General features: G+C 34.0%; 1 protein-coding gene across 1 annotated transcript; it reads left to right on the top strand.

Moving 5' to 3' along the window:
• Positions 1-91,183: 91,183 nt before the first annotated feature.
• On the top strand, positions 91,184-250,641 carry LOC149411814 (opioid-binding protein/cell adhesion molecule-like). Its single transcript, XM_089646247.1, has 6 exons — positions 91,184-91,438; positions 142,757-143,031; positions 161,018-161,231; positions 211,919-212,096; positions 239,106-239,242; positions 250,356-250,641. Exons 1-6 carry the CDS (start codon positions 91,366-91,368, stop codon positions 250,430-250,432), a joined length of 954 nt encoding a protein of 317 aa, XP_089502373.1. The 5' UTR covers positions 91,184-91,365; the 3' UTR covers positions 250,433-250,641.
• Positions 250,642-288,358: the final 37,717 nt, after the last annotated feature.

The following is a 288,358-nucleotide window of genomic DNA, read 5'->3' as shown; positions in this document are numbered from 1 at the left end:
TACAATCGAACACACGTGCTATTTAAACGCATGCTTTTGGCCAAACTGCAAGCTTTGCAAGGAAATACGAGTTATCAAAGCTGTGTCAGAACTGAGATCAAATCGATACTAGCATGCTCATATACTGTCAGCATGGTAGCACGCTCGCATGCTTAACAGACTGTTGATTTGTGAGCATGCTCTAATGAAATGCAATACTAGAATGTTTTACGCGCACATGCCAAACTAACAATTGCTCAATAATAGCATGCTTTTGTGCTACTAATGAACATGTCTATCCGCATTACAGCGTTACGTATCATTTTCTTCTCAGAGTTGAAGTATCATAAAAGCCTATTTCGTAGTATCTATTGGCAGTTATAATAACACAACTTCCCTACAAAGCCTCCAACCGTTAACATAATATCACCTGCTTCCCAGAACGTGACAAAAATATTTAAAAAATATATATTTTTTGCATTGAGAACCACTTGTTCAAGATTTTCTCATCTTAAAGTGTGCAATTAAGAAATTGTCTGGAAGATTTATAGCAACGCCATGGAGATGGAGATGTTGCCTGAAATAATTATAGCCTAATAGACAGACTATTCAATGTCTGACGTATTCACACGCCCTTGGTGACTTGGCTTCATTTTGCTATTATGAAGAGATTAGTTTGCTCATTTCTATCTCATCATTCCCAATATTTCTATTTTGCATATCCTTCTCTCCCAAATAAATTTAAAAAAATATTAGAGTACTGTAATGAACGTGATGATAGTTTTTTCATTCACATTCATACATCGTCTCATACATACTGTTTTATTATTCTGACTCTTGACATGGCCGACTCAAGTAGGTATCTGATTCACTTGGTCATGCCATGTCTTCCTCGGGCGTCCCCAACGTCTGCTACCATTCACATTCGCATCGTATATTCTCCTTACACTCTTTTCATCGGTCATTTGCTCTACATGCGCAAACCATCAAAGCGTCCCTTTCTTGATCTTACTTACGCTTACATCAGTCTTGCACTCTCTGTGGATCTCCACATTTCTCACACGATAATACATGATTTTGCCACGCATGCGCCTCAGGGATCTAATTTCTACAGCGTTCAGTCTACTTTCATCTTGTCTCTACCAGTTCTGTGCCTCACTTCCGTACATTAGGGTAGGTACCAGTACTCCATTGTGGACTGCTAGCTTCGCTTCTCTGGACATCTTTTTTAGCGCCAAATGCGTTCAGTCCTCCATTAATGGAGTTACCTGCATTTACCCTTCGTTCAATATCTCTGTCAGCCTTCCCATCTCTCGTAAACTGTTCCATGTTAACTCAACACAGTGACAATTCAACACACCTTTAAAAAGTGATATAAAGTCATTAGAAACGATGAAAAAAATATTAAACCTAACCTAACCTAAACTAAATCACCCAGTTAATAAAGTTTTTTTTTCATCACTTTCCTCATTCACAACTATATTGCACACTGTTTTCGTATTTATATATAGTTATCTCTTTCAAACACCATGATTTTAGACTTACTTATATTCATCACTAACTTGTTATTCATACATTCTTCCTTCATTCTAGACACGAGAGACTGTACATCTGCCATTCTTTTAGCAATCAGCACTGCATCATCAGCATATAACAGGCAACAATTACTCAAATTCGCGCCCAATCCTACCTCTTTCAATTATTGCATACATACATACATATGTATTGATTGAATAACCATGGTGATATTTGCTAGCCAAATAATAATAATAGTAATAACATTGCATTTATATAGCGCAGTTTAGTGTCATTTCACTTCAAGTGCTCTTAACTTAGTAATAGCGGTCATGTTCTTAAAATTATTCCTGCAGTGTGCCTGTATACCCAATACAGATCTAATATTATAACACTAAATATACTGTTTATACAAATTGATTACAAAACTTTGAATAACGATAACAGCAGGACAGGACAAAGCAAGAATATTAAAACTAAAAACATAATATAAAACAGGAGGCAGTTTGAGCTCAGAAATGAGAATTTTCTGAGCAGACATTTTAAAAGGTACAAGGAGGCAACCGAAACCAAACAATTACCGGAAGTTTTAGAATATGGCTTTTTATAAAATATCGAAAAGAAGTTAAGATTTATGAATGGTAAGATTTTTTAAATAATATTTTTAAGCCCGTTTAAATTCAGCCAAATTCTGGAGATTAGTAAGAGCTGAGGGAAGTCTATTCCACCATCTATGGTTGAGCTCTTACGCTCTTCGATTTTGACTCGTTGTTTTTCGCCTAGCGATACTAAGGACGGGTTGTTTCACAGAATTTGATAAATTCATCAAATTTTAATTTCAAAGTTGATTTTCAAGTTTTGTTATTATTTCAGTTTTGAGAAATAATTATACAACAACAGAACTTGAAAAGAACCTTAAGAGAACTTGAAAATTGATTTTGATATTTGATAAACTGTTCGAATTCTGTGAAACAACCCGTCCTAAGAGTATCTTTCTAAGAGCGGAAGATACTCTTAGGACGGGTATTTGTATCTCATGTAAAACTACAACTTTTGGTATGCAAAATTTAATGTAAAATTGTGCCTATTAACTTCCACCTACGAATTTTAAGTTCCTCTTGTCCTATAAGGATTTAACCCATCGGGATTTGCTCTAGCAAGAAATAAAAAATAAAAAAAACAATGTGTAAATATCTTTATACAAGAAACAGGTTAAAAGTGTCGACATCATTGGTATGTTAATTTGCTAAGCTATGCAGGCTATCTTCACAGATAATGTGTCTATATATTTAAAAAACCAACCATACGTAGTTTCCTCAGAATATCTGGTTAAATTCATATAAATCCATGGATACGTCGGCGTTCAAAGGGTTAAAACATCAAACATTGAGCTCATTTAAACTAACTCCGAAATTACCATGATAAATTAATATAAATTTTAAAATGAAATATTACACTGGTTTTAATCTTGACTTTCATAACCTTGAAGTGTGTAGGTACTCCGTACAATTCGGACACAAGGGTAGAAAATTTTAGAGTCCCGAGCCAAAACGTTGGGTCCTTTACAAGCCCTGAAGAGATAAACCGGTAGAAATGTATTGTGGGTGTGTTTGTATGCCGATATAAGCTCTATTTTTCCTTACTTATCTTGATAGTCACCAAATATTTTCAAACATCGATATTTTTTTCTCAAGCAGATAATCGAATTATTGATCCTTTTTCGTAATGAAAATATGCTAATGCTAAAATTTTCGAAAAAATAATTTGTCCAAGTCTGAATTATCATCTCAAAAATCTTATTACTCCAAAACAGCATGGATTTCTCTCCCAGAAATCAACATCCTCCAATTTACTTTGCTATGTCACTACCTTAACCGAAGCTGTCGATAAAGGTCAACAGATAGACAGCATCTACACTGACTTTAGCAAGGCCTTTGATAAGGTAAATCACAGATTATTAATACATAAACTAAAACGCATGGGTGTTCATGGTACCTTGCTAAACTGGTTTCACTCCTATCTAACTGACCGTGAACAAAGAGTAGTATTTGATGGTTATGAGTCAAGAGGATTAGATGTGCCGTCTGGAGTACCTCAAGGGTCCCATTTGGGCCCGATCTTGTTCCTTGTTTTTATAAATGACTTGTGCGATGTTATTTTGGATTCTAAAATTTTATTGTTCGCCGATGATTGTAAGATTTTTAAAATTATCCACACATTACTTGATTCAATACTCCTTCAAAATGATATCAACAGAGTTTCTAAGTGGTGCACTGACAATAGAATGTTTCTGAATTCTTTAAAATGTGTCCACATAACTTTTACACGTAAACGCAACTCAATCTCGACTCAATATTTTATCGACGGTACTAAACTCCAGGAAGTCACAACCATTCGGGACCTAGGCGTAATATTTGATAAAAAACTAACTTTCACACCTCATATCGACAGCTTTATTTCTAGATCCCTAAAAATGCTAGGATTTATCAAACGAAATAGTAAAAATTTTCAGAATCCCAAATCAAAAATAACGCTATACAATTCCTTCACCCGCAACGTGTTGGAGTACGCAAGTTCTATATGGAGTCCAACCTACAAAGTTCATATTCAGCGAATAGAGCGGGTTCAAAAACATTTTATGTACCACCTAGCGTATTGTGATAAGCGAGCTCGATCACTTCCTCACTACACCGATAGACTAAATTTCTACAATGTACGCACTCTTGAACAGAGAAGACTAAATATTGATTTAAATTTTCTTTTCAAAATTGTTAATGCTCTAATAAACTGCCCTTTTTTAGTCTAACAAATTATGTTCAACGTTCCTAGAATTGGTTCCCGACTCATACATTATATTCCGTTACATATTAAAAAATATAAAACTAAGCTGGGGTATGACACCTTTACCAAGAATGTGCCGTTATTTTAACGAGACATATAAAAGTCATCCCATTGATTTGTCAATGTCATCACTGGCCACCTTCAAATCAAACGTAAACAAGACTTAAAGCTACCTATCGTGTTGATCTATAAAATAATTACTATTGTTGTTATGAAATGTATATGTAAGTGTATGTATTTGTGTATACATGTATGCATATAGGTGCATACATGTACATTATTCTTTACTTATAGTTTTGTGTTCATCAATGTTGTGTTTGTCTGTAATTAGTGATAGTATCAACCAAGTTTAATTGGTGTAATCGAATTTCGAGAGCTTCGATATGAATCACTGTTGACAAACCAAAGAAAAAAAAAAAAAAAAAAAAAAAGATAAATTTCGAATGGCGGGTAAAGCCGAACGATTACGTGAACCCCACGTGGCATGTCTTCACGCCCCCTTCCCCGCCCATGAGAAAAACAGTCGACCTTGTGGATGTGGAATTTTTTGTTTAAATGAAATTCTCATAATATTTTAAGAAAAAACGTTTTGTAAAAAACTTGTGAACGTTTAAAATTAAATAAGCCATTTAAGATTTGATTCTCGATTTGAGTTTTTTTACTATAGTTACTATTTAAATATATGTTTAGTAAATTGTACTTCTTAGTCCTCCTCACTAAGATGACCTGTGCTGAGGTGAACTAAAGTTATTTCATTAATCTCTTTTAGACAGATTTTTATTCTTGATTTGTAATCATTCAAATTTTCTAATCGCTTTATATCAGGGGAAGGATTTTGTGGAGTTTCGTCAAAAAAAAATACAATTTCTTTGTTCGAATGTGGTTTTATGACCTGAAATATTTTTTATGTCATTGTAATTTGACTAGTGCCAATATTATACTTCAAGAAAGGTTAAACATTTAAAAAAAATGAATAATGTTTACTGAAAACTGTTTTTAGTCCGTATAGGGTAATTCAGAATTCTAAAAAGGGGTAACCGTAATTTTTTTAACTTACCCCCTTGTATACATTATTTATTATTTTGTTGTTCTTTCAGATGCCAAGAAATTACATCAGAAAAAAATACAATACCTGCAGTAGAAGATTTTCAAATTATTTAAATCCTGTATTCCTTAATTATATCATTGTTCGGACTTGCGAATGACAACATCTTTATATTTTTTAATATTTCCAGTTAAAGTGTGCGGTTTATTCCAAATCCTTAAGTATTATTTAGTGACTTATTATTTCATACTCATTTTATCATAGCTTTTTAATGAAAATGTTTCTTTCAATACCAAACAGATCTTGGATTGGTGTTCTAAATTGCCCAACTATCCCCTACGACACAAAAATTGAAACTGCCCCCGACTGTTTGGAGCCAGTAGGAATTCGATATTTTATTTTAGTGATGTTTTGGGACTGAACTTGGAATGAGATTAAAAAGTGGAAAGCTTGTCACTAAGCACGTCTAAAGCCATTTAAAAGAAGATTTCGATTAATAATCTATCTTTGTTTATTACCAGGACGATACATTGGCCTTTTTTAGGCAAAGCAGTCAAGAAGATCGAGATATTTATTTTGTAAATTGATGACATCAGATCTCTTTCAAATTAGTAAATATCACTTCTGTTTTTTTTTCTGTTCAGTGTTACGGTCTTTTACGAGCCTTTAAGGCTTCAATCAGTGGCTGGGACCGGACGGGGATTCCCGAAGGACCAAAACTTGAGAGTTTTCCAAATTGAAAAAATATTAACTTTTAGATTATTCTGCGTATTGTATACTAAATATGTGTTGAGTTATTGTGTGCACACGTATTCTCGTAAGTAAGTGTGTCTTTATAAGAAGAGCGATGATTTATGGATCAGTGAAATATTTGGTAAAAAGTTTATTTTATTATTATTCTCGGTATATATATTTTTAGTAAACATATGGAACCATACTTAATCCACCAATTTTGTATGTGCCTAACAACTACACTCGTGGGAGATCCCGTACACCGAGAACTTCTACCTATCTTAACTGCTTAAGGCGAAGCTTAATTCTAAAACACTATTTTGATTAATCTTTATAACGAATTGGTGTACATTATGAATACCAAAAAAATGATTTAGATAAATTGAAGGTTTTTTTATCGTTTTCCTTGAGTAGAATACAAATAAAAGATAAATTACTCAATAGAAAATATAAATGTAAACAACTAAATTTTTTTTTTCAATAGAAATGCATGAACTCGTAAAGAAAACAACTTTTAAAAATACAATATTATAGCTAAGATTATCTGTGACAGTTTCCCTTGATAAACTTTTTTGCTTTTTATAAAATTAATAAAAAACACTTCTGTGCTTGAAATCGAACGTTTCTAGACTCCGTTTGTCAAGCGATTTTAATGCCTATTACCTACATTCGTGACAATATAAGGCATACCAAGAATATACAAATTTCTGGCTTGTATATTCCTCTTAACGATTCTACATTGACCATTGGCTCAGCTCGCGCAAATTTTCTCCTGTTTGTACGCTCCCTAACACATCAAAATAATATTATTTTTTAAATATCTTGAGGATCCAAGGGTCTGATGAAATTTACGAAAATATGATTAATATTCGATGTTTTCAGTCTCCTTATAAAATCTTTTAGAACATTTTAATAATGTTAATTAACGAGATATTGTTTAATAAAATCTATAGCTTTGGTAGATATAACTACCATTTATTATTTTTATTAAAATACGTCCGCTGCAATCCCCAACCTTGTCTTTTAGTGTACCTCGTGCCATCCTGTATTTGCGTTAGTCGGCCAAGGTGACTAAATGTCTGCCTCTCCGACGATCAGCAAATCTCAGTCTTACAGTTATCTCCTAGATCTATGTGAGGTTAAGGGTATCGTGTCGAGCTGATGTGCTTCTGTCGTCTAATATATCAACTAAATCACGAAGAATACCACGAATAAAGTAATTGAAAAAAATAGACTGATTTGGGATAAAGTAATTAGGTATTTTTTGATGGTCGAAAGGACAAAATTTTGGTTTATATAAAAACAGGACACAGATATTATTGAAGCACGGTGGTTGAAGAACACGCATCTATCATTAATTGTGTAACCAGGCTCTCATTTCTCGACGCATGTCACCCATCGGTAGAGACACCCATTTAGCATTAATTATTGAAAAATAGCTGTTATTACTTTAATTTTGCTTTTTCATAGCCTTTATAGCTAAATAGGATAACGTCAAGGAATGGAAGTCGGCAAGAGGAGAAAAACAATTAAATTAAAATTAAACTTAACATCCTTCCATTATATCTAAAAAATATTGAAGATATTCAGGAATTTAAAACAAAATTAAAAAATTACCTAAAACTACTATAAAAGTCCATATCTTACTCTTATTATTATTTCCTTCAAATCTTGAAACTGTATTATTGATAAATCTTGACTATTTCTTACATATCCCTTTGGTTTTGCAAATATATTATTTACTTACTTACATGATTCTATATAATTGAGCTAGGATTCACTCACCAAACACAAGAGCCTCGTCTCTTTATGGTGAGGAAAAGCTATTATTATTTACCTTGATAACGCTGTATAATATGTATAATTGTATATTTATTGTAAAAAACATACAAATATTAAATAAAAAAATAAAAAATAAAAAATTAACAAAATCACTTGAAACATGTTTATTGTATTATTGATGAAAACTCAACATGGCACATGTTTCTTCAGTATAGAGTGTCACGTCCGCTCTACGACCTGTCTATACAAGATTATAGCGACTAAAAAATCTTTTTTATTATTGCTAAAAACACCGTATATCGCTTTAATTCGTGATAGCCATACGTAAGGCATTGTCATTATTATAACCAAGGCAACAATATAATAGTTTCCTTGTTGAAACATTTCACTTACCCATTTAAAAGCAATTAGTTGTTACGGTTAACACAGAAACAACTGGTGGTGTGATTCAAACGATGGAAAAATATTTGAATTTTACAGTAGAGTGGTCGTTTTTATATTTTTAATTGCAACAAGCTCTAAGCCATTTGATTATGAAGTTGAATTGTACAATGTACAACCTCTGCACATCGTGCTTTTTCCAGTTCTTATATTTTGCCAGTACTCGACCGACGTCCTGTATTCTGATTTAACCATCGATCCAAAATACTTGCTTGATATTTTTAAAACAGTTTCCAGCGGACGTTTTTATCCTGATGTTTCCATAAGAAACCCAGTAGTCCAGGTGTGGTATCATTTGCACGGTGGCTTACTCCATTGAGTCGTATCATATGATTTGGAAGCGCAATGCAATCAAAAAATTAGGTCAAAGTAACCACGTTTATCATGACGGCATACATTCCTAGGTGGTTTGTTATAAAACTACACGAATCGTGCAAAGATGGGGCAAGGCATATTTTGAAAATGACATTCTAGCTGTTTTCTAGACGAATTAAAAATTAAACTTTATTCTATAATAAAGCAAAATGTTTGCATCCTGAAAATGTACTATTCACAATGATTATTATCAATGAATCACCTACCACCAAAGAACTTCGCATAAAGGGTTAACTGGAAGCCAGAGAGATAGTTATCCCGGAGAGAGCATTAAAATGCCATCATTGAACTTTGATGCACAAACCTACATTGATATGAACTCTTGGCAAAAATCACCAGTCACATATCCTCCCTTTTTGAAAGATATAACAAAAAAATAACTAGAAGAATGATGACAATAACCCTTGCTGTTCAAAAATTAATTTTTCGCAAAGTAACAACGAACTTCAATATCTAATTCCTTTCAAATGATATTGTATTGCCAAATCCATAAAGTTTTTATGTCTTTTCAGTAAGAAGTTAAGAAATATTTAGGTACATCAGATTTTAAGGATTTTGAAATCTTATTAAATATTACATTTTATCCAACAGTTTGATAATGCCTTCAGAGGGCGAAATAGCTGTCACTCGTAGCAATAATTACACAGCAGAAGTTGTTTATAAAAAAACCGTTGTTTTGATAATTGAATAATAATATTATTGCATTATTGTGTGTTATTTGTATGTAATGTACTTACTACAACACGCAGTACCTATCATATTATTAATTACTTACTTACTTATTATGTTATCATTCCCGGTGAATACAGAAGCGATGTCCAAAAAATTTCCGAACAAGAGCTATGTTAATGTTAACAATAAAGAAATTGTGGTGAAATATGTTTTTTTTCCATCTGTGAACCGCACGCTAATGTTTCGAATGTGGATAATTTTATTTATGTATTTACTCCCGTCGGGCTTTTACAAAAAAAAACAAGAATGAATTAATTAAATTAATTAAAAACAAACAACTATAAATTGATTACATTACATAGTGTATCCGAATGAACATAATAATACAAAAATAACAACATTTTTATTCCCAGCTTCGTGGATGGGAATTTCAATTCAATTTATCTATTACACGGTGCTGTGATTCATATATGCCAATAGATCAAATGTAAAATTTATATATTATTAGCTATGAGTCATCTTTGGGGATGATTGATGGGTCTTTTTATGGAAAGAAAGGAAGGAAATAGGTATGAAGGATGGGTAGAAATCTGGGGTTAATATGTCCAGGGGTGACGGACGTATTGATCCATCCCAAGAAGGCGCAAGACGATGGGTCTAGAGAGTTTGGCTGGAGAGGTAAAAAGGTCTCCATTAACCCGTCTCTTCCGATCCGACCAGCCACGCAGTTAGTTGGTAGGTGGGCAATAGCATCTGCCGCCAAGACAAACCTTACCCCAAGAAGCCGGGCAGCCCTGCTAAGTCACTAAACGTTGCGAATCACTTGTAAATCATCCAATAAATGGTTTTCGGGGCGGCGGTACCCATACCCGCCACCCAAATAGAATTTTAAAAATTAGGTAGGAAAAAAAAATTACATAATAAACATAAGTAGAGAGAAGTGAGAAAAGGTACTGACACCTGCCTGAAGTAAATAACAAAAATCAACATTTAAAGAATAAGGTAAATATTTACATAAGAATTAAGTTTATACAATATAATTATGTTAGCCAAATTGTAAAAATTTTGTGTGAAATAAATTAAATATATCAAGGAAACTGAATTTTCATAAGCCTATGTAGCTTTAGGACTGGGGAATTAATAAAATAGTTGTTGGTTTTAGATTAATAAACAAAGAACCACTCGGGAAATCTCGTGTTACGATTTGGTACCCGGAACGCTATTAGCTTAGCTAAGTCAGGTGATTCCATTAGTTGAAATAGTGTTTTTATAATCATACACTGAACCATATATTCATTTCCTGAGTATGCACAGAAAGCCGCCCCCAAAGGGTAGTTTATTTCTATGTTAGAATCTCGCTGAAAGTTCAACAATAAATTATTGTGATATGCACGTAGCATAGTTCCGTGATTCCTAATGAGTGTTCACACTCACTATTCTGGCGAACTTTCTAAAAGATGAAATGGCGTTTATACTAGAATAAAGTTAGTTTTTGACGTGTTATCGTGTAACTAGTTTTCATTAAAGTTATTTTGTTTGTTATGGCTATTAATAATTGTTGTGAAGTTTGGCCTAGTTGTGTTTTACGGTGTTTTCGAGCAACGTAGTTGTCATAATTTGTTATGCTTTATGAAATAATGGATTAAGAGTTATTCGCGCAAGATTCATACAGACTATTAAATTACTAACATATATTTTTTTTTTCTAATGGAAAAAAACTTTTAGAAGAGTTTGTTGGACCAAGATAAAGAGGGAAATGTGTATTTTATAAATAAATATTCTCTTCTTTGAATAATCCTAGGTAATTCTTTTTAATAAGCTTAATTGACGGCCTCCGTGATCGAGGCTTAAGGCTTTCGACTGGTAAGCTGGAGGTCGCGGGCTTAAGTATATTTGCTGCAAGCTCCAGAGTGGAAGATACTCTTAGTAACATCCTTGTGCAAGACCACTATTCAGACCTGAAATTTTGCTTGAAACGGCTTTGGCCATGTTGACCATGACCAGATCTGAATAGCCAGGTATTTCCTTCATTGTCCCGATATCCTTCTCCTCCCCACTATCTTCATTATCCCCAAATGGGGATACCATAGTCTCACTGGCTCCTACAGTTGGGATCAGTTTCACTTGTGCGGTTTCACATTAAAAAAATTGTAATTAAAAAAGCTTGCATTTATCTTGCCGGATTTGACTACGTAAGGACTTCTACCGCAGAGTTTGTCAAATAATGGTACGAGATGCCAAAAAGAAGATTTCATTTCTAGTTTGGGGGATGTGGGGCTGACGTGAAATTTAATTTAACTGGATTTTCCAAATAAATATAATTAATTATCATATTTTGAAATTGAAAAAAAAATCTTAGATCCTGTAGACAAGCTGCCACGTGGCAGCTTTGCAAGACTTTTTTTTCTTATACTCGTAGTTTCTTTCGTATGGTCGGGGAGTCAAAAGGGCACATCTAAGTTTGCGAGCCATTCTAGGACCTCAGGCGTCGCCATGTGAACCTCATCAATCCCGCCGGGGAATGAATGGAGCGGGCATTCGTTGATCACATGTTCGGTGGTCTGCACCGCTCCACATTCACACATAGTAATTAACAAATCATCGAATTTCATAGTTCATTTGCAAATTCAGTCCTATTATTGTATCGTTATTGGCTCAGCTGTTTCACATATCTGAAATAGTAACTACACGTGAATAGAACTTTCACAGAATTGAAAAGGAATTTTGAAATTTGGTGAATTGTTCGAATTTGGTAATCACTCGTCCATAGTGTATATCAATTCACTTCATTGAAAAATCAAGATGGTACAAATATGTTGATGTTGGACAACTCCTAAGAGAATGGTGCACTTTAGGGTAGCAAAACAACATGAATATTCCGTCCGCCTTAAATGAAATGCATTATATAGTAGTATTCAGTACCAACCTAGGGACTTTCTCGAGAAATTTTCAATGTTTTGTAGGGAAAAACTTTTTTTCAAGATCATTTCACGGTTTTCTAGTCAGTGAGAGTCACGTGTTTTTGGCATTGGTCTTACAAGAATTCGGGAAGGAGAAAACAAAAATTTTATTTTGTAAATTAGTTCAAATGCTCTCAGTAAAAATTTATCCTCTTTAAATAATATTTCAGAAGAGTAAGGTTGGTAATGATGTAACGGCTAAAACCGCGTTGGGCGCCATTGTAACAATCAGAAATAATAACTCTAATAAGCCACGTTTGGGCCGCCATTGTCACAGCTAAAAAGGAACCAACATCGGGTTTGCTACGATTGTAAAATAAAAGAGAAAAGAATTTCAATAATACATTTATTCTAACATCGTAAAGAGCAAAAGATCTCTACTCAAAAACAATATTAGTTACATCTCATAGTTGACATAAAATTTCTAACCTGTTTAGCGAGTGAAGGGCGCCAAACAACACTTAAAGTGTTGTTAAATTTAGAACGGTGCAATCTGATGACCAGTGAATTAATTCTACAAGCTGATTGCGTCATCGCTTGCCCGGAAGTCTGTCGTCTGGAGTGCTTGCTCGTATCTCCCTCAAGACGTGTCGTCCCCAGCCGGCTGCCCGATTGGTACTGAACTCGCCGCTCTCGAAATTCTGTCTCCAGCTCCCTATAGAAGGCGCCATAGAGCATACGTCACATAGACAACTGAGAGGTCTTGTCAGTCGTTAAATTAGTGGCAGCGCTAAATTGAACTGCTACAATGATACAAAGAAATGGATAGTAAATAGAAAGGTTAAGAGGTACTTGGTTACTCAGATCTAGTAACAGAATATAAATTAAGCAACTTTTAGCAACGTTTAGATTTTGAATGGTAGACTTTTCACGTGAAAAATGTCCATCTCTTGCACGACTCCACTGAGTCTGAATTATCACTGCCTCTAGTCCGACATCAATAGGATAAGGTCCTCCCACAGCTGTTGTGTCCACATGATGCACAAGTGCCTTAAAAATCGGCAATCTGTAAAAGAGGTACGGTGAATACCACCAAACATGTGGTCAAAGAATGCCCGCTGCCCTCATTTCCCGGCGGGATGGATGAGGTGTACAAGGCAATGAGTGAAGCCCTAGACTGGCTCACTAACCTAAGAAAAAGGGGTGGGAAAGATAAAGGTTGGGAAGCACTTATTTAGAATAGGTCACCAAATTGGGATACACGCCAAACGCGCGCCCAAAATATGTGCACGGTTGATATTTTTCACATGAGAATAGGTAACTGCTACGACTCGTTATTGAGTTCAAGCTCGGCTGTTGAACTCCGTCCCTCCCTCCTACAACATGGGTCTCTTCAACACCCATGTTCACTCCTTCCTCTCCTCAAAAAGACCATCCACACAGCATCCCCAGAGATGACATAGGTCCTAAGGGAAATTATTTTCCTCAAGGTCTACTGTCTAGAGTTAATAAAAAATAAAGCCATTTCAAGCAAATTTTCGACTTTAATTTTTTCGTATCTGATGATTGGATTTGTTTTTTTAAAGAAGAGTCCCACCAAACAGGCAAATGCCCGTATTATGGTGGTAATCTCATGACACTTAGTAAAACTAGCAATCATAATAGCATCAACAAAAAATAATTTAAGCTTTTCAATTCTTGGGGGCTGACAGATTTGGGTGATAACTGCAGAATCCAAGTAATCTTCTTCCACAAGTCCACTGTCCAGTCCTCTTCATTTACTCTAATAAATTCTAAGTTATAGTAAACTACTATCTTAAATTATAATTTATTTGCTCAACATAAAAATAATTTAAAAAATAACACAAGAACAAATTACACTTGAAAACATGAACTCCCGGTGGAAAGCGTAAAGCATCTTTCTTGCTTAAAAAATAATATTCAAGAGTGTTTCTCTCTAAAGTGCACTGTCATTATGTAGATGATTTAGTTTTTTAAACCCTCCGTTTTCAACCCCGCTTCATTTTATCTTGCTACAACCTATTACTATGTTAGAATTATTGATAATAAATTAAAAAGGGATGATAATTCCGCAAACGAATTTTCTCGACAACTTTCTTGGCTGAGTGATAAGTTCATCTACTCCAGACCCATAAATTACTGGCTTCTAACTCATTGTGGAATTTATTAATTTTTTATTATATTAGTCACCATGACCAAGTAAATATCACAAAATAGAGTAGTAGATCCTCTCGGCACTTTCCTACTGAAAGTCAATCATTCAGAATCCAGGTCTGAATAGCCTGGTACTTTCATACCTTCCTCTTCCTAATCTCTTTCTCCTCGCCACTTGTATAATAACCTCACAAAATTCCCTGTATTGGGGATGCCCATAGACATATGAATATTAGTAGACCTGCCCTAAGTGATTAAAAGCGTATTATCCCCACTCCCCATACCGGTTCCATTGGAGCCGGCTGTGCTCGCGTATGGCCTCAAGTGAAATTTGAAAACGTGACGTCATCATTCTTGTGCGAACTATGGTCGAGGCATCATCGGTTCATTTTACGAAATAACACGGAAAAATGTTGACTTGTACTATGAAAACTTGTAAAAATAGATGTGAAAAAGAGAATAAACCCAATTGTCGTATTACATTCCATATATAAGCATTATTTTACTTTATTTTAAGCATATTCACATCGTATAATATGAATCAGTTGTTACTATCACATCGAGAAACGTCTGGACGCGAAACACAAAGCTGGTTGGTTGCTGGGAAGTAAATTATGAACATTTATAAAAGTGTCTTAACTAAATACTAAAACGAAATATTCGACTCTGAAAATGGAACCGATTTTTTTTGCCGAATTTGGACTTCGCAAATTTGTTCATAACGTGGCGAGTAATTTGCGCTCCCATGTAAAAATGTCTATTCATTCAAAAGCAGATTTTACTTTTAAGAAGTAAATGGTGATATTATAATGCGAGATGCCTATTTACTGTCAGATTGATTTATTGACGAATCACAGTCAGCTTCACTCCCTTCGTTCTTCAACAGTTGATTTTACCCCTCGCCATTATCTTCTCGTCTATTAATTCCTATGTCTGTGGGGATGCCTTAGTATCATTGGCACTGGCTCGAGGCGGTTGTGATATTAAATTTATGTATGGTATTCACTTTTTTTTAAATTCTTTATAATCACAAACACCTTCTTTGTTTATAAAAGCGGTTTTCGTTAAGTGCTTTTCACACAGTTCTATAAAAACAGGAAACAGGCAGTCGACGCCAAACAAACAAACAACAAAAATCTGGGAAAACACTGTCAATCGCCGAACATTTTCCTTTGTTTTGTTTGTGTCATATTTTTTATGGTTTCTTATATCTATATTCATAAAATGACTCCTTTTGGTACGTTTTACGTAGCCGAGTTTTTTACTCCTCAGAACAAAAGACGCTATGATAAAAGCTCAATAAGTTCAATAAAAAATACATTATTATTGTAGCAGAAATCTGATCGTAAATTCTGAAGCCAAAAAAACCACAAAATGTTAGATAACTTTCCAGGAATATTTTTTTAACCCAATAATTTTGAGCTCGCAACATCATTTTAAAAATCAGATATGATTCAAATAAAATTTTGATGAAACTCTAACGACGTAAGAAAATAAAGCAAGACTTTTTTAAAAAACCTATTATAACTTGTGATCGAAGTTTAAGCTCACATTATGAAATCTTCGAGGACTCTTTGGGAACCTTATTTGTTGTTAATTTAATGCAATATACATACATTTGCCGCGCCTTTAGCAGTAGCATCCCTTAGAGGCCTTGATTTATCCGTCAAGTTGGTCTATTGTCGAAAGTTCTGCCCTTTGTTTCCCTAATTGTTATCCTGGGCAGAGTTGTGGGGCATAAACACACCTTTACCTGTATCCCAGGACATTCCGGCGTATCCTGGCACATCCCGACATCGTTTACCGTGACTTTAGTTCATGTTTACACACTCGAGGTGGCGTGCTGCACCCCAAAGAATATAATTTACATTTCCCTCATTTTGCCTCATTTCCTCGCAGCCGCATAATTAATTTTAAATTGCTTTTTAATGAGAAAAGTCTCGCGGTGGTGCTCGATTAGCCTATATTGCTCATCAAGGAACTATGCACACATTTTACAACGCTTTAAAAACTACTTTCATATGTCTCTTTAAACCGCAAACAAAATAATTTGGCTATATTTTTGGATGGCATAAACTTATTTGAAATATAAAATGTATTCGTTTGAAATCTTTCCGAATCACTTTTATGTGAACGAGTTAAATGCTGTGTTGAAAATAATGACCCTATTTAACCATTGTAAAATTTTAATACAAACATAATTGCATCTGTCTTCATATATTTTTATTAAATTAGATAGTTTAAATCTCGCTACTCTTTGACAGTACTTCGGAAAATAGATAAAATTACTTAGAATTACAGGTAGGTGATATTATACGCATTACCTCACCATCAACGTATTAGAGACTGAAACAGACCACTCTAGGAAAAAAATATAACTTTTTCTATTTTAATAACCTTGATCTGAAGTTTCACAATGTCGATTGTTAGCTGATAACATTCGCAAACTGGGAAGATATAAAAACAGGAAAACATGTAAAGTATCTAGGTGTAAACATAGTTTGCCAACTGAAATGGATCAACCATATAGAACAAAATGTGAACAAATTGAGATATTTAATATATACTAGTATATATATTTAAACGAATGAATTACATTGTAGATATAAAAACTATTGACTTTGTCTATAGTGCACTATTTCATTCAAATGTATAGAAGAGAAGATTAGTTCATTGGAATAATTAGTTGGGGTTGAACTTACAATAATCACATAAAATCCTGTAAAATGACCAAAAATTAACTATCAAGATTATGTATGAACAAATCAAAACTAATAGCTGCAAACAATTGTTCCATGAAAGTAATGTTTTGGACCTAAGACAAACCTATTGAATACAATGTCTAGAATTTATTCACAAGCGTCCTTACAATTTTTCACAAAAAATGATAAACGTTCTAGCCATACCGTACACCACTGCAAAACCACATTAGCCAAAAGGCTTATTAATTTTATTGCCCCTTAAATGTACAACACACAAATTTCAACTTTTTATGAGACAATGTTACGACAAAACATTATAAAAAAAAACACGTACATCTTGGGTAAAATTAGTAACTCTTTGTATTCTTTGATTGTACAAATAGCAAAATATAAAAATATTTTATTTTAAAAACATTAGTAGTTAACTTATTTTTATGGCTGGTTTGAAACTTAAACTAACACTGTCAAATATTATGTTATTTTTTTTCATTTAATCTACTGTTTCTAATTTTATAACTTCATTTTATATTATTTATCACAAAAAAAACGTACACCTAAATCTTGTGTTTTATTTTTATCGTAGAATTGTGACAATATGTATTATAAAACCCACACAAAGTGTTTGCATTTTGTGGGATTTTTGATACATTGTAATTCTATTTGTATAGCTGTTCATTATGTAAACATGTATCAAAACATTTAAAAAAAATTATTTATATAATTTAACTATTATTTATTTTTATTTTATGCATATCTGAATACTCCACTGCCCAACATAAATGCTTAACCAGGGCAATAAGCATGTTGTTTTTTTTAGTTTCAATAAATCTTTTGGATAGAGAAATATTATATTTCATGGTGCAAAATTATAAAATGATCTACCAAATTTAAAAAAAAATAACACAAACCCACATTTTTTTACTTGAAAAGTAAGACAAACATAGACTAAATTTTCTAAATGACAGTGAAAACCCTATCAATATCCGTTGTGTCGTTTAGAAGAACTAAGCGCACAAACAGACAGACGCGGATGGTGACTTTATTTTATACTATTTAGAGGTGTAACTTTATGTTATTCATACCTTTGTCATAATCATGTACAAACTTTACTTAATAGAAATTAATTAAATATATTATCTATTATTTTTTTGGTAAAATAATGTATAAGACAAGATTTTTTATGCGTAGCACGAAGGGTAACAATTATTTTATAAGCAATAATTATTAGCCCGAAACACTCATTCACATTAAAGAGAAATATCTTGGACTGTGCATTGATAAACACCTAACTTTTAAACAGCATATTCAAGATATTAAAGATAAAATCACCCCCTTAATTAGCGTATTCAGCCGGATATCATATCTGTTACCAAATAAAATTAAAAAAGGTTTATATTATAGCCTCGTACACTCACATTTAAACTACTTGGTTGAAATCTGGGGAAATACATGTGAAACATATATAAACGAACTACAGGTAACACAAAACAAAGTAATCAAAAAACTATTTCACTTCAAATCTAGAACATCAACAAAAAAATTATATATGGAAACAAAACTATTAAAATTAAGAAAATTATATGAATATAGTATATGTCTTCTTATTTACAAAATAAATAATAAACTCATACATACAAATACAGAACTCATTAAAACGTCCCAAGTACACACACACTTTACACGGCAACACGATAAAATACATTTAAACACCATACATACTCATTATGGCAAGCAATCCATTGGTTACGAGGGAAGCAACATATACAATTGCCTCCCAGACGAAATTAAAAATGAAAAAAGTATAGGTACATTTAAAAAAAAATTGCTCAGTTTTATGCTCAATCAACAAAACAATGAAAGTGAATAATATCAGTGTGTAATATATTTATGTGTAATATATATGTTATTTCTAGTTAAATAAGTGAAAAATGTAATTTTCTTTTATCTAGAATAAAAAAAATAAAAAAATAAAAAAATACATTGAAAAATCTACTGATAAAAGATACATGACGCCAACGGGACATGAACCCGTGTCCTTTCAATTTCCGGTCGACAGCTCTGACCACTGAGCTATGGCGGCTTATCTCTTATCCGCGAAATAATTCAATATATACTAGTGTTTCATTCAACAATTACTGCTTGTAACATTTTTAGGAGATTTTTCAATGTGGATGAGTGTTTCAGGCTAATAATTATTGCTTATTAAATAATTGTTACCCTTTGTGGTATGCAAAAAAATATTGTCTTAAACATTAGTTTACCAAAAAATAATAATTAATATTTGACAAGTTCTAGTATTTTCACCAAAGATATTGTTCTTCTAATATCTTTGATTTTCACCAAAAAAATGTAGAAAATTTGTCTCGACGCCATCTAGTGAGATAATTAGCACTTACAATGCCTTTCTCATATAAAATAAAGTTGGTTGTTTCAGGTGAAAAAAATGTAACAAGCAGTAATTGTTGAATGAAACACTAGTATATATTGAATTATTTCGCGGATAAGAGATAAGCCGCCATAGCTCAGTGGTCAGAGCTGTCGACCGGAAATCAAAAGGACACGGGTTCATGTCCCGTTGGCGTCATGTATCTTTTATCAGGAGATTTTTCAATGTGGATGAGTGTTTCAGGGCCCGTTCCCACTTCCGTTTTCAAATCGGGGGCGGGTCCCGTTTTAAAATCGGATACCCTAGTGGCTGTAGTGGATGTATGGAGCTGTTCACACTTGTCCGACACGATTTGAAAACGGATCCGACATTTTTTGTCGGATGGCTCGCCTACGCAGCGCGTCCGTTTTCAAATCGTGTCGGCACACGCTCGCTCATAGTGTTGTATGGAGCTGTTCACACTTGTCGTCCAGTCGTTCCGGCAGAGTCCCCGCCAAACCCCGACCCCTCCCCGCCCGCTCCCTGTCGCAAGGAAGCAGGCACGCTGCGTGCTTGTATTTGGTTATTTTGTTAAGTAAATAAATCAAAACTACAATAATGGATAAGGAAATAAATCCCGAAAATTTAATACCACTGGTCGAAGAAAGAGTATGGTAATATTTTATCTTTAACTAAATAAAAACAAAACACTTGGTGTACACAACTTTTGTACATCAAAATTTTTATTTTATTTTATTTAAGTTTACTTTTTTTTTAATTTTAAAGCTTTAATGAGATGCACGGAAGAGCGTATTAGTTAAATAAACACATAATAAAAAATATTTGAGTGTTTATTGTTTTCTTACTTTAAAATATCGATAGCCTTTCTTCAGGACAAATGCACTTTCTCAATTTTGTATTTTGATATGTTAAGCTCTCTGAAACTCATTCCAGTAGATGGTTAAAGGAAGTGATAGACATTCTCTTAAGCCATTAAGCGCCCTTGAGGTGATTTTTCATGGTGAAAACGGCGCTATATAAATAATCCATTCATTATTATTCTAAAATAATTAAAGAACTTTAGTTCATCACTTCTTAACTCACCAATTAACACTTGGAAAATTCCTACAGAAAATCATTCGGCTATGATTGGGTGTACTCAAAATTTTCTTTTCACTTTTTTCCTTCTATTTAATAAGTACCACATGACAACAAGAGCTTCATCGTCGTCCATTGCGCACCATTACTGAATAATGAGCAAATAACATGTTTTTGTTGAATCGACAATTATTTTTTTTCGTAGAGTATGGTCCGTTTTTAAAACGGATCCGTTTTTAAAACGGTAGTGTGAACAGGGCCATTGGCCGTCCGTTTTTAAAACGGGACCCGCCTCCGATTTGAAAACGGAAGTGGGAACGGGCCCTCAGGCTAATAATTATTGTTTATAAAATAAAAATATTTTCATTCATCGTCGAGAAACGTTCTTTGAACATTTCATAACAGTATAATACCACCATAATGGTGAGTACTTCCGCAGTATCATCTTGAATATCTTCGACCTACTTCGCGAAATTACGAAGTGTTACTTTCATAATGACTGTTGTTACAATTTGTCACCTATAATAAGCTGTGCAAACATTAAGTCGACAGATAAATCAGAATTATTTAATAATAAAAATGATTCCGGTAAGAACGCGGGAAAACTTCCATAAAAACTGTTAAATTCTCAAGTAGAATCGTTATATTAGCATATAATATGCATTAGACGCGGTGGTCTTATACCCCTAACGGTTCCTAACAACCTGCTGGTGGTATTACATCGGTAATGTTAAAAAATAACGTATTATTCGTACCGTTAACGCAAGATGGATAAAGTTATTATTGCCCTCCCTGGCTATCATATCTAAATGTTTAATTTGCGGATTGAGCGGACCGCCTTTATTGGAAATTTGAATAAAGATGTTACGATGTTTGAGAAAAAAAAGTTGAAATTAATGAAAAGCAAGGTTTTATAAATATTATTTGTGGCTCGCTTTATACAATCTTCGTTTTGGATACAGTGAGGTTTTTTCATCGTTGTTTTAATGTTTGGTAGGATCAGTAGCAATTTTTCTTCGGCATTAATGTCTGAAATCTTGAAAATTCCAAAGATTTTTTAAGGATTATTTTACCCGTTACTAGCAATCCGGAGGTAACGGGTTCAAATCTCGGCGTGCGCAAGTAAATTTTATTGGATTGATTTGTGTTATTTGACAATTTAATCACTCAAAATGATGCAAATGCGAATGGTAGCAGAAGTCGGGACGCCCGAGGATGACATGGCACAATCAAGTTAATCAATTATTTGAGTCGGGCCATATCGAATCAGAATAATAGAAGAGTATGTATGAGACGATGTATGAATGTGAATTAAACAAGGAGTGTGAAGATACTTTCAGTATCGCCCTTGTGTAAGATCACCATTCAGAATCGACCAGATCTGAATAACTAAATACATCACCACCTTTCGCTTTCCCATCTCCTTCTCCTCCCCAATAATTTCAACCTCACAACATACCCCAATCGGAGATGCCATCACTGTCTCACTGCTCCAGGCGGTTGGGAACAGTTGGGACTCTTGTGCGGTAATCACAAGAAAAAAAATGTCAATAATAACTAAGTAGGTACTTTTCCTTACATTTTTTTTCTGCTAACTTCACACAAACAACACGGGTTATTTCACAGAATTTGAACAATTAATCGAATTTCAAAGTTGATTTTCACGTTTTGTGAAGGTTTTATCCAAGTTATTTTATTATTTCAGTTTTGTGAAGCAACTGGCCATTAACGATATTATATTTTCTTCCGAACAGGCCTTCCATTGATATGCTTGGTATAACTATAAGTGACCAGCTCAGGTACGGGGGCTCCATCGAAGCCAGAGTAAAGTTGGCCTCTCAGAAGCTGGGCGTACTGTACAGGGCCCGCAGATACTTTAATAATACACAACTGCTGACCCTGTACAAATCGCAAGTGCGCCCTACTGTCGAATTTGGCAGCCATCTCTGGTCCGGAGCCCCTAAATACCTGAAAAAAACCCTAGACTCTGTGCAAAAACGGGCGGTCCGTTTGATAGATTCCCCAATCTTAACAAACGGACTGCAATTTTTAGAGCACAGGCGTCAGGTAGGTATGCTGTCCTTGTTCTATCGGTATTACAATGGAAGATGCTCTGAGGAACTAGCGTCATTTATCCCTTCGGCACCGGTGCGTAGTCGGGATACACGCCAAACGCGCGCCCAACATTTATACACAGTTGACACTTGTCACATGAGAACGGGTCGCTTCTACAATTCGTTCTTAAGTTGAACAGCTCGGCTGTGGAACGAGCTGCCGGCCTCTGTGTTTCCTCCCTCCTACAACATGGGACTCTTCAAGACCCATGTTCACTCCTTCCTCTCCACAAAAAGACCCTCCACACAGCATCCCCAAAGATGACATAGGCCCTGAGGGAAATTATTTTCTTCAGGGTCTCCTGTGTGGAGTTAATATAAAAAAAATAAAAAAATAATAGAACTTGAATAGAACTTCACCTTCACATTACTTGAAAATCAACTTTGAAACTTGATGAATTTTTCAAATTCTGTGAAAGAACCCGTCCTAAATGTTTGTTAGTGTCGCGCGAAGAGCTCTGGAAACATGAAAATTGCAAAGCTCTATTAGTGTGAAAATTCTTGGTCAATATAACTATCTTCAGGTTACAGCGCATTTTCCGTTTGTAATGGTTGTTGTAATGGAGCCTTGAATTATCTACATTTTTTAAAGAAGACAAGAAAACGCTTTAAATTCGCTAAATTGAATGTCTTTCTTTTCTCAACATTATTAAATACGTTAAGTGAAAAATACAAACGCAGGGAATAACATTTCGACCTGTGATAATTAAGACCCATTGATGATTTAAAAATATATGTTAAATCTAAAATTTTTTTTCTTTTCTATATAAATACTATTCAAGTAAGCCAATCGAGTAAACAGAAAATAAACAACTTTTCTGAATTCATATCTAAGAATTTTCTTCAGAGAGATTCATAAATCCGCTGCATTCATAGCATCATTAGGAAAATCGAATTCACATCAAATTATTGAAAAGGCAGTGCGAATGTAGGTAGGTCTCCGAAGTCTCATTATTTTTTGAAGCTCAATAATTTTCAAGTCGTTGAAATGAAAAGGCATTCTGCAAATGCCGTCGAGTTCGTGATTGAAATAGAATTTTTGAAATGAATTTCTCATCACAAATAATGAGAATGTTACTAGTTATATGTAATCAAATTCTAATTTTTTCCACCTCGTAAAATCATTTAAATCTTGAATAGGCATTAAGTGCAAAAAAAAAATAAAACAATACACTCTAATATATTATGTATTACTTCTTTGTTTGATTGACTTTCTTGTAACAGGTAGAATGATTCGTTAAAAGGTACCTCACAATTGTCACAATAAGGAAACCAACGCAAAATTAAATTACGTCGTGAATCCACTACCTAATTCATGAAATAAGTATATATTGATACCACGGTATTGACAGCGTAACAACGAATAATGTTTTCAAAATTGTATATCGTTCTTGACAGTCATTGATACTTGTTACTGCACTTGATTTTTATTACTATTATGTGCACTCCATATTATATTCTTATTGTTTAAATCACATTTTATGATTAATTTAACAAACAATAATTGCATATTACAGTTAAATCCAAACACAAGCAAATACCAGAAATATAAATTTTTGAAATAACAATTAAGCGTGGCATTTGATCGTAAAACAACGACAGAAAGTATAAAATGAATTTAAGCTCTACAAATATATAAAAGTAGGAGAAAGAAGTATACATATGCAAAAATATAATACTCAAGTATAAATAGATTTAGGTTAGAAGCGAGTGTTTCAAATGCTCAGTCCTGTCCAGTTATGTACTCATTATGCTGGTTTTACACAGAGTTTTTCAAAATCTATAGAGAGTGACCTTCCTCTTGTTTTGAAGATCAAGTGTGCAAAATTTCATCAACCTAGGAACAAAACTGTAGGTTTGTATGAAAATCAGATCATCGTTGGCAGCCACAAACATTATTATTTATGTTAATAGAAGATGTTTTTATGTACCTATCATACATCTAATGCAATAAAATTTAAAATCGTAATTGGGCCAAAATATATATATATATTTTTTTAAAATCAAATTATTAATTAATGAGTATAATCTCATAATAAATAAATCGTGCATTATTAAAACCAAAAAAAAACCGAAAATTTTGTGTCAAGCAAAACCGTTGATTTCTAGAATTCATAGATCTCTTCCCTGTCGATCGATCTCGACACTTTTGATATACTCATCCCGAAAACAATATAATATATAATATAATATATAAATGTCACCATCCCATTAATTCCAATGTCTATATATCTCTTAAATATCCATTATCATGAAATTTGTTTAAAGTTTAGTTGCTGTAATTAATTATTCTCTGTGTACAGTAAATTATATCAGATATACAATTATAATATGTTCGCGTTTAAATATTAAATATCAATTTCCAGGCTTTATTACTTACAACAAAAACAGTGTCAAGTCGTCATACAAAATAGCAAAATAATTATAATTACAGTTTACCTACATCATAACATCTTAACACTTACGCTTTGTATATGGGGTTAAAAAAAACTCTGCGAATTTTAAAATTATTTATAACAATAACTTATTTATTCTTTTTTAGTACATACCAACTGACGTGATTGTATGTATGACGTTCATACCAACTCGGGATTGTTTGTCTATTTTAATAAACAGAAAAGGTATTATAAATATATATATATATTAAACATTTCGGAAGAAATTGTTTAAATGATTGTTTTAATGAAAACTCTATCAAGATCTGTTGAGTAGTTTAGAAGAACTATAGAAGAACGCATAGACAGACGCGGATAGTGACTTTATTTTAGTATTAGCTCACTTGTACCCGGCATTGCTAGAGATTATCCTTAAGAGCCAGACATATACCATTGGAACTGCATCTGTAGGTCTTTTTATGACACACAATTCCGTAGTACATTATGTTGATGTATCTTATAAGATTTAGCCAGCGTTAGCAATTTAAGTGCCCGAAAATATTGTTTTTACGACTTAATTATAAAACATCGACTTTTCTCTACTTTCTACAAATATATTATTTTTGTATTATATATTCTAACCTTCCGAAAAATATACCCAAATTTTAGTAAAAATCCTATTAAAATCCGTTGGATGGTTAAGAAGCACTAAGCGCACAAACAGACAGACGTGGATAGCGACTTTGTTTTATACTATTTAGTATAAAAATCGTGTGTTGAGAAAAATTTTAAAAAAAATTGTCGTAATTTGGGGAAACTCATACAGACAAACTTAATTTTGTGGTGTAATTTCAAGCGCTGTTATTTTATGCACTTTATAAAAAATACGCCAATCGGTCATGGAAGACATGCATATACGCGAAGTAGATGATAAATACATTATTTATAAATATGGTATAATTATTGTATATATGTCGAAGATAAATAAAGACAAAACAAAGCTGCTGACTGTGGGCCGAATGCAACATCAGATGAGAGTAGAGATGGCAGGAGTTCCACTAAAGAACACCAAGGAGTTTGTCTCCCTCGGGAGCAAAATAACATGGGACGGTCGGTCTAAGAGCGAGGTCGACAGCCGTATACATCAGGCTAGGCTTGCATTCAATAAAAGGTCGAAAATAATAGAATCCAATAATATAGACCTAAAACTGAGAATACTCTTCATCAAGACCTATGTATGGAGTATCTTGATGTACGGCTGCGAAACATGGTGCCTATCCGAAAGAGATAAACGGAGACAAGAGGCTTTTGAGATGTGGTCCTATAGAAGACTGTTAGAAATTTCCTGGAGAGACCATGTTACAAATGAGGAGGTTCTCCAAAGAATCGAAGGAGGAAGGCACCTGCTCAGGACCTTGTCCGAAAGGCGTGCAAGATGGATCGGCCATGTTATACGACAAGAAGGCCTCTTGCATGTCATAATAGAGGGTATGACCGAGGGGACCAACTCTAGGGGACGCCCACGCCGAGAGTACCTGGAGGACCTGCTGGTGGACGTGCGCTGCTCATCATATAAAGAAGTCAAAAAAGCCGCACAAGACAGGGAAGAATGGAAGAGGAGATTAGATAAAATTGCTGCAAACCAATCCCAGGATTGAAACCAGAGAGAGAGATAGTATATAGTATAAATTATTGACTAAAAACTACGTTTTAAACCAAAAAATATATTTAAACAAAGACAATCTATCATAATAGACCAGTTAGACAAGCACATAAATACTAGCTTTGGACAAAGATCCCACAGATATCTTGCAATCAAATAATTCAACATATGCTTCAACATTCAACATGAGGGAAATAAAAACTATTTCAGATACAAAATTAAAAGATGGATAATAGAACAAAACAGGAAAAAAATTTAAAACATAATACACAGTACCATTACAACCATACTTCACAATATTTATAGATTTTTTTCTTTATTGTTGTAATTATTTTTTTTAATCTAGGTTTTAATTTATTACTCCAATTAAAAAAAAAAACAATTACTTTGTTTATATCCACGAAATTTTATTTATGTAATTTGTTATAACCGACGGGTTTCACTTTCATCAGTTAACTGTTTATTTCAGTTTAATTTTGTACCCTGAAGATGCTTGTGATAAGCGAAACCCGTTTCATAACAAATAAAAATAATATTAAAAACTAAAAATATTCGTGGTTATAAAAAAAAAAAGTTTTATTATTGTTAACATATCAAACCACAAAGTGACTGCTTTCTACCATTGATGGCCTCCGTGGTCGAGGGGTAAGGCTCTCGAAAAGTAAGCTGGAGGTCGCGGGTACTAATTCCGGCGTACACGTTCACGTTCACGTGCACGTTCCAGAGAGGAATAACTAACATTCAGAATTGAAACGTTGCTTGAAATGACTTTGGCCGTGTTTGATCACCACATGTGAATATCCTGGCACTTCCTCTCCTTCTTCTTCCACATTTTTTTCTTATTCCCACAACCTTCAGCCACACAACATATCCCAATGGATGCCATAGTCTCACTGGCTACATACGATTGGGGACAGATGGGACTCTTGCGCAATTTCACATTTAAAAAATATATATAATTTTCGGTTACCTTTTACGGAATTTTATTATATTGTAAAATTGTGACCTCAGCACGGTAAAGTACCCAGTGAAACCCATGTATGAAAATTCATAATATTACGGTATCTTATTGATAATCATAACATATACGAGTATTTGTATTAGAATTAAATTAAATTCTTGTACAATAAAAGCCCCAGTATAATTTGAGGGTTTATCAATAACTTTGCGACTTTTCTCACATGTGCGCCTTTGCATGGCTGCGAAAGGAAATTATCACGTGTCGAGTTATCTCCCGCGCGCAAAATGAATTATGTGTTCGAAGGCAGTTCTCCGGCGGGCTGAGACCGGAGAACGGAGAGCTGCGGGCGGAGAGCAGAAAGCAGAGAGCGGAGAAGCGACCATGCAAATAATAACATTGCCCGCCCCGCACCGCCCTTTGCGCTGTGCCGAGGCTGTGATAGTGAACGAGGCGTTATTTAAAATCATCGACATAAATACATAAAATTAATGAAGTCGATTTAATTAATTTACGAATTGTTTATGTGCTTTTATGATTTTATCGATGATTTATTGCAGGCTAGCTAAAACGCGCAGACCCTTCAAGGTCGGTCTTTTATTATCGAGATTATCTACCCTCTAAGAGTTTTAAACAAAAAAATCGTTTATTCTTACATATTTCAAATACAGAATAAAAATATGTTTTTAGTTTTAAAATATTCTATAGTTAGGTACTTTACTGCTTTTTTGAATTATTGACACATCATTTCCAATTGAGACTAGGTAGTATGGTAGTCGATAAAAAACAAGAAAACTGTAATACCTACCTGTAAAAATTTACATCAAATAGTGAAAAATATATTTTTTAGGTAAATTCTAAAATTACAGTAAAAATAATTTTCTGTTAAATTATCACATTGTAGGTAGGTATTCCATCGCTTAAACTAGTTGAAAAAATTAATCAAAACATCTGGAAAAACTTTTGTATAAATTAATTTTTAAAAATACCAAGTATCGTATTTAAAATATAAATGAAGCCTGACAATTATTTTCAATCATTATTCCTGAAGCTGTGCGATCATTTTATTCCCTAATTCGAAAACAATTTTGTATTTTTTCCGAGGGTGTTTTTGATTAAATAAAATGACATTGATAATTTAATCCCTACAACTTGTCAGATTCAATATCAATTCCGTGAAACCTTCCAATAATACCTTTCAGTATCTTTTAGCTTTGGCCGTCAGATGGGGTTTCATTAAATCCGATAAATGTATCTGTCTCTTTGTCCAACAAAGGCAATTTTATAAAAGTCTGGACATCGACGAAGGTTTTTTGTAGAACAAAAAGGCCAAAATTAATATTAAAGTAAATGGGAATTGACGGAATTGATGATTCGAGAAAAACAACTTGCTATGAACCTGTTTATTTTATTTATTTACTCTTTTTACACGCCCATGGGGCTTTTACATTGGGTACTTTAAAATTTTTAAAATTTTGTACATAAAGGATATAAGTTATAAATAATGTTTCTAACAAATAATTTCTTTCATTACAATGTTTAAGAGTTAGATAAAATAAAAAATAAAAACTAATTATCATAAATATAAATATTATCTTGTTATAAAAAAATATTTAAGTACCTTTTAAACATCGAATTTGTTACGTAAAAATGTACACATCATTGGTGAATTCATTTGCTTAACTATATAGGCGAGAATTCGTTGAGTTTGCTACATAATTTATTTGTAAATGGTGACATTGAAATAGGTCCCTACGCTTAGTGGGTCAAGAAGTTACTCTTAATTTGACCAGACTTCACAACAGTCGAGCTCCGAATTCACAGTTTTGAAAGAGAAGCATAGGTCGCTTATTTTACGCCGACCCTCAAGTGTATGTATTGTTAAGATATTTAATAAAAAGTGTGGTCAATTTGTTCTAAGGGGATCTTTTTCTTTAAATTAATAAATCGCAAAAAAATCGCTGAATTCTTTCAACGTTTGAAGGTGAATTTTATGATGAGGTGACCAAATAACGGAATTACACCCAATTGGCTACGAACTAACGAGACAAATAAAATTCTCGTGATAGGAAATGATTTAATGTTTTTAATGGATGTAAGCAAAAATCCTAATAAATTTAACTCTCTCAGGTCTCTAATTTTGGTTAGTCTTCTATCTATCTATAAATTTAACTCTCTCAGGTCTCTAATTTTGGTTAATCTTCTATTTATCTATAAATTTAACTCTCTCAGGTCTCTAATTTTGGTTAATCTTCTATGTATCTATAAATTTAACTCTCTCAGGTCTCTTATTTGGTTAATCTTTTATCTATCTATAAATTTAACTCTCTCAGGTCTCTAATTTTGGTTAATCTTCTATTTATCTATAAATTTAACTCTCTCAGGTCTCTAATTTTGGTTAATCTTCTATGTATCTATAAATTTAACTCTCTCAGGTCTCTTATTTGGTTAATCTTTTATCTATCTATAGATTTAACTCTCTCAGGTCTCTAATTTTGGTTAATCTTTTATCTATCTATAAATTTAACTCTCTTAGGTCCCTAATTTAAGTTAATCTTTTATATATTTTATATTTTGTTTAAAATCTTAAATCACCAAAATTTCTTCACCGATTGCTTCGAAATTTTGAAATGTTATTTTAATATACCTATATTATATAGATGTCTTTTAAAAAACACTTAAATAAATAAATAAACATAATAAACTGAGTATGAACGATATTAGCAGATACAATGCGTAGTAAGTTACCACACAGAATACAAAATAGTGTAATAATTGAATCTTTCAAATATATAATCAAAAAGAATTTTGAACGTTTTTTTGGTCTCTATGATTCTCTCAGTTCCCTCCAAAAACCTTAATCCAATCTTATTATTTATCCTGATCGCTTTACATGCCTTATTCTCGCGGCCTCCATTATTCTCCAAGTTCTAGTAAAACTGCCAAATATATATTTAGTAAAAATATTTACTTATTAAAAAGTGTGTTCATTTTATAAAATATAAAAATGCATATAAATTGCCGTAATTTATAATATGGCGATCGTGAATAATGACAGTTCACGATTATTAAAAAAAAACTTTTTTCTTAAGTGCCCACTAAGCGTCTTCCTATTTTCTGTATACCTTAAAGTCTAAGTGGTTCGTTGTAGCAGGAGTTATATTTAATCAAAGAGTTTGTGAGAAACCCTGGAGACACAACAGTAATAATGAAAAATAGGTTAGAATAAAAATTATATTCCTTTAACCGACTTTCATTTGTCAATAACTTCAATAAATTTAATTTTATAAATTATCTATTTATTAAATCAAATAAAACACTTTGTTTATTAACCACGACTTTTTTATTATTACATCTACCGGTTTCGCTACAGTCGAGCTTCATCAGGATGTGAAATATAACTAAAAACTAAGACAGAGGTCATGCATATTTATAAGAAAGCAGAGGGAGACAGAATATAACACATTATAAAAGTGGGAGGAGTCAAATATTACATAAGCATAGTGAATTAAAGATGTATAATAACAAAGTACAAAAAAGCAATTTTACATGAATTATACATATAATAATACATTTTAAAGACATAAGAAAAAACATAAACATATTATTAAGGAGTGGAATGGATTGTGGGAAACAAGTTAAATATAGGACTATAGAATGTGTTTTTTTGATTAGATAAGTTAATTTGTGTATTTAATAAATGGTCTGACAAGTTACTGTTTATAGATTTCCTGATTTCTAGTGATTCTAAATTGTCTAACCTAATGCCTATACTATTTTTATGTAAGAGGCTAGTACCTGTTATTTTATTAAATCTATGGTCTGCTGATATTAAATGGTTGGCGAGTTCCGAAAAACCTTTACCATTTAAACACCGTACATGTTCCTTCACTCTGGTGTTTACATTGCGCGATGTTTTACCTATGTAAAAGGCGGGACAATCACTACAGTTGAGTTTATAAATACCCGAATGGCTTAGTATGTCATCATTGTCCTTGTGATGAACTTGCCCTGGGACATTTTTTTTAAGTATTGATTTATTATGGTGGGAAAGGAATTTTTCAGTTGATCTCACGAGATGGAGACTTCCAGATGTTGGCCTTAAAGCTGTTTTAGAAACAAGTGTTTAGATTTATTAGGGTAGAGAAAAAAAAATGGGAACGTGCACTGTATCGTCAGAGACCTCCGGGATGTGGTTTGAATTCTTAGATTTTATTGAGTGGAGAGCGAATTTGGGCTGGAAACTGGATCTAGGGGGGTCAAGTTTCATCCTTTGAACAAAGAGTTAGACATTTCACTGGAGGAGTAACAATTTATTGGTTTTGAGACGATTTAAAATTAATGTGACAGGTTCTAGGGCCATAATTGATGTGTTCCTTTAGTGCATTTCTGTCTTTTGAAAACAAAAAGCATTCAGAATTCAAAAGAACATAAATTAGAAATCGCATATGGTGATTTGGGGGGTTGGTTTGAGAAGGGGGAGTCTGGATTTGAAAGCGCGGGGAGACGGTCAAGACAGTCAGCGTTGAAGGGCGGAAGAAGCAAGTCGATAGTCGTGGTTAAGGAGCGCGGGCGGGTAGTCAGTTTTGATAGTCAGGTTTTGAAAACGGTGGGAGACGGTCAGGAATAATCAGGATCGGTCAGCGTTTTAAGATAGGCGAGTTAGTAAAAACTAAGAAGCGCGTCAACAAGAATTAATCGTCGGGACGCAAACACGGCTAAAATCTTTTAGTGTAGAAGGTGCGGTTTTCTAACAGCATGAGTTTTCTGCATGTGACTGTGTTTGTTTTTTTATAATTATTTGGATTGTTGACACTAAGATGTATCGGTAAGTCTATTATAATCTAATTATTAACACTTATTTCCTTAATGTAAACCGAATAGTCCAATTGTATTTTGAAGTAAGGGTATTTAACTTGAGCACTATAGGTCCGGACCTGTTAGCAAGGGAGGCCATAAATCACCTAATGCATTGAAGTGACCGGGTCTTGGCGATTACAAAAGGACTAAGAGCGGTTACCCTGAAGCCGCTTAAGATCATTCAACAATAGACATTGTTTATGAGTTTAAAATGATTTAATAATTCTCTAGTAGTTATATTTAGCGCCAAAATTTAAAGAACACAAACCATTGTATTTATGCAGTGTTTTCATAGTAACGGATAGAACGGTAAATTAAATGCTTCAATGCCTGTTATTTGAAAATGAGTTGTCGTATCCTCCTTGGGAATTCAACTTATTCTATACGGAATTCATAAAATATATTTAATTAAATATAATTTATTCAAACATCGCTCTTTTAATTCATTTTTGAATCGGAATAACGCAGCGGATCGAGGCTAGTCGCCGAGAGAGTGCATCTGTCTGGCATTCCTATTCTATCAAGCGAGATTTTAATTTTTCATGGGTTTGACGGGGACGAAGTATACGAATTTTCCGTAGGCTGTCCTATCTTACCAAAGCGACAAAAGCGAAGGGAACGAAATTTGTAATTTGGCTTGCCTAATAGGGACTCTTGTAAAAGCAAAGTCGATAACCCTGGATACCGATATAACGTCTATTTTAGTATAGCAGCGCCGGCTTTTTCCCCTGCTATTGGTGTGGTTGAGTTATTCCCGTACAAGCACCGGTTTCTGTCGAAGGTGTTGGCGGACCAGCCTTAGATAGTCACCTGGAATAGACCCCTGTTTCGAGTATTTTCAGCTGGTGAGAGGACGCTTTCACTGAGTTCAGATCGAAGGGAACGAAAATTGCTAATGGGCTTTCCTACTTGAGTTAGCTGGTAGACGAAGGAACAAAGCGGATAAGGGCTATGCTATTCTTGGCTGGCGTGTGAGGAGGATTTTCTCGCAGACAGAACGAAGGGATCGTGACGAATATGAAGTTGTTTCGGCGCTTTCTGACGTCCTTCCTGTCAAATTCAATAAGTACTTACCCCACTATAGGAGGAGAAGTCATCCAGAATTAGGTTGGAAATTGACTCCGACTGAAACCGTTTGAGCTGACGGAGATCGGATGATTTCAGATTCACGACCTGATGATTCCAGTATCCCTGATCCTTAGCGCCGGAAGTCGAGGATATCAATTTCTACCATTCTTTGATATTTGAAGCGAACGGAGGGTAACAAACGATAGGGCGAATGACCATGACTTTGAAGTGGGGTAAAATCTCCCGTCTAGGAAACATTCGTTATGTCGGATGGACGCCCTCATCCAAATTAAATATTGACATGACTATTTTGAGTGTGGACGAAAGACTTGAAGTATGTTCTGTATTGTACATATGATAAATATGTGTCATTACCTCTACTGGAACGAGAAGCTGTATAGACTGGAGCCAGGAGCTATTTGGAGTAGCGTGACTGCAGAGGCGAAGTCGAACAAACTGAAGCTGAATTCATCATTATCCTTACGAGCGTAAACCAGAGGGGTGTTCACGGGACTCCCGAACTCCTGACGTTGCTGATGCAAACCACTTCAGTATATGTTTATGTTTGAGGTTAGTAGAGTGGACTCCTAATTTTCGGCATGCTGGCGAAGCTCAACTCATCATCGATTTGGGGGAGGTTGACGCGACCTAAACCTCGCGCTACCCACGTGGCCCAAATGGTTCCTGACACCAGGCTATCATGCCACCGGACCAGAGCAGCTCCTTGTACCTAACGGTATAAGATGAATCTTCATCATTCATCATCAACATCAACATCAACAGCTACCACCAAGGACCCACATTCCACCTTCATCACCCTCCGGCAGGAGGCAAAACATGTCATTATTTCATCTGTCGCTGAGCGATATTCAATTCATTTCTGGAGGTGTTGGGATTGGACCATCAACTTGGCTGCTCTCGAGCTGGTCACGTTGATGGATGGGATTTGGACGGAGACCAATCGAAAGCAACACATGTTTTGTCTCTAGCTATTCCCGAAAATACCTACTCATAGAAATAACTCACAAAACTAACAATCCATAGTCAAATCATTAACTTAGAATCTTGTGCATCTTGAATCGAATTGTCTATAGTGAATTTTATGTACTTAATTTGTAATTAATTGTCTCATTATATTAGCACATTATCAACTGCAGCAACCGGAAACGTTTGGGCGAGCAAACAAGGTAGGAAAAGGTAGTTAAAATCAGGGTAGTCGGTCATTGTCTTATTTTCAAACCATACAGAATGTAACACGCCTCATCTAAAAAGAACCAAAGTTACCACAACCAATTAACAGGATCCTTCAATGAATTAATCCCTGTCGAAACAAAAAAATTGACACAACGTGACATATTAATTCGTTAAGATTGAAGGGTTGATAAACCGCGGGAAGTTGTAAATCAAACGAGCAAAAGATTAATTCGTTAACAAGAAGTGTGAGGGAGGGGGAAAACATTACAGTGATGCCGTCGGACCAGGAGGTGAGGTATTAAAATGTTTTACATTCTGTTTGGTTCAAGACAATGAAAAAAAAATTATAAAAAGCCAGGGCTAATCGTTCAGTGTTTTAAATACAAAACTGCGGAAGGTAGTGAATTTCTACAATAATAGTTGAGCTATACGTGAATTTATCACTAGGGTAAAAATTAATTTATTTAAATTCCAAATAAAAATATACGACCGAAATTTTATGATGTCATCCAACCTCCGATAAGACATAGTTATTAAAGGTATTACATTGTGGAGGGAGAAAATAGTTTCTTCAAGTAGTAGACACAAACCCAGTTCATTCTAGAGGCTGATGTCCAACCTCCGATAAGGACTGATTTAACAGATAAAACTTTTTTTTATGTTTCTTTATTCATTGAAATTATTTAGTACATGCATTTAGGATTTTTTTCGACCACCATGCTAGGCACATGCCCGTTTTACTTTGGGGAGAGAAAAAACAACAAAAAAATCACTTATGATAACAGTTTTTTTTGAAGTTCAACTTTGAAGGGAGAGTGCAATTTAAACAAAACATTTTAAAGTCAATAATACGTACGGTGAGAAAGTTAAGGCGGTTGTAAAATCTAAACAAAGATGTATTGTACTACTAGACCGGAGCCTCTTCCCGGGGGGGACAAAACCAAATAATAGCTTATTACGTCACTTATTATGAACTTGACCATTTATAAGTGGGTCGACGGAACAGATTTATATTATCTTGAAATGTTAGAAAAAATTCAGTGAACAATAAAAGTTGCGTATTATGAATAAAGGGTTCGTGAAAAAAAAAAATATGTATACATATAAACATATTTATACCTAGGGTTTCCCTGATACTTTTTCAGACTCCCCACCAATTCAACATTAATTACCTCGGTAGTGTCATCAACATTACTAAACCTTTCCCTGTCCCGATTTTCGACCAACGATTAAACTTCATAATTGGAGAATTAGATAGTTTCGCTGTAATAATATCACACAAATATTAGCAAGCCGAAATGGGTTTTTTTTCCCTGCGCTATCATGAGGACGGGGGCTCCAACATAAACTGGACAGTTCAGCGCGGCGTACTGAAAGCTACACCCTTTCGCGGTTTTATGCAATGAAAAAGGGAATGACAGACAGGGTGAGAAGACATGAGTGACTCTGGGATGAAAAGAGCGTAATTCGCTGTTGAAGGCGTCTAGCTGAAGGTAACTTGCGAGGTTCCTGCAAGGTTATGTGGAAGAGATGTTCGCGCGATATTCCGTAGGAATAAACCCGTTAAAGTTCTATCAAATACTCCAATGGCGTCGACCTGGAACCTGATGTAAGCCAACGCAATCTTGGCTTAATTACAACAGATTCTAAGAGGTGAAGTGTAGGTCTGACAGCACGTGGAAGGAGGGCTTCATCAGACGAAACTTACATGACACATTTTCGCGTCAGCATCGTGATATGGGATGAAATTACTTTCCCCATTTAGAGACAGTAAAGTAGGTTCACAGAAGTGAATACGCTGGAACAGTATCTGGAAGTGTTAGGAAGTCTCAATTCGTTTTCCTTCAGGCGTGGTGGGTTCTGGTAGGTCACGGTACCTTTGAGAAGTGGGTCGCCAGCTATTAGAGTATAGCCTAAGACACGCTGAGGTCAATGTTTGAGTTCTGATCACCATTCACCGTTATTGTTTGGCTGATGTAAGACAGCGTAGTTTGAAAGAGATTTCATTTGTATAGTTTACCCCTTTTTCCTTCCCCTCCCCCTCCACACTTCTTTTTCCTATAATACGACATAGTTGTTCAACAAAACTCTTATCAAAATATTAGTAGCTACTACAATATTAGGTTCCTTGAGTTAGCTTTTCACGAAAACGGCGCTATATAAATTATTCAATAATAATAATTATTATTATCAGGCGTCCTGTAAGGAGGAATAGGAAATAAGGCACACGGTTTTACGAGAAATAATTTATCAATTAAATTGGTAAAGAGATTATCCACTCTAATTAGACGGAACTGAATTACCGCAAAACATATAGGTACACTAATAGATTGATCATATAGAAGGAGTCCTATTCACATGAATTAAAACATCAAAACAAATTACCCAACGCTTAAAAATGCAAATAATTAGTGCGAAATAACTCTCAAGATCTCGGTTACTGTATGCTCAGTCATAAAACAATTAACAACGGCAGAAACACACAAAAGTTAACAAAAAAGGGCCCCATAACGGACCTACCAGAGGTTTAACTGATAGCGTGCGGCCAAGAAAAAAAAAAAAATAAGAACGTCGAGCGAGACAGGGGCGGATTGGGAAATCTTTCGTAGAAAAAAATATATATAAAAAAATAAAATAAAAAGTAAAAGGGACTAGGAATTTTAACAATTTTAGCAACAAGAACAGGGCAGTGGGGAGCAAGTGAAACCTAGGAAGGTTTGGAAAAAAAATGTATTATTGGCGAGTTCAAACGTGTTCTGCTGCTAAGTTGATGGAACAATAATAGCTGACAATAGCTTATCTCCGTATCTACTCCCACTATTATTTTTCCAGAAGGGAGTCTGTGATGAACTTGCCCTGGGACATTTTTTTTAAGTATTGATTTATTATGGTGGGAAAGGAATTTTTCAGTTGATCTCACGAGATGGAGACTTCCAGATGTTGGCCTTAAAGCTGTTTTAGAAACAAGTGTTTAGATTTATTAGGGTAGAGAAAAAAAAATGGGAACGTGCACTGTATCGTCAGAGACCTCCGGGATGTGGTTTGAATTCTTAGATTTTATTGAGTGGAGAGCGAATTTGGGCTGGAAACTGGATCTAGGGGGGTCAAGTTTCATCCTTTGAACAAAGAGTTAGACATTTCACTGGAGGAGTAACAATTTATTGGTTTTGAGACGATTTAAAATTAATGTGACAGGTTCTAGGGCCATAATTGATGTGTTCCTTTAGTGCATTTCTGTCTTTTGAAAACAAAAAGCATTCAGAATTCAAAAGAACATAAATTAGAAATCGCATATGGTGATTTGGGGGGTTGGTTTGAGAAGGGGGAGTCTGGATTTGAAAGCGCGGGGAGACGGTCAAGACAGTCAGCGTTGAAGGGCGGAAGAAGCAAGTCGATAGTCGTGGTTAAGGAGCGCGGGCGGGTAGTCAGTTTTGATAGTCAGGTTTTGAAAACGGTGGGAGACGGTCAGGAATAATCAGGATCGGTCAGCGTTTTAAGATAGGCGAGTTAGTAAAAACTAAGAAGCGCGTCAACAAGAATTAATCGTCGGGACGCAAACACGGCTAAAATCTTTTAGTGTAGAAGGTGCGGTTTTCTAACAGCATGAGTTTTCTGCATGTGACTGTGTTTGTTTTTTTATAATTATTTGGATTGTTGACACTAAGATGTATCGGTAAGTCTATTATAATCTAATTATTAACACTTATTTCCTTAATGTAAACCGAATAGTCCAATTGTATTTTGAAGTAAGGGTATTTAACTTGAGCACTATAGGTCCGGACCTGTTAGCAAGGGAGGCCATAAATCACCTAATGCATTGAAGTGACCGGGTCTTGGCGATTACAAAAGGACTAAGAGCGGTTACCCTGAAGCCGCTTAAGATCATTCAACAATAGACATTGTTTATGAGTTTAAAATGATTTAATAATTCTCTAGTAGTTATATTTAGCGCCAAAATTTAAAGAACACAAACCATTGTATTTATGCAGTGTTTTCATAGTAACGGATAGAACGGTAAATTAAATGCTTCAATGCCTGTTATTTGAAAATGAGTTGTCGTATCCTCCTTGGGAATTCAACTTATTCTATACGGAATTCATAAAATATATTTAATTAAATATAATTTATTCAAACATCGCTCTTTTAATTCATTTTTGAATCGGAATAACGCAGCGGATCGAGGCTAGTCGCCGAGAGAGTGCATCTGTCTGGCATTCCTATTCTATCAAGCGAGATTTTCATTTTTCATGGGTTTGACGGGGACGAAGTATACGAATTTTCCGTAGGCTGTCCTATCTTACCAAAGCGACAAAAGCGAAGGGAACGAAATTTGTAATTTGGCTTGCCTAATAGGGACTCTTGTGTTAGCAAAGTCGATAACCCTGGATACCAAGGACGTTAAGAACATTACATCCTTAGTATTAATCAAAAATTTTCCTAGGGTATTGTTTGTATAAAAGGCAGGTTTAATATCTAAAGGAAGGTTCCTAACGCTTTGATTTGAAAAATTATTTATAAATAAAATCCTACGCCAATGGTAAATAGGGGTGTTGATATTAATTGACGGAATACTGCTATATAGAAATTTGTTTGTGGAAATATGTTTTTGTTTTTTATTAAGAATTTTATCAATTAAGGCCGAATCATTATGATGTGTTATATTCTGTATCCCTCTGCTTTCTTATAAATATGCATGACCTCTGTCTTAGTATTTAGTTATATTTCACATCCTGATGAAGCTCGACTGTAGCGAAACCGGTAGATATAATAATAAAAAAGTCGTGGTTAATAAACAAAGTGTTTTATTTGATTTAATAGATAATGTCTAACCACAAAGTGATTGCTTCCTACGAAAAAATTATCTATTTAATCGATGGCATTATTTTAACGTCGGGTGTTTATTTTGTTAAAAATAATTATTATACGTATTACGCTTTTGTCCACGTTTATTAAAAAATTTCACAAGATTTGGGAATTTTAGATGATTTCAACATTAATCACAAATGGGTGATTCCATCAAAATTATACGCAATGGAATTTAAGAAGGCATTTTAGACACCAGCCAATCACGAATAAGGAAATCACTTGAGCAAATATAATCGACATCGATTGAAGATTGATTTATAACTTAACATAATTTTGGAGGCAGGTTTAGGTACACCTCGTGAACCATTTATTGGATAACCCATACCTCTTTAATAGGTCACCTTAAGTGGTTCGCTAAGTTTCCTGATTTAGCAGGGGTGCCCGGGTTCATCGGGTGTGTTCAGGATGCGCATGCCTCTCAACTGCGTGGCGTGCCAGATAATGCCAGAGGTTGGCTGGTTTTTGAGACCCTTTGACCTCTCCGACTGGTTTCTCGACCCATCGCCTTGCGCCACCGTAGAAGGGGTATATTGATATATCCGTCACTCTTGAACACACTGATTTCTAGATTCCTACCTAAACATCATACTTCTTGCCTTTCCAGAACTTTCTCTCCTTCATTTCTTTTAATAAGACCCTCCACACTGCATCCCAAAACATGACATAAGCCCTGAGGGAAATTAGGGCCCTCCTAAGTGGAGTTAATACAAAAAATAAATTAAATTAAAAAATTTCACAAAGAAATTAATATACATGTCTTTTTCACTTCAACCTAAACCTTTTTGTAACCTTTCATATTCAAATTTAACTTTGTAATTTGAATTTAAAAACTTTAAACTTCACTTTGAAAATCATCTTTTTATAAAATTCTCATTTATAACTTTTCATAATAATATACTTACACAAGTAATTAGCAATTTGTAAGTTTTCCTCTCCCGAGCACAAGCATCAGTTTTATCAAGAGAGTGCATGTAATATAATACGTTGTTATAATTTATTTTTGTATTCAATACTAAACGCGTGATGAAAATATTTTGTAAATGGATTGATGTTATTTTGTATATGTTGCTTCTTGCAATATTTTGAATTATTTTCTCCATTAAATGTTCCTAAAAAAACAAACAAAAAATTTGCTAAATATTTCGTGAAATTGCGTTGGGTTTAATCATGTCTAAGATAGAAATATTTGGACTCAATCTTATTTCTCTAGTTTATTTAATTCCAGTGGTAAACTACCTTTAGCAGAGTGAAAAACCGAATTTTCTCCCTCACAATAGAATTAAGCAGTAGTCGTCAATCACAATAGAATATAACTCAATATGTTACGTCTAGTCTACTTTTCCCACATTGGAAATATTGTCTACTGCGTTATATTTTCGTACGTGTATATTTTGGTTAATATTTCAGAAAGAAATGGTATTCCAATTTCTGCTGGGGAATGTTTCAACGAATAGTTACCAGAAATCTTAAATGTGGACCGAAAATACAATGTGAACAATCAGTTCAGATCGATGGTACTAAAATATTTTAAATGAGGAAATTGAGTTTAATTAATGAAGATAAACCGATTTGAAGTAAATAAAATCCAAATCTCAATAATTTCCCATAAGTGACAATTTTTTATTCAAATATATGCACAATATACGAGTAATGTATCCAAATATGTACATAATATAATGTAACCAAATATATGCATAATATAATGTATCCAAATATATACATAATATAATGTAACCAAATATATGCATAATATAATGTATCCAAATATATGCGTAATATAATGTATCCAACTATACGCATAATATAATGTATTCAAATATATGCTGTTCGAGGAACGAACAAGGGTTGGGATAGCCGTATTTTAAAGGGCTATTCCACACAGATAAAACATGGATAAAGCCTATGGCTTATGACAGGCGAATGCGATAACACAATTTGTAAGGTTAATTCACAGTCAGCTTACCGGGTGGCGAACGAAATCTGCATCTCGAGAATCATCTGTCAGCACTGGAACGGTGATCGTTGTACGGTAGCACTCGTTATGTTGAATTGGATTGTGATAGTTGCGATAAAATACGTTTTAGGGATTATTCCGATAAATAACCGGCGATATTACACACATTGGTTTGACAAGAGGAACATTTTGATGCGATTGTATGGCTCACGGCACTCCGTGATTATAGTTGACGTGTGTGAATTCAGTTCTGTACAGTTCAAATTCTGACCATACTCTTGGTTAGCACACGGCTTGTCAAAAGCAAATCGACGAGACGGAACCTATGCGTAATAAAATATATACAAATATATGCATACTATAATGTATCCAAATATATGCATAATATAATGTATCCAACTATATGCATAATATAATGTATCCAAATATATGCATAATATAATGTATCCAAATATACGCCTAATATAATGTCTTTATTACAATTTACATTATTTGAGATACGTTTTAGCTACCTACATTCATATCACATTTAACAAAGATGTAATGTAATTAATTTATTTTAAATTTCACACTGAAATGTATTTATTACGTTTCAAAATATATTTACCCACCGTATTATTTTTTTTTTCATTTACCCCACATAAGCGGCCCTGAGGAAAATAATTTCACTAAAGTGTCACCATTCATAAAAAAACTATTTAGCAAACTCGCCAATTTTTCGCCTACATAATTAAGCAATTGAATTCTTTTACCAATGATGTCGCTTTGTTTAGTGTAACGAATTCGATTTATAAAACACACTCGTATAAAATAATTTTTTTCAAGTCAAGATATTATTTCTGATGATTTCAGTTCAAAAATATCATTTCTTTTTTTATCGAACTGTAATGAAATAAATTATTTTTGCCAACCATTGTTTATAACACTTATGTACAAATTTTCGATATGCCCAATGTAAAATCCCAATGGGTGTAAAAGAGTAAACAAAAACATCAATAAACATAAATATTCTTTTTACACTAGCTTCACACAGGAGGTCCTGGAGAAAATAATCTCCCTCGGGGCCGATGTCATCTTGTGTGAAGGATTTTTTTAAGGAAAGGAAGGAGAGGATGGAGAAGAAGAACGGGAAGGAGAAGAAGGGAAAAGATATGATGGGTGGGTAGGAATCGGGGGGTCAGTGTTTCCAGGGGTTACATTAAAATTTAAAAATTTATTTAAATTTATTTGTTTGAATTCACCGTGCAAGGTTATAGATTAAGAGCGTCCTGCTAGGGATGTAAAAAATATCACTTCAAACAGTCTCTCTAAATTCATCTCGCCTCATTTGGTAGGCAAAATCATCTGCCGCCAAGACCCTGACAATCCTCACTCCATAAACCCGGGGCCCCCTGCTAGGTCACCAAACAATCACTTGGGGTGACCTATGGCAGGGGTGTTGGTGAATAATTTCCGAGGCGGCGGTACTCATACTCGCCTCCCAAATTGATAAAATATTTGTTTGATAGATTCGCCATGTTCAAATAATACAATCTAAAAACCAAAAATACCATGTTTAAAAAATCGCGTGACAAAGTTTGGCAACTCCGAAACGCATATTCGAATAATTCATGTATTAAACATGTGTAGATTTTTTTTTTTAAATTGTTAAATTGATTTGATACTGAAACTTTAAATTAATTGCAAACACTTCGACAGCTATCTACATTAATACGAGTATATACAAACATAGTTTTGTAATCTATTCCAAAAATTTTGCAATCAAATTTTGTCATGTTTTATAAGACTACACGACATTTGACTGACATTAGATTATAATCCAAATTCCAATAACATTTCTTGCTTTATGCCTGTCAAATTCATCTGAACGTGGGAACGATGAAGTAATCACATGAGTTTTTCATGTGATTACATATTTATGTAAAGCTGTTTGTGAATTGAACGCGCCACACTGAAATTTTTTTTTGTTATTTTAACTTAAATATCATTAAAAATAAATTAAACTACTTTCAATATTAACAATAACTGGCAATTCGTAATAAACTTCAAAAAAATGTTTTTTTTATGGATTTCGAAAACAGACTCTTCAAAAATATTGTGTATAAATTTCATAAAGATCAAAGCGTGATAAGTATAATCTTTTCTAGTTTACTTAGGCGAGCAGTTAAAAGCACGCCCAGCTGCTCTGCCCCTTCTTAAGACTATCGGTTTTAAGTACACAAACAACCAAAATGAGGCGAAGAGATGCCAGACTTGAAAAAACTGTTTGAATAATCGTAAGGTATCCTGTATAGAGCTGGCATCGCTGATTAGCTGATAGATTTTCAGTAAAAAAAAAATATCGCTTTTTTCTTGAAACTACTTTGTTTCTTACTTCGATGATTTTTTCTCATTTTTTTTCTCATTTGCCACATGTATGGCTACCGCTGGAATTAGAATTATTTGAAAAATTTGATTTTAATTATTTTTTAACGTCAAAATTTCACTCAAAGTGGACTTATTTTTTTTCTGATTGTTTTTTTATTTAGTTCAGATAGTATCCACAACCATGTTCAAATCATTTAATTAATTGTATTTCAGATAAATTTATTCAGAAATATCATCGACGAAGCTGACATCGCTTTTTTTGAGGGGCAATGCGGATGCTGCTACCGGGATAGATAAATTATGTATAGAGATATTTTATTAAGCCAAAAAAAATTCATATAAATATCTTTTATAGGAACCATGAAATTTAAAAAAAAAAAACACCTCATATTTCAGCCGTCTAAAATGGGATGATCCCTTGAGTCAGTGAAAATGATAACATGATCTCAAAAAGACTTACAAAACATTTTGATTATAAAGTATAATATTTTGTCGTTTTGTTAATATTCCATTTCGCGAATGGACATTGTCTCGTTGGAAGCGACTACTCGAAAATGTGGAGTAGGTAGGACTTTTCAATAGAAAAAGAAGCAAAAAGAATAAAATGTCCTCCATCCGAAGTATCCTGATGGAAATCGCTGTGGGATACGATTGTTACCGAGAGAGTTGCTTTTCTGAAAAGTTATTCCGACGAAAGTTTGCGATCGCACGGTAGATGCAGAACTGTAGAAGATATGGGCGGAACCGTATTTCCCTGACGAAAAGCAGAATTTTGCAGTAAGCTAAAAGGGACAACATTTATACAGTTTGAAGAAAAAAAACAAAAAAATATTCAAAAGCAACATCGTGCGACATTGATGTATTATATTTATATTAGAAAAAATAGGTTCCGCTTTTTTACCACCAACTAACCACCAACTCTCCCAACGCTCTGCCGATTTCGGTCTACGCGCACCGCTTATTGTGTTCTAATAGTGAAACAAGTTTCGACAAGAATTAGTACGCAGTAGCGCATCTAATTGTAGCTATATGTGTTTCAATTATTTAAACTGTTCAATGCGCAAACATATCTCTTCACAGATCACCACTTCTCATACCTACAAACACACTCACGCATACACAACTATACCTTTTTACTCCGAAAGCGAGGACTTCCGCCTGTCAAAACTCACCAATCAACAGACCGATTCTACTGCTCAAAGATTCTGCATTGACCATTGACATTTTAACGTCACTTAAAGACAGTTTAGCAAATATCTTTTGACATATAGATATGTGTCACTAAATAATAAAATTGCCTCCATGACCTTTTATTTTTTATGCAATTTATTGGTGCATAACCGTTTTATAGAGAACATGAATAAATAAATATAATTATGTGTATAACCGTTTCATAGAGAACATGAATAAATAAATGTAGTGGTGCATAACCGTTTTATAGAGAACATGAATAATTAAATATATTGGTGCATAACCGTTTTATAGAGAACATTAATAAATAAATATTATCGTGCATAACAGTTTTATAGAGAACATGAATAAATAAATATATTGGTGGATAACCGTTTTATAGAGAACATTAATAAATAAATATAATCGTCCATAACCGTTTTATAGAGAACATTAATAAATAAATATAATCGTGCATAACCGTTTTATAGAGAACATGAATAAATAAATATATTGGTGCATAACCACTTTATAGAGAACATGAAAAAAACATTAGTTATTTTAGCCATTATCCCTGGAGAACCCTAACCCCTAACATCGAAAAATATCAATTTTTGGCGAGGTTTTATACGGAAAATAATTATTTCTGTTTTTTTATTTATCGGAATAAGTTTATTGAGTAAGACCTCAAATTGTAATATTTAATTATTGAAGACAATATTAGCGATTTCTAAACGAAAATCTGAAACAGAAAAATCAGAAAAGGATACGGTCACAGAGCGGTGTCCCGGAAAGACAAGTGTCCTGGGTTCGAGTCCTAGATGTGACCGTATTCTTTTCTGATTTTTCTGTTTCAAATTTTCGTTTAGACATCGCTAATATTGTCTTCAATAATTAATAATTTCTGTGTTTTATCGAGATCGTTACGTCGGCAAAAAATTATTTGCAAAAGTAAGGGCTTACGGTAGGCAATAGTGAGATGGTGAGATGATTCCTTCTGCGGCTGTTATGTTCTTAATGGATTCCAATGCGAAATAATTACTAATACAATTAATGCGATTTTATTGATAAGAAATGCATAAACGGCATTCCACAGCGACGGATTGTGAACCGCCGTTCGCCCGGGGGAGGAAGTGGAGAGACGGCAAAGGGACCAAAGAATAACTTATTGGCATAGAAAAATCATGATTCCTTATTAACAAGAGCAGTGTTATATCTTGGCTACCTGCAGTCGTGTAAGTAACCGACGTTGTCGATAAAACCTTTATCAATCTGCTTGTTCCATTGGTCCCGATTGCCTTAAGAATACTCTCTCGAGCCCTCTGATATTCTCTATTTGTTTTTTTTTTTGGAAATTTTTATGTGAAACGTCGTAGGTTAAATATGTAATATCCGTGAATTGTTTCATCACTGATACCAATGTATGTACTGTTTTCTTTCTATAATATATATTTTATTGGTCAAATTTGGTAGCCAACACTGGAGGAGGCCCCAAAATATGTAGAAATATCCTCATCTCTCTGGAGAAACGAGCGGTCCGTCTGAAAGATTCTACTAACAAATTAATTGCAATCTTTAGATCAGAGGCGTCGGGTGTGAATACTGTCTGTTCTACCGTTAATTCAATGGATGTTTTTACAACCCGTCATTGAGTTCAACAGTGGAAATTTCGGGACGCGAGGTCTACTACTTACAGAAATTCTACTGATATTTCTGGCTTCATAAAAACAAAGGAGATTTAATTAGGGATATTGCATAATACATATTTAAAACAGTGACTCTTCCTTAAAAGTTTGCATTGAACTAATGTAACACGTTCTCTTTAGATCTTTCGAGAAATATCGACAGGAAATAAGAGGTTTGTATTCCGCAACGAGTCTATTGAAATGTAATGGAATACGAATTAATTAAAGTTTCATGTTCTTTCTATGCTTCTTTATCGGCTTTTATAATGAGTTTAGTTTGACGGCAAGTGAAGCGACACAAATAATCACATTGCACTTTTTTAATTGAAATATACGATTTCAGATATCCGTTACGTTAAGCAAAAGGTAATTTCATCGAAATACCAACATATAAAAACGGTTTTTTATATTTTAGATCAAATACGCTTTTAATGTGTATACCATACAAGAGTACCAACTGCCCGAAACAAGTGGGAAATTTTTTGATGTAACGTTTTGTGACTTAGCAGAGGTGATTGTGTTCATGCGGTGAGATTTTTCCCAGTTCCAACAGTGGATGCGTCTGACCACCAATTACTTGACCGGCCGGGTCGAGAGACGCCAGTTGACGGAGACCCTTTGACCTCTCCAGCCGAATTCTTTTGACCCATCGCCTTGCACCGTAGTAGGAGGGATGCATTAATTTGTCTGTTACTCCTGAACACACTGATCAAAAGATTTCTAACCAACCGAATCAAAATATTTTCCTAATGGCCACTTACTTGTGTGGAGTAAATGTTAAAAAAATAAATAGGTTTCGCCAAAAATCATACTCCTATGCTATAGATATCTACTAATTCATCCATTAAAAACTAGAAGAGACTCCGCAGATATAATATATCTCTATAAAATTATCAATGGCCTTATTGATTGTTCGCCCCTTTTGTCTGAGAATAATTTTAGAGTCCCAAGCTTTAGAACTAGAGATAAATCACTTTTTCATCTTCAAAAATGTTATACTAATCTCAGACAAAACGCTTTTATATTCAGAGCTTGTACCCTATACAATAAGAATTTTAATTATATTGACATATTTTCGTGTAGTTTATGAACATTTAAAAAATATACCTTAGCTATTATTAAATAATAATTAATAACATACTGCAAGTTATCATGTTGTTGATATGAACCCTGTCCAGTTACAAGTGATTCATTTTATAAGCATCTGCTCAGTTTAGTTGTAGGTATATACATATATTGGTGATTATTGGTGTTGTGTGAGGATAAAATTGATATTTTGTAATTTACTTGTGTTCTTATATCCGATGTTATGTTTACTTTATTTAGTATTTTGTATTTTCTGTAAATATTTTTTGCCCACGGGTACTGGACCCTTAGTTTGTTATTATAATTAAATTTTTAAGTGAAAACCTATCATTAGATATTATTTGTATTTTTTATAAATTGATTATTTAAGAATGTAAAAAATATGTTGGTTTTCCCAAATAAACAAAATAAAATAAAAATAAAACTAAATGATTGTCTACTACGATTGGTCATTTTTAATAACATAAATAGTTCTAAATACTTTTTTTTCACAGAATTTTGATTTTTCTGTTGAATTCTCTTACGCTTAATATAATTGAAACTAATTATCTAGCCTTTTCAATAAACTCCAGAGGTCAACCGGGTAAAGAATACACTCTAAAATTGCACGAGTTTCAAAACAATAAGTCACATTGCTCTTGCCCTATTATAACAAAGGCAAAAAGTATTAAGTATCTAGGAGTGGAAATAGACGAAAACCTTAGATGGGACATACACATAAATGAACTCACTAAAAAGCTTACGAGACTTGTATATTTCTTCAAAAACCTAAGAAACATACTACCTAGGAAAGACATCAAAAAAGTATTTTATGCTTTAGTTCATTCCCGTCTTGAGTACGGAATTCTAGTATGGGGATCTGCTACAGCTAATAATATGAACCACTTAGATATTGCTCAAAAGAGCATTATAAAAACCATACTAAAATTACCCATCAGAACCTCCTCAAAAGATATTTTCAAGTGTTTTGATATTCTAAATTTAAAACAAATATATGCCAAGAATATTTTAATACATCATTTTAAAAACAGAAAATCTCCTAATGAAACTCGGATATATCATATACAAGAGCCTCAAAAAGGGATATACGAGATGTTTCAAAATTCAAGACAAGTTTTGGCCAAAGAAACCACATATATCTGGCAACCAAACTTTACAATATCCTTCCTCCAAGTTTGAAAAAGATAGAAAAGATAAATAAGCTTAAGGAAAAAATCAAAACATGGGTGAAAGAAATTGATGCAGACATACTAGAAAATGTACTAAAAACATCATTGAAACTAAATAACAGAAAATCAAAAAAATCTACCAGTCCGCCTCAGCACAGGACTACCTAGTGAGGAGGACTAAGAAGAAACTATATGAATGAAATATTATAGATTTTTATATAATGTAAATCTCATCACACCTTATTAAATAGACACTAATAAAAAATAAAATAAAAATAAAAAATAAAATTGTTTTTAATCTTCAGATAATTCTGCATGCAATCTAGTCAAATCAATGTTAGTTATATTGTATATTTGAATTTTGAATATCTCCCATCTCAAAGTAACAATAACAGCAAAAATTATTCAAATCCAGGCTTACGCAAGTCGCTAAGCTCTAAGCGGATTAGCGGCTTATTTTATACGCTTTACGCATGACGAAAATCTGACTACTAATGCCTTAAAGTCGACACGAGTCTCAACTTACCAAATAAAGTGTTATCCACCAACTTCTACACTTTAAAATAACTCAGGTTAAAACTTACTCCTCTTACATTTCAACACCCCTAAAAAATTATAAGCATCGTAGATAAAATGAAAAGTTTTGAATTCATGGAACTTATTTCTTAAATATAACGTTTAACGTACATCAAAACTTGTATTTTACGATTTGAAGGTATCTACGAGGAAAACGTATTTTATTTCTCTTTGCTCGGTTAAAATACGCTTTCTTAATCGCAAACTTAGAGAATAATTCTGATTAACTAAATAAATAGACATTTGGTGTTAGGAAGTAAGAGCTTCATAGATGCACGCGGAAAAGGTAGTGCATAGAGCTTGCGTGGAAGTCCGCAAGATGGAGCCAGTGGCCAGTAGTCGCCAGGGCCATTGGGAAGGCTCTCAGAGAAACTTACTGTTTCAGATTCCAATTAGCCAGCTACTAGTTAGGTCGACCATCGAGTCACTTTTATAATACGTTGAGTATTAATAAATCCCTGAATAATCTAAAAGAACCACTTATTCATTAACTCCTTCCAAGACGAGTTGGAGACCTGTTTGTACGAACACAACATTTGGCATACATTTTCAAATTTGACCAAGAAAAAATCACAGAAAAGTAATATGTGCACAGAGGTATCTGTTGCATTTAACTGCAGGTGATGTATATAAAACAAGTCTAAGATGTCATATATCGTCAATTAGTAAGGCGGGTATAGGTACATTTATTGGATAACCAACACCACTGCTATAGGTCACAAGTGGTTGGCTATGTTTGGTGACTTAACGGGGGTGCCAAGGATCGTGGTGTGAGGTTTGTCTAGGTCTTAGCGGTGGATTCGTCTGCCCACAGAGAGACTCAACTGATTAAGACAGTACTCTCTCGACCCCTCGCCTTGCATCGCATTGGAAGGGAGGGATTTATACGTCTATCACTCCTGGACCCACTGATCCCTCAGATTCCAACCCACTCCTCATACATTTTTCTTTCACAGATCTTCCTTTCCTTCAATTCCTTAAAAAGATTCTCCACCCAGTCTCCTCGAAAATATTTTACTCATAGCTTCCTGTGGGGAGCTAATCTAAAAAATAAAATAATGCAAACAAAAAAAATCGCTACTCCATTGCTGGTTATTTAAGTTTTAGTGATCGAATAAGTTCTTCTGTATTGTTCCAATATGTATCCAATTTATTAAATAAGAAAATAATTTACATAACGCTAAAATTTACGAGACAAATTTAGTCTATTAATTTGTACCTTGTTGAAAAATATTTTACTTTTGCCATTAAGTGCGATATTAATTAATTTAATTTGTTTATTTATTTATTGCATCTTCCAGAATGAGATGCAATAAATAAATGCAGACGGAGCTTGTGCGTATCAGATTTAACAATATTTATATAAACTAACTAACTAACCATAGGCAGAGACTACGGACAACATTTTAGTCTTTGCGCACACTCCTTGCCTCATTCACATTCAAACATCGTTTCAAACATATAATGCTGACTCTTGACATGGCTCGACTGAAGTATCTGGTTCACTTGATCATGCCGTGTCTTTCTCGGGCGTCTTCGACTTCTTCTACAGTTCACATTTGCGTCATAATCATATCTCCTTACACTCCTTTCTTCCTTCATTCGCTCCACTTGCCCAAACCATCTAAGCCTTGCATTCTTTGGGGATCTCCACATTTCTCACACGATCATACATGGTTTTACTACACTTACGCCTCAGGGTTCTCATTTTTACAGCATTCAGTCAAATATGAGCGAAGCAACATTCACACTGCATGAATAAACACAAAATATTACGAGAAGAATGAAAAAGACACGAAAATTCTTAATAATCATTAAGTTTTGTGAAATGAGCATTGAATAAATGAAGAAATGGGAAAAATTTGTGGGCGTGCTTCTTGATCCAAATATAATCTGAATTCGGACCTATATTTCCATACAAAACTGTGTTTCACCATGATTATGAAATTCAATTGGGATTGCGAGATACAGATAAGTATAAGAGAGACCGCCTGCTAATGGTCTAGAACCAAAAGGTACTAAGTCAGTCGCACATTTGTTTGATTCAACATTTGAATGGAAAAGGCACTTCTTGTTTTTCTTTGTTCAATAGAAATAGGTACGTTTACGTTTAGTTGAGTTGACATCGCGATTGGGTCCCACCCAGGCGTAGTAGTGTGTTCAATTCCTCGACTAGGTAAGTCCCCTACGACAACACAAGCAACATTTTCCGCTTACTATTCGTAACCCGACAATTTTTATCTTTCTTTTTAAGAAAAAAAATAAGAAAATAAACTTCATGCTCGTTTTCTTCCCTTCCCCACACCCTTTCTCTTAACATTAAAAAATATTAAATACTGACCAAATCAAGTCGAATATTAAGATTTTTACCTTGTGTTACAAATTACGCACTATTGTAGAGCCAATCTATGAAGAAATTCAATAAAACCATAAAATAGAATACAACCTACACATATATATCTAAGAGAGTTTTATAACTTCCTAAAGGTAAGTCTTCTGTAAGCATTATGGGTTGCAGAAATTCCAACGGGAAAAAATCTAAAGCCTACTTTTACAAATCTTTTTATCACTCAAATAAAATAGCCCCTTCAAAATACTATTGTATATTCCTTGCAGTAAAAAACTTGATATTTTCAAAAATCGCTTCCTGACCTCTTAGAAATGGGCACTTATGTAACGTTCGCATTTTTATCAATATTTATGTATTACGTTATTTTTACTTCGTTTAAGGGAAGGTAAAAAGGCTTTTAAGGGAATAAAGAAGGTTATATTCCAACAATTACTTTTTGGCAAGGATTTCGCTATAAAACGCCAGAAAATATATTAGTTTACCTTTTGAATAATTGTTATGATAGAACGTTACTTTGGATTTTGAACATATTTATAATACGCCCGAATAAAATTGTGTAAGTTTTGTGAAAAATAATCAGAAAATATTTACTTTTTCTAAGCTTTCATTTTGAAATATAAAATATTACATCCTGTTGTTAAGAGCTTTTAGAGAGCGGTTCGTTAAATACTAAATGAAAACCGGTAATCAAATATTAAGTTAAATTTTAATTTAGGTACGTTGAAATTAATGGTTAAATCGTAACTTTAAGTATAAGATTTTTTAGTCTCATTTTTAATGGCTGTCAGCAATAGGGTTTTGTTCATATAAAAAAATGTGTTTTTGTTTTATTTTTTGCGCGTTTCATTTGATTGCAGAAGAAACCCAACTCATTTGGAGAATATTAGAGAAGTGAGGGCAGGAAGGTATAATATATGAGGAAGTGAAAGGTTTATAGAATTCTCGATATTCACATATGGTCACTTTTTTTATTTATTTTTATTTTTTATTCTAGATAAAAGAAAATTACATTTTCACTAATTTAACTAGAAATAACATATATATTACACATAAATATATGACACACCGATATTATTCACTTGCATTGTTTTGTTGATTGAGCATAAAACTGAACATTTTTTTTTTTAAATGTACCTATACTTTTTTCATATTTAATTTCGTCTGGGAGGCAATTATATATGTTGTTTCCCTCGTAACCAATGGATTGCTTGCCATAATGAGTATATATGGTGTTTAAATGTATTTTATCGTGTTGCCGTGTAAAGTGTCTGTGTACTTGGGACGTTTTAATGAGTTCTGTATTTGTATGTATGAGTTTATTATTTATTTTGTAAATAAGGAGACATGTATTATATTCATATATTTTTTTTTATTTTAATAGTTTTGTTTCAATATATAATTTTTTTGTTGATGTTCTAGGTTTGAAGTGAAATAGCTTTTTGATTACTTTGTTTTGTGTTACCTGTAGTTCGTTTATATATGTTTCACATGTATTTCCCCAGATTTCAACCAAGTAGTTTAAATGTGAGTGTACGAGGCTATAATATAGACCTTTTTTAATTTTATTTGGTAACAGATATGATATCCGGCTGAATACGCTAATTAAGGGGTTGATTTTATCTTTAATATCTTGAATATGCTGTTTAAAAGTTAGGTGTTTATCAATGCACAGCCCAAGATATTTCTCCTGTATCAGGATTTGCAGGTTGTTATTTTCAATTTTTAAAGGTACATGAGGAGGAATTATTTTACGAGTTGCGCTTAAAATCATGTATCCTGTTTTTTTAACATTCATTGTTAATATATTTGATTGGAGCCAACTGTTAATTTTGTCTAAGTCACTCTGACCAAAGCCATTTTAAGCAACTTTTAGATTCTAAACAGTGATCTTTCACCAATGCAATAAAAGTAGTATGTACCACGTGACGTCATCAAGCTTAAATAATGTCAATGAATGGTTGTCAATTACTATGGCAACAATTTTATTATAAAAATACTAATTTCGGTTGTGAATATCTGTCAATAACTCCGGTTCAATAAACTCTAAAACTTAAATTTTATTTATAATAAATTTATATATAATTAATTATTAAAATATAATTTAAAATAATATTATTTAAATGTCCATTTTCTAAATTGAAACTGATTTGTCGAGAATTCAGACTGTTCGTCCATACAAATGTGAACTTTGAGTCACCTTATGTTTGATGAATCTCTCACATCTACTCATACAACTGGTTTTAACTTATTTTCTGTAAATTATATATAAATTCCAATAAATTAATAATGATGCATACACGATCTCTACATGCCACTTTCACGCCTTTAATAAAGTCGCATACATTTGAGTGCATACACAATTTTACACAGCCCTTTAAATGTGGAAAAATTGATACGCACATGACATGGGATACTCTCATAAAAAAAATACAGTGTGAGGCAAGCCTACGCACGACGAAAGTGAAACTTTAAGTATTCTTCTCTCTCTCTTTTCATTTCATTCTCTCTTTTTTTCTGTCTATTGACATATTTATAAGTAGCATGTGATAAAAAAAAAATAAAAGTAATAAAAATATGGGATTCAAACCCGGGTCCTGCATAACGAGTGTCGAACGCTCTGCCTCTAGACCGCGAAGAGAGGTATCCCGCGCGACGAGAACCGCGTATACAAAGTGTACTCCTCAATTGACTTGACAAATTTTCGTTTTCAAACACGGCAAATTAATAATATCACATAACGTCTCGTTAACGATTTATATAGGGTCGAATCGAAGATATATCGGCAATGTGAAGTCATATCTGTCGTTTTTCAAAATATTTCCGTAAATTTGTCTGTTTTGGAAAAGATCTATCGTCTTTTAACAGTCTCATACCCGTATGGAGTCTGAATTTGAAAAACATTTCTAAATTTTGAAAAACTCACTTACGGCTGTGTTTTTTACTAAAAAAACTTGTCACGCACGTCTGCGAGGGTAATTAGTCGCGTTATCGGCCTTGATTGGTAATTTTAATGATTCAAAATAAAAATAATTAATCAATCAAATTTTCAAGTGGTTTGTTAGTTACCTAGAAAACAGGAGCCAAAGAGTGGATATTAACGGTACTCTAAGTGATCCAGCCAATATTAAATATGGCGTACCGCAAGGAAGTACACTAGGTCCCATATTGTTTAATGTTTATATAAATGACTTATGTAATACTTCATTTGCAGACCACATTATTACATTTGCTGACGATACAGTACTTTTATTCGAAGGCAAAACCTGGAATGAGTCTTGCATTAAAGCTGAATTTGGCATAAACAAAGTTAAACAGTGGCTAGATAGTAATCTCCTCACTCTAAACTCGGATAAAACGAAATTCATCTGCTTCAGTTCAACTCAAGCGGGTCAACCACAAGAAATTATTAACATTAGAATACACCATTGTTACGACACTATTACATGTAAATGCAATACCTTAGAATGTGTGGACAATATAAGATACCTAGGAATTATCATTGATAAATTTCTGAGATGGGACAAACACATAGCCTTTACTTCCACAAAGGTCAGGAAACTTACACATCTGTTTATAGCAATAAGAAATATTCTATGTCTAAATGATTTGAAACGAATTTACTTTGCAATGTGCAATTCCATACTAGACTATGCTTCCTTAGGTTGGGGAGGTTGTGCCAAAACCATACTCGATCCCTTAGCTAAATCCCAGAAATCGCTTATAAGAGTCATACTGAAAAAACCTTTCAGGTACCCCAGCGATTCATTGTTCGCAGAGTTTCGTGTTCTTGATGTAAGACAATTATACATGAGGAAAATCATTTTACATACTCAAAAACAGAGGCACTACTTAGCTTCCGTAAACCACTGTCATAATACAAGACATGCAAAAAAAAACCCAACAGTTCCGCCCACCACTTCCTCATCTTTAGCACAGAGACAATTCTCATACTTAGGCCCTAAACTGCTCAATCTCATACCTGATACATGGAAGGCAAAGAGTACTAATATTCTGCGTATGCAGGTAAACAATTGGCTTCTGGTCTTGGGGAGAGTTGAATGCGAGAATATGCTAAAAAACAGTAATTAAATTGTAAATTTTGTTTTTCTTTACAATTGTAAATTTTGTTTTTCTTTACATTCTTCTTTACATTTTAACTTATATTGGTATTATATTAGCATTACAGGAACTGTATTTTTACATAAAGAAAGTTCGAAAATTGTTCAATTCTTCGTGATATTTTTCCTTAAAGGAAAAGTTCCTTCTTTACTTTCATTTTTTATTTTTTGTTATTTTTCATTTCCTTGTTTTATATATTAATATTTCTTTAGTTTAATATATCAGCTAAACAATAGTAAAAAAAAAAAAATGAATATACATTTGTATTACCTTACCAACAGAATTTCTTCAATTCAGTTTCATTTTCAAATTCATTTTCTTGTTTTTATCTATTAATTCAGCTTATGTTATGTTAATTCAGTTATTATGTCAGCTAAATAATAGTAAAATATGTCGTGATATAACTGGAAGTATTCTAGAATATGAATATACATATGTATTTTTTTTTTTAACAACAGAATAGTCAACACTATAATGTACCATATATTACATGTAAAAACTTTATCATACTGGAATGTCCTAAAACGGGCAATCGCCTAGTTGGACATTTTAAGTTCATTAATTGTATTATGTTATATTTACAAACAAACAATAAATAAATAAATAAATAAAATAAATAAATAAATAAATAAAATAAATAAAATAAATAAAATAAATAAAATAAATAAAATACCGAGCGACTCTACCGGCTCGATTTGTAAGCTATATTTCGACCAAAATATCTAAAAGTCGCAGCACGAGAGCATTTTATCACTTTTCCTCGTATTAAAAAAATCACCAAAAGAAAAAAAAAAATTGTTAAAGCGGGGATCGAACCTCGGTTCTTCACGACGATAGTCGCGCGCTCTGTCTCTAGACCGCGAAGCTGAATTTGGAGATTGACCTAAACTAGGTATGTAATATTAGCTAGGCTCCTACAGCGAAATGATCACGGTTTTTCGTGACGGTCATGAGTCGGTTTTACTCCGGTCTTCGAAAATGCATATCGCGCGTAAAGAAGTTTCACTTCAATATTTTCAAAATTCTACGAGCTATTACTGGGTGAATTTACAAAATTGAATATTTCATTCTTATAAGTGCGTTAAAAATATTATATTTTTTACTAGCGGTATCTACGATCAGATGCAGAATAAAAGTCCTTGTGAAACTGTTTGCCTAATCCTTTTGTAAGCAAAACTATTTATGCACAAAGAAGAAATGTAAAATTATTATGGGAGTCAGTTAATATATTTCGTGTGAGAGGAATATTATGGTTTAAAATTGTATGCCAAAACCTATTGTTGTATTCCATATATAAATAACAAGTAGATCACACAGACAACACAATATTTAGTCAAAATGAACTTACTAATAAATACGGCCAACGAACATTCGATTATCGTGTACCCATAGTTAATGAGATGAAAATGGTGTATAAAGCGAATCAACTTGCAACACAAAGACAAATTATCCATCAAGATTTTTATTTTTATTGTATGCATTTAATTGTATAAATTTGTCAATGTGTCTGTTTTAGTATGTTATTTGCCTTTGAGTGTGTGTACCTATGCCTATGATTATGTTGTTACGTAATACAGTCACCTTACATAAAAAGGATGGTCACCCAACTGCTTTGGTCACCCCACTCTACTCATGCCAGATGGCCACAGCATGTTAAATGCACGTGACAGACCACCCACAGTCACCGTTAGCACGAGCTTATTGTAGCTCGCCGCGCTCGTCACCTCGTCAGTGCCAATCCTTCACTTGCCTCGGACACTCGCACAGTTAAAATCACGCTCTCGTGCCAATTTAACCTCGGTCACGGAAACGATGTTCCGCCCGGAACAAACTGCAACGTTCACAAAACATGTCGCGCAATTACACATTATTAGGCGCGGACACGATCTGGAATAACTAAATAGATTGCGCTACCAATTCGCAAACATGTTTCAACACCTCAACTCAAACTGTACTCTATGGAGTCTCGCTTCCGGTAAATTCCTAGTGCGTCACAATACCAACTTAACCGCTGCTTCCCTCGGAAGCGCGGGCCATCTACAGCTCGCCATGTCATGCCCGCTCATCGAGGAGAACCTGGAAACCAGTAAGTTTCTTCGGTATACCCTTTTCTTGTGTTCAAATCGTTAACTTCTTGTAAAATCCCCGTTTCACCCGGTCGTCCTAGAGAGAGAGAGTAGAGATTCCAATTCAACCCTGTGTTTCTTTAGAAGATGTAAATATACCTGTGCCTTTTACTCATGAGTGATTATTGTGTTAACCTGGCCCTTCCAATCCCTGACCGATGGACGAAGGAATGAATTAAGAAGTTCCCCACCCCTGATTGAATTCGAGTTTCATCTGCCTACCCTTTTACTGAGCTAACCAATTTATAACCCTGGTTCAATTCCAGATGGGCTTGCATAAACATAGCAATGTTGACAGTTTTATACCTATATATATTTTGCTTTTGTATTGTGGTCACTTAGAATGTTATTCTTCTTTATCTATTGTAGCTTCTATTTTTATGTGTGATGTATTTATATAATTAATATTATGAAATTTACCAGCTGACAAAATTCTTTTGCAAGTTTTCTCTTCGCATTTAAAAGTTCGCCATAATAATATGATTTAAGATTTTCACGGCCAAAAGTATTTTTGTTATTTGTTTTTGGGGGTGCTATGCCGTGTTGCGCTAACTCCTTCTTTAGCCAACGTTTCGGACAGCATTGCAGTGTCCATCATCAGGGCAGATGTGTTATTTTAACGCTGGCTAAAGAAGGAGTTAGCGCAACACGGCATAACACCCCAAAAACAAATAGCAAAAATGCCATAATAATATTCAAGTGGAAATATTTCTAAATAAATCTCCAGAAAGATTTTTGAACTAATACAATATTATACAGTTTAAATTGTGCATAAATTGATAACATATTTCAGCAGGCAATCAATCTACATATAAAATCAAATAAAAATTTTAAAATTAGTTCTTATACTGCCGGGAGTGAGTAGAGATTAGTTTAAATGGTAAATGAAGTTGATGACGCCCGAGGACGATTTTAGCATTATCTCTACACGGGGATGTGATACGGAATGAAATTAAAGTAGATATAATGTAATTTTTTAAAGTAATATTATGTAATACAGTAGTTAATTATATAAATAATGGAAGACACGAATCCAATCATTATTTGTCCTAAAATTATGTGTACGTCATTTACGAAGAAAGAAGTGTAAGAAGAATGTATTATGTGGAAGAGAATGATAGAAAAAGACGGGACGACCAAGAAAGGCATGGCACGATCAAATTGAAAAAATACTTAGTTACTGAAAAATAATCTTGTTTGGTCTTAACTTTACTGCAAACCATTCATGCCTACGAGAACGCCGGGTACATATCAGCTAACTTATTTATTTATTTGAAATGTGCAGATCTTTATCTACAGATGACTAACTATTTCAGGGCATTTTTTGACGTGGAACTTGTATGCAAGTCAAGTTACATCTCGTCATATTATTTTACATCGGATAAATTTCAAAATAATCCTACGTACATCACATTAGCATATCTCAAGAATCTGAAGTCTGGAAAAATCAACTGCACATTGGCTCGTGATACAAATACCGATTTTTCCGCATGAATGCGTGTATTGCAAGATGCAAGCTGGTTCACGGTTGTTCCGGACGAATGACAGGAACTTGTTCATCTGGAAAAATTCCCAGTAACGCACATGGAAATCCGCTTCAAAAGCAGTTGTTGACTCCTGAACTGTGAATAAAGACGGGTTTTTTAACAAAATTTTAACAATTCATTGAATTTCAAAGTAAATAATCAAGTTAGGTGATAGTTACAATTTTAGTAATAAACGAACAGATTTTTTGCTTTATAAATAAAACTGTTTAGTATTTTTCTAAAATGTGATTATTCAAAGTGATGGAACCAAATGAAGGTAAATGCATTGTCTCCAAAAAATCATCTTCTAATGGCAAACATTTAGCGGATGCCATAAAATTGAATAATGCTTGAACACAATCTTATTCTTGGCACGATTTAGACTTTAAAGGAGATAGAGAGATCTTTAAAGAGATTTTTATGATGCATGTTGTAATGATCTGCCCTTTTCAAACTTTCCCTTCAAATGTTTACTTCAAGCCCGCCTGTCAATAAATCTTCTATTGTTATTCCAACCAAAAAAATTCTTTGGAGCACGTTCGTTTCGTTTATTTATTTATGTGAGTATCCAAAACATCAAAATGTCCGATGGGCTAACTGACTAACCACCACGCCGTTTCCCCGCAGGGGTAGACAAAGAGGAATGACTACCGAAAAACGCAGTCTTGCACACACTCCTTGCTTCATCATACATACTCTTCTGTTATTCCTCATTACCCTCCACACAGCATCCCCAAAGATGACATAGGCCCTGAAGGAAATTATTTTCTTCAGGGCCTCCTGTGTGGAGTTAATATAAAAATATTAAAAAAACAGTTCTTGACGTGACCCGACTCAAGTGTCTGGTTCACTTGATTGTGCCATGTCTGCCACGGGCGTTCCCAACTTCTTCTACAATTCGCATTCGCGTCATATTTTTATTGCATTCTTTTCTCCGTTCATTTTGTCTACATGCCTGAACAATTTAACCGTCCCTCTCTTAATCTTACTCAATACGCTTACATCGTGCATGGTTTTATCACACATACGCCTCAAGGATTTTAGTATATTTATACAGCGTTCAGTCTGCTTTAGTCGTTCCTCTTCCATGGCTTACTGCCATGCATCAAGGTAGTTACCAGAACTTTAATTACTGCTAGTTTCTCTTCTTTTGACATTTTTTTTGTTAGTCCTTCATTAATAAAGTCTTTCTGTCTCTCGTGAACTCACTTTCCAATAGAATTGATAGAACTTACCAATGTCCTATAGAAATTTCAAAATTAATTAATAATATTGTATGGCTTGACACAGCGCCTGTAGGCTGAAACAGCGTTAGCAAAAACATTGTAGCAAATTCCAATTAAACTAAATATGATTTGCACCCTCTAATCTCTTTGAAGTGCAGCGAAATTGCTTAAGCATGGCGCTCAAAGCACAAATTTTCACATTTGTGGCAAGTAATGCGTTCGAAAATGTAATAAACTTGGTTTACTTTCGTGCTTCGCTTTGCTAGAGTTTTAACTCGGTTTTTTAATGAACAAATTAAAAATACGCAATGAACTAGTTGATTTTTGCTTTCATAAATATGTACATGGAAATTTCAAAGCTTATTCCACTATGCCGCATTGTGGAAATAAGGTAACAAGATAAAAACGTTTTGAAAAAGTTCATGACTCCAGAACCCACCGTTTGTCAGTTTTTACTACTCCATGAACAAAATTATAAATTTATTTTGCCCGACTTAATTTATTTATTTTTACGCTCATATTGAATTTTATACATTCAACATTTTTATCGGTAGGTTACAGTAAGCCATTATGCAATGCAGCATGATAAATAAAAATTCAAACGAAAATATAAACAATTCCTTAAAAAATAAACAGAAAATAATCAAATAGGTAAGTTAGTGGTAATATTTGAGTGATGCATTTAATGATCATAATGAAATATCTTTAAAGATACCTTTGTGCCCAGTTAGTTTAAAATAATAATCCAAAACAATAAAATAAATAAAAATTTCAATTAGAGCTAGGTAATTAATTCAATACAATAGTTTTTTCACTTATATGGGCATATAATATTATATAACCAATTAAACATACATTTTATTAGTCTTTCTAATAAAGTGTTTTCAATTTTACACAACAGATAAATAACCGTTTATCTAAAAATATTACTATGAGACTTGTTGATTAGAAAGGCTGTACTGCTGTAGTGTTTTTGTTACAAATTGTACAAAGACTGTACAATTTCTGTTTCGAATTATTACTTGTAAAAAATGTCCCCCAACATCGCATTTTGGCAGACTGAAGCATTTTACCGCAATATGAGTAAATAAACAGTTTTGTTTTGTGGTTTGAGATGTGTGATTCAAGGCATATTTTTGTTCATAATTTCGATTTAAATGACTAATTCACAATTATATTGGTATAATTCAATGTATGCAGTATTATTTGTGTTATTTTTTGTTAGCTTTTATAGAATAATAATGTCATTTTGTGGATTTCGTTTCATGATATCGGAAAACGTATTTTATTTAATTCACTCTGCCCGCGTTTGTTTTTTGTTCATATGTAAATACAAATTCTTAAAAAATCTACGTTTATATCTTGCCAAAATGAATACAAAATGTCATTTTTGTACTATGCTCTATTTTTTATCATTTTTTGTTAAAAGAAAGACAAACATTCCCGGGTTACGAATAACCTGACAATATTTGAAAATCTCCAACTACCACCACAGTAAGCGGAAAATGATGCTTGTGTTGTGATGGAGGACTTAGCCAGTCGAGGAATTGAACACACTACGCCTGGGTGGGACCCAAGCGTGATGTCAACTCGGCCACCGACCGGTCTAATATTATTAATTTTTCTTTTTTGTAATTTTAATTGTATGAGTAGATGAAAAGTGAACTATCAATTTTCTTTCAAATTCCTGAAATGAAAGGACTTTGTTTTGAAATTTTTATAGCTGTGGATTTTTTCTAAGTTTTGACAAAAAAAGTATTTTGATGATTTTTTAAAAATTTATTTATGTTATACTTTGGAATATTGCACTTTTTAAATATTAAAATATATTTGAATACAAAAATTTAAAACTTAATTTTGTCTAGTTTCTAAAATGCTATTTGTTTTTAACATCTAAAAATTAATAAATATATGTAACATCAAAATATCTTAGAAAAATTCTGAAATAAGATCGGAAATTATTATTATTTCAACTTAAGGCGATGCCATACGTAGTAATGCAAAATCATGTGTTTTTGGTTTGAAAATTTGGTCGCCTAGAAATGTTTCAGATGCTTTAATTAAATACTGCGGGTAGAATACATCTTGGCCTTTGAAATATTCGAGTATTTTTTATATAATTATTTCTATAAGCCCAGGAAAAAATAATGTAAAGGCCTATGAAAATTGCTTTAATGTTCAAAATCTCTTTCTTCCGAACCCATTTTCGGTTATGATTTTATTGTATAATATGGCAAATTAAGTTATTTATAAAATGATCGGAAAAAAAATTAAATATTTATGCCTGAACATCCACAAAATAACAATAAAAGGCACTTTTTGGCTATGTTTTTTTCTTGCATAAATCAAAACAGGCGGATGGTGTTAAGTGGGAATTTAAACCTTATCGCCATCTATAAAGGGTTGTAATTGTTAGCGGCTCAATTTAAAATATTACACTGCGTAGTGCATTGCCTTAAGACAACAGATAAACAATTCTCTTTGACTGGATTATTGACAAGATGTACTGGACCCCTACGAAAGTGACATCGACTGTAAATGCCGGTTTCCTCTCGGGGGTACCTTGGGGAAGGATTTGCAAAGAAACACAACTTGCGAATGTCGTCGGACAACTAACTGATTGTGCCAGTTGTTTGCATATTTATTGAGTTCAAATTCAACACGTGTCAATGTACAGCAATTATTCTTATCTCTAAACAGGATGCATTAAAAGCATTAAGGAACCAAGAAAAATAACCAAATTTTAATTACTACGGTTAAATCGCATTTGACACATGATACGTGTCCGGTGATAAGCTTCAAAAGTGATTCGGCGTCATTAAATGCGTGATAACAGTAAATATTTATTTCCTTAATTATTTTAATAATTATGTAGGTACATCCACCTGCTGTCCGGTAAAATATCTTTTCGTGAACTATTTTATGTTAGAAAGTAGATTCAGGTAATGGTAGAAAAAATCTAGGACTGACGAGGAAGACATGGTACAATCAAGTAAATCAGATACTCGAGTCGAGCCATGCCAGGAGTCAGAATGAAAGAAGAGTATACATGAAAACGGTATATGAATGTGAATGAGATAATTCTTGCGGTGAAAAGGCCTGATGGTTAATAAGTTACTTTTATTATGTCAGTTTCTATTCTACGTTTCAATTAGCAAGGTTTTTTTTAAATATACGGTCGTCAATTGAATAAAATTTTCATCACGTTTTTTGTTCAACACAGTGACGACATGTAAATATAGCTGTTGACACCATAAAGAAAAAAGGTTCTTGCGTTTTATGAGAGAATTTTACTCAAATAATAAAATAATTTTTACTCTAGTGCATAATACAATCTTACAATTTTAGGAGACACTGAAAAGTGGACAACTGTGTTAGACAATATAAAACATGCGATACCAGCGAAAATGTCCAAAAGAAGCTCAAAGTAATTGCACAATAATTTAAGAACATATCGTCTATCTGCTCGCAGTAAACTTTAACTCTATCAAGTTAAGGTTTCTTCTAGACAACGACAATATATTCAACTTCAACATGGACTCAGAGATAGGAGAAAATGAAACACACTCGCCATAAAATGATGTCAAAGATTGCTTCATAAAAAAGTTAGCTGCCTTTTGAAATGAAATTGTGGCAAATGGCATTATGAAAAATATGAATGCTGCATTTGTTTCTATTTTAAAAAGGATTCACTAAAACTAAAAACGTTAAAAATACGCAGCTTGACAAAGTTCCAAAGACAAAATAAAGACGCCTTCTTTGTTGTAATCCGGCTTTTGAAAATATTTCTAAACAGGTTTCTTCAATGGTTCAATGGATGTCAAAAGAGTAAAATTAATTGTATTGTAATAAAATATTCAGGTATTCATATCAAGTATTAGTCCTTTTGACGGCATAATTCTCTGTTATTATTATTACAAATTATTATTATTCATTCGTCAAGAAATTATTTTCGCATTTATAAAAAAGTTAAATTAACGAATATTATCGATCACAATTAATATTTTAATTCATTCTTTCGACTTTTTGATACAAACATATTGCAGCTATATATAAATAAAAAGCAATGTACCTACATATGCGTGTGCCCTATTACCCCGTTCACAGAGGGCGATTTTAGTTGATCAAGTCTTTGTTGAATTAACAGCCTTTCAACAGAGTTGATCCAGTTATTAGTTGATCGACGAAAGTTGAACGCCCGTCTACTTTTGTTGTTCAAGTATGAGTCATCGTTCGATTTCCTTCGAATCGAAACATTTGAACATATGTTTCAAGTCGCTTGCAATTTTTAGTTCTCTGCGGTCAAAAGTCGATGTAAGTCGTTCCTTGTGGGTGGTTTATTTATGCTTACCTATTACCTACCATCATGGGATCTACTTCAATGAAAGAATAATATCGGATCGAGTTAAATTGAAACTTCTGAACGATATCTTGTTCAATTTTTGTCGTTCAATAAAAGTCGTTCAACAAAAATCGCTCTGTCTGAACTACTCAAAACTACTGGACCAATTTGTCTTGGAAAACTTCAAAGTTTGTTCTTATAGTACCAAGAGTGCTTAGAGAGTGGTTTGAATAGGAGAAGTGGTCGGAAACAGTTGAATTACATTCGTTATAATGTAGTTTTTTAATATTAATAATATGGTATACAGGTTTGAATAGTAAAAAAAGTTCGGGACGCCCGGGCAAGGCATGAAGCAGTAAATGTATCTGAAAAAAATTAGAAGTACGTGATGAAAGAAGACAGAGGTGTAAGTAGAATGCGAGACGCGGAACTGAATGATTGAAGAAGTTGAGGACGCCCGAAGAAGACATCGCACGACCGAAATCGCATATATTTATGGGCGATAAAATGAGGCGTACGACATGAACGAAAAAAGGGGTGTAAGAAAAATGTTCGGCGCCCGAGAAAGACATAGCAGGATCAAGTGAAAAAAATACTTTAAAAAGAGTAAAAATTTTCAAATCTTTGTAATTATATTATTTCCACCTTTAAATGTACACAGTTTTCAGGTACACTAAGTTTCACAACCTCAAAACTTTACTTAAGCCATTTGTAATCCAGAGAAACAGACGTCAGCTAGTTTTAAATTAACTAACACTTCACTTTTTTCGTGATTACTGCTTAATTTAATATTTTTTTGAAAATAAAACAATATTTTTTGTTTAAAACCACGATTTTTTATTAATTTTAAGACCGACCGGTTTCGCTTCACTCAAGCATCGTCAGGGTACAAAATTAAACTGATTGAGACTGAAAAAAAATATAAATATATATATATATATATATATTATTTTAATATTTTGTATTTAATACTTGGGAACGGCTCGGTGCGCTGCGTGGGTATCGTCTGTACGTAACCAATGATTTGGTTTTTTTTATTTATTATACATATAAAGCGATTCAAATGATAACTATGAAAGGTGATGCACGACACACAATACTTGAGCTTTTGAAACAAAAACAATGAAAGTGACAGCTATGATCCTTGTGGTATTCCTTCAATCAATATTTTATTAAAAAGAAATATATCAATATTAGGATGAGCTATCGCCAAAGATGAGTTGTAAGCTTAAAAAAAATAATTCCCGGTAAAAAAAAAAGATTGAAGAAGAAGAACATTATAATAATAAATCTTAAACGAAACATGAAACAGAACAAGACACAGGAAAAATGTAACAGTCACAACTAGGAATCGAACTCAGGATTTCTTGTCTTAACCAATTGACCATTGGGACCAAGTTATTAAACGTCATTTTAGTCGATCTTATATTTCAAATTAAGAATTATAAACAACATTATGCCTTTTAAAGATAACACAATGTACTAATGAATTGGTTCGTAACCTAGCTAGTGTCTCGGATAATTATATTCACATGAGTATTTAATTTAGTTCATGGAAACAGAAAAATATATCGGTCGGACAGTAGTAACGTGACTAATCAGTATTCGACAAAAAAATAGTGAGGAGTAAGTCAAATGTGTTCACTAAAATCTTTTCGTTGACAAAAAAACTCTTCCTCTGTACTCCGAATAGTTCTTTGAGACGAATTGTCTGTTGTTGACATCACTCAACTATTTAAAAGCGTTTGTTTGCTACGAGACTTTCAGAGAGACATTCACGAACATCGGACAGGAAAACATATATAGCTAACTGAACCTTTTGTGCTACAAAGAAACGCAGTAGATGCCTACCCAAACACACATATATATATATATATATATTGCAAATCAAGTGTAGAATATTGGATTATTAGATGAGCATCTTCTACACAAAAATAATTATAATAATAAAAATATATTATTGTAGAAAGCAATCACTTTGTGGTTTGACATATTTAAAATGAAATAAAATAATGTTTGTTTTAAAACCACAAGTTTTTTTTTTTTTTTTAACCGACCGGTTTCGCTTTACTCAAGCATCTTCAGGGTACAAATTATTACTAGTAGTAGTAATTAGTGATGATTTGTACCCTGAAGATGCTTGAGTAAAGCGAAACCGGTCGGTTCAAAAAAAAATATTAAAAACTCGTGATTTTAAAACAAAAATTATTTTATTTCATTATAATAAAAATAATATTATTATAAATGAGTTATGTTGAGGGATCAGTAGGATTTATAGGCCCTGTTAGGAGTTCTACCGAGCCGAACCCTCTGATATGAAAATATCTGGAGTCGGTGAATTATTTTCCCATTTGATCTCTGGTGAGTTGACGTGTTGTTCTTATATGTTTTGTATTTGTTTTGCTTATATAATGCACTTGCATTATGTTGATTGACTAGATGATCATTTGTGGAAAAGTGTGTGGAAGGGTTTAGTTTTTCCTATGGGGAAGATTTAACCCGGACATAAAATCGGAAAGTATTAAGTATTATTAAAGTTAAGCTAACAAAGTTTAATGGCCATCATCCAAATTCAGATTTAGAACGAATTGATTTACCTAGAAATTTAGGAGGTAGAGGTATAGTCAAAATAACTTCTTTGAAACATAATCAGGTAGAAATGCTAAAAAAAAATACATAGCTCATAAATGCATAAAATAATTTGCAAGGCAGATAGAAACATTACACCTTTAAATTTATACGACGAGAATGCCAACATTTTTATAAATTCCAACGAGGAATTATTAGATTCCTGGTCAAATAAAATTTTACACGCAAAACACTTCAATTATCTCAACCAAACGTATTTTGACAAATTTTCGTGAAACAAATGGTTGAGTATTGGAGAGTTGAGCGCAGAAATAGAAGGATTTATGCTTGCCATTCAGGATAGAGTCATTAATACTAAAAATTATAGGAATCATATAATCAAAGATACAAATCAAATTGATGATTTATGTAGAAAATTTTTGGCTTTTCCGGAAACTATAGAACATATTATATGGGGATGTTCTATATAAGCACCGTCCGAGTATACATTTTGGCACAATCAAGTTTTAAAAATAAATCAAAATTGAAAAAAAATTCTTCTTGTAAATGGTCTACTCAAATTTAACGGAAAAATGATTACCTCACTGACCGACAACATACCTACACTGCAGTGACGAAAACCTCAAATGTATTAAAAACTAAAATTTAAATACATCTTTTGGCCAGTAAAACTATGAATTCCATGCTACAAAAACATAAAATACCCTTCCAAATTAAATTAAGAATAACTGTCGAGATAAAAGTTTAAAAACAAACAACATAAAAATATGGCTTAATAAACATGAAGATGAGGAAATCATAAAAAAAACTATGAGGTAACACCAACAAAACCTACAGTCAACAAACACGAAGGTTTGGATATCAAAAACACAGTCAACGAACTTGAAGATGAGGAAATCATAAAAAAAACTATGAAGTGACACAAACAAAACCTACAATCAACAAACACGAAGATGTGGATTACAAAAAACATAGTCAACAAACTTGAATATGAGGAAATCATGATGGAACACCAAATAAAGTCCGCCTCTGAACAAGAATATTGAGGAGGTCTGTGAATATATTTTAACCATACTTAATAATAAAATACTCTTACGTACTGCATTGAAATCATCACTATAAATCATAAAAATTCTCTAATTTATTTAACAAGTAAACCATTTAGTCTTAATTATCTTGCGATTAGAGTTTCTAAAGTTCCTGTTATGATATATTGTTGCCTTTCTAACTAAATCTTTCTTATCTTTCCATACTCCGTATTTGCCATAAATTCAAATACTTTATTACTGTCTAGTCCGTATTATGGAAGATTGATGATAATTTTATTTTATTTTACTTTTCTTTGCATCATTTATCTTCATTTAATTTTTAATTTGGTTTAATGTTCTTATAACTCGTATGAAATTTTGTAACATTATTTTGTTTTCTTTTTAAAATTACCTTTAATTTTACTCCTTTTTCATCATGGTAACCATTGGAGCGCCAAAATATTTACGATAAAATGCATTGAGCGCTGGAGGTTTTTTTACGTTCGGTTTTGAATTCATCAGCGCTCGTTACGAAAATCATTTTTTTTTAAATATTGATACGAAAACATTTAAAATGTTAACTGTCGTTTTAAGCCAATACATTTACCTATATTTCATAATTTATCTTAAGTTTGTAGGCTTTATAAGAAAATAAAAATAAAAAATGATTAAATTCACTAACGCGTGAAATTCGTCTGACTATTAACAAAAAATGGTTAAGAATGGTACTTATTACAGGAAATTTTCCAAATATGAATTTAAAGTTCAAAAGAACTAAAAACAATTAATAAAAGATAAATTTATAATATTATTACGCATTACTCTTTTACTTAAAAAAATACATTTTAATATAATTAAGAAAATTGAAAAAATTGCTTGTTCGTTTTTCACTTGAAAAATAATTTTTCAAACGTAATTTATCGGACTGAAAATTATCCTAGAATTCTATATCTGTCTTTGTTATGAATCTCTCTTTTAAGCTGATTGAATATTTTTAGTCATGTCACTATATTACACCTCTCATTTAATAATAATTTAGGTACTGGACCGCACCGAAAATGAAAATAAATTGACACGTGTAAATTAAACTTCACTTTAAGATATTATTTTTCATTTTAGGACTTCGAAATAACTTTAAATAAGCATATATATACTACACTTTCATTCCGTGCCTCCTCACCAGATCTCCAAAGTGGTGACCCCGACGTGATTGTGTTACCCCAACTCACCGGTAACCCCGTCTCAAAATGGGTGATCGGTTGAGGCACCATGGAGCTGCGTGTACCAGACCATCTCCGCACAAGCGCGGATAATAGTGCTCACAATAGTTATTTTAGTGTATTCTCAGCCTGTGTCGTGAACAGTGTTTGTAATTTATAATAATTTTTGTTTTTCTAACCATTTTATTTTTTTTACGTGAGAGAATATACAACAACTGGACAGTGGCCCTGAACCCAAGATAAATTCAACAACACCAGCACCAACCACATATTTTCCTACTAGATGTATGAAAAAATTTGCATACATCTAAATAAAGATTCAAAAACAAAAACCCTTCCTACTCCCATCAACAAGCAAGATCTGGCTCAACTTTTCTTTCTATCGCGGCCCTCAACCATGCCGCTGGAAGGGGAGTACTGTAGTGGTACGCAACTACTTCATTCGAACGAAATTCTAGAAGTCTCGATTGTTCCAAACAAACTTCTTGGATGTTCTTTTATTTATTTGTTTGGAAAATTCTACATAGCAACCAAATTGTTCCAGAAGCTTCTTCACCTTTTAAAATCGACAGCATGAAGAAGTCAGTCAGTCATCAATCTGCCATCAGTTAACAAGGTGCTCAACGAGTGATAATCCGCGCACCTCACTTGCGCGAAGGACTTTCTTCCCGGCTCTCATCATGGACTCCATCGGGACATCATCATAGCGCTTTGGCCCAGATCGCCGTTCCTGGCCAACGCTACGTGGATTACAGCGCCTTGGTTCCAGCGTCTCTGACCAGCGCTTCATCCACTCACCATGACCACCACGAGGACACGCAGCATCCTCACTGGTCTACCAGCTCCCGCTCAACCGCATACAAGGTCCACCGCACCTTTGGCATTCTCGTCAGCATTGGAGTACTGATTGCCAAGATCGCCAGTGCCTGACAGTCAACGAGTCCGGTCACCAGCGCCCGGCGTCGACTCACAGACCCGCGCTTGACCAGCCATCACAGCCAGCATCCGGAGAATACAACATCAGTCCTACGCCCACTCTCATCACGGCCCTGACTCACAAAATAAACACTCTGACCTTCACAACATCTTTCATTCCGTGCCTCCTCACCAGATCACCAAATACGAAAGAATCATCAAACCTGGTTAGTGCAGAAATCTTGCAATTACTTGGTGTGTTGGTTGGGGCAGCGCGATTCCTACTGAATTTCTGGCCTCCCTAGAACAGAGAACCTACCTACAGCTTCATCGCACTCACGGAAATTTATATTGCAATGACAAGACAGAATCTGAAAAATATATGTTGAAACTGAAAAATCTTAGTTTTATTGGAGCACTGTATAGAGATGAGAGATTTATGTTGAGAAATGTCGAAACCGGTTATCGACTATCTCGGTGAATATTGCAGTTACTACAATCCGGAAACTTTTTAAATATTTCATAATATTTTTAACATTTATATTATATTCAAAATGGGGAAATTTCGGTTTATGGGAGTCACTCGAATAACCGAAATTGAACTTGATTTAGACTAATTTAGGGCTGGGGAATCCGAATCTGTTGAATTAGGTGGGGGTCGGCACTATTAACTGAGTTGAAGTTATAGGCCGACCCCCACCTAATTCTTACAGATTCGGATTCCCCAGCCCTAAGTTAGTCTAAATCAAGTTCAATTTCGGTTATTCGAGTGACTCCCCTAAACCGAATTTATTCCTTCAAAATTGTTACATATTGGCCAGCGTTAGCTCAGGGGTTTTGCAAATTGACAAAAATGTGGCTTAATAAGCTCGAATGAAACTTCGTCACTAAAAATTAACATTAAAAATAAGATATAAGATTTAAATTTTGAAAACTTAATTCTCATTAGGTTATGACTTTTTATGTAAGTTACAGTTGAGTTGATATTGAATTTTTATGTATGGTGGACAGATTGTTTTTGAAATAAAAACAAAACCTATATTTGCTCTTAAACTGTAAAACTATGTTAATCTTATGTCTTGCGGAGTTATAAGTAACTTTTTTATGAGAATACCGAACAGTCCCAACAGATCCCACCTGTCCAAAGCCAACGGGATCAATTTATGTCAAATTGGGGTACATTTTGTGATGCTGGAAGGATTGGAGGAAGGTGATAAGAAAGGTAAAGTACCTTGTCATTCAGGTTTGGTCACCAAACATGAATAAATCCATTTCAAGCAACGTTTCAATTCTGAATGGTGTTTTTCACCGAGGTGAAACATCTCTAATACCTACCACTCTAATAGCATCGGGGGAGGTAATGGAGAGGAAAGTATGCTAATTAGGTACCTGTTTAATAATGGTTATTTAGTCACAAGCCATTTCAAGTAAAGAAAATGGACGTTGGTCTCTCACATTGGTAAAAGAAAATTCATTTATATATATTTTACAATATATTAATACATTAATTTCTTTAAACCAACCTTTAAGCTAATTTGTTTGCTTTTGGGAAAAGCTCATATTGTCTCATAGAAATCTCCCTTAATGTCATGGTCAGAAAAATGATCTAAACGGTGTTAGAAACAGAAAACCTCACGCTTTGTATTCAAATCTAGAAATAAACCACGGAAAAATTGAAATGTACACCTCTATAAATGCAAATGTTCCTCTAAAAAAATATGAAAGTTTGCCAAAAAATTATTAATTATTTTTTATATCAAACGATAAAAAGTCAGAAGACAAAAACATTTTTCATACCATTGTCTAATAAAGTTTATTTTTTTTCCGATATGAGTAATTTTAATTACAAAAAACGCACGGTGAGCTATTATAAAATTATTCTAATGTTTTTAAAATATATATTTTTTAATTTTGAAAGCATATTTTATCACCTTTCAAAAACAGTTTTAAAACTTCAAATACGTTCGGAAATATTCTATTTATTTGGATTTTATTTTAAAACGGAAATACCTTCTGACAGAATATGCCAGAGGCCTGAGGGTTAACACGTTAATTTGTTTGAAACCACTTTGTTTTAATACATAACTCTACCGATTCCGGAAAATTCCTTCCTTGTTAAGGAAAATGTTAAAACTAACATAAGATACAACAGCTTTAAAGGTGTACATCAATTTTTTGGTTTTGACGTGAGGGGTCAATAACGTGGAATTAGTCATTAGAAATATTACGGGAAGAACAGAGCGATTTACTGGAAATATGTCTTAAGTAGGACTATAATATAACGCAACCTATAGGTACATAGACAAGATGTGGTACATAAAGTGTTCCTTTGAGAGCAAAACAAACAACCCTATCTTACACCATAAAATCCTCTCCGCCTTAATCAGTCCTCATATCTGATATAACTTGTTTATACGAAAATCTATGAAGCAGAACATCAATCGATACATCGGCAAAATAAGCGCTAGTAGCAAAGTAATCCCAAGTAGCAACATAAGCTTTAAATATCAGCATAAGCCAACATATTTAACATCCTTGTTGGCTAAGTAGCTCCTACTTAATATTGACAGTTTGCCATCAATCTTGTGAATGGTGCTCGCCACACCCCTTTGCGTGTTCGTGTTAACACATATCGTTGTGGGTATACATTATACGTAATAAATTATGTTGTATAATCACGCGATACAACATATCGAATACTAAACTTAGTTTGTAGTAAATTATAAATTTGTCATCGGTGTTTTTCTGAAAAATTTTACCACAAACATATAAAATTTTGTATTTTAAATATTATATTAGCTCTGCACAAAATTTTTGGAGGCGGGTACGGGTACCGCCGCCCCGGGAACTATTTATTCGATTACCAATACCTCTGCCATATGGCAGTAAATAGAATAATATTAATAAGTAATCTCAAAGTGGGTTTATGGGGTGAGGTCTGTGCGGGTCTTGGCATATAAACACGTTTTATTGGGAGAGTCCGGTTGAGGGAATCCCTCCAACCTATCCAGCCGGACTCTCTCGACCCATCGCCTTGAACCGGATCGATTCATACGTCTTTCACTCATCCCTGATACAATGACCTCCAGATTCCTATCCATCTCTTCCTATCCACACCTTTCCTTCCCAGAACCTCCTCTCCTTAATTTCTTTCAGACACCATCCACAGAGCAACCCAAAGATGACATAGTACCTGGGCGAAATTATTTTCCTCGCAGTCTCCTGTGAAATCAAGTGAATAAAATAAGTGATATTTATTTAACTGTACTTATTTTTAAGGAATCTTAGTTGAACAATCGCCATTAAGAAATTTGTATTTTTATTTGTAGGGGGTAAAAAAAAAGTAATACGTTACAAAATTGGTAAATGTGGTATTTTTTTGTTCATACGAACAAATTATTTGCGCTTCATTTCATTCAAAGTGTATACATTTAGCACTGCTGCGTTTATATTCACATTTCCGACGGATTTGAACACACAATCTCTCCATTGACAAAGATCTGCTTTGAAGTAATATTTTCAAGCAGACTCCCAGCTGGAGCATAATCACTCCCGTTCTCTTAATCCTCTAAGTTATTCTTGCGAAGGACCCTCATAGTCTCATTGTTACCATGGCGTAAATGCCAACAGACTCGTGTAGAAACTAGTTCGAATTATATTTCCTAAAGCTGCTATAGTTATTATTTGGATTTCCAGTGCCAAGCTCATGAATTTTTACGAAGATGTTATTTGAGATTGTTTAGCCCATGCATTTTCTTTGTACAATTTTCAAATATTTCGTTCAAAATCACGCAATATAGTAACAAGAAGGCTATAATAACATATTTCAGTATTAATCACAAAAGAAGGTTGGCATAATTTTTTTCTTCTGCATGTGTTCCATATAATTTTTGTATTTGTATATTGTAGTTGTATAGCGCCCTTCGTGGCAGCAGGGCGCGTCCTAACATGTCTTCCATCCGCTTTTTTTGTATTTTCAAGGGAAATGAGGAAAAATCCCATTGATTATCCTTTCCCTTATTTTTAAAATCAATCAATCAACATTTTAACTTAAATAAAAATAAACTTAACAAGCAGTTTATAAGAACTTTATAATATGTGATTTGAGTGTAGTGTTTTTAAAGTGAATATTCGGAAATTTTGCTAAAAAATATTCGATATTCGAAACGAACGTCGATCGGTAAGTATTCGGTTAGTATTTTGCTATGCCCAGGATAATTTATTATCCCGACCGTCGCTTTTTATTGCGGGCAGAATGCACCACTTCAACAATCACCAGGAACAGGATAACATGGAGATGAATGATGGACTTGCTGAACGTCACAGCAGTGCTGCCAGGGTCTCTTATCTATGTGAGGTGTCAGCGCTTTATTAGCAGCAGACACATACCTGAACGGATGACGAACCTCGTGCTGGCACTGTTGGTGGATGTGGTGGACTCTCTCGCTGCAGAAGCTGGTCCAGTTTATTCACCACCAAAGATTCTTACTTCAGAGTCTCCATTTTCTATCTTCGTCGAACGTCACAGCGGTGCTGCCAAGGTCTGGTATCTCTGAGAGTATATTGTGTCAGCTTTTTGCTAGCAGCAGACACACACCTGGACGGATGACGAACCTCGTGCTGGCACTGTTCGTGGACGCGGTGGGCTCGCGGTGCTAAACATATTGTCCAATAAATAAATAATAAATAAATAATAATTTTATTACTGATCCACTGAATAATCATAAAAATGTTTTTAAAAACCCATATGGGTAAACATATTAAAATAAATAAATAAAGGCTCTGCTGTTATTAATTTATCGAATGACTATGGCTTTTACAAAAATAATGCATATCTGATAAAATAATATAGTAAATTAGGAGTATATACATTAGATACTGTTAAAAATGTACGAACCATTAGCAAAGTTCACCACCAGTTACTTTACAGGCTCCTGCATAGCACCTAGCGGTCAGGTGTGAAACTAGGGCTAACAGATAAAACAGATGTTTTGCCTTATCAATTGGCTTTCTTTGACAGTGTTTGTTTACAATTAGCTTGTCAATGTGTTTTACTTGTTTAGATTATAAAAAGCCTCGCCGACTGGATTCCTTCTTCTTCTCTCCTATAAAATAGTAACAAGCAGTCATTATGGTCTACAGATCATTAGTAAAAGTGTTTTGTCCGGGTCGGGAATAATTTAACTCTTTGTAACATTAAATAAAGTGGAATGCAGTTTTGTGCAGTAAAAACAAAAAAAAAACATGCGTCTGTTATTGAAGACTTCATCAAGCCCAAACAAATCTTAACAGATACAAAAATAATAGTAGATATTTAAAAAAACTGAAATACATTCAGAACTCATTATTTTTTTTCTGATGCAGGACGGGGAGGTTTTGGGTATATCGAAAAGATCTATGTGCAGGTATTGGCAGTTTGCTGATCGTGCTGTTGGTTAGTTAAATATATGACTAGCACTGTGGTTGTCACAGTGAGGAAAATGTTGTAGTCAAGTATATTTAGCATGGACACTGGTATTTATAGCACTTAAATGTAACAAGTCTAAAGTCAAAGTGTTTGAAAGAGAGAGTGCAAAAACAGAGTGCAATATAGGTGTTAATGATGAATTCTGTGAGCTGGTGGATAAGTTTGCGTGTTTGTTAACTATGTCTACGAGAGATGGGAAAACTGATAGAGATATTGAAAAAAAGTTTTTTTTTTTTTTGATTGATTGATTTGATTTTTTGATTTGATTTGATTTGATTTGATTTGATTTCAACATTTTCGGCTTTCTGTGGTGGTAGTAGAAGATTTTAAAACATTGTTGGGTTATTCGTAACCTGGGAATGTTTGTCGTTCTTTAAAAAAAAAAAAAAAAAATAAAAAAAAAAATATTAATGGAGGAACACAGTTGGCACTAGCAAAACAATTTCCAAAGAAGCGAAGCTGGCAGTACACAAGGGAGTGCTGATACCAACCCTAATACATAGCAAAGATCAAGGATATACAATATATACTTATAATAATTAGGTCCCAATGGTCGAGTGGATAAAGACGGTAAGTTAGAGATCCTGGGTTCGATTCCCAGTTGAGACCATTATATTTTGATTTTCTGTGTCTTGTTCTGTTTCATTTTTCGTTTAGATTTGTCAGTATTATTTTCTTCTTCAACGATATATTACATTAGTTGGTTTTATCTTCAAAAGCTAAAGAAAAGTTATTCCAAGAAAAATTGAATCAGTTTACAATTTATAATAAGTTTTCTCGACAGTCCGCTTTATTAAAAAACCGGACAAAGTCTTCTTCTGTGGTAAAAGAGTCAATACAAAATATGCATACGTCTCTGGAAACCGAAATATATCATGCTAAGTATTAAGAGTATAATTGATTAAATAAAATTCTTGGGAATATATATTCACGTGGTATCAAAATATAAATCTCAAAAATATATTAAAAAATAGGCCTTTGTTACTCCATCACCCAACAGAAAACTCACAGTTCATAAATTTTGAATTGCTATCCTGAAAAGTTATTGTATCGAGGCAAATATATGTAAATGAATAGATCATACCCATAAGTCACTAAAAAATTTATTGGGAAGCGGTATGCAATCCCGTTTTTAACTGAGATTTTAACCGTTTTTATGAGATTCTTAAAAAATTAGGAATACTCGTTTTTTTCCGTGTGGCTATTAGTTTTTGTAATGTAAGTTTTTGTAATAATGAAATGAAAAGAAAATTATTATTTTTTGGTAAACTAATGTTTAAGACAAGTTTCATGTATCTTTTATCAGGAGATTTTTCAATGTGGATGAGTGTTTCAAGATAATAAGTATTGCTTATAAAATAATTTTTACCCTTTGTGCCATGCATAAAAAATCTTGTCTTAAACATTAGTTTACCAAAAAATAATAATTAATATTTTACAAGTTCTCGTATTTTCACCAAAAACTGTAGACAATTTGTCTCGACGCTATCTAGTAAGAGAATTAGCACTTACAATGCCTTTCTCATATAAAATAAAGTTGGTTGTTTCAGGTGAAAAAATGTAACAAGCAGTAATTGTTGAATGAAACACTATTATAGTATATATTGAATTATTTCGCGGATAAGAGATAAGCCGCCATAGCTCAGTGGTCAGAGCTGTCGACCGGAAATCGAAAGGACACGGGTTCATGTCCCGTTGGCGTCATGTATCTTTTGTCAGGAGATTTTCAATGTGGATGAGTGTTTCAGGCTAATAATTATTGCTTATAAAATAATTGAAAAGAAAATGTTTGCGTTTTTGAGGCTTGTGATAAAACGTAATGAGATACGGGAATCCTTAGGTGTTGAAATTTACACAACGTGGCAGCCTCAAAAGTTGCTCAGTCGTACGAGTCCTCAGTTTAATCTATTTATAACCAGCAGGGTCGGGCTAAGCAGGCTTGGTCCATTAATTTGCATGCTGGAATTTATCACCGGCCGCAGCCGTTATCTTCCGCACGGGCTTAGCTCCTAATTGCATGATGGGCGAGGCGAGGGTCCGGCTCCATTGGGAGTGGACTGAACGTAAGTGCAGTGTGTACACGGTATTTGTACGGTGCACGTGTAATGAAGTAAGCTTGGAGTAAGTCGGGCGTAACCCGCTTTACGACCAGTTTGTTTTTCGCAATATAGAGAGATCACTAGATCGAGATCCCTAGAAATAAGTAGGTAAGAGGCATTCCAAAACAAATGGGAGGAGTATAGAATACAATTCTTTTTAGATACATATATTTTTGTAAATTATTATAATACTTATCTTTATATTTATATAAATAAAATTTTGTTTGTTTCTGTCCCTTATATACTCAAAAACTACTGGACCGATTTTGCTGAAAATTTTTTTTCTTATTTTTGCCAGGAGTGTGTTTTTACCGGTCACAGATGATGTTTATATAATATAGATAAATAAAAACACACGCGTATTCAAATTCAACGTTCAATTTAAAAGCAATCGTCGTTTAACTTTCGGAGATTTAAGATTTTTAACATTCAAATTTTTATTTAAAAAGATAGATTATCATAACACATAATAATATTTTTTATTATTTTCTTTATCGATTTTGCAATGTATTGATACAAACCAACTGTTTTGGCAACATAAATAAAAGCATTTTAATAATGCATGAAGCCATCTTGGTTATGACTGCATATTTGAGTCCACTGCGTCATTAGTGCACACTGAAAAGATAACACAGACTTTATTATAAGTTTGCACGTACATTTCATTCTGAAAAAAATATCAAAATTTTGTTTGTGTTTGATTCGATATGTAGATATTTTGAGAGAAATTTGAAATAATTGAAAAATCAACACGTAATTTTTTTTTCTTACCACAATATATCTACTTTCAAATGTCTTATAAAATGTAATAAAATATATAAAATTGATTTGGCTGCGGAATTAATCATCCTTCCCGGAGACCGGAGGTGATCACGTTACCGACCTTGCCAGAGAAATGCGTATATATATATGATTTAAGATTTTCATGGCCAAAAGTATTTTTGTTATTTGTTTTTGGGGTGTTATGCCGTGTTGCGCTAACTCCTTCTTTAGCAAACGTTTAGGACAAAGTTACAGTGTCCATCATCAGAGCAGATGTGAGATGTTAAACTTTGGCTAAAGAAGGAGTTAGCGCAACACGGCATAACACCCAAAAAACAAATAACAAAAATGCGTATATGTGATTGACACTAAAGATTGATAGAATGGATTGTCTTCAACAACAAGTCTATCTGTCGAGTTTCGAGATGTTGGAAATCGGGTTAATTTTCGCTTCCAAGATTTGCATTCATTTATTAACTAAAATAAAAGTGATATTAAAATAGTTGTATATGAAAATTAACTTACTGGACTATATTTTATGCTTTTCAGCTTATATTTTATATATCGAGAATTTGACACGACTATTACTGGTATAACAATAGTTCGGAAACATTCATAACTCTCTTTATCCGTTGAATTTAGTATCAAGCGTACCCAACAGGTGGCGTTTAATGGGAATTATGCACTGTTAACGGCTTCGTTAACATCGGCGTCCGCGTTAACGGGCCGTTAACGGATTAACGGATTGTCTAACGGATTCAATATCATTTAATTTACTGGGCATAACACTGCATAATCAAAGGGATTAATGGGTTTTTCTATTGAATTATAATAAAATGTCATTGGTGTTAGTCATTATGAAAATGTTAACAAACACGCGATTCAATGATCGATCAAAATGTGTTATTGTACGATAAATAACCATTTTGAATCATTCTTCTACTTTTTATTACAATTTTTTCAAAATTTTAGCTTCATCTATAGTTACTAATTTCATATGTTTACACTAGATTTCATATTTCATACAAAGTAATTACACTCAATTGGTCACCATGAAACAGGCAGCCGCCTAGTATGGTGATTCATTATATCTACTTTATGTTAATTTCAAAATAATGTAACATGTATTAAATAAATAAAAATAAAATATTTATATCTAAGAAGAAAGTTTTAAATTTTACGCTAATTTTTGACACGCTTCCAAATATAAATTTAACATTTTTAATGGTGAAAACCATAGCTGCCAGGATATAGCCCCCCTGTTGGCCCTCTAAAGACAAAATAACTTATTGTATTCTCATTAAAATCATTTTTTTTAAATTTAATAATAATAATCTTTATTCCAGGATGTGTGGACATTTGTGCAATCCCACACGTCCCATACAGTTATACATATTGAAAATATTTCTAAGAAATACACGGAAAAAAATGAGTTTTGTCAATTTACTAAGAATCTCTTAAAATTGGTTAACTGGTTGAATATGGGATTCAGGCCCATAACGAATGAATTGATAGGTTTCCAGATAATCTTTTAGTAATATACGAATGTATTATCACGATGTTGGAACACGTGTTCATAAAACTCCTAATATTTTCGCATTTCGTTATTACATATTATCAAGGCAAATGCAGATGCATGAAAATTTATCAGGAAACGGCCTGCAATTCCGCTTTTTACCGGATTACCAATCATTTGAAAAGATTCTTAATAAATTAGCAATACTCATTCTTCTTCGTATACAATAAATCCAAAAATAAACAGTAACTATTTGAATGCAATGAATTTGTGATATTTGATGAGATATTTTTTCACATTATTCCCACACGGGAGACCCTTAGGAAAATAATTTCCCTAAGGGCCTTTATCATATTTTGGGATGATGTGTGGATGGTCTTTTTAAAAGAAAGTTCTGGGAAGGTAAAATGTATGACGGTAGGAATTTATGGATCAGTGTGTCCAGGAGTGACTGACATCTGAATATAGTCTCCCCAAACCAACCTCTCCCAATCTGGCACCTCACGCAGCAGGTGGGCAGGTGCATCCTGGACACACCTCACCCCAAGAACCCGGGCACCCCTGCTAAATCACCAAACACAGCTTACCACTTGGGGTGACCGAACGCAGAGGTGTTATTTATCCAATAAATATTTCCCGGGCGGCGGTTAACAGGTAGTCCAAATAAACCACTGCTGCATTTCGCGTTAACCCACAGGATAAATAAGACAACCGGTAAATGGTTTAAGCAAATCCCTGGGTATAAATACCAAACAGTGAACAGAAATCCTTGGTAATGGGCAGTCGTTCCTCCTGTTTATTCATAGTGAACCGAACAGAATAGGACATAACGAGGTGCCGCGGATTGGAGAGAATATACCAATAATTTTGAACTTAGTTTGAATTTACTTGAATTTGTTTGCGATTTACTGGCTGAATTAATTTAAATGGAACTGAAATTAGAGCAGGTTTCTATAATTTGAAAAGGAAAGAAAAATCTTTCATTGGCAGGTTTTAATATTTTGCTCATATTCTAACTTCAGAACAAAATCAGGAAATAACGAAAATGACTTAAACCATACAGCCGCAAAGCCGTAATTTGGCACATTTTTAGTAATAGTCTATATTATAAAAATCCACGTATTTAAATGAATGCTTGTTTTTGAGGTTTTTTTGTGATATTTATTTATTTATTATTCATTAACGCCCTATCGGGTTTTTAGAGAGTAAATTGACAGTTTATGTATGTAAATGTAACATAATACATGGATTATTATCATAACACAAATAAAAAAAAATAATCAAAATCAAATGGTAATACTAAGATTAACATAAAATTCAAACAAAGTAATATTGTAAATAAAGAAAAGTTTCAAGTAAGTATGTACATTGTACATTCATTTATGCATATAATTATTCATATTTGTTGCAAAACCAGTAAGACTGAAAACAGTAAAATAATTTACTCGTCAGGTAAACAGAAAATAAATATATATAATATACTGATATATATTATAAAAAAAATGTTAAAAAATAATGTCTGTTGTATCTATAGAGAAAAAAAAACAAACTAATAAGTAATAGCAAAATACCAACGCCGTAATTAAAATCGAATTTGAATAATAGTACTTGAAATGGTAAAGTAAATCAAAGTATAATATACATATCAAGTATGACCGTACATGCATACAGTCATAAATTTGCGTACAAAAAAATAAATAACAAATAAACTAAAGAGTATATGAGTTAAACGTTGGAAGGTACAGAAACAAGACCTTTTTTAAGCTAATAAATAAAACAAGTTATTAACTAGCAAATAGGTCGGAAATTAGTTGCCTTTTGAAACTCACAAAATTATTAACACCAAATATATCAATAAGTTCACAGTGTTTGTTTTCAAGGTGATGAATTCTTGGAATTCTTGAATTGGTTAATAACTAGCAAATAGGTCTTAAATTAGTTGCCTTTTGAAATACCAAACATATCAATAAGTTCACAGTAAACACCAAATATATCAATAAGTTTACAGTATTTGTTTGCAAGGTGATGAATTCTTGGAATTGGTGAATACATAGAGTGGTTAGTATTGAGGTTATTGTTACATTTAAAAGTGTATTTGCTTCGACTTTGTCTGGCAGGTATTAGTCTTTTGAACTTGGGATAAAATGGGGGTAGTCGTAGATTCAAATTATGTCGCATAAAAATGATTCTATTTACTATAATTAAATCAGTATACTATGTTTTCTCGTAATCCATATTAGCATACGGCATCGTAATTTAGGGTAGCTGTGCTCAAACTATTATTAATCATCTGAAAAAAGCACAAAAAATTGTAATGCATGTTATTAATAAGCTACCGACAAGATATTCCTCAATTCCACTTTTTATCGAGTATACAGTTTTAAATTCGTCAACTCAATTTAAAATTTATTCTTATACATTTATTGTACAAATACAATAAAAAATATTCTAACAACACAATCACACCACCAGAAATATAACCAAACGACAGTAGAAGGTACCTAAACGTCATACTACATCAACACAAAGACAATTCACCTACCTAGCTCCCGAAACCTTCAATCTTCTCCATGATATCCTAGCAACTAAAACTCAACTCCATACTTTCAAAACACAAATAACTCTATGGATCCTTACATCTGCAATACATTTCAATTACAACTCCCACACATTCTACCCTTTTACCCCCTAATCTCCCTCCACACATCTCACATTCCTCAATGAACTTAATTTATATAAAATATAATAGTTATCAATGTTTAATTAATTATTAACTTATTATTTGACACATAAAATGTTAACTAAATCGGAATTGAACAATTTACTAACTGTAACGTTTTTATGAAAATCTTCAATCTGTAAACATCACCCGCCATAACACAGAGGCATGTCGAGCGCGGCGGTTGAAATAACATTCACAATGCATCGTTCAATATAAATTTTCTTTGGAATAAAAAACAGAAAAAAAACTAATATTTAATTATGTACATACATTTTTCAGTAAAGAGTACATTATTTATCAATACTAATAGATAAGTATTTTGAATATTAAGCCAAAACGTTTTAGTCATGCCCCTTTAGAAAGTGTGAAAAATCTTTAAAACTTTTCCCCTCTAAAAAAATGTGTCACTGTGCAAATGTGCAGGAAAACTTTAAGGCGATGTACTATGTCGTGTAATATTTTTTATTGAGCCGCTATCAATAACAACCCTTACGTAGATGGCGATAAGGTTTAAATTCCCGCTTAACACAAACCGCCTGTTTTGATTTATGCAAGAAAAAAACATGGCCAAAAAGTGCCTTTTATTTTATTTTGTGGATGTTCAGGCATAAATTTTTTTTCGATCATTTTATAAATAACTTAATTTGCCACATTATACAATAAAATCATAAACGAAAATGGGTTCGTAAGTAGGAGATTTTTAACTTTAAAGCAGTTTTCATAGGCCTTATACATTACTTTTTTTCTGGGCTTATAAAAATACTTATCTAAAGAATACTCGATTATTTCAAAGGCCAAGATGTATTCTACACGCAGTATTTAATTAAAGCATCTGAAACATTTCTAGGCGACCAAATTTTCAAACCAAAAATACATGATTTTGCATTAAAACGTATGGCATCGCCTTAATCTAGAATATTTACACTTAGCACACGAGTGCCGCCATAGGGGCGGCAAGCGTGGTATGTCATATTACTTGAGTGCCGCTGCTATGGCGGCTAGAAAATAAAGTCTTTTTTCTTAATATTTTGAATTTATTATTTTTTCAATATAATTTAACTAGAATCATGTTACTACGATTAAATAATTATAAGTTACGGAATTCTATTTTACCAAAACCAATTAAACAAAGAAAAATTAAAGTTTTTTTTATATTTATAAATTTAATTACAATTAAGAGTGCAAAGGGTGCCAAAAATGTATGGGATAAGCGACTACTTTTTATTGACAATTCGTGCGCTTCAAATATAGACATATACAATACTATGTGTGCATGTGGTCAAAATATCAACTTATGAATAACCGAGTTAATTTATAATTCATGTATATTTTTGTATTCAAAACATTGTAGTAAAATTTTTAAACCTATTTTGACAAACCTAATTGCTGTTTTTCTTTTTTGCAGGTTGTTGGAGAAAACGTCCCAGAAGCTATGCAGAGAAAACGAGTGTCTACTTTGCTGACTAAACTTTAATAATTGATATAATTATAACGGATACGTGACGAAATAAATAACAAATGCGAATTAAAACTTGGACTTATTCACCAGCGACTAAAAAATTATATTAGGTTTTGTTTTTAAATGGGTCAACAGAATGTGTATATTTTGCGTACCAATATTACGCTGCTGTAATTACATGCGGACGGAATTACACGTGGAGGAAATTACACAAATAGAGAATTACAAGTAATTATTATATCTACAGGAAACTTAACCTAACCTCACTTTTTTGTGAATGTGGTATATATTTATTACACTGTTAAATTTAAACTATTTACCCTTCACACCTCGGAAGCGCATTATTAGTCAAAAACATCATACTTCATTAGACTCATTAGAGCCTTTGGAGGACAGACCTGACTCAGGCATACATTATGAAAAAAATTCTCAATACGGAGATAAGTGATTTTGTTCGTCGTTGGAAAGATAAATGATTGCCCTTCTCAGATTGTTTCAAATATTTTTCAAAATTGCCTGAGTGTAAGATCACAAATTAACTGGATTTTCGTTTTTAATCATTTTTTTTCAGTAAGTTTAAAAAATAACCTTAAATTAAAAAAAAATAATTTATAAATACCAATATTCATTTCAAATATAAGATAATTTTATCATGTTTCTAAAGTGTTACTTTGTTTAAACATCTTAAAAATTAAGAAATATATATAACATCAAAATATCTTGGTAAAATTCTGAAATTATTACTATTTCAAGTTTAGACAACAGATAAACAACCCTCTTTGACTGGATTATCGACTATATCGATAACTTTCATTGAACTAGTTTATGTTAGGAAGTATATTCAGGTAATAATAGAAATAAATATATTTTTTATTTGTTTTTGGGGTGTTATGCCGTGTTGCGCTAACTCCTTATTTAGCCAACGTTTCCCACAGCATTGCAGTGTCCATCATCAGGGCAGATGTGTTATTTGTCGTCAAAATAACACATCTGCCCTGATGATGGACACTGCAATGCTGTCCGAAACGTTGGCTAAAGAAGGAGTTAGCGCAACACGGCATAATACCCCAAAAACAAATAACAAAAATACTTTTGGCCGTGAAAATCTTATATCATATTAGAAATAAATAGTTTCTTAAACAGTATTTTTTACGACAACTTCGAAAATTATATAGCACATTTAAAATACGCCGGTGTCGAAATTTCATGAGAAATTTCACCAACGTTGAGAAATAAAAGTAAAAGTATTGAAAAGCTTAAAGGGTTAGAAACAGATTTATTTGAAACATGTTAATCTATTAAGTTAAATTATTTCTGTGTAATTTTATCCGCGTATAATTCAATCATCGTGTCATTAAGTCAGTGTTATATCGGTTTGTGAAATACACGCATTCAATACACCTTTTTTAATATAAATATCTACATAAATTTTCACATGGTGATACATATGTTAAACTTTTTTTTCTTTTTATATTTTCAAAGTTCTATTATCAAGAAATAATCGTTTAAGATATTTATTTAATTACGTTACTCTGCTGAAATCAATAATCACGATACAACTTAAACAAAACCTTTTAAATTCTTAAACTCAATACTAACTTCTAAAATAGTAAATTTATTTAAAAAAAATTATACTCCAGAATCAAAAGCAAGATTTTCATACTATAAGGTGGTCTATCAAAGAAAAACAATCACTTTGAAATTATAATATGTCGTTTATTTACGAACGAACTCAATTATAAAAGTGAAAACAGGAAAAAACATATAAAGCAGATTAAAAGCATTATATTTTTTTTTTTTTATTTTTTTTTTTATTCATAGATGTACATATATATTACAATACATTTCAAAATGATCCTTTGTCTGTCCAACTGGGAATGATACCCGTTTCAGGACAGCCAAATTGTATATTCAGTTCATAATATTTTTAACAAGGAAATAGTAAAAAGGTACAGTGAGATATGTTCTATCAAATATTTAAGATGAGAAAGAATACATACATAATTTAAAAATATATACAACAAAGAAAAAATAAGTAAGGTGATCATATGTTTCCAAAATTGCAATAATAACCTCAATAACACGAGTACGTTTAATCACAGTGCCCATAAATATACCAAACCACTCATACAGTGCCAAACTGCCGAAGCGCTGTGGTACGAGTCGAGTACCTATGTACATTAGGTACCTCTCGCTACCTTCCTGTAGTTGCAGGGGTTCGGAACTGTGGATTTTAATATTTTAGATAAGGAGTTAAGTCCTTTTTTTTTTCAAAGAATTACTACATTTAATTACATCGATAATTGCATTCAGAAGACGATCACAATTTTGAAATTCTTTTCAGGTCTTTTTGTAGAACATAACAATTGCATTTTAGAAATTACACAATTATTATTAACAATTGCATAATAGAGTTTCCACATTTTTATATCAATATATGACATATTAGTTCACATTGTATTTATGACTATTTAATTTTTAGTAAGTACCATAAGTAAGTTATAGAAAAAAACCCATTTATAAACCAGAATAAATTTATGACATATGAATATCCAATGTATTTGTATAGAGCATTTCAAGGGAATTTCAAAATTTATATTTGAAATGGCTAGTCGTTATTTTACAAGAATCAAAGAACACTCGTTATATCACAAGGATAATAAAAACAGAGCAAAATATATATATATATATATATATATACATATATATACATATACATATATATACATATACACACACACACATGTGTGTGTGTACATACACACACACATATATGTGTGTGCACATGTAACACACACACACATACATATACACAATAAAATATATAAAACATATATAATATAACATATATAACATATATAAAACAACCATTAAAATTGAACAACCGTAAAGTTTTATTTAATGTTAAATAAAATCAAATCTTAAATTATGACCGAGGGGTATACATTATGAAGCAGCATTATGAGCGAAAAGAAACAAAAACACGGTACACGATCGATTTAAACATTGTTATCACGATTGAAAGGGAGGTTTAGATTAATTAAAATGATTTTGATGCATATTTGGAGTAAACAAATTAGATTATTTTTTTAAATCCGACGATATATTTATGATACGCTTCTCTTTTTATGATACGCTACTCAACGCATGGAAAATGCACAATTCCCTTAACAAAAACCACTTTCTCACAAAGACAATACACATACATCGCACCAAAAATATACAATGCACTAAATAACGACATCAAAAGATCCAGTACACTTACTCACTTTGCAACCGGTGTCCAAAAATGGATATCCGGAAAGGGTCGAAATTTCTTTAAAGAATTTCTTTAAAGACTGTAGGTTATACCACCATTAAATTTTTTTGTTTGTAAAGAACTGTTTATAATTACTATAATATTAATAGCCGAAAATTAAAAAACTTTTTACATAAATTACTTAAAACTGTTTGGCACCACTGTACGGCATACAAGTTCCATGTACCTACTGTGCCACCTTAGCTACCAGCTGAGTAAACCACCGTAACAATAAAAATTGACTCCAGTGTTCAGTGTAATTCGCCGGATTTAAAACATGAATTCTAACTTTGATTTATTTGTACATAATTGCTGCAAAATAATGTACCTACCAATTTAACCAAGCACATATAGATTTCCATAATAAAAATGATCCTTTCTTATTTGCTTACTCTATAGTATTATGTTCAATTTTATATATTTTATAACTACATACTTTTTATATTCTTTTTTATGTATCTATTTTACTTTAGGGAAATCAACAGTTTACAACGTGGTTCATTAATACATATGTAATTTACCTAACTGAGAAACCAAAAACCGACCTCCATAACACGGGCATGTGCCTAGCATGGTGGTCGAAAAATTCCTCAATGCGTGTAACTAATAATTTCATTGAATAAAGAAACAAAAAAAAAATTCCATCGCACGTCGCCACTGGGTACAGCCTAGCGAGTCACGTGATACGCTTTGTCTCCTTCTAGAAACATCTAAAGATGAGACAGGGCGTGTGGCAGTGTGATCAGTGGCGTCGTGTGATAAACAAGTGTTTTTGTTATTTTGGACAGAAAAAAATACATCTACATTTTTAATTTAAAATACGCTTAGGAATCGCAGGTTAAAATACTTCGTATACATGCTGATACACAATAATGAGTAGCGGCGGAGAAAGGAATGTCTGACGAATAAGCGATGTTCAAGTGAATAAATGAAGAAATCGGGGTATATTTATAAAACGTTAAAATAATTATAATACTGGAATCGGTTATGTCTTATGTAGGTGCTTATGAAGCCGATTAAAGCATGCATTTTAAATCTATTAAAAAAAGAGGTGATACACGAATTTTAGATAAAACCAAGTTCAAAATAATTAAGTGGTACGTATCTTTAAAAGGAACGGCTATGAAGACTTTTCCATAAAAAATAATTCTCTGGATTTGAGGAAAAAATACCCAAATAAACCGACTATTTTTTTTAATCAAATATATTGCAAATATCTAGTACGGAAATGTGATATTTTATTTATTTGGTAATTATTTACCTACGACTACCGTTTGAGAAAATATTCCGTACATGTTAGGTTAGGTTGGATTAGGTAGAATTAAATCACAAACCAGTCTATACAAACCTAGCGTAGCCCACAAACTACTTGAAAACTGGGATATAACTCTAAAGGGGACGCGAGCAGGCGTTATTAAAGGGGCAATTTTTTGTAGTAGTAAAAACGGTAGTCGTAGGTAAATATTTACCATTTATTTTTCTTTTAAATTATGATATAAAGGGCATTAAGGTTTTCAAATTTGTATGATTATATAAGCAACTTATAGTTAATTACAAATAATTAAAAAATAATATTGCCTAACCTACTGTGTCAATATAAAAAAATTAAAACATTTTAGAAATAGAAATATAAGTGGAAATTATAATTTATATTCGAAAAATGTCCGTTCCAACAAAATTCAATCGTTAGTAATTTAAATTTACGCTCCTCAAATTTTTTTTATATAATTAATATTTATTTAATATTTCATCATATTTACATAGTAGATAAAGAAAAAAATATTTTTTTAAATAATTATCATTAACTCACAAATAATTGAAAAAATCTTCCGGGAAAAATATCGCACCATTAAATGAAGATATAATATATCTCGACGCCATCTAGTGAGAAATTAAGTATTTAACAATACCTTTCCTACAAACATAAAGTTGGTTGTTTTTAGGAGAAAAATCAAAAAAGCAATAATTGTGGAATGAACAACTAAAATTAATTGATTTATTTGGCGGTTAAAAATAAGCCGACGTAGCACAGTAGTTCCGTGCACCTGACCGACAATCAGAGGGTGCGGGTTCAACTCCTGTCGGCGGCATTTATTTTTTCCCGGAATATATTTTTCAATTTACATTTGTATTTCAGGCTTATAATTATTGTTTAGTATAACTGTTTATTAGTATTTTGGCATCAAATTAAAATTAAAATTTCGGATGAAAAAGGCCGAGCAGCCGTTCCTTTTAATCCAATTTTCATTGCGAATTATTTTTAATCAACTTTAAACAACTTTTTATTACTTTGTACTAAAGATTCAAAAAAAAAACTTTTAAACAGAGAGAGACTTCAATAATAGTCTATAGAGATTAGATATGTTTAGAATGAGCTTTTTGTAAGGACTTTCTTAAATGAAAAGAGGGTCATCTATCGATTAATTAGTTAAGTGATTTAATTAACTTTCATTATAAGCGATAAAATTAATTAAAACAAGTGACTATCTAAAAGTTTAGAGCGGCTGAAAATAGTGTTAACTAAATTAAACACATAAAAAAGTTCTAATGATGTTGAGGTGTCTTTAAAACTTAATTTCAGTGAAACGATAATACAAAATTCCTTAATTAATTATTAAACTTTACACCAAATTTAACTCAAATAATAGCGTTCTTTCAGTTTATTGTTATTATTCTTTTTTTTTTCAGTTTTAATGAAGAGGTCATCCCAAAAGTTTTAAAATAAAAGAAATTTAACAGTCTTCTGATAGTGAATTTTGAAGTGAGGAGCGTATAACTGATTTATAAATTAGTGAAAATATAATATTATGGTGCAGTATTGAAATGAGGGTCGGACTATAAGTTAACAGAGTAGTGAAATATAATGGTGACGTAATGTGCTCCGTGCTCAAGTGCCTAGTGTATGCAGTCTGCATCACCCTACTGAGGAGCGTTCCGACAAATCCAAGTAAGTACCTAAATGTCAAAAACATGTTTTACATATTTTCGTCCAACAGATTTTTTTTTACACTAACCCCTTATGTCCTGTCATCTTTGAGGATGATGTGTGGAGAGTATTTTTAAAGAAATGAAGGACCGGAAGTTCTGGTTAGGAAAAAGGTATAAGGGGTCTATGAATCTAGGGATCAGTAGGTCCAGGAGTGACGGTCTCTATCTGGTGGGCAGGCACTTGATGAACCCGGGCACCCCTGCTAAGTAACTAAAAGTGATTCCTGACATTATTTGTAGTAAAAAACTAAATGAAATTTTTGGACCTGGTGATTTTTTTGACGTTTTTGTCAATTTTTTTCGAATTCAATAATAAATATTCTTTTTTATGTCATCACTGTTAACCCAGCCTAGTAACCGACCAACCCTCACCACTGGATTCCAAAACTTGGTTCTTATTTTTTACTCCAAATAATGTCAAGAATGAATGATTAAAATAAGACAAATACGTCTCTTAACATCCTGTATTTATTGTATAAGTTAGCCAAGTTTTTGATGCATCGCGAATATTTAATAATTTTATTGAAATAACTTTAATTATTATAAATCTAAACGAGACATGAAACAAAACAAGACACAGAAAAATAAAAAGGTAACGGCCTCAACTGGGAATCTAACCCAGGATCTTTGTCTTAACGGGACAACGCCTCTAGGCACTAGGCCATTCGTGCTTAATTATTTTATGTTATTTTGATAGTATTATTATCTTAGTGACTGTACAATGGAGGGTTGTTGTACACGGAAGTGGCGCCCTCTTTTATTTTAGAAAGTAAGCGTTGAAGTTTTTTAAACAGCATATATTATTTAGGTATTAATGGTTATTATTTGGATACAAAAATGATTAGGTACCTATGTGACAAGTAAGACTTTGCACTTATTCTAATAATACCTGTTGCACGTTCAAAGGGGCAAAACTCTACTATCAGGGTTGATCAGGTCATCAAATTGGCGGAAATGGGTTTTTATCTGCTAGTTAACAATATTAACCCAAATATTTGGCTGATGATTACGAAGTTCTCAAGAATATCTTTGTAGCCCAGATAGTGTCTCAGATAAACATATCCGATTTTTGTTTATATCGGACGCCTATTGCCTAACTAACTAACTAATTCTAAAAATTTAAATTAATTTCCAGTATTATTGGAATAATTTTTATTTATTTACTAAACAGGTAAATTGTGTATTATTAACGTAGATCATTATTTTTAAGCCATCTGAAATTTAAAAACTCTTTCAGTCTCTGTATCGTGCAGTAAATCATAAAACCATGTAAAAGCCTGTCAGGGCGTTCATAATTAATAAAATAAAATTATAAACGATAGTTGTGTAAGGAGAACATACTATGCAAATGTGAATGGTATCAGAAGTCGGGGACGTCCGAGGAGGACATGCACGACCAAGTGAATCAGATACTTGAGTCTGGCTAATTTAAGAGTCCGTTAAATTAAGATATTATTATTTTAATGATTATAAATCATGGACGAATCCGGTAGGTAAAAAATATTTTAAACAATAAAAACAAATGAAAATATGAAACAAAAAGTTCAAAAAAATAAAAAGAATTAAATCGCGGCTGATACTCGAACTTACACATTTACTCTATCCACGAGTAACGTCTCTATCAATTGAGCTACAGCGGCTTTTTTAATTTTGCTACTTTAAATAATCTCATACTTTTTTTATATCACAATGAAGCGTTAACTTACAAAATTAATTAAGATTTAATATAAATAAAGAAAACCACGCAAAGAATATTATGTTCCGAAAATAGTAACTTGTTACTTACTGCGCCGTGCTTTTTTCATCTCAATTCGGGGTTGACGACTTGGACATTATTTCTCCCGTCGTTATCGGTTAAATTATCCTATAAAAAGAGAGACTCGTGCTGCTTCAGGAATTAGTACCTTCATCTGAAATTCATGTGTTTTTCTGTGAAAGGATCACGAATAAGTTCGATTATGAAAGTTTTCAGGCCATTTATACCTTACGTGATCAAAATTTATGGTCTCGGCAAGCACAACAGGATGATCTGAAAAATGCTGATAGTTACGTAACGGAAAATATTTATTGAAAATGCATAATATATATGAAAAGGATTTTCCTGAAAGAAACTTGTAAGACGAAGAGATAATGGAAAGCCTAAAATGAAGTATCTGAATGATACTAAAAATAATAATTCTTGTGAAAAATCACCTCGAGGAAGACTGCAGGTATAACGCATAATAAACTGGAGGAAAAAAAAACAGGAAATCGGTTGAGAGGAATATTTCTTTGAGGTGCTCAGAATTTTCTAAGGTCTGTAGGGCTAATGCTTGTGATATTTATTTAGCTAGAAGTAGAGAAAATAATTATATATAAAAAATCGTTGAAACAGATATCATTTCAATCACGAGGAAACACTTCATCAGATCCAGGTAAATTAACAGAAGTGTTTATTTTGATTTACACTTTCAAAACAAATTAATACTAATGAGTTAGATTACATAGTTGCGTCGTGATATAAAAGTTTATGGATATATTTTCTAAACCAAGAAATGAATTAGTAACGGCCAATTTTGACAGCAAAATCAGTAGGTGCTTTACCTTAAAATCTGTAAGAAGATCAAAAACAACTTTGGGAAAAATCAAAAAGGCTGATTTAAAGAAAAATCTACTTGTTTATAAATTGTTTTAATTTACTACAATATTCATTCTGTGATTTATCGATTTTGGAGAAGAATACATTGGAGTACAAAACACCAGAAAATCTTCCCCAATAAAAAAAGATAGTATATAAAATAACAACAATATGATACCTTTTTTCATTCGTCTTATCTTTTCTAGCTTCAGAAAAGATAAATGGCCAGAAGTCGGATATGGGTGTGGCTCACTTCACCCCTGAATGAGTAATATGTTCACAGGTTCTCACTTACCGGAATTCCTTTCTCTAGTTTCTCTCCACCCACAATAATTGTTGAGTGTAGTTAGGAAATACCTATGTTGGAAATGTGGAATTCTGCATAGCAATTAAAGGCAATAACACGAGTAAATAAACACTCTAAAGAGAAACGGTTTCACATGCAAACTGTTAGTTAGTACAAAAAATGCTCAGTGCTGTGTATTCTTGGTTTTGTTGTCTTTACATAAACATTCTTTGGCAGAGATTGCCATAATGTTTATGGATAGTAGTGATGAAGCGATGCCTGGAATAAACAGTGTGGTGTTTGTTGCAGTCTAATTTTGGCTAAATTTTTGATGATTTTCGTGCTTAAATGTTGTTTTAAACTAGTGGAATTTTTTTTTAAGTGAGACTATTAAAACGTCTCCACTATTCCATCCAGTGTAACTGTAGTTTCTCCATTGGGGGTACATATATTTAATATCAACGGTATAAATATGTCATAATCAATAAATATGACAGTTAAATACAAACATAATAACACACTTAACATGGTTGAAAAAATAAAACTTTAATATGGAATTAGAGGATTCAAAGGTACTAAGAGATACAATAACGTACAACACATTTTATAAATCGAGGTAGGTTAAATTAATATTGATTGAAAATATGATAGTATAGCCTAGTGTACCTAGGATCCGCCGTCTCTGCGTATACATTACTAACTTCAAGTTATTTAGGTACAAACGAGTGTTTGAAATTATCAGTCATTTTATTAGTAGATTTAAACAAGTGTTACCGCGAGAATAAGTGAAAATAGAAAAAAAGAGTTATGCATTTAAGAATTTTATTCAATAAAAATAGTTCCCTAAATTAACCTGTCTGGCAAAAAGGGACTTACTTAAGTGTGGAATATGATGCCGATTACAGCGTGGTTCAAGACAGCTGGTGGCAGCAACTCATTTCGGCTTGAAAGGCATCAAATAATCTCATTGTGTGTTCTAGCATCGCTTTTTCAATGTCGTTCCCAATATAGTGCAGGATAGGAAGATGTTTTGATTGATTTAATTTAATCCAGTTTTAAATTAATGACGACGTAATCGAACGGATCCATCGGTCACCAGTCAAGTGGATGCCCACTGCTCTGGGCTGCTGAACAAGGAATGATTACCTTTCAATTTGAACTCTTCCAGTTTTGTGACCCGATCGCAGGTGTGGCAACCGATGCGACACAAAAAATTAACCTAACCAGACCATTTCAAAATGCATAAGTTGTTGCATAGTTAATGCATACTGGAGGTGCCACACACCGAAACCATAGATATAAATGAAGCAGAAGAATCCGCAAACCTTGTTACACATCATTTATGTAAAACACGTTGTAAAGCAAGGGAACGCCGATAAGAGGGAGGTGGGTAAGAGGCATGTTGGAAGGTACTTTGGTGTTCAGATTTGGTTAACAAATACGAATTTCTAAAGCCATTTCAAGTTAAATTTCGATTATCAATTGTGGTCTCTCACGAGAGCGATACTTAAAGAATTCACCACTCTGAAAATTTTTGCAAAAAACACAACAATTTAAATTATATTTCAAATTTAATTTTTGAGTTATTGGAGTTGGAACAGCAATTGATCTAATGTCACCCCGTATTATACAAACCCCCTCCTCTTTGTTTCTCCTCTTACTCGCCTTTATTATAATTTAGGCCGCACAACACCTTGTCGTTTTTAATGGCGTTTCAGCGCGTGATGTTTTTGACAAAAATATATTCCCCGCGCGGCGCAGGCTAAATAATTGACTACTTCTTTCTTGTTCCTCGTCGCTATCTTTCAGAAAGGGGTGCCATAATGTTGGAACGTGAGCGCCAAGATTAAACGCATTTGCATGTGTGCATGACCCTTACGATAGTTCTAAATTTATTGTATTTTTGATTAACTTAACTTAAATCAGCAGTCAAAAATACGTCATGTGAACATTTACTTGTAAACTCTTTCTAGCATTTTTTAAATTATTATCAGAAATTCTTGAAATACCTGAATTTTTTGAAATACCAAATATTTCTTAATTTTTTTTTAAATTCCAAATATATCTTATGATAAACAAATTGTGAAATTCTTGCTATATGTATATGAATATATTTATGTTAAATATATTGATTTTCTGTCATCATCTTATAGTTATACTCTGGGCGTTAAATGAGAGAAAAAAAACTTATTATTACTATTCAATTAACAGATTATTTTTAAACAAGTTCTACCGTATAATTATTATCCGCGTCTGTCTGTGCGCGTAGATCTTCTAAACATGATTTTTTCAGTTGAAATGATTAATGGTTATTAATTACCCTTTAAAGAGCACCCAGTTATTACATTATTTTTATTTGGCTAGGGTCTATTTTATGGTCGTTAAAATAAGTAACAATTTATTTATTTATTAATTTTTAAAAAACATTACATATTACAGTGATCTTTGACTGTCCAACTAGGAGATTAACCTGTTTTAGGACAGTCAGAAATAGGCAGATTTATTAAATGCGATTCTTGTTTTGTCTAGTGTATTGACTTTTACTTAATTACTGCACTTTATAAATAATTTGAAAAGTTTTCTCGGTTGATACAAGAAGTTACTAACTATATATTTTAAATAATATAAACGTAGAGAATAGACTAAAAAAATATTTAATATGATAATTCAAAAATAGCAATATAGTAAAAAATTATAGACATGTGAGTTTATCAAATTGAAATTTTATTTTTTATTTAGATGAAATAAATAAGCTAGAGAATCAAAAATAGATAAAAGAAAGAAAGGTGATTAAAAGAAAATAGAGAATAAAAATAAGCAAAAAAATAAAAATAGGGAATTAAAAAATATGCAAAAAAAAGAAAGAATAAACAAAAAAATTACACAGCACTACTTGTTTTTTTTTTTAAATTGTATTGAATCTATAAATATAAAAATGAATGTTTCTTTGTTTGCTCTGTTCGCTTTTCCATACCATTTATCCGATTTCGATGTTTAAAAGTTTATTTTTATCAGTGCCAGGAACGTTTACAGAGTGTTTGAATGGTATAAAAATTCGAGGACGCTCGAGAAGGACTTATTATGCAAGCATTATCTTTGCACTGGATTGAGGTATGGAGTCGAATTAAAATCTTCTTAACGCAGTTTTTTTACAGTAACCATATAGATTTCATGACACTATATGAAGTGAATGGTAGTAAAAGTCGGGGATGTCCGAAGAAGACATGAATCAAATAATTATTTGTGGTAAAATGAGACGTAAGTAATGAACGAAGAAAGAGGTGAAACGAGAATATATGACTCGAAGAGATGAAAGATGCCCGAGAAAAACATGGCACGATCAAGTGAAACAAATACTTATAACAATACAATAATATTATTTCCATCCTAAAAAAGGACCTAATTGTCATTTATTATAGAAATCAAAACTGCAAAATTTTTTCCCAAAATGAGTCCCCAAAAAACGTCAAGTACACGTCAGCTAGTATAAATAATCACAGTTAAAACAATTTACAAAGATAATTTCTTGATATTCTTGAGGTTCTTAAAATACTTAAAAATTTTGTAAATTTTGAAATTGGAATTGAAAATTATTGTAAATCTTAAAACACTGGACGATCTTAATATGTTTTATTTACTTTTCTCTTTATATTATAACCACTCACAAAACACATAATTACCTGTGACGCACAATGTAGACTGGTACATATATTATAGGAACATACGTATTGCAATAATATACATTGCAAACATTTCGAGTAAATCCATGAATGTTAATTTTCTAACTGACGGGAGATCCGTGCTAATACCTCGCAATTCAAATCTAGCCAATTAACACTAAACTGGCTAAAACCAGGTCACGCTATGCTTTCACCTTAAATAATATTGATGCAAGAATAGCAATACAAAGGAATATTTTAGCTGATATTATTAACGTAACAGAAACGCTATCACAAGTTGAACCTTCAATTTATACTTTAGTATTAAGCAATATGTAGTAGGTATAAATATACCTTTGATGACATTCGTTGATTTCAAGTGCCAATTTCGAGAAGTACTAAAACGTGATACGAAAGGTACTTTCAGAGTGTCGTATGAAAAACCATAAAAATTGATACCTTTAAAGGAAGATCGAAGCTTTTGGTAATGGTTTTATGGGAATTGCGATATTAAAGATTCTCTCAAATTATATAATACATTAGAGTAAAGAAATTACCAAATCAGCTGTTGTCAGTAAGGAATAATTACGAAATTCGCACAAATTTGAACAGTTAACTTTGCGTTAGTGTTCATAACGTATAAAAGAATTGATAATCTGCTCTTTCATAGGTGGCACAAATTTAATAATTTCACTTCATTCAAGAAAAGCATTCATATACAATATTGTATTGGCGATTCAAACTCAAATTGTATTTGCATGCCTTATTTGGAAGATTTGAGTTTTTATATGGACAAAACTACTTATTTATATTCATATTGCATGTGTACGGACCCAAACAAATAATTCGTCTAGTGATTTTAAAGCATTACTTGCAAAAAGTGTATATTATTAATAATTAAATTAACGCTGCCTACGAACGCGTAATAACGATCATAATACATTTAATACATTTTTGGTAATAACCCAAAGAAATATCGATATGAAGTAATGCGTACGATCGATTATTAATATAAGAGTATGGAATGTATCGGGAGCATCTCCTATCCTCCTCCTATTTTCCTCTTCCTCTCCCCTTCCTTTAACACCAAATTAATGTTAAGATATTAAAACTTCATTTCCAATGAACTTTAACATAATAAACTTCTGTGGCTTGACTTCAGTTAACTTGTATATTTATATCTATCATTGTATATTATATAAAAGCTGTTTGTTTCTAACAAAATAAATAATAATAACATTGCATTTATATAGCATAGTTTAGTGTCATTTCACTTCAAGTGCGCTTTACTATAACAAACTTAAAAACGGTAATTTAGTATTAGTGGTCATCTTCTTAAAATTATTCCTTCAGTGTGCCTTAGATTATAATCTACGTCGCGTTTAACCCTAAATGATAAGTAATCGAGACGGCCTTTGTTTCGAGCGGTAAGATTCTCGACTAGCAAACCGGAGGTCGCGGGTTCGAATTCCGACATGCACAAGTAAATTTTATTTTATTAATTTGTGTTATTTCACAATTTACTCAATTTAAAATAATATATAGTATATTTGCGGCACGTTCCATAGCCCTGGTGTAAGACCACCATTCGGAATTGAAACGTTGCTTGAAATGGTTTTAGCCGTGTTTAGTAACCAGATCTGAATAGCCAGGTACTTCTCTCACCTCTCTCTTTCCCCCCACCTTCTTCCCCTTCACAAATTGGGTATTCCATAGTCTCACTGCCTCCATACGGTCGGGAGCAGATGGGACTCTTGTGCGGTTTCAGTTAAAAATAATTATAAGTTAATTTTACGTAATTTTTAGTTGTTTTGTTGAATACATCTTTTTTATCTACATCAGAAGAGAGAATTTTCTTGTTGTTTTAAATTAAGCCATGGCTGGGCTGCCCAAAATCTAAGGAATTCTAGTACCACACTAATTTTGGGAGAACGTGCCTTTTCAGATTTGGACACTTATCATAAAAAGTATTTTCAAATACGTCATCTGGTATCGAGTTTGAATCGCGGTAATTTTCAATCTACTGCTAAAATGGATGCAAATTTATGAAGAGCTAATACATAACAAAATATATTTCATGTGAATTTTTAGGTTGTTGTATTCCAATACCATTTTCGCTCCCCAAAATGACAACAAACTTTATTTAGACATCGGAATTTTTTATGCGAATCTTGAATCTGATACGATACTTGTATATATTATCTTCCTGTTAAGAGAAACCAAACAAAAATACATGTTGAGAGCGCTGTCGATGAAGGTGACAAACGGAAAATAAATTATGAAGAAATCTTTTCACAGAACTTTTTCATAGAACTTATATACATAATAATACGTATGAATGTGTTGCGAAAGTTGAGGATGTGTTTGGTGTTGAAAGTCAATCATGTAATATTTTATAATAGATTTATTACAGCAAGGACTATTTAAATTATATACAAAAAGATTAAATTATTTTGATTAGCGCGTTAAAACGTAGCGCTTAAAATACAGACTGAAAACCTTCCCGCTGTCGCTTATTTAAAGTGCCAATACGATTCGAATTCCACCTAAGAATGTTCCTGAACATTCTAGTTGCTATGGCTACAAACATTGCCACCCGCAACGCTGAGCAACGGCCGAAATTTCCAGAATGTTCTATGACGGCCTAGGTACCTTAGCGCTTGGCACTGTGTACTAAGTAGTACTTGACGCCGTCTGACTTGAGTATTGTCTTACCACAACAAATGTTTCCAATAAAAAAATATACTTTGTATACTACTTTTATTTTCATATCTTTCTAGGGTATTTTAAAGCCAGAATAAGTATAGCAGCTAAAACTACAGTAATGGTCAGCATGACGTGGATAACTTTGCAGGTGGATAGGAAAAGATCTATGAAAAAGATTCCATGCTTTTGTTCGACTTTCATAAGATTTTCAGTTGAATTTCTTCAAACCTAACTAAATGGAAAATCATAATAATAGAAAAACTGTGAAAAATGTTGATTGTAAAATAACACTATACAAAATTCAAATTTTAAATAATAATATATTCAAATAAAGTCCAGATTTTACTTTTTACCACAATAGACACAACGATGACGTCACCGACTGCAAAGTTAAGTATGTCGGTCATTATAAGTAAGTCGATACAAACCAAAATACTAAAATATCAATGTACACGTTTTTTTCTAAATAAATGAGTATTGCTGAAATAAGTTAACGAATGGCTGTTTTTTAGCAATTTAAATATTTTGTTTTTTTCAAGAAACCAATTTGTCTCTCTATTTTTCTGTCTTTCTTTCTGACTCATCAAAACACTTAGTATATATATATCTGCACCTTTCTGGTATGATACACTACGCCAATCATTTGTCTATAAGTTTGTAATATTAGTGCTATTCGTGTTAGGTGATGTCGAAAATTGCTTTTAAAACAAAAGCAGAACATTTACAACAAATAAACATCAATTCTATTAAAATTCGTCCTTTCAAGTTCATAAATCAATCAAATTCGATGCCAAGAAAACAATACTAAAATTTATCCCACAATTTTAAAATAGAACAAAAAAAGATCATATATTTTGCTGTTCAAACATTCCTCTGATTCAATTCACAAATCGAGACGTTTTTCCACTGCTCTTTCTTTTTACAATGCTTCCTTCTGAGGATGAGAAATATATTCAGAAAGCAAGCCTAATTAACCAAATAAATACAATATTTATAAACTGTTATAAAAAGAATTACTCATTGTTTTTGATTTATTACACTATTTTTATTCTTCTTCTTCTTTCGTATGGTGGGGGGTCAGAGGGGGACATCTAGATCTGCGAGCCATTTTAGGGCCTCAGGCGTCGCCATGTGGACCTCATCAATCCCGCCGGGGAATGAATGGAGCGGGCATTCGTTGACCACATGTTCGGTAGTCTGCACCGCACCACATTCACACATCGCCGACTCTTTAAGGCCCCATCTGTGCATCATGTGGGCACAGCGGCTATGGGAGCACCTTAACCTATTGATGGCGGACCAGGTTTTGCGAGGCAGTGAGAACCCAGGCTGTCTCTCGGTGGGGTCCTGTATGAGATGGGCATTTCCCACGTTGGCCGTTTGCCACTCAAGTTTCCACCTATCTTCTGGGGTGAGAGGTAGTCGGAGGAGCCTCTCTCCTTCCGCCCAGAAGGGCTTTCGGGACTTCAAGCGGCATGCCGGGTGGGAGACGACATCTTCGTGTAGAGGTATTGCGCTTTTTTGCAGCGCCTTCTTGTATTCCCTCAGTGTTGCAATTTCTCGCCTGATGTTTGGCGGGGTTATGTTTGCAAGTACGGGGAGCCAAGGGAGAGGAGTAGATTTTAAAGTCCCGCTGATGGTTCGCATTGTGGCATTAAGCTGAACGTCTACCATGGAAGTGTGGGCGCTTCTAGCCCATACTGGAGCACAGTATTCAGCCGTTGAGAAAACCAGGGCAATGGATGCTGTTCTGAGCGTGTTGGCGTCGCATCCCCAGCTAGTTCCAGCTAGCTTATTAACTAAGTTAAGCCTTGTCCTGGTTTTTTTACCCACTGTTTCCATGTGTTGCCGGTAGTTCAAGCTCCTGTCCAAAGTAACTCCGAGATAGCGGGGGTGGGGGTCATGGTAAATATTTTTTCCATCAAACTGAACACAGAGTTTGGCATCCGCTTGTGAATTGCTAAGATGAAAAGCTGTCGCAACTGTTTTCGACCCATTTGGCTTTAGTCGCCAATTGAGGAAATATTCTTCCAAAGCCTTTAGGTCAGAATTGAGGATATCTTCTGCTGCTTTAAGGGTTTTGGCTTGAGCTGTGACGGCGATGTCATCTGCGTAAGCAAATTTTCTGCCTTCAGTGTGAGGGAGGTCTCGAGTGTAGATGTTAAATAGCGATGGGGCCAGCACTGAGCCCTGGGCAAGGCCATTATTGAGGGGTATTTTTTTGCTTTTTCGCCCTCCTAGAAAAACCCTGAAGGTACGGCCAGTTAGCAGTTGCTCAATGAGTCGTACTGTGTTGCCATCCTCTATGGTGTCGTACAGTTTAACAAGGAGGCCTTTGTGCCACACCGTGTCGTAGGCCGCAGAGAGATCAATGAACGCTGCCGCAGTCTTCAGCCGTTTCTGGAAACCAGATTCAATGTGTGTTGTCAGTGCCAACACCTGATCGCAGCAGTTACGGCCTGGTCTGAAGCCAGCTTGCTCTTGTGGGACCACTTTCTCCAAAATTGGAGTAAGTCTGCGGAGCACAACTCGCTCAAGAAGTTTGTACATGGTACTTAAAAGTGAAATTGGCCGGTAGCTGTTCGGATCCTCTGCTGGCTTGTTGGGTTTGAGGATCGCAATAACTTTAGACTTTCTCCAGGTATTTGGTATTTCTCCAGTTTTGAAAATTTCAGTAAATAGTTTTGCGATCCATATTTTTGTCCGTGGTCCAGCATGTTTCAGAAAGTCTGGAAGAACTCCATCACATCCAGCTGCTTTCCCAGCTTTTGTTGAAGTGAGGGCGATATCTACATCGTCAGCTGTAACGGCGACCACAGTGTTGGGGTTCACCGGCCATTTTAGCCGCGCCGCCTTCAGAGATTTTTGGACCTGGTGGTTTATGTTAGACCTTGTTGTCGTTTTTGAACTACGGAGTAGTTGCTGAGCAACAGCATTTGGTGACACTTTGGGCATTGTTTTAGTTGGCTGATCTGCAGCTCCAAGTCGCCTTAGTGTTTGCCATGCTTTTCTGCTCGAGTGCTCGAAATTCATTTCCTCCATTAATTCATTCCACCGTTTCATACGCCCGTCATCCAGAGACTGGAGAAGGTCAGAGGCAGTGTCTGGGTCATTCGTCCTCTCGAATTCGGCTAGAAGCTGTTCACTTTCTGAGCTCCATGTTGGAATATACACTTTTCTGTAGCCTCTAGGTATAAATTTCTTTGCGGCTAGAAATAAAAGGTTTGAAAAACGGTCGTAGGAATTCGGCTTTGGTGGTATGTTATCCACAACCCTGTCAACATATTCCGAGAAGTCTCGCCATTCTGCCTTTCTTAGATTCCATCGCGGCAACGGATTGCTGGAAATACACGGAATCTGTATGCCTATGCTTAGAATGACTGGCCTGTGTTGGCTATGTGGGAAACTGTTCAATATAGTTCTCGAAGCCCTCATAGGTTTTCCGTCCGGCGCTGTAGAGACAAAACACAAGTCTGGCGTATATTCACGTCGCCATCGCGCAGAGAAAAATGTTCCCTTTTGCTTAGCATCGTAAATAAGTTGGCAATCCTGTGCTGACGCCCAATCCGTGATCTGCTCTCCAGCTTTATCGGTCGTCGAGTAGCCCCATAGGAAGTGGTGGCTGTTGAAATCTCCCACATACACCGCCGGGTGATTGTATGCAGGAAGAGCTGGTGACTGCCATAGTTCATTGGGAGGTTTGTAGATATTAAATACAGCGAGTTTTCCAACCTGAATTCCGATCGTGTGATATCCATCAGTGATTTTTCGGGTGATATTCTGCAACTCCGGCTTGATGTAGGTTGCAAGCCCATGTTTTGGGTGTCCCCGCACTGCCGCTAGAAGGTAGCCGGGAATATCCAAGCGTGGTGAGTCGGTTTCTACGATATGAGTTTCCTGGAGTAGCAAAATATCGATATTTCTGTCAGTGAGTATTTTTAATAAAAAATCCACCTTTGATCGAGAGGTTCCCTCAATATTCAGGGACAATATTTTTAATTGTTCCCCGATATTTTTTGACTCCCCTTGGCCGGGAGACCTATCGGTCTTCGGCCCCTTAAATAGCGGCATAGTTTGTAGTTGGAGGCCCACTTAATTTGGTATCCGCTTCACTCACTGCACTACCTGCACGCGCGGTAACAATAACTTGCCGGTGGCATCGCGAACATCGCGGCGGACACAACCGTTGCGTGCGGTAGTTGGCACACTATTTTTATTGAAGGTGTATTAAACTAGTTAAGTTAATTCAATAAAGAAGTTTATCCGAATATTTTACCGAATGAGGACAATTTTTTCAAATTCGAAGCATATCATCTCCAGATTATTTATAAGAATACTGGATAAAAATCTCAACTGCTTGGAACCAGTGGGACTAAGACACAAACTTCTTTAAAAAAGAATGGTCTCCGTGATAGTTTTAGTGATGGTTTCCGATGTTGAATCGTCCTCGTGCGCAATCAAATTTTATTGATTAATTTGTGTTATTTCACAATTTATTAATTAAAAACAACGTATGTAATATGTTTGCGGCATATTACTGAGTGGTAGATGGTTGATACTTTTAGTATCACCCTGGTGAAAGACAACCATTCATAATCGAAACGTTTATTGAATTTTCATTTAACCGTGTTTGGTTACCAGATCTTTTTCTCTTTCCCACCTCATCTTCTCCCCACTAATACAGCCTCACAACATACCTCAATGGAATTCCATAGCAGGGAGCAGTTGGGACTCTTGTGCTGTACTCACGTAAAAAAACCCCATTGGTTTTTGGTAATTAGAAATTTCATGTGATTGCCAAACTCGTGGGTATTTTCCATTTCTTATTTCACGTCAGAATTATTTCAATTAAATGCTCGTACAAAATATACAGAATACATTCATTCACCTGTATACAATATACATTCACATAACATTGAAAGAATACAGCATAATTTAGTTTAATAATTAATTATAAATAATATTATTATTAATTATATTTTTAGTTGACACATTAATTATTAACTAATTATTTATCATATTAGTAACAAAATAAAATTTTAAAATGTGTATATTATAGCCTCGTACATTTACATTTAAACTACTTGATTTTTCACTTCAAACCTAGAACATCCACAAAAAAAATTATATGTGAAAACATTAAGAACATTATGTGAATATAATTCATGTCTCCTTATATACAAAATAAATAATAAACTCATAAATACAAATAAAGAATTCATTAAAACGTTCCAAGTACACACACTTTACACAGCAACACGATAAAATAAATTTAATTACCGCACATACTCACTATGGCAGCGTACCTATATAATCGCCTTTCAGACAAAATTATAAATGAAAAAAGTGTAGATACATTTAAAAAAAAATTTTCACTAACAATACAATGAAAATTAATAATATTATTGTAGAAATATTTTTTAAATAAGATTATTTAAAAAAAGCTGTAAAAACCAAAAGTCCTATTCTTAATAATCAATTAGATATATCAAGTAGTCCAATATTAAGTTTGTTTCCAATAAACCACTAAAAAATGTCCAAGTTTTCCTTATCACCATGTCAGTTGATGCTTTGTTTCTCCATATATATTATTATAATCCATTAGTCTACATAATTATCTTTCGGTTTTTCCCATGTCTTTTGTACTTGTGTAAATGTATTGTATGATTTCTCTGTGTTTGTTATATTTATATCATGTTGTCTCCCTCAAAATTTTTTTTAAATATAAGCTCACACTCTGTACTTCTTGTCTAGTAATAATTTGTACCCTGAAGATGCTTGAGTAAAGCGAAACCGGTCGGTTATAAAAATTATTAAAAACTCGTGGTTTTTAAAACAAAAAGTATATTATTTTATTTTATTAAAATTAATAATATTTTTATGTAATGTATTTAGGTGTAATGTATTAGTTATTTCTAGTTAAATAAGTGAAAATGTAATTTTCTTTTATATAAAATAAAAACTTTAAAAAAAAAATAAGTCAATTTTCATAATCCTGACGAAGAAGCCATTGGCTTTGAAACATGTAGATTATTATTAATTAAATTTTGTTTATGGAAAGTATTTCATTTTCATATAATTAAAATGACGCCACAAAGTAATGTTGCGACTATTGAAGAAGTTATATTTATATATATTCTTAATAATAATTATATTAATAATACGACACTTTTATATGTAGTTTACACTGTACCTGGTAAGAAGTACCATTTCCTTCCAGTGAAATTTTCATCATAGTAAGTCCCTTGGTAGTTAGCAGTTTCCCTGGTAGTGTGGGGAAAGCAACGTTAGCGGAAAGAATGCTGTCTTCCCTTTTCAAAGTGACATTTTGTATAAGTTTATCACATCACGTAGCCAAAACAATAAATAAAATGTCTTCATAAATCTTGTACAGCGCTAGTGATACTCACAACCAAATAGTGAAGGGCCAAGATAGAAACTAGATAAGTCTGAAAATAAGAACATTTTAGCGGTGATGTCTTATTGCTTGTAGTGTTTACATTTACTACGTATTGGGTACCGTCGCCCCAGGAACAATTTACTGAATATCCAACCCCACCTTTGTCATGGGTTACATCAAGAGGTTTGCTATGATTGGTGAGTTAGCAGGGTGGCCGAGCTTTTGGACGAGGTTTGTGTTCAAGTATTTAGGTTAAGATCAGGAGAAGCCAGTTGATGGAGACCCTTTGACCTCTCCAGCAGGACTCTCTCCACTTATCGTCTTACACCTCAGTAGGGGGGGTGGATTCACACGTCCGCGACCCCCAGATTCCTACATAACCCTGATGCCTTTATCCTTCGCAAAACTTATTTTCCTTAATGTCTTTAAAAATACCCTCCACACAGCATCACACGAAAGAGACATTGGGAAATTCATTTCTTTAGGATTGTGTGGAGATAATGATAAAAAATAAATCAATAAAAAAATTAAGCAGTATAGGCGAGCCATGCGCACGGTATGGCACGATTAAGCGAATCAAATGCTACATTAATTTTAACAAATGTCAAAAACTACTTTAAAATACGAAGAAACTTTTTATAAGACGATTTGTGAATGTGAACGTAAATAAAGGATTGTCTGTTAGGATATATTTTAGTGGCATTTCATAATACCTGCCTATCTCTGCGGTGAAATGGAGTGAAGGCTAACCAATTCAGTCACTAACGATTTTATCACACAAACGCCTCAGGGATTTTTACTCACTGCGCTCTGTCTCACAAACGTATATCGGAATATTTTGATTTGTCGATTTACTAAAAAACACTCATTCAAAAAATGTATTAATTAATCTATGCCTTATTCGGAATCCCTTATAAAATTCCTCATAGGCTGCCATGAATATTCGATCCAGAATTTTGAACAGTCGCTAGTCGTTGCCACGAACGATAATTGTTTGTCGTAACAACCAATGGCAAACATTAATTTACTATGCACGCTCTCGAATTCGTTTCACAATATCTCGACTTCCTTTGAAACGCAAGCTTAACAGCCATTTGGTTAGTACAAACATATTAAAAGGTTATAATAAATTAATATATCGCCAGTTCTCAGTGACCGACTGAAACTAGTTTCAGTATTTAGAAATGTAGTTTCAGCTGTGCCAATTTAATGATCTACTGCACTAACTTGTATTATCTTTGTATATACTTAATATTTTTCTGGTAGAGATTAGAAGATAATCTCGTGTTATAAAGTTATGTGTTGATATAATATTGTACTCGATTGTGTGTATACGTTTTACACTTTATAATAGCACAACTAGTAAATTTTACTGAGAAGGAAGCTACTTGTAAAAAGTTATGAAACAAAAGAAGACCCATTTGTACTAGTCGGTATAATCATGTTGTCTCTTTTATACATTTAGACATACGTTTATTACCTACGAGAAATTCGGAACCGAAACCTATTTTCGGTTTCTGTTCTATTATTACCCGAAACCGAATTTCGGTTCATGTTCTATTTCTGCCAAAACCGAAACCAAAACTTGTTTAAATAAGTTTACCTCTTTAATCCAAAGTTATTGGTTTTTATCGTGAAACTTGTTGGAGTTAAATAAAATGCACTATGAAATACGGAAATGAACTTAACCATCCCTTTTTTGTTCTTTGTTATGTAACAGCTCTTCAATGTAAGTTATAGGTAGGTACTTTGACTGTAAATGATTTACAAAATAAGAACAACTAACTAAGGTTAACAAATCAGTGAAGTATTTATGTCAGAAGATAGCAATTCAATGACTAATTATTTTTTTAAATGACAAAAATTAAAAAGGGTTTAAATTATCAAATTTTATTTAAAGAATTTTTTGTAATTTAAAGTTGTTTTTGAGGCATACACACGCATCCGAGCAAAGCCGAACGTGTTCCGACACATCACACGCTTCTAAGCAAGGCCGAACATGTTCCTACACATCACACGCATCCGAGCAAGGCCGAACGTGTTCCGTCACATCACACAGGTTTCGGCAATTTTTAGCCTAAATCGAAACGGCGGCCGAAACGCGTTTATTGGCCGAAGTCCGTCAATTGATACCGAAAATTTATCTTTTTGCAGTTTTTATTTACTGATATCATGATTTTTTAAATTTTTCCACATTTTATAAAATTATTAATTAGGTTAAAAACAGTGTTGCTTAATGCGGGGTTTCAATAGAGATTAAAATCTTTCTTTGTTAATGAACACCAATTTAAGCGGCTATGTCATTATTTATTTACCGTTTTACTTTCATTGAGTTGTTTTTTAATAAAATTATAAATGAAATGTATATATTTTTTAATAAATAGAAAAGCTTTCAATGTTGTTGCCCGTTAAGTAACACTTCAAGTAAAATTAATCACCTTATTTTCAGTAATCATCGTTGAATTTCGTATTTAAAAAAAAACTTCAAGAAGATTCTGTCCGGTAATGAGGCTAATAATATCACTGAAGAAGGGAGATAATTTTGTCCCAAAAGCTCAATTTATCACAAAAATATTTAATTCCTTAAAAATATGAGCGATTCCTTTATTTTCCTACAAAATGTTTCAAAATAACAAATTTCTTTAAAAAATTATACGTTGTGGAGGTTTTATAAATATCGTAGCATTTCTAAATATACATATCTCGAAATCTACTTCCTTTTGTAAACGTACTTTTGAAATTGTGTAAATTTGAATTATTTCTACCGCACTTTATAATCATGAAGGATTTCGCTATCTCCAGTATTGAGCACGTGAAGTCTTGCATTTTTAATAGGATTCTCTATAAATGCTTTGAGTATTCTATACTCATCACAGATATTATTCAAAATTAGGTGGTGAGAAATAAAATATCATTTTATAAGGTTTCCGGGGGAAAAGTGCGATAACTTCGCGAGGTGATTCGCGATACATTACTTTATTAAAATTTCTTTGTTTATTCCAATGACTATAATAAAATACAAATAGTTAAAATTATAATTATTTTTATTTGTAATATCGTGTAGAATCACCTCCAGAAGTTACAGCTCATTACCAATGGACACCGTATGTAGCAGAAAATGTGTGTCAAAAAATAACATAACCTCTCAAACGCTTGGTTCTAGCGTCAAGAAATCACAGTAGAATTGGGCTATAGAGCACTTATAGAGACAAAAAAAATGTGTAGAAATCGGGAAAAACCGGGTGATAAAGGTCAATACCTTTGAATAGTCTTGAATTGTGTTAGAAAATACATATTCCCGTATTATATCACAGCAACCCCAAAGATGAAAGAGGTTAATAATTTGTATGTATAGTTGAATATAATATAGTTAAAAACATCCTGTTGCCTTCTTGTTAACTGATGAAACATTAAAAATAACATATTTCCATAAAAAAAACTACTTTGAATATAGTGAAAACGGACTTATATTGCTTTACCAAAACGTCGTTAACAATTCTTATGGAAATATGCCGAAACTTCATAAATATTATATTAAAGTTTTCCTTCTTTTCTCTTCGCATTTTTTGTACCATTCCAAAAGTGTTTTTGCCAATATTTTTGTCACAAAACATCCATTATTCACATATTTAATTAAACTTTATTTCACTGAATGCTCTAATTACAAACGTGTTTAAAACACGTATAGTGTTTTATTTTTGGGGAATTATGTCGTGTTGCGTTACCTCCTTCTTTATCGAACGTTTCAGAAACATTACACAATCAATCATCAGGGCAGATGTGTAAAGATTGTGGTGAAGTGTGTGCTTATGTATGTAGATTTTATAACTTGTCGCCAACTCCAACCCTTAAGAGCTGGTAAGCTTAATATATAAAAATTCAACCAAGTTTTCAAACTGATGTCTGCTAAATAATAAACTCCCATTAACCAGGAAATTTAATGCCAATCAAAACTCAAGAAATTAAAGAACGCCTCTGAAATTGTGTAGTTTGACAAAACAAATCTAATTTCTCCCCCTAACCTCCCCTATAGCAATTATTGACCAAATCGGTTTGAGAGCTCTAAAATTTCAAGATTATTATTAACGTACATCATTTTTTATACACTTGGTTCATAAGGACAGCTCAAATTTTAGAATTTTATGAAAGACAAAAATAATTAATTTTAATAAAAGTGTGTTTAAATAATGTTTACAAATATGCCCTGATGATAAATACTGCAATGCTGTCCGAAACTTTGGCTTAAAAAGGAAATAGCGCAACACTGCATTATTCCCAAAAATCTCTTGGTGGTTTGGAATTTTTTTAATGATGGAAAATTTTTGCCTAGAAAAAAAAATCCGATAAAATCCTTTCGGGAAATTGTAAAACGAAAAATTGGACGGAAGTGTAAAAGTTTTCGACTGAGTTTTGTAATTTTTCTTTTCGACATTTACTCATCCGATATTCTCATTGAAAACTTCAACGGTTCTTTTTGAAAATAACGGAGGGCGCCACTTCCGTGTACCACAATCTTAAACTGTACAGTCACTCAGATAATAATAGTATCATATTTTAAAATTAATGATTTCTGGAAAAACGCAAATTAACTCATTTAAATTTATGCCAGGGTTCCAATCTGAGGCCTCCGGATTCGTAGTTGTTACCTTATTCCACGACCGCCGAGGCCGTCTCATTACAACGGAGTTGTTTGTTTAATTATTATTCTCAATGATTGTTATTTATTGGAGATATATTTTTTTTAAATTCAAGTAATAAGTTACAAGAGTTCCAAACCCCTGAAACCTTTACTAAAAAGTAATCACGTCTGTTATCTGCTACGTTCTACATTTTGGCGGGATGGCTCCCGCCAGCGGCCATTTTGCTTGCCGAAGGCACGGCGCGCGTCTCGGCTAAAATAAATAATTATTATTCAGCGCGCGTCCCGACACTAGCGACATCTGTCGAGGGAAGCGCTAACGACGTGTTTTCCTTCATTATTTCTGGCGCATAGCAAACAGGAGGGTTTCGTTGTGTTTGTAAGTTTGTACCTGTATTGTCGATGAAGTTGCATTGGTAGAATCAATAATGTGTATTAGCAATGAGTCGTTCATGAACGAGCCGCACAATTGAGCTGGCTTTTTTTTTACATATTCGCACGACTCCCGGTAAACTATACCAAGGCCCTATTGAACGGTTGATTTTTTTTGTTTCAGGAGATATTTAAATAAAATTAAAATATATTTCAATGCAACATGTCTGTCGTAATACAGGTTTGCTAAATACAAACAAGCTTTACAACAAACTGTTCATGTTTTTTTTTTTTAATAAATATCAAAAAAGTTACCACACCATAGATCCTTAAATACTTGTAAGTATATACAATTATTGAAGCCCTTTGTACAACAGAACTTTGTATGATAACTTGTATTGTACCTGCTTATACAGGTTCATACACAGTTTATTATGTATGTTATATTCTATACACTTATTATTTTATTCCTGAACAACTAACCTGTAGCAATGTATACAATGCATGAAATTGCCTTCAAGGGGTGAATAAATAAATAATCTGCATATTTTTAATTAAATTAATAATTTTACTCCGGAATAGTAACCAAGAACCGTAGCTATGATTAAAAAATAAACCATTCTTATATAATAATATGCTTAAATAGTCGTAATTAAAGTAGTAATTAGTCGTTTTCAGTAAATAAAAGTGCTTGGAGAATTAACACATTTTGACGAGTGTGTGGAAGAAATAGTCAAAGGTGTCCCAAACATTGGAAAACACGGAGTGATCAAGTGCACATATATGGTATATAATGAATAATGATATTAAAATAAATCTAATCGTGTCAAGATTTGGAATAGCAGAAGAGAAAGTGTGAGAGATAATAAAGCCAGAAGTGTGTGCCAAGAATGAGTTGTTTGGCTATCTTCATCTACTCCCAAGGGAAATTGCGTGATTGTTAGTTAAGCACTCACTTAAGCTAGCTTAAACCAATTCCACCAACAATCATTAATCATGCACGTAGCGTATTCACATAGAAATACCAATTTCACTAACCCAAAGCCGTGCCCCGATGGCATTTATTATTATCGTTTAAAACATAAAATGTGTTTTACGACACACCTATTTTGAAATGTATTTTAAAAATGGTTTGTTTAAGTTCACAAGTTAGAATTATATTACTTACTATACAGACACATTAAGGGTTAACTGACGCTATCATTCATTAGATGACGTCACGCAGTTGAAAATCACGTCCGTGATTGTGTCCAGGGCGGTATCGGATGACATCAGAACCGAGCCGGAGCGTTTAGAAACGCAATTCTTTTGATTATATAAAGTAAAATTAATACAGGGTTTATCAAAAAGAGGTGTTATTTTGAATGGCCCGCTATTTCGGTAGTTAGTATTTTAATATTTGACAAGTAGAAACTACACCATTAATAAAAATGGAACGGTACACGCTTCAACAACGCATTGAAATTATTAAAATTCACTTGAGTGAATCAAATGCAAATCATCTTGAGTGATGAGGCCCATTTCCACCTCGGTGGCTTCGTCAACAAGCAAAATTGTCGCACCTGGGGCTCGGAAAACCCAAGAGTTATTGTTGAAAAGCCTTTATATCTTCAACGTGTGACTGTTTGGTGCGGTTTATGGTCCGGCGGAGTCATTGGACTTTACTTTTTTGAAAATGAGGTTGGAGCAACAGTTACTGTGAATGGATTGCGCTATCGAGAGATGATTAATGATTTTTTATGGTCGGATTTGATTGGTATTGATCTGAACAACGTTTACTTTCAACAAGATGGCGCTAAGTGCCACACAAGCAACGAAACCATTGATCTTTTACGATTGAATATCAAAATAACACCTCTTATTGGATAAAATTAAAATGATTTTTAATGTACCATAAAGTTTTCATTAAAATTCTTTTATTAGAATATGTACATAATGTTTTTGTAAAGGAATTTTTATTATTGAAAATGAACGTACTAAATCTAATAGTTGTTTTACCTAACACCCTATAGTAGTTATAATATGTTCAACTCCAGTGAAATAGTGGCAATATCATCAACTTAAATCGCTAGAGGCGCTAGTGATTCAATTTGCCGCCATTGAAATTACTTTCAATGCCTGAAAATTAAATTGGTGTTGGTGTTTTTCGCTTTCTAATTTCTATTTGGATCAATTTTGGTTAAAAAAATATTACAAAGATTTGAAATACGTGGGTTCCGTGGCTTAGTGTAATTTTTTTTTGTGGTTCAAACAGCAAAAACACCAAGTCGCTTTTCAAAATACCAAAGTTAAATCCTAGCAAAATAGTTGGGGAAATATAATATGAGTTCGTTAAATCCTAGCAAATAGTTGGGGAAATATAATATGAGTTCGTTAAATCCTAGCAAATATTTGGGGAAATATAATAATATTAGTTCGTTAAATCCTAGCAAATAGTTGGTCAAATATAATTATGAGTTCGTTAAATCCTAGCAAATAGTTCGTAAAATATAATACGAGTTCGTTAATATGTGTTTTGAATTACCGAATAAATTAAACAAACTGATATATTTGAAATATTCTGTTTACACATTAATATTATTGAATTTTTTTTTTAAATTTTTCACAATCATATAAGTATTTTATTACCTTAACTAGCCATCAAATACAGAGTTAATAGCAGTTTTAATTATTTTTTTATGTATAAGAAAAAAAGTAGTAATGTCATATGAGGGTTATCTAATTACAATTTTTTTTCGATTTCTTAAATTTATTGACGAAAAACAAAGAATTTTTTTCACATAAAATCCATTAAAATGTATGAGAGGAAACCAAGACGCATAACTCATATCGCTAGGAGGCACTAGTGTTGCCATCAGAATATATGGGGAATGTCAGAAGTTGGAGGTAATATTATTATTATAAGGTATTTGGTTTTACTAGCACTAAGGATCTTGTTATAAGCATAAGATTTGAATGTATTCTGTGTAGTATAATTGGATATTTCCTTATTGAACTTTCTCTACTCCTCGTGATGAAAGGATCTTTCAACATAATTAAACCTTACATAATACTTCCTGCCGTGTGGCCTCAATTCGTTTCCGATACGTGTTCACTTTGCAAGGCTTTCCGGTTCGTTATAATAACGCTCGGCAGAACGTTATAACAAATGCTTGTGACTTGTCACATATCACCACACATACAATTCCTGATCGTATCTCCTACTATTTCCGTGCCTGTAATAACTTCCTGGATTCATGCAGGTTTTTATATGGCTTATCCTAGTCTAGTAGTTATTAGTCAGCATATAAAGCACCCACTGAGAAGTCTTAGAATCGTAGAAAAAGAGAAAAACAGAAAATACCATACAAATCAGAATATTCGTACTCTGTTTTTCATAGGTCACATAAAAACATTTTTTAATTTATGTTTTCTTGTCTTGCGCCGCAGTACCCGATAGACACGATCAAAAATATAATTAATCTGATTATAAGAAGCTACTCACATTACACTACATTATATACTATTTAAAAGATATACTTTATACATAATCTTGTAATAAACGATACGATTTACGAAAACATCGTTTTGCAATGAACAAATAAGTTATACCGAAAATATTATGAAGAACGAAACGAAAGGAAAATAAATCATTTTCTAATTGAAATAAATAATAAATTGAAAACACAGCTATTCTTCATAAATTGACCACTAATTGGTTTCATCAATTAAGTAGAAAGGAGAGTGAACTTTTACTACACAAAAAATGAAATCAAACACAAACCAAAAACAACAACAAAAACTCCAACAAAAAATAAACCATGTAAAAGATACTTTTATGTTCTAATCTTTATCATTATGTGTTATGTACCTACCTAGTACTTTTAAATTAGAATGCTACCCAAGCAGCAGTTAATCTTATGTTTATTTGGATATTTTATTTTATTTTATTTCTTCTCTTTGTTATTCATATTTATAAAAAAATATGTTAGTAGGCTTAGGCACCAGTTAAAAATACATATACCTATTATTTCATTATTATTTTAATACTGTACTTATCAAACAACTTATCAAAATGTTAATACTGACTCATCCTAATTTGACTGTCCTAAAACGGGAATCCTCCTAGTCAAAACATTTCTTAAATAATGTATATAAATGTATAATCTTTTACTAAATAAAAAAATAAAAATAAATTGAGTGTGATCTAGAATAGTTTGGCTTGTTTGCGAGAAAAATCCTTTGCGCCGTACGTGAGAAATGTGGACATTCGCAAAGAATGCAAGGCTGATGTAAGCGTAATAAGTAATATTAAGAAAGGGACGCCTGGATCGTTTGGGCATGTATAGCGAATAAATGAAGAAAGAAGTGTGATGAGAATATATGACGCAAATATGAATGGTAGAAGTCGTGGGGATCAGATACTTGAGTCGAACCATGTCAAAAATCAGAATACTAAAATATTATATATGAGACGATGTATGAATGTAAATGAGGCAAGGAGTGTGTGCCAAGACCGAGTTGATTGGCTGTCCATCCTCTCTGCCTTCCCCTGTGGGTAAATGGCGTGAGGGTTAGTAGTTAGTTAGTTACGCTATACACGATTACAATTATGTGTTCATTTGAACTATTAATGTAAGTATGCATACATTATTTCGTACTAACAATCATGCATGCAGGGACATTGGAGGGTCTAGATTCGTTTTAAAATAAATGTAGCTTCTTTTTACAAAAAAAAAAATTAGAGTCCTGACGTGTGCGGCTAAGGAGGTTAAACAATCAGTTTCCTCACACAGCCGTCGGGAAAGGGTGGGTCCCCTCCAATGTTCATTTGAACAAAATAGAAGGCATAACCATAAGTTTTTTATGAATGTTATTATTTTTTTCATTACATCTATTGAAAAAGCTACAATTCAAATAATCAGTATTTACATAAATGGAATTTTAGTATGGTTAAATTTAATCAAATATCGTCTTCTTATCTCCAAATCTTGCGCTAACTAAATGCCTACACGGAGAGTAATGAGTTTTTGATTTTTAAAAATCTCTTAAAATTATTAGTAATCCGGTTAAAAACGGAATTTTTCTGAAAAACCTTTGGGTAAAATACGAATATATAATCACGATGTCGGAACACGTGTTCATGAAAATGCTTATATTTTCGCATTTTGTAATTATATATCATCAAGGCAAATGCAGGTGAATGAACACATGTTCCAAGATATTAGGAATTTACTAAAAGTTTATCACGAAACGGCCTGCAATCCCGTTTTCAACCTGATTGAAATAATGTGAAGAGATTTTTATTAAATTAGCAATACTCATTTTTCTCCGTATACCATGACGGAAATCTCGCTTTGGGAGATTTAGAAACGGTGAGTTTCTTCAAGAATTTATCATGACATTTTCATTTACATTTTTACTACATATTAAACAAATAATTTTCGACTACGCTTCTTAATATTAAATAAAAATTACTGTGAACTTGTTTCTCTTAATTTTAGTTCCTACCTATCTCCAATTAGTGGCAGACTGTGAACGCTGCCCGCCACTGTAATATATCTTATCCATTCCTCATTTCATTTTCCCGTTTGCTTTTTCTTTCAGACTGTTTTTCTCCGGAACAAATAATTGCGTTTTATTGAAATTGATTGCCGGGATATCTGATGCCCACCGGACTAACATCACTCAGTTTTCTTTTATACTCTCATTCGTTACAACAATGAAGAAAGCTAACAACAACTTTACAGTCGCTAGTGGATATTTTGTATAGATGATTTTATATACAAACTCCTCCTTCTACACCTGCAAAATTATATATGTGTTTATCTGACAAGAAGCAAATTAATTCTTGTATTTTTGGTAGTAAATAATGCACAACTGTCAGAAATCAGTTACACTATGGCATTCCCGATTAGGAGAACCTTTAAGGGCCGAACGCAGTTGGGAGTTGAAGGCTTTGAGTAAGAGAAAGTACTGGCTATTCCGATCTAGTCGGTAAAGCCATAAAGCTTAAGTAAATTTATGATGTCGCTTTTCTTACTAGGGTTAGTAAAGGCATGCATAACACTTTTATGAATTATGTGATTACCCCTCTACTTATAAAAGTGTAAATATTACGCGGTGCGTATGGTCAGAACAGTTAAAAACTTGACTTGTTACCATGGCGTTTGTTTGGTTAAAATGGTATTAAATAAGGCTCAAGGCCGGCTTTACCACACCAATATTAAAATGGGAGTGTAAAAATGTAATTAGTAAGTGTCATTAACAATAATTTTCCAAATTGTTAAATAATTCCAAAGACAGAAATTTGTTTAAATTCCTTATTACAAACCTTTCGATTCCTAAAAATAATAATTCGTAGTTATTCAATATTTTATACATTCATATTCCATATTATTCTAAATGCTATGATGAGAGAAAATAAATTTTAATACATTCGCAAAGGTAGCGGATGTATTTAATTGTCTGGATTGTACGTAGCAGAAGGTTTTAATGGTATGAGATTAAAATAGTCAGTATTAACATGGTTTTAAAACAATATTTTCTTTTTTGCTTAGATACCCTACTTGACTGGAAATGTTTAATTCAAATATGATATTTTACTACAATTGAATAACTCTATTTATATAACTCACATTCCTAAAGCAAATATATTTGTGTAATTGTGTTCTGTTTGTGTCCTATTAGAAATATAATGAAAATTATCAAAAGAAAGCAAATGCGATTTTGAGGAAGTTGTTTTATCAATAAAATATTGTGCAATTAATTTATCCTTATCCTCATCAATATATATATATGAAGGTTTCTTTGTTTGTACCTTGTGCTCTCAAAAATTAGTGAACCGATTCGCTGAAAATTTCAGTTTGTTCTTCTTAGTGCCAGGAGTGTTCAGATAGAGTGGTTTAAATTGTAGAAAATGTCGGGAACGCTTGAGGAAAACTTAACGCATTATCTTTGCACTAAAATGTGACATATATAAAATTCAAAAAAATGTAGTTCTTTAAAAGTAACAACGTGGTATACAGAAGTGAAATGCACAAAAGTCGAGGACGCCCAAAGAAGCTTTAACGCATTTATTTATTTATTTAAGGAGAAAACACAGATACAGACAGTAATTAAAAGATAATTTTGTAAAACAATAAGTTGAGAATTCGCCTGCATCCTAACTATTTCTCACAGATTGACTGGTAGATAACAATTTTAAATATTTTTTTACATGAAAATAAGGAAAAAGTATAAAAGAAAATTATTTTGTTTATAGATAATGCTCAATGTCAAATAAAAGTGTACAAACATTATTTATACAAGTTTAGAGATAATTCATAAAAAATTATTTTTGTTATTTGTTTTTGGGGTGTTATGCCGTGTTGCGCTAACTCCTTCTTTAGCCAACGTTTCGGACAGCATTGTAATGTCCATCAGCAGGTTATAAAATAACACATCTGCCCTGATGATGGACACTGCAATGCTGTCCGAAACGTTGGCTAAAGAAAAAGTTAGCGCAACACGGCATAACACCCCAAAAACAAATAACAAAAATACTTTTGGCCGTGAAAATCTTAAATCATATTTCATAAAAAGTACTTAGAGTATAGTAAATGAAGTAAGTACATATTTTCTTTTTTTTTATAGGAAAACAGACTTCAATTTCCTACCAAAAGTACTATATGTATCAAAAAATATGTCGGAATCCTTCAGTTTTTGGTTATTGGCATTATCTCTGCACACAGGGAATGGGACAGGGAGTCGACTCAAAGTCTATGTAATGTAGTTTTTTAACAGTAACAACGTAGATTTCATAACACTACATGATATGAACGGAAGAAAAATTTGGGGACGCCTGAGGAAGACATGAATCGAGTTATTATTTGTGGTTAAATGAGGCATACGTTGTAGCGTGTATTACCACGTATTAATGAAACTTACCGTATCTCCGATTTGCTCTACTTTAGCTTGCAGCAATAAAGGGAATGAAATGAATACAGCAATATTAATTGTGATAAACAACATGGGGTATATTTGAGATATAACTTGAATACAAGAGCAATACTTATATTTAAATTATCAGGGGTGGTTGACTACTAGACAGCCAACGTAAATTGAATTCGGCCACGATGTTTAACTTGTATGATTATATTAACTATGAAGCTAAGAAATAAGACATCACCACTGAGCGCCAGTCTAGAAAACTCATCTAAACGAATTTATATGCATGGTGATATCTAAGAGATGTGTCTAATTCATGTGGATTAATCAAATTTTTCTCACGTGTGCGTATTAATCTCCGACATTCAAGCAGCCCGATCCCGATGTCCTCTCGCCACCTGCCACGAAAACCAACTGACGGCTTCTCTGGAATTCCACGCTCGGCTACTTGAAGTCAACGAGCGGCGGCCGAAATTCTATGCGAACGTGTGTCTAGAATTCTTCTTATGTGAGCGGACAGTTCCTACCGCTACAACGTGACCAACCGAGTAAGAGGGGTAATGCGAAAGTATGAAGTGTAGAAGAAGTTTGCGACGTCCGAGAAAGACTGGCACGGCCAAATAAATCACATACTTGTATGTGACAAAATGAGAAGTATGTGGTGAATCAAGAAAGGGATGTTAGAAGGATTTATTACGTGAAATTAAATTGTAGAAGTGATCGAGGACATCCAAGGAAGACATGGCATTTCGAAAGAAAACATTTTCAAATCTTTGCGATAGTATTATTGCCATCTTAAAAATGCACCCAATCTCAAAACTTTGACTTCAAACCAATAATGACCCCGAGCAACGCTAGGAACACGTCAGCTTATAAAAAATAATTAGTCACCAATTCAAAACAATCACATAAAAGAACATTTCATGATGTTTACAAAAGTGTATTTTCATTTCCTTTCTAAAAACTAACCAACTAACTAACCATCACGCCGTTTCACTGCAGGGGTAAGCAGAGAGGACGGACCATCAAACAACATGGTATTGGAACACACTCCTAGCCTCATTCACATTCAAACATCGTCTCATACATACTCTTCTATTATTCTGACACTTGACATGACCCGACTCAAGTATTTTTTTTTTTTTTTTTATTTATTGTCAATTTTTTTGATACATACAGGTATATATATAACTATACAAAATATAAAGAGTAACAAAAAAATCCCACAAAGGCGAAGCCTGTGCGTGGGCATTATAAGGTGAAAATCAAAACAGTGGTGGTTATATTATCTATGGTTTAAATGAAAAAAGAGATATGAATAAAGAAAAAATAAATAAATCACATAGTACATTTAGTTATTTTAATAAAAAAAAACAGTTTGAAAGAAGTTAAACTTTTTTTTTTTTTTTTAAATTTAGATGGTAACATATTATCATATATAGGTATCATATTCGTATAACTTATAGAAAAAATTTTCTCACTTCCGATACTTTTTTACCCAGCTTTTGACATTTATTTTATACGAGTTTAGGTTTTGGCACATCTTGATGGAACTCGGCAAGGAATTAAACAATTTTGGGCCAATATAGTTAATGTGTCTTTGGGCTAGCCTAGTTTTGCAGTGAGGCACTGTGTACATGCATATGTTGTGTCTCTGGCTAGAACGATTTGGATTTTTACAGAAATTATAAGGACGAGTGTATACAAATTTAAGACATTGGACACAGTAGATCTGCCTTAGTTCCATAATGTCAGTTTCCTTAAACAATTTATCGGTGGGATATGTCTTGGTCTTCTGGTGCATTATCTTAATGATAGACTTCTGAATAATTTCTAGAGGTTTCACATGGTTATTGAATGTTCCTCCCCAGGCGATTATTCCGTAGGAAATGGATGAAAGTACCAATGCATCATAAACGAGCCTCATAGTTCTTATGTTAACGATATTGCTCATGCGTTTGAATATGTTAATTAGGTGCCTCAGTTTATTGGCAGTTTTTTTTTATGTGATAAGTCCATTTGAGTTGACAGTCAATAGTTACACCTAGGTATTTGATATAATTTCCTAATTTTACATCTTCGCAGTTTGAGTATGTCTCAGGGTTACAATTAACATTATGGAACTTCAGGTTAGGATTATTTTTAGGGGATGCCTTTTGGGAATTATAGAAGGTAATAAAAACGGTTTTCTCATAATTTAGACTAAGAAGATTTCTATCTAGCCAATTATTGACTATTGCAATGCATTTGTTGGCTTTACTTATTGTATCTTCCCATGTTTTACCTTGTACTGTTATCTGATTCACTTGATCGTGTCGTGTCTCCCTCGGTGGTCCCCTACTTCTTCTACCATTCACATTTGCGTCATATATTCTCCTTACACTCCTTTCTTCGTTCATTTGCTCTACATGCCCAAACCATCTAGGCGTTTTTTTCTTAATATTACTCATTACACTTACATCAGCCATACATTATTTGCGGTTCTCCACATTTCTTACATGATCATACATGGTTTTATCACATACGCCTCATGGAACCCATTTCTACATCATTCAGTCTACTTTCATCCTTCCACTGCCAGTTGCATGCTTCACTGCCATACATCAGGGTAGGTACCAGCACTCATATTGTGAAATGCTTGCTTCGATTCTTTGGACATGTTGTTTAGCACCAACCGCGTTAAACCCTCCATTAGCGGAGTTACCTGCATTAACCCTTCTTTTAATATCTCTGTCAGCCTTCCTATTCATTATTCACAACTATTTTGCACGGTGTTTTCTTACTCTCTTTTTAAAACACCATGACTTTACACTTTCTGGCTTTAACTAATTTTTCATACATTTCCCATCTCATTACCTATTTAAAACAATTGGTCTTCGGGTTTTTTCCAATAATATTTTGTTTCAAGATATATATATTTTTTCGAACCAATCCGTTTAATTTTTATACGCATAAAAAATTAAAATTTTAAAACCATTCGTTTTATTGAACGTTAGGGAAATTGCAATAAGAAAAGTTATTTATTTTAAGGTAATGTGACCGTCAAGCCTTACACGCTTCAATGGTCGACATAAATCCAAGACATCGGATCTTCTTGCACACTTTGATGCACTGGTAACAGGCAGGACAGATTTCGAATTCTCAATTCTGATAAACCGCCTAAAGCTTCGAGGACAAAAATGCCTAGAAGAACTCAGTCTACGCAGCCTAGTTCTAAGAACCCGGTCGAATTTAATGACTTTCGTCCAAGATTCGTCTACATTGGATGCTGCCGACAAAGAACTATCGTTCAACAGTCGGAATATTTTCGCTGCCAACTTAAACGGCAGTTTTGCAATCGGGTCCAAATTTATCGAAGACACTCGAGCAGCTTCCACTTGGCTGAGCAAAGCATTGAAAAAATCCATGGCAATTAAGAGAAACTTCTAATTGTTGACTCGAGAATAGGTTTGTGTGAAATTTGATTTTTTTTTGTTTGATTTTATGGATTCTTTCGTAATCCTCTAACTAGCTAGGGCTTATAACAATACCCTTCATCTTTCTAACTAACTAGTACTGCGGCTGATTAGCCTTATTACTATCACCATCTGATGGTTGTATTTAATTGACTATGTTACATTAATAAGTTTTATGAGGAAAAATTCTTAACTGGATAAAAAACCTCATACAAATGACAAGAAAAAGGAAAAAAATAAGTTCTGAACTTTTTACGCAGTTTTACTTTGTGATTTACTGAATTTAAGTATTTCATTTTTTCATAATTTGGCTGCGTCCTTTTCGCTTCGGTGGTCCTGCAAAAAAGTTTGTGAGAGAATTCCTGTGGGAGAAAAAACACATTTTGTTGTATTAAAAAAGGATACTATATCTTCGCCATCGCTGTCATTTTTCTCATGGAGCTTCACGGTGAGATCTCCTTAAGAAGCTCCATTAGGATGATCAGTTTCTCTGTTTTGGATGAGCAGGAGGCCAGTCTTTCGCGTACCCTGATGAGGCCTTAGTAGCAGTAGGATCATTATGTCCTCGTCATCAGAGGATCCGGTGTTTGACGCTTGACGTTGTTCCGGTGTGGCTCTTCGTGATTCCTGTTGTTCAGGAGCCTGTTGCTGGTGGTTGCTTCGGCCCGCTACGTCCGCCCAGGACTGGCCGTTTACTCGGGCCGCGGGTCTCTGTGCCCGGGGCTCTGCCTCTTTGCGCCTCTGGGCGTTGGATTGCTCCTGTCTGCGCTGGAGAGCAGCTACGTATGCCACCCTGTTGGGGCATTTGCCATAGTTTGCAGGATAGGCTCCGCCGCAATTGCAGCAGACGGCCGGCTCTTCTCGATTTGTTTTGGGGCACTCCGGTGTGGCGTGACTTCCTTCGCATTTGACGCAGCGGGCAACGTGTGCGCAATTTCTGGATCCATGTCCGAAATTTTGGCACCTGTGGCACTGTGTTCCGTGTTGGAGATGATTGCTTCGATACTTCCTCATTGTAATCCTGCAGTGGCACAGGTAGACCACTGCGGCTCTCAGGTGTCCCATGTTTGTTTCCTGGCCAAAGTGTGCCAGGTAAAGCGGGTATTCTGTTCCCGGGGTGGTCATCTCTGACCACAGTCCTTGCCGGGAAGCTTTGATTCTCAAGGTCTTCCATTATCTCATCTGGTGACAATTTCGGGAGTCCCCTGATGACGGTCTTCTTTAATTTATCCGCTTCTGTGGTGAAGGTGTGGAAAGGCTTCGCTTTTCCACGTAGGGCTGCTGTCAGTTTTTTGTGGGCTTCTACTGAGCTCACCACAACGCTGATTTTGCCTCCTTTGGCATACCGGAAGTTGAAGTTGGCATTTCCAATGTGCCTCTGCACTTCTTTCGTAATGTCGCCGTGCGTCATTGACCCTATGGTCATGATTACGGGCGGGACTCGTGTACTCTTCCCAAGAGTCGTTGTAGTCATAGGTCTTTGGCTGGTGGGCGCCTGGTCTCGGCTTGTGGACGCCACTGGTCCTGGTGGCGTCGGGCGTTTGTTCGTCGGTGGCGACGAGATTTCCTGGGCTGGTTCTCTTACTTGATGTAAGGGTTCGTATTTATTTTCGTGAACCACACGAAAAATGGGCTTTGGGGGGGAATGGGGGCGCTTTGAAGCCGTAGCCCTCGTCCATTCCTCTTCCACGGGTGATGTGGCTTGGTGATCCGGTTGCCGAGCCGGAGCTGGTCTGCAAGGAGCAAACTTGAACTCTGGCTCATGTGTGTCTGGGTTTATTCTCCAGCCAGTGGCTCCCTCCGGGAATGCCATTGGCTGGGGCTTGTTGCGCTTGAATGTCGCTGTTCCTCTTGGTGTGCGGTGGTAAGGCATTTTTGAGTTGGTTTATTCTGAAACGAGAAAAATTAATATTATTTGAGAATTTTGCGGAATGCCTTGAAAAAGGCAGTTGGGGCGACGTAAGTGATTTGCGAAGATTGCCTTGAAAAGGGCAGTTGGGACGCGTGCGCCTGCTCCAGGCCTGCTGGATTTCTCCGGCAGGCTGTAAGGTGTTGGGGCCTGGCTGTGTGAACACAAGCCAGACGGAAACAGTTTTGTGGCTATGTTACAAGCCACAAAAAATCCACAAACTGCGCAAAATCCACAAACTACGCGACCTCTCTCCCTCGATCCTTTTCAATCAATCATATATCTCGTGAAATTTGATTTTTTTTTTTTTGATTTTATGGATTTTTTCGTAATCCTCTAACTAGCTAGGGCTTATAACAATACCCTTCATGTTTCTAACTAACTAGTACTGCGGCTGATTAGCCTTATTACTATCACCATCTGATGGTTGTATTTAATTGACTGAATTTGTGTTACATTAATAAGTTTTATGAGGAAAAATTCTTAACTGGATAAAAAAACTTTTTTTTTGATTTTATGGATTCTTTCGTAATCCCCTAACTAGCTAGGGCTTATAACAATACCCTTCATGTTTCTAACTAGTACTGCGGCTGATTAGCCTTATTACTATCACCATCTGATGGTTGTATTTAATTGACTGAATTTATGTTACATTAATAAGTTTTATGAGGAAAAATTTTTAACTGGATAAAAAACCTCATACAGGATAAAAAAATTTTCATTCATTTTCTAGATTCTTATATTCCATGAAGTGGTGAATCATTTAAATTTACTGAATTTAAAGTTAATGTTCTTTATACAAATAGAACGGCGTCATATGCGCCTCACAATTTTTACCTCATATGGGTTTATTCAAATATTACCTGGCTTTTATAGACTTAGAGGCCTTGTATTTTCTCGGTAGGGAAAAAATTTGTTACCTAAAAACCCTACTAAAATTGCATGTATCATCATCCAGCATCAGCACCAGCGGCGACCTACAGCGGCCATATACTACATACGTGTCTGTTTGTGTTGTGTTGGGAATGGGGAGGAAATTTTGGCTGCGCCCTTTTGTTGGAGTCCTTCCGCATTTGCCGTTGGGAGTAAGGAAAATCGCAGAAAACCTTACCCAGGAAGGAGCGGCCGAACGTCAACTTGAAACGTTTGCGGCCTTCAGTAACATCGGTATATGATGTCCTGCATTTTTTGAGATGTGTGTGTGTGTGTCTGTTTTTATGTTAATATATACTTATGGGAAGATAGAAAATAAACATACATATACATACAAATTATAAAATATTATATAAATATATAAATAGATATATAAACATTATATATTTGGGAAGAAGGTCGGGAGTTTAGGAAATACCTACTGCTCGCTATTCGTCCGCGTCTAGTTCTGGTATGTGCCATATGTGGTCATGGTCCATGAGGATGTGTTTTGGTAGTCTATGTGTGTATCTGAATGTCAGGTCGCTCGGAGCATTGTATTGTCCTATGTCTCGTATTAGTTGATTTTTACTAAGTGTGAGTGATTTGTAAAAGCGCTCAGTCAGTCTGTGTGTGAATTCGTATAGAGTTGGAATTTGTTCTCGTTCGTGTAATCTCTTCAAGTTTGTTCTGAGTCTCGTGTTGTATGTGATTTTAATGCAGAGATTTTGAAGTGTCTGTAGATTCTTGTGGTCTGAGTGTGAGATGCTGCTCCATACGGGAATCGCATACGAGAGTACTGGACGAATGAGCGAGTAGTAGACGAGGAGTTTGGTTTTGGGAAGTAGCGGACTCCGTCTATTGAAAATTGGCTTCATCATGCCGATCGCTTGTCGCGTGCGCGTGTGCATCTTCGCTTGGTGAGATTTCCAGTTGAGGCGGGAGTCCATGGTCAGGCCCAGATATGTCACTTCATCTTTCCATTCTATGCTGTGTCCTCCCATTTCGATGTTAAAGTCAGGTGTTCTGTTTACACGTTTTCTCGTGAACATGATGGCTTCAGTTTTCGCCTCGTTCAGTTTCAGGCGCCATTTTTTGTAGTATTCTACGAGCGCGTCGAGCGCCCTCTGTAGGTAAATAGCGGCCATATTCGCTTTCAGCGAGGAAACGTATAGTTTGACGTCATCTGCGTAGATAGACAGATTGCATCTCTCGTCTCGGGGGATGTCGAAGGTAAACAGAATGAAGAGAAATGGTCCAAGTAAACTTCCTTGCGGCACGCCTTTTGGAATCTCACGCATTGAAGATAGCACGTTCCTTATGAACACTCTGAACGATCTATTCTTTAGGTATTCCTGTATCAGTCTCGTTAGGTATATGGGCGTGTTAGTGCGGTGCAGTTTATGCACGAGCCCGTCTATCCATACGGTGTCGAATGCCTTCTCTAGGTCGATGAGCGCAGCGGCGGTGAAGCGATGTTCGTTAAATTTTCTTGCGATGTATTCCGCTACTCTGGTGAGTTGATGGGTCGTGGAGTGCCTCTTTCTGAAGCCGAACTGCTCGTCTGGCAACGTTTTGTTGTCGTCGTGGTGTGGTACAAGCCTGTTGAGTATAATTTGTTCAAATACCTTGCTCAGCGTAGATAATAGGCTAATCGGCCGGTAACTTGTCGGCTGCGTTCTATCTTTATTCGGCTTTGCGAAAGGCAGCACGGTCGCCGATTTCCAAATCTGGGGGAAATGTCCGGTCATGAGGCAGGCATTGAACAATTTTGTTGTGTAGATGATGGCTTTTTGAGGGAGATGTTTGAGTAAAATGTTATGAATTTGATCGCTTCCCGGCGCCTTGTTTGTTCTCAATCGCCTGATTGTGACAGCAATCTCGCTTGGCGTAGCAAAGTGAATATCTTCAGCGTTTGTCTGCTCCGCTTCCCTCAAGTCTCGTAGAGAGTCAGCTACGATCCGGTCCGTAGCCGGGTCGGAAAGGCCGTCTGTAGCGGCGTAGGCTCTCTCGAATCCGTCGGCGAGTGTTTCAGCTTTTTCTTGTAGCGAAAGCGCCGTCCCGGGGCCGTTCAATTTCTGTAGCGGGGGGATTGTGAAGTCTTTATGTCGCAGCGCGCTTGCCATTTTCCATAGGGAATTATCCTTCGGCGTGATTGATGCGACTTTTTTGTCCCAAAGTTCGCGCTTGAGTTCTGCGATTTCGGTCTTGATTTCCCTCTGCAGGCAGTTATACGCTGTCTTGAAATATTCGTCGCGTGTGCGGTGAAACATGCGTCGCAGGCGATTTTTCTCCTTGATGAGCGATAGAACGTACTCGGGAAGCTTGATCGTGTATGGGTGTATTTCTTTGAGAGGAATGTGTGTATCTTGTGCTGTTTGAAGAATCTCTGTGAGAGTGCTTGTAGCTGCGTCGATTTCTTGTGGCGTGCGCAGAGTTCCCGAAGTGAGATGAATTCGTTCGTTGACTTCTTTTTTGAATCCTTCCCAGTTCGCATCCTTGTAATTGCGCTGTTTTCTGGGGGTCCTTGAAGTTGTGCCGCCTATAGTAAAGCTCACGGGCAGGTGGTCCGAAGACAGTTCGTCTAATGTGCGCAGTGGAGATATTGTCTTAACATTTTTCTCGAGTACTATATCCAATGTACTCGGATATCTAGATAGTCGCGAGTAGTACGTAGGTCTGTCGGGCGCCATTATCGAATAGATATTTGTCTGCATGTGTGTAAAGAGCGTATTTCCGTTCGCATTTCCTCTGTAGTTATTCCAGTAGTTGTGTTTGGCGTTCAAATCGCCTCCCATCACAACAATTGGTCCCAGATTGAGCAATTTATTGAGATCTTCTCTCACTAGGTTACTTTGGGTGCAGTATACGGAGATGATGGTATGCGCTCTACCCTCTATGGTGACTTCGATAATCGTGGCTTCAGCGTGCTTCAACTTCGGAGTAGGTATTCTTGTGGACGTCATAGATTGCCGAACGAATATTGCGGTTCCTCCGCCTGATCTTCCTTGTCGATCGTCACGATAAATCTCGAAACCTTGCACTCTCAGCGGTACGCTTGGATTCAAGTGAGATTCTGATAGGAGAATAATGTCGGTGTGTAATTCGTTTGCCAAAGCGAGCAGTTCGTCTGTCTTGTTGCGCACGCTAAATGCGTTCCATACGAGGACTTTCACCGTCTCGGTATTAGGCATCGAGGGTGTCTAGGAGCTCAATCAGGATGACGAGCTTGTCTGCTCTTGTTGCGCAGCGGGCGAGCTGTGATCGCATCCTCAGGAGGCCTTGGAGCAGGGCCATCAGGTCCAGGTTGTCATCTGAAGAGGTGGGCGCGCGCACGGGCTCCTGCTGTGGGCGTGGTTGTGGGGGCGGCGCGGTCTCGCGCTGCTCTTGGGCGGGGGCGGTGCCTCCGGCTACGTTGGCCCATGTGCGTCCATCCGTCCTCGGCTGAGGAGGTGGCCTGCTCGGGTTCTGTTCTGCCGGCGGTCGTTGGGCCCTTCTGGCAGGTCGCTGCTGTATTGAGGCGACGTATGCTACCCGCTTGGGGCAGCCTCTGTAGTTGGCGGGATGCGGGCCTGAGCAGTTGCAGCATGCGGCGGGCTCATCTCTTGTCTTCTTGGGGCATTCTGCCGAAGCGTGCTCCAGTAAGCATTTTACGCACCTTGCTGTGTGCGAGCAGTTTCGGGACCCATGCCCGAAGTCTTGACATCTGTAGCACTGAGTGCCGTGCTGAAGGTGGTTGCTCCTGTGCTTCTGGAGTCGAATTCGGCAGTGGCACAGGTATTTGACGGCCGCGCGCAGCTGTCCCATGTTGACTTCCTTATTGAAGTGCGCTAAGTATATGGGATATTCTATTGAGGCGGTCATCTTGACCACCTTCACTGCTGGGAATCCCTGCGATTCCAGGTCTGCCTTGATATCTTCCACTTCTACGAGCGGCAGGCCCTTGATGACGGCCTTTTTCATCTTTTCTGCTTCGGCCGTGAATGTGTGGAAGCCGCGAGCCTCCGCCCGCAGTCTATTGGTGAGGGCGCGATGGTCCTCCATCGTGCGCACGAAGATGTTGGCCGTGCCGCCCCTGTTATACCTGAAAGTAAAATGCTTACCAGCCCCCAGATGTCCTTGCACCGCAGCTGTGATCTGCGCGTGTGTCATGTTCCCCAGGGTCATCACGACCGGAGGAACGCGGTCTCTCCTGCCGGTACCTGCGGGAGAGAAATTATTATTAGTATTGGCACGCTTTATACGCGGCGCGCCGGCGCCTTCGCTTACCTCGGGCAACTCATCAAATCGGTTGCCACACTGGAGCGGTTGTGGTCCCCGTGGGGACATGGGCCTCTTCACGGGGTTGGACGGCCTCATCCAACCTCCATCCTGGGGGGCAGCCGTCTCCATCGGCTGCTGCGGTCTCGGGGGCGCCACGTATGCCGACGCTGGGCCTATCGGGGGGCGCGTGGGGGCAGGACTGGGTCCTGCTGCCCAAGAGGGGCCTGCTGCGGGCTCCGTCATCTCGGTGGCGTCGGGCGTCGTGGAAGCCGTGGTGGTGGATGGTCTCCGGGTCCTCGGGGCGGGGCTGTGGTGCGGGGACCGTATAGCGCACGGTCCCGGTCTTCTTACGCAGCGCGATTTGATGAGCGCCGGGCGGTACCACGACCGGGGAGTCCTCGTGGTCTTCAGGTAGCATCCTCGTCGGGAACATCTTGACATGCGGAAGTCTGTGTCTCCTCTTAAAAAGAGAGCACGTCTCGGGTGCTTGCGGGCGGTTTGTAGGGGCCAGCGTGGATTTTTATGTTGAGTAATACTTTGCGTGAAGAAGTGTTGCCTTGAGAAAGGCAGTTGGGGGGCGCGAGCGCCTGCTCAGTGGGCCGGCGGGATTCCTCCGGCAGGCAAAAGTAGCGGGGCCTGGCTGAGTACACAAGCCAGACAAAAACGATTCTGTGGTTGTGTCACAAACCACTCCTCTATCATCCAGGATAAAAAAACCTCATAATCGGCAGCTCATACTAATTTAATAATACCATGCCGCCGACATTACAAGAACGACATTGCATGACTAGTAAAAATAATAACTCATTTGTGAATAACTTGCTGTTCTTGTTACCATTTCCGGAACTTTCAATAAAACGAACGGTTTTACAATTTTAATTTTGTTTGCGAATGTTATTGATTTCCGAATAAATATCGGAAAATATTAATGGTTAATATTAATTATTAACTATTTATATTTTTATTAATATAATGGCGTTGGAAATAAAAAAATTAAATCCATTTTTTTCATTAAATATACTTATTTCAGTTTTCGCTGGATTTGTGTGTGTGTTGTAAAATATTCCAGCCTGAAATTATTCATGTTCAATTTACTTTTAAATAATAAAAACTGAAACTCATAAGTCTCCATCTTTTATCCTCGTGTCACCTGTTCCTGTACTTCATTTTACTAAACTTAACTTCACATCCTTTTTGAATTATTTATATTTTTTGTAATACCTGCATCAACTGTAAAGCGCCCCTGAGGTGATATCTCACAAAAGCGGCGCTATAGAAATTAGCCAAGAAATAAATAAATTAAATCATAATAGCGATAAATTAGATCCATAATTATTTAATTTTAATAATTATTCTCTATCTGTAATGTGTATTTCTTTAGTTTGCAATATGACAAATCTAAATCATTGAAATATGTTAATCTGAATAATGATATTTTTAATTTTAATGAACACTGTTCATTAGAATAGGCGATGATTCAGATTCAAATATTTAATAAATATTTGTACCAAATAGTACTCGTAGATTAGAAATATTTTTTGTATAATCGTCTGTGAAACACAATGTAAACTTTGTGTTTATTCCATTAATATTAGTTGGTGAATTTCCATTCCTCGTCAACGCGTCTTTCCCTTTGTTTGCATATTTGTTTGGTGGTTATGAATGAGTAATTATTACACCATTTTGTAGAGTGCCTATTACCTACTCATTAATTAAGCTACGATGTTTGTTACTACAGGGTGAGTAAATATGGTTTACTATGTACAAATCCGTACCGTTTTTGCGCACTGAATACACATCAGAGGTTTTTTTAACGGACTGGTAATTTATAATAAATTTTCAAATATAGACACTCGTGCTGACATATTCACTGCTAGTTACTATCACTACAGAATTTGATTGTATCACATTCTAACTCATATTCACGACTGTTAAATTGATTGTACCTAATATTTTAATATTACTTGCGTGGCAACTTTTCCTTATCCCTCTCCTCCCCTTTCCCGTTCCAACCCAAGTCTATTTAATTATAGTTATAAACACTTTTATTTATTGCTGTTTATGGTAGGCATATTATAGGTTTATCGTTTACAGGTTAGTTTTATGTTTTTGAATATATATCTGTGAACATTAATAATTGGTCTGTTTTTTTGTTATTCTCTTATGTATATTGTATTACTAAGACTGTTTATGTTCCTCAAATAAATAAATTAATAATAAATTGTTGCAATGCCACTGATGTGGGTATATGTATAGATAATCCACACTGTCAGGGTCACTGTGTGTAACAGGGACAGTTAATTGGGTGGAGGAATGCAGGAACATATATATGTTGAAGGGAAATGCATACAGTGTGGTCATTGTTTTTTTTAAATACTTACGTACATTATGCAATAACATGATAATCTCAAATACTAAAAAGATATCCCTAAATTTATTGTGATCTGTAGGTATAGATCTTTCAGAAAACTGCTGTCACAAATGTAAATAAAACCTTTGACTCTTGGGTCTTCGGGCTCAGACAAACCAAATAAAAGGTTCATCAGCTCTGGAAAGTATTCGACATCGATTAAAACATCGTTATTTCATAGGTTGCATGCATTCCAAAATTATATTTTGGGATAAATATATGCTCTTAGTTCCATGTTGAAGTATCTGCATCTGACTAAATACAATATTTTATTATGGTCTTGATTAATGATTTTACTCGATTGGCTCAGGATAAATTATATGGTTAACGAGATACAACATATGTACTCGTAAAAATATTGCCCGTAGGATTTACGATGTATTTTAATATGACAATTGTGGTGGTAGGTTTTGGAGATGTGCATTTCAACCAACATTGGAGCTATATATACATAAATATTTTAGCTTTAAGGTATTTTGAGTTTACCACGACACACAGACACGTCCATGATTTTTTTCTATTATTTATTTATTGCATCTATCTTTATACATAAAACACTTTTTTTTCTCATAAAAATCAACTTCACTAGGACTAAGCCTGTATCGGTTTATCTCTTCCGTTATGTGATTGAATTGCAGGTTTTTCACTTCTCTATACTCCTAGATCCGAAAAAGACTAATCAAATTGTGTAGGTAATCAATAGAAAATGTGTATAATTGCTTGAAAATTATTGACTTAATAAGGAAAAATTTAGGGTAATTCGGTACATAGACACACGCACAATACACTTCTCTTCGGCGCCCAAACAGAGTGTTTTTTCTGCCTTTCTTCATTCGACACGTACTCCGTTCACAACCGAAGAAAAACACAATAAACACTTTAGCCTGTTTTCCGAAACACACCCCGAGGCCGCATTTGAGAAGAATAGCTCAAACTTTGATCTTTTTAAACCTTCCCAGCGCTGCCTAGAATTGCTGTAATATCCATTTGAATGGAATCCTAGCAGGGCATCGTTTATTTGTGCTATACAGCCTTGAGGACAAATCACTCATTGTTAAAACGGAAAGTTTGTTTTTCGTCTACGTAAAGCTCCATTTTCAGGCTTTATTCGATAAATAAAGCTGGAGTTTTTTTATGTAACATAACACAATGGAATACATGTACGTTTTATGTATGTTTCAGCACATGTAGATTTCTTTTATTTATTTAAACGTCTAATTCAGTTACACACTGAACAACATATATACTGTTATTTGAAAGTTATTCATGATGTTTAATATATTATTATATGTAAATGAGTGTGTACGTGTAGAGCTGCTTTTCCTTGCTTAAAGAGCTCTTTTAGGCTATCAGTAAATAATAACACGTGGCATTTTATGATGGGGTAGAACTTCTAAATAAACCAGATACATACTGTCGACTGAGTCCTTCATTCATAATTCGATGAAATTTTTTTAAGCGATTTTAACCCGTATGTACAAAGGACTTTATAGAGAATAAGTTCAGAATCGCTTGCGCTAAATACTACTTTCAAATTTTTGATTAAGAATCGCTGTGTTGTCTTCAATAATTAAATATTACAATTTGAGGTTTTACTCATTAATTTATTCAAAAAATAAAATAAATTATTTCAATCTAGAAAAAACCTTGTAGTTAATAAATACAGCAAACGACTGACAAGTGGAAAAATTTTCAAAAATTCGGGTTTCCATCGACCAAATGTTATCAAAACATTGTGTAAGGGCCAAAACGTTTTCTTTCCATTGGCCACGGAAAGCAAAAACATTGAAGTCCTTTTTTTATAACAGCTCTACACAGGAATATTTTTCCTCATGACCTATGTGATCTTTGGGAATGCTCTGTGGAAGATTTTTTTAACGAAAGGAGAGAAAGAGTTGGGAAGGAAAAGGTATGAGTAGTAGGTAGGAATCTAGGGTTAGTCAAATTTCACGCAGAATATCTGTAGGTAAGGTGCCAAATGTCACGTTAATTGAGAGCACGAACCTTATGAATCTCAAGATGCGTGGGACATGCCGAAACTGTTTTGATTTATTTTTATTATTTATTTTATTAATACAAGACTTAGAGGGTACATATGGTTTTTGTGATATTTCACCCTCCATGCTAGGGATGACCCTGTGTTATGGCGGGTGAATATTTCAGTTTGAACAGAATCTATACATTACTATGATATGAAAAAGAAAAATAATAAAAATAATAAAAATGATGAAGAGCTAGTTAGGGTTGCAAGAAGAGAATGGAGAAGTTAGAGAATTATAAGAAGATTATAAGAATTACTCAAATTATTAGTAAATAGATCAGACTAATTATTTATTTACATACTATACCGCTAAGTTAGGGAATAAGGATTATGTTATGTTATGTATTATGTGTTTATTATGTATTAAATGATTATGTATTATGTGTTATAATAAGTTATGTTTTGTCTGAAAGGTGATTAAATTGATAGAGTGTAGAATGAATGAGTATTGTAATTGTAATGTATTCCGTGTGTAATGATCAATTTCGAAATTTGTTTTTTAAAGGAATGGTTTTTAGGTTTTCAGGGATAAAGTTAAAGTTTTTTTTTTTTATTAAAACACAAATAACATTGTTTACATCACTTTATTTCGATACAAAATCTCAACATGTTTCATGAACCAAGTTCATTTCATCAGGAGCACAAGTATACTTGTGATTTTAGGAGCTAGGAAGAAAAATTGCCTTTGAGCTGACGTGGTATGTAGTGAAGGTACATTGTAGTGACCGTTGGTTATTGTTCTGGTGGTGTTGTTGTGTTGTAAGAGATTTTGTTTTTATATTTGAACAGGAAATGTATTAGCGAAAATTTTAGGTGGAGTTGTCGTATATTTAAGACCTTATACTCTATGAGGAGTCGAGTGACACGTATTACCATTTTTTGGGCTTTTACAAGAGGTTCGATGGTAGGTTGTGCACAAACACCCCAGATTATAATGCCGTAAGTTAGTAGGGATTGGCAGAGAGCGTAGTATACAGAATATGAAATAATGACTTTACAAAACAAACTTCAATAGGGCAAATCATCGCCAATTATAAAAATTTCGTCAATGCAATAAAGAAACAAAAGTATATTATTAAGATTATTATTAATGCCGCGTAAAGTTTCATAAATCATAATTTTGGAAGCGAGAGAAAGAGAGAGAGAGACAATTACATCACTCTTTTTAAACGTCCGATTCGATAGTTTTTCAACTCTCATTAACTGCGAAGGACTTCCAGAAGTCCCAGGTTTCGAAGGAAAGTTTCATCCATCATCTTCCGGCCGTTGACAAAGGATTTTCTGTCCATCATCAAATTCTGCCCCACTGGGCTCTTGCTCAGGAACTCCAGCGTGGGAAAGCAAACTGCCCGATCAGAATGATCCGGCCCAACAATTTAACTCCTTTTGAGATCTTTTCTAGGACCTCTAGTGTGATACAGCAAATGTGTGTTGTGAATGAAATGGCGTAACAACTTCACTATGCTCCTTAAGATCCCGACTCCTGGCAACAATCGATACGCGGTCGACCAGCTACAAAAATTCGACACGCAACATCGCGGACGAAAACCAAACGAAACAAAATAGGTTCACAGGCCAACTACGAATTTCCATGAATCCACAAAATTCCACCGGCAACATGCTTCTCGTCAAGAGCCCCAAAAAAGAAAAACTCTGCCCATAAGACCGATCAATTCACACCTGCCTTCATCTTGCCTTATTCTCCACCTCACCCGCTCTCCGCAGGCTCTCCACTTTCGCTCCCCGTGACGCTGTCAACCAAACAAATATTCACGAAGAAAATAAAGTACTGTTTATTTAGTAATAAACAATCAATTTATTCGCGTCAATATTTGAACTTAACATTTGTCCAGGATTACCGGATGTTTGAATTCATCCTTTCCACTGTGGTGCAAGGCGACGGGTTGAAACAGTCCTGTTGAAGAGGAAAATATCTCCCTCAACCAGTTTCTCCAAAACCGCCCGCCACGGCAGACGCATCCACCGCCAACACCTAGACAGTCCTAACCCCATGAACCCGGGCACCCCTGATAATTCACCAAACACAGCGAACCATTTAGGATTGACCTATGAATATAAATTAAATTGGAGCCCTGCCCCCCATCGTTTCATATTTTCTCAAACATTTGGTTCAATGTTGGTGGAAATATTGACGTTGGAGACGATTTGCTATGATAGACATCACCATTACCTACAATGCCAAACCTGCTGCCAAACATCACCTTCCTGCACTCAATGTGTAATGAAATTAATTAACTAACTACTTAAGTATTTCTTAGTTTGTAGGGCATATTCCTCCCTCAACCGACTGAGGTGAACTGAAGAGCGCAACCACACTTATGCCGACCCATAATAGTTAATTACGGAGGTTTTTGTTTATTAAAGAATTTCCCCTTCCAACTCTTACACCATGGATGTAACTATACACATCGCCATAAATTTAATCATTCACAGTTGGTACAGGGGAAATGGTTTGATGGGAGCTTTCGGAAGGGTGAATGCACGTGTTATGGGTACATATTATAACTCACTATTTTAACTTTTTTTTATTTTTTTTTATTTATTGTTTAACTTATAACATTGTTACATTGTACATAAAATTAGGTAATAATAGGTAATAGTGAAAAACATATGTTTTTGAAATTCTACTCCAATGAAGAGTGCTAGCTCTTATATCAGTAATTAACATAAATACAGTACAATAAATATAAACTTAAAAGAGGATTGCGACGTTAATTTTGGTTGTAACATGAATTGAAGTTATAATATTTGAAAGGTGATTTTTTATTTAATTTTTTTTAAACATAAATTTGACCTTTTATTGAATAAAATAAAATCTGGTATTTTTTTCACTTCTTCGGGAAGACTATTAAAATATCTTATGCCTTTGTAAATGTAATTGTTGTGCATTTGTTGAGTTGAAAATAGAGGAATTTGGATGTTAAAATTATGCCTTAAGGATGAGTTAAATTTAAGTTTTTTATTTACTATATAAAGCGAAAACCTGTTGTTTAAAACCGATTAAAAATTTCGAACCGTGAATTCTATCATCGTGAAATTTGTATCGAGAAATGCCTTTTCTATTTAAGTTTTGTGGTCAAAGCTTTTAACTTCGTGACATTATTTTTATCTTGAGCTATGAATTTTTTATGCGTCTTACTATCGTGAAAAGTTTTAAATGTTTCCCAGTTAAAACTTATCCCATTGCTAATACCAACCTGATTTAAATCTGTCAAATATTTACTGCCTCCAAATTAACAAAAATGTACCTATTGCTTACACAGGATATCACTAGTAAGACAAAGTAAAAAATACGCGTAAATTTTACCTATGTCGATGTAAGTAATAAAAATAAGAAATAAAATTTAATTTAATTTAATGTATTAAAAAATATAAGAATTCAAATTAAATAAGAACTTTACAACGACGGAATGCTGATTTTAATTTGTTAAGTCCCTTTGGCATTACTGAATAATAACTACTTTAAATGTCTCCAGCCAACTATTTTAAATTTAAATCGACAGGGACAAACCAGTAATAAAATTATTTCCATCAAATCTATGATATATTACTAACCAACAACACATTTTACTTAAAACGCATGAGATAATATTTGCTCGAACTTATTTATCGTTTAATTTTCTCACACACGACCTAGTGAGCCTTGCAGGTAGTATTTGGCTCAAAACAACAGTCAGGTCAAACAGGGTCATTCAGCCGTTAGTAGGTCATAAAAACGTAGAAACTAACACGCAGAACAAACACTGAACAAACGCCCAACTATTACAGATGGTTCCGAAAAAATATGGCATCGGTCCAACGGCGAGCTTTTAAGAAAGACTTATACAATTCCAGGAGGAAAATAATGGAGATGATAAAAAACTGGACATTTAATGCTATAACTATATATGAAGCGTAATTTATAAGTTCCTATCCAAATATAAAATTGTGGAGTTATTTGGCCAAGTAAACTGAAGATGTAGGAGAAAATGTAAAATTTGTTAAGAAACAAAACAATAAAACGAAAAATTGATATTAGTGTTACGAATTTATAAACCAATGGAGGATTGAAGTCGTAAATCGCTATAAAAATACAAAGCAATCTAAATGCCTAAACATTAATTCAATAGAAGATTCAAGTTGTAAATAAAATACAATGCAAACTTACTGCCCAAATATCAATTCAATAGAAGAGTCAAGTTGTAAGTACAATACAATGTAATCTTACTGCCCAAATATCAATTCAATAGAGGAGTCAAGTTTTAAGTACAATACAATGTAATCTTACTGCCCAAATATCAATTCAATAGAGGAGTCAAGTTGTAAGTACAATACAATGTAATCGTACTGACCAAACATCAATTCGTTGTTCTATCGATTAAAGCAAATATTGCAAAAACTTTTACTATGAATAAAGAAAACACAAAAATATCACCATTAAAAACAGGTATTGTACAAGTGTACAGAAATAGCGAAAGAAATATATTATTGGTACGTCCTATTTCTTGCAGCGATAAAAATACAGGACACGGATAGTACGCAAAAACCTGTATCATTTCGATAACAATGAGAAGTAAGTATTTCAGTTTCCGGAAAAAGAAAATAATTAATAATAAAAACACATAAATTTGTTTTTGACCACGATAGTTTTATTTTCACTCTACCGGTTTCGGAAGATCCCTTCCTTCGTCAGGAGAATATTTAACAGGAGAAGGGATCTTCCGAAACCGGTAGAGTGAAAATAAAACTATCGTGGTCAAAAACAAATTTATGTGTTTTTATTATAAATTATGATGAGCCACAAAGTGAATGCTTTTTACAATTACGGAAAATAATTAATTTTAGTAGCTATTTTGTAAAAAAACGGAAAACTTGACAAACCCAAACGAACAACCTGATGACCTATTTTAGGGTCTTAGGTTCAAATTTTATTTTAAATAATAGAATAAAAAAATAACCTTAAAACTGTGACAAATCTTTTTTTAAATTTTCACTTTCACGAAATAATTATTACAATGCACAAGTTTCCATTTCCTGAAACTCAAAATTCTTACTTCTCATTATTTTCAAACTTCTACAAAGAGTTTTAAAATAAAATTTGCGTGTTAGGTATGTCCCACTTTTTTTTATGTTTACCCTCAGAGCTAACCCAATTTATTATTTATTTCATACAGGGTGTTAGGGACGTACTTGACTTGCTTCAACCAGTGATTCCTGACATTATTTGGGATAAAAATGTAAATGAAATTTTGTTCTCCAGCGAAATTTCAGTGATTTTATATCGTGATTTTTTGTTGAAATTGACAACTTTTATGGCGTTATCTGATTCAAAATATTATGAAAGAATAACACTTCAAATGGGGACTGTTTGATTCTATTATTTTAAAAACATTCACATTACACCTTAAACATTCTTCAAGTTAGACGGTGAATCACTTGTACTGTACAGAATATCTTTGTTCATTGATCCAAAGTAAACTCATGTTGCAATTTGTATAAGACATTTCAACATTTAGGCCCCACACAGGATTTAAATGTGTTATCTTTTTAAAACAGATCTTCGAAAATCTAAAATGCTGAAAATATTGTAAACGAGCAGTTCACTGGAGATCATAATTGTTTGGGCAATGATGTAAATTTGATGTTGTTGGAAAAAAAATGCGTTATATCTTTTTTTATATGTGGATGTCTATTTCCAGAACTCCTCCCGCTAAGTGTACTGATAATGGCCTTCTCCAGGCTGCCGCCAGTGGCGTAACAAGTTCCTAAGTAAGACATGTAGGGGACGTGCGCATAGCGTAAAACAAAAGGATTTACTTCAACGAGGATCCCAATTTACTTGCGGAACTTCCATGGATCCAGTGGTGGCTAGCAAGTTCTCCAGGGCAGGGTCGAATCCAAAACAAAATTGTACTTCTCATAAAGTACATATTTTTTAGCATTCTGCGTGAGATCACGAATCGAAGAGAATTTTTTTATATACATTATTTATGACAGATTAATCATCCATATATTTATAGTAAAATATTTATTATTTTAACATTCTTCCATGATTGGTCATGCCTCATTTTGAAAACGGAAGCAACGGTAGCAGATCAATATTTTCCTACGGCTGAAATACTCGACTCAATTAAAAGACGGCTCAATTGAATTGAGCTCAGAGCGTAGGAGCAATGAGCTTTTATATCAACTAATTTTAATTTTATTTAGACACATACATTTATTACACTGAGAGAAAACCGGTTGGCTGTCATTTATTAATTCAATAAAATTGGTTTATAAAAAAGTGTGTTTTTTCATCTTTAATGTGTAAAAATAAAAAAGTAGTCCACCGATATCGCTGAAAAAAAATCTAAATTTGTTTTTATTAGTAACAGATATTTTTAAAGAGTAGTTTGAATGGTAGAAGAAGACGGGGACGCCCGAGGAATACTTAACTCAATATCTCTGCACGGGAACGAGATGCAAAGTCAAATTAAAGCCAATGTAATTTAGTTTTTTAACCGTAGCATTATTTAAATATATTAGCTTTATAATATATGTCTACGAGTTTAATAAATTATGTTACACCCCAAAGTATTTCGACGAAACAATTATCATTATTTTTTAAAACCTTCCAACTAAAAAACTCCCACCTGCTCCCGATTGTCAGAAGAAGTCAGTGGAGCTATGTCATCCTCAATTGGGTATATTATGAAGCTAAATTAAGTCGGGAATGGAAGATTGAGAAGCATATGTTCAGTACTGGTCTCCAGTTATTGAAACATAACAAAATTAACATTCATAATGCAGGTCAAAAATTAATTAAATCTTATGAGATATTGATGTTAAATTACAAAAAACTAGCCTAGATTTACTTAATGATTATTATATCTCATCTCAAAAAACACTTTCCCAAAATATCTTAATCCTCCCCTGCATAGAAAATGTTCTTAGGGGTCGGTGTTGGGAGGCTTAGGGAGTTGTTGAAATTATATGTTATCCTAGATACCGCTTCTAGACAACATTTAGTCGGGCATGTTTATGCAGTTGAATTATTCATTGCGCCTCGACTTTGCGAACTTTGAATGCTATAGTTTTTTCGTCGTTTATTTTGATCCAGGATGAAAATTGTCGCTTCTTGAAAAATCTGTACGGTAGTTCTTTTACTGAAAAGAAATTTAAGCAGGATTTATGGATTGTGATTTTGTTTGAGGGTGTAAAGAGTATTTCAACAAAGGCATCAAGAATTATGAAAATATTCATAAGTTTGTCGGTAAAGTTGCTAAGTCTTCTTTTATAGCTACTATTACATAAAACAATTTTTGGTTGCCATCAAACATCGATTTTCAAATGCGATTTGGTATTTTTGTGTTCATTTGTTTGCTGGAACAGTTTTAATTTCATCATATTTTTTTTGAATTATGATTATTTATTTCTCCATGGTCGAGGGGTAAGGTTCTTAACTAGCAAGCCGAAGTTCGCGATTTCAAATCCCGACGCAAACAATAAAATTTTATTCGATTGATTTTTCAATGTTTTTTTTTATGTTACTTTCCAGTATTTTGCTAATTTTTATATTTTTTGTCATTTCCATTTTGTTAACTCTTTATTTTCATTGTAATTTTTATAAAAAAATATACCGCATTGTGTGTAAAAGCTATTTGGGTGATTAGGAAAATAAATAAAAACTAACAATTTATTATCCTTCTTTTCAACAGCTGCCGAAAAAGACCCCTCCAAATTCCACTCTGATCAAGACTTCTGGAAAGATTTCCCTCTCTTCACGGAGGCCTACGACGACCTGGACCCGGAGCACGAGTTGGACCCCGATAGCCTGTTCCACCACCCCGCGGCGGAGAGCACCCTGCCCCCTGTCACCACCCCCGCGGAGCCACGACCCGTGTTCCTTGATGGGGAGGACGCGAACATCACCGCGCAACTTGGAGGCAGAGCGTCCATGAGCTGTCGGGTCGAGCAGTTGGGAGATAAAACGGTAAGAAACAAGATTATTTTTTAACGACAAAATATAAAATATTAGATATCTTATACTCAGCTTATTACAGTGCAAATTATTGCCTACCTCATTGAAACAACCCGCAAAGAAAACGCAAACAAATAAAATCAAACATAAATGGCTACGGTCAGCATCAAAACAATAGGTAAACACTTTAATTAAAACTTTAATAACACTAAATCAAACATGATTGTAAATAAGAAAATCATAAATAGATAAAGAAACCAAAATTATGTGTCAATAAAACCTTAAATGTAAAAGGCAAATACAAAAGACAAGGACATTAGAAAAATAGGATCTCAAAATGTGACAAAAGCGCTGAAGCCAAATTTTCTATAACGACCTGCCAAATACCTGACAATCAAGATAATACATTGTTTAAATTAAGGTCCTTTGACTATTATTTCCCCAATCCAATATCTCTAAAATCTTTAATCTAGAAGACCATCAAAATGGCAAAGACATTACAAAAATTGCACCACAAAAGACACCAAAATCTCCGGATTCAAAATTTCTATAACAAACTCAAAGTAAAAGGTCGTGTGAAATGGGGTAGGCGAGAAGAAGGGAAAAGATAAAGCACACGAATAACGTGAAAATCTGACCCGCATCATGGACTAGAGTAAAACATACACTCTCAGCGGAGCATTGTTAATTTATTTAATGTAATGCTTTTATAAGCTCCTTTTGGGCCGCCGCATAATTCACCCCTCCCCCTACCCCCTGGTTTCAATCCTCCAGAAGAGATAATATTATCCGTAAGGCACAACCCCAAAATTTGACGAGTGCCTCCATAAACAACATCCATTTTCGAGTGGATTTAATATACTTTGAAATGGTTAGCACACACTTGGTCTTAACATGAACAATAGTGAAATGTCTTGTGTACCATGTGTTTAAGAAGGGATAGCCAACATTTACAATCAAAAGTTTTTTTTTAAATCAACCCATCAAGTTTTTGATACTAAAATTAATTTTTGGTTAGACCGACATTTATTGTATATGTTATCTGCTGTAACGTCATTAGATTTCAGAGAAAATGTGTCAAAGCCATGTGTGTGTATGATTGATTTTGTCACCGAAAGTTGATAGAATGCATTGTCATCCACAACGAGTCCATCTTCTGAGTTTCAGCTGGATCTGATATCGGGAAGAGGGTTAATTCCACTTCATGATTTTTTTCATTCAGTAACGAAATAAAAGTGTAATTAAAATAAATATGTTTAAAAATATAAATGTGTTTATCTTTAGTTGGCTTCGTTGCAATACTGAAAAATGAAAAAAATTTTAAGATTTGTATTATTATTTTTAAAAGAAAGACAAACATTCCCGGGTTACGAATAACCTGACAAAATTTGAAAATCTCCTAATACCACCACAGTAAGCTGAAAATGTTGCTGGTGTTGTGATGGAGGACTTAGCCAGCCGAGGAATTGAACACACTACACCTGGGTGGGACCCAAACGCGATGTCAACTCGGCCACCGACCGGTCTTTCAAAGAAATTTAATTCGCCACAAAAAAAGTTTATTGTAATTATTACACAACTTTTATTTATTTTATTTTTATTTTTAAAAAGAAAGACAAACATTCCCAGGTTACGAATAACCCAACAATGTTTGAAAATCTCCTACTACCACCACAGAAAGCCGAAAATGTTGCTTGTGTTGTGATGGAGGACTTAGCCAGCTGAGGAATCGAGCACGCGACGCTCGGGTGAGACCCAAGCGCTATGCTCACTCAACCACTGACCGGTTTATAAGCGAGCAAAATTTTATTGATAATTTTACAATCATTGATAGAGGTAATCGTTTTGAAAATCTTACGGTCATCGGCAAACAATAGTATGTTTTCTCCTTAAAATATGGTTACAGTATCACTGATAAATATTAAAAATATAACATGTCCCAAGTGAGATCCCTAAGGAATTCCACAGAAAGCAAATTGCTTTAAAATTTAATCTAAAACTTTAAGTAACTTTTGAACCAGTTTAACATACTTCTAACGAACTTGAAAATATAAAAAGTCCATCAAAATAAAGCAAAAGTTAAATTGTAACCGAAACTCGAAGTCGGGATCTCCACTATACCTATGTGAAATCTATATATGTGATCAGATCTGAGCATCCAGATTCTTCCCTATACTACTCTTCCTCATTTCCTTTCTTTTCTACTTCTTTTAGTCTCAACACATTACCCTTATAAGGGATGCTATAATCTCACTTTCTTCAGGCTATTGGGGAACTTACATAGTAACACATAAAAAAATCTAACGGCTTGATGGAGTATCCTAAAGGCAATCAGAGTCCATGTCACAAGCAGATTGTAAAGTTTTATCTGAAATTACGTTTATTTGCACGAATGGAGATAGCTAAGTAACGGAATAGATCTAGTTGACTAAATCTACTTAATTTAGTCAACAACCCGCGATGAAAGCTAGGGTTTGTGTATTGGCGATCTGCTGTTGTGTTCAGTAACATTGACAAATTATTGACATTGTCTATACAATCTTTATCAATGAACTTCTGTTAGGGGTCAAGGTTCTGCAGGGGCTATGGCGAAGATGATTTATTTGTTTATTCATGTTGGTCGATACAGAATCGATAAGCAGTTGAGTCGTTCTGTTGATTGGCGCATTCTGACAGGCAGAAGTCTTCTCTTTCAGAGTGTATTAGATCTCCCACGAGTATATTTTTATGCACATGTAAGTTTACCTATTTTAATATATGTGTATTAAGTACAGTTCTAGAGATTAGTTTTAAAAATGCCATTATTATATATTTCGGTGTGCTTCTAAGGTGTTAAAATCAGCATTCCTGTTAAGATCTAGACTAGATACAGCAATACATAGTACGTTTATTCTCTCATATACAGGTAACTCAAACCTCTAATAACCTCTTTTAAGGCGACACAAGACGCTTAACGACGGGGGCCGCTCGAGGCTCATATTTTAAATAATTTCGATGAATATAAGTAACGATAGTATATATTTAATAGTCTGATACTTACGGATGTAAGTTATTTATATTAAAGATTAGTAAAAACAGTACCTTATGATTTAAATATTTTATGTAAAACGGTTTGAAAATTTTATAAAACATTGTTCTACTCGCGATTTCTAAAGCGATAAATTATTAACTTCCCTAAGGATGCAATTGGAAATATCTGAGATTTTTGTAATACGTTCACCAGAAATAAATAAAATTAACCTCAAAGAAAGATCAATTTTCTAGGCCTGCTAGAGCGAAATCGACCGTAGGCCCATCCAGTATGCCGGGCTGTGCGCTGATTATTGTCTGTGCAAGACTTCACTTATGTCGTTAAGATTCCAACTTTATTTTTGTGATTTTCCAGGGCGAATTCCTTCCAATATACCAAAGCCGCGCGTCGCGTATTTTCGTTCACTGCTTCTGCACTTATTATATCGTCTTTAACCACTTTTGTACTTTTCTATTTCTGGGATACGATTTGTTCAGAAAGGGCCCAAATAATGGAGCTATATTCCAGGATGCTGCAAACAAGGGCTTCATATGTTGTCTGAATTGCGATTGCGTTAGTAAATTATTTGGCATTACAAAGAACAAATCCAAGCGCTTTGTTAGCACTGGAGACTTACTTCGAAAATCATGACAAGGTTTCAAATTTCATTTTGGTTTCTCAATATATTTTTATTAATATGGTAGGGTAACGGGTATGTATCTTTGGATCTTGTCAGTGTTACGGGAATAATCTAGTTAATTAAACCATTTCTGTATCATTTTAAAACTAAATCAATGTCTATTGTCAGGCAAAGATTATCCACCCCTAACAGCAAGCCTCCTTCTTGTCACCATGCAAGATCAGATACTAGAAGTAGATACGTAGACAGTCGAAATAGACAGTAGCTAGTAGCTGGTACTTACGCAGCATGAAACCAAGTTGTTGTTTATTAAACAGTAATATCTCACCGAGGCGATGTTAGGCACTTACTGTTTTACGACAGATTAATGTAAAATACGATCTTGTAGTTACTGTACTGACGCGACGCCTCCTCAAGAGTTACGACAGTATGTTAAACAGGGATGCTTGCGTTGATTGAAGGGTGTAAAACTGTTTATAGTTTCTTGAAACATTATTGCATCAGTTTATTTGATGTAATTTTAAGAATTCATTTCAAAGCTGTAAAAAGTCCGAATAGACAAATCAAGGTGATAGTCCGACTTTTTGCATAATCACATCTACTCCTTTTCCTTTACCTCTTCTTCAGGGGTTCTAGCACGGTCAAATGATAACTTAACAATATCGGATCGATATGCTTAATTGACGACCATTCCATATTAATTTCTCGAGCACCCGCGCAGTTATACGGCGAGCGATAGCCATGCCGATATTAAGAGACGTGAAGATCTTTTTTTATTTTTATGTTGAGGAATAAACTTTCTTTAACGATTTAAAATGTGCCTTTTTCGATTTGCCGCCAAAACGAGATGTTCGGTTTTATTTGTAAATTCATTGTGTAGGCAACGTTGGTGACAGACGTTTTACCAGTCAGTGACAGTTTCTATGCTTTAATAACGTTGTAGCCAGTTAGAACCGTTTCAGAATGTGCGGTTTTTTTAAATTAATAGTTAAGAATGACAACATTAAAATTACACATTTTTTAAAACGATTTTCAGAATCAGAAACATAAACTTAAAGTCTTTCACACATTTGTAATGGTATTCATAGTTCGTGAAATTACTCCATTTGACTTACAAAAGCAACACTGGTATTTTCTATGTAACGTCAAACATCAAACGGCTACGCATATAAGAGCAAATTGACATTGTCGATTTGAAATATACTCATTTTAATACACATTGGCAGTCTGCATGTACTTTTCGTCACTTAAAAGAAAGATAATTGGTCAATGAGGTCTTTAAACATTATCGTCATTTTTGGATCGCATATTCTAAGTCATTCAATTCTACGAGCTTCGTTAGTCCGTCCATTATTAAGTCAGTCTTTATGCATTACGAACGACATTATTTAAAAAAAAATGTATAAATCGTGAGTTAACTGAAGCTTCACAGACACCCAAGAGGGCGCGTTAAATTGGGCAAGCTTTCATCTACCGGCTGTTGGTATATTTAAAGATAAATTGTTGACTGCGCTCGCATATACCGCCTAACGCCGCATTATAACCATATATGAGGGATTTAGTCAACCTATTATTGGTATGGTGTATACAACAATTGACCGTGGTAGACCACCTGGTATCCTCTCATGTTGGAGATTGTCTGTCATCATGGAAATCTCAGTGAAATAGTTCCACAAATTTCTCCCCAATTTAGGGGAGGTTGTTAGGCTGGAAAAAAATGAAGAAGTGAAGGAAGGAGGAGGTCTAAAAGAAATTTTCTAAGTATTTTGCTATTGAAATCGGATCACTAATCAACGATAAAGCCATTTCAAGCATATTCACTATCTGAATAGTAGTCTTTCTCCGAGAGTACCTTTAAACAATTCTGTAAATGAAAATCATCTTGAGATCTTCTACCACTTCTTTCTCAATCTCCACTAGATTATCTGATGGGTAAGCTTATACCCTATCTTATTTTACTCTCTTTGCTTTATTTTATTCTTTACCATCTCTCTCATACTACTTTTTTCCTCAATTTTTCCCAGGAACAACAGATAAATTTACACTCATCTTTCTCTACCACATCTTATGCTTTATTTTTCTATTTTATTCTCTCTATTTTTCTCTTGCATTCTATTTTTTTATCTCTCATCTCGTTTTCTTCTACCATGTCTTTCAACAATCTTCTACTGGATTATCAAATAATGAAACTTAAACTTATCATATTTTACCTACCTGCTTTTTATATGTAGAAGAATTTCTCAAATTTATCCTGTCGTTGCAGGGTATTTTGTGGGAGTGCATTAATACTATTTTCTAGGTACAGAAATTAAACAAATCAAAGTACGTGATTGTCCTGATGAGATACATATCGGAATTCTCTTTGTGATACTCAATTACTGTATATACCCCATCAATATTCTCCTATAATTTAGGGATATTAAATCAACCTATTGATATATGTAGTTTCCGTATTTCATTCGGATTTTAAATGAAAATGGATAACCTAAACTTATTTTTTCAAAATTAATAACACGTTGTTTGGTACAAATAATTAAGAGGGTATTACCAGACACTAATTTAAAAGCGAATTCTAGACGTATTTTTATTTTGTTCTTTTCCTTTCCTAAGGACGGGTTGCTTCGGAGAATTTGAAAAATTCATCAAATTTCAACGTTCATTTTCAGGTTCTGTGAAAGTTCTATTCAAGTTCTGTTATTATATCATTATAGGCTAGTTGCTTGACAGAACTGAAATAAAACAGAACTTGAAAAATCTTTCACAGAACTTGAAAATGAACGTTGAAATTTGATGAATTGCACAAATTCTCCAAAACAACCCGTCCTAAATCTTTTACCTTGGAAGAAACAAGAATTGAAAAAGGAAGACTGACGCCAGTGACATTTTTTTCACGATTCGAATTTTCGTCGTCGTTGAGAATGCATTTTATTATGCTACTCATATCAATAATCTGTTAGAAAGTCCATTAAATAGTACAAATATCATCCCCAAGTACATTTTTGTCGTGTGGCGAATGTAAACGAATTTCGTGTTGTGAAAATCTAATATCGATGGTGATCGTTTAACCTAAGCTATAAGTGACTGAATGTTTTTTTTTTTTTTTTTTTTATTATTGTACGACAGACAGGTAAGTCCAATTATGGTACAATTTTATTAAAACTAACAATACATGTACATATATTTAAAAAACCAACAAGACTCTAAAAGAAATATCATCACCAGGGTTTTTCTCTTCTCAAATTCCTTGTGATAATAGCACGATCGATTGATTTTTATGTTCATTCAAATACAGTCCATTTTAAATACCAATCAGGTATAAAATATTAAAGTCTTTCAATACAACCTACCTCCTCAAAAAAACACCTCTCTAATAACAGTTCCAAACCATGAACAACTGAGATGCGCAGTGCGGTGTAGCATCACAGGTCTCTAAATCAAGCGCCAGTGCAAATATAGATAGTAATATTTCATATGGTCACACTGCGTTAATCGCCATTGCTTCATATGGAATGTATCAGTACACGGCACTGAATGTCTGTTCGCCTAAATGTATGGATTTGAAACCCGCCACTACTTTACAAATAATGGACTTAAAAGGAGTATTGGAATAGTGATGTCAAGGGTTGATAACATAGATATTTAAAAAAAACAGTATTTTTCAAACTGAAAACTTGTAGAATGATGTTTTAAATGCGTATAATAACATTCTGCACAATTTAAAAATAAGTAACTTTTAAATATATATATACATAAGTAGTTTAGATGGTTTAAATGTGAATAAATAAAAAAAATAAAATAAAAAAACCGTTAAAAACATTTTTTTACAACAATTCAGCTATTTATTTTAAAATGTCTTTGAACAATAGTTTGATAGAGGATTGTATCTTCCTTCCCAGGGACTGGAGTAAACCGCACTAGCAACCTCGCCCAATGCCGATCGGGTAGAACCGACATGTTTTTCCTGTATGCTGCAATGTCAAATTCAAAAAAATTAAAATTCAAAAAAATATTTATTGCACAAAAAGAGTACAAAGGGTATAGCTTATAGGTTACATCCTATTGCTTCCAGCTAACCCAACAAATACACATTATATTACATAACCCAACAATTACATGTTAACAAATAAATAACAGTAAATAAAAAATAAAAAACAGAGGTATTTAATTCATTTAAGGTATTCATTTAAGGTGTAGTGACATTTGTTTAAAAGAAATGTTTTTAGTGTTGATTTAAATTTAAGTGTGTCGGTTATTTGTTTGATGCTACGTGGAAGGTTGTTATATACTTTAATGGCCATGTAGTGTGGTCCTTTTTGAAAAATAGTTTTGTTTGCTTTTGGGATTAATGGGTTTTCTGTGAATCTTGTAGCGTGTTTATGTTTTGAGTTTTTTATGGGAATTTTTCTGGAGATGATCGAACTAACAGGCATAACTCCATTATATATATATATGTCATTCATGAAATGCGTATATATCCGCTTGCGTATGTGTGATCGCCATAAAATTTTTGTAGAATGCATTGTCATCAACAAAAACTCTATTTGCTGAGTTTCAGCTTGATCGGATGTCGGGAAATTGGCTAATTTCCGTTTCCAAGATTTGAATTCATTCATTCAATTATTCCCTAAAACAAAAGCTAAATTCAAATAAATCCATAATGGGTAAACTTAACTAAAATCGCCCGCAGCTAGTAATTGTGCACCATCACTTTAAATTTTCTTTTCTCACTAACGTACTATGTACATATTACACCGAAATTTTAAAAAATCTCTATTAGTTCAATGTGAATCGTTTTTCATATTGACAGAAAAATCAAAGTTGTTGAAAAGCGAAATAAGTTTTTTTAAAACTCGTCGAAGTTTTTCAATGCTGCAGGTATTTTATTTATTATGGTAATATTTTACAAATATTATATTAAGAATATTATTAGATAAATAATCTTCAGGTTGTTCAATAAACATATTTTTTCGAATTAAATTATTATTATGGGAATAATTATTACCAAGTTGGCAACCATTGTATATTTTTTTGTACATATTATTAAATACATTTAATGGATTCAAATCTTGGAAGAGGAAATAAACTCATTTTACGACATTCGATCAAGCTGAAACTCTTTAGATGTACCCGTTGTCTCCATCAACTTTTCGTGACATGCGGATACGTATGCATTTCTCTGAATTTGGATGACATTAAAGCATATATAATAAAATGTGTAATTAAATATATGTCGGTCCTCCACGATCGGGATTTGGCTCAGTATAAGCGTGGTTGACTACAGTCCCTGGGGAGAAAGGCTTAATCCTCAGAAAAACAAAAAAAATTATGTTTTTAAAATAAAAATAGACGTATTATATTAAGAAAAAACTGTGTTTTTATGGGTTCATAAAAAAGTTGTTATTTAGTTATGGTACATGAGTATTAGAAAAGTAATGTATTAAATATTGTCCAGCTATTTATTGTTTTGTAATATGGTAATAAGGATCAAATCTACACCCATTCAAAGTCAAAATTTCGTAAATAATAATAATATGTATGATTTGTATAGCGACATTTTGTAAAAAATCACTTAAAGAGCATTTTTAACGGGCAATCAGTATCTGATTTAATATTTTTTTTAAATGATAAACTAATTTCCATAAGACAAAGTTGTTTATAGATAGCACAAAGGATAACAATAGGAAGATATTTTCAATTTGTATGCATATTTCAGGCGACTCATTATTGTTTATAATAATTTGATATCTGATTAACTCCATGTCTATTTAAACCTCTTCTAACGGTGTTTAAAAATTTTTAACCAAGAAAAATAGTCATTTTAAAGAAAATAATAAAAAATTAATCCCTTTAATTTACTAACACGATTTCATTGTTTCAGTAAAATGTTATAATTCTCTTGACCACTTTTTTCTCTCTCTCATTTTTTTTCTATGTCAAAGGCAATAAACTGCCATTTTCGTAGCAAATTGTGTATTTACTTTAGTATTTTTAGTCCATTCCGAAACTTTTAACTGCAGTTTTTCGGAAACCATAATCATAATTTATTAACCTTAAGTGTATTTTTTATTAAGGTCAGAGTTCTAAATCTATTTTGTTTGCAAACTTTGGCCAAGCCCGATTTAGTCAAGGTTCTTTGAGCGAAAAGATAAATAGAGTCTGTTGGTTATAGGACATTCATAGATACCCCCTTTTTGTATTGTTTAAGGATTAACTTCGATCGTTCGAATGAACAAGTTTTTTTTAATGTGCAGCAGTAATTTTATTACTTCATCCCATAAATGTCCTTGTGTGTGTAAGTATGGGATTATTTTTTATTTGTGTATTTCACCGGTGATGATTTGGACAGTACCTAATACAGAGTAGTTATAAGTTCAGTTCTACATACTTAATATAGATTAGTTATAAGTTCAGTTCTAGGCATTTAATACAGATTAGTTATATGTTCAGTTCTACGTACTTAATACAGATAAGTTATATGTTCAGTTCTAGGTACTTAATTAAAGTTCAATGTTTTTTATACATAACTTTGGAAGCTTGAAGAACTTAAAAAAATCAATTTAATATTTAATCATTGAAGGGGAATTTATCTTATATTAATCACTTGTAGTTCCGTGAACAGTAGACCTCGTTACAAAAAAGGGCATTTCTAATTTTCCCTTATAAATCAAAACCTAAAAAAATCCTGTGAAATCATAAAATATGTAAAGTACATAAATACCTAGGGTACATAAGATTTTTTTTAAATTTTCAAATAAATAATTATACAATTTGTCCCAAGAAATATCTTTTTTTTTTTCAAACTTTCTTAAAGCAGATAGGTATCATTATGTTGAAAGCTCATTCAAAGTTAGCCACCTTATCAAAGTTAGCCATCTTGTCAAAGTCCTTATTATATAATAAAGGAAATGAAGTGCATTTTTGAATCCGGAAACAAACTTACAGACAGGTGAAATGCCAAGCGGTTAAGTTAAAATAGAACTTAGTCAGTCAATAAATCTCAATGAGATATAAAACATAGAAACAACACAGAAATGTTCTGTTTTTCGTAATAAGGGCCTCTTTAAGACCCGCATTAACAAATCCCTTCCTACAGCCCCTACCTTAAGCCGCATCGCAACGCTGCACAACCGGGTGGTGGAATAGCTCCCCTGCCTTTGACAGGGGCACTCTTGTGAGGTGTTGAAAATTGAACCCAGATCCTCTCTCTTACCGGAACAACATTCTCATATTATTTTACATGAATACAGTTCAAGGCATTCGAAATATTATTTTGGGGTTTTTAAGGAGAGACACGTGAATGAGAGAGGTTGTAGATACCGCAGCGTTTCTTGAATATCAGTGAAGTTCTGTCGATGGTGACTCCGGACCGTTGCTCAATGCAGTTGGTGGACATTATCCGTAGTAAATTTTCTAGGCCGATTGTCAAGACTCATCTTGGTCCCGCACCAGCTCTCTCGAGTTTCGAAGCTACAAGGCAGACAAATCTTCGAGGACGTTGTCGCTCCATTTTAACCTTGGCCTTCCCAGGCTCCTTCTCCCTATCGGTCTTGAGCTCAGCAGGGACTTTGGTTCTTGATGCTCGGTCATTCTCTCCACATGACCTAGCCACCGAAGTCTTCCCAGTTTTATGAACTTTGTGACGTTTAGCTCCTTAAACAGAGTATGGAGCTCATTGTTATAACGTCTGCGCCAAAATCCATTTTCTAGAACCGGTCCGAAGATGCGCCTCAAAATTTTCCTTTCAAAAACATCCAGTGCTCGCTCATTCTTCTTAGTTAGAACCCACGTCTCGGCTGCGTACGTAAGCACTGGTCTAATTAGTGTTTTGTACACTAATACCTTGGTGGTTCTGGAAAGCAGTCTGGATTTTATTTGTTTTTATAGGCGGAAGTAGCAGCGGTTTGCATTCACCATGCGCTTCTGGATCTCCTCTGTAGTGTTGTTATTGTTTGTTATCAGGGAGCCCAGGTATGTGAATCTTGGTACCGTTTCAAAATTTTGGCTTCCACATACGAGAGATGGGTTTTTTTGGGTACATTCTACGGCCATGTATTTGGTCTTCTGCTGGTTTACTACAAGACCCATATATTTGGCAGAACTTTCAAGATTTATGAAGGCGTCTTGTAAGTCATCGGGATTTTTCGCAATTATTTCGATATCATCAGCGTAAGCCAATAGTTGCACAGAGTTGTCAAATAAATGACCGGATAAATCATCACAATGATAATTAATCACATCTTCAAAAAGTTATATAAAGTCATGGAAAGTGATGAAACAAAAACTTTATTAACTGGGTTAAAAAGGTTGGGTTAGGTTAGGTTAAAAAAAATTTCATCGTTTCTAATGACTTTATATCACTTTTTAAAAGTGTGTTGAATTGTCACTGTGTTGATTTATCATGGAACCAGGGCACCCTTGTCCAGAATCTTCCCGGCCATAATTAGATACACTAGCGGGTTCATTTTGATTGTTGTAGGTAGGATATGTACAGAAAATCTCGTATATTCTAATAACAAAGGAATACGCCGCATTCTAAAGGTTTTATGGTTTTATACAAATGAATGCATATCCACCTTGAGACCTCAATGTGGTGTTTAAGACACCATAGCATTTTTTACCTGAATATATTCAAAAATAATTTCGCCTATTTTAACCCTCTAACCCAAATGGGTAGACTGTATAATAAGATTGAGTGTGCTGAAGTAGATATTTTTATCAGAGAAATGCAGTCAGTAAATATATCAATTTATTTATTTATTTATTCAAAAAACAGTTTTTAACATAAAAAACATACTCTGCACATCTCACTAGGGCATTCCTGTATAAAGATGTGCAGCTTTACAATTACATAATTTAAAAAAAATACATATATGTAAACTTAATATAATAATAACATTCAATATAAACCCAAAAAAGAAAAGTTAATGACACGGTTGTTTTGAGACCGGTAGACAAAAATATTCAAAATTTTAGTAACAAATTTACGAAAAATAAAACCAAAATGTTAACAAAAGAAGCATTGGGCAGTATTTTTATAGTAAGTTGGCAACAATAATATTCTTCTGTTAACTAAAGTACAAGGTACCTGTGCTGGCTTATCAGACACAAGCATAGGGTAACCATACTAACAATTACAACATGGATAGTATGAATAATAAATTATAAGAAATGATAAAATAACTAAATAAAAATAGGTAAATAAACATAGGTAAGATACCTATACGATACCTATATATTTACCTTTACGTTAACTTACCGATAGGTAAGTAAACAATATTAATAATAATAATAAAAAATATTCTCAGACTATAATATTACCATTCTTTATTTCGGCTACTGGTATTATACCTAGCTCTCTCATTAAAAATTTAGGCGTATTAGATCTATCAAAAAAATTATATTTAAAAACGCAAAAATCAGTCATTTTAAATACATGTAGGATTACGAAAGATTTTTTTAAATATTTATGTTGAGGGATCAGTAGGATTTATAGGCCTTGTTAGAAGTTCTACCGAGCCGAACCCTCTGATATGAAAATATCTGGAGTCGGTGAATTATTTTCCCATTTGATCTCTGGTGAGTTGACGTGTTGTTCTTGTATTGTTTTGTATTTATTTTGCTTATTTAATGCACTTGCATAATGTTGATAAATTAAATAAATTAGCTAGATAATAACTAAAGTAAATAATAGTATGAGAATGAAGTTGATAGTAATAAATACATAATTATAATAATAAGTAGATATTAATTAGTATATATATAATAGTATTTCATAAGTAAATAATAATAACAATACGAAAAAATAACAATGACAAAAAGTTATTTTAGAAGTAAATAATGTATATAAATGTACAATCTTTTACTAAATAAAAAAAAAATAAACTAAAATAAAAATAAGTACATGCGCAGTAATTACAATAGTACCCCTTAACTTGTTGCCAAGGTCGTGCATCCTATTGATTAACGAGTGTGTCTGATAGTTGGTTGTATATGTATTGCAGAAAAATGTTACATTTTGTCTTGTTTTCCTAGTCGGCACATGTAATTTAACAGTGGCAACGTTGGCAGGACTGTCAGTTAGGTTGTTAATGACTCCGTGTAACACAACCAGGTCTGGCATAATTCTCCTGGCAGACAGTATTTACAAATGCAGTTGATTTATCAAACTGACATAATTAACGTATTCAATTGGAATTTTCAACTTAAAATTTTCGTACCTTAGAAATTTGTGAGTGTTATAGTGAACTTTATACAAAGGGGACCAAATAGGTAAATAATATTCCACTTGACTCCTGACTAATGAAATAAGGGTTCTCATACAATCTAAGGACTTTCAGAACTTTACAGAACTTTCAGTTAAAGTTCTGTAAAGGGAGACAAGCATCTTTAAAGCCTTATAAGTTATATATTTAATGTGTGCAATTAATGTCAAGTTTTCATCAGTCTCGAATTTGTGACACCGGTATTAATTTAATATTATTTAATGTATATTCGTGTAAGATATTATAATGAGTTTTGGAAAATCGTATTACTTGACATTTCTGAATGTTCAAAAAGGAAATATTTGTTCACACCATTTATGAAGTTGATTTAAGTTTATCTATAACATTTGACAATCGTATACATTTCGTAGCGTTTGACTAGAACGTCCGATATAACGTTAATTACAATTCGATTTAAGAGCCTTCATTCCGAATCTATATTACCGTTGAACAGTGTAAGCTTTCAAAAAATATTTTTTATTTTTTTAATATAATCTCTGCACATTTGCTGAACCGAAAAAGTAATTATTATTTATTAAGTTTTAAATTAAGTTTCTTTCGAAAAAGTTTAAAACGCATCTGTTTCTGTTAATTAACATGTTATAGTTATGCAAAAAAAATGCAGCATTTCTTTAAATGCTATTTATCACATTTACTGAGAGATTTTTCCTATATTTTAAATAAGTTGTCCTTTATTAAATATTTTCGCGCACGAATATTAGTTTTGATTTTTTTTTATATTGACTCGCTCCCTCTTACATAAGTGTTTACATATCTTCCTTTTAAACCGTATTCTTCATCTTTTTGAACGCTTACTACTGAGTCATACTTTCAGGGATTTTCTGTTCATTGTTTTCAGTGAGTGATTCCTATTTATTTAATCAATTTTCAAAAAAAAAAATTCTTGGGAATGCAAATTAATCTAATGAATTTTCAACTAGTTTTCCAAAATGTATCTTTTGAATCGTATATTTTCAACAGATAGTTGAAAACCGCAGCACGTTTTTGTTCAATTTCCTTTACGCTTTCCATACATCAAACCATTAAAATAAATTAACTCATGAAAATGCAATCAATTTTACTGGAAAAATGGTGGCTTTTTTAAACCATTATTTGTAAGCTGCAGAATAAAACTGAATTTAAAATAACCACATTTTTTGGTTATGATTTGAGATTTGTTTAAGTATTTTTGTGATTTATTGTGGGCGTATTATACAGTGTTGCGCTTTCCCCATTTTAACCAACGTTTTGGACAGTGTTCTTCAGTCCATAAAACCCTATAGCAATACTATATTGACTAAATCCGTCGTAAATAGTCAGTTATAGATATTTGCGAGCACGGTCAATAATTGATAAGAAATGTTTCGACGACCGACAAGTTTTAGAGCGGCTTTCAAATTATCAGATATGCTTCGGTTAATGGGTCTGGGAGATGATGATATACCCATGACGGCTTGACCTACAATCCCAATAGGAATGTATGGTGAGCGATATTCTGAAATAGGACAAAGCACAAGAATATACCGTGGTCTATCACACTTTTTCCATTGAAATACCGGAAGAACGAGGACAGCATTTCCACTGTGCTCCACAGATTGGAATCCGTTTGTTAAGAGGTAATGTATGAAAAGAACGACCCGTTTCTGCACAAAGTCAAAGGTATTTTGGGGCTCCAGATCAGAGGTAGCCGTCAAAGTCAACAGTAGCCCGCACTTGCGATTTGTACAGGGTCAACAAGGCTGTCAACTATTAAATTATCTGCTGGCCCTGTGTTATGTACATTGTACAGTACGCCCAGTTTCTGGGGGATTATGGACCATAGACCATATTTATTATTTTTTATATTATAGAATTAGACAGTACATGTTTTACAGAGATGAAACAATATACAGGAATAAGATACTTCATGTTGGGTACCTACGATATGTTTCCTTGTAATGTCTGCGTGGTATATTTATTCCTTAATTACCATGTGACGTATGTAGTATATAGGTGTTTGTGTGTAATGTATGTGTGAGTTTTTGTGTATGTGTGTGTGTGTCTGTATATATGCGCATTGAACAGTTTAAATTATTGACATGATACCACGTTTGAATTTGGGCAGTGAATCCGAAAAAATGTCAATGTTAGAGTTAAGACAAATATTATTTATAGTATGAAGAGCTCGGTTAATTGGCGAAATAGATGCTTCATTTGTTTTATAATTAAGCGTGTGGAATAGCACTGTATGTCGTGTACGTCTCAAAGGTATGTTAAAATTAATAAGGGACAGAATTCGGTACAGTCGATGTTATTGTTTAAAATTCTGTGAATATATATTGAGTCAGCTACTACTCGTCTTTGCTGCAAAGTTTCAAATGTACATTCAAAGTTATTGTTGAATTTCGAGGTAATATATTTTATAAATTTGTTTTGGATTAGTTCTATACTATCTATGTGAACTTTATACTGTGGATTCTAAATTGGCGATGCATATTCCAGTGTACATCTGATTATTTATATATATGCATATTCATATTACGAAGATCCGATAACAGAAAATGATATGCGTTCGCCCAGTTATAAAGTTGTATAGGGTCCTTCACCTGTGCCTACTCTGCCTTATAAATAGGGTGCTTTTTGTATAGTGGTCACAAAGTTAGCAATTCTGTAACAAAAAGTTTACAGTCCTCAGCGAATATTTTTATGCGATTGAATTTTACCATACATGACCAATTCTACGAATAAATCTCTTATCTGTTAGTTTACGAAATACATTAAAGTGCCAAGATTTATGACGACGTTCAGTTCTCAACTACTTTCTTGTAACCCTGTCTCCATTAATCTGTTATTATGCCCAACTGTGCTGTAGTCTGTAGTAGTGTTGACTCTAAATTATGTAAATTGCAGTACTCCCTCTATTAGAGTACTATACAGTCTGCCTGGCATTAGGCTGGGAACGCGATTTGACAAGATTAGTTGGGCTAAGTTCATTAGAGAAAGGCCTTGTTAAGTTAGGAAGGCTCGCTAATGTGCAGTACATATTATAATATCTCCCCCACTCTGGCAGAAAACGCTATAATGGTGAAGTTAAAGTTAGAATAAACGTTCTGACAGAGGAAGTCTAATGTTTTGTTTAAACTGTGAGACTATAAACTACTTTGAATAGCTATCCTCGCGGATTTAGTTGAATATTTGTAAAACAAACATGTTTTATTTGCACAGAAACGTTTAGTCCCATCAAAAATCAAATATTATATGCAAAGTTTTTAAAGCATAAACTAACATTAAACTGATAATATGAAATCGTATTAGTTTTACGTGTAACAGTAACATTTAATAAAATAGAAACTGGAATAATACTATATAAAAGACAAATCACTAAAACATTCCCAACGCTACTATTTTTTGTAGGATTTTTAAAGCATGAAATAACAGTGAATTAATAAACTGAATATGAAAAAAAAATACTAAACATGTAAAAGAAACGTAAAATAATATAGAAATTAATACTGCAAATACGAAAAATCACTTAAACTACATTATCAACGCTGCTATAATTTGTAGGATCCAACAAAGTGATTACGCTTAATTCTATATGGTGTCAGTAAATATATCAAGAGTACCCCCAAACTTGTTGCCTAGATCATGCTTCGTATTGGTAAGTGAATGTGTCTGTTAGTGTTAGTGGTAGTCGTGTTAGATAGTACATTTTACTCTGTCGGAGTTCGCAAGAGCGTTACGTGCTGTCAAATCGGAATAATCAACTCGAGGTCTACACTTTTCACAGAACTAATTTCATCAAATTTTACATTTATTGTGTTTTTAATATAGTTACTAGTGCAAAACGGTGAAAATTATAATTGTGGGATTTGTGACGCTGGGAGAATTCATTAAAATATCCAAGGACTCAGTAAATCTCTTGCCAAAGACGATCGAAAATTTACCTTTCGAATGGACCCCACTATTTACAAAGCTTTATCAAATGTCGAAATCGTTCCCGCAATATTGAAAATCAAAGCAAATCCCAGTTTTTGAGGTCATTCAATGTGAGTTACACAGAGAAACAGCCGAAATTATAATTATTAACACCGCTTGTTTTTCCAGATATCCTGGGTACGCCGACACGGTGACGGCCTGGTCCTTCTATCGGCTGGGCGGCTCACGCTGGCCAGCGACGGCCGCTGGACCCTGCAAGCTGTGCCGCCCTCGGACTGGCGTATGGTGTTGCGTCCGGTCGCCGCCCGCGATCAGGGCAACTACGAGTGCCAGGTATCCACACATCCGCCCATGGTGCGACGCGTGAGGCTGCATGTGCTTGGTGAGTTAACCCTGATTGATTTTTATTTTCATTTCATTTTCGTCGTTTCACCCTTATATCGATTTTTATGTTCCGTCTAAAACACCCTGGAAATTCCACACTAGATTACATGTATTTTGAGACAATGGCTACGCCTTGATTAGAACTATATTCCTTATAAAACAATCACTTTTATATTCATAAAAAAGCAAAACGAATACACCATGCCACAAACGCATATGTATAATTTGCTCCTTCCGGACCGATCTCAGGCGGCTGACTTTAGGCAATTGTCCAGAATACATTCGCTTTCCCAAAGCACCTGCACTCGTTTGCGGGAAAGGGTCAAAGGAATGTTGAGGCGAACCATGACTGATTCAGTCGCTATTATTCTCCTCCAAAAATGGGCAGCAAATTTTTAGCGCAGAGAACCTCCTATCAATAACGCAGTTCCAGTAATTAGTTAGTGTAACGCAACTTACAAAAATACAGGAAACAGTGATACCGTAAAAAGATTGACCCTTTTATAGGAGAGCCCGAATACACAATTATTAAACTATTATTAAATGAATTCTAACATACTGATTTCAGATATTTTGTATGCTTACTTATTTATTCGATAGTTTGGAGCCGCTCAAGGTACGTTGTATGTAGGTATTGTGTACGAAGCTAATAACGCACATTTAATAAAAAGGGACAATTTACAGTTTTTTTATGTTAGCCTGGTGCATAGTGCTGCATTTAGGACATAAGGAAATGTATGAATTAGGGAACAACGTCTGTTCAAAGGCAACAACGTCTGTTAGGTATAATAGTGGATAACCATCTTAAATGGAAACAACAAATTGAAAACACAGCTAATAAAGTGCGCAAGCTTATTTATATATTTATAGCATTGCGGGAAATTATAAAAACTCAAGACATTAAAAAAATATACTACGGGCTCTGTAACTCCGTCATAACCTACGGTTGCATTGGATGGGGTGGAACAGGATTAACAATATTATACCCGCTACTGAAGGCACAGAAATCCATTCTACGCGTCATTATGAAGAAACCCTTCAGATACTCGAGCGACGCTCTCTTCAAGGAGTTTAATGTGCTTGATGTTCGACAGTGTTACATAAAAAAATAACAATCTGCGTCCACAAAAATAAAAACAAAACGATAACAGTCGATCATAATCATCACACCAGAAGTAAGAGCAGAAACGACCTTTCTATTCCAACTAGCAATACTGCGGCTTATCAAAAAGTTTTCTCATACCTGGGACCAAAAATATACAACAAAATCCCCTCTCAATTTAAACTATGTGAATTATCAGCCTTCGGGACTAAAATTACTAAATGGTTATTAGACTTAGGTAGAACAGATTCCGAAAAATTATTAAAAAACGTAGTCTGAGTTGATTTCCTCGATTTTGTATTTTGTATTTACCTAAAAAATATTTTTTTTATTTTTCTTTCTTACATTGATATATTATATTTTTATTTTATATTTTACATGTACCTATCTGGATTTTATTGTTCATTACTGCTAAATTGTATTTTCCTAAAAAAAATATTTTCTTTCTATTTTTCTTTCTTACATTTATATGTTATATTTTAATTTTATTTTATATTTTACATGTACCTACCTGGAATTATGTACACGCAACCTGCCAATTTGACTGTCCTAAAACGGGAAACTTCCTAGTTGGACAGTCAAAGCTTCCTTTTATATCTGTATATCTTGTATGTAATAAATGTAATAATAATAAATAAATAAATAAATAAATAAACACAGATGCAATCATGTTACTAAAATATACAATCATTATAATATCATATACTTTCACAAGTCATAAGAAGGTACATATTTTTAAATGAATTGATGTTTATCGCTGTGTTCAAACTAAAAATCAGTTCAATCAACATTTATCAATATTTTTAAAGTGCACTTATAATTTAGTAAAACACCCAATCGTGCGTAATAAAAGTTTGGTATATTACAAATATGCTTTACCGTTACTGTTAAAAAATTTAAAAAATTATGCTATCCTCTCAAAAGAAAGTTGATACAGAATAAGGCAGTATTGAAACATTTTGAATCTTTATATCCATTGAATGTGAGATGGGTAAAAAAATGGCCCACTAAATTTATCTTTACTCTGTGTCATTGGAAACAAATAAAAGCTCTAAATTAACGCAACAACCATTTGAAAAACATTTCTTAACATTATTTATTTATTGAACGTCCCTACAAATTAATTACACGTCAAACAATAATAAAGCAAAATGAGTGGGTACATTAACTAGATTTACAAAAATAGCAGTAGACACTTCAAATAATAACTGCACGTTGTTCACTCAATATAATTAAGTATAAAATCTATTGTACGATTTGCAAGAAATATATTTAATTTTTTTTTCTGAATCTATTCATTTTGTTTATATTATGTAAAATATATACAAACTCTAAATGTCTTCATGCGTATGCAAAGTAAAGTCATATGATTTAACAATGTTTGTGAAGTCTTTTGTATTTCTTGTTATATTTCCAGGATTTTGGTTTTTTGATGATATTCCCTTTTTTTAATATAATATATAAGTGGGTACAGGATATAATATGAGTACATAAAAATATATATTTACATTACAAAATATATTTATGTTCGCAATCTCACCAATGAAGAAACTGGTTCTTGTGCTTGGTGAGAGAGTTACACTAATTATAAGAAAAATAGAATCATTATGCTGTAAGTAAGTATATATATGATAGGAACAATATATAAAGAGACAAAATCTAAATACAGTGGAGATGAGTATAGACTGATAATAAATATCAATGAAGGGAAAAACAGGCAATTATTTAGTTAATTATTTCTGAAAGACTAACTTCAGTTTTAGTTTAAGTATGTTAATATCCTTTAATTTCTTTATTTCAATCGGAATGTTGTTGAAATACTTCATTCCTAAATATTTATAGTTATTTTGCATTTGTTTGGTACTACATTTTGGAATTTTGATATTGTATTGATATCTTTTAGATAAGTGGGTTTCAATTTTTTTAATTATATTATCTTTATAAATTTGGATAATTTATAAAGATGAAGATTAGAATTTATATCGACGGCCGGCATAGTCCAGTGGTAACGCATTGGACTGCCATAACGAAGGTCGCGGGTTCGAACCCGGCGTGCGCAAATAAATTTTATTTGATTAATTTGTGTTATTTCACAATTAATAAATTAAAATAATATATAGTATATTTGCGGCACGTTCCAGAGTGGAAGATACTACCAGTATCGCCCTGGTGTAAGACCACCATTCAGAATTGAAACGTTGCTCCAAATGGCTTTGGCCGTGTTTAGTGACTAGATCTGAATAGCCAGGTACTTCCCCACCTTCCTCTTTCCCTTCCCCACTTACCTTCAGCCTCACAACATCCCCCAATTGGGGATGCCATAGTCTCACTGGCTCCAGACGGGAGCAGTTGGGACTCTTTTGAGGTATTCACTGTAAAAAAAAAAAAAAAAAGCATTTTTCTTGAATATATCTTCTACTCGGGGCACCCCGAAATCTGTAAATAGCGTTTCTGTTGGATACGTGGAGGGTTTCTTTAGGATTACTTTGAGGATTAGCTTCTCGACCACTTTGATCGGGGTTAGAATCTTTTTGTATGACCCCCCCCCCCCCCCCCATCCAATAATTCCTTTTACCTTATACTTTGTACTTAAAACTTTTAAGTTTTTATATATGTTAATGGCCTATGTTACGCATATAAATTTAAATTAATTAATTAGAGAAATTTATATCAGATACATTCATAACTATTTTTAGGCTTAAATGCAGGACGAAGAGGTTTTGAATATATCTAAAAGTCTGTATATTAATCTGATACATGCTACAAGCTTTTTTGTGTTCGATATTATGTACATTTCCCCCATATACTCGTATTTATTTCAACACTTCGACAATCCTATAACTCACTTAAGCCCACATGTAATTCCATTAATAAACATTAATTAACTTTATCACAATTTCATCACATAAAAATTCCAATTCTCTTTCGTCATTCCAATTAGCAATTAGAGTCAGTACGTAAAATATAAATCTTGAAATTAACCTGTCCAAAATGCCAATCCTTTTCCCTCCCGAAAAACCCCTGTCAATATAATATCGGCGAAAAAATGAGACGTGAAATACCGTTATTGATACTTTACGACAGACTTTTAGAAATGAATTTTTTTTGCTTTCCGGTCATACCCGTGGCACTTTTTCGCTTCACGGCTATGCCGTGGCTATTTTTTGTCCACGATTTTAGATATTTATGGCTCTGTGCGGCGAGATAAAAAAAAACGTAACGGAAAATGAGAGAAACAAAGGGTATTTACGGGGTGACAATTTAACCTTTTTTGCTGCTACCAGGGGTTGAAATACGTTCGATTTGCAAACTAAATTGTACGCGTATAAAGGGGTAGATTTTATCATTAGGGCGCGATTTTACGTTCTAATTTCAAAGGGTAATTTTGACGACAAAATTAGCAGTATCTCTTTCAGCATGTTGGATTTTAAAAAATCTTTTTAATACGTATTTATACACGGTGTCCGGAAACTCGTAGTACAAGCGGGAAACTGGAGAATCTACACCACATGGGGAACCCAAAAAAACATAAAGTTTTTTGATTTGAGCATTTTCAAAAAAAAAAAAAAAAAACCAAAAAAATATATTTTTCGGCTATTTTAGGGTTAAAGTTTTTTCTGGTGCTTAGGGTTGAATAACAGATGTTTTAACCCTGCAGAGCAGAAATATTTTATGATTACACCGGGTTAAATGAAGGGTGATTTCAAAATAATGCTTCAAATCCGAGTTTCTTCATTTTTTTTACTTTCAAATAGTTTTAATTAGTTGGGTACTTTGATCTTCAGTAATAATTTATAAGAATTTGATTAAAAAAAAAAAAAAAAAAAAAAAAAAAAATCAACTTCAAACTCGATTTACTCGATAACGAAAGCTCAAATAAAAAAATATATACTACAAAATCGACTCCAAATGTGATGTAGATTCACCAGTTTCCCGCTTGTACTACGAGTTTCCGGACACCCTGTATAATGAGGCCATCTGTTCGCAATGTATTCGGGTAACTGGATGAAATAGACAAAACCGAAAATGAATAACAGATTAGGTTAGGCTAGTTTTTTGTTAGTTTTTTTCTTTCTTTTTTTATGGGACAACTCACAAAAGCGCCCCCATCTGTCCATTGTAAAGACAGCGTATCTATGCTGTATACATATAGTTGTGTTTAAAGAGTAGTTTGAATGGTATAAGAAGTCGGGGACGATCGAGAAAGACGTAACGCAATATCTCTGCACTAGCTTGAGATACTGAGTCGAATAAAAGTCAAACGGTCATTCAAACGGCAATATTGTGGATTCTATGATATTACATGATTCTCATTCATTAATTACTTATTTGTATGTTACCAAATCAACCATCTGTGAACATTTATAATTGGTCTGTTTCATTTACATCATCCTTTGTATATATATATTTTTTTAATTATTATTTGGTACCATATTTTTTAACATTATAAGTTTTCCAGTAATGTAGGCCTCACTGGGTGGCTTGCCCGTGCTGAGGCCTTCATTTTATAATATGAAAATATAATCTACATAATACATTTAAAGAGAAAATAATACATTTAAAATTGAAAATACATAATAATATATTTAAAATTAAAAAATAATAACATTGAAAATAATCTTGTGAGTTTGTGAGTGATGTGTGTTTATATTGGTTTTGTGTGTTACGTGTAGGTTTTATTTTTATTTTATGCTATGACATTTTGGTAATATTGTCTTTTTTGTTCTTTACTCGATTTTGTAATTTTGTATGTGAATTTATTTTTATTTTCCTCAATTTTAATTTCAAATTTTACACTGTTGAAAGTTTTTATAGCATGGTATTGGTAGTATCTTTGTCCAAAGCTTGAATTTACTGACGGAGTTTTTAAGTTTTCTTTGTACGCTTGTCTAACTGGTCTGTTAGTGTTATTTTGTGTATGTTGAAATTTATTATTATAGTCAAAAATTTAGTTAAGTAGTGTTTTAACGTATAATTTGCGTATATCTAGTACGTCACAGCTGTTGAATATTTGGTATGTATCAGTCAGTCTATGTTTTTTTCGTATTACCTTTAAGATCGTTTTCTGTGCGGTGTCTATGTAATTGATAGCCGAGTTTGTTGCTCCTCCTCCTCTATTAAATTTATATTAAGTCTTTTTATGTTCCTTAAAACAAATAAAAGAAAATATAAATAAATAAATATTTGAAAAAGTCGGGAATATCCAAAGAAGTCAAGCATTAAATAATTATTTGTGGTAAAATGATTTGTGATGAACGAATAATTAGGTGTGAGGTGAATTTATGACTTGCAAGTTAATGGTTGAAAAACTACTACTGTTGGTGAAACGTGTTTTAAAAGACACTAAAATACCCGAGGGGTTACTGTACATTATAGTCGAGTCTAGTCTATTCACGATACCGTGAAATCTATTCACACACAATTCGTGTATATTCCTACTGTCGCCTCAACCAAGATTGAGGAAATAGCTAATATTGTTTTAGTGTATGCACGGAGGCGTTCCATTGTTATGAGTCATAACTATAATTATAATACTCAATCCACCGTAAGCCAGGTGGGTGCTTATGTCGGGAAAGGTAAGACTAATTATGTTTATAAGTAGAGCATTTCCGCAAAGGATCTTGAAAGGAATAACGTAACTCCGTGCTACGGAGATGGATTATAAGTTATTTGTAAATAAGTTTGGCAAATAATATTTGATATTTTTGATTTCTCTAAAAGTGCTTGAAAATTATTTCTTGATTGCGCATAAATAATATGAGTTGATTAATTTTTATCCTACAAAAATATCTGTTAATAGTTACAGAAAAATGTATGGCAGGTGGTACGGATCTAGCAAAGAAAGGTTTAAAGTCATTATGAAGGATCCTCAAATGGGATAACTTGGGTATTTGGGAGGCGGGTATGTGTACCGCCATCCTGGAACCTTTAGCTTCGTTCGCTGCGTTTTGTGGCTTAGCAGGGGTACCCGGGTTCATGGGGTTAGGATTGTCTAGATCGTGACCTTGCACCGCAGTGGACACACTGACCCCCAGATTCCTATCAACCCCTCATAACTTTTTACTTCTCAGATCTTTCCCTCTTTTTATAAAAAAAAATCCCTCCACACAGCATCCCCAAAGATGACAAGCAATGACCTGAAAGAAATTATTTTCCTCAGGGCCTCCTGTTTGGAGTTAATTTAAAATATATCTGTGCACTTACTATATAATTGGATTGAAAATTAGCCAAACGGAAAATTTTGCAAAAGCAATTATTAATTTTGATAAAGGGATAAAATATTATTAATTTAAATGAAAAATTACTTTTCAAAGTTAATTTTCATTAAATTGTTTAATAAAGCAGTTAATAGGACAATTTTATATAACTATTTGTTAACGCCCAATTGGGATATTAAGAGGATTTGCAGTACGTCAATATAACTATATAAAACTTTAAACTATCTAACATACTATGATACGATGATATATGCTATATACGATGCTATGTTTAACATCGAATCTAGATAATAAGATCTGATATTGTATTTAAAGTAAAGCTTGAAATAAATAAATAAGTATGTGCATTCAATTATTCATTTAAATTATTTGACTTCTTCTAACACAGCAAACTTATTTTGTGGCACCATTTTAATTGAAATTAATAAAATACTTCGTTTTTACCACTTTTATTGTTTATTACCAACATGTTTCATGAGCAACGCTCACTTCTTCAGGGTTTTTAATAAAACTTTTATTAAAAACCCTGAAGAAGTGAGCGTTGCTCATGAAACATATTGGTAATAAACAATAAAAGTGGTAAAAACGTATTATTTTATTAATTTCAATTAAATTATTTGAATTTAAATGTAATACAATTTTACGAATAGTCAACTAGTTTCAGTTATTATTAACCATCTTCAAGATCGTAATAATGTATATTATATTCGTGAGCCTCATTGAAGCAATTTCATGATGAAATAATGATTTTTTTTTTCACTTTAAAAGAAAGACAAACATTCCCGGGTTACGAATAACCTGACAATATTTGATAATCTCTTACTACCACCACAGTAAGCGGAAAATGTTGCTTTTTATTGTGATTGAGGAATTGAACACGCTACGCCTGGGTGGGACCCAAACGCGATGTCAACTCAGCCACCGATTGGTCAAGTTATCTCTAACTTTCTTACATGCTTACTAATGATTTACGACAAAATAACTGGATAATCAATATGACCAATCAATATTTTACATACATCATTTCCGCAATATCTTTCTTGTTTTTCAAAGTTCAAGTTCAAAAGTGGTCTATTTTCAAAGTGTTGGGGTTCACAACGGATTTTCACCCACAAGACCATTAAAATAGGTTAATGTTTATGTCAAGGTTAAATAAGATTAAGAAGGTTTATTTAAGATTGGATGTGTAAAGTACGAAAAAAATCCACTGATTACTAGATACGTTATTCCAAACAGACTTTATCGTTGAAAGCCGTTACGTTGCCAATAAAATTTACGCAACCGAACTTTTTCCTTTCCCGGTCTATCGGTACCTTTTTCGAACCATCTATTGTTTTATTTCAAAGACAGTAACCCTAATTTCCCTTAATTACTTTCTGGAATGAATTGGTCGGGGATACAAGAAGGAATGGTGAGTTTTATTACTCAGAACCGAAACAACATCCTGCCAAGAATAAGTTTTAAATTTAATCAAATTTGAATTAATCCCTGACGATTCGCAAAAAGTTTCAAGTATCATTGCTTTATTTTGGCCCTGTTGAGTTAGGTTTTAATCATTATTTTAAGGGTTGATCTTAACGGATTTGCTTGAGAAATATAGCGCAGTAAGTTCGAATACGCATTAGAAATCATTGAAATTACCATAAAGTCGTGATTTTATAAAATATGTGTTTCAAATACGGAACTTTAAATGCTCAAATTTTTTATATATTACATTTTGTTTTACCGTTCAATCCTAGATACCTAAAATGCTTACCCAAATGTTTCGAAAATTATGCTTTTAGATGATAATCTTCTTCTATTTTTGTACTATTTCGTATGTGAAACTTATAATGTTGATATCAAAATACCAATGTAAAATTGTACCTATTAAGTTCCTCTTGTCCTACAATGAGTTTTGAATCTCATCGGGATTGCTCTAGCAAGAAAAAAAAGTAATAAAAAATTTATAAATTAAAAAATATTGACAGAGAAATTACAAACTTATTCATACAACATGGTATGCTTTACATGGAAATATTTTTTACTTTGAGATAAATAATACAAAAAAATTAAAATTAAAAAATCAGTTTTATTAAATGACAGAGATATAGATAGAGAGAGTAGATAGAATAGATTTGATATTTGAAAATAAATAATAGATATGTAGCGTCGAGAAGAATCCAGTTTGAATAATTAATAATAAACCGCTCTACCTACTTAGTACCTACTCCCGAACTACGCAGCCGGGATCGAAATCAAAACAAAGCAACCTACTTGCTACAAGCACCTACTTGTCAATCGGCGACAATACTATCGCAAGTCAGTCTGGAATATTACGAGAACTCGCCAGAAGGTTCAAGTCTATAGCCTAGGCATAATTGCCGCGCCGCCAAAACTTCGCGAAAGGCCCAGACCGAGCGAGTGGCTTCGATTTAGTTGCCATTCATCTACCTTCTGTTGTCACCGGCCGAACAGTATAAATAAGCCCGACGCAGCCAGTCAGTCAGTCATCAACCTGCCGTCAGTGGATAAATCTCACGAGTGATAATTCGCGAACCTTTGCGCGAAGGACAATTTACCCGGCTTCGCCCGTGCAATCATGGACTCTATCGGGACATCATCATAGCGCTTTGGCCCAGATCGCCGTCCAAGGCCAGCGCTACCACGGATTACAACGCTCTGGTTCCAGCGTCTCTGACCAGCGCTTCATCCACGCCACCATGACCACCACGAGGACCCGCAGCATCCTCACTGGTCTACGCAGCTCCCGCTCAACCACCTACAAGGTCCGCAGCTCCTTTGGCCGTCTCGTCAGCACTGGAGTATTGATTCCCCAGGTCGCCAGTGCCTGACCACCATCGAGTCCCGGTCACCAGCGCCCAGCGTCGACTCACTGACCCGCCCTTGACCTGTCAACACAGCCAGCATCCGGTGAATACATCTGTCCTACGTCTACTCTCGTCACGGCTACCTGACTCATCAATAAAACACAGTGACCTTCACGACACGCCTTTCATTTCGTGCCTTCCACCTGATCCCCAAAGATACTTTCAGTATATCGTTGGTGAGAAATCACCGTTCAGAATGCAATGCTCGGAGCTAGTAGAACTATGGCATCCCCATATCAATCCAGGGATATTATTGGGTTGTATGATAGGTAGGGAGAGGAGGCAACAGTGGATATGGAAGAAGGCAGTTACGAAGTACCTGCCCTCACAGATCTGGTCACTTAAAATAGCTTAAGCCATTTCATTCAAATGGTGCACTGTCTCAAGGGTGATACTGAGAGTATTATCATCCACTACGGCTCTTTAGGTTAACTTCTAACCTCTATTTTCCATTATTTTGATGTCTTACGGTTTCTTATGGTTACGATCTTAGTCTACGAATTTGGAAGTAGCGTATTCAAATCCCTTAGTGCGCATGCATATTTAATTAGATCTAACAATTCCAGAGTGGTTGAGATACTTTCAGTATCGCCCTGGTAAAATACCACGAAGTATAGCGTGAAATGGCTTTAACCATGCTTTGGTGATCAGATCTGAAGCCTGGTACTCCCCCACCTTGCTCTCCCCAATCTCCTTCTCCTCCCCACTACCTTCAGCCTTATAACATTCAATCCAATTGGAGATGCGACGATCTCAATGGCTCGAGACGTTTGGGAGCAGTTAGGACTCCTTTTGCATAAAAAATATAAATATTTTTTAGTAATAGTAAAACTACATCAAACTGAATTTAATCTGATATTTTCAAAAAACGTTTTTCTTTCACTCTATTTATCTCTAAGACAGTTTTTCCTGGAAATGATTCTGACATTAGGAATTTTCTTAAGCATAGAATTAGCAATATTTAAAATGTGATGATTACATGTTGAATTTAATTCAACATTTTCAGGATGGAGTGCTTCTAAGTGGAACTTAAAAAAACTTTAAAGGGGATCTTATCATCACAGAACACAATGGTGTTCTTAACTTTGTTACTATGAGAAAAAGTTATTAATGAGTCATTGAAATTTTTGAACCCTCTGAGGCTTGTTGAAGGACTAAAAAAATGCACTCACTGATTATATAGAAAAATATTACGACAGGCACAGCACTTGATGTTTTGAAAAAATGTACACGAAACTTTCCCACAAAACGGGGGTTAACTTTACTCTAATAAATGAATATTCTGTATGAGTAATTATTTCAAAAAGGGATATTTCCCACACTTATTGAACATGTTGTTTGTTAATCTTTCTTTTCGAAATCAAATTGGAACGTTTTTATCACATTTTGGGCAATTTGCAAACACTCGCAAGCATCCGCTGACTAAAATATGGCCAATTTGAAGAAATATTTTTAAACATTTATTGGAATTATTTCAAAAGTTAAGGCGCATTGGAATCTTCGATTAATCTATAGCAAGAGATGTCTTACTTCTCTTCTGAATTATTTTTTATTGACATTCCACGAGCTTAAATTGTTTAAATATGTTTTTCTTACAAATTTATCATGTGTTTAGATGTAAAAAATGCATGTTCGAATTTATATTTATATCGGTGATCATCAACTAGGCCATAGACAACGCACAGAAATCATAATATTCAATATTGCTCCAAGAAAGTACCACAAACGTCAGTTTTATTAACTTTTTACGATATCTGAAAATATGAGATAAATTATCAAATGTTCGTGCATTTATTGGCCTTCTTCACTTTAAGCAGTTTATATGTCTCCATATTAAGATTCGGAGGTTTCGAAAGAGGGTTCGAAATTGATTAAATAACGAATTATTTAATATATAGCTCCAGCGGCAAGATTAATTATGCTGTACGTAATATGTGCATCAGCACGAGTAGATAATGTATTCGTGTTAACTCTGGATGCAATACGTAAAAGTTTTAATATATTTTAAAATAAAAACTGTACAATTGGCAAAATAACGAGCGTTGTCAAAAAAAACATTTCATTAAAATAAAAAATAGCAAAATAATTGCTATTTTTGAAAGCAACAAAAAAATACGGCTGTTCATTGTGTTATATTTTTTACTCGCGTATTATAGTAATGAATGTTATTTTTTTAGTTTCTTTTTCAAAATTAAATACTCCCAGTTTCCAGAAAAATTCCCCCTCAATTGCGATGGCACACAGAAAAACAGCATTTCATCTAAAATTAGACATGATTTTCAAATTAACTTTGTTTGTGGAATGAAAAAGCTTTCCTCTGTTGGACTATTTTTCTACTCTTTTACCATTTTATTACATTTATACAGGTTGATAAACATCAATATTATTCTGTGACAAAAAAATTTGTGGAGTCGGATGTGTTTCAAGGGTTTTAATTATTTTTGTTTTTCAAAGAGAGGAATTGATTTTTTTAGATACGAGAAGTTTTTTAGTTTTCTAAAAAAATCTTGTTTCGGACGTTATGATGATAGCTACAATGAACATGTGTGTAGTGAATTCATTACAGATATATGCAGATAGAAGTTTATAGTTGGCGTATTCATGTTCCCGAAGTAAGTTCATTTTTTTCTTACTTTTACTGAAAGTGATTTAACATTTTCAAGTGTCGTTAATATTTCTTAAAAGGATAAACATTTTTATTGAGCTCTCTGAAGACCTGGGGGTAAAATAAATAAAGACCAGTGTAGCACAGTGAAATCGATATCTTTAAAATGACGGATTAACAGGCGTTAACTACCGATAATTTTATACCGATTTCAGCACGGTCGCACTGTTGACATCCAGACCGATATTGATAATTCAAATCGACGTACGCCGGCAACACTGACAGCATCTAATATGATTTAAGATTTTCACGGCCAAAAGTATTTTTGCTATTTGTTTTTGGGGTATTATGCCGTGTTGCGCTAACTCCTTCTTTAGCCAACGTTTCGGACAGCATTGCAGTGTCCATCATCAGGGCAGATGTGTTATTTAAATAATGATGATGGACACTGCAATGCTGTCCGAAACGTTGGCTAAAGAAGGAGTTAGCGCAACACGGCATAATACCCCAAAAACAAATAGCAAAAAAAAAACTGACAGCATCTGTTTATAAATTGACATTGCTAAACATCAGACGACTACATTAATAAATACTAAAAAATTGACAGTGTCGAATTTAAATAAGGACTTAAATATACGTTGGCAGTCCCCATGTACTTTTTGACAGTCAAAAGGGAGTTGATCAAATACTTAGGCATTATAATAGACAATCAACTCAAATTTAACTCTAACTTTTAATTATTAGCTACAAAAAATGGCAATAAAGGTAATCTTTTGTAAGAAGAATAAGAAATAAATTAGATGTATAAGAAAATTAGTTTATGAAAGTATAATAGCCTCTCATTTATATTACTGCTCTAGTGTCAATTTCTTGTGCAATTAAACACAGATAAAAAATTGCAAATGATTCAAAATAGACGCATGCAAGCAGTATTGAATTGTAGTAGGTATTCTATTATGCAGAAAAACTTGGAATGTTGAGTGTGAGACAGCGTATAATTTACAATACCATAATATTTATATTGAGCACAAAATAAGATTCTCCTGAATCACATTTTTTAAAATGTATATTTCAATTTCGAAACATATGGCTACCCCACAAGAAGCAGTGGAGATTTTAGGCTTCCGAAAAAAAATTTGTCGGGAACCCAAAATAATCTCTATTTTAAAGGATTCAAGATATTCAATAAACTACAAACGGATGTTAAAGAAGCTAAAAGCCTTGCAGCTTTTCGTGGGTTATGCCTAAACACTATAAAGAAAAATTTTAGATATTTATAAAGGTTTATTCATTATAAAAAAAAATGATTTTTTTTGCAACTAAATAAAATGAAACATTAAAAAAATATATACTACTTCATGAGGTTATTAGTCATAACTAAAAACCAAAGATGACGGATTTCGTCAATTTCTTAATTACATGGGGATTTATCGATCGATGTTGTTTCCCGTGCATCATGAATGCAGCAGAAGGCATTAACTAATCATCAGGCTGTTTCCGTAGGGGTAGGCAGAGAGGATGGATTACCAAACAACTCGGTCCTTGCAGACACTTCTTGCTTCACTCGGATGCATACATCGTCTCTTACATCAACCATATGTTATTCTGACTTATGACATGGGCCGACTCAAGAATTTGGTTCGCTTGATCTTGCCATGTTTTCCTCGGTTGTCCCTGACTTTTTCCACCATTCACATTCACAGGATAGAGAAGATGATATACAATAACCATGTAATACACAACTGGAGATATTTCATTAACACGTTAACCTTAAACTTCAATTAACAATATTTTTAGTCCCCGGCGTTGTCCAGGCTTTACACCGAGTTTATTTTTAAATCACACTCAGCCTTTCACTAGTTTTGATGATCGATTATGCAAAATTCAATCGGAAATAATTTTATTTTTGTATACAAATCAAATAACGCTCGTCACAGAGCACATACTTTCTCCCTGTGTGCGAATTAACTAAACGGGATTGTATGCCATTAACTAATGAATTGGTAGGTTTCCTACGATGCCCTAACACGTGTTCATAAGAATCCCTACATTATTGAATTTTGTCTAAGCAGCTGGATTAAAACTTGTTTCGATATTGTTACGAATTTACCAACATTTTATCGGGAAGCCCCTTGCAGTCCCGTTTTTAACAAGATGACTAATCATTTGAAGATATTTTTAATAAATCAGCATTACTCTTATATTTTCTCCGTGTACCTCATTCCTATGCAGAGAAAATGCGTTAAGTGTTTCGCTAAGCCCAGGGTAATTTATTATCCCGACCGTCGCCGTTTATTGCGGGTACAATGCACCACTAACACAAACCAGGAACAAGATTACATGGAGATGAATGATAGACTTGCCGAACGTCACAGCGGTGCTGCCGAGGTCTGTTATCTATGTGAGGATACTGTGTCAGCGCTTAAATAGCAGCAGACACATACCTGTACGGATGACGAACCTCGTGCTGGCACTGTAGGTGGAGGCGGTGGACTCTCTCGCTGCAGCAGCTGGTCCAGTTTCTTCACCACCTAGGATTCTTGCTGCAGAGTCACCATCCTCTATCTTCGTGTCACCTGTTCCTGTACTTCATTTTAATTAACTTAACTTCAATTTATTTTTGTAATATTTATATTTTTTGTAATACCTGCATCAACTGTAAAGCGCCCCTTAGGTGATAGATATCTCACAAAAGTGGCGCTATACAAATTTTCCAATAAATAAATAAGTCTTCCTCGGTAGTCCCCGAATTTTTCTACCAACGAAACCACTCTCTGCTGGCACTAATACGAACAAACTTTGAAATTTTCTGCGAAATTGGTTTAGTAGTTATCGAGTCTATAGGGCACAAAAAAAGAAACATTATTTATTTATATGAGAGAATTGAAGAATATCAGATGAATTTAAGTGATTCAGGAAGTCATTATTAAAACATTCTTAATTTATATTATTTGTGGAATACAATAGTTAAAAGGAATAAATAATTCAATGGCTGGCCATAACTTATCTAACAAAATGATAGATTCAATCTTCGTGCCTCAGTTATTATGTACGATGTTAATACACGGACTACTGAAATTGATGGATAAACTGAACAATGAAATAGCGATGAGTCGTTTATAGGAAATGTTCAATTGAGCCTGCTCTTTTGTTGAGCGGTATGCAAACGACTCCCGGTAAACCGTGCCACGACTCAATTGAACGGTAACTATTTTTTTATCAGGATCGTATTAAAATTATCCAAATGTTAATTGTTTTTACATACTTAGAGGCGTGAACGGCATCTAGCAGTCCGACATCTGGACTTAGACATACGTACCTACACCTACTAACTATCTAGCATTTCATTTTTCTTGCGGTATAGAGCCGACAGCCGGGTCAGGGAGCCGTATCGGGGGAGCCGTTTCGAGGGAGCATAAAATCGGGTTTCGTGACTTTTCAAGGGTCTGCGCTCTTTAGCTTACATATAACATGCAATTCTTATCAATCCTACAATTATAATAACCCGCGATTTTTCAGAAATCTCCGCTAGTCATTTTATAAATATCAATCAGGTGAATCCATTGTTTTTTGTGCACGGAGAAAACTTTTTGAAATGAAATATTGTTAATTTTGTTAAAAATCTGGTCAAATTATTCTTTTTCCTGTTTAATAGAGGACCGTAGGTCTATAACGAATGATTTGAAAATTTTCAAAACAAACTAATAATAATAATAATAATATCTTTTTTTAGGAAAGTTTACACATTACATTACTATACATTTACAATTTGGTAGGCGGGAATGGGTACCGCCGCCCTGGGAACCATTTATTGGATGACCAACACCTCTGCCACAGGTCACCCCAAGTGGTTCGCTACGTTTGGTGACTTAGCAGGGGTGCCCGGGTTCATGGGTTAAGGTTTGCCCAGGTCTTGGTGGCGGGTGCGTCGGCCCACCTTCTGCGTGGCGGGCCGGTTGGGAGATGCTGGTTGAGGGAGACCCTTTACAACCGGTTACCGCTGTCCGGGCCGCTCGATAGTACAGGGGCCCGACCCTCAGGCTCACGACTAAGGGTGGGCTGCCCCATCAGCGAGTGTAAAAACCCCGCCACTGCTGTTGTGCCGGTTCGTGACCGGAGGGGACCCAGCAGCAGCGTTTGGGGCGCATTGGATGCCCTCTCCAGCCGGACTCTCCCAGCCTATCGCCTAGCACCGCAGTGGGTGGGCTGGAACCAAACGCTCATCACTCCTGGACAGCCTGAACCCCATATTCCTACCCACCCCTCACACCTTTCCATTCCAGACCTTCCTTTCACTTCATACCCTTAAAAACAAAACAAAAAACAAAAAAAAAAAAAAAAAAATTAAAATCATGAATATACATAAAAACAAACATAACATCTTTACAGCGGCGAGTAGCAGGCGTCCCCGGTGCGGGCCAAAACTGTTGGTAAATTTTGCCAACATTCGCGGCCTGCACACAAATTTAAATTCCGTCCATCACCATCTTTTGTCCCAACGTCCCAACCTTCTTTTCCTATCCGAAACTCAGATAGCCGAGCCGCCAGACTCCTCCTATCTGGACTGCCCGGGCTTTACCCTCGCAAGCAAATTCCGACTGAAAGGAGGAGTCTGCCTCTATAGTCGAGCTGACGTCAACTGTGTGCGACTATTGAGTCTGGAAAACTCCAGATTCGACGTTATGTGGGTGCGCGTCAATCTTGCCAGTACGGCAAGATTCTACGCATGTCTATACCGCTCACCGAACCATAGCGAATCAGACACTTCCGAGCTCTTCAAACATTTGAGCGATACTATTGATGATCTCTTGCCCCGCTACCCTTCGGCCGAGTTTTTTGTTCTGGGGGACTTCAACGTTCATAACGAACCATGGTTGAAGTTCTCAGGCCCAACGGACTCGGCTGGCCGACAGGCGGAATCCTTTGCCATTTGCTACGGATTAGAGCAATTGGTTCAGGAGCCTACAAGGGTTCCTGATGTCCAGACTCACCGCTCCAATCTGTTAGACCTATTCTTAACTACTGTGCCACACGGTTATAAGATTGACGTCACAGCGCCTCTGGGATCATCTGACCACTGCCTAGTGACGACATCAATCCCCGTTAGCCTCAGACCAACCAATGAGAGGCTGAGGAGAAAAGTGTGGCACTATAGGTCAGCAGATTGGTTCGGTATGCGGGCCCATTTCAATGCTTTTCCGTGGTCAGCTGTTTGTTTTCGGACTTCGGACCCTTCAAGATGTGCCCAGGAGATTGGTGAAGTCATCAATTCGGCGATGGATGGCTTCATACAATCGACTTCTAAAGAAACTGGTGTGGGCTCAAAGCCGTGGTTCAGTCGACAATGCTCCGAAGCAGTTCGACGAAAAAACGCGGCTTACCGAGCCTACAACACATCTCGAACGCCCGAAAGCAGATCAGCATACAACAAATCGGCAAAGGAATGCAAGAGAATCATCAATAGGTCAAAATTCGAACACGACCTGCAGATCAGCAAAAAGCTGGCTGCCTGCCCGCATGGCAGCAGAGCATTCTGGTCGCTTGCGGGCTCAATAGGTCGAAATTTTTGCAAACCCAGTTTGCCACCTCTTACCAGACCTGACGGCTCACTAGCAAACACCGCCACCGAAAAGGCAAACCTTTTAGGGAAAATGTTTGCGGAAAACTCGACCCTCGACGACGGGGGTGCTGTTCCGCCGTCGGTTCCTCACTGCGGCTTCTATATGAAAAAGCTGAGGATCCGGCATCGGGATGTACTCCACGTCATACGGGGGCTCGATGTTAACAAAGCTAGTGGACCTGATGGAATACCTGCCCTGGTATTGCAGAGGTGTGCTGCGGAAATAGTTCCAGTTTTGACAAAGCTCTTCAAAATGTCCCTGAAGTGTGGCACTGTGCCCTCTGGTTGGAAAAAAGCGGTAATTCACCCTATTCCCAAGAAAGGTGACCGCTCCAACCCGGCCAACTACCGCCCCATAGCGATCACATCAGTTCTGTCCAAAGTGATGGAACGTGTGATCAACGACAAACTGCTCACATACCTCGAGAAGAACAAAATTATCAACGACCGTCAATACGGATTCCGGCGGAACCGCTCGTGCGGTGATCTTCTCGCGTATGTGACGCATGTTTGGGGGCGGTGCCTGGAACGTCACGGTGAGACCCAAACGGTCGCACTAGACATATCCAAGGCCTTTGACCGGGTCTGGCACCGAGGACTTGTCAACAAATTGCATTCTTACGGACTTTCCGCATCCCTGTGTACGTGGATTGCTGACTTTTTAAGGGATAGGTCGATTCAGGCGGTTGCTGACGGTTTCACCTCTTCCTCGCACTCCATAAATGCTGGCGTCCCACAGGGATCGGTTCTGTCTCCGACTTTGTTTTTGTTGCACATCAATGACCTTTTGACATGTGCACCGATTCATTGTTACGCGGATGACAGTACAGTTCATGATAGCTTTTTGTTTGACAAGCCCCCAAAGGGCACACAAACTCCAACGGCTCGGAGGGCTTTGAAGCAGAGAATGGACGGTTATCTCGAGAGTATTTCCTTCTGGGGTAAAAATAATCTCGTCGAATTTAATGTTTCAAAGACCCAATTCTGTCTGATTACGTCTAAAAGGGATCCAAATGATAATCTAGTCTCCTTCAACGGAAGCAATCTTCCGAACAGGCCTTCCATTGATATGCTTGGTGTAACTATAAGTGACCAGCTCAGGTACGGGGGCTCCATCGAAGCTATTCTCGGTCCAAGATTAGAACAACCCGTGGACGCGCATGTCTCCGCCCCTTCACCCCACTCCTAAAAGGACGAGCGTTAACACATTCAGACCCACTATTTTAATAAATTAATTATTTAATTTATTTTCCTACCGATAAATAAAATTAAAAATTAAACATTTTAATACATTCAAATAATGATGATGATAGTATTACAATACATATTGTACTTTATTAGGCATCAGATTTATCAAATCGGCTAAGAAATCAATCCAAAGTTGAAAATATCATCATTGCCATTAAAAAAAAAAATAATTTTCCTCAGATGATTCATTTGAAATTTCAAAAGCTAACGAATTATCATTATTGTCCTCTAGTTCATCAAAAATGTGATCGATATTCCGAATTTTTTTTTCGATACATATTTATTATCATTATCCATTGAGGTTTGTGCACCACCTATAAACATAAAAAAACCGATCAACACCAACATTCACAAATTTTATACATATATTACCTATCTATATCCTTGAATTATAAAAATGCATTGTTGTAAATCGAATAGTCATACAAATAACACATAAATAATGTTTACCTGTCCTTTTTTGTTTTTCGTAATTGGTGATAATGAATTCGGACATATCGGCTGAACATCCATTTTATAGCAGGGTCTGAATGGGTTAATTTCTCTAAGCGCGGGCACTAACGACTAACGAATTGTCAGCGAAGATTGCCGGAGATAGCCGAGCGATGGTGAAGGAAAGGAGCGGGGGGGTGGTATGCGCAGAACGAACCTAATTTGGTACTCCAACAGGTCGTTCTTAAGTTGGACGGAGTATAGAGTAAAGTTGGCCTCTCAGAAGCTGGGCGTACTGTACAGGGCCCGCAGATACTTTAATAGTACACAACTGCTCACCCTGTACAAATCGCAAGTGCGCCCTACTGTCGAATTTGGCAGCCATCTCTGGTCTGGAGCCCCAAAATACCTGAAAAAAACCCTTGACTCTGTGCAGAAACGGGCGGTCCGTTTGATAGATTCCCCAATCTTAACAAACGGACTGCAATCTTTAGAGCACAGGCGTCAGGTAGGTATGCTGTCCTTGTTCTATCGGTATTACAATGGAAGATGCTCTGAGGAACTAGCGTCATTGATCCCTTCGGCACCGGTGCGTAGTCGGGATACACGCCAAACGCGCGCCCAACATTTGTACACAGTTGACACTTGTCACATGAGAACGGGTCGCTTCTATGATTCGTTCTTAAGTTCAACAGCTCGGCTGTGGAACGAACTGCCGGCCTCTGTGTTTCCTCCCTCCTACAACATGGGACTCTTCAAGACCCATGTTCACTCCTTCCTCTCCACAAAAAGACCCTCCACACAGCATCCCCAAAGATGACATAGGCCCTGAGGGAAATTATTTTCTTCAGGGCCTCCTGTGTGGAGTAAATATAAAAATAAAAAAAAAAATACATACATATTATGGTGTACATTGATTTGTAACTTTTATATTTAAGGTTATAAAATTTACAAAAATGAAGAACTATTAATACAAACATATTATTGTGAAGGTAAGAAGAAAATAAAAGTACAGTTGAGGTTTCTCAAATACCGCCTCACTAGGCTAGCCTGTGTTGAGGCAGAATTTTTCGTATTAGTTCCTAGTACCTTTGAACATACCTATACTTGTATTATGAAGTATTCGCTCAATAATGTGGTGACTTCAATAACTGCGAATTTGGGTGAATGCACCGGTGAAGGCCCTTTTCTTATTTTTGATTCAAATTTTTACATTATCTTTGAAATTTTTTTGTGTATCACATTGTTTTATGCTGTCTGGAAGAATGTTGTAGAATCTTGTCGCAAAGTATTTAAAGTTTCGTTGACCAAACGTAGTATGTGTTATCGGTATTTGTAGTAATTTTTTGTTGTTGCTTCGAGTACATCGTGTTTTAAAACTTTGTTCGTAGTAATTATGTATATTTGAGTATAGATGAGTTAGGATAGTTTTTGCATATAGCTGCCGAACATCAAACACATTTTTAATATCAAAAATTAGATTTGAGTCTGTAATTATAGGTAGCCTTAGAATTATTTTTAAAATTGTTTTCTGAGCCTTTATGATTGGGTCTAGTGCAGATGAAGTGCCGCCTCCCCATGCTATGATACCATACTCAATAATAGATTGGCAGACTGCAAAATAAATCATTTTCAGGTGTTGAAAGCCGAGAAAGTTTCGGATGATTCTGAAAAAGTGCATGGTTTTTCTTATTTTGTTTGCAATTATTTGAGTATGAAGATTCCATTTGAGATATGGATCAATGGTGAGGCCGAGGTACTTCATCTGAGTAGAGCGCTCAATGTAGGGGCACTGACAACATTCATCGGAATTCAAACACGAGTGTATTCTGATGGAGGCATCATCAGGATGTTGACCAGTAATATTAATGCTTGATGTGACATATGTAGTTCTCGGTGTTCAGTGTGAGCGTGTTTGTATCCAACCATTTTTTTACCATGCTTATGTCCGTTTCAGCTTTTTTGTAGACAGCTAGCCAAGTGTCAGCTTCAAACTGTAAGACGGTGTCATCGGCAAAACTAACGATTTTCCCCTGAATTATAACTGTCAGTAAAACACGAATATGTTATGAAGAAGTCGAGATACGTGTTCATAAAAATAATAATACGTTTGCATCTCGTTCATTACATCTGTTTGGACGAGGCCACCTGGGTGACCACGTGTTCAGTTACATTGGGAATATTTTTCTATTAATTATCACAAAATTCGATTTTTAACAAATGAGATTTTTTTATCAAGATACTGTCAACCAAACAGCGACTAACGTGACAATGTTTGAAAAACTTCTACTACCATAATTATAAGTGGAAGATGTTGATTGTGCAATTATGAGGGACTCGGCTAGAAGAAGAATTCAACCCTTGAAACCTGGGTGGGAATCTGACGCATTAAAACTTTTAAATCCACATCAATATAACATAGACCTATACCATTTTAATGTGTCAAATTATGTTTATTTTATAAATGAAGTAAAACTGTTTTGAAAACTATGTTACAAGAGTTTATGGTGTTACTTCGTAAACTCGTTTCAAATTAATAACAAAAAATCGTCAAAAATATTCAATTCCAATGAAGGTTTTCGCAAACACTAACGAAACAGCCGACAATCATTTTTTTTTAGTTTACTTTTTTACCTTAGGCACTACAAGCGTTCATCCCGATGTTCAAAGCTCTTTGTGTTTATCAGACTTCGCAATCAAACAAAACGTACCTTCATAAATACATGATTATTCATATTAATGGAAAGTCTCACAATGGAGCCCAGTTTTCCCGTAATTCCTGATTCTACGACGAGAACCTTCCTTTCTGATCCCTTATTCAGTATTCTTCTAATAAAATACTTTGTGGTTCCTATGGATAATAACATTTACTACATTTCGTGCCTTGGAACAAAAAGGTTTCATCTTAATTAAAATCATAAAGATAACAATATGCTCTTCATGTTCACTTTTTCAGTAATGTCAAGTTTTAGTATATTAATCGAGATTCTATCATTGAACTTCAATATCTCGGCTTCTTAAAAATTGGCAGATGGAACCTTGGTTTTCTTGATCCGGATGTCCTTGGCAATTCTTAGATAACATGAGAACGTAAAAGCTCAAATGCCTTTTTATGGCTAACTTGTGTAAAAAAAACTATGGTTTTATATTTCTACCTGAATAATGCTACAATTTCATTTCAACCCCTTTTATCCTTTCTCTTGCGCTATTTAGGTACTCCTTCACTATATAATTTTATTTTAATTTGTCAATTTAATTTAATATTTGAATGTTGTTGTTTTTAACGTTATATTACGCTAAAAATATATTTAAAAAATTCTTAAAACAATATATCCACCATGGGTAGAACAAAATTAATAGAAACAAAGAGATATGCTCCGCTGTATTAATAGTATGAAACACGGGCACAGCGCATGAAGTCAACATCGATTATCCATACAGAGAGAAAATGAGTACGGATTGTTTCTCAAGATATTTTAAAAAATGTGAATGCATGATAATTTCCCAATAAAATATTAGCCATTCAGAATATGTCGGAACACGTGTTAACGCAGGTGACCTTGTAAGAATCAATATAATGGACGAGATGAGCAAATATACTCATGACGTATTCGTGCTTTGCTGATAATTTGTTGTGAAATTTGTAAAATCATTCGTCACAAGCCTCCAGCCCATTTTCAGCAGGAAATCGATTAATTTGACAAGATATTTAATAAACAAACAATGCGCTGTAGAAATAAGATCCCTGAGGCGTATGTGTGGTAAAGTCATGTTTGATCGTGTGAGAATTGTGTATATCCGCAAAGAGTGCAAGGCTGATGTAAGCAAATCGAGTAAGAGCTAGAGAGGGACGCAGATGGCTTGAGCATCTAAGGGAGTGTAAGGGGAATATATGATGCAAATGAGAATGGTAGCAGAAGTAGGAAGACATGGTACGACCAAGTGAATCAGATACTTGAGTCGGACCATGTCAACAGTCAGAATAGTAGAAGAGTATGTATGAGATGATGTATGAATGTGAATGAGGCGAGGAGTTTGTGCTAATACCGAGTTGTTTGGCGGTCCGTCCTATCTGCCAACCCCTGCGGGGAAACGGCGTGATGATAGTTAGTTAAGTTTTCTCCGTGTGCTACTGCAAATCGCATCTATGCACAGCAGCCCTCCACCTTTGTTTCAATATACACACCAAACGCATGGCTCCGCCGGTTTTATAGCCCTTGCAGATAAGCAAGAGTCGACACGCTTCCACGCCATATCTGTGTTGTTTCTATTGTAATTATAATATATGGTGGAAACTAATTAAATGATAGCTGCCACCTTTTTAATCACTACAACAAATTAGAAACAACCAACCATTTTTCCCCTTATTCGTTTATTATCTTATGAAGTAAGTGAATTATATCATCTGGTACTTATGATATGTGTCACTTGTTTTATGGTGATATTATCTTCCACATCCCACATTGTTGGCTTAGCTACAATAACAACATAATGCTATAAATGTGACAAATGTCCTGACAACATAAAATAGGGGCAAAAAAACTATGGCAAAACAACTGAAACGAATGGAATGTATCAAAAAAGACGATCACGAGAAGTGATAAATTAGGTTTGCCAAAAGTTGAAAATGTTTAATGGAAACAATAACCTCTGTTTTTATTAAAAAATTAAAATTTTAGGGATTGAAGAAATTGGAACGAAATCTAAAAAGAATTCTGCGGATGAGAACCCTCACACGGTTGATTACAACGGCAGCATGAAAATAAATTTCAACTTTGTCTTATATGATTGGTTCACATGTGTTTTGTTCTTGAGATGGCATAAACTATTTATTTATTTATTTATTTATTGGACAATTTGTATAGCGCCGCTTTTGTGAGATATCACCTCAGGGGCGCTTTACAGTTGATGCAGATATTACACAAATATAAATATTACAAAAATAAACTGAATTTAAGTTAAGTAAAATGAAGTACAGAAACAGGTGACACGAAGATAGAAGATGGAGACTCTGCAGCAAGAATCCCAGGTGGTGAGGAAACTGGTCCAGCTGCTGCAGCGAAAGAGTCCACCGCGTCCAACAACAGTGCCAGCACGAGGTTCGTCATCCGTCCAGGTGTGTGTTCTGCTGCTAATAAAGCGCTGACACCTCAGATAGATAAGAGACCCTGGCAGCACCGCTGTGACGTTCGGCTAGTCCATCATTCATCTCCATGTAATCCTGTTCCTGGTGATTGTTGAAGTGGTGCATTCTGCCCGCAATAAAAAGCGACGGGATAATAAATTACCCTGGGCTTAGCAAAACACTTGCTTTAAGAGTTTCCAAGAATTCCGTTGAAAACATCTGGGGTGCATTTACCGATCGACGTTCGTTTCGAATATCGAATATTTTTGAGCAAAAATTCAGAATATTCACTTTTAAAACACTGCACTCAAATCACATATCATAAAGTTCTAATAACTGGATGTTAAGTTTATTTTTATTAAAGTTAAAATGTTATTTGATTGATTTTAAAAATAAGGGAAAGGATAATTTAAGGGATTTTTAAGGGATATTAAATGACATGATCTCAATAGATGAGTGCATCGCAATTATCCCATTCCCCTTTCCAATCTCAACAATTGGGTGCCATAGAACTGAAATTTGAACTCATGCGATTTCTAACTAACTAACCTTAAGGCTAGCTTTAGACTTGTAAGTTTTTTTGTAAATTTACGACTTCTAGCCAATGGGCATATTGGATTTTCAAAATGCAATATGCCCATTGGCTAGATGTCGTAAATTTACGAAAAAACTTACAAGTCTAAAGCTAGCCTAATGCCGTTTCACTGCAGGGGTAGGCAGAGAGAATAGACCGCCAAAAAACTCGGACTTATTTCATTCACATTCTGTTATTCTGACTCTTGACATGGCCCTACTCAAGACTCACTGAGAATTCTGGGCTTTGTTCTACGCACTGCAAGGAATTTTAGAGATACCCCGGTGATTATAGTTTTATTTAATTCGATAGTAAGGAGTAGACTTGAAAGTGGGTCTGTGATTTGGAGTCCACACCAGGTAAAATATTCTCTCATGTTGAAGAGAATTCAGAAGAAATTCTTCAGATTTCTCTACATGAGGGAGTATGGGTACTACCCGTGGCTCTATCCTACTTACTTTCTCTTGGGTATACTTTGAATGAACTATCTACAGGTCAGGGGGGATGTGGGCATTGCTACAAAATTCTTTAGACTGATTCGTGGATGGTTTGAAAACTTGGTCATCATGGAGAGCATCCATTTCTATGTTCCCGATGGTTATCTCCGTCACCGACAGCATAGACTATTACATCTTCCGGCCTGCAGAACTAACTTGCCAATGGTCATGTCGGTGGGGAGAGCAATCTTGCTGTTGAACAGAATCAATCCAGATATCGACATTTTTAGCATCAATGAAGCTGCCTTTGATTTGAATTGAATTGAATTTGATTCACTTTATCGCATGTGGTCTTCTTCAGGCGTCCCAAACTTCTACTATCATTTACATTTGCGTCACATATTCTCCTTTTACTAGTTTAATCGTTCTACATACCCAAACCATCTTATCGTCCTTCTCTTAATTTTACTCATTACGCTTACATAAGCCTTGCACTATTTGCAAATCTCTACATTTTTCAAACGATCATTGATGGTGTTACAAAACACACGCGTCATTAAGTCTACTTTCATTATGTCTCCGTCAGTTCCATGCCTCACTGCCGAACATCAGGGTAGGTAACAGCCCTCCATTTTTGATTGCTAGTTTCACTTCCTTGGACAACTTAAGCGATGTCACATACAAAATATAAACAACATAATGCTACTGTATATTAATAATTAAATTAAATAAATAAATAAAAAACTGTATTCTACATAAGTGCTCTGACAACCCTGCGAGATTACCCCAACTACAAATTGCGGAGAAGACACAAAAATATAACATTACAGGCCGTATTAATTAAATGGATCACAAAATTATTTTATTACTTTGTTTCTTCCACTAAACCAGTATATATCATGACTTACATAAACATTCGGTTAAAGAAATGTTCTATTGAAACAAATTATTAATATTAATATTTTGTTTATCAACATTTCCTTATTTAATCATGCTAGCATACAAGTAGCTCGTGATCATTTTGCTAGATAACACGGTTTTTGCAAGTTTGAACTACCTATGTGGATTTATTTTGGGTTCATTTTGTTTTAAATAATATTTCTAATGTATGACAGAAAGTGCCAAATGATGACCAGTGTATGGAAAAATTCCTATACACACAATTGAGTATATGCCAGAAAAAAGTATTTGCCTTAATTTTCTCAATATCGCTGTAATGGAAAACCACGATTTAGAATCACAACTTTTGTTATGTACATATTAACTCAACACAGGAGGCCGTGAAGAAATATTTTCCCTTCGTCATCTTTGGGGACGGTGCGGATGGTGTTTTTAAAGAAAGGAAGGAGAAGGAAAATGGTAATATGGGTTGGTAGGAATCTAAGGGTCAGTGTTTCCAGGAGTGACAGATGTATGAATCATTCCTTCTACTGCGGTGCAAGGTGATGGACTGAGAGTCCTGCTGGAGAGGTCAAAAGTATCCAAATATATAACGACCGGTCAGTGGTTGAGTGGGCATAGCGCTTGGGTCTCACCCGAGCGTCGCGTGTTCGATTCCTCGGATGGCTAAGTCCTCCATCACAACACAAGCAATATTTTCGGCTTTCTGTAGTGGTAGTAGGAGATTTTCAAACATTGTTGGTTTATTCGTGACCCGTGAATGTTTTTCGTCTTTCTTTTAAAAAAAATAAATAAATAAATAAATAAAAAAAACTAAAAAATAATAATAATAATAATCTCTAATTTGTGTTTGTGAAAAATCAACTAAAGTGCGATGTACAATTTATTATTTATTTTATTTTGTTTTATTTATTAGCGTCATAAACAGTCTTTATACATGCATATATGACAGTGATCAGAGTAGTTATGTCATTGATCACTAAAATAACGACAATACAAACAATAACAGAAAAATACATAACAACATACCTAATAGAAACAATTCTGATAAAGTACATCAATTATCAAAAATTTATTAATCAATTGAAATATTTGAAAAAAAAATCAATTAAATATTAAGTTTTTTGGTTAAATAAGATGCAGTATCACTTATGTGTTCCTAAGCTTTATTTTTTTTGTGCTTCTAAGTTTTTCCAGTTAAACTAAAACTAAGCAGTTTGCCAACATGATGTACATGTTTAATTATAGTGTTAATCTTTTGTCTAATTATATTTTTTACGAATAAATACAGAAAAATAACATATTTACCTGGCAGGTCGCTTCAGATTAACACGCTTTTATTCAAAAGTTTACGACTTTTCACGCACAGGACACAATAGTCAAAACACTGGACATAGATTTTACATTAGCTATTTTATTTAATTATTATGATCTATTTTATAATACTAGTATCATCTATTTTATAATACTGGTATCATCTTTTTTATAAAACTATTATCTTCTATTTTAAAATACTATTAACACCTACTCTCGCAATAAGCCCTTGCACCTAAGCCGCTGAAATTTGTTTTTATTTCAAGATTTTACGAGGTTTTCGATAGAACTGCTATTGCATCTATTAATCACAGCTATTACCTCATTATTCTAAAAAGTGAATACCTTCGTAACAATATCACACGCTTGTGAAATTATTATTGTACGTTGAGTTTAATGTACAACTCTGAAACGTTCAGATGGCAAAATAATGAAATTGGCGCGAAAAAACATATCCCGGAAGTAAAAAATTGTGACGTCAACCGGAAGCGTTTGACTTGAAAAATCGCTCATTCTGTCAGCATATTCTCGATGATTGAGTAACAAAAGAGAATATGTGTATGACAGTTTTACGTGATTGATCATGGTTCCAAAATTAAATGAATTAAATGGGTAATCAAAGTATACTCAATGTTACAATTATTTTAAAATTTGATCTTCAAAATTCTTAAATTCAAATGTGACAATGTGACCGTAAATAGGTACATTTCTAGATAAGTACGTACCATGTAGTATAGAAAAAAAACATGATGATATTAAATAATTTGGTATAATTTTGCATGTATTTTAATCTTTCTTTTATTATTTTTATTTCTATTTTCTTTAAAATATCTTTTTATCAATCAGTTTAACAATTTTCTTATTTCTAATATGGTTTCTATAATAATATATATTTTTTTAATTTTTGTTTTACCATAACATGTCTTTTTCCTTTATGTTTTATTATTTTTCCTACAAAATACTATTTTGTTATCTTACATAAATCATATACGACTACCATAATAAGGGCTTGAGCCTTGTATGGTAGTTGAGAAAATCACCAAATTATCTTTTAAAATTTATAAATTAAAATTTCTTCTTCAGTGTTTTTTAAGTCTAGCTATGAAAAATACGGTTTCATGATAACTCAACACAGTGACAATTCAACACACTTTTTAAAAGTCATATAAAGTCATTGGAAACCATGAAAAAAATTTTTTAACCTAACCTAACCCAACCTAACCTAACCTACTTAACCCAGTTAATAAAGTTTTTATTTCATGACTTTATAAAACTTTTTAAAGATGTGATTAATTATCATTGTGATGATTTATCCGGTCACCAAAAAATACATCATTCCAACAAATTTCCAACCTCACTAAAAACTTAATTTGATTTTTTTTTTCTTTATTCGTAAAATATATTTTTATATTTATGGTAGTCGAAATTTGTGTATAATTATATAAATGTAATACATGTTCATTTGTTAATATATTATTTTGTGAAATGCAATGTATTTGTAAAATAGGTTATACTTTAACTGGTTTTCTAGTGTACATTTCATAAGAATAAACCAACCGTATTGCAAACTGTTAATTTTAATGAGATAAAATAAATATAAATACAAATGGGCAAATAAACAAAAGACTCTACTTGTTGTATGGTGAAAATAAAAATAAATTAATTAATTAATTTTAAAAGAAATTGTAAACAGAATTTATATGAAAAAAAATAATAATAAAGCAAATGAACTTAATTTAATCATGTCAGGCTTTTTTAAAAAATAGTTCCTTCCCTTCATAAATAACCAATTCTGAATACATAATATTAAGTAGATGATCACATACAGGAAAAGGATACAAATAAAAATAAAAGATAATGTTAGGGATAGAAATATAAATAAGAATAATCGCATCAGCGTAATATAAAGTTTTTGTTGAAAGTTAATTTAGTGATAAAATTTTTACTCGAGAAATATGAAAAAATAAGAACATTTTTAAGATGTAAGGCATTCTTTATAATACTTCCTTCCCTGAGCAAATAACCAGTTCTGTACATTAATGGCATAAAGATCATCAGTTTTCGATGTCTTAATATCAATACTCAGTAAGTTGAACATTTTAGGCGCTATATAAGAGAACTGTCGCTGGGCGAAGGCTGTTTTTGTTGGAGGAATTTTACATTTTTGGTGTGATGAATAGCGGGTACAAATATTTTGTTGAGTTTTGAGTGTTAAATCATTTTTCCTTATGTGTATGAGAATTGTCTTAACGTATAATTGTCTAATGTCTAGGATTGCGAATTTTTTAAAAAGTGGGTCTGATTGGTGAGATTGGTGACATTTTAATATAATCCTTAGCAGCAGCTTTTGAATTAAGATCATGGGATAAATAATTGAATCTACACAGCCTCCCCATCCCACGATACCGTATGTGGCTATTGATTGGAAAATTGCAGAATATATGCATCTCATTTTTTGAAGGTTCAGGATTGATCTGAGAGAGCGAAATATATAGCACAATTTGCGGAGTCTTTTTGTAATGAAATTGACATGATCCTCCCAATGCAGTTGATCATCTATAACAACCCGTAGATATTTAATTTGGTCGGATTTTTTTAGGTTGGTACATGAGCAATTATTGAGTGGAGGCGTAGTGGTAATATGGTTCTGTGAGCATGAGTGAATGATAAGATTAGGACAAATTTGAGGAGGAGTGACTTTACGTATGGAGAAATGTAAGTATTTTGTTTTTTCAATATTAAGAGTCAGAAGGTTGTCGTCTCGTTTTACTTTATTTGGGCACTTATTTGCTTTTTTCATACTTGAGTTCCAATTTTCAGCTTCAAAGATGATTACCGTATCATCAGCAAAATATATTATAGTTCCATCAATTGCCAAGTTACATATTATAAAGTGTTTATGTATATTAGAAAGAGAAGTTGGCCTAATACACTGCCTTGAGGCACACCGTACGTGAATGGTAAACTTGTACTTGTATATTCTTTAGCAGAATGTATAAGAGACGATTGCGACCTATTTGTTAGATAGTTCTCAAACAATTTAAGGAGAGTATTATTCCTACCTGAATAAGTTTATTCAAAAGTATGCGGTGAGTGACAGTATCAAAGGCTTTGGCTAGATCCAAGAAAACAGCAAGGGTTTGCGGCCTTTATCAAGGTTATAAGAGAATACTTTTGTAATATTTGCAATTGCATCTGCGGCACTACGACCTTTGTGGAAGCCATATTGATTTCCTGACAGAATTTCATTGTCTTCAAAAAATTTGTATAGCCTTTGTTTTATCGTATTTTCAATTATTTTTGATTCATAACAGGGTGTGCTATTATACACTATTATGAATTATACTGATCATGATCAAAAAAATTGTAAGTTTGATGCCTTTGTCAAATACATATTTTCTTTTCAAACTTTGTGGATGCGGAATGTAACAAAAAATCCGCCCCACGGTTGCTGGCATCTGTGTGTTTACGCGATTCATGGATTTTCAAGCGTTGAGAATGTATGTTATGTATTGTGCGTCGTATCGTGTCGTTGTTTGTGTTAAGTTTTGTGAGAGCGGGACGATATCATTAAAGTGCAGTAGTGCTGTTGGCGTCTAAAAAAATGCTTTTAATTTGGAATAAATAAAGAGTAAGTTTTAATTTAAAAACAAAAAAATGTGGAGCATTCAAATCATGTATAGAAAGACCGCGCCTAGTGTATATATATTTTAAAAATCATAACGATCGTATTTCTGAACTTCTTTAAAACCGTTATACAATCCACAGCATATTCCCGGCCTGTCAAAAGTGATGACGAGACATCAATCACTCAATATTATGTGTTTACCTCCCTAAGTCATTAAACCTGACGAGGACATTCAACCTTCATGGCCATTTTTAGCAGAATGCACGATTTATTCTCATCATTAAAATTTATGCTAACTGGATTGTGTCGGATTGTCAGAAATTTAAAGGCGTTTCTATTGATGCGAAGAAAATTCTTTAGCTAAGCTATCGGTCAGCATTCTATTAAACAATATTATGATGAATCACTGTTTCTTTATTACGAAAACAGTGCAGTTGTGTTGGTATGCATCACGATGGGATACATGTATGCTGATGCTCAACGCACGGTGGACGCAGACTTGATAATGATATCGATCGCTAGTGGTGAAGATCAAAGAACTTCCTGGTCCCCTATTCCGTACTTCCTGGTCCCGATGTTGTTCGGTCCTCGACGCCGTGCGGGCGGAGGCTGGACGAAAGACCGGAGACATGCGGCGGCATGCTGGACAACGCGGATGTCGCCAGTCGCAATCAATGCACCATATAGTGCTCATCAATGTTGAGCACTATACGGTGTGTTCCAAACTAGACTAAACTAAAATAAAGTTTTATAGAAGCGCGCCTTGTAGAGCCACCCAGAGAATTTTAGAGGTCGCATGTGGACCAACGTTCTATCTTAGTATTTGTCGCTACAGGCATTGTACTAACGAGATGAAAATGCTGTTTAAAGGTCAATTGAGGGTTGTTAGGTTCATTAAGATTCATGCGAGTTCATAACAGTACTACTAAATCTTAAGGCTCTTGTTTTGAAGATTTTGGCAATTTTGTGACATGTTCGGATGCAAAATCTTTTGAGGTCATTTGAATTGCACATTTTGAACAATTTTGAAAGAAAAGCCTTACTATTCCTCTGTTACCATAGAGAAAACATTACACCGGAATTCGATTATAGAATAAATCCAATATAAATTTTAAAAGATTGAATAGAATAATAAATATTCACAGATTGGTCTTTAAAAAAAATTATAATTTTATAATATTGCAAGGTTTTTGATAGTCGAAGTTGTAAATAAACAAATAAATTTTCTTGTAAGCAAAAAGTCTAAAACCTGAAATGGTTTTTTATTGACTAAAATTTTAACGTAAGAATGATAAAAAACGCAAATATTATATACCCTTAACAGAAGATTTTTGCTTTCCTACACATAAACAAGCCTTATCTTTGCGGATGCGATCTGAATTCCGGCGGAAATAGCATCACGTTTCGCACATCCTGTGAGTAGTTGATTGGCCTATTTTTCTCTGTTTCCGGTGTGTTTCGTTTTTCCGGTATTCTCCAACCACTATAATTTTTCCCCTGAGGTGGCAGAATCAAAATGTAACAAACCTTCTAGCGGTAATTTCTAAAAAATACGTTTATATAAATATACATCCAAACTTTTTACTAATTTTGATGAACTCAACATTGTGGTTTCACTCGGGGCCTATTTCTTTACGCTGATATTGTGTTGAAATTATTTTGTGAAAATTAAATAGTATACCGTGGCATATCTAATGATATTGGTCAGAGGAAACACGAAAGCTAGCAAGATGTTACACAGTCACGATGTTGAGCACATTGTCGCCAAAATTGATATTGTCCTTGAGGTTTCGCTCAGTACCTATTTTATCTATATAAGGTCTTTAATTGAGAGGAAGAAATCGGTGAAGCCACCAAGTACCAAAGGTCTTTAAGAGTGACATAAGACGTTAAGTTGTTCGTCCGAGCTGTTAAACTAAAATAAAATAGGTGCGAATCAAAAGCTTCGCCTGAAATGTCTTTAGCGATGTTTAGTGATCATATCTAAATTTCCATATCCTTTCCAATCTTATGTTATTTTTCTTTCCCCGCTCACACTTCCTTCAATCTTAAATTCTCACAAAATTTTAATTTAAAAACTTTCACCAATCCCAGGTATATGGTATCTTTGTGCGGAGATAAAAACTCACAATTCACCTCGACTGACAACTGGGTACTTATATAAATTCACGATCCACTTTCATTAGAATTTTTGACCTTTAATGTTGCTTTCGTACGTATAATAGATGTTGGTTTTTACAGACAGATAAGTGTGGTCATAGTCAAGTCCGGCATTTTGTAATATAATCTATAATGGCCATAAACTCCGTGCTATCAACAATCCTTTGAAAAGTCTATGAAACCTTAAAAAGGTTTTTATATTTTCTGTTCACCCACAAATATTTTTAACCTTTCCTATCCATACACAATACATTACATAACTTAACCATGAAAAGTATGGACAGTAGGCTTATAAAAGACCCTCCTGCAATCTCAAGTATTAACCAAACCTTAGAGCGTACCAATTATTTCTTTCTTAACGATCAGTTGAATCTTATTTTCTAAATTGTTTGTTCAATTTCGACCTTTCTCCAGGTAAATAACAATTCTACAATGAAAATCTCATATATCAGAGCTGGCCCTTAGAACCTGTGGTTTTTTTTTCTTTAAAATAATATATATTGCGAAAATTTCTATGTTCTCAATCTCTTATATTACTTATACCTTTGTATTATTTGTTTTCTTCAAATATTTAACTTCACAAAGCCTGCGAAATTCTTAATTCTTAAATTCTTAAGCTCATTCCAGTTTTCATTCAAGTATTTTTCAATCTAATTGAGACGTTTTTTTTTATAAAAAACACGTCTTGTTAAATTAAACAAGTATTAGGTAAACTGATATTACCTGTGCACTTCTGAAATTATTTCTTTTAGTGGTTTTTTTCTCTCGTCTGGAAGCCAATAATACAAACATGATCTCACAATTTGAGAGGAATTATGCAATTTAGTAGGAACCCGGCGTTTATTTAGTCTGTATAGCAAAATGTTAATGTTAAAAACCTACATTACGTCGACATTAATTTAACTACTATGTCTTTAATCCCCGGGCGTTTCCGACTTTTGCTAACCTTCAAACCACTCTTTAAGCACTTTTGACACTAATAAGAACAAACTTTGAAATTTATAGCTATATCGATAAAAAAAACTTTTCTAATTTTGCGAGCGTGAATTTTTATATTTTAAAATAATATGTCCGTCACTCCTGGACACACTGACTCCCAGATTCTTACAGACATTTTTGAAGTGAAACTTCTTTACGCGCGTCATGCATTTTCGAGGACCGGAGTAAAACCGACTCATGACCGTCACGAAAAACCGTGATCATTTGGTGGTGGGGGTACGGGACCCCCACCACCGCTCACCGTTCACTGTCGCTCTCTCACCGTAGTCGCTTACTGAGGTAAGGGAGCCACTGACGAACGTTCTCTCTCTCTCTCTCTCTCTTCTCTCTTTTCCTCTCTCTCTCTAGCCAATGACGCCACGCCAGGCATCAGCTGCTTGCTTCGTGTACTGCGCGGTGAGTGTAATACGAGTAAAAAAATTATTATGGAGTCAATTTATATCTCGCCAGGTAAATCGATTACAGATATCAAAGATTTTATCCACCATGTACTTTTGCCATACACAGAGGATGGTTCAAGGTTATTAAATACAAATTATCACGAAATTTCGATGATTATTTCGGGAGATTTTAATGTAAATTTCGCGAAGAATGAATCTTTAGAGTTATTGAACTTTTTCAAAAAAACCCATAATTTGGATATGGTTAATGATAATAATATTAGTACGACTAGACGGGGGACAACAATCGATGCAGTTTTTGCACGATTCATTAAGGATTTGAGTGCTAATGTATATATCTCGCACTTTAGTTACCATCACCCAATTATCACGACATTAGGAAATAATATCCGTGAAAGTGACAATGAAAATTTCACATGATTGGTAAATCGTAATCGAATTTTTTAATTGTAATATTTTTGTGTATGTAATATTTAATAATTGTAAATTGTATTGCATAACTGTAAATAAAATGAAAAATTTTGGAATTGTACTTATATCGAAATTCATTTTTGTATAAGAAAATATTAAAAAGAGAAAATCTATGCTTCGTCGTTGAATTATTTGACCTATAATCTTCAAACTATCGTAAGACAGAAAAAAAGAGAGAATGAAATGAAAAGAGAGAGAGAAGAATACTAAAAGTTTCATTTCCGTCGTGCGTAGGCTTGCAACACACTGTATTTTTTTTTCTTTCACAGAACTTTCTCTTATTCCTTTTCTTATAAAAAAAACCCTCCACACAACACCCCTAAAAATGACTTAAGGTCTCCTATGTGAAGAATTTATGAAAAAAAATTCAATAAACAAAAATAAATGATTATTGGATAGCTTACAATTGTTGGACCACAAAATTCATATCCAGCATCATTTTGGGTGATTGCGGTAGTGGATTTTAAATTACGGTTAGCTTTGCTCCTGACTGCTCGACCGAAAGTATTGTTATCAATCCTCAGTGATCCGAATTAAAATAATCGCGGTTCGGTAGTCTGGAAGAGAGACTAGACTAGACACTAGAGCTAATTTTGAGAGTATTTTACATGAATTAAATTTCCCAGTTACCTGATTTTTTTCCGAATTCATTGAGGATCAACATTTAATTTGTGATATTTGTATGTTCCTTACAGTAATATAAAATTTAAAAAAATACATTGTGTGGCAAGCCTACGCACGACGGAAGTAAAACTTTTAGTATTCCCAGTCGACGCTTGTTTACACACGCTTCGGTTGTAGGCACGACATCCCTACATCATATTTCACTGTTAGTATAATCTCGCCAATATGTTAAACAATCCTATCATGCTTTTACAACAACAATACTATTTTGTGAGATATTTATCCACTCTTCTTGGTTTTGTTTACCTTACGTTAATGTCATCACTGTGTGAATCAGACTATCTTCTTCTTTGGTGATTTTCAGGGGATATTCCCTCTTGTGCCACGAATGTTTTTCTCACTTCTATCTATTCTTCTCACTACTCATTTTTGACACTAAAACTTTGTTCCAAATCGAAAAAACCACAATCAAATACGTATTTCACTCGTATTACACTCACCGCGCAGTACACGAAGCAAGTAGCTGATTCCTGGCGTGGCGTCATTGGCTAGAGAGAGAGGAAAAGAGAGAAGAGAGAGAGACAGAGAGAACGTTCGTCAGTGGCTCCATCACCTCAGTAAGCGACTACGGTGAGAGAGCGTCAGTGAACGGTGAGTGGTAGTGAGGGTCCCGTACCCCCACCACCAAATGATCACGGTTGTTCGTGACGGTCATGAGTCGGTTTTACTCCGGTCCTCGAAAATGCATGACGCGCGTAAAGAAGTTTCACTTCAAAAATAATGTTGTCCACGAAGGAACTTTTTATTAAAAATGCCATTGAATGGCTCGTATTATTTTTATAGCTGACTACTTTTTCAGTCACTGGAATAGTCAGCATATTTTTATAAGAAGCATCTACACGATCGTATAAAAATATATATATTAAGGGTATACTTATACATAGGTACATGCTTTAAAATATATGAGTTGAATTTGTGTTTGCACCCGTGCATACGCAATATTATTATGAATCAATAGGTTCGTCTTGTACAAACTCAATTCTTTCAAGAAAGGCATACAAATACAATGTTGGATAAAATCACCGATACATACGCAATATGATAAGCAACATCAATAAGAATAAATGATTTTGTCCGTATAAAACCTAAATTTTTTGGAGAAGGGTATATAAATAAAATGATTGACCAACCGATACGTACGCAATATGAAACGCAATGGTTTTGTCCTTACACAAACTCAACTCTTTCAAGAAAGACTTGTAAATACAATATTAGATTGAATCTCTGATTCATTTGTAACGTTACAATTCTTTCAAGAAAGGATACAAATAAAATAATGGATTGAATCACCAATTCCATACACAATATGAATATGAATAAATGTTCTTGTCCGTACATAAACTTAATTCATTCAAGAAAGGTATACAAATACAATTTTATAAGAATATATATATATAAAATAGATGTTGATTATATTCATAGTCCTCCTCACTAGGAGATCCTGTGCTGAGGGGGACTAGGTTTTGGATAAGTTATTCAGCGACTTCTATGGTATGACTCCATGTTTTGGGTAAGGGTTTCCAGAAACTTCTACGACGATGTTTTAAATATGCTAGTAAGTTCTTTTTCCGGTAATTCCTTAAGCCAAGATTTAATGTTCTTAATGCAGTTTTTGTTTTTTGTTGTGATTTGTTTGATACTAAGTGGGAGTTTGATACCTTTACTGCTAAAAATTCAGAGCTTCTTTGTCCAAAGGTAGAGTTACACTTTGGTATAGTTAGTATCTCTGTTTGTTTGGCTCTGGTTTTATGAGTATGTGAGGTGTTTTCCTGAGAATTATTTTTGAGGTGTTGTACCAAAATGTTTTTGGCATAGATTTTCTGTATGCTTGGAACGTCAAATTGTTTAAAAATTTCTGTTGTTGACGTCCTTATAGGAACCTTTAGTATGGTCTTTATGATGCAATTCTGAGTTACCTTCAGCTGTTTTATATGTTTTGATACTGCTGAGCCCCATCCTATTATTCCATATTCCAATTTGGAGTGGCATAAAGCATAGTAAACTCTCTTTAAATCCCTAGCTGACAAAATGTTCCGTAATTTTTTGAAGAAGTAGATGAGTTTAGTTAACTTTTTTGAAGTTCGATCAATGTGTGAATCCCAGTGTAGTTTATCGTCAATTTCAATACCAAGATATTTTATGCTTTTGGTTTGAGTTATAATCGAGCAGGAACATTGAGGAAATTTTTTTGGACATTCATGTAGTTTGAGTATATGCTCATTCATTGGTTGTCCTCTTTTGTTTTTGGAGAAAATTAAATATTTGGTTTTATTCACATTTAATGTAAGGGAGTTTGCTTTAAGCCAGTTTTGAAGAACAGTTAGGCCATGTTCAGCCTCCTTATATGTGCTTGTCCAATCTTGTTCATGGAATAAAATTACAGTGTCATCTGCAAAGCTCATTATGTTTCCTTTGATGGGAAGATTCATAAGGTCATTTATGTAAATTAGAAATAGTATAGGTCCTAATACGCTTCCCTGGGGGACACCGTACTTAATTCGTAGAGTTTTGCTCCTTCTTTTACCAATTTGTACAAATTGTTCTCTTCCCGTTAAGTAACTTCTAAGTAGGTTTAGGGTTGTTTCGGTTATTCCATTTTTTTTTAGTTTTAAATACAGTATTTCGTGGTCAATGGTATCGAAAGCTTTTTGAAGATCAATGAAAACTGCTAGGCATTTTTTGCCTTCATCCAATTTTCTAATAATTGTATTTGTTACATTAGCTATAGCGTCACCAGTACCCAGGTTTTCCCTAAAACCATACTGCGTAGATGATAATATTTTATTAGAATCCAAAAATGTAAGCATTTGTTTTTTTATAACTTTTTCTAATATTTTTGATAGTGTAGTTAAAATACTAATTGGTCGATAGTTTGATACATCATTTTTGGGACCGTTTTTATATATTGGAATGATCGTAGCAATTTTAAGACAAGCAGGAAAAATACCATTTGATATTGACAGATTTATAAGATACGTCAGTGGGTGGATTAACTCATTTTGTAGATATTTAATTGATTTGCTTGATATCAGTTCATTTCCCGATGAAGTATTTATATTTAGGGAGGCTATAATATTTCTTATTTCATCACTTGTTATCTTGACAATATTGAGGCTGTTTTCTTGATTTACATCGTCAATCCTCACTGTATTTTCGATAGTACTAATTGAATTTTGTTTAATTTTATTTGCTAAGTTTGAGCCTATATTGCAAAAATAGTTGTTTATAAAGTCAAGAAGTTTGCCCGGGTGTTCTGTAAAAGATGTGGGAATCTCATCAATGTTTAATTCCTTAATGCTATTGTCATTATGTGAGGCTTTAGCATTAGTTATTTCATTTATGATCTGCCAGAGTTTACGTGAATCATTATTACATTCATCAATTTTGTTTTTATAGAATGTTTCTTTAGCATAACGTATTACATTGAAAAACAATAAAAAAATACAATAATGGTTTGAATCACCGATACAATATTTTGTTTGTATGCCTATCTTGAATTAATTATGTTTGTACACGGACAAAACTATTTATTCACGTTCGAATTGCGTATGTATGGGCAGAAATAAATAGTTCATCTTAATATTTTAAAATATAGCTTGTAAAAATTGTTTTTCCTAAAATAATTAAATTAGCGCTATCTACGAAAGAGCGAAAAGTTATTTTAAGTATACTTTTAAATAAGTATTTATTTATAGTATTCATTTTACGCCTGTAGGGCTTTTACAGTATAAGTAGTAAAATGTTGACATGATCCATAATTTTATAACAAATAGAAGAAATAATATAATCAATAAAATGGAATAATAATTTGAATATGAAATCGACAAAAAGATATTTCAATTTTTTCTAAAATTTAATCGAATTATTTTTCAGGGTTGGCTAATTTAAGATCTCATAAAACTTTTTCCTATCAAAAGAATGAGGACCAACTTCGGAAAGGGCGGTTCAATAATTGCTTACGATTTAAATTTTTAAACTTTTCACCACAGCGGGATAACCAGAATTATTTTCTTTTGCTTTTAGAAAAATTAAAAAAATTCTTAGAGAAAGTTAATATTGTTCATTTATTGTCAGTTTATTCCAAGGATAACAAATTTTTCAAGTTTAACAAACTAAAATAAATAAAATATCTGAAAGGTTAGAAACTTATCGTCATAAAACTAAAAAATAATTTGAAATCAAAATATTAAAAATAACTAAACTGATTAATTTCAAATGTACCTACTTTATATTTATTAAATCTCCTTAATTTTTCTGAAAAAATATCTCGAAATTTATTTAATAATTTTTCTGCCCCACCCTTATTTTAATTGTAAAAATAAGAACATAATAAAACTTCGGTTGAATTTAAACCTAGTTCTAAACCGGCTATACCAATATTTTGTTTTAAAATTCTATCTTACGCTATCATGAAACCATCCCTTAGTATAATAAATTGTAATAATTTTTCTTTTAATTAAACACAACCGATAATAATAATATGTTACCTAACATTTTTTTCTAACAATTATCGTTACCTTTTAAGGTTAAATCTATCTTTTTTAAATCAATATTTTTTTAATATATTAAATGCTTAAAATGGCTTTAGCTGTGTTGACTCAACTATTAATTTTCCATAAACATTTTCCTTGCAATTTTTCTCATCCTATTTTACCTACAAGTACCTATCATTATCTGACTATACCCACGTGTTTTTTTGACATTTTCCAACAATAAAAGTGACTGTCAAACCAGTTTATTGATGGAGCCTGTTTGATGAACATCTATTTGTATTCAGTGCTGTTATTGATATCAACTCAGGGTAGAAGGCCTGTGCAGTGAACATATTCGGTTATCTCAGTGTCTTTCGTATCTTAACTTAACTTGGATGTTATGGAAGCCCGTGCGTGAAATAAATCATATCTCCTGTGAGTGAAACCAATTATCAACATCCTTGAAGAACATCAAAGGGGTAAGTCAGATTTCTTCGTTAATCAATTCACTTCAAAGTTCAGAATTAATATTTTGCAGTCGACTCTTGATTCGCTTATTGCGATCACACACCGTGTTTGGTGACCAAATCTGAATGGCCAGGTTCTTCCCCATCTCCCCACTCCCCATCTCCTTCACCTACTCACTACCTTGAGCCTCTCAACATACCCCAATTGGGTATGGCATTGTCTCACTGGCTCCGGACGTTGGGAGCCGTTGATACTCTTGTCCGGTATTCACATTACAAAAAAATCTTACTTTCTTTTAAAAAAAATTAAGAGTTCTTTTAAAATTCTACTGGCTTATGATATTGTTTCGTCAGATAATAACACTTGAATATAAAAAGAAAATCAAAACTTTCACATAATCTCAGTTTCTACTTATACTTTAAAATCAAAATTAAGCTTTTCAAACATTTTTTAAAGTCTGAAGTTCAGAAACTCCGGAACTTTAATACCGCCCTCGGAAGGAAGTCTCGCCACGTGTAAGTCCTAAGTAGATACTTCAAGAACAATCTCAGATTGTATTATTTTTAAACTGAGATAAGGAAGTTGTCAACGACAAGAAATTATGCCCGTAGGCGCAAATACCCGTGTAAAGACAATTTTAAAGGCCTAGGTGAATTAACGTCAAAATCTTTGATGATATAAAATCATACAGATTAGACATTTGCTAGGAAAAAAATCACAAAACAAGACAAAAAATGTACATATTCCAGGGTTATGAATAATGTGAAAATATTTTTCAAAATAATCCTTCTATAATCAGTATTAGCGAAAACTATTGATTGTGCAGTAAAGGAGGATTTAGCTAGCAGAGGAATTGAACCCCAGACGCCTGACAAGAGAGGAGAGATTTACAAATTGCTTAACGCTAGACCTCGTCGTGCACGCGTTTTAAATTAAACATTTTCCAATTGCAAGTTTTTAGTTTAATCTCTTATTCAACAGCATCCATGGTCTAGATCAAGGCTGCCCAACCTTTTTAACAGTTGGGCCAAATTGACGATTTAGAATCACTGGCGGGCCACTGAATACCTGACGGTTCCTATTTCCATGGGGGGGGGGGGGGGTTGTTAGAGAATTTCTATAAAACATAATTCCTCACAAAAAAAATTCAAAATGAGTGCACCCTAAATACCTGAAAAAAACCCTTGACTCTGTGCAGAAACGGGCGGTCCGTTTGATAGATTCCCCAATCTTAACAAACGGACTGCAATCTTTAGAGCACAGGCGTCAGGTAGGTATGCTGTCCTTGTTCTATCGGTATTACAATGGAAGATGCTCTGAGGAACTAGCGTCATTGATCCCTTCGGCACCGGTGCGTAGTCGGGATACACGCCAAACGCGTGCCCAACATTTGTACACGGTTGACACTTGTCACATGAGAACGGGTCGCTTCTACGATTCGTTCTTAAGTTCAACAGCTCGGCTGTGGAACGAACTGCCGGCCTCTGTGTTTCCTCCCTCCTACAACATGGGACTCTTCAAGACCCATGTTCACTCCTTCCTCTCCACAAAAAGACCCTCCACACAGCATCCCCAAAGATGACATAGGCCCTGAGGGAAATTATTTTCTTCAGGGCCTCCTGTGTGGAGTTAATATAAAAAAAAAAAAAAAAAACCCACCAAATATTTGAAATCCATGGGGGGGTGGGGGGGGGGTTGTTACGGAACTTCGCTGAGAAAAAATTCCGCGCACCCAAAATCATCATATGTGATTCCCCACAACAATTTTTCGAAATCCATGGAGGGAGGGGGGGGGTGGCTACAAGATTCCATTTCGGACGCAAAAGATACTATATCAAAACCGGTGTATTTTTGTTTAAAAAGTAAGTTCAACAGGTTAGATTTTTTAGTCGCTGATTCTCGGTCTGAGTAGCCCAAATAGCGATAAATCGCCTTCGTTGGCAACACTGGTGACCGCGCGCAAGCGGCATTGTTTGTTTTACCGCAGGCCCGCGACACTTTTTCAAATTGGCGGATTGGCGGGTTTTTTGAAAATGGTTCACGTGGGCCACTTATAATTCGTTCGCGGGCCACATTATGGCCCGCGGGCCTGGGGTTGGGCAGCCTTGGTCTAGATGTAAGGCTTTCGACTAGCGATCCGAAGGTCGCGTGTTCAATTCCCGCCTTGCGCAATTAAATTGTATCTGATAAATTTGTGTTATTTCACGATTTATTAATTTAAAATAATGAATAGTATAACTGAGACACTTTTCAGAATACTTCCAGAATACTCTCAGTATTGCCCTGATGCAAGACCATCATTCAGATTTAAAACGTTGCTTTAAATGGCTTTAGCCGCGCTTGATGACCGTATCGGAATGGCCGGGTACCAACTCACCTTCCTCTTACATGTCTCCTTCCCTTCACTACCACCTTCAGCCTCAGAACATATCTTGATTAAGGATGTCAGTCTTACTGTCTGCCAACACATAGGAGCAGTTGGGACCCTTGTGTGATATTCTTCAGCAGTTTTTACGGTTGGGAGCGGAATACATATTTTTATTTTTTTTACTCCACCAGGCTGTTAAAATAGAGGTCTTGCTTTATATGTTACAAACAATCTAGTGCCATCTATATCTGTGCCATGGACATACATTATATATGCTGTATCTACCCTGATTTTACCTTTAAACCTACTTTTCCCTAATTTATATCGGGCACCGCCCGGGGGACTAATTTTAATGGACAATATATCTTAAGGTTACATCATTTAGGCAACAATAAATAACAAATTTTCCTTTTTGTTTTTCTTTCATCTCCATAAAAAACTTACTTCTTGAAAATTAACTAATAAACATTTGCTTACGAGAATGTTTTCACAAACAGAATTAAATTAAAGAAAGTTAGAATCAAAATAAATTGTTTGTGACCTGTTGAAAATTTTAATAATGAACACAGAGTCAAAATAACACAACAATGTTTTTTTCTGAAATATTACCCCAAGGGTGCTTTACGAATTTAGAAATTAAGAAAATATTATGAAACGCTCACTCATAATATCAATTTACATATTAGCGGATGATGTTGCGGGTGGTAAAAAGCTCAATTTTGGTAGAATAAACTGCTAATAGTGAAATTCTACTTAATAATCCTGTTAATAAATTTGCTCAGTCATAATACTAACGGAAATATTATGTGATAGGAGGCGAAAAATGTAGGTAAATTATAATAACCAGAGTGGAAAATTATCATAACATGAAAATTATTATTTACCCTATGATTGTGAAAATATTATAGAACTATATTTACAGAGAAATAACCTTCGAAAATTGTACAAAAGATTGTAATTTAAACATTTTTTGTTGTTTTCCTGTGAAAAAAAATATAGAAAAAAAAAACAATTAAATACTGGAAACACTTATGAATTACTTTTTACTCTTGAACTGATAGTTAAAGTACGGTTATGACTTTCATTTTATTTCGAAGAAATAAGTTTTAACTTCGCTAGAAATTCTGTGGCATTTTCCCTATATTCTTCTCTTAGCTTAGGTAAAAGTTTGTTCTTATCTTCATAGCCCTATACTCTGAAGATTCGAAACAATGACAAATCAAAAACACGTGTGAAAAGTGATTTTAAAGACGGATTGTTTCACAGAATTAAAACAATCGATCAACTTTCAAGATCTGTAAAAAATATTTTACTATTTCATCATTGGCAGGTAGCTTCACGATACTTGGAAAATAACAGTAATTGAATAGTAATAACTCCCACAGAACTTTATTTAAATGTGATGAATTATTTAAATTCTGTTAAACAACTCAACCTTAGTTATCAAAACTGGTGAAAAAGTTGGCATCAAAGCCTAAATTACCCTAAATTACATATTTAACCTAGTTTTCATTATTAAGTCCTTATTTCAAGTTTATAAACTATACCGATTTGTTCGATAACCCTCTAAACGGCTAGCTTATTTATTAAATATTAGGTTTGCTACTGTATCATTTGTGGGTATCATTTATATTTAAATAATAAGACTGTAAATAATGATTGCACAAAAGCAATATAACTCATTACCTAGTAATCCGAAACTTCCGACAAAGAACAAAAAAACATTGGCAAAAGCTCTTAAAAGCTATTTCTTCAGCAGTTTTATTAATGACTGACATATTCTTTCTTTGGAACTCCAAAATAACTTCTGCGTTTATTTATTTTAATGTATCTATGTTGTCTTGTCTTCAATATAATGTTGTGTTTCGCAAAATGAGTTTTGTAAACTCACTGGGAATAATATATTATAACTTATTATTTTGTAATGTATTATTTTACAGTAATAATATATAATAAATAAAATAATAAAAGACGATTGAATTTTGTTTTCTCCTCAAAGGTCCAAAATCATAAAAGTATTATGATGTATTTAAAAAAAAGCGTCGGTTGTTTAAACACAGTCATCAAAAACAACAATAAGCAAATATTTAAATTACAATTTTTCCAATCAATTGCTTCCAGTGATACGACAGAAATTACACAACGGAAAACTCTCCAAAGTCAAGTAAGACTGATGTACTGACAGATCGTTCGTGATTTTTGTAAAGATTGGAAAAGCAGATATTCTACGACGAGTAGTGCAAAAAACTTCCAGTACATCTCGAAGATTAAGTTACGCTCGGGGAAGTTGACGCTTGGGTGGCAGGGACGTGCCATTTGCACACAAAATAAGTTACATTTATATTAAATTATAAACACACTATGTAATACCTCATTTTATTGAATATTTATAATATGCATTTGTTTCTATAACTTTTCACGATTTGACAAGGTTTATATAGGCCAGACCAAAGATATTAGAAGAACGAGATATGCTATGTTGGCCGCCGGACCGTAGCCGGAGTACTACCTAATTAGGGTACTTTGAACGGTATCGGGACGTGTACGCACAGAAATCTGTTCTATATAGTAGTGCAGATACCTTAGCGCAAGCGAAGGTGTGCAGTAGTATTGGTGAACAAAACCGGCGACACTCGGCAAAACAATTCCACTCAGTACGAACTGCTCATAGCACATCTCGTTCTTCTAATATCTTTGGGCCAGACGGATATCCAATAGGATATCAGAACACTTTCAAGCGTATAAACTCGGCTATCCTGACCAATCGGCCATTGATGAACATTTTATTCAAACCGGCAATCGCATAAGCAAGTGACTTTGGATTTGTTCCTGGGAAGTCTTGGGTAGACCCAAAACGCATCGAGAACGCCTAATTACTGTGGAAATTAAAAAATACAAACATCTCATCAAAGTTAATAAAGACTACGGGGCTAAGCATAATAGTTCTTTTCATATATAAATATATATATATTTTTTTATTTTTTTTTTTCTTTCAGTTTTCGTAAAATATATTTGTATGCTGTTTTTACATGCTTTTCGACTACCACACTAGACACATGTCCGTATTATGGTAGTCGATATATTATACATGTAAAAAGAAGAATGTCTCTTGTGGACGGCGCGGCGTTTTTTATGGAAATGTACCGTTTTATATAGAGATTTCTGAAATTTTACACACTCTACTTTAAAAATAAGAGGAATAATGATAATAATGAAAATTGTTTTACCTGTTAAAACCATAGACATACAAATCAGTAGACAGAAACTTAAGGGTGAGAGAAACAAACCTATTGTGAGGAGCGTGGGGAGGGACGTGGGCGTCGCCATTTCAAAATTGTTTAGGTTTTCAGACACCTCGCTCATCATTATTAAGATTTAATAAAAAAAATAAAATCTGCTTACGAATTACTAGTCCTTTTTACATTAGCGCGTGAATTACTAGCAGCGTTATTGCAAATTCCAAATCCTGCGAAAAGTATGTGAGTATTAGATCTATCAAAAAATTTATATACAAAAATGCAAAAATCAGTTATTTTGAATACATGTAGGATTACGAAAGATTTTTTAAATATTTATGTTGAGGGATCAGAAGGATATAGGTCCAGTTAGGATTTCTACCGAGCCAAACCCTCTGATATGAAAATATCTGGAGTCGGTGAATTATTTTCTCATTTGATCTCTGGTGAGTTGACGTATTGTTGATCTTGTATTGTTTTGTATTTATTTTGCTTATATAATGCACTTGTATAATGTGGATTGCCTAGATGATAATTTGTGGAAAGGTTTAGTTTTTCCTGTGGGGAAGATTTAACCCGGACATAAAGAAAAAAAAAATTAATATGAAGAATTTCTGTGTCGGACGCCGGGCGGGTGGCGTGAATTTGATTTGTTTATATATCAACAATTTTATTTCGAGGATAATGAAATTTTGCACTTAAACTACAAAACAAGAAAAAGGATACTGTCTACATGATATTTTGAAAATTACCCAACAACCTATTTTTCTAGCCTTTAACGCAGAATTTCGACACTTCTTTGTTAAATTGTGAAAAAAGTGGAAAATTACTATCTACGTCTAATTTCTAAGAATCCACAATTTGAGTATATTGTCAGGCTGAAAGCAGTAGGGAAGGGAAGGATATGGGAAGAGGAAGGTGGGAAAGAACTCTATACTACCCATGTAAATTTATTTTTTACAATATGTAGCCTCTCAACAGTAGTACACAACAATTTTTTTTCAGACGTGTGATATTTTTTTCGAAATTATATGCCAAATTAAAATTTCTAATAAACGAAAAAACATTACTTAACTGCTACACTAAATTCAGAATCAATCAAATTATAACTTCTCTAATATGTCAGTATTATACTGGTTTACAGTTGAGAGCACGCGTTTAGGTTCTAATGTGGTTTACACTTTAAAAAAATAGCTGAAAAAATAGTCGTCAGAATTGCTGCCGGCACTGTTTAAGGACTTAGACAAATAACTATCGGTGGGGATGTGAAGAATGTAGTTCTACCAGTAAACTATGTTGAAACCGCCCAAATAGTCGACACTCTTGTGGTGTGGAAATAGAGGCGCACATCCAACTTGGGTTTAATTTAATGTCAATATGTCTCCTGTTAAAATCGCAGTGGAATTCAAAGTCTCAAACCAATTTTATAAACGGAGGTGACGTGTATAATAACTTACCTCTGATATTAATTTATAATAGAGTGTGTTTTTAGAAATCCTTATACGTTTAATCATTGACCCTATATTATATGAGAAAAAATACAAAATTTTATTGACCTACGATGACGACTTCAGGTAACGCGATTAATCTTAAATTAATTCTTTATGCGGAGTTCTGCACAAAACACAATTTAAGTAACTTTTATAGTTATTATGTATGGTGGCATGTGTTCGACTGTTGTTTCTCGCTCTTGCAACTCTGGTAAAAAATATTGTCGCAAATTTTCTCAAACGCAAAGCGCATGAAACTGAATGCCATACTTATTTATGAATAATAATATCAAACACCAAAAATTACTTAAAAACTAATGAGATGTTAGTTTATTGGCTATTTATTAGACTTGTGTATCCCAAAACAACTAATTTCATTTTTAGAAAGCAAATTCGGGGAAAACTCTTGTAAAATAAATCGTTTTTCACCCACAAATAGTATGTTATTTGTTTTTGTTTTGTAAATTTTAGGTTGATCTTGCCACTTGAACATGTCATCGAATGTCAATAAAATTTTGTGTTTTGTGTCAGTATAGAGTCAATGATCAAACATGAAAAAATTCACTCGGCTCTAGCGTATAACCCAAAATCTTTTTTACTGATAGCACAGTCAAAATCTTATGTATTGACAATCTTTCCAATTTACCTTTCCTAGGGGTACAATGAATGGATCAGATCCTTACAGCAAAAATACTTAACTACTTGCTTCATTACAATAAAATGGCTACCTAAATTATGAAACTAATAACTTTTTTACAATACAGTGGTTCTCTAAATTAGTAAACTAATTACTACATTACAATACAATGGTTACTTAATTAATAAGTTACAGTTCATATAACCTCACTTTAATTATTTTGTTCCACTAGGAATATTTTTTTTAAATATGTCTGATCTTATTTTTTTTAATACTTCTATTTGAATCTCACTTTTTTCTAGCTCAAACTCGGCATATAGACTCGTTGTCGATGACAATGTGTTCTATCAACTTTTCTCGTACACACTCGGACATATACGTATATATATTTCTTTGAAATTATATTAAGTTCCAGCAGTTAATATACGAAATAAATGTCTAGCCGACCAGTTTTTGGTGAAGTTGATAGAGTTGTCGACTCCAGTTCCTGGGTAGAAAGGTTCAATCCTCAAGTCAAACCATTTTTTGTTAAGATTTAAAATGCATTTTAAAAAGCTGTACTGTTGTAAAAAATCTTTCTTTTAAAGGTTGATTTTTTAATAACGTCTGGATTTCAATTAAATAAATTTCTCCTCTTGTAGCCAATGAAGTGCTTACTATATCGTGTATGTTATTGTGTAAAGAGAGTGTATAGTAAATACGCAATAAATGCGATAATGGTCACTTGTATGAGTTCATCCTTTAACCTTCTGCCTAAAAACTGAAACTCTACTCTATACCTACTTATAGACAAACAATATCTGCAATACATTATTTTTAATAAATAACCCCTTAAAAACCCTTCATTTGTGTCTCACATTCTTTATTTAATTTAATTATTCAACTGACCTAATAATTTATTTTTTTATTGAATAAAATATCTTACTTTTTCTAAGTATTTAAAAAACAAATCTTTTTTTAATGAAATACTAGTAAATATTGATATATTTGGGGGGGTTAGCCGACGTATGGTTTAGAGTAGCTAACCGGCAATCAGAAGGCTTCGGGTTCAATTTCCATCGGCGGCATTTATTTTTAATTGTGAGATATTTTCAATTTGTACGGGTATTTCAGACGAAAACATATTGCTTAAAAATTTGATGTCCTTTGAGCTATGCATAAAAGAACTTTTCTTATTAACATTAGTATATCATTAAAAAATTGTATTTTTTCTTATTTATCCGCAGTGCCCAAGGTGGAGATAGTGGATGAACGAGGAGTGTCTGTATCTGACAAGTTCTACAAGGAGGGCTCCATAATCGAGCTCCGCTGCGTCATCACACGTGTGCCCCAACCCAGCGGGCAGGTGCTGTGGGCGCATCAGGGACGCCAACTCAACTATGACACCAAGAGGGGAGGAATCAGGTAAACAATTATTTAGTTACTTTGAATTACGGTTGGAGAAATGTAAGAAAACAAAAATGTTCACAGATTTACTACAACTACTATAGAATGTTAAATACCAAAACATAACATGATAACATTTAACTTGCATCCTTACTGTGTCCAAATACCAGCCGGCCATGCCATACGTCAATCTCCGGAGGTCACGTAGCTTCAAACATCATGCTTCGCTGCGCACCAGGATAGTGTTAATTTTGCACAAGTATACGATAATACCATCAGCGTAACTGTGATGTTTTGATTTTTTGAATGAAGCATTTTGTGCTGATTCTATAGCGCACATAATGGGAATACCGGGTTGCTCTTCGACCTCTTTTTCGGTCGCGTGGATTTTAAAGGAGAAATTTTCAATGGCGTATTGTTTATAATGTGCTGATATTAATTTAATTCAAGGTTGTCTTGAATTTATAAATTTTCGCTTCTTTCTAATGGCGGTTCACCGCACAAACGAATTTCAGAGAAAACCACCACTGCTCATGATAACACTGGCACTTCACTAATTGCACCGAATTTAAGAAGGAACAGCTGTTTCCCCTTAGCACTAGTGTTAGGCAGAAAACGATTTCAAAATAAGATGCTAAAATTCTGAAATTACGTGAGAGGTAAGCAATAAAAACTCGGGGGAGGGGTGCTAGATAATTTTACCAGAATATTTTCGAATCCTCGGGGGGGAGGGTGGAATAATTTGTCGCATTCACGAAATGTAGTAACGTGGCGCCAATATTGTTGAACTACAACACTCTTTTAATTGAAATGAATATGCTTAAATTGTCGGACAAAATGTTTAAATATAATGTTTCGCTTGTATATTCTAATGCGATTTAAGTTGCAATTCTAGTTATTACCGCTACAATGTGTTGCCGCCCGTTACGCCGAAGATTCTAGCAGCCACGGTGTACCTGTAGGAATAGCGCGGTAATTTCTAGTGACGTTCGAATTGACCTCTAGGCAACGGCTGAAGTGTCTAGTAGGTTCTACGACGGCTAAGGTACCATAGCACCTTAGCGCTTGGTACTGTGTACTAAGTTGTACCCGACACCGTCCGACTCGAGTTGTGACGTACCACTACAAGTTTTCGGATTCCACCGCGTAATATTTAGAAGTCGGGATTATTTCATTGCAGAAATTCTGGGACTATTTATCATGAATTCCTCATTGTTCTTAATACATATAGATGGAAATACTTATACCGAGTCAGTCTATAGAAATTTGAGGTAGACATAAGTATAAAAGGTGATGGAGCCAGTTTTACTGTTTTGTGACGTAAGTCAAAAACCGTCTTTAACTTACGTAAAAAATTTCGATGGTCAATGCAAAATCATTAAACAGCTGAGTCGTTTTGTTGATTGGCGTATATGTATGTAATACACTTTCAAAATCTTTCGCAATTTGAGCTTCATGATTTTATTTAAAATGATAAAATACCGCAAAAAATTAAGTGTAGGTTTCGGGCATCAATTAAAATGTTGCTTGGAATAAACAGAAGAGATAACATTTTTTTAAATAATTTCACATCCTTTTATTTCGTTCCCTTTCATGTCCTTTGAATCTGTGTTTACCCATTCGGGTTAACCTTTTACATTAAATGTACGTTATCTCCGGTAATTAAACCTAATTTTAATATTCATACAAACCCCAAACATGACATCCCACTTACTAGAGCACGCGGAAGGAGGTAATTCTAATACTTAAATAATAAAAAGTCGGTCCATATAAAGCTTATCACTGTCCAAAAAGCGTAATTTTTTTATGTTACGTAATAAACCTCGTTATATGAAAAGTGAGTGGTATATTTTTTATCATTCCTGTTCCCGATTATTTTAAGGATCTTTTCATTTTTTTTATCAACATCATCATTTTAAGGGTGGTTTTATATTTTAATAGTATCCGTCATATTTTATCTTCCAGTCTTTAACAAACCTTCACGTTGTTTCCTGGAGGGTTGGCAGAGATGATAGACCGCCACACAACCCTCTTATTCAGACACTTGACAGAACCGTTTGGAAGTTGGGTATGGATACAACTGCCCCCGGAACCATTAATTGGGTAACCAAATCCCCTGCATAGATTACTCCATGGAGTTCGCTACTTTTGGTGACTTAACAGAGTCTCCCAGGTTCATTGAGGTGAAGTTTGTCCAGGTCTTGGGAGGGATGGATTCATACTTCTGTCACTCATGTACACACATACACCTTATACCTTTTTTCCTTCCCATAATTTCCGTTAATTCCTTTCCTTAAAAGGGTCTGACTAGGGAAATTATTTTTTTAGGGCCTCCTGACCCTGCGCAAGTACCTATCAGACTCTGTATCACTCTATCACGCCACCAATTTATCGAACGCTTATGATTTATTCTACCAATCATTGCACAAGGATTAAAAATTATCATGAGCAATAATTATTACTCTAAAAGCCTTCTGATTGCCGGTCAACTGCTCTACCATTGCGCTACGCATAATTTGATAGGCGGGCTTGAGTACCGCCGCCCGGGAACCATTTATTGGATTACCACCACCTCTGTCCAAGTGGTTTGTTACGTTTGGTGATTAAGCAGGGGTGCCTCGGTTCTCAAAATGGTAGAGCAGCTGACCGTTAATCAGAAGGCTATGAGTTTAATAATTATTGTTTAAAATAATTTGTTATATTTTGTGATATGTATAAAAACCTTGTCAATTAACATTAGTTTATCATTAAAATAAAATTAAAAGATACTTATTTTTAACCTTACGTCAGTCTTGCATTATTTTGATTACACATACGCCTATGGAATCCCTTTTCTACAGCATTCAGTCTACCCTTATCATTTTTCTGCCAGTTCCGTGCCTCACTGCAATACATCAGGGTTGGTATCAGCGCTCCATTGGAAATACTAGCTTTGCTTCCTTATTATATTTTATTAGCGCCAACCACATTATTGTATCACTTTTGTTGAAGAGAAGAATAGAAAGACGAAGTAGGCGTGAAAATATATATGTTATTATGTTTATTAAACTGTTGAATTTTGAATTTGTTTATACTTTCTTCACAAATTTCAAAACAAGTGCCTATTACAAAACAGTTGATCCTCCATTTATAGTAAAATATTTTACGAGGCGTGAATTTATGTTTACTGCCTGTGTTCCGTAACATATTTTCAGAAAAATGAAATATCGAATGGTGTCAGGGCTGTTACAAAATAAATATGTCAAAAATAAAAGCGTTGCAAAAAATATTTTTTCACTTAAGTATCTGAGCCCCTTGTGGTCGGCGGTTTTATGAAGGAATATACTAAGAATCTAGACGGTAGACATACATTATTTCAACAATTTTTGGCATATTCGGATTGCAAGGCAAGAATTTAAAAAAAAAATTATCTGTCGTATTATCAATTTTAATACTTTTTTTCTTTGATATTGTGTGTATACGTGTGATATATATACTCGTATTACACACACACAAACAATCACACACAATCTCTCTTTCCCTAACATACTAACTAACTTAACTTCAGTAAAATGTATAATATACCACATATGTATATATGTCAGCGACATATCATTGGTATCAATTATTTTATTAACTTGTATAACTTTGTAACTATTGTACTCTATGTAATTATGTACTGTTTTTTTCTGCAATAAAAAAATTAAATAAAATGAATTACATTAAAAAAAACTGTTGGATATATTAACCAATCGGGTCACGCAGTGCTATATCTGTCACCAAATATCACGTCCTCATAAAAGTTGTTATATTATATCTTGTTCTATTATGGTCAGACATATTGATGTATGGTATGTCACAGAACAGTCATAACAATAACTAAATAGCCTGTATTGATGTAAAAACTTTACACATTTGTGTGAAGCAATAACTTTTTTTGCAACACTAATTTAAATTGACAGCTGTTTGCTTTCGTTTGGCTCCCGCAAAAATTGATAAAAAATAAGTTTATTAACTATTCCCTCTCAATAAAAGTTGTTAATTGTGCTGTGATGGGGTCTTCCAACTTTCACCATTTTCTCTTTGAGGATCAATAGAGTGTGAGTGCTTTTTTCTAAAATACAAATACAAAGTTTTACAATGTGCGAAAATCTTTTTTTTTGTAATAAATACGTATTTACGTGTTTCACAACAGACGAGCACAATTTCATTTCCAGCGCAGAAGTAGCCATCAAATAACCAGCAAACAAAATTAGTTCATTTAAAATTTCCTCAATAGGGTGTGAAAATTCATATTCCTTTCTCACAAATTTAAATTATGATGTCTCAGTTAAAGTCACAAAGAGGAAATCCATAATTGGTTTTATTTTACTAAATATAAGCCTTTTCAGAGGATCGGCTCAAATCCAAATTTAAGTTTTGCATGAAAAAGGCCGCGCCACCGTTCCCTTTAAGCATGGTGATAAGCCATGCCTTTCAGCTGTAGCCTCCAAAACTGCTGGCCTAGGTGAATTACGTGCATACATGGATATTGACGCAAAATCTTCTCAAATTAACTTTTATTTGCGAGGCTGAAGATGATAAATAATACCAAAAAGGTTTTTTTCCCCCGGCCCAGATGTTAGAAATAACCTAGCTCGTAGCAGGGTCAAACATGTCTGAAATAATATAACTGAAAGAAAGCCATAAAGTTGTTATATAAAATAATATTTCATAGTAATATTATTACGACGGAATTCCTGCAAGAATAAACAAATAAAAATAGAAGTAAATCTTATAATAATATTACAACTTCAATTTATTCTTCTTCTTTTATTACAATTACTATGGAATTCCAACAAGAATATATAATATTTAAAAAGATAAAAATAACGTATATTTACTCGATTTCGATGGAATTCCAATAATAATCATATTTTATCGTAATATTATTACGATGGAATTCCATAATAGACACTATAGACAGTTCCAAGAATAAACCATTTTAAAATAATTACTTTTATGATCACCCAAAAATATTTCTTGCTTTCATGATTTTATATACGTATAAAGTACTTTTTAATGTTGATGTGAGTTTACACTTCTGACCATTGAATATAGAATAACTTCTGTACTTGCCAATGATAAATACTTCAATGAGAAATAAAATTTTGTCTTGCTGACAAGTAATCAGTCAATTCGATAAGGTCATCATTGTGTTCAAAATGAACTTTTCATAACTTACACAAAAAAATATTTTGTTAAGTAAAATTACAATTAAATGGAAGTCGCGGTGAGTGTTCGACTTTAAATTTGCTACGATATCCACAATGACAGAAACGAGAATTTTTTGCCTCGTAAAATAAAAGTCTGTTTAGTGTACATTTCTGCACAAAAGCAGCAACTTTCTCGAGCATTTCACGTTCTCCCACGATATATCTTGGCTTTATTATTAAATATTTCTTACACATCCGAACGCTTTTTCATCGGCCCGTCTCGTAAAGCATGTATTTATGTAAAGTGGGCCACTCTTCGCAGCTGTGCGAAACCAGGCCTCACTTAGAATAACAAAGACGGAAAATACACTTCGAAAGTTGGCCTACAACTAGTAATATTGAAGAAAAAAACTATTAGCAATTTTTTCAAGACGCGCAAATAATGATTGTATGTTGATAATTGAAAGAATATCAATAATCTTCAAATTCAGCAAAAAAAAATAGAAAAGACACGGAAAATAATATAATGTTATAATTTTATTTCGCGAGTGAAAAGTGCCCTAGCACCAGGTGAGCTAACCAGATAATATGGAATCTGAAGCAGATGGCATTAGTGTGGTCGGTGGTCATTTACATGGCATGACAGCTATGCGATATAGTTTAAAAGATATATTTTTAATTGAAAAATTAAATTATTTTCATACATCACTTTTAATCAATAATAATCGACATGTTTTGAAACCTATGGTTTCTTCGTCGGGATAATGAAAATTAACAAAGTTTAAAAAATTAGCAAATAAGTACCTACATTATAGTTAATGAGTTAAATCATTTTGTTCCACCAAACCATCACATCGTCTAGTGAAAAAAAATGTTGATTGCATACACTCGAATTTTTATTATATATATATATTTATCCATTTTAAGGCACAATCCACTTTATTTATCAGCTGTTCATCCCATGTAATCATATATGCAGACGTTCTCCAGAGCACAGAGGTTACAATACAACATTGATGCGTTGTAATTACATTTATTAATGAACATTTGTAAAAAACTTTCTTCACTGTACAGGAAGAAACAAAGATTTACAGCTAGCATGATAGCCAGCTCACTAGCGCCAACGGTTGATTCGAGCACTATAGATTGTCTTTCATTTCAATACACGACAAATTATGCCCTACTGTTGTACAAAAAATTATTTCTCTAGTCAAAGGGACCCAAGCGTCATGCATTGTACTTCAGATGCACGCCAAAGTGTACCCTAATGCAGTATGAAACGTACTTAAAAGTCAATCAAATTGGAATGTTTTGTAAATGATTTGAATTATCAATTAACTACCTATTAATAAGAAGATGATTTGTTAATTAGTCATAAATATCTACATAACAGTTTAAATCCTATTTCAAAGCTTCATACCTCCCTGTGGAAATCGAGTTGCGAGCCAACATCTGTGCGTTGATCTAGAAAACCCAAATACAATAAGCGCCAATTCATGGCGCCAAGACTCTTTTCTCAAATTATCCGCTTGCTTAAGAGATTAACTTCTCTACTTTACAGTACTTACGGTATCATTACAGATTAACACTCCAATCTATAAAGCTCAAATAAGAGATCAAATACGATATATATATATATATATTTTATTTTTTTATTACAAAATGATAACAAAGTAATAATGTATTATTCCCAATGAGTTTACAAAACTCATTTCGGGAAACACAACATTAGAAAGGACAAGGCAAATAAATAAAATACATCAAAATAAATAAACGCAGATGTTATTATGGAGTTCCAGAGAAAGATTGTGTTAGTCATTAATGAAACTGCTAAGGAAATAGCTTTTAAGAGCTTTTGTCAATGTTTTTTTGTTCGTTGCCGGAAGTTTTAAATTACTAGGTAATGCGTTATATTGTTTGTGTGCAATGTATTGTAAGGAGTTAATTCAAAATTTGGTCGTGTAAGTAGATGACGATAAATGTATTTGATTTTGTGATCGTGTTTTGTGCTGGTGTATGTCAGAATTAAAGACTGGTTTAGTGTTGGTGTGTGAGGAGTGTTGAATTATTTGTAGAATGGCAGTTGTGATGTTATACTTTGGCAAGACTGTAAAAGGAAGTATTTGCGTCTGTGAGTATATATCTTTGACATATGTATCCCATGGCAGATTATATATATTACGTACGGCTCTATTTTATTAGAAAATCCTGTTATTTTCCAAATTAACCTTGGACCGTTGGTGTATTTGAAAATACCTAAATAAAGTGTTATATTTTTTGACACAGTGCACAATTTTCTATTTTATTTGAAACTGACACTCGGAGACCTAATGATCTTTCAAATTAAATTATCAATATCATCAATTATCAATCAACTGTACCAATTGTTATCAAATACCAAATATATTTTACAGGTCTGAAAGGGTTAACTCTTTCGATGGTAACCCTATCCGCGTAGCGTGAGATTTTTATGACTCGTAAATGTGAACTTTTCACTACTATTTTTTCCACGTTCCAGCACGCGTTTGCTAAAGTCTTGAGGGTGCGTGTCACTTGAACTAGGTTCGTTTAATGAAGTGTTCCGTGTGTCGCGTCGTAGGTATTATTATTATGCTTATAATGTTAACGTTGGGTAACCACAACAGTTACTGTGAAACTAGAAGTGAAGGTTAACACATACTATATTTGGAAATATTTTTATAACGGGCAAATATTTTACTTGCGTGCAATTTATTATGTGGTAGTTTGATGAACAGATTAAAATTAAAGCAATAAAGTCTTGAGTTATGTTTCAGGTTAGAGATATTTTGTAGTTGTTATTGATACATTAGCGCAGACTTTGCAGAATTCTTTAAATATAAAATATATTTTTTTAAATATCTTAAATATCTCATATAATTGGTAGGTACTTTATCGCTTGTCCGAATACTTCACACGATCTCTTCCAATTTTGAAATCGAAAATGAAAATAAATTTCGGTTAAATATATCATATTATAAGTAGGTACTTTTCCTATCGTTACAATATGACTATGGAGAACTATCTTATATACAAAAACGCTGAATCCAATGCCAAAAGGGTATTGAGGTCAAAAAAAAGATCCGGGTGGTACAACTTCTGCAGTTCAGTATCTCCGAACACTCCAATTTCGGAAGTTTGGTCTATGATCCGAAGATTTAGATCTTCCTTCAGTTCACCATCTCCTCGAGCGTCTCATTCTAAATGGATTGATGAATTTTTGGACAAAATTGCCCCCCCTTCTGTACCTAACTTAGATGAAATAACGCCCATCTATAATACTCCTATGTCTAATCATTGGCTAGACTCTCCGTTCACCTTAATTGAGCTAAAAAATTGTTTATCAACAGTCAAGGACTCATCTCCAGGCAGAGATGGTATACCTTACAGCATAATCAAAAATAGTAATGATAATGTTCTAAACCACTTCTTAAGCATCTTAAATAAAATCTTCCAGACTGGTATAATGCCTGATGACTGGAGTTGTCAAATAATCATCCCTATTTTAAAAACAAACAAATCACCAAATTCTGGATCCAACTACAGACCAATCGCTCTTTCATCCACCCTCAGTAAACTTTATGAAAAATTAATTAAAAACCGATTAGAATTTTTTGTCGAGAGTAAACAGCTTCTCTCTCCATCTCAATTTGGATTTAGGAAAAAAAAATCCACTCAAGATAACCTTGCCATCATCAGTACTGATATTAATTTATCAATTTCTAAACAGGAAGTTTGTCTTGCCGTCTTTATAGATATAGAAGGCGCCTTTGACAATGTTTCCATCCCAATCTTGAAAAAAAAACTTCTAGGCCTTGGCCTTCCCCCCATGTTTGTCCAATCTATTATTAATCTATTTCTAGATAGAAAAATTTTCATTGAACTTCCAGATATTTTTCCTCAAAGTAGGTCTATTTGGAAGGGTTTACCACAAGGCGATGTATTGTCCCCCTTACTGTATAATATATACACATATGATATGCATGTCGCTATTCCCCCACAAGTAAAAGTTATTGAGTTCGCAGATGACATAGCTTTCTTCATATCATCCAAAATCATCCCTCTCGCCGTCAAATATCTTAACGAAGCCATGAATGCCCTTTGCACATGGCTCACGTTAAATGGTCTTGAACTTTCAATCCAAAAGACTCAGTGTGTCACCTTCTCAAACCGCCATAAAAACCCCCCCGTTCAAATTTTATTTAAAAATTCTCCAATCCCCAACGCTTCTGAAGTAAAATTTTTGGGAGTAACATTTGATAGGAAACTTAAATGGTCTTCACATATTAATAATTTAGTTACTAAATGCGAAAAAAATTTAAATATCATTAGATCATTATCTGGCGTTTGGTGGGGTGCTCACCCTACTTGCATTAAGTTGCTTTACAACGCACTTATTCGAAGCCATCTTGACTATGCCTGCCCACTTTTTAGTACTGCCTCAAAAAATGTACTTGATAAATTAGACAAAATTCAATCTAAATCTTTGCGAATTATAACTGGAGCGATGCAATCGTCACCCATCAATTCCCTTCAAGTAGAATGTTCTGATCCTCCTCTTTATTTAAGGCGTCAACTATTTGCTGACAAATTTGTTCTTAAATGTTTAAATTCTAAATGTCATCAGGTTATCCCCAGCGTCTCGTTGTTCATTGACTCAACCCATTCATCTACAAACAGAGCTTCAACTAAACCTCTTCCTGACATCTGTAAAAATTTTAAGTCTCTCTCAGAACTTCACATCATCCAAAATGATCTACTACCCTTATACAAATTAAAATATAGTCACGTCACCCTATCCCCAACAATAATAGAAGGGATCGGAATCCTTAAAAGTCATTCCAATCTCCCGGCCCGAACTGTCAATAATATGTTCAATGACATTATTTCATCTAAATGGCCCAACTTTTCTCTTTTATTTACTGATGGATCCAAATCTCCCGACTCTCCTAACTGTGGTATAGGTATTAACGTTTACCACAATAATTCTAATGACAGAATATTTCATTCAATTTCAAATCAATTTTCAATATTTTCAGCCGAGTGCATTGCTATAATAGAATCTCTCAAATATATAATCAAAAATAATTTTGAACATTCCCTCGTTCTCTCTGACTCTCTCAGTTCCCTCCAAAAACTTAAATCCAGTCCTCTTCTTCATCCTGATGATCACTTTGTATGCCTTATTCGAGAGATGATAGCCTCCATTCAAAGCTATGGTAAAACTGTAACTCTGATTTGGATTCCTGGACATGTTGGTATCATGGGTAATGATATTGCGGATGCCTTGGCAAAACAAGGAGCGTCCAACCCTGTTGTTACCCTCGTAAACCACATTCCCCTATCTGACATTTTTTCCATCATCAAAGATAGATCCCGCAATGTTTGGTCGGAGTATTGGCACATTGCTAGTCAATCCAAGGGAGCCTGCTATGCCTCAATACAAAGGACTATTCCATCAAAACCATGGTTTCAGCAATTCCCTCATTTTTCCAAAAAAGAAATTTCTTCACTCATTCGAATGAGGATCGGACATTGTTCCGTTCCTTCCCATCTTTTTAAAATTCACGTTGTTGACTCCCCAGATTGTACATTCTGTGGTCTAGAAGTGGGAACTTTAGATCACATATTTTTTGGTTGTCCCTCTCTAAACAAATATCCTCTATTCTATCAAGCCTTATGTAAAATTGCCTCCCCTCCATTCAACATCTCGTCTCTTCTAAGTCTGAACTCGACTCCAATTTTCATTATAATTTTGAAATTTGCCTATTTAAATAAAATTAATATTTAAATTCACCTTTCATTTCTCAATAACTTTAAATGATGGCCAAGAACACCCTTGAAGGGTGAAAGCCAGAAATAATGTTTAAAAAAAAAAGTAGGTACTTTATCGCTTATCCAAATTTTTCAGACGATCTGTTCTAATTTTGAAATTGACAAATAAAATAATTTTTGTTTAAACATATCATATTATACGGAGGTTCTTTATCGCTTGTCCGAATTGTTTACACGATCTGCTCCAATTTTGAAATTGACAATTAAAATATTTTTCTTTTAAAAATATAATGTTATAGGTGGGTACTTTACCGCTAGTCTGAATTATTCACAAAATCAATTCCGATTTTAAAAATCGCAAATCACATTTGAAGTACGTTTGAGTTTTAATTTTCGTACAACAGGATAATCCATTTATAGTGAAATTTTGTCTCAATTACTTATTTATAAGTCAATATTACAAACAATTAATTATTTTTTTATGTCAGCATTTAGGCAGGTGACTCTAATTGTGACAACTCAAAGGTGGGCAGAGAGGATATTCTACCACACAAACTCTGTCACGGAACATCCTCTTTGTTTCGTTCACATTCATACATCGTCTCATACAAGCGCCTCCATTATTCTGAACGTATTTTTTGTTAGTGGTTATTTCTATTCAGACAAACAGTTTTTTTTACATGAAATGTTTTTACTTTATTTTCTACCTAAGCAAACCGGTTTCAGACAAAACTGCTCTCTTGAGATACAAGAATATGATACTCATACATAAGTCTTCCAGTTTAAACGTACCATTTCTTCCTGACTGGTTTTCAGATTAATTTCAAGGTCCACGGCGTTACCTTGGCTTTAGGCAGAGTTTTTTGGAAATTAGAGAAGATTCAAAAATTTTCTCTAAAGGGTAGGGAAGAGGAATGGGGTGGTTTTTTAGAAATTTCATGAAGACCGTGACCTTCATGAAGTGAATGTTAAGTGTGCTAAATGTCATCAATTTCCTAATCTACGGATTAAAAAACAAAGCCAGATCGCCCGCCACATCGCCGCCCACCACAGAAATTCTTATTTACATGTATAAATGTTACATTCCCGAAAAATGAGGTTAAGACCTCTCGACTGGTAATAAATTTAATTTTAAACGAATTTCGACATCTGAAAATATTTTGTCAATTTCACCAGAAATAAACTTGATTTAATTAATTGGCACTTTTTCTAAAAAAAAATCTATACTGGTATTTTCGCTTCACATTTCAGATTTTACTGTAATGGCTACTGCAAAATTGAAGCGATTACATAACATTTTCACGTATGTACATATCATTTAACCAATGTCGATATATTATAATATAGACGCGCTGTAGAAATCCCAACGTGACAAGAAAAAAGTACGCCAATTGTAGTGCTTTCGATTTCGTAGTTTCAGTACTGAGCTGTCACGCGTCACGTGAGGTTGTTTGCTTCATCTAGGTAAGTTGTATTTAAAAAGTGTCGAATTCCCTTGTGTGTGATGAGAAAGTGTTGGTATCAAAATACCCGGCAAACACTAGTAAACCAAGGAATAACATTTCATTTGTAATTACAAGTCAATTAATTATTTTTTCGATTATTATTAATAATATAGTAAACGCCTGAAGATTTCATACGTCATACAGGAATTACGAGGCCGACTAGAGTAGAGATCTCGACGCACAGCAACCAAATTACGAAGTCACTGCTGTCTAAATAATCTAATCGCTGTGTTTATTTATATACTTGCGGTAGAATAACATACAAATCACAGTAACAACGAGTATCAACAAGAATCGCTACCATTTGCAAAATGTCGTTGCTCTATTATGGCACGGTACTGACGTACTTGACACCTCAAAATCCGTCAGGCGCCTAAGCTCGTAACTCTAGGAGACCTTGAGGTAGTATTCGACGCAACTTTTGAATACGACAACGCCTCCCGGTCCTATCGTTTATTTCGTTCAAACTCATATTTTTTTTAATGTGACATGCGTGAGCAACGTTTGAGCTAAGAATTTACTGGAAACATAAGAATGTTCCATACTTGCCATATTTCTACTTAATTTTGTGAGACAGAAACAAGTCTAGAATACATATTGTAACGCCATTGTATTTAACATTATTCTTTAAATAATCTACCATAGAGTATTTTCTTTGAACTATTTAACACGAAAACTTTTAAACTCTACAAGTGTGGACAAGGGATAAAAAAAATACGAATCTCTGGAAATTTTGTGTGCGATAAAATTTCGCAAATCGAATACTAAAATTAAAATTTCACATTTACCTCAAATCGGCTCAGAGAGAACTCTTTTATCGACACATTATACTTCGGGAAATTATCCATGGAGTTCACAGCAATTTCTATAAGTGGCCAACTTCACAACGATCTTATACAATATTTGAATTTTGAACGAAAATGGTTCGATGTTTGAAAGAGTTCGAAAAGAATGGAACTTCAAGTGTTGCTTTGCTTTTTTAAACTTACGTTTTTTTTAAATTATGAAGGCTTCAACGATTAAACAAGATAAAAGCTGTTTCCCTGTTATTTTGCCAAAGGACGCTACTATCGGAAGTGAATACATACGCACCAACACACACCATTCTAAATTTGTGTGACCCTCGTTTGAAAAACATACTGACAAATTAATCCATGTTTAAATGTCCCAAAAAACTTAAGGCGTGTTCAATGACGGCCTCCGTGGTCGAGGGGTAAGGCTCTTGACTGACGATCCGGAGGTTCAAATCCCCCGTGCGCAAGTAAATTTACTCTCAGTATCACCCTGGTATATGACCACGATTCAGTATTGAAACGTTGCTAGAAATGGCTTTAGCCTTATTTGGTGACCAGATCTGAATAGCCAGGAACTCCCAGCCTTTCTCTTCCCCATCTCCTTACCCTTTTCACTACCTTCAGTCTCATAACCTTTTCCAATTGGGGATGCCATAGTCTATGGCAGGGCGACGCTGTGCCTAGTTGCAGTTTGCATTGATATGGGCGAGCGGTGTAGGCGACGCGCGATTTCAAGCCCTATCTCCTGTGTTCTATATTTTACCAGAAGGATATTTTCTAATAGAGGGAGAATTCCCAGAGGTCACTTGAGGTAAAAAGACAATAATTAGTTTCTTTATTATCGCTTTTGGGTAGACCCTGTTAATTTGTTTTTTTTTTAAGTAGAATTATTATTCCTAACATGCGCCTGTTTCGATACACTTTCGCCATTTCGAGAGAAAACACATTTTCCGATACATTTATTTTCGCCGGAAAAAAACACAAAGACGCGTTTCAGTTTGCGAGTTGCTTGGACAAATTTCCCTTTTACCGCATTTCCCCCCCTGGTTGGTTAGGATCATGAATTAGAAAACGGAGGAGGAACCTTTAATCGCGAGCTTTGCTTGATTATTTTTTAAATTTGCAATGAAAAATTAGTTTTTTTACTACATTTCATTTTTATTTTAATGACTGAAACAATCACATTACATTTTAAATTTATTTAAACGGAATAGTTACTGTTTACCTAAACAAATTCATTGCAATATATTCTCTGAATAGTATAAAACAAAGTAGCTATCAGCGTCTGTCTGTTTGCGCCCGTAGTCATTCGAACGGATTTTGATAGGATTTTCAATATCATTTAGAAAATTTCTTCCGATATCATGCGTTATGCCCCAGGGGTCGTATCTCGGTCCACTCTTATTTAATATCTACATAAATGACATTTAGTATGCTTTTAAAATAGTTACTTCGTGTTATTCGCGGATTATTTGAAATTGTTTATACCTTCAATCTTTATTCGATTGTATATCAAAAAGGTTTTTATGTCAAAATTGGTATTCCTATAAATGAAATTAAATATACTTCATTTTATCGAAATTATCAAAAAGTGGAAAATATTTGATATCCTTTAAAATTGTACAAAATGGTTAATTCAAGATTTGACTGCCCTGACGCTGTAAATTTACTTTCCTTAAATTTACCTCCGCAGCATACTAGATGGAATATATTATTTCACAACAAAAACTATTTGTTCAATTCTGTCCTTTTCCCCATTTTATTGGGGATGCTATAGTCCCACTGGTCACAAACATTCTCGGGTTACGAATAACCTGACAATATTTGAAAATCTACTATTACCTCCATAGTAAACGGAAAATGTTGTTTGTGCTATGAGACTTATACACAATAAACTCTTATAATTATTAATGGAATTATAGACAACCTTGATTTATTGAGTTGAATTACCTACTAGAACATTTCTTTTTGAGTCATTTGGATACTCGCTTGTACGTAGATTGCATGCAGTTGGTAACACTTTCGCAGAAATTGAAGTTGTGTTCAACTACACAAAATATAGTTACAAGAAGGCTATAATTACGTATCTCAGTAATAATAACAATTGAGGTTAGCATAATACTGCCTGGGTTCATAATTTAAAAATAAAAAAAACTTTGATAACTGTTACACTGAATTATTATGTCGATATTATTGCATGTTTTTAAAATCTTTTTCTTCTCCGCTTCTCTCATATATAATCAAAATATATTTTTTAAATTATATAGCACCCTTACAGAAGAAAATTATTCATATACGCTCATATATAATATAATATAAAAACATATATGTAATAATAGACAGCATACGAAATGAGATGAAAATATTGTCTAATCAATAAATCACTTTCTCCAATTTCAACAAACCCAATAATTTCATCCCAATAATACGGCTTTTTCGAATTGCATCCACCACATAACTATGCTTGAATAAAACATGTCTGTGGAAAGCAGTCATCACTTTTTGGTTCGATATTTTAATTGAATAATAAAACGAAGTTAATTAAAAACCGTACTATTGTTTTAATTTGTTATGAGTAGTTATACTAACGGATGTAGTTGTGGATGATAATGGCGAAAGTCTGGAAAAACCTGGTTTTAATCTAGATATTTTTAATGCCTCTAGTCAAAGCCCAATATTCTGATGGATCATCATCATCATCACTTTTGGCTCTACAACCCCTGGTGGGTCTTGGCCTCCTCAAGAGTCTTCCTCCACTCATCTCGGTCCCGCGCCAGCTCTTTCCAGTTTCGAAGCTCCAAGGCAGACAAATCATTGAGGACGTTGTCGCTCCATCTTAACCTTGGCCTTCCCAGGCTCCTTCTCCCTATCGGTCTTGAGCTCAGCAGGGACTTTGGTTCTTGGTGCTCGGTCATTCTCTCCACATGACCTAGCCACCAAAGTTTTCCCAGTTTTATGAACTTTGTGACGTTTAGCTCCTTAAACAGAGTATAGAGCTCATTGTTATAACGTCTGCGCCAAAATCCATTTTCTAGAACCGGTCCGAAAATGCGCCTCAAAATTTTCTTTTCAAAAACGTCCAGTGCTCGCTCATTCTTCTTAGTTAGAACCCACGTCTTGGCTGCGTACGTAAGCACTGGTCTAATTAGTGTTTTGTATACTAATACCTTGGTGGTTCTGGAAAGCAGTCTGGATTTTATTCGTTTTTGTAGGCGGAGATAGCAGCGGTTTGCATTCACGATGTGCATCTGGATCTCCTCTGTAGTGTTGTTATTGTTTGTTATCAGGGAGCCCAGGTATGTGAATCTTGTTACCGTTTCAAAATTTTGGCTTCCACATACGATAGATAGATATGTTGTTAAAATCAACTTTCTTAATAATGTATGTTTGCCCATGATTCTAAAAATGTATATTTTTATACCGGACACTACACAGTAAACAGTACTCATAGTAATGCGCAAACCTTGACGGCCTCCGTGGCCGAGAGGTAAGGGTCTCGACTAGCAATCTGAAGATCGTGGGTTCAAATCCCGACGTGGGCAAATAATTTTATTTGATGAATTTGTGTTGTTTTACAATAAATTCTTTTAAAATAATGTATGTTGGCAGCACATTCCAGAGTGGAAGATAACTCTCATTATCGCCTTTCGGAATTGAAACCGGCTATGATTAATGACCAGATGTGAATAGCCAAGTACTCCCTACCTTCCTCTTCCCATCTCGGAATTAAGTAAATTAAAATCGTTTATGATCACTAACATCTCACCTTCATTCTTAAATAATCAACATGGCTTCTTGAAAAATCGCTCTACAACTTAGTAAATAAGTAAATATGGGACGCTATTTATACAGATTACTCTAAAGCGATTGATCGTGTTAATCAATACATTCTTTTACAGATAGTCCTTCAAAATTCACAGCGACCATCTATAGATGGACTGCATCATATGTCATGAATCGGCACCAAATCACGGTTGTTAATGGTTTCGCATCTTGCTTAATGGATATGTGATAATGATAATGGAAATCATGCGTAATGCCCCAGGGGTCGCATCTCGAACCACTCTTATTTACTATTTACATAAATGATATGTATCTATGTTTTCAAAATAGTTACTTGGTGTTATTCGCGGATGATATGAAATTATTTAAACCTATTCAATCTTTAATAGATTTTACGGAATTACAAAGCGATCTTGATCATTTATGCCCTCACTGTGAATCAAATCCTAAAATATATCTAAGTTTTACTCGATTACGTTTACCATAAATAAAAATAAAATTATCTATCCTTAAAACTTGAACAATAAACTTCTACAATTTATGTCTAAATATAAAGATCTAGGTTTTTACTTAGACAGCAAATATCAAACAAATTAAATCAAAATCCTACAAGAATAACTAAAGTTTTCAAAAGTGCTAAGACTTTAGAAACATTATTCTGTTCACTGGTCAGAAATCCACTGGAGTATGCTTCTACAATATGGAGTCCTGAATATAAGGTATACGTAGATTTAATACTCGTAGAAAATTTACAGAATGAATTTTTGAAACATTTACTCAAGAAATAAAACAAAACTATAAATAAAATGTTAACTTTACCAAAAAGACGTACATTGTCAGATATATTGTTTCTAAATAATCTGCTAAATAATAAAATAGATTGTCCCGAATTTTTATCCGTCATTGCTTTAAATTTTCCATTGAGGCGTACCAAAGACTTTTTCATATAGAAAGCAACAACACGAATGCAGAAATTAACTCACAATCACTCGTACGATCCTATATATATTGGCCCACTATTTATAATAATCATTTTAAAACTATTCACAATTAACTATCTAACACTTTTATCAATAGTCAATTTCAATTTGTGAGCATCGTGTACTTATTGATTTAAAAAAATATATTTAAAATCAAACAACTCTCCACTTTCTTACTATTTAGCATTCTTTGTTAACGATACGTTAAGGACATACGTAATAAGTACTTTGTACCGAGTCATTCGTCCTATTCCAAAGATGGATGACAGCTCCAACCCGGCCAACTACCGCCCCATAGCGATCACATCTATTCTATTCAAGGTGATGGAACATGTGATCAACGAAAAACTGCTCACATACCTCTAGAAGAACAAAATTATTAACGACCGTCATTATGGATTCTGAAGGAACCGCTCGTGTGGTGATCTTCTCGCGTATGTGGCGCACGAGGGGGTGCTTGAAACATTACGTTGAGAATCAAACGGGTGCACTGAAAATTTCCGTGGCCTTCGACCGGGTTCGGCAGCGAAGACTTGTCAACAAACTGCCTTATTGCGGACATTCCGTATTCTTGTGTTGCTTATGGTTTCACCTTTTCCTCACACTCAATAAATGCTGGCATCCCATGGTGATCAATTCTGTCTCCGACCCTGTTTTTGTTGCACATCAATGTCCTTCTGCCATGTACATCAATTCATTGTTACGCGGATGACAGTACAGTCCACGATAGTTTTTTGTTTGACAAGCCACAAAGGTTACATAAGCTCCAACAGCTTGGTGGGCTTTGAAACAGAGAACGAACGGTTACCTCGAGAGGTTTTTCGGTTGGGGTAAGAATAACCTACTGCTCGTAACACATCCTTCAAATCATGATTATTTTGTCATTTATCTCAGGGGTCGATGTTTACACCGGCGCTAGGGGTGGTTGTGCTATTTTCCAGGTAAGTTTTATCTTAGAGATCATCGGTTGACGCCTGAGACACCCTCTACACCCGAAGGGTTCAGTGTACAGTCGCTCTCATAAAACTTAACCGTCGTTTAGATCTGAACGCTCGTGTGAAAGCTGTTCTATCGAAAGCGTTAGCCGAATGGGGGAGGAGGTTAAATTACAAATTACACGAGAATGCAGGAAAATTCAAAAACGACGTGTGAAGATTTCGGCTTTAAACAATTGAAGTATGCTGACTCGCCGTTTGACGAAAATGAGTCGATCGTGTAGATTGTGGAAAAGTTCTGTTCGATGGTGTAAAATTGCACCGCTATTTTTTTGTATAAATACGTCACAAGAGTCCAAACTGCTCCAAACCATCTGGATCTAGTGGGATTATGGCATCTCCAATTAGTAAGTTGAGTGAAAAATATATTTATGTAAACGCAGGTTCTGAATGTATAAGTTTAATTATACATAAATTGTGCGTAGAATTATTTAACACCTTGCGATTGGTCGGCTCTGACAGATCTTAGAACCCTCCCTCGTAGGTTGGTCGACCGCATGCACTAAGAATGTGGGCAATTTTGCGAGATTTACTGCACGGGTTATCGCTGCGGTATATAAATAATTAATTCGAACTATTTTCTCATGTTTGTTTTCTTGCTAATTCTTGCTAATCAGGTCTTTGGGAATTTATGATTTCACACTTTCTCGTGTGGGATACCCAACCAGATTTCGATTGTTTTGGCGGGCTTTGAAAAATTCTAACAGATTTTAATGGCTACTCCGTTCTCCTTCCGTTCTTACTATCTCATAACATATCTGGATTCTCTTAAGCCTGTGGAATTCTTGCATAAATTTAAAAAATCTGATATTGAACGATTTTTTCTTTACTAGTATAAAAATATATATATCGTATCTCAAAAAAAATTATTTGTATTTTAAGGATTTACACTCCCAGTGCAGAGCTTATACTGTGGTACCCAGGGATAATAACCTATTCCGTGACTGAAACGGTATAGGCTTTGTTAATTATGCTGCATAAACAAAAGCTTATCTATTACTACAAAGTCATCAACAATACTGAAATGTGATAGACTTTGGAAATGATGTTGCACAAACAAAAGCTAGTCTATTACTACAAAGTCTTCAACAATACTGAAATGTGATAGACTTTGTAAATGATGTTGCACAAACAAAAGCTTGTCTATTACTACAAAGTCTTCAACAATATTAAAATGTAATAGACTTTGTAAATGATGTTGCACAAACAAAAGCTAGTCTATTACTACAAAGTAGTCAACATGACTGAAACGGTATAGGCATAGTAAATGATTTTTCACGAATAAAATCTAGTCTCCTACAAATACGTCACCGTGAATGAAAGATTATAGGCTTTGTAAGTGATTTTTTCACAAAAAACATACCATATTACAGTCGCCTCCATAGCTGAAATGGGATTTATGGATGATTTGGCACAACAAAACCAACTCCATGATATAAATTTTGGGGCGCTACGCTAAAGTACTTTAAGTAGTTGGCCAGCAGTGGCTACAGAAATTTATTAATCATTCTCTATTGTACATTTAGTTATCAAAATTCTCACACTTCTTCATTTTGTACATTTTCAGACATTATTAATGCTACCCTCGATGCCGTAAGGTTTCGAAATACTAATAAGCAATATCGAAACATTTCAGAAAAAAATACAAATTTATGTAGGAACACGTTATGAATTTTATACCGAAAAGTTTTGTTCTACGTACAAGTTTGCGGTTTCTAATAATTTTCGGAAAAAATCATTTTTTCTAATATTTACGACTGTTGAAGTCGTAAGTACCCAAATCATAGATTTGTGGCAATTTTATTAGGTATTAGATATAGTACATTCGTATATAGCTAACATAATAATATAGTAGTCGGCTTATATTAGGAATCTACCCTTCCGTTAGTAATCCGGGGCAAATGAATAATTCATATCATGATAATCAGCCTATATTGTATACGGAAAATGTTGTTCTTGTCCATAAATTTGATCCTTGAGCCCACGAATCACAGTAGTGTCAATGAATGGTCTGGTTTGCGTCTCGGCTAATTTGGTTTTCAAGTCCTTCTATATTGCCTATGTATATCTACATATTCCTATACATGTAAAGAAGAGTGTCTTTGACGGCAGGCGGGTGGCCTGGTTTTTTTTTGTATAATCTACATTTTTATTCCGAAAGTGATGAAATTTTGGACACTTGACCTTCAAAACAAGAGAAATGTCTGTATGAGATTTGACTTATACAGACAGTAAAGCCCGGGCTGAGCCTGGGACTTCAGCTAGTACTACATAAACTATGAACCCATTCATGACGAAGGTGCCATATGGACCTCGAAAAAGTGTTGGACCTCAATTAGTCACATCATGCCGATATATTAAAATGGCGATGCGAAATTCAGTTTGATGTAGTCTACAAGCATGTACGAACACGTTTGTCTTAGAGGCGCTCAGTTCGTTTGCATGTGCCGGCGTGGACAGACGTGTATAAACGGAGTTTGAAAAAAAGTGCAAATTTTTCAAAATGTCAAAGCGAGTGAAGTAAGTAATCCAATAAACTTATGTGTAGATTTGATTTTTTTTTCCAAAACCGTTTATGATCTGTAAAGAATGAAATTTACTAACTATTTATAGACATATTGTTACAAAAATAATCCTTATTGTATCAAAGAGAGTACTTTGAATTGAAGGTTTTGATTTTTGGCTCCATATGGACCTTTCGGCAGATCTCACTATACATAAATTGTAATTTTTCGCAGATTTCATTGTTTTTTCGTGTTTTTTAGGGGTCTGACTGTTGAAGAAGTGATGTTACTGCTTGAAGAACAATCGGATACGAATTTGGAGGATGATGAGGTAGTGGATGTGGATGTGTATGTGGAGCCGCCAAATGAGAGTGATTTGTCCGGAGCAGATTCAGCTGATGAAGATGACGGTGGAATAATTGCCAATATTTCTCGAGCGCAATTGTTTTCTAATTGCCAAATCGTAAATCGCCGTCGACACAAAAAGGGACAAGATACGCCCGATTATGATTCAGATCAAGAGAACCCTAATCTAGAGCATTTCGGAGACGAGCGTTTGGATTCAACTTTCAGTGACTTCGACATAAATTTATTCGACGCTTCAGCATCACACGGTCAAGCGTCTGCAAGCACTTCTTTCGAGCCTCCTTTGAAACGATGCCGTGTTAGTACTGGAGACAGAGTGAATGATCCCGCTGAACCACCTTATCGCATTCCAAAACGTATGCCTGGTCCGAAAACTATGTTTCAATGGAAGTCTAACGATGTGACGCCAATTGTTTCTAGCATATTTCCCGAAGGAAATTATACTGACGTAGCTGCTTTATCACCGGTGGAATTATTTGAACTAAATTTTGACAACGAAATGTACGAATTCATCGTTACAGAATCCAACAAATATCAGACCAAGCAAGACCCTGAAAATAGTCATAAAGTATCCACCTTTAACTGTTGGGGATATCAAAGCGTACATGGGTATACTTATAACATCGGGATTATGCCCGATTCCATCAACTCGATTGTACTGGAGCAGCTCTCGCCCTTTCTACAATAAGCAGATTGCGTCCACCATGTCTCGTGATAGATTTGAACAGATACACAAAATGATACACTTTGCTTCACCAAATCAGTTCAATAGTGCAGACCGGATGTGGAAGTTACGTCCATTTACAGATAGGCTTATTGAACGGTTTATGCGAAACTTCCACCCAGAAGAAAATTTAAGTTATGATGAATCGATGATTCCATACTATGGCCGCCATGGATGTAAGCAATACATAAAAGGCAAACCCATTCGATTCGGATATAAAGTGTGGAGCCTAAATACACCCTCCGGTTACTTGATCAATTTTGAGATCTACCAAGGCAGCAATCCCCGGATTCCAAAGGAGTATGGTGTTGTAGGCTTGAATGCTTCACCACTACTTATGTTGGTCGATCAATTGCCAGTGGAAAAGCGCGAATTGCCATATCACTTCTACTTTGATAATCTTTTTACGGGTATGCCATTGCTATACTATTTGCATTTTTATGGATACAATGGCACAGGTACAATTCGAGACAATCGGATTCCCAGTTCATCTCCTATCCCCAAGAAGAAGGCAACAATGTCAAAATACAACAAAGGTGTGCTTTCTCGAGGACATACTGAAAGTCCGCAGACATCATTTGGCAAGACCCCCATCTACGTTACTCAATGGGTTGATAACGCTGTTTGTTCTGTAGCTTCAACAAAATACGGAAAGAATCCATTGGATCTAGCAAGCCGTTACTCACGGAAGGAGCAAAAAAAGATCAGTATACAGAGGCCATATGCAATTCATCAATATAACACGAATATGGGCGGAACTGAGAGAATGGACCAAAACGTTGCATGTTATCGCATTACTGTTCGCCAACAGAAATGGTGGTGGTCCATTTTTACCTGGGCCATTGATGTAACCATTCAGAATTGCTGGCTTCTGAAGCGCAAAGCCACGGGCAATTTTAAATTGGGGCAGTTAGAATTCCGTGAAGAAATATCAAAGCATTACTGCGAGAAGTATTCTATCAAGAAATACTTCAAGGCACCCGACAAACTCACCAAAATAGGTCAAACGGCGATGCAGTATGATACCTACGTCCCCCATTATCCTGGGCCAATACCGATAACTGAGACTAATAAGGGAGGAAAACTGTCTTGTGCATCTTGTAAAAGCAAGCAGCGCATCCGTTGCATCACATGTAAGGTCGGACTATGCGTGAAATGCTTCGAGGACTATCACACTAAATAATGTTGTTGAAAATTACACTTTTTGAACAATAAAGATGAAAAAATGAAATTTCTGACTAGTTATTTGCCGAAAGATCCATATGGACCTCATCCTTCTCGAGGCTCCTGGGGGATGAGGAGACGATTTTTTCAAATTCCGAAAAAAACGTTCTTATTCTACTTTCAAAACCAACCACTCTGTGAATTTTCTGCGCGAAATTCGAAAAAAAAATAGTTCGTCATGAATGGGTTAGAACCCCATTCTTAAGAGAGTAAAGTTTGTTTGTATGTGTGTACCGCACAAGTATCCCATCTGCTCCCCACTGCCAGTGAGACAATGGTGCATCTTGAATTAGAATATTTTGTGAGGCTGGTTGGTAAGTATATGTAGCAACGATCTATTCACGGTACTCTATAAAGAAAATAACTATGAATATCAAAAAAGAATCCCAACATTCTTGAGTTTGGTTCTTGTAGTTTAAAAAATACCTAGAATATTTCATTTAACCACTACATCGTAACAAAAATGTCAACAAATTTATTTTCAAAATTATTATAAATAACCATGTATATTCTTCTCTCCACAATCAAAATCAATATCAATCACCGTCTTGTAGTTAAGAGCCTCTTCTCGTTGCATTTTTAAATATAGGTATTTTAGACGGCTTTGATTTTAAGAACATTCAACTTGCACAAAAAATCAACCCTCTCAAACAAAGTTTCTCTCTCTGGTTTCAATCCTGGGATTGGTTTGCAGCAATTTCATCAAATCTCCTCTTCCATTCTTCCCTGTCTTGTGTGGCGCTTTTGACTTCTGCATATGATGAGCAGCGCACGTCCACCAGCAGGTCCTCCAGGTACTCTCGGCGTGGGCGTCCCCTAGAGTTGGTCCCCTCGGTCATACCCTCCATTATGACACGCAAGAGGCCTTCGTGTCGTATAACATGGCCGATCCATCTTGCACGCCTTTCGGACAAGGTCCTAAGCAGGTGCCTTCCTCCTTTGATTCTTTGGAGAACCTCCTCATTTGTAATATGGTCTCTCCAGGAAATTCCTAACAGGACCACATCTCAAAAGCCTCTAGTCTCCGTTTATCTCTTTCGGATAGGCACCATGTTTCGCAGCCGTACATCAAGATACTCCATACATAGGTCTTGATGAGGAGTATTCTCAGTTTTAGGTTTATATTATCCGATTCTATTATTTTCGACCTTTTATTGAATGCAAGCCTAGCCTGATGTATACGGCTGTCGACCTCGCTCTTAGACCGACCGTCCCATGTTATTTTGCTCCCGAGGTAGACAAACTCCTTGGTGTTCTTTAGTGGAACTCCTGCCATCTCTACTCTCATCTGATGTTGCGTTCGGCCTACAGTCAGCAGCTTTGTTTTGTCTTTATTTATCTTTTTTTTTTTGTATTAGGCAATTCACCCTCATGTTGTAGTTGTTTTGAAGAATGCTTTACAATACTTAAAATGTATTAAAACTATAAAAAAAATTTTTTACTGAGAATTGAACCTTGCCACACATGAAGGTTCATTTCATGGAGTCGACATTCTACCATCCTCGCCAAATGCCAATCGGGTAGGACCGATATTTATTTTGTAAATTGACTCCTATAATGTCATCCGATTTCAAAGAAATGCCTATATGTCCGCGTGTGTGCACCAAACGTTGATAGAATGCATTGTCATGGACAACAAGTCTATCTGCTGAGTTTCAGCTATTTTAGCGAAGATATACCCTCCTCCTTAGGTATTTGAACCAAAATTATGTACTTCTTTAGTACTTCCCTTAATGCACCCCTAAAAGAACCTTTAATTGTGCAAACAAAATCTACTTATATTAATCTATTGAAAGAAAGTTTAAATAATGATATTTTCCGCCATTTTAATAGATCTTAACTTAATAATTACGATTATTATCCTCAAACTACCGTATTTTTGGCTGCTATCTTGTTTGTATTAGTAACGCAAATTTTTCATGCGAATTTATCACGGATAATATTGGTAATTTTAAATTTTAAATATGAGATCGATAAATAGGACGAAAGATAATCAGATCTCAGTAGCTCGGTGGTAGAATGTTGTTCCGGTAAGACAAAGTGCTGTGTTCGTTCCCCAGAGTTGCGACCGTTATCTTTTTTTGTCTTTGTCTTTTCTGTATCGTGTTTCGTTTAAATGAAAAATTATTTATATCGGAAGAAAGAAAGAAATAAAAAGATTAATTAATATGTCTTCTTCCCCAAAGATTAATTATTACATATCTGTTTAATAAATATTTCTGTTATAATGTTGAAATCGAGTTCTGATGTTATCTCTTACGCATTATGCATTCCTCAAAAAATCTCTCTATCTGCTAACAAAATATATATATATTTTTAATGAATGTGTGTGAATGATATTGAGTGGTGGATGGTAATTTCAATGGCTCTCTCGCCACTTCAACGAAGAGAGAGCTTACGTTACGACTTCTTCCTCGATAAGTTAGCAGAATTCTTACCTGAACAGACCATGCAATAATTAAAATAGCGTATTATCCAAGGTGGATATTTTCAGTTGCAAACTTACCAAATACAAGAGGTCCATAAAAGAATTTTTCTCAGATGGTTTGTGAATAATGTTATGTTTCTATTGTTTATATTTCTATTATGATTTTATTTATATCAACAACCTCTCTCCATGGCTATAAATGTATTGATAAATGTCAGTAATAAATGCCACTCAACCACTGACCGGTCAACCACTGACCGGTCAGTGGTTGAGTGGGCATAGCGCTTGGGTCTCACCCGAGCGCCGCGTGTTCGATTCCTCGGCTGGCTAAGTCCTCCATCACAACACAAGCAACATTTTCGGCTTTCTGTGGTGGTAGTAGGAGATTTTCAAACATTGTTGGGTTATTCGTAACCTGGGAATGTTTGTCTTTCTTTAAAAAAAAAAAAAAATTAAAAAAAATTAAATTATGTTTTGTTTTGTAAATTTTTCTTTTTATGTAATCTCTTGTTATGTCAAAAATTTTGAATTCGTATTCTTTTCTTAAAAAATTAAATTTCCTTATTCTTTATTATGCCTTCTCAGTAGAGGTAAAGTCACAAGGAGAAAATCCATAATTGGTTTTATTTTGGCTTTATACCTAATACTTATTTAGAAACTGAAATAAATGTAAATTGTCGATTTCCCGAAAATTAATAAATAAATAAGTTATGTATGTCTAGGTATGTCTTTTCTAACAACATGTATTTCTTTGCAGTGTGAAAACCGAGCTGCAGAACAGCGGCGCGCTATCTCGACTTTATATAGCCAACGCAGCGCGCAAGGACTCTGGCAACTACACGTGCTCGCTTGACGATGTGTCCGCCACCACCGTATCTGTGCACGTCCTCAGAGGTGACAATAATCTATAATGTATATTTGGATGTATGTATGTTTCACAAAAGTTCCGGTAAAATGAGAACTTTATGACACTTATGCTTGGTTCACGGTTCCCAGTCACTTCCCTGTGTTAAAGAATTCCCTTGGTACCTAAGCCACATATGGAGGGTGTTAAGATTTGTTTGGGCTTGATGAAGTCTTCAATAACAAACGCATGGTTATTTTGTTTACTGCATTTCACTTTATTTAATGTTACAAAGAGTTAAATTATTCCCGACCCAGGCGAAACACTTGTACTAAGGGCCTGTAGACCATAGTGACTGCTTGTTACTATTTTATAGGAGAGAAGAAGTGAAAAATCCAGTCGGCGAGGCTTTTTATAATCTAACCAAGTAACATACATTTACAAGCTAATTGTCAAAACAAACACTGTCAAAGAAAGCCAAATGATAAGCAAAACATCTGTTTTATCTTTTAGCCCTAGTTTTACCTCTGACCGCTAGGTGCTAGGCAGGAGCCTGTAAATTAACTGGTGGTGAACTTTGCTAATGGTTCGTACATTTTCAACAGAGGGTCTATAAAAAAGGAAAGCGAGAAAGAAACGAGTATGAAGGATGGGTTTCATGGATGGGATCTGGGGGTCATGTGTCCAAGAGTGACGGGTTTATGGATCCATTCTTTCCACTGCGGTACAAGGTGATAAGTCTGTCTGGAGAGATCAAAGGGTCTTCATCAACCGGCCTCTCCTAATCCTGTCCAAACTGGTCAAACAATATGGTCAAACCTCACCCCATGGACCCGTGTTAAGTCGTGTGACCTATATCAAAGGTTTACCGCCAAATTAAAGTAGAGTTGGCGGTAAACAGGGCTATTCTATTATCCTTGGAGTCATTTCACTCCAATCGAAACTGTTGAATTCACCAAAATGTGAGTAAAGGGATCATTTCATTAACGCTTGGTTTCCCGCTCTACCGCAAGAGTGTTTATTTTAGAAAAATGGTTCTTAACAATAACACTTTTAAAGGGTCCTGGAGCTATCGTGTCAGTAAAAAACGAAATAGAAAATTGACCATTTATATTATATCGTTTTGTGGCATAAGAAATTTGAGAAAGGGAAAAGAGAAAAGAAAAAGGATGAAAGAAAAATAAATTCATGTTTTTCCTTCAAGCCTATTCATAATTCCGGTTAGATAAAAAGTCTTAGTTTCAAATCTTACAACTGACTACTTTATCGTTTCTATCTTACATTATGTAATATATGACAGCCTCCGTAGTCGCGAGGTAAGGTTATCGACTAGAAAGCCAGAGGACGTGGGTTCAAATTCCGGCGCAAGTATATTCTATATAATTAATTTGTGTCATTTCACAATTTACTCATTTAAAATAATAAATAGTATTTGTGCGGTACGTTCTAGAGTGGAATATACTCAAAGTATTGCTCTGTTGTAAGAACACCATTCAGAATTACAACGTTGCTTTAAATGGCTTTGGCCGTATTTGGTGACCATATCTAAATACCCAAGTACTTCACCACTGTTTCCTTTCCCTTTTCCTTCCCTTCCCCACCATTTTTAGCCTTACAACATACCCAGATTTGGGATGCCATAGTCTCACTTGCTCCAGATGGTTGTGGGACTCTTGTGCGGCTTCATTACCATTATCTGTACTGTATCTTGTACCCTCTTGTTTTGCTATTTAAAACACGCCAAATTAAAAGGCGGAAAAAATAAAAAGGTCACATGAAAACCCCACCATACTATTTATTTGATCTGATATATTCTCAATACAAAACGGCTTTTCTGGAAGCGAAGTTTGTATACGACAACAAAAATTTAAGCCTAGCATAAATAAAATGTGTGCGAAAGTCATAAAATGATTAAATCGTTGAAAACATCAAAGTACTTACCTTCTTAATTTAATACGTTTCAATCTTACGTTTACGATAAAAACTTTTAAAGCTGGCTCAAAAGTTACTGGCTTAATCACAAATTTTCTGGATTTCTAAGAATCTCATATTTAACTTGGTCGTGAATAAAAAAAATATTTTTATAATTTGATGTCGTAAGATGATCTTAGGAAAAATAGCAATGAACAAAATAGCCTGAGAGGGCCGATGCGACTATAACTATCGACCACTTATATTTGGATTTCAAGCCAAAATACTTGACCAAACTGAAAATTTATTTTTTTAATCAAATCAAAAATAGCAAATATCTAGTACGGAAAAGTACTTATTTTTTATTTGTAATTCAAATTATAAAATATATGCCATTAAAAACGTAGATTTCTCGTGATTTTAGAGGCAATTTAGCAGTTTTTCGTGGGTTATGTCAATGTTGTGAAATCCAAATATTAGTACGTAGGTAATAGAATATTTTTATAGTAGTTTAAAAATAGATGTACAAGAGACTTAAAATGTTCATTTTTATAACTATTTGGTTTTATCTTCTTTGTAAACAGAAAGATATTATTAAAAATAGCATTTTGATGAGCATAATTTGAGCAAATTTTGAGGCAAAATTACGTCATGAAAAAAAGTTGAATTCTTCAATGGCATATTTTTTATAATTCAAGATAGAAATAAAAAAGCACATATTTCTACCTACTAAATATTTGCTATACATTTTAATAAAAAAATAACTTCACTATGGTTCAGTATTTTAGTTAAATATTTTTGACCTAAAATCCAAATTAAAATTTTGTATTAAAAAAACCCTTAACATTATTTAATTCATTAAAATATTCAATTTTAAACAAATTTAAAAATCGAACGAAAAGAATTTATTTTTTTATACAAAATCTGTTTTGTTTTTGTTTTTTAATCTAAAGTCATTTAGTCAGCAAAAAATATTTAACATATACAACGATGTCAGGTCTAATATATTGCACGGTGTTTTCTCAAAGCTTTATAACTCAGATGGAAACGAATCGGCGATCTTAAATTAGGTGTTTTTACCTAAATTCTAGTCAGAAAAGTTGTTTAAATATTGTGATCGCTTCAGACAAACGTCACATTTACATGTTTCTGCTTTTGGTACAGTTAGTAAAAATGACTATTATCTTGCAATGAATTAAAATAATCTTCAAACTAAAAACTTTTCTTCGTTATTTCTTCAAAGTTTGTGTCGTAAAGCCGTTTCGTCCATAAGCTACTTTAACTGTGCTATTTTGTCAGCCCCCCTTTTATAATAACTTTCTTATCCGAAGAAGGCACAAATTATAAATTAGCCTGCGGCGAGAAATCATACAACTTTCGCCGCTCTGTTGAGATGCTAAGTCGATTGGCGAAATGGTATAGGGTCCTTCAAAAGCAGAATTGTTAGTAAAATAAGGTCCTTCTTATCAAAGCCTTCTTTACGTTTCGAGTTTCGCGGCTTAGGAAAGCTTAGAAATGTTAAAATGGAAAATTACTTAAATGTGCGTCATATTTTGAATTCGAGGTTTAATGAAAGGAGAATTTATCGATGAATTACTTTAAGTATTGCCATGTTAAATGTAATACCACGGTTATGTTTTAAATCAGGACGACAGCGAAAATATATCACTCTAAAAAACGTTAAATTCATTTTTAATTTAAAATTTATTTCCAGAATGTTAGAGGACCTAAATTGGCTAACAGTGAAATAGATGCCGACACAATAATATTTATAATAAAATAATAAACAACCAATTGCCAGAATAATTTTAAAATAAAATTTTGTACAAAAGAGACATTCACAAATATAATAGAAGAACGTGCAACAAAATAAGCCAAAATACAAAATCGTTTAATTTATTTATTTAACGCCCAGAGGGCTTTTACATGGTTGGTAGTATAATTTTAATGTGACAGATACTTTGAAAAATAAAAATAAGAATAAAATTACATTTGATAAAAGCTATGCAACTAGTCATACAAACACAAGAAACAAAAACAGAAAATTACAGCTATTTGTAGGTTTACATGATGTGTTTAATGTACAAAGAAATGCAATGTTATAATGCGCTGCCGAGAACCATAAATCACCAATTTATATATTCAAGCTGGATTGTACGAGCCATATTAATAAAAAATTAAATGCAGTGCCTTGACCGGTCAGTGGTTGAGTGGGCATAGCGCTTGGGTCTCACCCGAGCGTCGCGTGTTCGATTCCTCGGCTGGCTAAGTCCTCCATCACAACACAAGCAACATTTTCGGCTTTCTGTGATGGTAGTAGGAGATTTTCAAACATTGTTGGGTTATTCGTAACCCTGGAATGTTTGTCTTTCTTTAAAAAAAAAAAAAAAAAAAATTTGTAGGTTTACATGATGTGTTTAATGTACAAAGAAATGCAATGTTATAATGTGCTGCCGAGAACCATAAATCACCAATTTATATATTCAAGCTGGATTGTACGAGCCATATTAATAAAAAATTAAATGCAGTGCCTTGACCGGTCAGTGGTTGAGTGGGCATAGCGCTTGGGTCTCACCCGAGCGTCGCGTGTTCGATTCCTCGGCTGGCTAAGTCCTCCATCACAACACAAGCAACATTTTCGGCTTTCTGTGATGGTAGTAGGAGATTTTCAAACATTGTTGGGTTATTCGTAACCCTGGAATGTTTGTCTTTCTTTTAAAAAAAAAAAAAAAAAAAAAATTTAAAAATTAATTTAAAAAGTGTATGTACGTAATTAATAAAAAATTTGAAATTTGTAAAAATTATTTAAATAAATAAGAAAATAATAACATTTTGTTAACTTAACTAAAAACGAACACCATAATAAATACATTATAATATTATTAAAGTACTGTCATGTAAAGTCTGGATGCTGTAAAATGAGATCCCTGAGGCGTATGTGTGGTAAAATCACGTATGAGCGTGTGAGAAATGCGTAGATTCGCAAATAATGAAAGGCTGAGTGAGTAAGATTAAGAAAGAGACGCTTTGATCGTTTGGGCATGTAGAGCGAATGAATGAAGGAAGGAGTGTAATGAGAATATATTATGTGAATGGAAAAAGTCCGGGACGCGCTAGGAAGATAACGTACGTTAGCCAAATTAATATGACACAAGAGTATATGTGAGACTGTATGAAAGTGAATGAAGAAAAGAATTCCAAAACAAAACGTGTTGCTTGGCGGTCCGTCTATTCTGCCTACAAGGGTAGGCTGAGAAATGGCGTGATGGTAAATTGCATTATGTTGTTCATTAAATTTAAAAAGAATTTTTTTTAAATATTTTCTTACGAAAACTTTTTATTGATTTTTAATGTTGTCTGGAAGTCAATAATTATATTAATTGCCTCCTTCTTATTCGTAACAAATTTATTTATACGCTTAAGGCGAAGCTTAATGCTGAATCACAATTTACGATTAATCTTTGTAACGAATTGGTTTACATTATGAATACCAAAAAATATGCTTCAGATAAATTGAAGGTTTTCCTATCGCTTCCCTTGAGTAGAATGCAAATAATTTTTTTAATTACTCAATAACAAATATGTATTTAAACTACTAAAATAAATATTTTTCAATAGAAATGTATGAACGCGTAAAAGAAACAACTTTTAAAAAATACAACATTATAGCTATGACTATCTATGACAGTTTAACTTTTTTGCTTTCTTATAAAATGTTTTACAAAATAATGAAAAACCTTTTCTTTTATTTTTATTTTTTTCCTTAGAATCAAGCGTTTCTAGACTCCGTTTGTCAAGCGATTTTAATGCCTATAACCTACATTCGTGACGATATAAGGCATACTAAGAATATACACATTTTTGGCTTGTAGCTTCTTCTTAAAAAGCTCTTTACGTAAAAGTGATACATGATGCAGTATACATAGGAGAATATCTGTATAGGAAATAATAACACTATTTATATGTAATCCGTTGTAAAATAGATCTATGAATACAAAAATATTAAACTGTGATTACAAGTATAGTAAGAATATTATGAAAAATATTTTTTTAAATAAATAAAACTATAACTAAATACGTAACAATCTTAGTAAAACATAACAGCAACATAAAATAAAATATTAACTAGAACAATAATTCATATAAGACAAATCACTAAAACTACATTACTAACAAATGCTTGCCATGTCTGGACAGTCCAGATCGGCACAGCGATGGAATCGTGAGTTTGCATTGCGTGTGATAAGGGTTTATCTAAAGCATCCATTTCCATAGAAAATTAATGGATTGTACGAGTAATACGTCCAGATGTCGTGACGCATTGCTTACGTAGCGTACGTCGCGCTAGTGTGTTATGACCTTTAGTTACTTACTTACTTATTTTCCTTACGTTGGGGTAGTTAATATGTGCTCCAATTTTTTTATTAATCCTGTTTTTTACGATTTTCTAACGTTAATTAACATGCAATAATAAATAAACATGTAAATACAAGCTTTCATGGTTTCCAAGTTCGAGTTACCGATTTTTTTTAGCGAATTGATGGGCTGTTACGTCGTAATCTTAATCACGTTAAGTTTATGGGCTGTTACGTCGTAATATTGATCACGTTAAGTATATGGGCTGCTACGTCGTAATATTGATCACGTTAAGTTTATGGGCTGTTACGTCGTAATATTGATCACGTTAAGTTTATGGGCTGTTACGTCGTAATATTGATCACGTTAAGTTTATGGGCTGTTACGTCGCAATTTTGATCACGTTCAGTTTATAGGCTGTTACGTCGTAATTTTGATCACATTAAGTTTATAGGCTGTTACGTCGTAATCTTGATCACATTAAGTTTATGGGCTGTTACGTCGTAATATTGATCACCTGAAGTTTATGGGCTGTTACGTCGTAATATTGATCACGTTAAATTTATGGGCTGTTTCGTCGTAATATTGATCACGTTAAGTTTATGGGCTGTTACGTCGTAATATTGATCACGTTAAGTTTAGGAGTTGATTTGAGAGACTTTTCTATTATATTTGATTCTGGTTTGTGGCAATTCAACATACTTTTGAAAAGAAAAATAAAGTCATTAAACGCCTCCACGGTTGAGGGGTTCTCGACTAGCAAGCCAAAGGTTGCGGGTTCAAATCCCAGCGTTCGCAAGAAAATTTATTTGATGAATTTGTTTCACAGTTTATTCATTAGAAATAATATATAATATATAGCGGCACTTTCCGGAGTGAAATATACACTCAGTATCGCCCTGGTGTAAGACCACCATTCAGAATTAAAAAGTTGCTTGAAATGGCTTTAGCCGTGTTTGGTGACCGGATCTGAATAGCCAAATACCACCATCAATAACTTTCTCTTCGCCATCTCCTTCCCTTCCTCACTACCTTCAATATACCCCGATTGGGGATGCCATAGTCTCACCGACTCCAGATCGTTGGAGCAGTTGGGACTCTTACGCGGTGTCCACATAAAAAAATATGAAAAAAAAGCCTATAAACCTAACAAAACTTAACCTATTTAACCTAGTTTTTTTCCATCACTTTTCATGACTATACATGACATTCAAGAGTCTGTTTAAGTGTGTTAAATTGCCACTGGCCTGTGTTGCCCGATGTTAACCTTTTAGAATGGGAAGTTGGTTATTTTTCGTGATATCAACATTAACACAAAACATAAAAAACGTCATGTAAATATAAAGGCGCACAATCGCAAATAAACTCATCGAAATAATACACATTTTCTTAAACATGAGAAATATATATAAAATAAAACAATTGAAAATAATATATTTCCACTTTGCCAATCAATTATAAAATATGGAATTATTGCTTGGGGAGAAGCAACAAACGCGGCTATCGATTCATTGGAAATCGCACAGAAAATTATCTTAAAGGTAATACTAAACATATTAATAACAGTTGTGACGTACTAGATATGCGCCTATTATACGTTGAAATACTACTTAACTAATTTTTCAACAAAAATCCAAATTTCAACATACACAAAATATCAAAACAGATTAGTTCATACAAGCTTTGGACAAAGACACCATCAATACCATGCTATAAAAGCTTTCAACACTTGAACATAAAATTGAGGAAAACAAAAATAAATTCATACCCAAAATTACAAAATGGATTAAAGAAAAAAAAAGACAATATTACCAAAATTTCGTAACATAAAATGATAAAACCTACACGTAACACACAAAACCAATATAATACACACATCACTCATAAACACACAACATATAATATAAATATACCGATTTTCACTTTTTTTCATTTAAAATTTATTTCACTTTAATTTTTAATCTATATCTATAGTTTAAATTTATCTTAATCTTATGTTTTTTTTCTTCATCAACATTATATATTTTTTCTTTAAACGTATTATGAATATTTTTGTATTATAAAATGGAGGCCTCAGCACGGGTAAGTCACCCAGTGAGGCCAACGTTACTAAATTGTACTAAGAAATGTAAAATATTGTACGAAAATATATATTTTTTTTAGCCGGAATAGTGATAAACTTGACTTATTACCATGGCAATTGTTTGTTTATTGTCTCGTCTTAAAACGATTTTAAGCCAGGCTCGAGGCCGACTTTACCAAACCAACGTTGAACAGGCGTGTAAGAATCTAATTAGTAAAACTGTATAACGCTATAGACGGTGGTGACCGAAGCTCACCAGCCCCAAGCACCACTCTTCAGAGAGCGCCGGGCCGAAGCTCACTCAAGACCACGCCCGGCATAATTATTCTTAATTGCTTATTTTATTTATTTCTAGATTTTCTCGTATCTCTTAAAGTTCATTGCATTCATGTAATTAATGATTATTTCATTCATTTTTAAGGCCCTCTTCTATTTCTTACAAATTGTTTTATTCACGTAATCACTGTTTATTTCTGATAAACCACTTATTCACAATTTTATTCATATTTCTCTCCTATATTTATACCCTCCCAACATCCTGGAATAAAAAATATTATTATTATATCATGGAAATAATGCGCAAAGAATACGCCAACAAGTACGATCAAAGATAATTAAAGATGAACTGGTGTAGTGAGTATCTTAATTTGAATTTAAATTTGATTCACCTTAAAAGGAATCTGGATTAATATGTCTTTGCTACAAGAATTTGTAAAAATGTTTTTGGTTATATAAACAGCAGCCTGAACGTTTTCTTGTGGAAACCCGGAAGAAAAATGTCAAATCTCGCAACTGGAACCTACGCTTTTAAAAGCACATGAGACATATTAGATGTTCGAAGAAAAATGAACGTATATAGGAAGCTGTCAACTACATTCCCGGTATCATTATTTATTGATTTAGTCCACTTAGAATTTTCTAGAAACTGTCACAAAAGTTTAGAAGTTTTCAAAATATTCACAAAAAAAACATTTACAAGGTTAGCTTGCTTAAAAAGTTTTCTATAAAATTTTAAGAAGAAATTTTGGTTAAATTAATAATACCCACAGATCGAGTGCAAATCTAAGGTTTAAATTATTTTTCATTTCGAATTAGGAATCGTAGAGGATAATATCGGCAAAGCGAGATAATTTAATATGTCAGGGGAGAATTAATGGTAATTGCTTTTAAATAGAGCTTTCACGGTTCGCTGGCTAAACCAGTTTCATTTGACCTTGAGTTCGTAGGTTTTAAAAGGCTTTTTATTTAACTGATTATTAGCTGAGTGGACAAATGCGTCTGGTTGTGGCGTAGTGGGTTCATTTCCCCTGCTAGCTAATCATCAACTAAGCATTATCATTTCAGATTAATATGTAGATCAGTTTTTCAAATATTGTAAGGTTATTCGTAAAATTGCCTATCGCCAGGTATTTTCGAGAATGTTTGTCCTTCTTTAAAAATAATATTTTTGAATTAAAAAAACTACGTGCAAAACAAAAGATTTCCTACACAAACTCACATATTGTTCCGTCTTTTCTGGAAGAAAAAACGGTTTTTATTTTATATATATTTTAAACTATTTTATTTTTAACCATCTGTACCGGTTTGAAAAGTACCCTTCCTTCATCGGGAGAACACTCGGCAATTGCTCCTAAACAACAAAGTTCTTTTTACTATGATACATCTATTTGAATATTTAATATCTTTAAAACTTTTTGTAATGTGAATGAAAGAGCAACTGTGCAAGCATTGTATCTCTCTTTTCTCTTAGATCTTTTAAAATATATATTTTTTTTATTTGACTTAGGATTGAACCTTCTTACCTGGGAACTGGAGTCGCTAACTCTACCAGAATCGCCGATTGCCGATCGGGTTGAACCGACTTTTATTTGTTTATATTAACTGTTGTAATGTCAACCGATTTCTTAAAAATGCTTAAATGTCCGCGTGTGAGTGCGTAATTGACACCAAAAATTGATTGAATGCATTGTCATCAACATCGCCATGTGCTTTTAGCTTGATTGGATGTCGGGAAGATATTAGCTTCCTAGAAATGCATTAATTCATTACCGAAAATGAGAGTAAATTTCTAATTAAAGGTATATCAAAATAGTGGATTTTTACTTTTTGAAGTTTCGTGAAAACAATGTATAGGTATATGTGTTGCGCAGCCAGCCTGAGTTTTTGCGATTTTTTTTGTGCGCTTTATGGACATACGACTTCTTACTTTACAGCAGTAAAAACGTCGATTTGAAATTAATTAAAGATTGTTTGTCTCTGAGGTGGAAGATCTGTTGTATCTGAAATGTAAGAGTTTTTCTCTGAATTGTAAGATTTGATGTATCTGATTTGTGAGGCTATTGTATCCGAATAGTAAGACCTACAGCTTCTAATTGATTTTATGAATCTGATTTAAAAGATTTATTTGATCGTAATTCGTAGCAAGATTAGAAAGACCTATGATAATCACTTTGTGGTTATTATGATTTTGATTAAAACAATAATTTGTTTGAAAAACACTGTATTGAGTAGGTGTGTAAAAATAAAAAAAATATTGACCGGTTTCGGTTCAACTGAACCTTCTCTGCCCTGAAGTTAATAATACAGCGCTGATATGAATTCATACTGTCCTGAAATAAATACCGCTCTGAACAAAACACAGTCCTGCGGAAGGCTCAGGTTGAACTTAAACCGGTTGGTGTTTGATTTTTTTCTGAATAAAGTGATTTTCAAGCCAAAGTATTCATTTTTATCTAAACTGTTAATTTCGTGGTTTCTGATTTGAAATATTTTGTTTTATCTCTATTGTAAGACTTGTTTGTTTTTCTTTTCAGGAGAAAACCCCCTGGCAATGCAGAGAGGTTGCGCTTCACTATTTATTCCACCCCTTCTTCTTCTAATGGCCAGCTGACAATTAATATCACTGGCTGATCACGGTTTCCAAAATCAATCAGTTTGGTGATATGAAAATATAAAAAAAATATTAATGGTGAATTTATTTAATAAACAAGTTCATGATTACATTGTGATGTACATACTATAAAAAATATAAGGTTGTTCTTATTTCCGTATAAAACGTATTTCTAACAGGCTTGATTCATTTACGCGTCCATAAATAATAACCGGTGTTTTCTGTCTTATATTAAACATTAACACATACATTTTCAATGTTTCTGTACCATATTAAACATTAACATGTTTTTTGTCTTATATTAAACATAAACATTGTGTTCTATCTTATTTAATATTAGAAAACAATGTTTATGTTTAAGACAAAAAACAATGTTTATGTTCAATATTAGATAAAATACACCGAATTTTATTGTTTAATACATTGAACTTGTTTTCTGTCTTATATTTTACATTAACACTGACATTTTCACAAAGAAGAAGTGCACGTGTTTCAATTTCTGAATGGCTTATATATTAGTAAACGGGCGTTACCGTGTCTCTGATTCTTAGTCTTACATTTTATATTGTTAGGTAAACCATTGATTCAGTTATTTCAACACCTTTTAAATGATTTCATAACTAATCAAATATATCATTGTTTATTAAACTTTGAAATCAGTATTTTTGGCTATAAAATTAGTGAATTAAATGCTGTAACTTTGTGCGCATAACTTTACTCAATTCAAAACCCAAAACTATTAAAACACAATCGTGACTTCATTAGGGCAGACATGAACTAAAAGAAGCATGTCTTTCTTGACAAAGGAGAGTTGTACTAAAACCGGTGTTCGTTGATATTAGAAAGTTGATATCCTCAAAGAAACAGTAGATTATTACTTTATTTTTTTATGATTAATCTGACAACACATCAATATAAGGCATTGAAAAACAATAAATAACATTACACACGTTGATAAAAGTCATTCAATACAACATTACACACTTTAATAGAAGACATCCAATACAACATTGCACACTTTAACTGAAAGCATTCAAAGAAACATTACACACTTTAATAAAAGACATCCAATTCAACATTGCGCGCTTTAACTGAAGGTACTCAATGCAACATTACACACTTTAATAGAAGACATTCAATATGACATTGCACACTTCACCTGAAGGCATTCAATATAACATTTCCCAGTTTAATAGAAGGCATCCAAGTCAATACAACATAACGTAATTAAACAGAAGGTATTCAATGCAACATTACACACTTTAAATGAAGGCATTCAATACAACATTACACACTTTAATAGAAAACATCCAATACAACATTGCACACTTTAATTGAAATCATTCAACGAAACATTACACACTTAAACTGAAAGCATTCAACGAAACATTACACACTTTAATAAAAGATATCCAATTCAACATTGCGCAGTTTAACTGAAGGTACTCAATGCAACATAACACACTTTAATAGAAGACATTCAATATAACATTGCACACTTTACCTGAAGGCATTCAATACAACATTTCCCAGTTTAATAGAAGGCATCCAAGTCGATACAACATAACATAATAAAACAGAGGGCATTCAATACAACATTACACACTTTAATAGAAGACGTCCAATACAACATTGCACACTATAACTGAAGGCATTCAATACCACACTACACACTTTAATAGAAGACATCCAATACAACATTGCACACTTTAACTGAAGTCATTCACTACAACATTACACACTTTAATAGAAGACATCCAATACAACATTACACATTTTACCTGAAAGCATTCATTACAACATTACGCACTTTAGTATGAAGGAAGAGGGGGAGCTAGGAGAAAGAGTGAGAGGTGCAATTTTTTGCCCATGGTTATAAAGAGTGACTTTAAAATGTGGTTGAATCGGTTAAAGGGTCTAGTGTCGTAGTATAGAAAAAAACATCCAGAAAATGAAAATTTATGGATGAAAAATTTTTTACATATATCTTATTAAAAATCTGTTTTTTTTCCTGTGCAGCATTCGCATTGTAAAGTAAGTTTGCTTTATTTTGCTGAACATACCGCGAAGGTGTCGGTTAAAGAAATTAATGTAAATATCGATGAATTCGTGTTATTAAACTAGATTTAAGGGACATAATAAATTTATTGTAAAAATATTTAACTGTAATTTTAAAAGCATATATCGTGTATCGGATACATGTAAAAAGATGTTAATTTTCGAATAGTGTATCTTAGAAATCTGTCCAAGATAAATAAAATTATTAATTAAGTACATAATTTCTATTTATTTAAAAAAATTGTAACATTCTACGAAATACTCAGAAATGTAAATTCGTACAACTTACAATTTAATTTAATTATAGATCTTTTTTTATTTCATAGTGTATTTTTTATCTTTTAAATCTCATAATGTGTTAAAGGCATCATTAGTAATAAAATGAAATGTATATATCTGCCATAATTGTGTATGTGTTTATCTTAATAACAAATTGTGTACGTAATATTAAGAAAATTACTTTAAGAATATTTGTGTAATGTACAGAATATCCTTGGTATTGAATAAAATTATGATTGAATAAATTATTTTCTTTATTTTATTTTATACAGTACATCAAACATTAACTTTAATACTTTTAACCCTCAAAACTTTAATAAATCAAATATGAAAAGATATTTTGATACACTGACAGATTATGTATCTGTTTATGGAAAATGGATAGATTTTTAAATATATATCATAGACTTTCACTTTTGTTTTCGTGTTCGTTTTACTTCGTTTAAGAAGTGAAAATTAACACATTCAATCGAGCTGAAACTCGGCACATAGGATTGTTATTGATGACAATGCATTATATCTACTTTTGGTGGCAATCACTGACACACGGACGTTTACGCAGTTCTCTGAAATTCGATAACATTACACCAGTTAATATACGAAATAAATGGCTTAAAGTGATTATTTTTTGGGTTATTATGCCGTGTTGCGCTACGCTAATCTTTAGCAGCTAATAATTGATCGATTAGTTACACATCTGCCCTGATTATGAACACTGTAATTGTATCCAAAACGTTGGATACAGAATGAGGTATCGCAACACGGCCTAATACCCCAAAAATAATAATACTTTTGGCCGTGAAAATTTCAAATAATATGCAACCGTCGGTCCTACCTAATCGCAATTTGGCGAATCTGTTAGCGCAATTTATTACATGATGGTTGAATCCTCCGTCAAACCAAAAAAAAATAATAGTAAATCAAGACATTTTAAAATTTTAATAGCCAGTTCCTGGGGAGGAAGATTCCATCCTCAGTCAGACCAAAAAAGAAAAAAAAATTAAATTGGCTTCTAGAAGGCCCAAGAGATTGCGCAACTAGGACGACATTTAAAATATATTTTACGATAAAATAAAATTACGATTGACTCAATGCTTCGTTTAGGATTTCAAATAAAATATATTTAAAAATAAATATTTAAATGGCTTATGTTGAATGCTTTGCCAAAGTACTTAAGTACAAGTAAGATAAATGTTATAAGTTTCATATAACAGATTTTCATAAACGTTTTAGAATTTTCAGACCTAAAACTTTTCTTGAAGTGTTGTCCTGGAATTTTTTCAACGAATCAGAAAACGGTCGTATTTATTTGAAAAGGGTCTATGTTTTTGTGGCTGTAATAAGTACTTGAAAGAATTTTATTACCAAGATAAAAATATGAAAATTATGCAAAAAATTGTTCAGCAATATCAGTATCTATATCAAAGATATTAGAAGAACGAGATGTGCTATGAGCAGTTCATACTGTGCGGAATTGTTTTGCCCCGGTTTTGTTCACCAATACTACTGCACACCTTCGCTTACGCTAAGGTATCCGCACTAATACATGAAACCACAGACATGGGAATTAATAGACGAGAAGATAATGGCGAGGGGTAAAATCAACTGTTGAAGAACGAAGGGGGTAAAGCTGACTGTGATTCGTCAATAAATCAATCTGACAGTAAATAGGCATCTCGCATTGTAATATCACCATTTAGTTCTTAAAAGTAAAATCTGTTTTTGAATGAATAGACATTTTTACATGGGAGCGCAAATTACTCGCCACGTTATGAACAAATTTGCGAAGTCCAAATTCGGCAAAAAATTTCTTCTATTTTCAGAGTCGAATATTTCGTTTAAGTATTTAGTTAAGACACTTTTATAAATGTTCATAATTTACTTCCCAGCAACCAACCAGCTTTGTGTTTCGCGTCCAGACATTTCTCGATGTGATAGTATATGTTTCTACAACTGATCCATATTATACGATGTGAATATGCTTAAAATAAAGTAAAATAATGCTTATATATGGAATGTAATACGACAATTGGGTTTATTCTCTTTTTCACATCTATTTTTACAAGTTTTCATAGCACAAGTCAACATTTTGCCGTGTTATTTCGTAAAATGGACCGATGATGCCTCGACCATAGTTCGCACAAGAATGATGACGTCACGTTTTCAAATTTCACTTGAGGCCATACGCGAGCACAGCCGGCTCCAATGGAACCGGTATGGGGAGTGGGGATAATACGCTTTTAATCACTTAGGGCAGGTCTACTAATATTCATATGTCTATGCATAGAACAGATTTCTGTGCGTACACGTTCCGACAGTATTCAAAGTATCCTAATTAGGTAGTACCCCGCCTACGGTCCTGCGGCCAACATAGCATATCTCGTTCTTCTAATATCTTTGATCTATATAGATGCTGCTACAAAAATATACAAATACAATACTTTTTTAAAATTCACATTTACCCTGCCTAATCACCGAGGAGAGGTTATTTATATTTATTCATATTCTTTGCATTATAAAAAGAAAGACCAAAATTCCTGGGTTACCAGTAACCAAAACTCCATTTGCCATCATTTTAATTTTATGATGTTGCTTGTGCAATGATGAAGGACTTGGCAAGGAGAGTGATTAAACCAAGGATGCCGACATTATTTGTATTTTTTTGTATATTGTATTAAATCTTCGATGGGACACTCACATAAATAGCATTACAAAGAAACTTACAAAGCTCATGTACTGCTTTAGAAACCTACGCAATATACTAAATAAAAATGATCTTTTTAAAGTCTACTATGCTCTTTGCCAATCACGCATAGAATATGGGATTATTAGATGGGGATCTGCCTTCAACCTTCACATGAAGCAGCTCGTTAAAACACAAAAAGTAAAATTAAAAATATCCTGAAAGTACACATAAGGACTCCATCAATATTGTTTTTAATTTAACGTGTTCAGCATTATAAAACTCTCCTAAAAAAATGCATTACTCAATTTTAAAGAAAAATATGAGTACCTTGCTGAACAACACACCTACACTACAAGGTCGAAATCCACAAATCTACTAAATATTTCAAAAATTAAATACATCGTTCGGCCAGAAAAACCACTATTTCTATGCTATAAAATTATATAATGCCCTTCTATTGAAATTAAAAACACCATGGATAATAGAAAAGTTTAAAAAAGACATCAAATTATGGCTAACTAAACATGAAGATGAGGAAATCATTAAATTTATGAAGTAACCCCAACGCAACCTGCAGACAACCAACATAAATACTTTTTGCTTAATTTATTTTATATTTTGTGGGAACCAACAAATTAGAAGATGAGGAAATCATGATCAACACACATACAACAAACTACAGTCCGCCTCGGAACAGGAATACCTAGTTAGGAGGACTGAGAACAAACTACATCATTTTATATTTTTATTTTACTTAATATTGTATCTTTTTTACTTTACTTTATATTGCCGCTAAATAAAAAAAAATAAAAATAAAAAAAAAATACATAAACTTCACTCTCGAGGATTATAATTTCCCTCAAGGCCTTTGTCATTTTTGGGGATGCTCTGTAGAAGATCTTTTTAAGGAAAGGTAAAATGTATAATGGTAAAAATGTAAGTGTGTCCTATAATGAGGGAAGTATGAATCCATCCCTCCCACTGTGAGGCATCCAGGGTCGAGAGAATCCGACAACAAAAGTCAAAGGATCTCCTTGAACTGGCCTCTCCAAATCTGTCCTGCCATGCAGTTGATGGGCAAACGCACCCGCCGACAACACCTAGACAAACTTCTCAGTCCCCTCTGCTAAGTCACCAAAGGAAGCGGACCACTTGTGATGACTTATGACAGAAGCGTTGGTTATTCAATCAATTGTTCCCGGGACGGCGGCACCCATACCGCCTCCCAAACTGTTAAAACTTTATTCATCTAAAAGCCTTTTTTATTGATTAACTTCTTTTCAGCAGGGCAAACCAATGAGAAAACCTTACGCAGTTGCTAAACTTCGCACGCAATTTGTAAACGAAGATATTGTACGTTTTCCCAGAAACAAATTATTATCTTTCAGAAAACTTAGCATCTTTCCACAGTTTCCTTGTAACAGGGCGGCCATTCAAAGTAATGTGGAAAATTTTCTTTTGTGCTAGAATGAGCCCCGGTTTCGCTTTAACCTCTTATTTTCGGTGGAAAATGCGAATTTTCCCGTTATTCATCTCGATGTAGGAAAATGCTCTAAGCGCTATTCATCTTACCACCCTGTTGGGGCAAATGTGTTAAGTACATTCCAGTGAAAAACAAACATGTTTACAAATCGTTTTATTTGCACGAAGGATATTTGGAGGAATGGCTTACTAATCTAGCTTTCTTAAGTGATTTTCGAGCAAAGTAGAAACTATGATGTTAATCTGAGAGGCTGTTTTTTATAGAAAATATTAAAAAATCTACCTTTTTCGCATACATCTAGATATAGATAGAAAGTGAATAGATGACTTCAAGGATCATGCAAACAAACCAATGGGACTTGATTTGAAAGACGTAAGGATTATGCAAAAGAAGTCTTTGTTATGGAAAGGAAATAGTTCATTCAATCACTGTAAGTTCATAGAGGTGAATCTTTTAGGTTCGGATTGTGTTCCCAAATACTGAAATTAAAACAAAATCAGGAAAGCTTAAATCCCGAATGCCGAAATACGAAAGCCGAAATCCCGGAAGCCAAAATCCAGACAGCCAGAATCCCGAAAGCCGGAATCTCGAAAACCGGTATCCCGAAAGCCGAAATGAAACAGGTTTAGGATCATCTCGAAGGTTGACATCCAGTATTATATTAAAGAAAAATAACTATTAGAAACCTTTGAGGTTTGAGTCATTTTCCCGAAAGACGAAATCCTTAATGCTGAAAGTGTTAAAATTCTGAATGGCCAATATCCTTAAAGTCGAAGTCCCGAAAATAAAAACAAAAACTATGCTAAGACGTATATTTTATAACTTTACAATTTAGTGTTGAAAATAAGATTTTATTTATTTATCTTTTGAAAAATTGTCAGGTGTACCTACGTACTTCTCTAGAGATACCAAACATATTTTTTCTATTAATGAATACAAACTTCTTCCATCCATCATAATAATGAGATCATCACGACATTATTTATTGACAAATAATTTCACAGCATTCCTAGAAACTTTTCAAACAGCCTTCTGATGATATACTTGAAAAGCCATAAACGCTAAAGGAGCTTTCGAACAATAAATAATCGAAGTAAATCCGGTAAAATTGAATGTTTTCTTTGTTTGGTTCAACACTGGCTGGAAAGTCTGGCTTTGTGTTCATACATCATCGTTTGATTTTATCGGTAATACCTACAGGGTGAGATTGTTTTAAACACATAACATTTTTCTAGATGATAAGATTAATCAATTCGGGGGTTTAAGATCACAGGGGCCTATCTACAAAAATGAAATTTTGAGATAAACGCAAATAAAGATTGGAATGCTCATATGCCCAACGATACGCCAACTGATATGCCCAACTATATCTCTTAAACGGCTGTATGTACGAGATAGAGCGTCGTGTAACTAATAAATATGATTATGGCATTACCGAAACTAAGCTTCACTCAAAACACCAGTTTTTGTAGTTAAACCCCTGTGGTCCTAAGCCCCCAAAAGAAAAACTACGAAAAATTTGGTAATAATATTTATTAGCTGTAATATCCCCAGTTCGCCAGAAATTTAAAATTGAAAAATGTTGAATAAAATAGAATGTCGACTGTAGTTATATTTTAAGAGTTAAAACGATGATCCAAACATCTGTTACTCAATTTGTGCTGACCTCCGAATTCTAGAGAGAAAAGCATTGCAAATCACACCGTAGTTCCCTATTTGTGGGTTTTTTATAAGGTAGGTGTACTAAAAGCTAAGATTTTCCATAAATAACATTATCCGTAATGGTTAATCAATTGCTTTTAGCCGATTTATGTAAACTACCAGACAAAAATTTGTTAATCGATGGATAAAGAAAGGTGGGTGTTATTAATATATTACATTTAAAATATGTCTAAATTGGTTTTTAGTATTGTTAAAACAACGTAACTGTATCATGTCAAGAGTCGGTATAAGATAAAAGCGTGCTTGAAACGAATAATGAACATGAATAAAGCGAGAATTATATGCCATTGCCTAACCTTGCGAAGAAATTGTAAGACTTTCTCACTGAGAGAAATTTATTACTGTGGTCTACTGTTAATTTCCTTCTAATAAACAATACACTTAATGATCGAGAAATGTCAATAATTCTTCGGTTCATCTGAGATTAGGAAAATGTTTATCTTCGTTATGTATTTACAATGAATATCTAACTCGACTTACATCCGATGCTTTATTCGTTAAGTTATTCAAGTTATTCTGATGATCGCCTGTAGATCGGCTAACATCGGCTATCGAAACCATTCCGGTATTAGACCCAAACGTCCGACAGCTGTCTGTATCACGTGGTACTACCACTGGCACCTATGGAGACACCTTAAAATTTCGTAAACTAAATATCCTAACTTGAAACTACGCACTCTAACGACATCTGTTGAGCGGCATTGAAACCACATATATATTTACAAACACTTCAATAATTATTATTTATTATTACTAATTCTTTGGTATCTTCAAAATGACTAGTTCAGATTGTCAAAAAATAACACATTTACCTGCGCCACGTCTACTAGATAAAAAATTATTTTCATCAAGTGAAATCTACCAATTACATCTATCTAAAAGTGAAATAAGTAGGTAGTTATAATGTAAAAAATCCATTATTATCGGATTTCAAAGTATCTGAGTAGTTATATTTCAAAGAAACCCAGTTACATTACAAAGAAACTTTATTTCTGATTAGATTGTATTGCTGAACTAAAAGACTGAAAATTTAAGCATATAAATCCTTTTTTTGTTTTCAAATAGGTAGATATTTCTCTTCGCAAAAATTCGCAATTTTAGATTTCTTTCCAAATAAAGATGACTTTTCACAAATATTCGAAACTTTACAAGTATTGAGTTTTTTATTTATTCTCTTGTAAAACAGAAGTGAATGTATTTGTATTTAAAGATTATCATAAAACATTAACCCCGAGTGATTATTCACCTAAAACTGTTTCACTAAAAGAAAAGTTTTGAAAGTAATGGTATAATTGCTGTATTTGATAAGGTTTAACCCTAGATATGTTGATTAACAGAAGAGAATACGTTCAATAGTTTCAAAGAAACAGGAAGTGCGGGCAAATACATAATTATTTATATCTTTGCCTATCCCTTTCTTATCTTCTACCTACCCGTGCGAGGAAATGTGATGTTGTTTAGGTAAGGTTTACGTGTTGGTTATAATAATTGTTGCTTTTGGCAACGTTTCACCCTGGATATGAGGCGGCCACATCGCGATTTGGTTTTATTCGGGAGCACACAACATATACGCGAGAGCGCCATCAATAAATCACAGCCTGAATGTAAGCAAGACAAAACCCCATAGCTTATGCAAATCCAAGGATGAGGCGCCTCACTGCCTCTACTGAGAAGGAGTACGGAACAGGGTTCGCACCATAAACATATTGAAAGAATTCAGCGAATTACTAAGGTCAAATTTATTTATATTTTATGCGATGTCCACAAAAGGATTCTCGATTGGGGTAAACAGTAAACTTTCCTCAATCAGTTAGGACTATTGTGCCTATCATTTTGATTTGAACTCGGCTTCGGGTGAGATTTTATTTGAAAACCGTGAAAAAAACAATATGGCGTCTTATTTTTTAAGTCACCATTGAAAAGTTTCTTAAATTTCACTTAAATATACATATACTTGGCTCAGCATTATTCGATAAATATTCCAGACATCTGTAACTATGTTGAGAGAACGCCAAATTTGATGAATGACTCAGTCATTGTCGTTTAATTTTTTTTAAACATTTGGCCAGCAAGAATTTTACGTTTTTCATTATCTTCATTTGTACACAATTAAATTATAATCCATCTTTTGATAGATCTTGGTTTGCTTTTCATAACACAAAACAAAAAAAGGATTTTATTAGGTAACATCGATATTACGTTGCTGTAATAAGTTCAACTAAGTCAGTAACTGGATGTTATCTATTTGGGTGTTTCAAGTTTGATAACATGAAAATCAGAAAAATCAACTTAAACAAGTCTCCGTCTAAAGGAATATATATATATGAAAATTCAAAAATAAATACCACATTATGAGAAAACAAAATGGCAGAAGAGTTTACCAAAAAATCCGAGGAGATTTAGACTAATCTGATTTAGTTATCACTAGATATTGAGGTTGTACACTGTACAGTACCTACCTAAGCAAGAATCAGTTATTTTTGACGTTTTTTGGTGATGGAAACTGGGTTAGTTCCTCTTTCGTCATCCTGCAAAGTTAACCGTGACCAGCCAAGCTGTACATTCCACAATATTGGGGTTGACAAAGTTCTTTTCGCTGCCATTTACTATCGCATGCAAGCAGTGGAAGTTCATAAAAATACTTCTTTTTTAATATGTAAATTTATTTTAGACCACTTTAATTTTATTACACTCAACTAGTTTTGGAAGATCCCTTCCTGCATCAGGAGAATATTAAAGATATACAATACTGACAGATATATATAAATTTTTTGGTGTTGGAGTGGGAGGTGAACCTATGGGAAGGGGTAGATAGGGGATTTCTGGGAAGAACAGAGCGGTTTACTGGAAATGCTTCTAGAATAAGACTAAAAGATATTTCAAGTGCTTCTAAGTTATCTATTTTTGCCTTTAATAGAAAACTTAGAAGCACTTGATTTACTAAGCAGAATTCACTAAGGGATTTGTCGACTACCCGTGTTGGATTGTATTGAAAAATACTTATAATTTTTATTTTTTTTACTAATACAAGATTAAGAGGGTACATATGGTTTTTGTGACATTTCACCCTCCATGCTAGGGATGACCCTGTGTTATGGCGGGTGAATTTTAAAGTTTGTACAGAATCTATACATTACTTTAATATGAAAAAGAAAAATTAGAAAAATGATGTAAAGCTAGTTTGGGTTGCAAGAAGAGAATGGAGAAGTTAGAGAATTATAAGAAGATAAAAACTTTGAGAAATTATTACTAAATAGATCACACTAATTAATTATGTACATACTATACCGCTAAGTTACGGAATAAGGATATATTATGTTTTGTCTGAAAGGTGATTAAGTTGATAGAGTGTAGAATGAATGGGTTTTGTAGTTTTATTTGTAACTCCCGTTCAATGAACGTTTATTTTAAATTTAAGTGTCATCATTTTAAAAATTGGAAGTGTTTGTTTGAAGAATTCAGACAAGCTATAAAGTAGATGTATAATATAATATTTTCAACAGAAAATCCTTTTAATTCCCTCTTTCAAAATTGAAACTGATTTGTTGAGGTTTAAATTTTGGGCTGTCACTTACTATTATTATCGTTTTTAGCATTATATTTGTGTTTAAGGTTGTGACAACCCTGTTTTTAATAGAGTCGTAGATCTCCCAAATCGGGATGGAAATTTATTACCGCTTATGCCAACCGATCAGTCCCAGGGCCGGTGACAATCCCACGGTACTGATATATCTGCTGGGTGATATACATTACTTATCTGGAAGATGAAGTATTTTCTAGGAGATGATATATTCACAAGGTGACATAGTATCTATGAAGATATATCTAGAGGCTGACGAATTACAAGTGATACTTGAACAAACAGTAATGTTTTGCTTTAGGTAGTAGAGTTTCGCATCGGATTATGACTGTGCGTGACGAAGTCCTGTTTTAACTCAACCATTTGGCATTTGACCTTTTTGTAAATTTGTTTGTTGCGTTCCGGTTTCGATTCAAGATGGTGGCCTTATTGGCCACTAGATACGAGATACGAGATGTAGGTAACCAACTAACTAACCATCACGCCGATCAAACAACTCAGCATTGGTACTCACTCACTCACATGCATAATACATGGTGTCATACAAATCCCTATGTTGTCCTTACTTTTGAAATGGCCCCACTCAAATATTTGGTCCACTAGATCGTGTAATACTTCCACGGGTGTCCTCAACTTTTTATATCATTCACATTCGTGGCACATATTCTCCTTTCAAAACTGATTACTTCAGTGATTTATTTTTGGGGTTCTTATGCCATGTTACGCTACCTCCTTATTTAGCCAACGTTTCGGACAGCATTACAGTATCCATCATCCGGGCAGTGATGATGGAGACAGTAGTTCTGTCTGAAATGTTGGCTTAAGGCGATGCCATGTAGTAATGCAAAATCATGTGTTTTTGGTTTGAAAATTTGGTCACCTAGAAATGTTTCAGATGCTTTAATTAAATACTGCGAGTAGAATGCATCTTGGCCTTTGAAATAATCGAGTATTTTTTAGATAAATCTTTTTATAAGCCCAGAAAAAAATAATTTATAAGGCCTATGAAAACTGCTTTAAAGTTCAAAATCTCCTACTTACAAATCCATTTTCGATTATAATTTTATTGTATAATGTGGCAAATTAAGTTATTTATAAAATGTTCGAAAAAAATTAAATATTTGTGCCTGAACATCCACAAAATAAAATAAAAGGCACTTTTTGGCCATGTTTTTTTCTTGCATAAATCAAAACAGGCGGATGGTGTGGAGCGGGAATTTAAACCTTATCGCTATCTACGTAAGGGTTGTTATTGATAGCGGCTCAATTTAAAATATTACACGACGTAGTGCATCTCCTTAAGACGGAAGTAGCGCAACAGGGCATAATATATCAAAAATAAATCAGTTTAATACTGTTGGCCGTGAATATCTCAAATCATACTCCTTACTTTATTAATTCACTCATGCCCATAGCATATAAACGTGACCTTCTTAATATCACTCATTAAGCTTTTTTAAGTATCGTGTATTGTAACATTTCTACTTGTATTAACTTCGTGTAATATGTAATGTGTTGTAATTGGACATAGTATGTTATTAAATAAATAAATATCAGCTTTGCATTAATGCGAATTCTCACATTGTCATTCTTGGTTTTACCACATATACGCCTCAAGGTTCACTTTTCCATAGCACTCAGTCTATTTTCTTCCTTCCTCTGCCAGTTTTTTTTTTCACTGAAGGGTATTCAGGTTAGTTATTTATACTTCATCCTTTACCTACTTTAGCTTCAAAGATGGCAGCAAAAATATATGGGAATTAGTTGATTTAAATTATCTAATATTAGGAAACATGCACATCACGTATTTAAACATCTTAAATATATTACAGAATAAAGTAACTAAAAATAACTTAGTAAAATGAAACTTTTCAATCAGATACCCCGATTAAAAAAGGATACCAACTTTTTGATTATTAGTAAACTGTACTAATGTAACACAAGCCTATTAATCTACAAAATCCAAAACGGATTTATACTCACAAACACAACATTTATAAAAACATCACAAATACATGAACACTACACAAGATAACATAGTAAATCACACACTAAATCAGTAAAGACTAAAAGCGCTAAAAGATAAGTAAGTCATGAGGATGTGCACAATATCCTATCAGAATATACATATTAAAAAAATATATATTCTTCAGTAACCAGGAGAATGTAAGCAAATTAAAATGTACACTAATGTGAGCAAATTCAATGTGTACCGTTATGAGAATATTATGTTACAATAATTATATCGGACAGCAGTAGCTTATTACCAAAAATGTTTTAATTGTTTATCTTTTCTCGCATATTTCTTCGATGATTCATCTTGGTAAGATTCGTATTACCGAACACATGATGTATCGTCTTTGCAAGGTTGTATTACTGGCACGACAAACCGTGAAACTCGAGTAATTCTTTATTCCCCAATACTCTCTTGAATTTCTATTGAAATAATGTGAAGTAAGAATAACCAATCCTATTAACACGTGTAGATACTGCACAATTTGAGCCCAATAAATAGGAAAGGAACTGGCCCAACCAATCAGTTCCACGACGACAATCGTAAACTTAGTGTTTCATCTGCAAATCTTTTCCCAAGGTACCCTGAATAGGAAACCGACAAATTACAGTCTATGTCACTGAAGTGAGCGTCCACTACAATAATTTTAAGATATTTTTATTGTATTCTTGAGTTTAAAATGTGAACTATACATATTTTTCTTTTAACTTAATAAATGAAAATATACAGGGTTAAGGGAAATAAGGATAGTATTGGAAATTGATACAAATATAAGATTGAGAAAAATGACCGGACATAAAATAAGCTTTTCTAAATGGCCAAATGGTTGAACCGAATCGTGTTCTGAAAAAAAACGTTATATGTAAGCAGGTTTAAAAATACCAAGAGAAATCTTTTGTTGTGGAAAATTCCACAAAATTCTGTAAAACTGGAAAAGCTAAGTTCCAGACACTAAACACTTGCCAGCGGGGCGGTGGCACACATCCAGGTTAATGCCCTATAAACTGCTCTAAGCCATCGAGATTGGAAAAATAAACATGTTGTGTGAATTTCCTTGGAGCAAATTCCGAATAAATTGATGCGGATTTTCATACACAAATGTTACTATAATTAAGAATGAAACGTGGTGTTGAAAACCGTTAAAGTGGATCTTCAAATATGTTTTGATATTTATAAGTATAGACTAAATACGACAAACAATAAATCAATGTTTATAAGACAATTTTTCATGCATAGCGTAAAGGATAACAAATAGCAATAATTAATCGCCTGAAATATCAATACAAATTGAAAATATCTCCCAAGTAAAAATAATTGCCGCCAACGGGAATTGCACCCGTGCCTTCTGATGTCCGGTCAGGTGCTCTAAAACCACTGAGCTATATCGGCTTTTTTCCAACCCGCCAAATAATTCAATATGTACTAGTACCTCAATCAACAATTAATGCTTATTATATTTTTTCTACCTGTAAACAACCAACTTTATTTTTGTAGGAAAGGCTTTGGTAGTGCTAAATTTCTCACTAGATGGCGTCGAGATATTATATCTTCATTTGTTAGTGAAATATTATTATTATTTTTTGTAATGATAAGCTAATGTTTATAATTTTTATGCATAGCATAAAAGATAACAAATAATTTTAAGCAATAAGTATATATTTTTCAATACGTCTATTTGAATTACAGTTTTGTTTTGGGTAATAAATTAATTCAAATCTCGGAAGCGAAAACTAACCTATACCCCGATATGTGATAGAGCTAAAACCAAGCAAATAGACTCGTTGTCAATAACAATGCATTATATCAACTTTTGGTGGTAATCACGTGCATACACGCGGAAATATACGCATTTATCTGAAATCGGACGACATTACAGCAGTTAATATACGAAAAAATTGTCAGTCCTATCCTATCGACAGTTGGCGAGGTCGGTAGAGTTTTTAACTCCGATTCCTGAGTAGGAAGGTTCAATCTTCAGTCAAACCAGAAGAAAAGTTTTCAACGTCATATTCAAATAGTTGTTACTGTAAAAGAAATTTGTTTTTACGAGTTGATTTCTTTAACTATTTCAGATCAACGAGTATTTTTAAATCTCACCTGATCTCACAATTGATTTTCAACTACTTCTCTCTCATCGATTTTCGCGGAATCATAAATCGGTTTTGGAAAAGAAAAGTTTTTTTACAATATTTTTCCACGTATCTGAAACATTATACCTATGCATTATATGATTGGTCAGAGTATGCTCTTTACAGCTCGAAAGGTCATTTCCATCATGAGCAATGGTGATATGAAAAGTGTTAAATTGATTCAACACGACACTAGAAGTAGTTTGATATACACTCTAGCAGTCTCCTCTTACCTTGTAAATGCGAAAAGATACTGGATGCGTAGTGACGTTTATCAATTCTGTTTAACTTTAGACTTGCGATTCAAGTTAACAATTTTCTTTTTAAAAACAAAAATACAACTTAATCATGGAATATAATAGTATTAACGACTCTCAAACGAAAAATGTGAAACAGCAAAGTTGGAAAAAAACGCAGACGCATTTAGAAAAATGAAAATACTGTTGTTTGCTCGCGGTCGAAGTATAAAGCAGTTAAAAATTATGTAAGTGGATATGGTTGAATTAGCTCAGTGGTCAGAGCACTTTTCCGGCAAGGAAGAGGCCCCGGGTTCAATTCCAAGATGCAACTGAATATTTTGATGTCTTCTGTTTCACATTTTTTCGTTTGAGAGTCGTTAGTATATGATTTAATATTGCAATTTGAGGTTTTATTCTTTAAGTCATTTCAAGTACGCTACCGACACCGAACGAATAAATGAAAAAAATAACAAAATCAATGATCTGTTCTATCATTTGGTCTCGTCTTATTAAACTCCCCGACTAAGCTTTGAGGCCTTCAAAAAATGTTAAGTACAATCACATCTAGAGAATTATTACATTAATATCTCCGACTACCCTTCTGGCACAAAGGCAAAAGCTCCTCCATAAACAGCTTTGTCCATAGAAATCCCCATATTTTAGACCGCTCATTTTCATCTTAATTACCGAATTTGCATATCTATGGACTGGCCAGTAGTGCCACGGGTACTTGGAGAGTATTTCTAACGGCTTAAGTAGGATATAATTATTATTATTGTATTATTATTTGAAGACAGAGGGCGCCCAATGTCGAGCGGTGTTCCTTATTTAAATATTTAAAAATTTTATGAAATGCTTATCATGAAAATCTGAAGGTTTGTTTATATTCTTAAATATTAATATGTATTTAAAATTAACAGCACAAGTTATTGACAGTCACAGTACAATATGTAAAAAGGAAAAATATAAGATTCTAAAGTTAAAAAGAAAAAGAATAAACATTGGTAAAAAGTTATTGAAAGAAATAAAGCAGAAACAAAAAACATAAAACATGTTATTCACTGATTTGATTAATTCTCGTATATGAACTGCTAAAATATTTAATCAGCACACATTTATATTTCCATAGAGGCATATTAGAAACATCAGCTAACATACGAGTTACATTGGTGTGTAATAAATTTATAGCAGAATTGTAGCCTGAAACCGTAGTATGATTGTTACAATTATAAGAAGTATCTTGTCCTTATGGTGTTTATTAATAACATTTTTAAGAGCGTACTTTCGTATATTTTTATGTTACCGCAAAAGTTCGATAGTGGTAAATTAAAACATTTTCAAGTATTAATATTAATACATATGCATGAAGCTTTGACTAGAGTGACCAGATCTGAAAAGCCAGATACTCTCCAACCGTTCTCTTTCACTACATTAGCTCACAACATTCACTAAGGACGGGTTGTTTCGGAGAATTTGAACAATTCATCAAATTTCATCGTTCATTTCTGGGTACTGTGAAAGTCTTATTCAAGTTCTGTTATTATATCATCACAGGTTAGTTGCATGACAGAACTAAAATAATAACAGAACTTGAAAAAATCTTTCACAGAACTGGAAAATTAACTTTGAAATTTGAAGAATTGTTCAAATTCTCCGAAACAACCCGTCCTTAATGAGGATGTCGTAGATCCAGTGACATCCGGCAATTGAAACTTTTAAAACACGTAAAAAATTCCAAAGTTTAATAAATGCAGTGTTACAGCCTTACTAATAATAAAAAAACACTTCCCTAGCGTTAAACAGTATTTTTGTTACTTATTGAATAAAGACTATTCTAGCTATATTGTGAATTATTAATATTAATAGTTTTCCCGCAGTATACCTACATAGTTCTGTAAATATCGTATTTTTAACATTTTTTGAGATTTGAAATAAAAATTTAAAAACTAAATTAAAATATTCCGATTTATAAATTTCAAATACAGATATCTAAAAGGTAATCTTGAACTCGTTTTTAAAATGGTATTTGTTAAGACGTTTTCGAAAAATACAATATATAAATCACATTTATATAGCCTTGGAAATATTCCGAAAAAATATACAACAGATAAATAACCATCTTTGGCTGCGTAAACAATGTATTTATTTTTAACAATATAACTATTTTACGATTCAATTGGTAAGGTTTTTACATACATGGTTGTTTATCCATTCGCATAAAATATTCACCACGTTTACTTATAAGGCTTTTAATGTGTTCTTTTTCACTATATAACGTCATCAGGGAACCACAATTTATTTCCCTGAAAAAAAAAATGATTATAATACAGGCTGGGTGATTAAAAGAAAAACGCGCTGTGCCATTATTATTCTGTAAAATATTGGGACATTAATAATAAAAGGGAAATGCTCCAAAAAGCCGGCAGAAGAGCCCGGAGTTAAAGTGGATCCAGTTTATAATGCCCTTATAAATATTCTCGTAATCCTTTTATATTTTTGCGCCATGAATATATCCGGTACTATGCTAAAAATTTATTTATTTATGCAACGATTTCATTTACAGAAATATTATCGTGGCAGCCTTACACCTGCGATACTGTAGAAGGCTCTATTTTATTATAATAGGTCTACTGTTGTTCGTACTGCCGTTGCTTGAATCCTTAGAGACAGGTTATCTTTTTGCAATTCAAAGAGGAGGCCTGACTAGAAGATGACTTTTCTTGAAAAAAAAATTAGAACTAGGTATGCTTAACATGATATTATGATAATGCGAAACGATGATATAATCTCCTGCGTTCAGAGATATTTTTTGCTAGGCCTGTACTGAAGCATGTGATCCTGATTACTTTCGTTTTTGCACAGCAAAAAAGTCTAAGCTTAGGTCTATTTTTTTCGTTTAATTAATTTGTACAAAAGTTAATTTATTTATTTATACGCCCATTGGGCTTTTACATACATAGTTCATAAAAAAGTAATATTCTGAATATTGCAAGTTCACAAAAATAATAGAAAAAATACATATAACCATATCCATATAATAACAGCAAATAAATAGTACAAAAATAAGAATATTCCTACTCCTAAGTTATACAGACTTAAATTAGTTAATAAATAATGTAAATGCTAGGTAGTGACAGCAGTAACATGATACAATACGACACATAGTGTATGAGGCCTTTGAGTTAGAAAGCTAACGAAATAATTATTGGTAGTATTGTTAACAGATATACTGCATTTGACTGGTTGTAGTGGCCTGCTAAATCGATCTATCTCTTTATTTTGATGTCTTATTCTTTAAAGATAACAGTGATGAAGACATTTTATTATTCAGAATCATTTAATCTCATTTAAAGTTATCTTTTGTATTTTATTTGAGAAGTGGTTTTATTTTCATAGCAGATTACTCAGTTACTTAAAATCAACAGCCACAAAGGAATAATGCAAGTCATGTACTTTTTCTATGGTTATCATCTGTCAATATTACCCGTGTTGTCGTTTGTCATAAATCAGCTTGGAAACCCTATTATAATCCTTATTTACTAAATATTATGTACCTTACATATTTATTACTATTAACTTATTTATTATACCTAATTAACTTTTTAATATTATTAAGTTAATTATAGTCTTAATTTATTAAATTTATTGCTTTATTTGAGCATATAATTATTTTCTAATTATTATATACTTAATTCACTTATATTTATTTACTTACCTTTATTTACTTACCTTTATTTACTTATTAGTTACTGTTAGTTTGGTACTTACCTGTTTTTTTTATTTATTTAATGTTTTCTGTTGATAATTATCCCCACTCCCTCTCTAGTCATTGCCAGTATGGTCACCGTGTGACTGTGACTGAGAAGCCAACACTGGTACTTTGTAATACTTATTTAGTCAGTAGAATATTACTGTTGACAACTATAAACGTACTGCCTAGATGTAATTTCAGTTTGGAATAACTGTAATGTTTATTTATGAAATAACTTTGTAGGTTTATGTTTTCAGCATTGTGTTAAGGTCTTTTTTTTTTTTTTAAATTTTCTCATAAATTAGACAATTTTTATTTTTCGTACGGTGTCTTTTTACAGGTAACGTCACAAAGAGAAAATCCATAGTAGGTTTTATTTTTGAAATGTATAAACTCAACAATAAAACGTAAAATTGATTTTACCACTATTTTATAGCTGCTCCTCTCTACACGAAAATTCCCCAGTGAGATGAGCGACTTAAGATTTTACTGTAATATACTATTTTTTTAATAAATGAATATTATTAAAACAATAACCAATTTTTATTTTTTACTCCTTTTATCAAAGAGAATAGTTAACTATATACTGCATTTGTCTTGATATATAAAACACAAATATCCTTAATGAGAAACAAATGTTATTCATCAGAATACAAACAAGTTTAAATAACAAACTGTTTTAATCTAAGTATTAAGATCATCCTCATAAAGAGACTTCAGTTTCAATCCAAATCCCAGAATTTGCGACCCTTGGGCAAGAACTGAGGAACTGGCGTACACTTAAATTGGTCCCTTGAGCCGGATTTGAACCAGCGGTCTACGGATTTACAGTCCAACTTCTCCCAGTTTTCAGCTAATAATAATAATAATAATTGTTTATTCCAGAATGTGGGGAGGTGAGTGCAATCCCACACATTCCATAAAATATAACTACAATGTTATATACAGAATGTTATATAATTATAGCAGCTCCGTGCCTTGAGCGCCTGTTCGTTGATAGATGTTACTGGAACACCAATATTGTACCATAACCTACATCACTCTTTTCTTTCTATGAAATTCGGAATAATTTTTTTTTTTACAGCAGAAGTTAATATCTTTAAAAGAAAAGTTTTTTATACGTTGGTTTTCAAACTAGGTGCTGTGTCCGGAGATATTGAAATTTACCGCTCTGCTACCGTTATATTGAACACCGATGGCATAATTTAAACAGTAAAAAACTACACAAACACCTTGAATAATTTTGCTTCAAATAACTAACTTTTAGAATTTACCCGTATCATTTAGATGATAATTCATCTTTGGAACTATAATTTTTTTTTTTTTTTTTTTATTAAGGAGAAAAAACAGATACAGATATCAATTGACAAAAATATATACGAAACATCAACTAGAGAATTCACCTGCATCCAAACTATTTCTCACGAATTAACTTAAACAGCAGAAAACTTTTACAAATATTTTCACTTATAAATAGGGGAAAAATATATACATAAGAATATTATTTTACAAATAGAGATATGAAAGAAATGCGCAATATCCTTTTAAGAATTTACAAATTATTTTTGAAAAAATTTAGAGGGTAAAACAAAAAAAAAATATATATATAAATAGATAAACAATGTTAAACAGAAAGTAAAAAATATATTAATATATTTAAACGAAGTATGTCTAAGTTGTTTACTTTGAACTTTGTAGGAAAACAGTCTTTATTTTTCTACTAAAAGTAGTGCGTGTATCAAAAAATAAGTCAGAGTCCCTGAGGTTTTGATTCTGATTAAGTGATTCGCACATTCTTCTGATTGGATCCCTGACACCAGCATTTGTACGCGTCCTGCTAATGTGGAATAAGTCGTTAAGCCTTGTTACTCTGGGTGGTACTTTGAAGTTTATCAATTTCAGTAAGTCGGGACAGTCAATAACGTTGTTACAGATTTTATACAGAGTCATGAGATCAAGGTATGTTCGCCGGTTAGATAGAGTGGAGACGTTATAACTCGAGAGCATATTTATGTACCCACGTTTGGGTGCGCTCATTCTGTAATTGAGGCATCGCAGAAATTTCTTTTGAATATTTTCAATATTTTCTTTATAGATATCGTAAAGTGGATTCCATATGGAGGTGCAGTATTCAAGTTGAGAACGGACCAGAGTGTGGTAAAGAAGAAGATATGTTTCAGGTTTTCGAAATTCACGGCTGTTTCTGATGACAAATCCTAGCATGCTGTAAGCTTTATTCACAATATTATCTATGTGCGCATCGAAGTGGAGTTTGGAATCAAAAAGTACGCCTAGATCTCTTATACAGTAAACGCGCTCGAGTAAATAATTACCAATACAATAATTGTGTTTGATAGCGTTGTGATTTTTAGTAAAACTTATTTGTTTACATTTATTGTAACTTAGGTAAATTTTGTTTTCATTGCAAAACGTTTCGAACCTCACTAAGTCGCTTTGTATGAGAAGACAATCGTTTAAATTTCGAACAATGGCAAATATTTTTATGTCGTCAGCGTACAAAAGATATAAACAATGCATGAAACATTTAGTAACAGTGTTAATAAAAAGAATAAACAACAGCGGACCCAGGATTGACCCCTGTGGCACGCCAGAAGTAACTGGTTCCCATGTAGAAGTCTGTCCTCGTAATGATACGGCTTGTTGTCTTTTTGTTAAATATGAGATAAACCAACGTAATAAATTTCCTCTAATTCCGTTGTACATAATTTTTTTAATAAGAATAAGGTGGTCAACCTTGTCGAAAGCTTTTTTGAAATCGCAATATATTGCATCTACCTGGTGGCCTCGATCCATGCTAGTAAATAAGAAATTTGAGTAAATAAGTAAATTACTCGTGGTAGATTTGCCTTTTACAAACCCGTGTTGTTGTTCAGTAATTTTGGCAGCAAGCTGGGGATATATATTGTCGTGGACAAGTCTTTCCAATAGTTTAGGGATCGCCGAGAGAATGGATATTGGCCTATAGTTTTCCACTCTTTGACGCGAGTCACCCTTGTGGACCGGTATAATATAGGCCAACTTCCACCTATCAGGGAAAACCCCATCACTCAGGCATTTATTAAATATTATGGTAAGCGGCACACACAGTGACGACGCAGCAGATCTAAGGAAAAACGCCGGTATTCCATCGTGACCCGCACCCTTGTTTATGTCTATTGATTTTAAACTCGATTGCACTTCTTTTTCCGTTAGTTTAACTGTGTGAATGTGCGCAAGTCCAGAGTCCTGAACTTCCTCGAGTTGGTCAATGTTAATAATTGGGTCATTGATAGAGGAAGGTTCAAATGTTGATTTAAAGAATTCAGAGAACATATCACAAATTTCCTGGGCATCGTTAGATTTGCGCCCTTCGAAGGACATTGCAGCAGGGTATCCATCAGACGATTTTAATGAGGATATGTATGACCAAAAGCTTTTGATATTATTTTGCAATGAACTTTCGATGTTGTCAAAAAATAACCTTCGGGTTTCATAAGTCAATTTTTGTATGTAGCACGTAAGAAGGAAAATTCACGATAGTCAGAAAGACCTTTATATGTCTTCCATTTGAGCCAGACTTTATCTTTTTTCCTTGATAACCTAATAAGTTCTGGAGTAAACCATATGGGGAATTTGTCATTTCGTCGTGCCAATACTGGAATAAGCTTATCAATTACACTGTTTATTTTTAAATAGAATCGATCTACTGCTTTTTCGGCTGGTAAATTTGCGATTTCAGATAACCAATCAATACAATTAATGTCCTCATTAATCTGAGCATAATTAGCTTTCCTGAAATTGCGCCTACGCTGTATTTTGTTTTTGATTTTTGGTTGAATTACGAAGGATATATCAAATTCAAGGGCTGGGTGGTGTCTATCCTCTGAGAGGAGAGGGTTGTTGCTACGTTTAACATTTGTTTCGCGACTGTAGAATACGAGGTCTAAGTATTTTTCATTATGGTTTGGTATACAGTTATATTGGAGTAAGTCCATCAATGACATTGCTTGAAGCAAAGTTTTCGATGCAGCCGAATTTGAGGAGGCGAGACCTTGACTGCTGTCTTCGGAAAATGACCAAGTCAGAGTTGGTAGATTCATATCTCCTAGTACACAAAAAGTATTATTTGGTTGTGATGAATATACAGATTCCAGGTTTTCGGAGAACGTATCATAGACCGTAGGTTGTGAGGCAGGAGGTATGTATACTGCACATATGATGAGATTGAAAGACCTTACCGGAATAGAAATGAAGATTTGTTCGATTTGACCATTTTCCCAGTCATCGAGCCGGGAAGATGCAAGCTCCTTGCGCACTGCTACCAACACACCGCCTCCGTCCATTTTACCAGTGAGTGTACGGTCCCTATCACGTCGGAACACCGTGTAACGCGAATCTATGAATTCAGCCGTATTTATACTTGCTACAAGCCATGTTTCAACTAGAACTATAACGTCGTAGTTATTCGATAATACATTAATTAGTAGCTCCTGGGTTTTGGTCCTAATACCACCACAGTTCTGGTAATAAACGGATATAGATGATGATGAGATCATTTTACCAGAGTAGGAGTGCCGTTTGACATATTCCACAATCGCACGAGTGATACATTATGCAGGGCATATGAGGCTTCGAAATTACATAAAAAACATAGACTACTTATTAGATCAAGGAATGTGAAATATGTTGACATTTTAGAATGTGAATGAATATGTGAGAAACATGGTATTGGTATAAAGTTATAGGGATATTGCGCGGTAAACAAAAATATAAAGTAGCTTTGAAAGAAACAAATTACAGGATACAGAATACTGTGAGAAAGCGGATACCGAAGACAGCAGTAACATGTTTGTAGTCACATGTTTTCATGTGTGGTTATCTTTTGAAGGTCTCCTTCACGGCGAATGGTGAAAACCCGAGAGAGATCGTTCCTCTTCGCCAGAATACTGCCGTTCCGCACCCATATGTATTTAAAGCCGTTAGCTTTTCCGGCGGCTCGTGTTTTGGCAAATATGATTTTATTTTTCAATGTAAGGTGCTCGTTTATATAAAAATTGGTGGTGGGAGCACCAAATCCTTATTGTTCCGTGGTAAGGCCGCGGCGAGTCCTTGCTGCAGCGATGACATCATCACGAAGTCGCTTTGTGGAGAGCTGGACGACTATATTGCGTGGACGGTTGGAGGGCGAGGAGTGGCCGCGAGCGACGCGATGCGCAGAAACCACACAGCTACTTGGAAGCGGGACGTTAATGTTGGATCCTATTTTTTCTATTAATGTCATCAAATTTTCGCCCTTTGCTTCGGGAATCTCATGGATGTCTACATTGCATATTCTGCTGCGCTGCTCCATCTCATCTTGTGCATCTCGGAGTGACTGGACTTCTTGCCGGAGGTTTGAGTTTTCTTCTTGGAGAACGCTCACACATCCCAGAATTTTTGTGTATTGATCCTTCCACTCGTTAGACAGCGCATCTAATTTTAACTGAACAGCGTCAATTGCTTTCTTGTTTTCATTGCGCATGATTTCAAGTTTTGACTCAAAAAAATTGATTAATGAGTCAGTGTCAATGTTAATCATTGACTGATGCGCCGACGGTGAATCAATAGGGCCAGACGTGGTTGCTAAAGGTGAAGATGTATCTTTCTTTGCACTGCAAACCTTGCGAGTTTTAGACATTTTGGTTGATTTATTTCTTAGTTTGTAGGTAGGTTTCTTACAGTTGTTCAGAAATACCCCTTATTGAGTTAAAAATAATTTAACTTATTTGTCTATGACAAAAAAAAAAAAAACCTCTTCACAAATTCAAAAATTCAAAAACATAAATTGTCTGTGGTTGTGGTTTACAATGACAGTGAATTCGTTATGCGTAATTTTTCAGGGCAATATGTAAAGTTGTTTCGCACTGTCACCACGAAATACACTATTATTTTGATAAATTTTTCACTAGATTATATGTTTCAACTTTGATTATTTGCTAAATTTACTTAAATTTCACTACTTTTGTCATTAAATATGGATCTGTCAGATTAATTTTACTAATACCACTCCTTCCGTCCGCATAAGTAATTTCATTAAAATCATACTGATAATTTATCTATTTCTCCGAAAACTAATTAATCAACTCAAATTTACTATCAAATTATTGTTCCCGGGAGAGTGGATGATGTCTTTTAATTAATGCAATGGAAAAGTTACACGAATCGACAAAGTTTTTCAACCATTTCATCATAAATCAAAAAGGATGACAATAATTTAGGCTTGGGTTGTTTTCGAGCTGACTGATTCAATTAACAGTTGTAAACTTTGTGTACTCGAACATGAGAAGTATTTATTTATTTCAACTGTGAACATTTTTCATCATGTAAGTAATTAATCAATAATAATTGACATTATTAATACACACCAGTGGCTGAGTTGGCATCGCGTTTGGGTCCCATCCAGGCGTCCTGTTTTCGATTCTTCGGCTGGCCAAGTCCTCCATCACACAGCAAGTAACATTTTCCGCTTATTGTAGTGGTAGCAAGAGATTTTCAAATATTGTCGGGTTATTCGAAATCCGGGAATGTTGGTCTTTCTTTTAAAAAATAAAGATATTGTACATATATATATTAAGGCGATGCACTACGTCGTGTAATATTTTAAATTGAGCCGCTATCAATAACAACCCTTACGTAGATGGCGATAAGGTTTAAATTCCCGCTTAACACCATCAGCCTGTTTTGATTTATGCAAGAAAAAAACATGGCCAAAAAGGGCCTTTTGTTTTTTTTTTCGTGGATGTTCAGGCATAAATATTTTCATTTTATAAATAACTTAATTTTCCACATTATACAATAAAATCATAACCAAAAATGGGTTCGTAAGTAGGAGATTTTGAACTTCAAAGCAGTTTTCATGGGCCTTTACATTATTTTTTTCTGGGGGTATAAAAAGACTTATCTAAAAAATACTCGATTATTTCAAAAGCCAAGATGTATTCTACTCGCAGTATTTTTAAAGCATCTGAAACATTTTTAGGCGACCAAATTTTCAAACCAAAAACACATGATTTTGAATTACTACGTATGGCATCGCCTTAATGCATATTTGTAGGTTTTATTTTGTAAGTTTTATCTGTTCCAACGTCATATTGATAAACAAGATTTTTTAATGATTTCATCGAAAATTAACTTTGTATATAAATTAGTATTTATATAATGTTCTGGTATTATTTTATACTTTACGCGTTTGTGGTGCCGCCCGGGAAACTTTTTATCGGACCTCTGCCATTCATAGGATATTCCAAGTGGTTCGCTACGTTTGGTGACTTAATAGGGATCCACGGGATCATGGGGCAAGATTTTCCAGGTCTACCCATTAGTTACGTGGCGGGCCGGATTGGACGACGCTGGTTGAGGAGACCCTTTGACTTCTGTAGCAGGATTCTCTTGACCCATCGCCATCGCCTTACACCACAGGTTCCAACCCATTCCTCATACTTTTTTTATTCTTAGAACTTCCTCTCCTTATTTTCCTCAAAAACCCTCTACACAACATCCCCAAAAAAGGAGAAAAAGATGCCACCAATTAATGGTATTTTTAATGTGGAGCCAATGAATCTACGATGTTCCCAATTAAGGTATGTTATTTATTTATTAACGGACATCGTCCAAATTATAAAATAATAACACGAATACCTACAGTAAAATGAAAAATACAGGAGTAGACAAAGGTACATGAAAGCAAAGACATATGGTAGATATAATATAATAAAATAAAGTGACAAGTCGAATCAAGTCAAGAATACGCCGTGGGTCAGGACCACAGGACACTTATAATATTCCGTCACTTGTTTAGCGACTGGCAAAAATCATTTAGACTTATCCCAAAAAAGTAAAGGTTTTGACTTGAGTTGACCAGTCTACACATTCTGGACAATGGTGAATAATATCCATAATTTTTCAAATGATGGTTGAGGAAGAGCAGTTCACTATTTCGGAGTCTTTGCGAGGGGATATTGAAGGGAATGAGTTGCAGTAGAGTAGGTGAATCAATAATACCATTTATAATTTTGAAGAAGCAAATGAGGTCATTTCTTTCCCGACGGACTTCCAAAGGAGAGAGGTTTAGAGTTAGTTCAATTTCATCATATGAGTATTTGCCTTTTTCTAAACCTAGCCTCCTAGCAATCCTTCTTAAGAACCGATGTTGAACAGATTCAATGCGTCGAATGTGGACAGCATAAAAAGGAGACCAAATAACACAAGCATATTCAAGATGGGGGCGAACCAAGGAGCAGTAAAGAGTTCTAAGGGTATTTACGTTTTTGAAGTCCGAAGTGATTAATTATTGATTAATTATTGAAGTTATGAAGTAAATTCAATTGGCAAGGGTAAGGATATTAATAAGAGGTGGTTTGAGAAGTACCCGGCTATTCAAATAGAGTCTTTTTCAAAAATCAATCTTCCCAACATGCCTTCCATTGATGTGCTTGGTGTAACTCTAAGTTTAGGTAATGGTTTTCTCTTAGTTAAAAACTCTAAGTTTTATACCATTTTCGAACAAGGTTTTTAAAAAAATTGACACCCAATTGCCCGAAGCCCGTAGCAATATTGCAACACCAATAATTGTGGTATTCTGCGTGACTGAACGGAGTTGTAAGGGTGGGAAACGGGGCAGAGGAAGGAGATGAGTAATAAAATTCTTAAATATTTGCATTATCACATCTGGCCACTAAAAAGGTCTAAAGCTATTTCAAGCGATGCACGCCCGCTTTGATACCCATGCAGTTTGTTCGTAGCCAACAGTCAGCACGCTTCAATGCCACATCGAAAATCTTGTTAAATAATATATATCCATCTATCTACGAAAGTAAGGAAGAGTGTCTATGGCGGATTTTATTTTAGTATTAAAATACAAAAATACAAATTTATTTATTTATTGTAAGAAACAAACAGCAATTTTATACAGGATGAGTTATACAAGAGGTTAAATATGAGTTAAGCCAAAATAGTTTCTTATGCTGGTTAATATGATATAATACAAAATTGTAATTGGTTATAACCATTAACTGAAAATGAAATTAACAAAAAAGAAAAAAAAATCATATAAATATATTAGAAGGAAGATGAAATAGGAAAGGGCAAGAGGAAGAGGAAGATGGGATGGGGACAGGAGATGCTCATGTTGTACCTTTTCTATAACTGTGCATTAATTTAATTAACATTTGTGGTCGTACGCTTGACTTCGTTTCGGTATTTCACAAGAGTATTATTAAGAATTGTTAAATTGCGTGTTATATTGCGCGCATATACGGGGGATTGGAGAATGGTTGGTTCTGCACGCGGGCAAATGAAAAAAATGGTTTTGTCTGGTTGGCCTTGTAGGTATGTGAATTCTTAAATAATTTAATACAACTCTTTTTACGATTTATGTAATCTTGACCTTCAAAAAAGAGAAATTTCACATGAAATTTCGGAAATCCACCACCCGTCCCTTTACCCACCCTTTCTAAGCATAATTTTGATTCTCCTTGATTAAATTTTGCACATTTGACTTTCAAAATACGAGGAAAATTTCTGTCTACGACTTACTTCGCAAAACTCTGCGTTAAGGAACTTCAGCTAGTACAGTATATTTTTAAAATACGTCTTTAATAATTCTTGAATGGCTTCTTTTTGGTTCTATTCGAGTCGATTGAATAAATCTACGTTTTCCCCAGATATTCCTCGACATAACGTTAACCTACATACATATTAATGTACAGTTCGTTCTTCGTACGCAGACGATATAAGCGGGTGGCGGTGTCGGGGTCGGGTAGCTTTCCATTCGAATATATCCTGGGAGTCCGTATCGATAATGGAAATCGACCGATATTATTTGTCACACAAAAGTCGCTACAGCCGAGGGAAACGCCGAAATCATTTGAAAAATTGATCTGTATTTCGTATTACGTTGCAAGTTCATAAGAATTGAAGACATTTATTTTAAAGATGGACAGAATTAAGATAATTTAAATAATATTTTCTTACGTTCCTTTTCGTGAGAGATTCATTTTAAAATCTAGGTCATAAAACGCAAAACCAATCTTTTTTTTGATTTTATTGACACGCAATACGATATTTTAAACAAAAAAATATAATAAAGTGGTTAAAAACTAACATGACATTTAAGTATAATAACAATCCACAAAGTGATTGTTTTCTTCGATAATAAAAATGATAAATAATATGAAAAAGTGTTATTTTTCAGTGGTCGCGGAGTGGAATAAATTTCAATAGTTTTTATTTATTTTTTTTTTGGTGTTTAATTCGTAGAACTCCATTTAATTTTTTTAAATAAATTTAAAATAAATCAAATTTAATAATGTTATAATAATTATTAAGTTCTGCAAGTATTTCTGTTATTTTTACAGTTTTTAATGTGACAGCTGTTTCGGCTTTTAAGGCCATTATCAATCTGTGGATATGTTCACATGGCGACGACTTATTTATATGATTTTATTTATCCCCACCCATTTAAATTTCTATAATCTTCAAAAATGATTCATTAAGAATTGGAATAACCAAAATATTTGGGAATCCAGCAGTGTTTGAACACCTGTTAAAATTAATGACCTAAGGGTTTTCTTAATTGTTGGTACGTGGGTGATAATGTTAAGGAATTATATTGTTTGGGTTTTTTTTAAATATTAAGCAGTGGAGAATTGATCATTTTTGTTTGATTATTAAATAAAAAAATGATACGTTAATGTTAGCTCAGAGGGTTGGAGCTGGCAACACGGTATCACAACCTCATACTTAAGCTAACATTTTAACACAACCTCAAATAAGACATCTGCCCTGATGATGGACACTGCAATGCTGTCCGAAACGTTGGCTAAAGAAGGAGTTAGCGCAACACGGCATAATACCCCAAAAACAAATAACAAAAATACTTTTGGCCGTGAAAATCTTAAATCATATTTGACGTTTTATCCAGATTTTTTAGTCCACTCAGGAGAATTGTGAGTTAGTGATAAATACAATGAAAAATAATGTAAAAATAAAAAAGCATCTTAAGGCGATGCACTACGTCGTGTAATATTTTAAATTGAGCCGCTATCGATAACAACCCTTACGTAGATGGCGATAAGGTTTAAATTCCCGCTTAACACCTTCCGCCTGTTTTGATTTATGCATGAAAAAAACATGGCAAAAAGTGCCTTTTATTGTATTTTGTGGATGTTCAGGCATAAATACTTAAATTTTTACAATCATTTTATAAATAACCTAATTTGCCACATTATACAATAAAATCATAACCGAAAATTGGTTCGTAAGTAGGAGATTTTGAACTTTAAAGCAGTTTTCATAGGCCTTTACATTATTTTTTTTGGGCTTATAAAAAGACTTATCTAAAAAATACTCGATTATTTCAAAGGCCAAGATGTATTCTACTCGAAGTATTTAATTAAAGCATCTGAAACATTTCTAGGTGAGCAAATTTTCAAACCAAAAACACACGATTTTGCATTACTACGTATGGCATCGCCTTAATGAGTTCGAATTTAAATAACAAACGATAGATTACGTTGAAACACAAATTTGTCGTATGTGAATTGAAAATTTCGTCCCAAAAAAGGCTTTTGACGGTTTTTTATTTTTTTTATTTTATTTAATTTATTTTAATTATATTTTTAAATACCCCAAACTAGACAAATGCTCGCATTATGCATATTAAATAACGGATTTAGGTGCCTCGGTGTTGATCGGCAAATCCGAAGACATCATGTTGCATAACAGCAGACTCTAAATGTGCTTCTCCAGTCCTCGAGTCCAGTCCTATCCAGTTCAGGCATCAGTCCAGTCCTGTCAAGGTTTTTCGCCTAGTTTTTAATTCAGCCAAACAATGATTTTATTCGGGAAATTTTCCGATTCCCTTGTTCTGCCACTTTCTATCAGCCATACTGTAATTAGCTTTTTAAGAGGTTCGTTTTATATTGCTGTTACTGTTTGAATCCGAAATCCGAAATGAAATAACTGTCCAAATTTTGTTTTCATTTTTGGTATAACTCTTTAGTTCTGTTCTTAGTCTTGTCTTGTAAGTATGATCTACAAGACTGTGAAGCTTATGGTTGTGACGTTCATCTTAAGCACATAAGTATATTATTCGCATTTTTTTTAAATATCTAACTTAACCTAGAATAAACTCATGTAACCTTTTTAAGGTTTTTCTAACGATTTTAACCTAAACCACATTACCAAACCGATAATTTATTTTGAACAATTTTTATACAAACATTGTGTGTATATCTACTCACACCACTAAGTGTGGAATTACTCTTTACAATACATAGTATATATTCAATACAACGCATTACCTAGTAACCTAAAACTTCCAGTAACAAACAAAAAAACATCTCCAAAGGGGTATTTTCTCAACAGCTTTATCAACCAGTGCCACAATCTTTCTTTTGAACTCTCTAACTTCTGTATATCTTTTTCAATGTATTTATGAAACATTTTTTAACTAGTCTGGTCTGTTTTAAAATACATTCTTCATTGACTTTTCTTTTAAATTCGTATTTATATCTAAAAATAATTTTCTTATAATTGCATAACAGTGAAACGGATGCTGACCTTGAACATGATGATATTTATAAGTAAAATAATAAACATCGTATTACCAAAATACTTTCCAAAGAAAATTATATGCGGCAAGGACATTCAAAAACATAATGCAAGGACGTGCAACTAAATTAGGTTACCAAAAAAGGACAAAGACAATACAGAAAATAATTTGCTGTACAAGGGATACAATATAATAATACGCTGCTGAAAACCATAAAGACTGCACCAATTAAAAGATTCAAGCTGGATTCTATGAGCCATATTAATAAAAAGAAAATGGAATAAATAATAAAAATAAATAAATACTAATAATAAAATGGAATAATAACAAAAATTTATTAATGTATGTATGTAATTAATAATTAATTAGAAATTTGTAAACATCGATGTACAAATGGCTAAAATTAAATAAATAAATAAAAATAAATAGTGTTGTCGCTCCCGAAATGAATTTTAATAAACTCATTTGGAATAATGTAGGTACTATGAATGTTGTTATTATTTTTACTCGATTATCAATTAAATAAAAATACCAATTATTATCACATAAATAATTAAATAAAAATACCAATTATATCACATAAATAATTAAATAAAAATACCAATTATATCACATAAATAATTAAATAAAAATACCAATTATTATCACATAAATAATTAAATTAAAATACCAATTATAATCACATAAAAATCTGATAGTATTATTGTCCTAGCGTCTGGACGATGTAGGCCCTCTGATTGGTCAAATTTAAATTGTTTGTTTCGGTTAAATTCCGCTAACTTCAAAATTATGACCCGATTTAATACTAAAATAGGATCCGCAGATTTCTTCAAAAGCATCTTTTCTGCTCAAATAATTTTTAGATAATATCGAAGAAAATATGTTTTAGAAAGTTCACAATGCATTGGATTAATTACATTACAGTAAAAATTATCCACAATTACGTTTTATATATTTGACGTCTGTCAAGAATCAGACATTCCAGGGTTCCTTAAAAATGTCAATCCCTCCTTTACCGGCCGCTGGAGTAGTTTTGCTATTGGCCGACAGAGCGCATAAGAGCGATATACAAATACGTACAATTTCATTTAGTCAAACAACGGTAATTATTTACGTGAAACTACAGTTTTAATACGCATTTACAAATAAAACAAACATTTGATTCAACTTAATGACAATAAACAACAAGTCTTTGCATGTACGATTTTGAAAAATATTGATATTTAATATTATTTACGTAAATAATAATTTCGCACTATTTGACAGAACACCGACATGAAGTTAACAATACGCGGAAGTATAGGCACTGCCAACTCAATAAAATAACATGAAAGACAATCGGAAGATAGAAACGCTTCGTTGATTGTAAAATTAGTCAACAAATCTCTAATCTGACATGTACTTATATGTTTAATAAAACAATCATTTTGCCAGGTATATAATATACATTATATTAAGGTATTATTCGGAATCGCTGGACATAATTCTTCGGATTTACCTTAATTAATATAAAAGGAATCTGAATGCATTTGGGAATTTTTTAATTTTAGCATTTTAATTTTTAATTACGTAAAATTAAAATTCGCTTTCGTTGTATTGGATGACAGCCGGAATAATTTCTATTGATGATATTTTCTTTTTTTGGTATTCCTGATATGAGTGGCTAGAATTTTTACCATTTACTCTATGCAAATACTAGGTAGGTGGTACTATTTTAGCCAAGCTCGAAAAATAAAATAAAGGTATTTTGGTTTCTTTTACAAGTAAGGAAATATTAAAAAAAAAGGTTATTATAGGTTAGGATAGGTTAGGTTGGGTTATGCTAGGTTAGGTTAGGTTAGGTTGGATTAGTATAGTTCAAGTTAGTTTATAGGTTAGGTTAGATTAAGTTGGATTATTATAGGTTAGGATTAGTCAGGTTATGTTAGGTTAGGTAACGTTAGTTAGGTTATTACGGGTTAGGTTAGGTTGGGTTATTATAGGTTAGGTTGGATTTTTATAGGTTAGGCTGGATTATTGTAGGTTAGGTTAGGTTATTATAGGTGAGGTTAAATAAAATAATAATGATAATAATAGCGAAATAAATCATTTGTGTTTTTTAAGTAGGCACTATTTTGCCGGAATATTGTATTACATTATAACTTTTTAATTTACGTTTTTCAATTGTCTCTAGCCGTTCATTTCAGGAATACCGACAAAAGAAAATGTTATCAACATAAATTATTCAGGCTGTTATCCCATACAGCGAAAGCGAATTTTCATTTTACGTAATTAAAAATTAAAAAGCTAAAATTAAAAATTTCCCAAATGCTGTTCGATTCCTTTTATAGTAATTAAGGTAAATCAGAAGGTATTATTTAAAAATATTTCGTATTTTTCCGTGTCCAGCGATTCCGAATAATTACCTATATTAATTTACATTTAGCCATTTAGGCAATTATTCGGGAAAGGTAAAGTTTTAGCCGAACAACTGTCATTCTTATATGCCTAAACTCCTTCCTGTTCCGTGATTTAACAATATATACTCACCCTCTCTCTGTGAATGACCTAATATCTACCTATTAAATATAATTGTTGTTAGTATCACTTAAACTGGGCGAAGCCCAACCAAGTGCCGCCCGAAGGGCCTAGCAGAAAAAAACCCGCGGAGCGGGTTTTTAACTGCTAGTACCAATTATTATCACATAAATAATTTTTTTAAAATACCAATTACTATACATAATTATACATACATTATTGTACACACCTTGTATATTTTGTATCACTCCTAAGAATTTTCACGTGGAGACAGACTTGTGTATTGTTTTACGAAATTTTTTACTGAAAGAAAGCTGATAATTTTCTTACCCGTACCCGTGGTACTGTTATTTTCGTACCTGTGGTACTGTTATTTTATCATTATGGGTCAGTTGCTTCACAGAACTGAAATAATTATGGAACTTTTACAGAACTTGAAAATTAACATTGAAATTTGATGAATTGTTTAAATTCTGTGAAACAATCTATCCTAACACGATTATTAATTTGAAAATGTACGCCCCACTCTGCGCCTTGATGGGTTAAATAATCAGAAGAGTTATTTATTTTAACATAATAAATTATTTATGAATGTTAAGAATTATTTTGAAATATTTAAATTCCTTTGTTCGGATTCTTGCCAACAACAAAAACAAACTATCGGATAAATTTGAATAATATCTTATTCTCTTGATAAAACTTACATCTTACACGTGGTATTTTTTATAACACATTTAATCGGATTGTGTAAGCGATTTGGTGCAAAAATCATACCTATCATCTAATATAATAGTCGCTTTAGAAAACCGAGAGTTATGCTATCATAAATAATCACTTATTTTTTAATGATAAAGTAATGTTTATAAGACAAGGTTTTATGCATAGCATAAAGGATAACAATTATTGCTTATAAATATTTGACAAATAATCACTTTTGAACTCCAGTCACATTATCACCACGGTATCTAGCACGATATTGACAAAATCCTTCATCTATGGTCAGTTAGCGATATTTGCTAGCACAGTCAGAATGTGATTACGACAGTCGGTAGACAAAAGCCGGTGCTTTTAGCGAGGCCTCAAAGGTGTCAGATAAGCTGTCAATATGCCCAGATATTTGGATAATTTTATTCGTTATGTCAAATAATTTACTTATATTAATAAGAATGGAGGTGAACTAACGAAGCTCTCAGAATTGAAAGAAATCGCATGTACGATCCATAGACTTAATTAATTCGCCTAATAGTATGTATACATTTGCGAACCGAAACGTGAACCGAGCCACGAATTACGAGAAAGGAACGAAGCAACTGCAAGCGGCGTTTCGCGCCATTTTCGGTTGATTCATTCGTTTACCATAAGTTGAGGTTCAGTTCTGCGTTTGGCTCGCGTATGTATACGTAGCATAAGACGCGATCAATTGATTCCGCTCTACCTCTGCCATTTATTCTCACACAAAGAACTGCTTTCTCTTTAACTCTTTTGAACAAATAACTATTAAACCAATTTAGTAAATTACCGTGAATTCCAAGTTTAGCTAATTTATTGATTAATATTTTGTGACACACCTTGTCATTTGACAAAAATTTGTCATTTTGCATTGGTGAAGTCAGTGTATACTGAGTCTACCTGGCATAAAATTATTCGTAATCCGGTTAAAAACTGGTTTGTAGGCCCCTTAGCGACTGAATTGATAGGTTTTCTTATAATAAATAAGAATTTATTATCACGATATCGGATATCGTCACTATGTATAATCAACGCAAATGCAGGTGCATGAACACGTGTTCCGTAATATTACGAATTTACTTTATTTTAAGTTTATCAGGAAACGGCCTGAAATCCTGTTTTTACCCGGATTACCAATAATTTGAAGAGATTCTTAATATATTAGGTTATTAATAATCTTAAGATGTATCGGTACATATTTTCGAAATTAAAATATCTTATAATCGCCTTTTAAAAAAACTTTGTAATTAGTACAACAAATCCATTAATTTAAATTACGCAGCAATCACTTAACTTTTTAGTGAAGTATGAACGATCGTATTTGCTTATTTAAAATGGGCTATCGAATAACTAGTTCCGCCATAATCCTCTTTCGTAATTTACGCCGGATGAAATTATTATTTACAAAAACTCTCTCACAAAACCCCACCGCAGCGAATGTAATTAAAATTTTAATTACATTCTATTATTCTTAATTCAAATCCGAATCAATTACAAACGCCGCTTGATTGGAACAGTCGAATTTAAATTGTTCAATCCCATAAAAAAGGTGGGAATGATTTTTATATCCGAAGCCCAACGGACAAGCGACAGAATAAAATAAAAACTAACCCCATTTTACATCAAAAGGTTTCTACTTTTTACTACTAATGATTGCGAAAAGTCGGTGCATCTGGTTCTATTAAAATATAATTAGATAAATATGTTCAATTTAGCGGTATATTCAATTAACAATATTTCATTTTTGTATCGGCAATCGGCGGGCAAATTTATTTATATATTACGTCAACTAAATTCGGTCTTGTTCTAACATTCTGCCGGACAATATTATTATAAACTATTAACCACTGAAGTGATTTTGTGGCATATTTTGCCATTTGGTAAAAACGTTTGAGAGATTGCTTGTCTTAATCGGCCATGTTTATAGAACCTAAAAATATGGGATAAACGGAGACATCTCGGTGGCTTTGAACTGCAGTAAGCCGTTTTGAATTAATATTTTGAAGAATGGTATTAATTAAATAATATTGAGAATGTATATTTGTGATACCAATTACTTCATTGGTAGCATTATAAAGTTTTTTTATAGAATAGAATATTATTGAAATACATTCGGTAAAGGTTACGAATTCCGCTTCACGGTAAAT

This window comes from Hesperophylax consimilis, chromosome 24, assembly GCF_061612785.1.
Source record: "Hesperophylax consimilis isolate HC1 chromosome 24, BYU_Hcon_1.0, whole genome shotgun sequence".
Classification (NCBI taxonomy): Eukaryota; Metazoa; Arthropoda; class Insecta; order Trichoptera; family Limnephilidae; genus Hesperophylax; species Hesperophylax consimilis.
This window is presented reverse-complemented; position numbering and strand designations above follow the sequence as displayed.

Coding starts and splice junctions, on each gene's coding strand:
- LOC149411814 (XM_089646247.1), top strand. CDS start 91,366: ATGTGCTCCGTGCTCAAGTGCCTAGTGTATGCAGTCTGCATCACCCTA. Junction 91,439..142,756: donor GAGCGTTCCGACAAATCCAA/GTAAGTACCTAA, acceptor TCTTTTCAACAG/CTGCCGAAAAAGACCCCTCC. Junction 212,097..239,105: donor ACCAAGAGGGGAGGAATCAG/GTAAACAATTAT, acceptor ATTTCTTTGCAG/TGTGAAAACCGAGCTGCAGA.